The 288,358-nt window shown below is 41.1% G+C and overlaps 13 protein-coding genes across 24 annotated transcripts; 4 read left to right on the forward strand and 9 right to left on the reverse strand.

The window, feature by feature from the left end:
* Positions 1–2,158: 2,158 nt before the first annotated feature.
* LOC307043838 (interferon-induced, double-stranded RNA-activated protein kinase-like) lies at positions 2,159–16,117 on the reverse strand. 3 transcript variants are annotated; one of them, XM_079688719.1, is made up of 15 exons: positions 15,840–16,117; positions 12,525–12,657; positions 12,085–12,218; positions 11,866–11,980; positions 7,677–7,726; positions 7,518–7,593; positions 7,053–7,084; positions 6,793–6,870; positions 6,234–6,353; positions 5,986–6,111; positions 5,702–5,906; positions 5,109–5,246; positions 4,550–4,651; positions 4,311–4,373; positions 2,159–3,247 (listed from the first exon to the last, which is right to left on the reverse strand). In XM_079688719.1, exons 1-15 carry the CDS (start codon positions 15,947–15,949, stop codon positions 3,110–3,112), a joined length of 1,620 nt encoding a protein of 539 aa, XP_079544845.1. In that variant the 5' UTR covers positions 15,950–16,117; the 3' UTR covers positions 2,159–3,109. The 3 variants fall into 3 exon arrangements, with proteins under 3 accessions (XP_079544845.1, XP_079544844.1, XP_079544846.1); XM_079688718.1 differs by having other exon boundaries at positions 11,866–11,989; XM_079688720.1 differs by lacking the exon at positions 6,793–6,870 and having other exon boundaries at positions 11,866–11,989.
* Positions 16,118–16,327: 210 nt separating this feature from the next.
* Positions 16,328–35,932, reverse strand: LOC307044637 (uncharacterized protein). The gene is made up of 33 exons (XM_079689948.1): positions 35,590–35,932; positions 35,198–35,321; positions 34,994–35,067; positions 34,772–34,918; positions 32,525–32,657; positions 32,136–32,206; positions 31,758–31,848; positions 31,565–31,614; positions 31,381–31,468; positions 31,209–31,243; positions 30,998–31,117; positions 30,754–30,906; positions 29,983–30,187; positions 29,114–29,248; positions 28,016–28,114; positions 27,790–27,852; positions 27,395–27,514; positions 25,569–25,675; positions 24,652–24,775; positions 24,396–24,529; positions 24,122–24,254; positions 23,419–23,486; positions 22,635–22,725; positions 22,455–22,504; positions 22,279–22,366; positions 20,728–20,786; positions 20,518–20,637; positions 20,289–20,423; positions 19,901–20,105; positions 19,449–19,595; positions 19,184–19,285; positions 18,838–18,900; positions 16,328–18,226 (listed from the first exon to the last, which is right to left on the reverse strand). Exons 1-33 carry the CDS (start codon positions 35,694–35,696, stop codon positions 18,101–18,103), a joined length of 3,567 nt encoding a protein of 1,188 aa, XP_079546074.1. The 5' UTR covers positions 35,697–35,932; the 3' UTR covers positions 16,328–18,100.
* Positions 35,933–36,344: 412 nt separating this feature from the next.
* LOC307044003 (interferon-induced, double-stranded RNA-activated protein kinase-like) lies at positions 36,345–54,605 on the reverse strand. Its single transcript, XM_079688998.1, has 16 exons — positions 52,561–54,605; positions 51,177–51,303; positions 50,901–51,055; positions 50,693–50,816; positions 50,463–50,530; positions 50,287–50,377; positions 47,733–47,764; positions 47,604–47,646; positions 47,448–47,524; positions 47,209–47,328; positions 46,950–47,084; positions 45,952–46,165; positions 45,722–45,865; positions 45,522–45,623; positions 41,429–41,491; positions 36,345–41,105 (listed from the first exon to the last, which is right to left on the reverse strand). Exons 1-16 carry the CDS (start codon positions 52,653–52,655, stop codon positions 40,968–40,970), a joined length of 1,728 nt encoding a protein of 575 aa, XP_079545124.1. The 5' UTR covers positions 52,656–54,605; the 3' UTR covers positions 36,345–40,967.
* A 4,177-nt stretch (positions 54,606–58,782) lies between these two features.
* Positions 58,783–61,986, reverse strand: gpatch11 (G patch domain containing 11). Of its 2 annotated transcripts, none has more exons than XM_079689521.1 (8): positions 61,849–61,986; positions 60,492–60,721; positions 60,363–60,404; positions 60,136–60,256; positions 59,936–60,026; positions 59,611–59,751; positions 59,304–59,385; positions 58,783–59,208 (listed from the first exon to the last, which is right to left on the reverse strand). In XM_079689521.1, the coding sequence occupies exons 1-8, from the start codon at positions 61,857–61,859 to the stop codon at positions 59,153–59,155; spliced, it is 774 nt and encodes a 257-aa protein (XP_079545647.1). In that variant the 5' UTR covers positions 61,860–61,986; the 3' UTR covers positions 58,783–59,152. The 2 variants fall into 2 exon arrangements, with proteins under 2 accessions (XP_079545647.1, XP_079545646.1); XM_079689520.1 differs by lacking the exon at positions 61,849–61,986 and adding an exon at positions 60,927–61,098.
* On the forward strand, positions 61,899–79,375 carry heatr5b (HEAT repeat containing 5B). Of its 4 annotated transcripts, none has more exons than XM_079689516.1 (35): positions 61,899–62,029; positions 62,114–62,325; positions 62,779–62,887; positions 63,066–63,215; positions 63,961–64,132; positions 64,226–64,383; positions 64,473–64,767; positions 66,219–66,374; positions 66,712–66,962; positions 67,505–67,616; positions 67,719–67,871; positions 67,977–68,076; positions 68,172–68,281; positions 68,365–68,528; positions 68,665–68,840; positions 68,960–69,065; positions 69,155–69,345; positions 69,591–69,750; positions 69,951–70,140; positions 70,386–70,555; positions 70,649–70,787; positions 71,087–71,272; positions 71,511–71,762; positions 72,557–72,738; positions 72,827–72,895; positions 73,059–73,238; positions 73,330–73,570; positions 73,990–74,226; positions 74,689–74,816; positions 75,596–75,740; positions 75,908–76,180; positions 76,430–76,654; positions 76,761–76,912; positions 77,028–77,241; positions 78,140–79,375. In XM_079689516.1, exons 1-35 carry the CDS (start codon positions 61,904–61,906, stop codon positions 78,445–78,447), a joined length of 6,192 nt encoding a protein of 2,063 aa, XP_079545642.1. In that variant the 5' UTR covers positions 61,899–61,903; the 3' UTR covers positions 78,448–79,375. The 4 variants fall into 4 exon arrangements, with proteins under 4 accessions (XP_079545642.1, XP_079545643.1, XP_079545644.1 ...); XM_079689517.1 differs by having other exon boundaries at positions 71,087–71,266; XM_079689518.1 differs by having other exon boundaries at positions 64,473–64,722.
* A 224-nt stretch (positions 79,376–79,599) lies between these two features.
* LOC307044445 (striatin-like) lies at positions 79,600–109,402 on the forward strand. Of its 2 annotated transcripts, XM_079689679.1 has the most exons (17): positions 79,601–79,951; positions 90,531–90,634; positions 96,471–96,544; positions 98,960–99,038; positions 99,842–100,006; positions 100,399–100,534; positions 100,620–100,782; positions 101,734–101,844; positions 103,636–103,782; positions 103,901–104,037; positions 104,604–104,779; positions 105,764–105,811; positions 105,893–106,014; positions 106,093–106,260; positions 106,352–106,492; positions 107,206–107,394; positions 107,824–109,402. In XM_079689679.1, the coding sequence occupies exons 1-17, from the start codon at positions 79,739–79,741 to the stop codon at positions 107,991–107,993; spliced, it is 2,343 nt and encodes a 780-aa protein (XP_079545805.1). In that variant the 5' UTR covers positions 79,601–79,738; the 3' UTR covers positions 107,994–109,402. The 2 variants fall into 2 exon arrangements, with proteins under 2 accessions (XP_079545806.1, XP_079545805.1); XM_079689680.1 differs by lacking the exon at positions 101,734–101,844 and having other exon boundaries at positions 79,600–79,951.
* A 439-nt stretch (positions 109,403–109,841) lies between these two features.
* vit (vitrin) lies at positions 109,842–133,160 on the reverse strand. 3 transcript variants are annotated; one of them, XM_079689676.1, is made up of 23 exons: positions 132,805–133,158; positions 128,064–128,154; positions 127,783–127,848; positions 127,011–127,167; positions 126,793–126,926; positions 126,638–126,715; positions 125,747–125,935; positions 125,044–125,088; positions 124,384–124,422; positions 124,253–124,303; positions 123,309–123,371; positions 122,592–122,654; positions 120,033–120,107; positions 119,214–119,279; positions 118,704–118,766; positions 117,656–117,718; positions 116,403–116,450; positions 115,642–115,713; positions 115,291–115,438; positions 115,103–115,206; positions 114,063–114,289; positions 113,139–113,652; positions 109,842–112,613 (listed from the first exon to the last, which is right to left on the reverse strand). In XM_079689676.1, the coding sequence occupies exons 2-23, from the start codon at positions 128,095–128,097 to the stop codon at positions 112,435–112,437; spliced, it is 2,478 nt and encodes an 825-aa protein (XP_079545802.1). In that variant the 5' UTR covers positions 128,098–128,154; positions 132,805–133,158; the 3' UTR covers positions 109,842–112,434. The 3 variants fall into 3 exon arrangements, with proteins under 3 accessions (XP_079545802.1, XP_079545803.1, XP_079545804.1); XM_079689677.1 differs by lacking the exons at positions 124,253–124,303; positions 124,384–124,422 and having other exon boundaries at positions 132,805–133,160; XM_079689678.1 differs by lacking the exons at positions 124,253–124,303; positions 124,384–124,422; positions 125,044–125,088 and having other exon boundaries at positions 132,805–133,159.
* Positions 133,161–134,650: 1,490 nt separating this feature from the next.
* On the reverse strand, positions 134,651–140,898 carry opn6a (opsin 6, group member a; the record flags this gene model as incomplete). The annotated part of the gene is made up of 6 exons (XM_079688032.1): positions 134,651–135,271; positions 135,427–135,650; positions 135,739–135,843; positions 136,981–137,080; positions 138,972–139,177; positions 140,760–140,898. The coding sequence occupies 6 exons, from the start codon at positions 140,896–140,898 to the stop codon at positions 134,828–134,830; spliced, it is 1,218 nt and encodes a 405-aa protein (XP_079544158.1). The 3' UTR covers positions 134,651–134,827.
* Positions 140,899–157,413: 16,515 nt separating this feature from the next.
* spast (spastin) lies at positions 157,414–161,115 on the reverse strand. 2 transcript variants are annotated; one of them, XM_079686911.1, is made up of 16 exons: positions 160,769–161,115; positions 160,601–160,684; positions 160,430–160,513; positions 160,129–160,286; positions 159,904–160,037; positions 159,707–159,800; positions 159,552–159,626; positions 159,381–159,452; positions 159,212–159,287; positions 159,025–159,116; positions 158,866–158,945; positions 158,732–158,774; positions 158,539–158,618; positions 158,372–158,442; positions 158,240–158,280; positions 157,414–158,147 (listed from the first exon to the last, which is right to left on the reverse strand). In XM_079686911.1, the coding sequence occupies exons 1-16, from the start codon at positions 160,869–160,871 to the stop codon at positions 158,022–158,024; spliced, it is 1,413 nt and encodes a 470-aa protein (XP_079543037.1). In that variant the 5' UTR covers positions 160,872–161,115; the 3' UTR covers positions 157,414–158,021. The 2 variants fall into 2 exon arrangements, with proteins under 2 accessions (XP_079543037.1, XP_079543036.1); XM_079686910.1 differs by having other exon boundaries at positions 160,430–160,516; positions 160,769–161,114.
* Positions 161,116–161,679: 564 nt separating this feature from the next.
* memo1 (mediator of cell motility 1) lies at positions 161,680–168,933 on the forward strand. The gene is made up of 9 exons (XM_079686912.1): positions 161,680–162,164; positions 163,459–163,540; positions 163,618–163,686; positions 163,861–163,973; positions 164,376–164,487; positions 165,550–165,692; positions 165,851–165,927; positions 166,159–166,263; positions 166,622–168,933. Exons 1-9 carry the CDS (start codon positions 162,104–162,106, stop codon positions 166,751–166,753), a joined length of 894 nt encoding a protein of 297 aa, XP_079543038.1. The 5' UTR covers positions 161,680–162,103; the 3' UTR covers positions 166,754–168,933.
* Positions 168,934–169,704: 771 nt separating this feature from the next.
* On the reverse strand, positions 169,705–173,170 carry mkks (MKKS centrosomal shuttling protein). Its single transcript, XM_079690450.1, has 4 exons — positions 172,120–173,170; positions 171,289–171,470; positions 170,510–170,620; positions 169,705–170,419 (listed from the first exon to the last, which is right to left on the reverse strand). The coding sequence occupies exons 1-4, from the start codon at positions 173,102–173,104 to the stop codon at positions 169,991–169,993; spliced, it is 1,707 nt and encodes a 568-aa protein (XP_079546576.1). The 5' UTR covers positions 173,105–173,170; the 3' UTR covers positions 169,705–169,990.
* Positions 173,171–173,424: 254 nt separating this feature from the next.
* Positions 173,425–207,717, forward strand: slx4ip (SLX4 interacting protein). Of its 2 annotated transcripts, none has more exons than XM_079688722.1 (8): positions 173,425–173,673; positions 175,033–175,090; positions 181,535–181,624; positions 181,948–182,074; positions 193,722–193,799; positions 195,655–195,743; positions 204,814–204,920; positions 205,005–207,717. In XM_079688722.1, the coding sequence occupies exons 2-8, from the start codon at positions 175,064–175,066 to the stop codon at positions 205,771–205,773; spliced, it is 1,287 nt and encodes a 428-aa protein (XP_079544848.1). In that variant the 5' UTR covers positions 173,425–173,673; positions 175,033–175,063; the 3' UTR covers positions 205,774–207,717. The 2 variants fall into 2 exon arrangements, with proteins under 2 accessions (XP_079544848.1, XP_079544849.1); XM_079688723.1 differs by lacking the exon at positions 173,425–173,673 and adding an exon at positions 174,217–174,272.
* Positions 207,129–233,361, reverse strand: jag1b (jagged canonical Notch ligand 1b). Its single transcript, XM_079688721.1, has 26 exons — positions 232,973–233,361; positions 232,409–232,714; positions 226,123–226,174; positions 223,307–223,564; positions 222,727–222,787; positions 220,386–220,516; positions 220,161–220,280; positions 218,576–218,689; positions 218,374–218,487; positions 218,177–218,290; positions 217,803–217,849; positions 217,138–217,311; positions 216,581–216,731; positions 215,508–215,672; positions 215,285–215,398; positions 215,035–215,148; positions 214,736–214,849; positions 214,018–214,134; positions 213,277–213,304; positions 212,783–212,868; positions 212,090–212,203; positions 211,887–211,996; positions 210,651–210,890; positions 209,927–210,058; positions 209,535–209,691; positions 207,129–208,963 (listed from the first exon to the last, which is right to left on the reverse strand). The coding sequence occupies exons 1-26, from the start codon at positions 233,027–233,029 to the stop codon at positions 208,494–208,496; spliced, it is 3,660 nt and encodes a 1,219-aa protein (XP_079544847.1). The 5' UTR covers positions 233,030–233,361; the 3' UTR covers positions 207,129–208,493.
* Between the last annotated feature and the right edge of the window lie 54,997 nt (positions 233,362–288,358).

Raw genomic sequence — 288,358 nt, forward strand, 5'->3', positions numbered from 1 at the left:
TTTTAACATGAGCGTGTGCGGGACGATTTCCTTTCGATTCTATTGGCTCTAACGATCATTAAGAGATGTCACATGTCAAAATCGAAGAAGGGGGGCCAGAGATATGGAAAATCCACCCAAATGGCCCCAGAAGAGTTTTTTTTTGCTAAATCTGTCTAAAAAGGTCAAATATCACTTGTTTTGCGTCAATCTTGATACAGGGTACTTATATGTTGTACTTTGGATTCCTAAAGCTTTTAGTCCACTAACCCATCATCCAAGGTTAGTTTTCACTATGAGTACAAAATATCTTTTGGACGGACACTATAATTTAAAGTTTTTTAACATGTTCAATCTTAATTTTCTTTATTATTTCTTTAAAATAAAAAACATCTATATTGATTCTGTCTTTTCTACATCCAACTCACAGGTTTATCATTACTTTGAGAAAAAAGATTATTAATTTAACCCTTTTAGAAGGGAAGTTATGGTAATTTGTTCTGGGAATGTCATTTTCGAGCCTGAAACCTGAAAAATAGGCTTGGGGCTTAAGAGGTTTAAGCTTGGCTTCACTATCTTAGCCATAAAGCATAAAATCAACCGTTCGGTAGAGCACGTCTTTAAGAAATTGTTAGGCCCTTTTTAATCTTTAAAAAAAAAAATGTGCTTACCTTTGAAAATCCCACCAAACAGAAGCCTTGTGTCAGGGGATTTTGTTGTTGCTAACTTCCTGTGAACAGGCTAACTTGCTATCTGTGCTATTGAAACACAGTGACATCTAGTGGATTTTCTTAGCATTACATATGTCAACCGCGTGGTAGAGCTTGCTGACAGAGATCTAAGTAAAACGGATTTTTCCGTAAGATATAGTGACTCAAAGTGTGCTCTACCATAATGGTCAAGCAGAAGGGTAAAGGGACACACTTTAAGTACATATTTTATGTAATAAAGAAAAAAAGATCAAAAGACTATCAGTAATATCAATGTTGTGTTTTCTGTCGGTTGTGCTGGCCCCCCCCCCCCCCAGTGGTCAAAAAACTTCCAGATTTGAGAGGAATATCAGCAAAAATGTTCTATGTTTTCTACAGGGCTCTCACAAGGAGGATAAAGTAACAGATACAAAAAAAAATCTATTTCAAAAATGTTTTCCTCCCATACACCAGCAGATATTTAGAGTGAGTCGATAAACAAAAAATATCCAGGTTATTCAATTTTCATGAAAGCAGATGATACACCTCGGGCATCTTTTCACAGGCTCTGAGCTCATTTTAGCTTTGCAGTGCGGTGCAGGTTGAGTGAACACACTGAGCCGCAGGAGCTGATTTGTGCTGATTCCCGTGGCCTATTGTGTGCACCACGGCCAGGTGATTGTGTGGGATCTTGCATTTGGCACTTGTTACTGTTGTTTTCCACAGAGATGCTAATCATCAAGCATGCGCCAGAGGCATGATTAAATGTCACACAGCTCCTTTGGTTGTGGCCCCCTCACTGTGAATAAACCCTTCTCACCCACAGGCCGAGGAGTGTGGCCCAAGCAGCAGAGCTACAGCTCCCCCTACAGCTCGCACTGCCAAACACAACTACAATCAGGACAGTGTGCAAAGGTTGTTTTTTCTTCATTCAACATGAGTTTAAAAAATGTTAACCATGTGTTTAGGAATAGATATTGATTTTTTCCCCACTTATACCTAAACACATGACCATGTAGTAGTTATTATGTTGTAGTTGCATATGTATTGCATAATGGGCCATTTATTAAAACAAATAAGTCTTTGGAAATAATTGAGTGATAGAGATGGGGAAAAAGATAAGAAGCCAAGACAGCCATGTGGTTTATTGATCTCTAAATTATATGGACTCCTTGATCATCAGCCATGTGACACTTCGGCATCTGTTTTAAGTGGCTGCACAATATATGCATCTCCTTGTGAACTATACTCAAAAATAAAGTTACCAAACAAACTGATTCATGGCTGTAGCTATACTATGAAAAGTATTAAAATCTTACTTTTCAGTATACTAGCAATTGTTTTTATTATTTTCCTATAAACCACATTGGCTTTGTGACACTTGATTTATTTGTTTTACCATTAGACATTTTGCCATTAGTGATATTAAGGTATGAAGCACCTTTTAAATGTATGAAACTGTAATTAAAAAGGAAAAAACGGAAACACAATAAGGTTTATAATTTTATAGTAAGCTTAGAAAAAACCCCTCTACATTTAAAAAACATCCTGAATATTCAAGCTCCCAAAGGCAATGGGCCAACAAGGTGTGATAACAATTGCATGGAGAGAAGAATAATAAAAGTACATAAAAAAGGTACAAACATCATGTCAAACATCTCGGCAATATTTGACTTAAAGGTCCCCTATTGTGCTGTTTTTCATCAATATATTATATGTCTCAGATATATACAAAATATGTCTCTGAGGTGTTTGGCTCAAAATACCAAACAGATCATGCATTGTAGCATCCCATAAACCCCTCTGTTTCAGCCCTGTTTTAAAAGTGCTGATTCTCTTTCTTTTACTTTAGATGAAAATAAGGTTCCACTCCCCACGCCCCTCTGAGAGATATTTACCTTGGTTGGTGATTGGCTAATGGTTACACAAGCCAAAAAATCGTTATGACATCATAAAGTTGCCAAAATCTGATCAGCTCATTTTCAGACAGGTTTTTCTATAAATGAAAAAGAAAAAATCCTGAAACTTTCAGAATCTCTTTTCACAGAGGGGACACATGTTTATGTATAAAAAGACATGACAAAGTGGATTTTGCATAATAGGTGACCTTTAAAGATAATGGCAGTTATATATAAAATTGATTTCTTTCTTTCTAAAGTTGCAATGCTCTAGACATGATTTTTTGGTAATTTATCTCTGTTAGATATGCATCATGTTTTTTTGCAATATCATTTTTATTCATCAAACGTGGACGAATAATCAAACCATTCAGCTGTCTGTCTTATTGTATTTCTTGGAAAAGAGTTCAGTCAACTATACAGAGAGCAGGCTGTAGGCAGGAGTACAGTTTGCATAGGATATTAAAACACAGAGAGTGGAGAAGGGGGGGGGGGGTGTCATTCTGGAAGTTAGGGAGGCAGTGTGGCAACAGGATCATAGGATCAGATACTCCTGCTTCCGCGACGTTGCATTTCTTCAATGTCTAAGCTATCGGAGATCTTTTTCAAGTCGGCGTCGAGCTGACTTGCTTCAGGTCGCTGTTCTGGCTTCTCACACAGCATTGGCTTTATTATTAAGTACTAAAAAAAAAAAAGAACAGGTACTTAGATCTCTGTTGCATCAAGCAGAGGTGGAAGAAGTACTCGGATGTTTTACTTAATTTAAATTAGCACTACTACAGTGTTAACATACTCTGTACTGCTTTCAAAATTCAAGTAAAAGTACAAGAGTATTGGTATCACAATATACTTTAAGTACAAGAATTAAAAATCCTTATGCAGGATGACCCATTTCAGAATAATATCTATTAAATTATTGTATAATAATGATTAATGAATTAATGTGTTCATCATTTTAAATGTTAGCCATGATAAAGATAAAGTTGATTTGAATTACTTCATGTGCTGCTGGGTCACTTGACCTGCAGTGATAAATTAAAGCAGCAAAAGCCGTAAATTAAAAGTAGGAGTAAATGTACAATATTTGCATCCACATTGTAGTGGAGTAGAAGTATAAATTAGCATAAAATATAAATACTTAAGTAAAAAACAAGCTCCTCCAAATATACTTTTGTGGAGTACTTGAGTAATCACACTTGGTTACGTTCCAACACTGGCATTAAGAAATGTTATGAAACTGCAGTATTACTGCACTCAGCCGTATTTCATACATATTGAAATCACCGGGAAAACAGACAAAGTTTAATTTGAAATGCAGATTGTAAATATAATTTTTTGTGCAATAAACAAATTGTATATTTTTGCAGCGTATGGCAATCATGGCTTAAATTGGTGGAAAATAGTCAAATATACAATTTGAAAGTCAGGGCTCTAGATTGAAAGGCTAATTAAATAGATTGGTTTTAATGTATTATTGTCGTTTTTTTGTTTCCTTAAGGGTCTGAGTGTTACATTTTTCATAAACTTTAAGATAGATTTATTATAAGAGACAAGGTTGAACTTCGAACATAAAATAGAAAATCTCATAGCCTTGCTAATGTCCTATGAATTAACACAGCTAAAATGATTGAAAAGTTTAAAAGCGTAACATGTCCCTATAGTTACACAAGAGGGTTAAGAGCATGTTAACATACTAAACAACTAAATTGCATGTACATTGACAAAATGTACAAAAATAACAGACCTCATGGTAGAAATTGTGTTGAAACTCTATGGGAAATGTCTGCTCTCTGAGGTCGGTCAGAACCTGTGCAGTGAAAGGACATGTTACTGTAATGACAGAACTGAAAAATCTGCTCCATCATGCTCTGATGAACTGAAATAGTTTCTAACAAAAAAATGTTTGGCAGCATAAAATAGCAGGTTATTACCAATGACAAGTACACAGTTAGCAGAATTTTTAACCGTAGCAAGAAAACTCACCACGGCCCTTTCATGACCCGTGGGCATTTTCCAGAGGAGTTCAGAGTACATCAACCCCAAAGGAAAGATATCAACTTTTCGGTCATAAGTCTTTTGCAGTTTCTGTTTTGATACAATACAAACACAATATTGACAAGAAGGCAAGATGCAGCTGTACAGTATATATATCTTAAGTTTATGTTTAATATCCACATGTATAAAGTATCTATGTGTTAACGCATGAATCTAATCCAATGGTTATTGAAACCAGTCTGATATTTTTAAGATATTAAAGTGGCTGAGATTAAAACATTTAAAATTTGCGAGAAATCTGAAATTAGTGATAAGGGGGTTTTAATTGTCAAGCAACAACATCATCAAATTTGCAAAGTTGTATCAACCGAGTCAGACTACAGACATCACCACTTGCCATTTAATATGCCAGCACTGGAATAAAAATAAAAATTCTCAGCATATTTTTCTTCAATGGTCCTACAAAACTGGCTATAACCCACATTTTAAAATTTGGTAAAACCTTCCCAGCTCTCCCTTTGACATGTGTCAGTATAGAACATCTTACCTGCTCAGGAGCCATGTATGAACGAGTTCCTTTGTACATCAATCTGTTCCTCGGGTTCTCAGCATCGTTGTCATATGTGACCATACCAAAGTCTACGATCTTCACTTGTCCATCTTGCCCAATCATGATGTTGGCAGGCTAAACAAGGGAAATAAATAAAACAAACAAACGTGTATGTTGTGTCTCAATATGCGTACTTTTGGATTTACACTTGCTTTTTTGAATACATGAATGGGTTCAAACTGAGAAGTATGGAAAAATGCAGTGCACTACGAGAACCAGGATGGGGCAACCTCAACAACACAGCATAATAAAAATAAAAGTTATACATGTGGGCTTGTTACACTATCTTATATATGCACCTCTAGACTTCTCAAAGCAGCCACCAGTAATATTATTGGGTTAATACACTGCAAAAACGACAACATTGCTAGACAGCGAGAATTTACACTTTCTCTAAGGGCACAGCAGCCGTTTGCAGTTTTCACATTATACGACATAGCAGTTTACTAAAGTAAGTGTCTTAATTGAGAAGAAGCAGTTTTCATGATCGACGTGGTGGAATAAACTTTTTTACCTCCACTTTCTCTTACCTTCAGGTCCCTGTGGATGAGCATCTTCGAGTGAATGTACTCGACTCCTCTGACTATTTGCTGAAACTTAGTTAGAGCCTCTTCTCTTCTCTTGGAGTCTCGCAGAGATTTCTCCTCATTCTTCTCGTCTATCCACACTCTGAGTGTGTAATCACACAACTCCAGCTGAATATATAAGTACCTTATCGATGGATTGATAGAACACCTGGAGGAGAAAGAGAAGACAAATGAAGAAGTGCATACCTCAAATACGTATCTTTATTGGATATCGGATTGTCGCTTACTGTGTAGAGCTGCCACTCTCATCTGGACTGTATCCTGAATCCTCCAACCAACAGGTGAAGTATCGCACGATGTTATCGTGATGGAGTTTTATCAATGTCTTCACCTCTGGCAGAGCTTTTTCAATACTAAGGAGAAGAAAATAGCCTTACTTTAACTTTACTTTTTTTGCACTTCATCTTTAAATGTTATATTGCACTGGGAAAAGTCTAATAAAAAACATGCAACGTAATTATAATGTTTGACTTACTCTCCACATTGTACAATTTTTATTGCATGATTCTTCCCAGTCAGTTTTTCTATTGCCTTAAAAACTTGACCATAGGTTCCTTCGCCCATATTCTCTATGCAGTCAAAGTCTGATGTAAACCTAGTGAAAGAAAAAAAAAAGTATTTATTATTGTATATTAAAGGTGGGGTATGTAATTTTGGAGAAACCAGCTCAAGTGCGCTAGAATTTGAAAGTACACATCCGGAAAAATCTGCCTCTTCCTTCAGACTTCCTTACAGAGCCCGCCCTCCTCCAACACACACGAAAGCGCACATGACCAATGAAGGCACGAGATAAGTCTGTGCAAAGATGGAAGGCTGACAGGCAGGTAGGCCTTTTTACAGTGCCACAGCTTCCACAGATTAATTTTTTAAATATATTTATTGCCAAAGCATTTAATATATTCATTGCTATCGGGATGTTAAGAGCATTCCATGGAATATAACAGAAAGTGTTTCTGAAATAAATTACATACCCCACCTTTAATTGTATAAAACAGCCAAACAAAACTAAGCCTTAATGTTTGAATTTTCCATACCTTGACATTTTTGATTTGGTTGATGTCTTATCATTGGGACAGTTTCCTGTTTTCACTTCCGGATTTTCTGATTTAGAACTTAGATCATAGAAAAAACGGTTCATTAATCTTTAAAATGGTTCACTATACCCCAGTGCTGCTTTGCTAGTCATCTTGGAAACCTTTTGCGATTCTAACAAGATATAAATCAAATGAAAAGCACCAATATTATAATTTTGTGAAACCATACAGTATGTACTGCAGCCTTCAAGGTGATTTACCGTGTTTTGGGCCTCACAACAGGATCTTTTTCCTTAAAAAAAAAAGAAAGGAAATATAGATGTTGATGCCAGTCAAATTAAAGCAGCATTTACATAGACGTATCAAATTGTTTAACATCTCGCTACGGTAAATAGAAAGTTAACTTACTGATAAGAATTACCCAAAACGTACATTTTGTGTTTCATTTTTTGGGGATTATTTCCACCGATAACGGGCCAGGACCACATGATAATACATCCTTGAATAAAAAGGAGAGTGTCTAAGACATCAAGTTAAGTTGGCAGCTCTTTCTAGTTACAGAAAAAAGGGTGTTCTTACAGTTTACCAGTATTCCATGTCTTTGTACAGATATGAACCCTTTTGGAGCCTTGACTCAACTCAGGTTCTCTGAAGATAATCTGAGAACTATATTATTGATATTCCCTTGCAGAACCCTAGAGATTAAGGATGAAAAAATGAATGACCTCATTCTCGGTAGGTCTTGATGAATTGGTGAAGTCAGTCATTGGCACGCTTTTTGATTTTGCATCACAGGAGTCCCTTGGAGAATACAAACAGAGACATTAGTAACGTATCGTGTTTTGATTAATTTAATTAAATGTTATCATTAGTCAGTGACTTGCAGTGTAGTTGGTGGTCTGGCTGCAGCAACGTCATCATTCCCGGAGGAGGTCTAGAAAGAAAATATAAAGGCAGTTAATCATAAGTCTCTTTAAGTTATAATTTGCCTCAAAGTTGTCATGCTGGCCTCCTTTTTGCTGTGACCCTGAGGTTTCTTCCCTTGTGTAACACGTCTGTTGTTCCTGTGTACGTTAGCATTTGACAGGCAGTAGGGAGCTACTGTGACCATTGTCCGGTTTCATAAAATGTAATGTGTATTTAGTTTCCTGATTCCTTTATAAATCCCCTGTGTTTCTTTGTACTCATGATCAGATCCTAGCACACGCTGGGGCGGGGATCTGTCCTTTCAGCAGAAATTGATCCGTTAAATGCTTTTAGGCTTCATCAAATAACACAACTTCATTTTTGCTTCTATATTTGGTAATTTCTCAGCAGAAGGTGATTATGTTGTGGAATTTCCAAATTACACAGAATGTGAAATTAGCTTTTTAGGCCATGATTGAATTCATGCATATTTATACGCAATCGTGGGAGTTGTGTTTGGAGCCCAAATGGGTAGCACACTTTGAGTTGATTGTGATTTTTTAAAAAGGGGAAGTCAATGTTAGAATTCAACCCAGTCTCACTGCATTTCGTGTTATAGTCACGACATTTAATCTATTGATTCGTGTTCACCAACACAATTTCCCCCTTTTTTTCATGTCACACAGAACGATTTTAAAAGCAACGTATTTCTATTTGTAGTGTGTTCCGTGCCTGCAACACGTCTTTTTGTCCGGCCGGGTCTTGGAAGACCGGAAGCTGTGGGGTTCATAAAAACATGTTCTTACTCAAAATCAAGCCACGATTATTGTTTTTATTTGAAAAATTGTATAATGTCGGACTTTTTTTGCCGTCTGTGAGGAAAAGAAATGTCGCTCGGAGCCTCAGAATACTGAAATCTGTATTTTTGAAATATTTTTTTCCCTTCTAATTTGTTATTCTTTTCTAAATAACACACTGTTATTTGCTCAACAATAACACACAATTATCCTTGTTTTTATTTATTTATTTAATTCCATAATCCGTGGCTTTTTTGGCGTCTGTCAGGAACTGAATTTCAAAATAAAAATGACCGGAAACAGACGTAGGCCTATAAGGGACATTTCGAGCATCATTGCGATACACAGCCACTGAACTGATTACCCAAGATCCTCAGCTATGGTTTAAGCTCAGTAATTGGATGTTTTAGCTGCAATGCACGTTGGGATATGGTGTTAATGCAATATGAAATCCGAAAAACATTTCGGAGTTTACGATGGCCGAAGACACAACACTACCCATAATCCCCAGCCACCGCGATTAATCTTCAAGCTCTGGGATTGGATGTTGGAGTGGCAGTGCGCCAAGGTTACGCCGGGCGTCAAACAGCACTTTGAAATGGAACGAAACCACGGCAGACTATTCAAAACTGGATTCGAACAGGACCAGCCCCCCCCCAGAAGACTAAACATTTATCTGCAGATCCCTATAAAGTATATTCATTACTCGTTATTCTCTACTAATAGTTAATTAAAGACTGTATATAATGGCTATTTTGCATATACCTTTCAAGATTTCAAGATTTTCTAAGGTTTATTGACATATCATATTATACACAACTACAGTGTAGTTATGCAATGGATGAAAAACTTGGGTCGCAGGTTTCTCAACAGTGCATTACAAGACATCTGTCAATATATGTGTATACCTCCACCATTAAACTGTCATATTCTGCACATTTCTTATACTATCATAAGAGTATAATTCATACGTATAATATCAGTTAAAATAAGTGCTTCAACATAGTTAACATTGCAGGAAAGCAATATATTAGACGTGAAGTACTTTGTCAGGCTTAATATTGATCTGTAGATAGATACCCCCAAAGCTTTTTTCTAATTTAAAAGACCTTAATATAAAGTATTATTTAATGTTTAAATAAAGGTTAATTCATTTTTCTGTTTTGCACATCCTCCTATTAATATCTTCGTACATCCGACACTAAACTGTTTTATTGTAGAGATCACTTACAGTATCTTCTTGATTTTTTATATTTCTATCATTGACCTTCTACTTTCCCCCTATGAAAGTATGTACTCTTAATATTTTTTTCATCAAATATAACACATTAAAACAATAACTCAATAATGTGCTTTAACCACTAGGCGGTGCACACAAGGTACACACAGCCATAATAACTTTGTATTATTAGTGTAGGACACTTATGTATGTATAACATCTCAATATGTGTAATTTTACAGCATATTGCTATATTATTTCACATGTTTTACTTCTACACATTAATATCTGATTTGTAAAACACCACAGAGGTATATCTGTCATTTAATGGTAAGCTATTGAAATTCTGAATCCATAGATGTGTCTCTCATCACCCAAAACCCCTGACTATTTTCAACTCAGTATTTACATTCTTATATTCAAAGACAATCAGTAATATCTTTAAAAACTATAAGTCCTTTTATATCAGCTGTGCACTGTTATGGTGTAAATATAACATATCTACCAATTGGATCAAATATAAAAGTCAGCCGATTTAGTATTGATACTGCAAGGAGACGTATTGTGGTAAGAGAAATTGAAGATGTTATTTAATTGCTGATATATTTATGATCCTCAGTTTCCATGGCAGTTCTTCCAGTTTGTCTAGAAGCCTTCTAATCAAGGCTCTATAAATAAAGAACTACGGCAGGTGTGTAATATTTAATGCAGCCGAACTGTGTATTACAATGCCGTTATGTGATGACTTTCAAAGAGAAAAGCAAGCACACTCGGAATAAAGTATTATTATTATTTTTTTTAAATGCTTTTTTGATTTCATATTGCATAAACACCATATCCCAACGTACATCGCGGCTAAACAATCCAATCAGCGTGCTTAAACCATAGCTGAGGATCTTGGGTAATCATTTCAGTGGCTGTGTATCTGTTTCCAGTTATTTTATTTTGAAATTCAGTTCCTGACGGGCGCCAAAAAAGCCAGAGATTATAGAATTAAACAAATAAATAAAAACAAGGATAATTGTGTGTTATTGTTGAGTAAATAACAGTGTGTTATTTAGAAAAGAATAACAAATTAGAAGGAGAAAAAGATTTTTAAAAATACAGATTTCAGTATTTTGAGGCTCTGAGCCCCATTTATTTTCCTCACTGATGGCAAAAAAAGTCAGACATTATAAGATTTAAAGTTAAAAACAATAATCGTGGCTTTATATTGAGTAACCATAGACTGTATATATAAAGAAAATGTTTTATGAACCCCACAGCTTCCGGTCTTCCAAGACCCGACTGGACAAAAAGACGTGTTTCAGGCACGAAACACACTACCAATAGAAATACATTGCTTATAAAATCGTTCTGTGTGACACGAAAAAAAGGAGAAAATCGTGTTGGTGAACACGAATCAATAGATTAAATGTCGTGACTATAACACGAAATGCCGTGAGACTGGGTTGAATAATTGCATGCGTAGATAATTTTTTGTGCAAAACCACTTGAGTTTCGTTCATTCGCAACCTTTCGACTTGCATCCTAGGTCGCGTTCCCACCAGTCTTGTTTAGTACAGTTGAATCGAATACAAAATTAACCCCTTGGTGCGGTTCGTTTGGGTCGGTGTGAACGCAGTCCGAGACCTCTGATGAGAACCAAACATCCGGACTCTGGTCCGCCCAAAAGAGGTGGTCTTGGGCCGCTTGATAGTGAACTTTGGAGCGGTTCATCGCTGGTGTGAACGCAGTCCGCACCAAAAAATAGGAAGCGTAGTATTAACGCGTAATCTCCTGTTCTGGTTACTGGAGGAGAAGTTAGCAAGTTATGGCTGACAAAATGAGCGGCTGGGGACAAACTTGGAGCTACTGTGTGTAACATACAGTAGCCTATAGGGTCGCGCTTTCATTCTTTCTGAAATCATTCATTCATTCTCGGATACAACTATAAACTATAAACAACTATAAACATAAGCTAGGCTATATTTGCTTTTGTGACTGCTTACCTCTCCGGTCCCCTGTGAACAGTCCCCAGTTTTATTTTGTAAGAGCCACCTAGATCCTTTGAATATCATAATCCAATTTAAATTATTAATGACCTAGACTTATGCATTTTAAAGTGCTTTAATTGATTGAGGAGACCTAGTGTGCATGTGTATAACTTACTTCTGTAGTTCTACTGAAAAAGGTTGCATATCTTTCCAACTTGGCTGCTTCCTCCTTAGCTTCCTTCATTGGTTTTCCAGGAACAGCTGGATGCTCCTTATCACCAACCGCAAAGCTAGAGCATCTATTGTTACACAAACAGGATTTGATGCATTTTAAGATTTTGAATGAACAGCCACAAATTATGTTTGGGTGCCATGTGGAGATGTGGAGACTTACTGGGGAGCATCATGTGGTTCCTGTCTGGTTGATTGCCCAGCTTTTATATTCACCCTGTCCTTCGGAACATTTTCATTTAGCACGCCTAAAACTTTAGTGGCTGTTTTCTGAGGAACCTTTGCAGCTTTTTCTGTCTGAAAGTCAGGAAAGAAAAGAATAATAAATCCAAAGAGCTACATTTCGCAAACAATATTAACAAAGTAGGCACATCCGGACAATAAATGCAAGATGATGGACAGAAGAACAAAAACAAATAACGTACACAAGAAAATACTGCCATTAACATACATCAATAATAACTACTATCTCATGTATAGTGTCAAGCTCTTCATCAGAACATTTTTGAAGTTTAGAAAGTAATTAATCAAATGTATGTTCATGCGAAAATTATCTTATGCGCAGACCATTTAAAAAACAAATTTTACAAACAAGCATCCTACCACTGGTTTGGGATTCTCCTTCTCTCTCAAACCTCTCAGGGCACTTTTAGCTGCATTCTGCTTGGCTTCCATTGGGTTATTTCCCACACAAATGGAAAAGGATTGGCCATTGACCACAGCCCTCGTGGAGAATCTAATGAAGAGTGGTAAAACATATAGTTATAGTCAAGATGCCTTGTGACAGTGTTGCACAATCGAAAATACACAATTAATTAGCAATGTGTGTTTATATATATATATATATATCAGGGCTCGACATTATAATTGGCACGCTGGCCCGGAAGCACTATTTAGACACCCCGGGCCTGCATAACGTACTTTCCACTTGCCCGCTCGGGCCACTAAAAATAGTGTTTAAAAAAAAATGTTTCCTGTGGTATTGGTATTTTGACTATCACTTTAGTTAAATTGTTTCGTTTATCAACGCTACAACATAGCGTTTCGTGAGTCGCTTGTCATTGTTGGGTGAAAAGCAAACAGCTGTTTGCTGCGGAGCAGGCTCCCGTGAGCGGGAGCGCGCTCCTTCACTACAGACTATCGCGCCACCTAACCATTCGCCAAAATGTTTTTAATACCAGCGGTAACCGGCCAAGCGCCGGGCAAAAAACAATCTTCAAATAAAAGAAAGTCACCGGAGGAGTTAAAGGAGAGTGACAGGGAGCATGAGAAGAAGAGGGAGAGAACGTTTCAGCCAGCTTGATCGATGGAGTTGGCTTCTAGTGGTGCAGTGACGCGTCCTAAAACCCTTTTATAATCTATCGATTGGATTTATGATTCGAAAATTATAAAGGTAGGGTAGACATGTGGAGATTATCCGGCTGAACAAAACCTGCCTTTATCAAACAGGTTCGTTTTCCACAGACTTTATTTCCAGCTATTTTCCAAAACCCTGTGGAGAAGTCCCATTGCTTTTTTGTCGAGGGAACCAGCGGCTTACTTCCTGGTTTTATGACGCATCACTGCACCTCTCAATATGATGCCAAGATAAACAAGGTCTTCTGTCGGCTCTTTACATCAATGCCGACCTATGCTGACAAGTAAGTGAAGAGTAGAAAATATAAAATGTATTGGCTTTAGGGAAATGTCCCAGCAGTTTAGGATAATGAAGGTTCTAATCTAATCTACTACATAGCCATTACATTTCTAACTCCTAATGACGGCAGAAAGCGCATTATACAAATAATAATACTCATAATAATAGCAGAAATGTTTTGACCACAATATAATTATTTTAATAAACCAAATATGATCAATTGAGGAAAGTGAGGAAGAACTGATGATTCAAATGTTGTAGTACAAGTAGTAATGTAGTTAGCATAAATTACTATTGCAACAAATATGTTAATTTTCTTCATTATTAGTCGATTTTTTTTGTTGGACGAATGCTCCTGGCCCGGAGGGCCAGTGGCATTTTACCCTTAATGTCTACCCCTGTATATATATATATATATATATATAATGATTTTATTCAATGCTTATGCTATGTTTTCATCATAGATTATTTAATTTAAATAACGGGGGCTGTAACAGGTTGATAGGTAGATAGATTCAGATCTTAACATATGAAATTACAAATATACTACAAAGTGGTAGTGATCCTTTCATTATTTGTATCAACATAGCCTATAAGTTGCATCTTTTTGGCTTGTCCGTATGTCTCAAGAAACCCAAGGGTGCAGTTTATTTTCATTGAAGTATGAGAATAAAAACAAAAGTTGGTTTTAAAACAAAATAAATGTTTAATGCAATGTTGTTGTACTACAAGTTGTTCCATTCGTCATGTCTAACTGAAATATGGAGAGATTGGATCATATCTGCACATAGACCCAAGGTAGGTCTAATGTAAGTGAATCCTTTGACATGATGACTGCCTCAGTATTGTGGTCTTGGATGTATAAGATTGTGGTGCACTCTGTTTTGTTTGCAACACCAGACACCAAAGCAAATTCCTTGAATATGTAAACGTACCTGGCAATAAACTTGATTCTGATTTGCACACTTCTCATTGTTTCAACTCTACTGCTTTTCATATAGTGTAATATTTGTCAGACCATTCATCCACTTTATTTCCTATGATAGCTGTGTTCAGTGTTATATTTAGTTCAGATATATTTTTTAGTTCTAGCTTGTACATCTTTATTCATCACATGTACTTATAGTCTGGATATAATTTGAGTCTTTTAGTGTCACTGGCTATGCCCATACCCACTGCGGTCAACTCAGCCGTTTCTCGCTATATTTTTCGATAAAAATGTTTTACAATAAATTCATAATAAAATTGGTACTGTTGGACTCAGTATTTGTTAGACTACTACCACAAATACAATTAAGTGTTTTTACTGCGTACTTGTTGAGTAATCCCCTGTCAAACTCCCCCCGAGTACAACAATGCATGTTTTCTGCCATCTTTGACTGGTGATATATCAAATCATTTTATCTCTCATCAAAGATATCAGAATACATTAATTTGTGTACTCGGGAGGGGAGTTTGACAGAGTATTACTCAAAAAGTACACATTAAAAGTACTTAATTCTATTTGTGGTAGTAGTCTAACAAGTACTGAGTCCAACAGTACCAATTGTATTAAGAACTTATGGCTAAAAATCATTTTATCCCTCATCAAATATAGCAAATACATGAATTATTGTACTCGGGAGGGGAGTTTGACAGAGTATTACTCAAAAAGTACACAGTAAAAGTATTTGATTGTACTTGTGGTAGTATTCCAACTAGTGCTGAGTCCAACAGTACCAATTTCATGTAGAACTTATTGCAAAAAATCTTTTTATCTCATCAAATATAGCAGAAGTGGCATGATTTTGTTCTCAGGAGGGGACTTTGAGAGTATTACACAGAAAAAAACCCACAGTAAAAGTAGTTAATTGTTGGTAGCAGTCAAACTAGGACTGAGTCAAACAGTGTCAGTTTTCTTAAGAACTTATGGTAAAAATTATTTGTATCGCAAATAAAGCAGAAAAAACATGCATTCGTTTACTTTTGTACTACAGTCAGTGCCGCTTCTCGGCGATTACAGTAAAGACGCTATTAAACGCGAACTCAAAAATGAAGAGCTGCTCATTTGACCAAGCAAATGCGAGAGACGGCTGAGTTGATCGCAGTCCATACCCCTAGGATAAAACCTCTTACACGGGACAGTACATCCAGAAGTATGCCCTTACATCGAGAGTAAACACTTTATATGTAAACACGTTGAAGTTGGCTTGGCAAGACCATGTTGGGTAAATGCTACACTTTCCATAACAGAGAGAACTTTCGAAGAAGCTAGCAAGCATAGCAGTTTTAGCTTAAGTCACCTTTTATTGGGCTCAGGTTCCTCAGAGCACACGTCTTCATATTTTAACTCCCAACGTGCTTTCCGTGCTTGTTTCTTCAGTTGTGCTACGAAGTTTTTCGCTTTCCCCATTTTTAAACCTTTGGTGCACAATACAATCACCGATGCACGTACTAGTCTTCTGCCAAACGACCACTGCCTACTAGCATGGTCCTCAAATCAGAGATTTAAACCTCCCCCCTTTTCTCCTGAACCTAGCCATTTCCTGCATCCTGCATCCATTTCCTTCTTCTTCTTCTTCTTCTTTTGGGATTTTCAGAGGCATCCAAGCATTGCATTACCGCCTACTACTGGATAAACAATATACTGCCTTTTCCAAAATGTTTTAATTTTGCCTTTGTATTTCAAAAGTCATCTTCTTTGATTATATCTACGACAGTGCATGAATAATGGAAAATGCTACTACAGTACAGTGTGTGTGCTTGTACATTTCAATGTAGATGCATGACATTCTTACCCAAATACATTTTATTTTATTTTGAAACGTTACATATTCAGTACAAAAAATGTTACTGTACAATATCTCCGGCATTTAATACAATGTAAACAGTAGACACAGAAAGTGACGAGCACATGATTATTTAGAACAGTTGGAAAAATTTGAATAATATGTGAGTTAGTTTTTAAAATAATGATAATATTGAATTTCACATTTCATTTGTAAAACCCACAATATTAGGTAAGGGGGCACTATTCTGCTTTGGGGGTTTTCCCTTTTCTGTAGTTGTATACTACTGTATAGGTTTACAGTACCAGTCAAAAGTTTAGATACACCTTCTCACACCAATTAGTTTTTACATTAATTAATACCGAAGACATCAAAACTATGAAATATGTGCTAGTAAACAAAAAAGTGTTAAACAATCCAGAATATGATTTATATTTTATATTCTTCAAAGTAGCTCCCTTTTGCCTTGATGACAGCTCTGCACACTCTTGGCTTCTCTCAGTCAGCTTCAGGTCGTCACCTGGAATGGTTTTCAATTAACACGTGCCTTGTCAAGAGTCAATTTGTGGAATTACTTGCCTTCTTAATGTGCTTGAGACCATCAGTTGTGTTATGCAGAGGTTGGGTTAGTGCACAGTGGAGAGCCCTATTTGACTACTGTTGTAATCCATAATATGGCAAGACCACTAAACTCAGTAAAGAGAAACGACCGTCTATCATTACCCTCCTAGAAATTAAGATCAGTCAATCCGTAACATTTCAAGAACTTTGAACACACCTCCAGGCTATGTGAGGGCTGTTTGATTAAGAAGGAAAGTAATGGAGTGCTGCGTTAGATGACCTGGCCTCCACAATCACCAAACCTTAACCCAATTGAGATGGTTTGGGATCAGTTGGACCGCAGAGTGCTGGAAAAGCAGCCAACAACTGCTCACGACCTCTGGGAAGTCCTTCAAGACAGTTGGAAAACCATTCCATGTGACGACTTCATGAATCTGACTGAGAGAAGCCAAGAGTGTGCAAAGCTGTCATCAAGGGAAAAGGGGGCTACTTTGAATAATCAAAAATATAAAACATATTCTGGATTGTTTAACACTTTTTTGTTTACTAAATAATTCCATATGTGTTATTTCATAGTTTTGATGTCTTCAGTATTCATTTACAATGTAAACAAATTAAAATAAATAAAAACCTTCGAATGAGAAGGTGTGTCCAAACGTATGTGCATGTAAATGATCTGAGGGAGTTTCTCTCCAACATATGCCATGATTGGACCCCCTTTGTTTACTTCCATAACATAATGACATCACTGTGTAACACTCGCAGTTCTATTGACTAACACGCCAACACATTGTACGCTTTAGGCTGAGGGGCCGGACATCTCTAAGCGTCTTTGAGTTGTGAAAAGCGCTATATAAATAAAATGCATTATTATTATTATCTCAAAGCGGTCGACCAATCACAACAGCGGCCAGTTAACCAATCAGAGCAGACTGGGCTCTGGTTTCAGACAGAGGGTGAAAAGAGGTGCTGCAACGCAGGCAGTTGGAGAAAAATAAATATATTTTTCAAGATTTAAGCATGTTAACACATAAAGGCACAAAATACAAATATGAAACCTGAAAATCAGCATATAGTGTCCGTTTTTTTGTTAAAGTTCAGATAAAGTGCCAGAGAAGTGCAGTCAATCCCTTAACCATTTCTCTATATATATTTATAACAAATAAAATAATTGTATCCTATGACAGACATCGAACAGAGAGATCTCCAGATGATTAGACCGTAGCCCTTTCCTGATCCAAATGTTGTGTTTGAGCCCATTTCTTCAGCTCTGCCTTTAGTTTACTTGCTTCAGGACGGTCTTCTGGCTTCTCACGCAGCATTAACTTGATGATTTCGTTCTGCAAAAGAAAATTCTACTGAGATCTTTGAACCAATAATGTTATGCTGTCTACATTATTGTTGAAGCACTCAACAGTATTTCCGACATAGAGATTTATATTTTCTAGAAACAGTTATCTGTTACATACAGACAGCGGCCGTTCTGTTGTGACTCCTAATGAGTGGGGGAGGAACTATTCAGATCCTTTACTAAAGAAAGAACAATAATACCACACTGTTAAAGCAGTCCATTAAGTATATTACTCAAGTTCTGCATTTAAACTCTTATTTAAGTAAATGGTTTTTTAAGGAAGGCGGCTAATTGGTATTTTCATTATGAATTGATCTGCTGATTATTTTCACCATTGATGGACAGATTTTTTATTTTCTAAAGTGAGACCTTTAAATCATTGGTTTGGTTCAACCAATTTTCACAACCTCAAAATTGTGTATATAGAAAAATAAATCAATTCCAATTATTAATATAAACATCAGCAAATCCTTATGTTCGAGAAGCTGCAACCAAATATTAAAGTAAAAAGTCCCATGAAAAGAAAATACTTGAGTTAAATAGTACCTCAAATGTATACTTGAAATACAGTAGGTCTGTAATAACAATATGTTAATTTACCTCTTTGGCAAAAGTCAGTGAAAACTCTTCAGGGAGCTTCTGACTTCTGGCATCATTCCAAACCTGGTATTCATAAAGTGATAAAAGGATAAATAACAAAGAACAAATCAATACAATACAAAATGTAACCAGATTTATTAGAAGATAAATGATATCGTTCCATCCTATCTGCTATCTATAGTACACTGGTTTTGTTACACACCATACTGATAAGTAATATACTACTGATATTTCATATTTATTTATTTGTACATGATAAACATTATCCTACACAATATGGTGAAATTGTTGTGGCAAGTTATTTATCAAATTTGAAAAATGTAACACACATTTCGGAAAGACTCACCACTACTCTTTCGTGGCCAGTAGAGAGTTTCCAAAGGAGTTCAAAGTATATCAACCCCAGAGCAAATATGTCCACTTTTCGGTCATAGGTCTTCCCCGTTATCTGTGATAAGAATTGCAAATAGTAAAGACAGATGAAGATGAGACATTTGGGAGCATCGTTAACGGTGGTAGGCATAAAGGTAGCCTATCTTAGCCAAAGAGAAGAACACATTTGTTAAGACAACAATAAAGAATTATTAAAAGTTATTATCAGTCCATCTCACTTGCTCAGGAGCCATGTAAGTCGATGTTCCTCTGAGTCCAGTTCTCTCCATTAAAGCGGTGTCATCATCATCATCATCATCTCTGGTGACCATACCAAAGTCGCCGATCTTCACTTTTTCATCCACTCCAAACAGGATGTTTTCAGGCTTACCATTATTAAGAAAAACAGGAGTAAAATAATTTAAACCTAGCCCACAAAAAGGCATTAACACATTATAAAGTGAACCTAAGAGTTCAAAATGGATTTGAAAAGGTAGGTAAGGTTCAAACCAGCATTACAGCTAAGCAGTGCTTGCTTGTATTGGGTCAATACATTGGTCTGTATTGATCAATTAATAGCCTAATATTTGTGTAGTTGATTTCAAGGCACGAAGAGAAAACCCTATGTACCATATACTGTAGGTAGAGTCTATATCAACATTTGCCTCAGATATACACGGCAGAGTCTCACCTTAAGGTCTCTGTGGATGTGCCCCATGGAGTGAATATATTCGACTCCACTGACTATTTGCTGAGCAATGGCTAAACTTTCTTGTCTTCTCTTGGAGTCTTGCAGAGACTGAGTGTTCTTCTCATTTATCCACTTCTTAAGGGTTTTTGTTTTGCATAACTCCATCTGAATATAGAGGTACTTTGCTGATGGATCCTCTATAGACCTAAGAAAAGAGAGAGAAACATGATAATATTGCTTTCTTTTGATAAAGTCACCTCTTCTCTTTATGTTTTGCTTATGTTTATGCTTTATGAGCCATGTGCAGGTAGTCGTGGCCCAGCCTTGAATCAAAGATATGCTTTGCATGCTTTCTATAGCCTGATCCAGGTTAGTGTATTGGACTTACTGGGAAGAGCTGCCAGCTGAGTTTCCAGCTGTAATGTGACCTTGGTATCTTGAATCCTCCATCCAAAATGTGTAGTATCTGACGATGTTACAGTGGAGAAGCTTTGACAATGTCCCCACCTCTCGAAGAGCTTTCCTGATCCAAAAGAGAACAACAATGGAATCAGTAATCAAAGTATTTACATAAATACTGCATAATGCGCAGTTGATCTGTACTACTGCATACTTACTCGTTACTGCGGACAATCTTTACAGCAAAACCCTGTTTCAGCAGTTTGTCTCTTGCTGCGTAAACACAACCGTAGGCCCCTTTTCCAAGACTCTCAGTGACATCAAATTCTGAAGTAAACCTGTCAAGATCAACAGTTTTGTTCAGGAAAAAGGGTTATTGATTGTACAACAATTGTTGGGAGAGATATTTAAGAGGGTTATTTTCATACCTTGAAAGGGTGGATGTCTGATTTTCAGTATTTTCTATGATCTTGTCTTTGACAGGATGCTTAGAGGACAAAAGAATAACATACATTTGGTACAGTCAACATTTGGTACCCTGCTCTCATTGTTGTATACTCTTTAATAATAACACTGTTATTATTTTTGCCCTCTACACATATAGAGTAAGCAGCTGTCACAGTTTTTCACAGATTCTGACAGAGGTGGGAGAAGTACTATGATCTTGTACCTAAGTAAAAGTAAGTACTCAGTCTGTTACAAGTAAAAGTCCTGCATTCAAAATGTTACTCAAGTAAAAGTACTAAAGTATTAGCATGAACATATACTTAAAGTACCTAAAGTAAAAGTACTCATTGTGCAGATTGGCCCATTTCAGAATAGTATATATTATATGTTTTTAATTATAATCATTGCTGCATTCTGATTCTGATGATTCTGATGATTCTGATTAGTGTTATCAAAGCTGGTAAAAGCAAGTTTGAATGACTTTGTATTCTGCAGGGTAGCTTGTGAATTTACTCCAGATGTAACTAAAGTCTTATTTAAGTGTTGTTTAAATTTCACATTATAAATTCAAATATGTAAAGTAACTAAAGGTAATAAATAAATGTAGTGCAGTAAAAGTACACTTTTACCTCTTGTCATGATTTTAGTTTTGTGTGTTTAGTTTCCGGTCTTATTTGGAATTTCTGTTCTCCCTTTGCCTTGTCTTCCTTCCTGTGTCTGATTGTCTCATTGTGTTCACCTGTTGCCCTTGTGTTTCTGCCTCCCCTGCCCAGCTGTGTCTTGTCCTGTGATTACCCTTCTGTGTATTTAGTCTTGTTTTCCCCTTTGCTCCATGTTCGGTCGTTGTCTTCCTTGCACCTCCATGTTTGTCCCTGTCGGTTTTTGTCTGGATGCTTCCTCGTGCTACTGGTTTATGGATTTTACGTTTTTTCTTGTTTGTTCATTGTCAGCAGCTTTTGTTAAATAAAGCTAGCTTTTTGTTATACTTTGCACCTCTTCTCCTCATTCTGCGTTTGGGTCCTGATAACCCTCAACCCTGACACCTCTCGATGTAGTGGGGTAGAAGTACAAAGAAACAAGCGGGAAAACCTTTGGAACTCAGTATCACTGTCCAAATGTGTTATAAAATACTGCAGAGTATACATCACCCACTTTACACAAGGATCAATCAAACCCTCTCAGGCTTATGCTGCCATAGTTTTGAGGGGAGGTGTGCACCCTTGTAAATTCGGTATGGTCCTCTATTCTCAGCTGTTAAGGCCGTCTGGGATGTACTTGGAAATACACTCTGATATATTGAACATAGATGTGGCTCTAACTCCAGCTAAACAGTGTTAAATAATTAAACAAAATAAATAATAACAACAAAATATATATGTTTTGGATGAAAACCATGTACGGTACTGATGCAAGGCCATGTGCATGCATGTGTTCCAGCATTAGTTTAGTAATGTATGGCTGTTTAACTTGTTATATCTGTCTTGTAAGATAATGAAATCTAATCAAAAAAGATTGTGGTATAAAGAACATACCTGATCCTTGGAAGAGTTTGATGAATCAGTGAATATTCCAGAGCCACTTGTACCTGTGGACATGCTTTGTGACGATGCAATAGACTCTCTAAGGAACATAATGAGAGGCATTGTTACAGATTTCAAGCGTTAAGCTATACAATCTGTTTCAATAATAGGATAAATAACTGCCTTACAGTGAATTTGACAAACTGTTTTGGGTATCACTTTCAGACTCTAAGGGCATCTATACAAAAAAAAAAGATAATTGTTAGAATGTAGCATGTTCCAAATCAAATAATGTACCTCTTGGAGCCCTTTTCAATATCATGTTTATTATTTAATGTCACCACGCGTCAGATGCCGGGAAAACAGACCTGAGCTTGGGAAGGGTTTGTTGAATCTTCGAATGTTATTGAGGGACTTGTACTTGTTGACGTTCTTTGTGATGATGCCTCATACGAACCCCTAGGGGAAGACAAGGACAGACATGAGTAAAGCCTTCTTGGTATTTCACTCCATGTTCTGCTTTCATACCAATGGCAATAATGAAAAATTCATACAGGGGAGCAACGAAGTGCCTCTTGCAGCAATAACTAAATGTTTCTGCGGGTGTGAGGCTATTTATTTCTGTCACTATGTGTCACTAATAGATATAGAAGAGGAGGATGAAACCATATTTTATAGTCACACATACTGTACATGCACACAGCACACAAAGTGAAATGTCACCTCTGCATTTAACCCATCTAAGAACTAGGATTGTAGAGCGCCCAGGGAGCAATGGGGAGTGGGGGGGAAGTCCGGTGTCTTGCTCAAGGGGACCACAGCATGGCCCAGGAGGGGAACTGGGACCCTCTCTATAGTCCAAGCCCCTACTGACTGAGCCACTGCCGCACAAATAATTCCGATGTGAACTGAAAATGCATCCTCCATTTTGATTTAGATCAACACATTAGGGTTTGCTGCCTGAACATTCCAGCCACACTAGCCCGCAAAAAGTTAAACTATCCCCAACTTTTGTGTGGCCGCACATTGCCGCACATTGCCGCAAATAAAAAAAAGCTGAGGTTGTAGCGGCACGCGCAGCTTTACGCATGAACGCTTGCCACAGTCAGCACTTTGCCACTCCCAGGTGTGAATTCAGAGTAAGTGCTTTACAGGGGAGTTGATGGCGTTGACAACACAGGCGGTGCACCACCTTCAGACACTGTTGATCTGACGGACAGCTAAAATGAAAGAGAGGGTGTTTGACATAACATTAGACATTATCAGAAGAAAAGAGGCTATACAATATATTAAATCCATCAAACAGAAACAATGAAATGCCTTGCTTGTATGTTTAATGTAAAGGGCTGACTTGTATATGGTCTCTGAGAGCATTAGGCTGCTTTCACAGAACCAGCAGTAGAAAGGCTTTGCACTGATGTTGCAGTTGCGTTTCTATGGAAAGGGCAGTGCCGCCCAACCAGGAGGAAGAGTTCCCCTCGGCATCGGGCACCACCCGTAAATTGTTTTGAGCGATGCGCTCAAAGTTAAAACGATTTCAACTATAACCTCATTTAGTGCTAACCTATTGACACACAACCAACCTGATGACAGCCGTATAAAATAAACTTAACTAACAGTTTTCACTGCAAAGATCTGTGCCCAACTTCGCAGTGAGCAAAGACAAAATGGTGTGTACCATGTAAATGCAGCTTTAGGGAAATTAAACCACTACTTTTCTGCTTAACTACCCTTAGCTGCCAATTAAGTACACCTTGCTATCACCGTTGTATTAAACTATTTTATTGTGGAGTGGACCTATTAAACTTCAATTGAGGATTTTTGAGGATTTAAAGAAGGGCACAATATAAAATACCTTGCTGTCCCAGTCTGACTGCTCTTGAAGGGCAAACCAGGCAAGTTTAGCTGCATTTTGTTTGGCTTCCTTGGCAATCCTTCCCTCAGCCACAGGATACTCCTTGTCTTCGATTATTAATCTGTAGGAAAATCTGTGTTTTTTTTTTTTAAAGGAGGAGTTTAGTTCATAATTTTAACATTTGAATGTTGTTTAGAACAGGAAATCAATGAAGAGTTAGCATAGAGTGACTTTAGTGTCTATTCAGGTTACAGAGGTTCAGGTTCATACTCACTGACGCTCATGGGCTGGTCCCCATCTTCTGTCTTCGATGAATGTATGGCAGCGTTTTTTTTTCCGGCAGTAGTTGTCAATTAATCCAATGAAATTTTGTTGAGTTGGTGTAGGGTTGTAATTGACATCTGCAGTCTTGAGAACACAAATGCTATGTCACAACCTAAAGCACATTTCAAGCCATATGTATTTTACCTTTAATAACAGGGGCTTGTTAAGAAAACAGGACAATAAAATCTTACTGTTGCAACTCATACCTGATGTACGCCCCCTGACAAGTCTCTCAGGGCATTTTTAGCAGCATTATACTTGGCTTCCTTTTTCGTCTTCCCCACACCCTCAGGATAGACTTTACCATTCAGGACTACCCTCTGGGTGAATCTAGAGAGCAATTGTCATAATTCTGTTATTCAGGCAGATTTGAAATAATGTTGGTGGGGTTGGGGTGCATTAAATCAGTTGATTTTGCACACTATAATAGTAAGCCTCTAGTAACCATCCATATTGTAAATTGCTATGAACTTACTCTACTCCTTTAAGCCCCATACAAAATATGTGCTACTGCTTTAAAATGATCTCAATTGAATTGGCTACTATCAGGAGGAAAATTACTTCAGGGACATACAGTAAGTTACAAATATATGTTTAAAAAACACATTATGTATACTGTATACATCCTTATGATTTGTTTATTGTTCTTGTAGAGGTTGATTACTTGCACTTAGGACATTGTAAAATCAACAACCCCATTGAGAAGCTCAGTAAAGTCAAATAATGTCTATTTCATTGGCGATTATTTAATAAGGAATAAGTTAATTTAGGCCATTCGTTATAAACAAAAGTTACATATGAGGAAGTAATCACCCAGAAATGACCGATCCCTGTGTGAGTGAAAAGTGTGAGCTACTGTATTATGAACATGCAGGGCTTTGATAGGCCTACATTTACTGTATCCTGTATTGAGTTGATGTTATCTTACCAATGTAGACCAACCAAAAAGTAGTTTAATGATTCTTTAAGGAGTTTATGTATTAACCATTAAGCTGTTTTTCTGTGAGAAGTCCAACAACATTGATATTGAACCACTCCCACTCCGTTCCGAGTCTTCCGAATAATATTGTACACAGGAAGGCTTAAGCAAAACTCACGGGTAACAGGAATGTTATAAACTTACGTCTTATTGTGGTGTGGGCCAACAGAGCCAAGGTCCTCATATTGAAGCAACAACTTTTTTTTCTTCGCGTACTTGTTCAGTTTGTCAACCTCACTTCCACTTTCCATCTTAAATTAAGTCAAAATTCGATCTTAAATTACATAAAACGATCAAATCGAAGTACACCGCTCACAGCAGCTCTTTGATTCCCCATGTTTGTTCTATTTTTGCTGCAGTATGTATGCTGCTTATATCCTTGCAGCTTCGATTCAGCTGACTTTGGATACAACTGCGTTTCGATTTCCTCGTCTACAGTAAACGTCATAACGTTACGTGGCTTGACAATACTGATAAATGAATCCAGACAAAAAACAAAACTTACATTGTTATAGTTAAAGAAATGTGTATTGCACCTGTTTTAGACCATTGACGTTTTAGACGTTTGGTATTTATGTTTAGATATTTTTTTCATTATCTACTTGCATTTGTTTTAACCTGACATCTGCTTCTCTACATATTTCCAACTGGCCACCACCCATACACATATTTTTAACCAACTTACACCTGTGGAAGAAGGCTGACAACATTTCCCAAAATATTTCGTTCAGGAACAGTGGTGTGCATACAATATCACAGGGTAAGGCCAATACTTTAAAAAAAAAGGGGTATCCCTTGCATAAAGGGTTTATTTTTGGTTTATGCATGCACATGTCTCAGCATATGACTTTTGCCACAGCCACAACGGCAATGCCCAGTGTCTGGCTGCGGGGTTGGGTTGGGCACAGTAGGTTAGGCAGGTTTGGAAAGTTTCTTGTTGTTACATGAATGTAGTCATGTCAGCCGAATGACAAAGACATTATAGATGGTGGTATTTGTACATCAAAGTAATTAACCAGGAGATGATTATTTGTTAAAAGTAAATACAGTTCAACAGGGCAATCAGTGTCAAATGTCATTTTATAAAAGTTGGGCAATCTTTTGTGAAAGATTATAAGATATAATACAAAAAAAAAGCTGCTGTTTGTTTTGGCTCACTCAGTTAGGTGTTGATGTTATTCGATGACATATTTTTGAAGGATATTTTACTGTAAGCTATCCTAATAAAATGTGGGTCTACCTGTTTGTTACATTGCCACCAGTGTTTTATGTTATTGCCTCATCATGAATCACCATGGACCAAATGTATTCCTCCCTTTAAAAGAACAAATACAAAAAACCCTTACCATGTCCATTTTGTTTTGTTGCACTGTTTAATTGCCGCTTTTCAACTTCAAAAGTGAGCTTTGTTAATTATACGGCTGTCCACGATTAAATAAACAGACACCTACCATACAGTCTACAAGCATTGCGTGTGAGTGTGCTTTTACATGCAATATACAGATGCATGACATTTGTAAGTCATATTTCTTTTGCCATTATTTTATTTTAAAACTTAACATATTTAGCAGAAAACAAAAGATGTAATGCATACATTTGACCATCCCCAGCATTGAATAAAATGTCAATTGTGGACACATAAATTACCAGCACATGATTATCTAAAACAGCTGGATAGATAAATATGTGAGTTACTTTTTGAAATCATGATAAAATTGGATTTTACATTCCAATCTTTGACTATTAAATTCCTAATTCTTAATTCGCATGATAAATGAACTCCTGTAAGTGCATACAAGACGGTGCTAAGTTGAAGTTCAGATAAATCACTGTTTAAGTGCAGTACATTAACCATTCGTCAATAAATATTAATAACATCACCTAAACAGTATATCAAATATGTTCATCAGATGACAAACAGATCTCATTACCCTCATAAGACTTGTCACAATTCATTGTGATAATCACACAGTTGCCCTTTTCTGAGACTCATTTTCTGTCTGAGCCAACTTGTCCAGCTGTTCCTTCAGATCACTTGCTTCAGGTCGCACCTCTGGCTTCTCATGTAGCATTTTCTTGATGATTAGGTTCTGCAAAAACAACACCTTTAACTGAGATCTGTGTACAAACACTATTGTGTTGCCATGCTACAACATTTCAAACAAAAAAACTGAGATTGATATCTTGTAAAATACTTTTATTTGTTCTGCTTGTTATTAGTATAAACAGCAGCAGTTCTGTTTAACTCCCCCAGCTATAGAGATGGACAGCTGTTGTAACGGGGCAAACCTGTCTAAAAAGGTACTGCCTCATGTGGGAACTAATTTACTGCGGATAATAATTGATAATAAGAACATTGTAATACCTCTACTTGGAAGGCCTCTGAAAAGTCTGTCGGGAGAATCTGTCTTCTTGCATTTGTTAAAACCTGGTATTCATGCAGTGATAAAAGGATGAAATAACATGTTAGTTAGCCTGAATCAAACAAATAATTAAACAATTGAGTTGAATGTTGCATATAAATACAAGAAGAGAAAAGCTGACAAATGATGGTAAAATTCTTGCGGCAAGTCTTTGTCTGTATACTTCACCTCTCCTCTTTCATGGCCAGAAGAGACTTTCCACAGGAGTTCCAAGTATATCAACCCCAGAGCAAATATGTCCACTTTTCGATTATATGTCTTCCCCACCTTTTGAGAAATAATAAAAACACAGAATTGCCTGATGTTATGCTAATATAACTCATAAGGAAAGTTTAGCATGTCATGGTAGTGAAGTAAATGAAGTTTTGGCTTCAAGTTATGTTTCATGGCTTATGTTTGTAGATACACTTAATTCAAAGTTTGTTGTATTGGCAATAAAGTTCTTACATATTTTACTTTCACCTTTAATGCTATCAACTGGCTGCTATCTCAAAACTGTCACTGGTACTGGATTTGTATTTAGTAAGATGTGTAATTTCTACTTTATCTTTCATATTTTTATGAATGACTTCTTAATTCATATTCAGCTACTGTACCTTTGGCTCTTTACCTGATGTAACAAATGTACATTTCCCCTCTGTGGGATGAATAAAGGTATTCTGATTCTGATTCTGATTGTAAAGCTCTCACTGCCAACAGTAAGAAAAGGTTTGGCTGGGCTAAATAAACAATAGAGCATGGAGTGGTGCAGTGATGTTGTATTTTCGTAGGCCCATCCAAATGTGAGCATCGCAAGGGCTTCCTCAACAAAAGCAATGTGATTTTTGCTTAGTGTCAACTCCGCTTAGCTGAAGGAGGACTCATGTCCGTGTGATAAAGTCTAGTAGTTTATGTAGTCACTTTTTAGCAACCACCATCTGTATGACACATACAAGCTTTCAACCTTCACCAGTGGGGAAATTACTGATGTATTTTCTGTCGTAGAACAAAACGTAAACCTATTTTCAGTTTGTGTTAACCACAGACCTGATTTCAGGAATCTTTGACATGTTCAAATGGCGAGGGAATCGGAAATGGTAAAAAGCAAACTAATTTGCAGGTTTTAGGAGTCTTTCCTGCACCGCTCTATTGTGCTCGGCATATATAGTAATAGTTACTAAAGGTATAGTTGAAAATAATTCGTCCACCTGATTAAAACCAGTCGAAGGACATATTTGTTGAAATGAATACAGAAGAATTAAGAGTATACAGAATAGATCATCTCACTTGTTCAGGGGCCATGTAAGATTCGGTTCCTCTGTTTTCTGTTCTGTCCATCAAAGCGTCATCATCTCTGGTGACCAGACCAAAGTCACCAATCTTCACTTCTTTATCATCCAGTCCAAACAGGATGTTGTCAGGCTTCACAGAAAGAAAAACAATTGAAACAAATGAACACATGTGGAAGAAAATTAGAAGCTTGAAAAACAGTACTTAAGGGATAAACCAGCATTATATCTTTAACCACATGCGGGTCCCTTTCAGAAGAGTGTTCAATTTGATAAGATATATTTAGGCTTCTGCTAATCATGAATGATCCTCTCAACATTCTTTATAATTCTTGTTGCATTTTGCTGTCTGATAGATTTTTCCCTTTAGACGATCAAAGCAGAGAGTAAAAGATTGTATTACTTGTATTCTCATTCTAATTTAAATGACTATTCACATGTAATATTAGGTGAACTGAAGCTTCTAGTAAAAATAATGTCTTGTGCTTCGAGCATTTCGGGGCAGGATCTTGCCTAACAGTTTTAAAATAATCATGGTGTTATTGTTGTTGAGAGGCAAACCTAGTACCCTAGTATCTTTATGACTGGACTGCACAAGGATCACTGGTTTCCGAGAGAGATCTGATTGTATAGAAGTTCATAGAAAAATGTGCCTGCGTCGCATTGATGTACTTCCTCAGTAAATATATTCCTGATGACTTTATGGATTAGATTGCTAGTTCAACACAGAATTATGTTCATTTAGTAAATGATGACCCCATTTACAGAAGCATATGCTTTAGGGCCTGGCTTATTCTAACATTTTGGTCACCTAATAATGGCTTGTTATTCTACCAATTATTCTGTTACACTGCAGTCTGGTCTCACCTTTAGGTCTCTGTGGATGTGCCCCCTTGAGTGAATATATTCAACTCCACTGACTATTTGCTGAGCAATGCTTAGACTTTCTTGGCGTCTCTTTGTGTCTTGCGGAGACTGAGTGTTCTTCTCATCAATCCATTCCTTAAGTGTTTTCATTTTGCACAACTCCATCTGAATATAAAGGAACTTTACAGATGGATCATCTGTAGACCTAGAAAGACAGACGAAAAATGTTTATAAAAATACTCTCCTCTGACTTAAAATGAAGACTTGAATGTTATATAGGCCTATACAAAATTCAGAATATTGAATATAGCAGTGAAATACTATTTCAAATGGCAATATATAGTAATGAACAATAAAGTCTCTTCTCTGTGTGTTGTAATCCAAGCTTACCTGTTCTTTGGTTTATTGCTTGGATAGCTACGAGTGCCTGTTACCTGTTATCTATGGACTTATGTATCCTCTCATAAAGGCGCCCCACTCCCAACCATAGACTGTACACAGTCCCAACATGGAAGCGTTACACCCACCCTCCACTTTCCCTCTTAGAGTAATACTGTTAGCTTTGTCAGCTCCTTTGCTATAGTTTGCACTGCTAATGCTGTTAGTTAATGCTGTTAGTTAATGCTGTTAGCACCATTAGCAGCTAGCCGTCCAACCATTCCCATGTCGAGAGCTGTGTTCAGGTATCCCTGACCCTAACTCTGAATGAAAGATATGTATTGAATATTATATATATATATAGCCTGTTTAAGGTTAGGACGTGGACATTACTGGGCATCGCTGTAACCACCAGCTGAGCTTCCAGCTGAGCTTCCAGTTGAGATGCCGTCTTCGTATCTTGTATCCTCGATCCAACAATCGAAATACCTGATGACATTATGGTGGAGGAGGTCTGATAATGTCCCCACCTCTCGAAAAGCTTTCCTGATCCAAAGGAGAACAACCATGGAATCAGTAAACAAAATATTTACATACATACTGCATAATGCACAGTTGAAACTTACTGCATACTTACTCGTCACTGCTTACAATCTTTACAGCATAATACTTCTCCTCTAGTTTACGCCTTGCTTTGTAAACCGAACCGTAGCCTCCAAAGCCAAGATACTCAATGTCATCAAAGTCTGAAGTAAACCTGTCGAGATCACCACTATTATTTAGGAAAAAAGGGTTCTTGATGGTAGATCAATAATTGGCAGAGAGATTTATTTTGACAGTATATATACCTTGACGGGGTGGATGTCTTCTTTTTGACAGCATACTTAAAGGATAAGATAAAGACAGATTCAACATTTTGAACTGTGCTCTGATTATGACGTAAGTATTCTCTTTAATAATCATACAAATATTCTGTTGCCCTCTCCAAATATAGAGTATTTAGAATATAGCTAATAATACCTGATCATTGGAAGAGTTTGATGAATCTGTGAATATTTCAGAGCCACTTGTACCCGAGGACATGCTTTGTGATGATTCAAGAGACTTCCTAGAGGAACATAATGAGAGGCATTGGTACAGCTTTTTTAAGCAATAAGCTATACACTCAATAGTGATTCAATAATAGGCTAAATAAGTGCCTTACAGTGAAGTCGACAACCTGGATGGTGCACCATTTTCAGACCCTAAGGGCATCTACACAAAAAAAGCGGTTCATTGTTAGAATGTAGCATACTATAAGATGATATATTTGAAGCCCTGTTGAAAGATCACATCCAATTATTTAATGTGATTTTCACCACTGTCTGATTTGCTTTTACAATTCTGAGAAAACATACCTGAGCTCTGGAAGGGTTGGATGTATCTGTGAATTGTATTGAGCAACTTGTACTCACTGACGTTCTTTGTGATGATGCCTCATGGGACTCCCTAGGGGAATACAAGGATAGACATGAGTACAGCTTTTTCTCTGTCATCATGTTCCACTCTAATCACAATATACTCAATTTTTTCGTTGTTTATTTCCATTTCACGTGATTCAGGTGAGAATACATTCTTAGTAATTTAGAACGATACATCAGAGGATGCGCTGCGGGTACTTTCTAGCTGTTTTTCGCCGCAAAAAGTTCAACTATTCCAAACTTAAATATTTTTCAGACATTGCAGGACAAAGGCCCCACTTTGTCTCTCCCTGCTGAGAAGTCAAAGTGCCTTACTGTGGAGTTGATGATGATGATAATGATGATGGCGGTGCACCATCCTCCGACAGTGTTGACCTGACAGACACCTGAAATGCATGGAAAAGGTGTGTTAAACATCATCTTGGGGGAAAAAGGCCATTGCCTTGAAAAAAATAAAATAAAATGTATTTCCTCTAGCAGAAAAAAAAATTCTTGCTTGATTGTTTTATGCAAAGGTTTTTTCAAAATAAAAGCTGTACAGCGGCTGACTAAAGCACCAGGAATAAACTACCCTTGAGTGCCAGTTTAGTAGGTGTACCTTACTATAACTGTGTTAGGATTCATTCATTGTATCTGTGTGAACCTAATAAACTGGCAATTGAGTGTATATTTCATGGTGATTGAAGTACATAAATATAAAATACCTTGCTGTCCCAATCTGTCTGTTCTTTAAGAGCAGACCAGGTAAGTCGAGCTGCATTTTGTCGGGCTTCTTTGGCACTCCTACCCTCAGCCACAGGGTACTCCTTGTTGTCTATTATTAATCTGTAGAAGAATCTGTGTTTTTTTAAAAGATGGAAATAGTTTAGATCAGAATGTTAAAATGTTAATTTTGTTTAACTATCTCTTATCATACTATTTTTAGGCATATATTATGGGTCTCAGATATGTACGAATATATAAAAAACACGTCTATGATGTGTTTTGCTCAAAATACCAAACAGATCATGCATTGTAGACATCCCTCATATCCCTCTGTTTCAGCCCTGTTAGAGAATTGCTGATTCTGGATCAGTAGCTGCTGGCCCCGCCCCCTTTTGAGCACGGCAAGGCAAGAAGTGAGGTCTCCTCTCTGCCTGGAGATACTCAACTAAATGCTGCCGTGATTAAATGCCATATCATGTTCCAAACCACTTCAAGGATTATTTCTGAAACAGTATGGAGCTCAAATGCTTTTTTTCTTGCGGGTTTAGTACAAGGTGAGCTCCTTTTTTTATTTCCTGCTTTTTTACATATAATAATAATAATAATAATAATAGATTTAATTTGTTAGCGCTTTTACAGGTGCTCAAAGACGCTTTACAGATAATAGTGAAGAGAAAAGAAAAGAGAAGAAAGGAACAACAAATAAATATATAGTTAAAGTTAAAGTCAAATAATACAAAAACAATCACACATGAAAAGCCAGATTGAAGAGGTGAGTTTTAGTGAGTTTTTTGAAGGTGGTGAGGTCGGTGCAGTCTCTGATGGGTTGTGGGAGTGAGTTCCAGAGGGAGGGGGCAGCGACGGAGAAGGCTCTGTCCCCCCAGGTCCGGTGATTGGTGCGGGTGGGGATGGATAGGAGGTTGGCTTCTGATGAGCGGAGGCAGCGGGAAGGGGTGTGGTGGTGCAGCAGGTCTGTGAGGTAGGGGGGGGGCTTGGTTGTTGAGGGCTTTGTAAGTAATGAGGAGGACTTTGAAGTGGATTATTTGACGGACGGGGAGCCAGTGGAGGTTCTGGAGGATGGGAGTGATGTGGTCTCGGGAGCGGGTGTGGCTGAGGAGGCGGGCAGCAGAGTTCTGGATATGTTGGAGTTTATTGAGGAGGTTGGATGGTATGCCATAGAGGATGCTATTGCAGTAGTCGAGTCGTGAAGTGATGAATGCATGAATCAGGGTTTCAGCAGCAGAGGAGGAGAGTGACGGGCGGAGACGGGCCATGTTTTTGAGGTGGAAAAAGGCGGTCCTGGTGATGTGATTTATGTGGTGGTTGAATTTGAGCTGACTGTCGAAAATGACTCCGAGGTTGCGGATGTGAGGGGGGGAGATAGAGTGTGGCTGTTAATGGTGAAGTTGAAATTCTGGATGTCTTTGATACGGGATGGGGGGGCCGATGATGATGATGTCTTATTTGGCACTGTTCAGTTGGAGATAGTTTGTTTGCATCCATGCTTTTATTTCTGAGAGACAGTTGGTGAGAGTGGAGTGTGTTGTGGGGGTGATGGTTTTTGTAGGCTCATATGTAGGCTCTCTCCAGTACAGGTTAGCTCTGAGTGTTAGCGATACTTGCTAATGTAAACAAAGACCATATTACTTCCAAAACACGTAGCGCACTCACTTTGTGAGTTCCCTGACACACATTTATGTATAAAAGACATACAAAAATGCATTTTGCATGATAGGAGACTTTTAAGACTAAACGTCAATTAAAGGTCCCCTATTATACTGTTTTTCATCAATATATTATAGGTCTCAGATAGATACAAAACATGTCTCTGAAGTGTTAGGCTGAAATACCAAACAGATCACCCATTTTAGCATCCCATAAACCCCTCTGTTTCAGCCCTGTTTCAAAATGGCTGATTCTCTGTCTTTTACTTTAGATGAAAATAAGGTGCCACTCCCCACACCCCTCTGAGAGATATTTGGTTAAAAAAACACAATGGTGCTCTAGGAGGAGATTTGGGTGATAAGGTGGGGGGTGTTACCTTGGTTGGTTATTGGCTAATGGTTACACAAGCCAAAACATCGTTATGACATCTTAAAGTGGCCAAAATCGGATCAGCTCATTTCAGACATGTTTATGTATAAAAGACATGAAAAAGTAGATTTTGCATAAAGGTGACCTTTAAGAGTTACCATAGAGTGTCTGTAGTGTCTATTCAGGTAACAGTGGTTCTGGTTCATACTCACTGAGGAATATGAGCTGGACCGTCTCTCTTCACTTCAACGAATGAATGGCAGCGGTTTTTTGTCTGACAGTAGTGGTTAATTATTCCAATGAAATTCTTCTCAGAGCTGTTGTCCTGAGAGTTGACACTGAGGCTTCTTGTCTTATTACTGTAATAAACAAGAGATATTTAACAGATGAAGACATGAAAATAAAACATTGCACTGGCTTTGCGATTTACTCACCAGATATCAGAATCCTTTTCGATTAGTTCCTTTTTTTGTTGAGCTGATGTAGGGTTGTAATTATCATCTGCAGTCTTGACAATAAAAAAATACATATTGAGATATTCACCCAGAGGACTGTGCCCAGCTGAGTAAGTGACTACCTTTAATAATAGGGGGTTTTTAAAAATAGAGGACAACACATATTACTGTTGCAACTCATACCTGATTTGTGCCCTCTGACAAGTCTCTCAGGGCATTTTTAGCAGCATCTTGCTTGGCTTCCTTTTTCGTCTTCCCCACACCTTCAGGATAGTCTTTACCATTCAGGACTACACTCTGGGTGAATCTGTAGAGCAATTGTCATGTTTCTGTTTCTGTTTTTGTAGAAGCACTGGGGCCATGGAAAAAAACATGTACCCCTTAAGGAGCTCGTTAAAGAAAAAACAACGTATATTAGCTACTTTACAATTATTTAATAATAAGGAAGTACATTTCTGATTTCCCATGAGCAGCTCAATAACGTTGATATAGAACCACTCCCACTGCTGCAATATAATGTACTGTAGCTATACCGATTTGCATAACCCACCGGTAAAAAATGTTAAATTACTTACGTTTTGCAGTGGTCTGGGCCATCAGATGGAGACTCCCTGTATTTCAGACTAAATCTTTTTTTGTGTGCGTACTCGTTGAGTCTTGCGACATAATTCTCACTTTCCATCTTGAATGATTTGACCGTCTAAATTTGATCTTAGATTACATACAACTGTGTTCAATCCAACAATACTTGTTTATGCCCCCTTCCAGCCTTGTCTCTCCTGCAGTCCTGCGTATATCTGTGCTCTTTTTCTATTCAGCTCACTCTTGATACAATTAAGTTTCGATTTCCTCGTTTTAAACGTCATTTACGTAAGGTTACGTGGCTTGACTCGTGTTTGAACAATGAATTCCGTTCGCACAGATTCATTACTGGTGATGACAAACAACAAATAGCAACATTGTTTCATTTTAAATAAAGTATATAGTCCATTATTTTGGTACACCTACCCATTGAATGTTATCGTTTTAAGCAATGTTTAGATGCCTTATTTTATATTTAACTGCATCTACTTAAACTTTTTTTTCTACACACTGGAATATTATATTATTCCAGGGTTTATTATATTAGGCCTACTATAATATGTCCATTCAAATTGTTTAAGAAAGAGACCAAAGTTCAACATGTACACACTACTGCTGGTAAAAATTCAGAATTGTGTCTTTTGACAAAAGTTGTTATAGTTTTTTCACAGAATGTAGTTCATCTGTCCACTGGAATGCGCACACAGTGTCTCAGGGTGTGGGCAACACTTTTGACAAGGGACACCTCTTTCAAGGTATAGTGTTTATTTTTCGGTCTACGGTCACACCATGTTTAATCAGAGATACACTGTTGCCATAGTCAGAAACAAATGTGAATGCTTACCCAGGGACGGGCTGGTGCTACCTGACTGTTAGGTTAGGCACAGGTTAAGCAGGTTTGGGAAGTTTCCAGTAAATGTTTTTTGACACTTGTCACGTGTCAGCAGATGAATTTGATATTAATGCTATCAAGTAAGCTAGAAAGTCACAATCAGAAAACGTTATTGATCCAACAGGGTAAATTGGGCTAAATTGTTGTTTTTTCCTATTCTTGAATATACATTTATATAAAGAAATAAGTATTATTAAAATTAGTGCATTTTATTACTAATGTACAATATTTAACAACAATACATACAGGATCGCTGTACTCTGTGTAGTGACAATTAAGGAATATAATGTAATCTGATCTAAAATGTGAAAACAGAGGTAAGAACTGAAAGTGTTTGGCTCTGTCTTTGTTAGCAGGTTGTGACAAAGTCAAACTAACAAACCTACCTGCAAATGACACTCCTGCTATTACAATGAGTTGGTCGATATTACCATCTTATTGTGATGATTGATTGCTAAAAAAGATAGGCATTTCATTCACAATCACGACTAATATTAAAGTCATAGCAATAGCCATGTAGCCGCAGCCACAGAGGGCACACCCAATTTGGCTTTGGTTGAAGACAGTAGGAATTCTGCTTGTCTGACACACTTGAAGTAGTCACAGGACAACTTTGGCCAATCATACGGGATGGACATTTAAGTGACAAAACTGAGACACACAAGTGTCTCCTTAAGTTGATTTAGAAAGAAAGATACTTACATATTGAGTGTAATTCCTTTATGTCAGAAATGCTATAACTAAGTACTTAAACATGGTTATGTTGAAGATTCAGCATTTAAAGTCGTTATCAAGTGTTTGAATTTTTCTGGAACAAGGGCACATTCCCTTATTCAGAGGTGATCAAATACCTGTACAGACTCATTTTAATGTAAACAAAGCATATCATAAGCAGAGGAATCCACGTCATGCAGCAGAAATTGTGCAACACTTTACAGAGGACTGATGACCTTCGCACTCTTGTTGCCAACATTTTATTCAGACAAGTCATTAAAAGCAAAGGGTTTAATTTGACAACTTGAACCCAGACATGCACCGTGGAATACATTGTTTCAATGAGTTGATAACTTAACCATGAATTAATTATTTGTTAAAAGTAAAAATTGCAGTATGTCAAATCAGACGGAGGTTCTTATTTATATCATATATTTGGTCGAAACATTATATATATATAATTATAGTTTTAATTATCATATATATATATATATATATATATATATATATATATATATATATATATATATATATATATATATATATATATATGATAATTAAAACCAAAAAATAAATGTTGTTTTATATTTTTGCAGAACTTACGAGACTTGCAGACTAGATTTCCCCCTGGAATTTTGTCATTTCCACCCACTAAAAATGTGTCAGGCAAGAAGCCCTTTTCAGCGTTCAGAATCTTAATAAATACAACTCCTAGAGCCTTGAAATTTGGTAGAGACACAGATAAAATGTTAACCACAAAATAAAAATGGTTAAAATGCACAAGCAGATGTCATATTTGTATTACTGGCCCTTGAAATAAGAAAAAGTGCATAATTGGTGCTTTTGGGGCCACAGGCAGTCCTCCTAAATTTACACATATGGACATTTTCATGCATTACAGTAATTGATTGATGTTATACCAAATTGCAGGGGCTCTAACATAAACATAATCTGACTTGTTGCAACTTGACATGTCAAAGTTGTAATCTGTTGTCTTTTTGAGCAGCCTAAAGCCCCGTCCATACGGAGACGAAACGGGTGTTATGCGCTATAGTTCTTTATCGTATGGACGGTTCGTCCACACAAGGCCGTAACGGAACCGCGGAAACTGAGCCCTCAAACGATAACGCATCCCAAAGTGGGAAGGTCTGGTAACATAACGCTTGCGGTGCCGTGGGTACGCCCTAAACGATCATAGCCCCGCCTCTCCACACCTCTCGCTCACCCTTGCGTCATTGTTGATGCGTTTCACCAACAACAATGGCGGATCACAGGGTTGCGTTCGTGCTTCAGACGCTACTGACCATGCTACAGATGTTAGTGCAAAATCTACAGCTCCTCTACCACAACCATCAGCAACAAGTGGACATGGAGAACTACATGAACTACATGTTGCTAAAATGTATTTCTCCTAGCTGCTAAATCCACTGCGGAGAATAACCAGAAGGCCAACCAGGCAGGAGAGGTCTTATTTGCTGCTTTTAGTGTATTTTGTGGCGGAAGTACAGCGCCACGGACAGGCCCGGCATATGTACTACAGCGTCTCCAGCTGGTCGAGCAGTCTCGTGTGGACGGACACGTTTCTTGTGCCGATTCCGTGTGGACGGAAGACTTTTTGATATCGACCTCGGTTCGTTTTCGTCTCTGTGTGGACAGGGCCTAAATGGTGAAAAAAGGGCCTATAAGTGGATTCTGTGTGTAAAGTTTCAAGTTCCTTACATGTTGTCTTCACGTTTAAATTTAACAAGATGCGGCATCTATAAACCATCTATAGACCTATATTTTGCAAGTTAGGGTGAGATGAATCCAACCTACAAGTAAGAAATACTCTCAAAATGTATCTCAATACACATATTTGCATAAAAGAAGTGCTCAAAAGCCACTTCCATGGAGCATGTAACATGTAAAGATTTCAACACATGCAGCTAACACAACAACTCAATACAGTTCACTTAGCACTGAAAAAAGTTCACTGGGACCTCGATGGTATGCCAGGTAGTTGATTGTGCTTAAAGCCTCTGTTTGCTCAATTTTAACATGTAGACTACATGGAAGGAACTTGTTACTGAAAGCACAAAATACCCACATAAAGACCCCTTTTCACACACATTTTCAAAGTTCTAGCAATGAATCCACATTACCAATCTTGCCACATCTCAACATTCTGATGATGTTAGAGCCCTTGAAATGTGTCACAACATTAATCCAACACTTTGTTTTTAGCAGGAAATATAGAGAAGTCCATATGTATATACTTTGGGGGTGCATACTGCCTGTGGACCTAAATCCACATATTTGGCTTTTTTCCAATTTCAAGGGCCGGTAATGAAATGTATGACATCTGCTTGTTCACTTTCATCATTTTGATCCAGTGTGTATAGTCTTTTTTATGCCTCTACCACATTTAAGGTTTTACGAGTTATGCCAAGGTTTATTTGAAGGTATTTAAGACCAAATATGTCCACCTGTCTACAGTAAGATGTGGTTTTTGGTAGGAATATGACAGAAGACCCAGGGGCCAAAAAACAAACAATGCTTTTTTTTGTCTCAAATGGCATAATATGCTACTATAATGACAGACGCCTCGGTGTATATATGTGAGGACCGATCCACTTCATGGTTGCCATGTATTGTTGTGGACCAGAGGGAGTGGAGTGCAGCGCGCGAGGTCCGTTGGATAAGTTGACCTGTAGAAGCCGTAAAGTGCAAATAGATGTGCATCAAAATCCCCTCCACAGCACAACCATGTCTGAAAATGGCCACTATGGGTTGTCTCTATGGGGGTATGTGTGTATTGCCTCTAGTATTTATCTGTACCTTTACAGTACAAGTGCACAGGGCAGCCCTAAAAAAGACACCTCTTTGTTTGCCAGTCGGAACTGAACTTCGACTTCCCGCCTGCTTTTAACAAATCTGGGGCATACATATTTAATGTTTGAGCAACATTTAAAATGTAAACAAAACCTTTGTCTGATTCGTCATAATGCACTCACTGGAGAAAAATTGAAAAGTTTTGAAAAAACAACTCTGCTCCATTATTCGAAATTAACCAGATGCCTTTAAATCCTAGGAGAAGCTCTTGTTAACTTGATAGTCCGATATCATGGAAGCAAACATGCCTGGTAAGTTTATTCCAGCACTGAGAAACCTATAGAAGACTTGAGATTAACAAAGGGGCAACTGCCTGACTGCTATCTACTAATTCCCCTCCCAGTCAACCCAAATGTTTTTCAGATGCATCGTCTTATATCCGTGAAGCAAGACTCATCAGTTCAACTGATCCTGAAGAAACTCTACAACATTTTTAACAATATCTTCTATATTACTTAGAGACAAGTGTATCTCCATATGTAACATACCAAACACAAAATAAACTGTATTAAACCTAACAAACAGGACATGTTTTCTCTCATGAAAAAGAGCCATGAAGAAAAGGAGAGCTTCTCTTAGGATTGTGAGATAACTTGTTCTTTTAGAAAACAGAGCAGAATAAATCAATTAAAATACAGAGCTAATTGTTTTTCTCAAGTAAATGTATTGCACTTTGGTAGATTTCACACAGAATGACCCATTTCTGTGTGCCATTCCCAATCAATGATACATAATTATGAAAAATGTGTCATATTAGTTCATGAAAACATCAGTCATTTAAACAAATACCCCTTTTAGGAAATAAAAACTCAGTGTTATGGAATATGATGCTGAATAGTCATGCATGTGACGACTGATGCTTATGCCTGTTGTTTAATGATTTTCTTGTAATAATCAAAAAGTCTGACTGTTGAGGCACATGTCTTTAAGACATGTAAATCTACGAGTGCACTCTTCAACGTCTGTCTTTAGTTTACTTGCTTCGGGTCGGTGTTGGGGCTTCTCGCACAGCATTGACATGATGATTTTGCACTGCAACACAAAAAGAGTGTGATCTCCATCATTTACATGGACGCTGCCATTTCCCAAGAAGCTCCATATACTCCGCTGACTTTACTTGGGCAACCTACCAAGTAAACACATCTGTTTTACTAGCTATTACAAATGTGACTACATTATACATACAACAGGCTTTGTTAGGCTACTTATTACATGAGGCTTCAAATATGTTTTAACAGTTCAAACCCCTATACACTAACATAACCAGTGCCCCGTTGGAGGCCTTGACGAATGGCTTCCATCCTGTGAAAAAAAATGGTTTTATGTGTCAAGCAAATCAAAGAATGCTGGTGTACCTCCAGTGGAAAATGTTGTTGAAACCCTTGAGGTAACATCTGGTCTCTGGCATCATCCCAAATCTAAAATTCATGTGATACAAAAAAAGGGAGAAAAAAACAAGCATGTTGTTAGTGTGTTAGAAATCGATAAGCTGCCAAACATTTCCCAGAAGGGGTCTTGAGATGTCACAGCCAGAAGAGCACTGGTGACCAACATCCATTTGGTTGTTTCAACTTCAAGTTCCTGCTTTTGTGAATGCTGACTCACTGTCATGACTTACTAAGACACTTGAAAATACAACAGAGCCATTGTTATTGTTATTATAGCATACATTTAAACCGTATATAACTGTACAAAACAGACTATATATGCAGTGGGGCAAAAAAGTATTTATTCATCCACCAATTGTGCGAGTTCTCCCACTTAAAAAGATGAGAGGCCTGTAATTTTCATCCTAGGTATACCTCAACTATGAGAGACAAAATGAGAAAGAAAAAAAAAAAAAAAAAGAAAATCCAGAAAATCACATTGTCTGATTTTTAAAGAATTGATTTGCAAATTCCTCGGTAAAATAAGTATTTGGTCACCTACAAACAAACAAGATGTCTGGCTCTCACAGACCTGTAACTTCTTCTTTAAGAGCCTCCTCTGTCCTCGACTTGTTAACTGTATTAATGGCACCTGTTTGAACTCGTTATCAGTATAAAAGACACCTGTCCACAACCTCAAACAGTCACACTCCAAACTCCACTATGGCCAAGACCAAAGAGCTGTCAAAGGACACCAGAAGCAAACTTGTAGACCTGCACCAAGCTGGGAAGACTGAATCTGCAATAGGTAAGCAGCTTGGTGTGAAGAAATCAACTGTGGGAGCAATTATTAGAACATGGAAGACATGCAAGACCACTGATAATCTCCCTCGATCTGGGGCTCCACGCAAGATCTCACCCCGTGGGGTCAAAATGATCACAAGAACGGTGAGCAAAAATCCCAGAACCACATGGGGGGACCTAGTCAATGACCTGCAGAGAGCTGGGACCAAAGTAACAAAGGCTATTATCAGTAACACACTACGCCGCCAGGGACTCAAATCCTGCAGTGCCAGATGTGTCCCCCTGCTTAAGCCAGTACATTTCCAGGCCCGTCTGAAGTTTGCTAGAGAGCATTTAGATGATCCAGAAGAGGATTAGGAGAATGTCATATGGTCGGATGAAACCAAAATATAACTTTTTGGTAAAAACTCAACTAGACGTGTTTGGAGGAGAAAGAATGCTGAGTTGCATCCAAAGAACACCATACCTACTGTGAAACATGGGGGTGGAAACATCATGCTTTGGGGCTGTTTTTCTGCAAAGGGACCAGGACGACTGATCCGTGTAAAGGAAAGCATGAATGGGGCCATGTATCGTGAGATTTTGAGTGACAACCTCCTTCCATCATCAAGGGCATTGAAGATGAAACGTGGCTGGGTCTTTCAGCATGACAATGATCCCAAACACACCGCCCGGGCAACGAAGGAGTGGCTTCATAAGAAGCATTTCAAGGTCCTGGAGTGGCCTAGCCAGTCTCCAGGTCTCAACCCCATAGAAAATCTTTGGAGGGAGTTGAAAGTCCGTGTTGCCCAGCGACAGCCCCAAAACATCACTGCTCTAGAGCAGGGGTTCCCAAACTTTTCAGCCCGCGACCCCCAAAATAACAGTGCCAGAGACTGGCGACCCCCTGTCGACGGGGGGGGGGGGGGGGGGGGGGAGTTTTAATCAGGGCTGAATACAACATTTTAATTGTTTTTATTATTATGTTTATTTGTAGGGCTCTGTCCTAATATTTATTTGTGTTTTAAACTATGTTGAAAGATTAGTTTAATATAATTTTTTGATTTTGCTATGAAATTCTGAATGAAATTCTGAATGAAAGGCTGCGCGCGAGACTGGTTTTTCGCTGGGTTGAGTCGTGTGGGTTTTTGAGTGAGATGCGGCACAGCAGCCTGTCAATTTATTCTTGCTAGGTTAGTTTGGCTATTATCTTTTATATTTATCTGCAACAATGGATATCAGGAAGTGGTTCATGAAAGGAATATGGCAACTCAGCGCCAGATGCCGGCACGCACATTAGAAATCAGTTACGTTACCAACATAATGAATTTGCCAGGGACAAGGGAGGCTGGCAATCAATTATATTTTGAAGAGAAATTGACTCAAGCCGGCTCTCTCACAAACTCCGGCTGTGTGCGCAAGCAAACCGCTGCACACGCTATCTGCCTCGCTCAATCTCTCTCTCTCCCTTTCTCTCCATCGCTCAACCTCACTCCACCCTGTGTGCGCTCCTCAAGTTTGCCTGCATGCTTGCCCAAGTTGGCGCAGTGTTACAAATGTGCCACAAAACCAACCAATGGATGCAGCCTATAATAAGACCGTCAACAGCCTTATGGCAACCTAAAACCCCTCTGTTTCCGTAAAAACAATTCACGAGGGGTGGGCCCGCCCTGGTAAATCAAATGCCCGCCCAGAGACGTATGTCTGCCGCCGGGTTGTTTGTACCATTTTCAGGCGATTTGTAATCTGTTCTAGAAAAAATATGTGTTTTTTAGGATTTCAAGAAGCATATACAACAAACAATGGATGTATTTTATGAACATTTATCCAAGCTGAAAGTAGATTTAGATGTGTTAGGAGTGAGATAGAGATTATTATCTAATATATGCATCTGATGAAGCATTGCATGAAGTCTGTTGATGATCAGAGGCTGTTGTTGGGGCTGCATAAACGTTTTTTAATTTTTGTTTTGTAGACAGACCATGCAGGCCTCAGAGTTAAACTTGGGCCTGCGACCATAGTTTTATTGTATTTTGTTTTGAAAATCCACAGCGGAGGTTTGTGTCGTACTACATGCGGTATATTTTGCATATCTCTCAGTAGCCAACAATCTGTGAGTCTGTTGGCTCGGACATAAAATTGTGTTTAAAATAATACTACATAATAAATGTAGTCTACATTTCATAATAAGAGGTGTAAAACCTGAGAGGATTTTAAATCGCATTTGAACTAAATGCAATCTGTATTTGTATTGTTGATTTAATGTGTGAACGAGGCGATATAGGAAGGTTAAGCTGTCATTATTAGGCTGTAATTTGTTATATACTGTTGGAATGGGTAAGCAGGCCCATTGTTTTTGGATATTTTTGGAGTTAGGTGGTCCATGAGTGTTTTTTATTGGTTAAGTGGTCCTTGGTATGAAAAAGTTTGAGAAACACTGCGCTAGTGGATTGTCAAATTATACAGATGGCTAGTCCGCCACTGAAAATGTCTATGCAAACGTTATTATTAATAATAATTAAAAAAAAAAAATTAATCAAATTTTTTTTTTAATTTAATTTAATTTTAATTTTCCATTTTAATTTTGTAATCATCTCGCGACCCCCCGCGACCCCCACTTTGGGAACCCCTGCTCTAGAGGAGATCTGCATGGAGGAATGGGCCAAAATACCAGCAACAGTGTGTGAAAACCTTGTGAAGACTTACAGAAAACGTTTGACCTCTGTCATTGCCAACAAAGGGTATATAACAAAGTATTGAGATGAACATTTGTTATTGACCAAATACTTATTTTCCACCATAATTTGCAAATAAAGTCTTTAAAAATCAGACAATGTGATTTTCTGGATTTTCTTTTCTCATTTTGTCTCTCATAGTTGAGGTATACCTAGGATGAAAATTACAGGCCTCTCTCATCTTTTGAAGTGGGAGAACTTGCACAATTGGTGGCTGACTAAATACTTTTTTGTCCCACTGTATATATATAACTTACATGCATTATTCAACTGTGTAATATTCACATCACTTTGGCATGTTTTGTAATTTGTACATAATTATTGTTGGTATAAGTTGTAGTACAATGTGCACATCTTTTATTTGGCTCCTCTATGCGAATAAATATATATTATTTTGTTGGTATTTTATTGTAAAATGGAGCAAATCTAATCCTAACCCTACTAATGACTGTTGAAATATGAATATCAATTGCATAACACCTATTTTCTATCAGTTAGCTAAATATTTGTATAATAAACAGTTAATACCAACTGGAAATCATTTAGGAATCTCAATAACTCACCGGTTTCCTTTCATCAAGTAAGATCTTCCAAAAGACTTCAAATAATATCAACCCCAAAGCAAATATGTCCACTTTTCGATCATAACTCGTGCGCCTGTTTTTCTGTTATAAATAAGAGCAAAATAATAATGTTAGTTAGCTGGACAGCATCATTAGTGGTTAAAATCTGCATACATGTTTAATAACACAGAACATCTCACCTGCTCTGGAGCCATGTATCCCGGGGTTCCTTTGTACACCGTTCTCTCCCTCAGGTTGTCAGCATCGTCGTCATTCTCATCCGTGACCAGACCAAAGTCTCCGATCTTCACTTCTCTATCTTGCCTAAACATGATGTTGGCAGGCTAACCATGGAAAATACAAAAAGAAACCTGTAGCTTCATGATCGACGTGGTGTACTAAACAATGTTTTTTTTTCACTTTCTCTCACCTTCAGGTCCCTGTGTATGAGCATCTTGGAGTGAATGTACTCGACTCCGCTGACTATTTGCTGAGCAATAGCTAGACCCTCTTCTCTTCTCTTGGAGTCTCGCAGCGATTTCTTCACATTCTGAACATTCTTCTGGTCTATCCACACTCTGAGTGTAGTTTCACACAACTCCATCTGAATATAAAAGAACTTAACCGACGAATTACCGGTTGACCTAGAAACAGAGAAAAAAATGGTTTCTTAAAGAGGCCCTTTTAGCTTTTTTGAGTTTTCCCTTTTCCTGTAGTGTGTTACATAGGTTTGTGTGCAAGTAAACTCCACAGGGAGTTTCTCTCCCACACACTCCCCCCCCCTCGGCCTGAAACGCCTCCATCGGACCCCTTTGTTACTTCAGTAACATAGTGACTACACAATGTAACACTCGCTTCTATTGGCCAAGTCTTTCATTGGGATTGATAGGTGAGGGGCGGGACATCTCTAAGCGGTTGACCAATCACAACAGATCCGGCCAGCTAACCAATCAGAGCAGACTGGGCTCTGGTTTCAGACAGAGGGTGAAAAGCAGCACAGCCAGTATGAGAAAAATAAAGAGCTTTTTGAACATTAAAGCATGGAAACATGTCGCAGTAGAGGCACAAAATACTAATTTGAAAATGAGCAGAATATGGCCTCTTTAAATATAACTAAAACTATGCTCAAATATGTTTGTCAATTATTTTAATGAATAACAGGAGATGATGACAAGAGGACACCAACTGTGACGATTGACATGCACTATCAAGTTTGAGATTTTGATTCAGAAAATGTAATTTAGTATAATCTGATTACTAAAAAGGTAATTTGACACAGAAAAAAACAAACAATAGTCCTTAAAAGATGGCTGACAAAATAAAAGAGGAAACATTCATTGACCAGTATTGAAGTAAAACGTAATAAAATGTTGTTGACTAAAACTATATATGATAAAAATGACTTAAACTTTAGTGCGTGTGGCTTACTGTGAGGAACTGCCACTGTCATCTTTGCTGTCCCATTGGTATCCTGAATCCTCCAACCAACAGGTGTAGTATCGCACGATGTTGCTGTGATGGAGGTCTGACAATGCTGTCACTTCTCGTAGAACCTTTTTGATCCTGATGAGAACAAGAACATGGATCAGTTAATGAAACATACCTTTGATTATGCAAAACAAAAAATGTAAAGGAACACAGCGCTTAAAACGGAAACAAAAGGAAGCATTTTTCATACGTTACTTACTCTTTGCAAGGGACAATCTTTATAGCATAATCCTTCTTTAGCAGTTTTTGTTGTGCCTTATAAACACGACCGAAGCTTCCGCTGCCGAGGCGCACAATGGAGTCAAATTCAGATGTGAACCTGTTGAGGGAAAAATTGTGACAAAACAAAATAAATATACATACATAGAACAGAAGGTAAAGGCCACAGCAGTGTAAATATGATACTATGCTACTATATTATTATAGTATTTTCCATACCTTGAATTCACTGACTGCTTTGTAGTTTCCTTACTTGGACTACTTCCTGTCTTCTTTTCATTGAAATTGATCACATCCTTTATAAATGATACATGGACAGTTAAAAAGACAGACAAAAAACAACAAACGAATCAAGCACGATTGATATTTTCTTACATCTTTGCTGCTTCTGGGGACATTTTTGAAATTTGCTGCAATTCTAGCAAAAAAAAGAACAATCAGAAATAACATCTGGTGAAATAGGATGTACTGTGGCTTTAGCGTGAACCGGAGAAGATGCTTTACCTTATTTTTGGCTTCACGTCTGGACTTTGAATCTTTTCAAAAAGAAATAAAACACAGCCAATTATAATTGAGGGTATATACAGGACTGTCTCAGAAAATTAGAATATTGTGATAAAGTTCTTTATTTTCTGTAATGCAATTAAAAAAACAAAAATGTCATACATTCTGGATTCATTACAAATCAACTGAAATATTGCAAGCCTTTTATTATTTTAATATTGCTGATTATGGCATACAGCTTAAGAAAACTCAAATATCCTATCTCTAAATATTAGAATATCATGAAAAAGTATACTAGTAGGGTGTTCAACGAATCACTTGAATCGTCTAATTAACTCGAAACACCTGCAAGGGTTTCCTGAGCCTTGAAAAACACTCAGCTTGGTTCAGTAAACTAAATCACAAGTATGGGGAAGACTGCTGATCTGACTGCTGTCCAGAGGACCGTCATTGACACCCTCCATCAGGAGGGTAAGACACAAAAAGAAATTTCTCAAAGAGCAAGCTGTTCACAGAGTGCAGTTTCAAAGCACATCCACAAAAAGTCTGTTGGAAGGGGGAAATGTGGCAGGAAACGCTGCACAACCAAGAGAGATGACCGCAGCCTTAACAGCATTGTGAAGAAGAGTCGCTTCCAGAATTTGGGGGAGCTTCAAAGACAGTGGACTGAAGCTGGAGTCCAGGTATCAAAAGTCACTGTTCACAGACGTGTCCGGGAAATGGGCTACAATAGCCGTATTCCCATGGTCAAGCCACTTCTGAACTCAAGACAACGGAAGAGGCGTCTGACTTGGGCTAAGGAAAAGAAGCACTGGACAGTTGCACAGTGGTCCAAAGTCCTCTTTTCAGACGAAAGCAAGTTTTGTATTTCATTTGGAAGTCAAGGCGCCAGAGTCTGGAGAAAGGCTGGAGAGGAGCAAAATCCAAGTTGCTTGAAATCCAGTGTGAAGTTCCCACAGTCAGCGATGGTTTGGGGAGCCATGTCAGCTGCTGGTGTTGGTCCACTGTGTTTCATCAAGCCCAGAGTAAATGCAGCTGTGTACCAAGAGATTTTAGAGCACTACATGCTTCCGTCTGCTGAAAAGCTCTATGGAGATGAGGAATTCATTTTCCAGCATGATCTGGCACCTGCCCACAGTGCCAAAACCACCAGTAACTGGTGTACTGACCATGGCATTACTGTCCTCGATTGGCCTGCAAATTCCCCTGACCTGAACCCCATAGAGAATATGTGGGGTATTGTGAAGAAGAAGCTGAAAGACACCAGACCCAACAATGCTAATGAGCTAAAGGCCGCTATTGAAGCATCCTGGGCATCCATAACACCTCAGCAATGCCACAGGCTGATTGCCTCCATGCCACGCCGCATTGATGCAGTAATCCGTGCAAAAGGATTCCCAACCAAGTACTGAGTGCATTAATGGACATTTTCAAATGTTTGATTGTGTTTTGCTGTTATAAATCTTTTTTTTTTACTTGGTCTGAGGAACTATTCTAATTTTTTGAGATAGGATTTTTGAGTTTTCTTAAGCTGTATGCCATAATCAGCAATATTAAAATAATAAAAGGCTTGCAATATTTCAGTTGATTTGTAATGAATCCAGAATGTATGACATTTTTGTTTTTTTAAATTGCATTACAGAAAATAAAGAACTTTATCACAATATTCTAATTTTCTGAGACAGTCCTGTATATATATATATATAAGAAGAAGAAGAGGAATTGGGAGGGATGAAACCCTTTTTAATGGTCACACATGCAGAGCACACAGCACACACAGTGACATTTGTTCTCTGCTTTTAACCCATCCTAGTACCAGGAGTCTAGTACTAGGAGCAGTGGGCAGCTATTGCACAGCGCCCGGGGAGCAATGGGAGTGGGGGGGATTGTCCGGTGCCTTGCTCAAGGGATATATGCAAAATTCATTACTTAATGTCCTAAAGAAGTCTGTAATTACTACTCAGATTTCAATGCTGTGAACTACACTAATATGGCAGCAAATATTGACACACCCTTGGTTTTGCTAACTTGTAAATGTCCCCTCTGTGGGACTAATAAAGGTATTCTGATTCTGATTTGCTCACACCAAAAATGTGTAAACCTAAAAAGCATCCTCCTAATTGATTAAGTCACTTGCTGCTATTTTTCCAATAGCAGAAGGCAATTAAATACATGACCAGTTAAGTAAAACATTAAAGGTTAATAATCCAACCTTTGTAATAGACTGAGCAGTACCAGCTGAAGAAGTATCAGAATCAGAATACCTTTATTTGTCCAGCAGAGGAGACATTTACATTTGTTACAGCAGAAAGAGCCAAAGAAAGGTTAATGTTAACTAAGAAGCATGCATAAAAAAATATTAAAGATACAACATTTTAAAATATGACACAATTTACACAATACACATCCTGTAACAATTCTGAAGATATAGCAGCCAGGTATATATTGCACAGTTATTAACGGCATATATATATATATATATATATATATATTGTACATCATTTGTATTTCAATGTATGAAAGCATTAAGAGGATAGCACAGGAAATAACAGACCTTGTCCTCAGGAAGATTGGATACATTTGAGAAAACAGCTGAGTCAGTTGAAGTCTTGGGCAGACTTTTAGGTTTGGGATTAAGGAACTCCCTTGGAGAATAAAATGAGACATTATAGTAAAAGATTCTTAACATGGAATTTTAACATATGGCGTAATCCTTAGTCGGTGCCTTACGGTGGGCTCGGTGGCGTAGACACCCTGGCAAGCGCCCCGTCATCAGACGCAGCTGAGCACAAAGATGCCTAAAAATCACAGAGGAACACAAAGTAATGAACATGCCTTTCCTTCCTCTTCCTCTTGGCTTAATGCACCACAATATTTCTCCCCTCTAGACTTGAAAACAACATCATTTGTTATAGGCTTTTCATTAAGCCTGGAGAAACTAGTGAGTATTAACTACTTACCTCCGTAGTTTTACTGCCACATATCTCATTATATGCAAGCTTGGCTGCTTCCTCTTTAGCTTCTTTTTTCGTTCTCCCAGTGGCAGCTGGATACTCTTTATCACCAACAATGAAGCAACAGCATCTAATAACAGAAAAAGGTTGTATTGATTGCTTTTTCAAAACTGTGACAAAATAGCTGGAAAGTTGAGAAAATTAAGAGACTTACGGAACAGCATTATTTTGTCCCAGTCTTGTTGACTCCGATGCCCTTATACTAAGCCGTTTCTTTTGACCATATTCATTTAGCCAACTTGTATATTTGGGCTGAGTGAAACTTGTTTGTAGAACTGGTGCAGAAGAAGCTTCAGCTACCTTCTCGGTCTGTCAAGAAAATAAGAAATATAAATAAAGAAGATATGAAGATAGTGATTTGGTCTAATATACTTTGAAATACAAATACTCACACATGCAGTATGTCAATAAAGAGGTAAAATAATCTTACACGGTCAGGTGTTTTCTCCAACAAGCACCTCAGGGCATGTGTAGCTGCGTTTTGTTTGGCTTCCTTCTTGTTATTTCCCACACCATCAGGATACACATTACCATTCACGAATGCTCTGACTGTAAACCTGAGAAGAAATGGTAAAACTTTGTTGAAATGCAAGATGATGATGATAATGTGATGTGATGTGTGTGATGTATTTGTGTTACAAAGACATGAATCTGCATTTACTTAACATCCCCACAGTTCAAGTTATAAACGTACATTGTTGGACCTCATCGGTAAACTATGCAACTGCCACTGTTGGGGGTAGTTGCTGATGAGATGTCAAAGTTTATAGGTTATGAATGTGACCCAGAGGATATGTATGTGATGATGACCCACTTATTGTACATATTTGTGTTATTTTGTATGTTTACAGAGAAACCCATTTAAGTATAAGTAATTAGTCAATATTTACGATAATATAAACTACGTTTTATCTCAGAGACTGTATGAAAATAGTTCATAAAAATATAACTTTATATGTTGCATGATTCAAACAGCAAGGCATCTCAAAATGATTTAAATGCAAATCAAAAGATTAAGAATTATAGCTGTCATCAAGATTTTGTAAACTACAATGCAATTTGAAAATTGTAATTTTATGATGTCAGACTAATAAAACATATCATACAGTATATATTATTCTGAAATGTGCCAAACTGCATAATGAGTACTTTTATTTTTGGTACTTTAAGAATATTTTTGATCCTAATACTTTTGTACTTTTATCTTGAATGCAGGACGTTTACTTGTAACAGAATATTCCTACACTGTGGTTCTTCTACTTAAAGTACAAGATGTGAGTACTTCTTCCACCTCTGCATGTATGTCACTCATGCACACTAAGCCCTTGTCAAAAATGAATGAAATCACTGCCAGCAAGTGAGCTTGTGCCTTTTAACGTTATGTTTAAAACTAATTGCCTCAAATTGATGGGGGCGTCTATAAACATGCAAACACAAGGACATACTGGAAATAATCGTCTGTGCCACAGAGGATATGTATTGGCCCCCTGTGCAGTTCGGGCCAACCCTTACTGCGCTAATCGTTCTCCCCTACTCTAAACTATAACCAACGACACTCCTACACTACAAGGAAGACGAACTAATATGAACTTCTAATAAACAAACTAATATAACAATGTAGGCCTATACCGTTTCTGCTATAACTAGGCGCCCATGCCTAGACCCATTTCCTTATCTTCTACAAACAAACACTATGTGAAAATACTCTCAACACATACTATAGGAGTGTGTCAGGCTAATAAAGTCTCAGTAACTTAGAATCCTGCATGCATGACTTTAAAAGATGGCGAATCATCATTATGAATGCAACTCACTTTTTAATGTGATCCGGGCCAACAGATCCAACGTCCTCATACCTCAGCGACAACCGCTCCCTCTGAGCATACTCGTTTAGCTTAGCTACGTCCATTATGCATATCCCTACAGTCGGAATGTCATTTCAAAGTGCAACATTCAGGATATTATCTATTAGCTAAAATATTTCAGTTTTCATCACAACTGTACTGCCCCGTGTTCTTCGTAGCTCGATCCCGCCTGACCGAATTAAGTTTCGTTTTCTCGGTTGACGACAACGTCTTCTTCTTCCTCTCTTTTTTAATGGCGGGTCGCAAACAGCTTTTGGTTGCATACCGCCACCTACTGTACACGAGTGTGTATCATCATGTCAGTCCTCTAATAAACCAGCATATCACAAAGAAAACCATAAAATAAAATAAAATAAAATAAATAAAACAAAACAAAAAACAAATCATCCATGGTCTACTGTTAAATTCTTTTCCCTATCCCAGTTTCCCTCAAAAAGGTGAACAGTGCTTTTCTGATAGCTCTTACTCCTTCTCCTTCTGTTCCCAGAATACCCGCTACATTCCACTCCCTCTCTGCCTCTAAAACTGTATCCCTTAATTTCCCTCTTTCAACTCTATAGGTGACACAATGTAATAAAATATGTTCCACATTTTCCCTAACTCCACAGTTCCCACACTTGTCACTGTCACTTTTCCCCATGACATACAGCGTACCATTTAATGCAGTGTGATTTAGTCTGAGCCTAGCTATCATTACTTCCTCCCTTCTGTTTCTTTCTTTATAAATATTAATTGTAATTGTCTTTTGCACTTGATGGTATTCTTTGCCTTTCTGGTCTTTCTCCCACCTTTTCTGCCAGATCTCCATCCCTTTCTTTTTAATAACTGCTTTTCCTTCTCCTTTTCCAAGTTGAACTGGTAATGTGATTTCCTTTTGTAGTGCACTTTTTGCTAATCTATCAGCACACTCGTTCCCTTTCACCCCCTCATGCGCAGGCACCCAGCAGAACTGCAGATCTATGCCGCTTCTGTGAAGTCTTAACAGGCTGTGATTGATTTCTATGAGTATGTCTTCTCTGGCAGTTGTTGTTGACTGTATGCTTTGTAAACTGGATAATGAATCTGTGCATATCACCACCCTGTCTGGTCTGACCTCTTCCACCCACTGTAATCCTATTACTACTGCCAGCATTTCTGCTGTATACACTGAAAGTTGGTCTGATGCTCTTTTTGATATTGACACTTTAAATTCTGGGATATATATACCAATTCCGACACACTCTTCTTTGTTTTTAGAACCATCTGTATATATTTTGAGGTAATTGTGATAATTATTCCTGAGGTACAAACTTGTTTTGAGTCCTACTTCATTTATTTGCCACTCTCTTTTCTTTTCTACAATACTCACATCTATATTTACTATTGGAAAGAGCCATGGGGGTACACTACTGAATGGATTTGATGGTGAAAACTCTAACTCATGCATGCCGTATGTCCTTATTTTTTCTTTATTTGTCCATCCAAACCCACGCCCCTGAAACTTAGAATATTCCCAGCACTCCTGTAGTATTTTGTTTGTGATATTTCCTTCCCCACTTCCTTTTAACCTGACCCAATAAGCAAGAGCAATTTTCTCTCTTCTTAGCTCCAATGGAGTCTCTCCTGCTTCAACTAATATTGCATTAGTAGGGGTTGACTTAATTGCACCTATACACAACCGTAACGCTTTATATTGTAACCTATCAATTTTTAGTAATGACGTTTGTGCTGCTGCTGCATATATTAAACACCCATAATCCAGTGTTGTCCTCATAATTGCCCGATAGATGTCGATTAATGCCTGTTTGTCTGCCCCCCAGTCACATCCAGCCACTGCTCTTAATAGGTTCAACACTTTTTTGGATTTTGTTTCCAAATGTTTAATATGAGTTTTCCATGTACATTTACTATCTAACCATAGCCCCAGATATTTAAATTCATTGACCTCACTCATCGGCTTTCCATATAATGTAAGCTTCTCAGTCTCCATCTTGCGTTTATTCGTAAATTTCATAAAGCAAGATTTGCTTGCCGACAGCTTGAAACCCCAGTTGTATGACCACTTCTCCACTTTCTTTATAGCTTTCCCTATTTTTTCAAACACATATGGAACATTTCTTCCCCGTATCCATATGGCCCCGTCATCTGCATATAGTGCAGATTTTATGCATCCATCCAAATGACTAAAAATGTCATTTATCATAACATTAAATAATATCGGGCTGATTGAACTCCCTTGAGGAATACCATTTTCTATACTGCACTCTTTTGAAACCTCTGCCCCTACTTTAACTCTGAATGTTCTGTCTGATAAAAAAGCCATGATCCAGTTATACATTCTCCCTCCAACACCCATTCTACTCAATTTGATGAGCAACCCATCCCTCCACATAGAATCATAAGCCTTTTCAATATCAAAATATACTATTGCCATAACCTCTTTCATTTTCACTGTCTTTTCCACCTCATTGCTTACTCTAATCAAAGCATCTATTGTGGATCTTCCTTTACGAAAACCACTCTGAAAATGACTTATTAACCCTCTCTGTTCTAAGACGTGTGATAGTCTATGCACTATCATCTTCTCCATCCATTTACATAAGTGTGATGTTAATGCTATGGGTCTGTAATTATTGGGATTAGCAGGATCCTTCCCTGGCTTATTAAATGGCAATATAACTGCCGTTTTCCAACTCATTGGTAAGACTCCGTTTCTCCATATTTGATTAAATAGTCTCAGGACTAATTTGAATGTTTCCTCTGGTAGCTGCCGGAACATGGCATAGCATAGCTGGTCTTGTCCTGGTGCTGAGTATCCTGTACCTTGCAAAGCTATTTTAAGTTCTGCTATTGAGAAGTCTACATCAAGAGCTGAATTATCATCCCGTCTCTTTTCCCTCACATTTTCATTTTCTCTTAATACACACTCTTTTTGCTGTCTATGTTTGTCATCAAGGTGTTCCCCACTATGCACCGCAGCAAATGCCCTACCTAAACATTCTGCCTTCTCTTCATTTGAAACTGCCACTTTCTCCCCATCAATCAAAGCGGGAATTTTAACCGACTTCCTTTTCCCATTCATCCGTTTAAACATCGACCATACATCCCCTAACTTCACTCCTCTTCCAATGGTGGAACAATACTCTCTCCATGACGTCTTTTTTGTGTATTTTACTGTTTTACGGGCTACTGCCCTTTTCCTTTGATAATCTGAAATATTGTCTTGTGACAAGTTTTTCTTTAAAGACCTAAATGCCTTGTTTCGTTCTTTAATAGCTCTGCTACATTCCTCATTCCACCACGGAACCACTTTCTTCCTACCCTCTGTTGTTCTTTTAGGTATAGTTTTATTTGCTGCTTCTTTAATGTGCATTGTGACTTGATTTGAGCACTCCTCTATACTTCCTTCTAATGTTAACAATTGCGCTGACTCCTTACAGTAAAGCCTAAATGTTTCCCAGTCAGCTTTACCAAAGCACCACCTGGTAAATACACTCCCTTCCTGTCTACATACCTTTGTATTGATGATTGTGAAAACTGGGTAATGATCACTTCCTATTGTAGAATCACTTTTAACATACCATTCACATGATTTAACTAACCTATCCGTCACCAGTGTGAGGTCCAAACATGATTGTGTCCCCCTATTCACGTCTATTCTTGTTTTTTGTCCATCATTAAGGCAAAACAGTGATCTTTCCTCTAGCATTTCTTCTACGACATCCCCATTACTGTCTGTTTGACTGCTTCCCCAAAGGCTGTTGTGAGCATTAAAGTCACCACACCATACTTCCCTTCTATGAGCCGTCCCTGCTATTGTCTGTAAGGTTTCAATGTCCAGATTTTTACACGGGTTATAGAAATTGATAAGCTTTATGTTCCCTTCTTTCCTTGGGCTGCATATTTCTATTATGACACATTCCTTGTCGTCAGGGGATGGGACTACCCTATAGGCCAGCCCATCCTTTATGAAAGTAACACACCCTCCACCATTTTGATTGCTAACTCTATCATATCTGATAGAGCTGAACCCTGGAATCATAAAGTCTAGATGAGGTTTTAACCAAGACTCTTGCACACAAATTACATCTGGCAATGTTTGTAACTCATAGACATATTTTTTAAACTCCTGTCCATTAGCTATGAGGCTTCTAGCATTCCACTGGAGTATGTGAATTACCATTAACAACGTGCTAACCCTCATCCTGGTTGTCCGTTTCTCCCACATCTTTTGTTGCTAGTAATTCATGTATCTGGTCTGCTTTTATATCTCTAATGTTAAGGAATTTCTCCGCTGCCTGCACGATGGTTTTGATTCTGTCACTTTTCTTCTTCATCTGTGCTGCAACATTAATGGTATGGCAGATGAATGTCATAAAGTTGACTTTCTTTACCACGAGAATGCTATCATCTTCTTTAATTTCCACAGGTACTTGGCTTTGATTTGTAACCTGCCTTTCTGAAATGTTGCTACCACTCTGTACTAAGTTTCTTTGAACCCTTCCACTAGAAGCCTGATTGTTTGCTTCCGTTTCCCTAACCTTCTTTAGGGCTTCTGCATATGAGACTTTACTGAGTACTTTGACCCTCTGAGCTTCTCTGGCTTCTCTCTGCACTACACATCCACCAAACGCCGCACTGTGCTCTCCTCCACAATTACAGCATTTCATCTTTGCCTCTTTTTCACATTTCCCATACTCATGTTGGCCTCCACATCTCGCACACCTTAGTTTTCCTTTACACTGCATTGCTGTGTGTCCCATTCTTTGGCATGCATAGCATCTAAGTGGTTTTGGGATGAATTCCCTCACACTGTAGTTCATGTATCCTATTTGCACAGATTTCGGTATATTTTTCTCAAACTGAATAACTACTGAAAGTGTTTCCTTCAATGTGCCATCTCTTTTGCTCATAAGTCTGTTTGCCTCAATAACTTTTCCTCCTTTAATCTCCTTTTTAACATCATCCATAGACATATTAAGTGGAACTCCAGATATGACTCCTCTCAACATTGCCATTGCTCCTGGGATATGAGCCTTTATTTTTTCTCCACTGAGTGTCGTCATTTTAAGTATTTTTCCCTGCTGTTGCTTGCTGGTTGCTTGTATCAAAACTCGTTTGTTGTTCATAAACTTGGCAAATTTGATTTTACCCATTTCTTTCTCAATTGATTTTGTCAGTTGAATCGGGTGGTAATGCCCACCATCCCGGTTGAATTCTATTATAACTTTCCACTCCTGCTCTAGTTCTGTATTCGAAATTGCTTGTTTTCCATTTTGACTGCCTTTTGTTTTTTTGTTTAAGCCTGCTCCACTCGACCAATCCGACCAACTTTGTGTTCTTGGTCTGCTAACTTTTTCCCTCAAAGCCCTTTTCTTCCTCACAGCTTTGGTTTCCTCCCATTCCATATCAGGTCTTTGGGTCCCATCTGAGCTGGTTGACATGATGATACAGTCAATGTACAGTTTATGCTAACCAGTCCAATGCTACCGTTTCTGTATGTTTCGATGATTTCCGACTCTCTCTGAACTTTCTGCAGCGTGTCTCCAACTTCACTTTCTTCTTCCGGCTTCCTCCGTCCGTTTCCGCTCGCTCATCCACTGCGGTTGCTAGACAAAAAACCCGACGACAACGTCACACATCGTGGCAGCCTTTAAGCAAACAGGAACCAATTGAAAGCTATAACAGTGAAACAGTTGTATGCTATATACAGTTTAAGGTTATAATAACGTTGGGAAGTTTATGGGAAAAGTTTAAGTAGTGAACGTGATGTTTTTGTTTTTATAGCAATTAGGTAGACCACTGTTATAATGTTTTATTTTCGGCTTTCTACGATATTATATATAATTTATCTTGATTTTTTAAACGTTTGTTATGTTTTGTTTTGAAACGTTTGTAGCTTCAATAAGATATGTGCCTACCTTGACAAAACGCTGTAAGCATTCAAAAACTACAGATCCCAAGAAGGTTTAGGTAAGAGCCAAGTGCTAAGATTCATGGGAGCTGGAGTTGGTGATGGTACAGTTTCTTTTTTTTAGAGGGTTTTTACCCAGCAAATAGAGGACCTATATACACTCACAACTAATTGTCACACACAAACAAAGGCACAATTACATTCTATTAAACCTAAATTAATGTGATTTATTATTGTATTATTAGGTTGCTTAAATACAAATAAGATAACAAGGTATATATCTTCAAACATTTAATGAAAACATAGGATTTAAATTGCTCCTGAAACATATCTTAAACATTTAAAAAAGGTAAATAAAAAAGGCATCCTGAATTTCCCACTGACTTAATGTAGATTTCATAAAACCAAGACCGCCGTACACAGTAAACAGTGATATTCTTCCAGAGATGGAAACAGATTCAAATGGGAACAATAAATACATATTTCTGTACTGCTAATCGGCTATTTCCTTAACTGCTTAAGAACCAGGGGTGACGAGCCTGTTTCACAGCGTAAAATGCTCTCTGCACCCCCTTTTAACATTATGTTATGCAGGTTAAACATTTTCAACTGCTGTTTTACTGGGAACTACTGTTCATATTTTTGAGTTTAATCGTGGTCTGCTTCTGTGTCCCCGGGACAGTTAGAGCACAAGTCGTCTTCATCTGTAAGAAAAAAGAAAAAAAAAGTATATAAATATATCTGCAAAGGCAATAACAACAACAATAACAACCCACAGCCATGTTGTCATCACTCTTACCATTGTAGGTGGTCCCACACCATATGCAGTAAAAATGGATTCCTCTCAAATAGGACGTCAAAATGGGCAGTTTGTCAAAAGACTGTAACAAAGAGAGACACATATCAAATACATTCATTTTCCTATTTACCTTATGCCAAGACAACGATAGTGTACTATACACTGGCAAAATGTGAGATACATTTCCTATGTATGCTTTTTGGCAACAATTATTTGAACTATTATTACCAAAAATGTATTTGACAACAGAATTGATTTGGGTTAATGTATTACAATTACACATTACAGCACTGTTAACAATACTGACGCTTAATTCAACAATCTCCTCTTCATCTTCTTCTTCTTCTTCTTCTTCTTTTTCTTCTTCCTCCTTCTCTTCAACATCATCCTCCTCGTCATTAGTTTCTATTTTAGGCCAGTACCAGTCTTCCCTTGGGACAGTGATGCCCTGCAAAGACAATATAGCCAAAAGATTTACACAAAGAAAACCATAAGGGCTGTTACTACATCGATTAAATGGAAAAAAATCATGGTCATTCTCATGGCACATTTGTATTTATTCTCAGTGAAGAGAATTTAGTTCTTTAACAATAGCATTAGCACTGTATTATAGTGATGAGCTTATCCTTAACCTTCTGACTGTCAAGCTGCTCACAGGCTCGCTGACTCTTTCTGAGATCTCCTTCAATCTTCCGCTCCTCTCTCTCCGTCTTTACTCTCGACCTGATGTAAAAAAGCACACCGTCACACACACACATTTTGAAACATTTGAATGATAAGATGGGATATATTCAGAGCCAAAGTGCATCTCATGGAGTACTACAAACTTCACCTAAAGTCTTCCAGAGACTTTGTCTCATTGTGTTGTTTGGCTCGTGTTTTCTGACGATAATGTTGAAGTTCCTCCTCAGCTTTTCTTTTCTTCACCTCTTCCATTCCAATTCCACCTCTGTCTGATTTAGCATTCAAAGACACATAATCAAACACTGTAAGCCAGCAGTTGGATTTCACATACTTTTACCAAACCAAATGTAATTGTGTCACAAAGCTATTGCCTACCGGTTTTGATGTTTAAAGGAATTGGATCAACCCTTCCTGCTCCTGAAGAGGCAACATGTATGTAAATGAATACACACACACTACAAATGCAAAACAGAATACAATTACATTAATAAAGAAGAAACTTGCCTGCCTTCCCTAGGCCTTGACCAGCTTTGTAACCCATTTTCTGCAGAATTGCAAATCCCAAGGTGTTCTCATTGCAAATTGAGTTCTGTAAAGCTGCCTCTCTGCTTTCCTTCTCTTGCTCTTTATAGGTCTTCTGGCGGTTCTTGATGTTTGTTTCCTTGATCTGTGTCTCCTTCTTTATTTCTTCTTTTAACCGCCTCACCATGCTGACACCTGGCTTCACATCTGGTCTGAAAGACAGAGGGACATATAAACAGTCATTGGGATAATACAACACTGTCAGCATGGCTGTAAACTCGCACTTCTATATTTTCACAACTCTAAAAAAATACCCAATTTTCGTTTTCCAGTCCTGATACCACAGGACAATAATGTAAATCATGTAACAGTAAACGTTAATGTAGTAGCTTAATTAGAAATCTCCACAAGGCTTACATTTTACTGAGAAATGCATCGGACATATAGTCCTCTTCCTCATCAGACATTTTGACCACGCAAAAGAGAACAAATGTAGTAAATTAGAGCTACAGCACTTTAAAAATAATCCGGTTGTGCATTTGTATTTTCTTCAATGATGTTTGGTTCGTTCAAATACAAATTCCGAGTAGCTACAAGTGAGGCAACGAGTATACAGTTCCGGCAGTTTTGACAAATATTTCCACCACCTCTTTTAATTTCAAATTCAAGGAGACAACTTGGACAAAGCCTATACATACTTTGAAATATCTTTGTACGGCTCAGGTTGCGGTAGTTTTTTTTTTGTGCACATCGTTTCCTCAGTTTCACTTCGGGCTGATTTTAACGCGACACCGCCGATTCTCGTCGTCGTTCATCGCTAGGTTGTCGAAAACAGGTAAGATGAACAATTTAACAACATGTATACCTTATTTCAGAGAAGGTGTTGTTGTGTAAGTGTTATTGAAATGCTAAATGTTTTAAAAGATGATAAAAGATAGCTTACACTCAGTTTAGGTGTGTGTGTGTGTAGCTTAGAGTATAGCTTGTTCCTCGTAGTAACCAGCTAGCTTAGGTTGCTAACCAGCTAGCCATCAACAGCTGGAGGCAGGCAGCTGTCAGAACTGAGCAGCAAAGTGTTAACGATACATAGCTTTTACAGTTCAGATTTGTACACATTCTGCGTAAAAACAAACAGTGTTTAACGACTTCTAAAGCATTGATAGCTGCTATGTCTTTATTATTACTTGTGTGTCTTGCATCCACCTGATACAGGCATTGTAAGGATGGCAAAAATGTCAACAGATATTTAGTGACGTAGGTGGTGCTTGTTTACGTTTTAGGTGATTGGAAGGAATGGCATATATTAGAAAATAAACGTTTACTGACAAAGCATACTCACGTATGTAACATTGCAGAGGCTACGGTGTGCAGCAGTGTTTTGAAAGGTCCTCGCCATGGAGCTGGCTCACAGTCTGCTGCTCAACGAAGAAGCCTTGGCCCAGATCACTGAAGCAAAGAGGCCTGTCTTCATCTTCGAATGGCTCCGCTTCTTGGATAAAGTGCTCGTGACAGCAAATAGGGTGACCATTGAGATTTCAGCTTTGTTTTTCTTAGTGGTTTTCATTAGAGGCAGTTTGTGACATTGTTCTGCATTCAAATGGCAGGTGGATGTGAAGGAGAAGCAGAAGAAACTGGTGGAACAGCTGACAGGACTGATCAGCAGCGCCCCTGGACCACCAACAAGAAAACTGCTGGCCAAAAACCTGGCCACGCTTTACAGCATCGGCGACACCTTCACTGTTTTTCAGACTCTGGATAAATGCAATGAGATTATCAAAAGCAAGGATGACACACCTGCGTACTTGCCAACAAAACTGTAGGATCCCATTTATTTTTATATATTTTTTAGAAATACACTCACTCTACATATTTGCATTAGGATAAAAGCTGCTAGCACTGCTTTGAGTGTTTCGGCTATATACTGTAGGCTCACCTTCAAGGGTATTAGCAGTTAAGCCAAATGTTAATCTGCAGAATGACATTTCATGTTTAAAGGGTCGATTAAGTGTACATTAGCAGATATTATGCTGTGTTTTCTTGCTGATATTAGTGGAATCTAACACTTTTTGTTTTACTGTAGGCTTTTATCTATCAATCCTTCATACCTCCTTGACACTGTGGAGTGAATAAAAGCCGGTTTGAATGTTTTAATAGGAGATTTAAGTTATAAACGTGAACGAATGTATTTATATTTATTTAAACAGAATTAGGTCTCATTTCATTATTGTGTTGTTTCTCAAATAATTTAAAATGTATAAATATTTTGCAGTGCTGCAGTGGCATGCGTTGGAGCTTTTTATGACAAGATGGGCAGGATGCTCGGAAGCTCATTTCCCGACACCATTAATAATATGTTGAAGGCATTAAAGAGTGCAGAGGTACGTATATTTCGCAATGGAATGCAGCTTTCCATTTTCTTTCAGCAAGAATGTGTTTGGTCCAATTTTAAACTGGAAAATAAGAATAGAAATTGATAACTAAAAGAGATGTATTTTCAGAAACAGATGTGAAATCTATTTGAATTGTCCTGTTTTCAAAATTGTTTTGCTGATGTAGTCCCAAGGCCGAGGAGAGATCCTTCTCAGCCTGCAGAAGGTGCTCTGTGGTCTGGGAGGAGCTGCAGCTTCATGTCACAGAGATATCTACAAGAACGCCCGCTCTCTGCTCACAGACAGGTCCATGGCCGTGCGCTGTGCAGTTGCAAAGGTTAGTCTCAGAAAGATAATGGAATTGTGTGCTTCAAATCACACATATTTTGCTATGTCATTTAGGTTGAATCAACTCATGTGAAAATGCAAAACTCCTCCCTATTTCGAAAGACAATTTCCTGTTTAGAAAACATGACGGTTGTACTGCACATTGTACAAGTTGTTTTACTAGCAGTTGTGGAATAAACATTCACATATCTTACTAAAGTATTTGTAGCAATACAACACTTATACTGATATTTTTTCTTACTTTTTATTTGATTTATAAATAATAAAAGTACTTACATTTGGTCTATTTCAGAATCATATTTTGTATAACTGATGCATTGATGTGTCACTCACTTAATGTTGCAGCGGGTAAAGGTGGGGCTATTTCTAATGACTTTATATAGTAAAGTTCCCCATAACCTATAATGTTACATAATCATTTATGAGTATATTTGTATTAATTATATCACTTATAAGTCATTAAGTAAATAGTACAATATTTCTGTGTTTATTACAAAATACAAATACTCAAGTATTATATACAAATATTATACCTCAAAATAATACTTCAGTAAGGACTTGACCAATTAAACGTAGTTACTTTCCAACTAGTGGCTAATATATTGCAAAGATATGTATAAGCATCGGAATTGTTTGTATGCATCATCCCTATGTCTAAATTGAGATTGTTACTGCACATGCATGACGTAGAGGTTAATAACAGGACCCCATCTTTACTCTTCTTCTCTGATCAGTGCCTGTTGGAGCTGCAGAACGAGGCAGTATTCATGTGGACCACAGAACTGGAGAACGTGGCCACTTTGTGTTACAAAGCATTGGAAGGATCCAACTATGGTGTACGGGTAGAAGTGGCCAAACTGCTGGGGACAGTCATGGCCACCGCCCTGTTGCCCAAACATGCATCAGGTAGGTTAAAGGGCTGATTTGTGTGGTTTATGTCTAGTTATAAGTCCAGCTCACCCGTAGTGTATTTCATGAGCTCAATATGTTCTTCCTCAGTGATGCGCCAGAACGTGAAGCGGGCCACTCTGGAGGAAGTGCTGGAGCTCATGGCCACGGGCTTTCTGCGTGGTGGATCGGGCTTCCTGAAGAGCGGAGGGGAAATGTTGAAGGGGGGAGGCTCTGTGAGCAGGGAGGTGCGGGTGGGCATCACACAGGTGAGGTGAAATCTCAAACATCAGAACATGAGCCTGCATCTTCTGATCAATACACTTCTCACGTGATCCTTTTCTATATTTCTCTCCAGGCCTACGTCGTGTTTGTGACTACACTGGGTGGTCAGTGGCTGGAGCGCAACTTCGCCACCTTCCTGTCCCACGTGTTGGACCTAGTGTCCCACCCGCGGGCCACGCAGACACATGTTGAGGCTGTGTACTCACGCCGCTGTGTTTCCTTCATGCTGCGCGCCACCCTGGGGGGGTTACTCGGAGAAAAAGCACAAATTGCAGCCGGCAAAGAAATCTGCCAAGCCATCAGCAAGCAAATGAGGGCTGTGGGTAAGGAGGATGGGGGGGAAATATCACGGTTCAGAGCATTACAGAGTAAGTACTCATCCATTATTATCACTTTTAATTCTTTTAGTTTCTCATCTCTTGCATGGTTTGCGCTTGTGTTGTCTACAGAGGTGGTGTTTTTCTTTTCCTTCTTGTTGTGTGTGGAGATGGCTTTCATATCTACTTTTCTTCCTGCTTTTGCTCTTTGGGATCACTCTCCTCTTTCTTTACTTTTTCTTTTTAACCACAAGCAGAATTATAAAGTCAGTAGCATCAAACGCTGCCAGCTCAGCATTTGAGTTACTCATGCTTGCATTATTGCATAGCCTCCGCGGGCTGTTTGCCATTCTGTTATTGTATTGCAATCCCTTAGGAGCATGACATAACTCTTTCTGAGTGTAGACATCTGGCTTACACCAGCAGAAAAAACTGCATGTGCCACTAAATTCACAGACACAGTGTAGAAACAAGCCTTCATATTTGCATGTTTTTCCATCATTACGTTTTATTGATCTCAGTGCCTCAAACATTTTTTTTGTTGGGATATAGCAACAGATTAATTATTTTTTCAATCACATTTATCTCATTCAAAAAGGATGATTCTTACTCTGATTTGCTTTGCAACCTTTAAACTGATGTCAACTATCAGAAATGTACACTCTTGTTCATATTGATTGATTGCTGATGATAACTATGTTGAATGTCAGTTTCTCTTGAAAATTGGTCCTGGGCTCTTATATCTTTGCTGCTTTTCCAACCATCTGGATCTGTGAGACTTCTTGAAATTGTATTTTGAAATATCTATGTGAAAAGTATCTTGAAAAGTATTTCCTGGAGTGGAGACATATGTTCCCCTCTTTATTCTATACTTAGTTCCTGGTTTCCTAAACTGCTTGACTAGACATGACTAGCACAGTTCAAGAAGCAGCCTTCCTCTTTCTAAAGCTATTTAATTCCTTTTCTGTCTGATCCCTCTTGACTGTTGCCTATACAGAGCTCTGAGGATTTTAAGTTCTTGATAAATGACATTCAAAAATTGTAATCCTTGATTTACCTGAATTTAGATTTACTGTTTTTCCTTTGTCACTTCATCCATTAGTACAGCTATAGCCAATGTGTCCTGTTTGTACCGTTTGAAAATACTCAGAGCTCTGTGTTTGTGACATTTAGCAGCGTGCTTCTCAGTATCTTGTGGGAAAATATATTCAGATTAATAATGTGTGAAAGCAGTACATAGGCTAATGTGCCAAGTGAATTATGTTATTACTAAACCATTTTTTGTAGCATATAAGATGATTATAAATAACTTCTAAAATGTGTAAATCTGACAAAACGGAAGTTACAATCCAGTGAAGGTCACCTTATCCAGCAATGCTGCACACATTCTTAATTTGTAACATTAATCATATTTTCTAAGGATTTGTGAAATTGTTCAACTTGATAATTATTGCATTTTGTAAAGAAAAGCACTTCTTTTTCCCTGCCTCGTGTTTTTCCAGAGGCGGTTGTGAATGACATCAGTGGAGAGAACAAGGCCGGGGCAGCTGACGTCTCTGCCAGTCAGCATGTCATGGTGTGTGCCCTCAAAGAGCTGGGCAGCCTGGTGCAGAGCCTGAGTGCCACGGCTTCCCCGCTCATACAGGAACCTTCTATAGGTGAGACACACACCATTTCATTCAATGTCTCTTCAAGTTCCTCACAAGCTGGGAATATATAGTTGATAATACTCCTAACTGGAGTCAAATTTGCCAATTGATATGTCATTGGCCAGCCTCTTCTTTAACTTTGTTTATGGGTTTTAACATTTTCACCTTCCCTAAAACAGAATAAAGCTGCTAAAACCTATGTTAATCTACATCCATGACTGAAAATACATCAAATGCTAACCGTAAATGCAATTGTTGCATATAGCTCTTAAAGTCAATCAAATACATAATAAGCTCCATTCAGATTTCGATTGATTTTTTTACAACTCCATGTCCTCTTTCCCAGGACTCCTTGAAACCGTCACCTCAGTGCTGCTGCACCCAAGCATGGCGGCTCGTTTGGCCGCTGCCTGGTGTTTGCGCTGTGTTGCCGTGGCGCTGCCGTATCAGCTGACCCCGCTGCTGGACCGCTGTGCGGAGAGAATCAACAGCCTGAAGAGTTCCCCGGAGGCTGTGAGCGGATACAGCTTTGCGATGGCTGCTCTGCTGGGAGGCGTGCACCAGTGTCCGCTCGGTATCCCCCACTCTAAGGGCAAGGTGTGTGGCCTCAGAATGCAATCTTACCGGCCATTTTGGTTGGCCTATGTAGATTTAAAGGGGTATATATCTTTTCCAGGTTTATACTGGTATTTTGGGATTATACTAGGACATATTTACATGCTTAAAGTTGAAAAACATATAATTGTTCTCCTATTTTCTGCCTGGCGCCTGTCTCTTTAAGCTTTCAAAAGACCCATCTGATGTGAGTTTTCGGTCTTCCTTCCTTGCGCTGTCACCTTCTTCATAATAATACCGTAACCAGGGGTCACTTTTTATGTCAACTACACAGAATAAGTGGCACTTCTACAGGTGACTCTATAGTTACAACCTCAAAGATGTCATGACAGCTTGTTTAAGAGGCAACGTTTCTTAAATCGAGATATTCCATTCCATGGCATTTCTCCATGAATAAGGCATTTTGATACTACCACAGTTATTTTTATAAAGAACCTAACTTATATATTATTTTAAAAAAATACATGGAAACCTCACTTTCTACAATATGGCACCCTCAATGAATCTGTGTTCTTGTCTTGTAGTTGGTGGTGAGTATAGCTGAAGACCTCCTGAGGACAGCTGCTCAGAACAGTCGTCTGTCCCTGCAGCGCACACAGGCAGGATGGCTGCTGCTGGGAGCCCTGATGACTCTCGGTGAGCCCCCGTGACACACCTCCAATGTCTGTTACCTTTGATTTGTCAACAATAATGTGTCCCTCCCTGTCAATCTGAAAACCACATTGTGTTTGTGCCCAGGTCCCTCCCTCGTGCGCTATCACCTTCCCAAGATGCTGCTGCTGTGGAGGAACGTGTTTCCTCGCTCGCAGAAGGAGCTGGAAGCGGAAAAGGCCAGAGGAGACGCCTTCACCTGGCAGGTCACCCTGGAGGGCCGAGCTGGAGCACTGTGCGGTAAAGAAACACACACATACCCCCCACCCCCCACCCCCCCGGAGACAATGCTCTGTATTGTTAGCTGACACAATTGACCAACACGCCTGTTCCTCCCCTCTGTAGCCATGCGGAGCTTTGTGGCCCACTGTCCCGAGCTGCTGACAGAAGATGTGATCCGTAGACTGATGACTCCCATTGAATGTGCCATGACCATGATGTCTCAGTGAGTGTGACACAGTCCATTCATTGTGTTAACTATTCCTGCATTTATTTAATTAATTCAAGGTTATATTTCTAAACATTTTAATGTTCTTTCAGTGTCCCTGCCATCATTAAGGTCCATGGTGCTCACCTGAAAGCAAGTGCAGCGATGGTGAGGCTCCGCTTGTACGACATCCTGGCTCTATTGCCCCCTAAGACCTATGAAGGTAACTCGGTCTTTCCTGCTTTTTATTTCCCCCCTATAACATTTTTGGTGGTGTTTTTAAAAAACATTGTTTTTCTTTTGTAGGCAGCTTCAACGCCCTGCTGAGGGAGCTGGTGGCAGAGTTCACTTTGACTGACAACTCGGCCAACACAACCACCTCCCTGCTGCGCTCTCTCTGTCACTATGACGACAGTGTGCTCATGGGTTCCTGGCTACAGGAGACGGACCACAAGTGCATAGAGGATCAGGTTGGTAAAATCAACAATGACATGAAAAATCCCAAATATAATACATATTCTAAAAATAAGTGTCATTGTAACTTGGTTTAAAATAAATATCTATACTCAAAATGATCCATTATTATCTGGTGTGATCATCATACAGCTGCAGCCCAACAGTGCATCTGGCAGTGGAGCTCTGGAGCACGACCCTTCCTCGATCTACCTGCGTGTTCCTGTAGGCGAGGCCATCCCGGGCCCTCTCCCTTTGGGTGTGTCCGTCATCGATGCCTCAGTGGCTCTTTTTGGTGTTGTTTTTCCCCACGTGTCCTTCAAACACAGGTGAGAAATGATGTTGTTGCCGTGGAGATTTGGACATGTTTGCAACATCTTTGCATCATTTCTCTTTTTGATTGATACACATTCATTCTCACTTTTGTTTCACACCCGCTATGATTCAGGCTGCAGATGCTGGACCACTTTGCAGAGTGCATAAAGCAGGCTAAAGGAATTCGACAGCAGGCAGTCCAACTAAACATCTTTACTGCAGTGCTTAGTGCCCTTAAGGTGAGAATAGCTGTTTCATATCCTCTTTAGACAGGAATATCATGTTTGATCATTTAGGTAATGAGAAATGATCTCTTTGCTGACTGAAGGGTTTGGCTGAGAACAAGAGTACTCTGGGTCCTGAGGAGGTGCGTAAGTCGGCCCTGGCTCTGGTGATGGGAGCGTTGGACAATCCCAACCCCATCCTGCGCTGTGCTGCTGGAGAGGCCCTGGGTAGGATGGCTCAGGTGGTGGGAGAGGCAACCTTCATTGCCAGAATGGCACAGACCAGCTTTGATAAGTAAGCATTTCATATTTGTATTTTGCCTCTATTTTCTCTCTTTATTCCGTTATTTCCCGTGTTAAAATAAAAGGAGAGCACCCCACCGTTACAATGAGTTACAGAGAAGTTTGTTTCACATTTTATTATAGGTCAATTTCAGTCTTCAATTGTCCTCATTATCTATCTTGGACTGAATCTGTCTTTCCTCTCCATCCTTGGCTTTAATCTTGTGATGCATATCTCTCCCGTTCCTCTATTCCCAGACTGAAGTCTGCCCGTGATGTAGTATCAAGGACGGGCCATTCACTGGCTCTTGGCTGTCTGCATCGATATGTTGGAGGAATTGGCTCAGGCCAGCACTTAAAGACCAGTGTCAGCATCCTATTGGCTCTGGCCCAGGATGGGTCCTCTCATGAGGTCCAGGTACGGTGAATTACTGCCTTAATATCCTTTTTTCCTGTTGCTTGTTTCCCAGGAAACTGGATTATAGATTGGTTTACCAGGATCAAAGTGTGTTGTTTTTTCCCACTTTTCTTTCGAAACTGACCCCAAACCAATGGTTATTTTTATCATTTGTGCTTTACAGCTTACCGGTAGTTATTATGTTGCTCTCTTGTTAACAGACATGGGCTCTGCACTCTCTGGCTCTGATTGTGGATTCTAGTGGCCCCATGTATAGAGGCTACGTGGAGCCCACGCTGTCCCTGGTGCTCACCCTGCTCCTCACTGTGCCCCCGTCCCACATAGAGGTGCACCAGTGTTTGGGCCGCTGCCTGGGAGCACTCATCACCACTGTGGGACCAGAATTACAGGGTAATTGTGGCAGATTTGCAGTACTTACTTACTGTGGCAGTAAGTAAGTACTGTATAACTCTCATTTGAACCTTTCAATTTTGTAGAATATACACTTTCCCGGCCCGCAGGTGGCAGCGTAATCACACTCCAAGCCTCTAACCAGAAGACATACGGATATAGGACATTGGAACATTAAAATTGCCATTACACATACTGTGATTCTAACTGCTAAAATTGCTCTTCCTATTCTGTGTTTTTGCCAGGAAATGGAGCCACTATCTCCACCATCCGCTCGTCCTGCCTGGTTGGTTGTGCCATAATGCAGGACCACTCGGACTCCCTGGTGCAGGCAGCAGCCATCTCCTGTTTGCAGCAGCTGCACATGTTTGCTCCACGCCATGTCAACCTGTCCAGCCTGGTGCCTTGTCTCTGTGTAAGACATGAAGAGATATATTGAGTCTTTATATGATAGAAGTTTTTATATTTCTTGATCTTAAATTCCTACTGTACTGTGGGTTCCCTGCAGGTGCACCTGTGCAGCCCTCACCTGTTGCTGCGCCGCGCTGCCGTGGCCTGTCTGAGGCAGCTCGCTCAGAGAGAGGCTGCAGAGGTCTGCGAGTATGCCATGAGCCTGGCCAAGAGAGGGGGAGACAACAATACAATCCGTGAGTACACATCGGGAAGCTGACCAGCAATTAGAGGATTGTTCAGCTTTTGCGGCTACTAAGCCTGTACAAATAAAACAAAACGGAACGGTATAATTCTCAATACAGCAAAAGGTTGAGATGCACTCTGAACTGTGCTCCTAAGAAATGAGCAAATCTGTGCTCCTCAACTATTGCCAATGTTTAATCAGGGAATAAGTATACATCTGGGTCATAACTTCTCCCTTATTATACCAATGAGCCTCATTGCAAAACACACTGAAAAGGTTACATTTGTGTTTGCTTTGCGCCTGGTTTAGATCTGAACATTACGGAGACCGGTCTGGAGGGTGTTCTGTTTGGCATGCTGGATCGGGAGACGGACCGGAAGCTGTGTTCTGATATCCATGATACACTGGGCCACATGCTGTCGTCTCTCGCTGTAGAGAAGCTTTCTCATTGGCTGAAACTCTGCAAAGATGTCCTTGCAGCAACTACAGGTAAAGGTAGAGTTTAAAACAACAAATATGACAAATTACCACTTTGTGTCTTTAAAGAAAATAAAGATGGAATATAGAACAAAGTAAGTTTCACACAGAAACCAGCTGCTACATCCCAAAAGCAGTTTAAATGTTTCCTGATACCAGCATAGTATAGCAATGCATTTATTATCTGTCATTGAAGGGACCTGGTATCCTCTCTTTTAAATCTGTTTATCGTGAATGTGTCCGTCCCCTCTTGCAGACGTAGGAGCACCTGTTGTTGTCGAGATTGAAAAGGATGAGGAGGACTCAGAGAAGAAGGACGAGATGGACGATGACAGCATGTTCACAGGCCTGGGCGAAGATGACAAGTCCAAGCCCTCTGTGGCGCCCCGCTGGGTGACGCGGGTATTTGCCGCGGACTGCCTGTGTCGAATCATCCTGCTGTGTGAGAATGACAAAGCGCACTTTGATCTGGCTGCTGCCCGCTCTGCACAAGCCAAGAACCCCAAAGGTATTCATTCAGCATGTTGCCAGAACAGAACAGCTCAGATCACTGTGAGGATCTTTGATTGATAGATGCCTCCTTTGCTCTGTGTAAAACATATTTTCTACTAACCAATGGTTCAGCTGTTTGTTTGGTTGTTCAGTTTATATATATATGTTATGCGACCTTCAGGAAGCTGCTGAATAAAGATATTTTATGTAAAGATGGAACAAAGACAGAAAAGTAAGCAAAAGTGGGACCAAACAGCCATTGGTTATAAGGTTATCCGAAATAGTGCTGTTTTTTGTCTAAGTCATGGCACAGTGTAGTGATTTTAGCTGCTTTGGAACCAGCAGCTACAAAAAGGCATTTTTATTGTGGGTCGCAGTGTTTAAAATTAATCCCTTGAAAGTTGCACTTTAACTCAATTCAATCTCAGCTTCTACCTCAATATACAGATTATTTGTGTCAACTTCTAATAGTGTATTTGTTGTGTGCTTCTGTCTGTTATCTTAAGTTCACAGTAAAGGAAGAAGTTTATAAAGCTACGCAGAAACAGGGTAGCAGCATCAAAGGACCATAAAGCACATATGAAACAATGACTGGCTAAAATGTAAATGAACATAAACCTCAAAACTATCATTGCTTATCTTCAGCTCTAACGGTGAAAAAAGATAACTTGTACTAACGGAGAATTTGACCTGAATATGTAACAAACAATACAGAATGGGTAGATCATTCTGTAATTATAATGATTGGCTGATTAATGTGGTGTTGAAATATGTTTTTATACCTCACACAATCCTTGTTGTTCCATCCAGGAGATCAGTTGGTGCTCCATTTGTCGGATCTCATCCGCATGGCCTTCATGGCGGCCACAGACCACAGCAACCAGCTGAGGATGGCCGGCCTGCAGGCCCTGGAGGACATCATTAAAAAGTTTGCCTCCGTACCAGAGCCTGAGTTCCCAGGCCATGTTATTCTGGAACAATACCAGGCCAATGTGAGTCAGAAATACATACAATTCAAAAATAAATAGCAACACAGCAAAGGGAAACAAATTGTAAACATGTATTCATCTATGCATTTAGGTCGGAGCTGCCCTAAGACCTGCCTTTTCCCCTGATACTCCGTCTGACATAACAGCTAAGGCATGCCAGGTAAGACCCTCTGCTTTCTTAATAAACATTTAAAAGCTTAATTGGTTATTTAAAAAATTTGGAGATGCACCTAGTCCACTCTGTTTGTAATGAAACATCTGTTCTAATAAACAGCCCTTAAAGGACTCGTTTGTTACATTGACCTCTCTATATTTGACTACAGGTGTGTAGCACCTGGATTGGCAGTGGCGTGGTCAGTGACCTCAATGACCTGCGGCGGGTCCACAACTTGCTGGTGTCGTCGCTGGACAAGGTGCAGGCTGGGAAAGGCTCATCCAGTCAGCTGTACAGTGAAAGTGCCACCACAATGGAGAAACTGGCCGTGCTTAAGGCTTGGGCTGAGGTGAGACTAAAGACCCCAACCACACAGTCCCATATGCAAGTTATGTGACTCTATACTGTAACTGACAATTCACACTAACCTTCTTTCCCAGGTGTATGTGGTGGCGATGAACATCAAGAAAGATGCAGAGTCTAAGCCTGCCAAGCCAGTCCAAAGTGGAGAGGATGACGACGATGAGGATGATATGGGTGCAGACGTGCTTCCTCCCGACAGCCTCATCACTCTGGTGCAGCCCGAGCTGCCGTCGCTCAGCCGCCTGTGGCTGGCCATGCTGCGAGACTACGCTCTGCTCACCCTGCCTGCGGAGTTCTCCAGTCAGCTGCCCCCTGACGGTACAAGAATAATTCTTACCCACTAAATAAATCCTAATCAGATAACTTCATACCTGTATGCACAATTAAACGCACATAGCACAAGTTCTTTGTTTGAGTTCTGGTGCCATTCAAATGTAATTCTTCTGACTTTTCCAAAAACCTTAATTGTGTTTTGGACACTTTTTGAAAAACATATCAACAAACCTATTATTGTCAAAAAGCCATTGAAAGTTTAAGATGTGTTGAGGGACTAGTTCTTCAAATAGAATTTGTCATTTCTTTACCGATGAGTAAAACATAATGAAAATGTAAACAGAAACAGACATATATGATCCAGGAGCATATAAATGGATGTTTTTATTTTTTCACAATTAGAATCACCTTTCAGTAATATGTTCCAAACAAGTCCTTTCTCTTCTTTGCGTGTCTGTGTTCAGGCGGAGCGTTTTACACTCCAGAGACTATAGACACAGCAAGACTCCACTATCGCAGTTCGTGGGCCCCCGTCCTGCATGCCGTGGCCCTGTGGCTGAGCAGCACCGAGTTCGGGGCTGCTGAAGAGAAAGAAGACGTCCCCTCAGCTCTCTCCAAGGCTCCGGCCATCTCTCAAGTAGCCTCCTCCACCACAAGGAGCTTTGAGGAGTCGGTCAAAGACAGGATGCATCTGATGTTGGGTAAAGAGACCGAGTCATTTGTACTATATATTGTTCATGATAGGTCTCGTAATGTCTGAGGGAAACCTTAAGAAATGTATTTTCAAACTTGGCAGTAAAGATATACTTGAACTCAATTATTAACTGTTTAGAATGTGGTGGTAAAAGATCAAGGTCCATAACTTAACTGTGAAAGTTTCACACAGACTTTTAAGAGGATAAAATGAGTGAAATACATGTTAACTGCAATCTGAATTGTTGGAAGAGGCATATACTGTAACCACAAATGTAGTCCTCACAGACACTCAATACCCTACCACTACATGCCTTTTTCAAAAAATAGTTTTACATAGCGACTGCTTTTGTTTACCTTACAGCCATGGACACACCTTGCTTCCTCCCACAGTGAAAGAGGTAGCATTGGATAGAAAAAGAGAATAGCATGAACACTCCCTAAGTGCATTTCTGTGTTCTGTCTCTCAGGTGTCAGTATAGAGTTTCTTTGCTTCCCCCGGCCCGAGGAGCCCATTCACAATGTGATGTCCTGCCTGCACGCCCTGTTCACCCTGCTAGCATCTCCATGCGCTAAGATCCATATCGCAGAGGACCAGGTAAAGACACAAGTCGTGGTGCAGAAAGACTTGTCTTATTATATAAGGGGAGATATTTGGTGGAAGATTTGTCCTACGTTCCTAGAATTAGTTGTGAGTACACATTTGAAAAAAAGATATATAGATATTTAAACTTGAAATGTGTTTCGGTAAACAGCATTTGTATATGATTATTTGAATTTTACTTTGCAATTCAGAAGCAGCATTACTATCCTATGTCAATAGAAATCAAACTGTCAAGTTCCAGTGGCTGGCTTTGTTGATTGCAGATGAACTTTAAGTAGCAAATAAGCAACAATGTATTTTATCCATGGCCTTTTTCATTTACACTTTGCAGCAGTGATATATTTACCAGTGCCTGATCATCACCTTAGTGTAAATAACTGGTGAATACCACAGGGTCACGTGATATTTACTGACTTTATGAGTTGACAAGGATCGCCCCAATGCTCCTCTAAACATTTGACTGCCACGCAATGCATAATTGAGATGCTGAGGGCTTCAAAGTATACACAGATTGTGTATAAATTCACAAAAAAAGCAGGTTGTTTATTCTTGGTTGCATTGGTTAGAGGCTTTGAAATAAGACGTGTGGTGATACATCCCCTTATATTGGTTCATGTGTCTCTTTGCTGTATAAAACTTGTATAAAAAGCCCCTTTTCTACTCAACAGCTTGTGGGCCTTTTGGCAATGAACCAGGAACAATGAGTAGAATATCAATGTTCACATCCTCAGTGTTTCACAGAGAAACTACTGTAATTGTTATTTCTGTTGTAGCTGTTGGCTGTGGAGCTCCTGAACGTGCTCCACAGGCTGCTGTTGACTCGGGATCCTCCTGCAGTACAGCTCCAGGTCACTGCTGTCGTACAGGAGACCATCAGGGCCGCACAGGACCATCTGCAGCGACAGAAGGCTGGCAAGGGTTAGACACTAACACATTTTGCATTACATTACACTGTTATATTCTGAAAATGCCATACTCAACGTGCTGTATTGCTTCACCATCTATTAAGTCCATTAGGCTTTAAAGACGTGTTGTTTCAATGATGTGGCTGTATGAGTTATTTTGGTCACTGTGATTTTGCTCAGGCAAAGAGGAAGAAGGCGAGAAAGACTCTCAGCCCAGCCTCGGGGAAGGAGCAGACACGGGGGAGCTCGTCCCGGGCAAGTCTCTGGTGTTCGCAGCCATGGAGCTGCTCGTCTTCATCCTGGTTCGCCACTTGCCGCAGCTTAATGCACGTGTGAAGGAATCACCCAGCCACGTGCCACTCAGGCCTCAGCGGCTCCCTGAGGAAAGCGCCCGCCTGGTGGCAAACACAGTTTCCATCCTGGCAGAACTGCCCTCGCTCTGCTCTCCTGCCGGTGAGGCCCGAAGCAAACTACAACAACACAGCGCACACAGTGATGGCAAATCTCTGTTCCAACATGGATGATTCATTTAGAATGATTAGCCTGCTTAGCCTGCCTTTTTCAGGTTTATGTATGCTGATGATAAAAGCTATTGATGCAATGGTTCCTTGTGCCTTACATTAAGCATATAGTTTAAGTCTAGCAATGTGGTGTTCACTGTCAAACCATCTCCCATGTTCACCGTTTCTTTTTGCTCTACAGGGAGCATGACTATCCTCCCCACAGTGCTCTTCCTAATCACGGGGGTGCTGAGGGAAACGGCACTTAAGACCGCTGATAACTCTGTGCCTGTGACTGTGACAGCGGCCCTGCAGGGCATCAAGACCATCATCACCTCCCCTCTGGCCCGGGTGGAGGGCATGCAGACACAGTGGAGCGGCCTGGTGAGGAGCGGCCTGGCGTCTGTCCTAGAGAACTCACAGCCAGGTAAGCAAACGCACACAAACAAACACAGATGTTTGATTTTGAACTTACTGAAGAAGGTGTAAGGAAAACATTGACAGTATTCATGCTTGTTTTTGTATTTCTGTAGAGGAGTCCAGGCCTGACATGGATGAGGTGAGCATGTTAACAGCGATCACACTCTTCCTGCTGTCTGCCAGCAATGAACTTGTAGGAGTAATCGTCCTGCAGAAGGGCTGCATGGACCGCTTCCGAAACGCCCTCAACTCTAGTGATCCCTGGGTAAGCACCATACCAACCCAGCTCAAATATGATAATATCTAATGCCTGATCAAAAGATGCATCCCTGGTGTGTTTAACAATGTTTAAGTGAGGGATATCATTCTGTTTGCCACAGGTTCAGGCACGGTGTTACCAGCTGTTGTTGTCAGTGTTTCAGCACTCTAGCCGTGCCCTGTCTACGCCGTACATCCACGCTCTGGCCCCGCTCATGGTGGAAAAGCTGAAGGCGGTGGAGCGCAGTCGCCCGGGGACTGCTGCCGAGCTGCAGGCGGTGCAGGAGGGCATCAGAGTGCTGGAGAATCTCGTCGGCATGGGGGAAGAGCAAAACCGTAAGTATGCCTCCGCCTAATGGACCACTAAAGATCTGTGTTTGTTCGATTAAAGTGTTCAGATGCATTAAAGAAGGTCTTAGCTCAGTGTCTTTTGATGTGTGTTATCAAAGAGGAAACGTATAGAACATTCGATGCTGAATTTAGAATCCCTGCACTGGTTTGCTGTCAATTTGTCTAGTGATTTCCACATTATGCTATAATGTAGATGTTATATTATTATTTATTTTTTTTGTTTCCCCAATGATATCTCTATTTTCTCTTTTCCATATTAAAGCAAACTGCACTGCATGGAAATCTATAAAGAGATGATTGATTTCCTTGATGTGTTATATTTAGCTAGGGTGTGTTGCAGCTTATTCCATGTTTTGTGTTCAAACGGTTTTTATTGGAGATATAGATTGTGCATCACGTAGCTGCAACCACAGATGCATTGCATGACAGATTGGTTGATTGATACAGATCTACAGATTACTTGCTTGATTCATCAATGTATTCATTTGTTTTTATAGCAGTTGCCCATAAAACCTGGTTGCCTCTACAGAAGGCTTTTTTTGTCCGAGAAATAATATCATTGCTGTATTGTAAGGAAAACGAACAAGGATATTCAGCATTGATCGTCACACTCGTGAAACTGACCATGGAGTTCGTAAATTGGCTTGATAAGTTACTAAAACGAACATTTCATTTCCAAAAGGTAATATTTTTTGTTTCCAATTAATAAGTCAAGTCCACCCAATGCATAGGTCAGTTAGTAGAGTTGAATTGGATTTCTCGCCTCACTTCAATTTGTAAACAGTGCAGTTAAACTCTCCCAGCCATTTTCTGTTTTTCACTATTCGTTTTTATGTTAGCAATTACTTTTTTTAATGTGTCATTGTAATTATGTGTTTAACAGGGGTGCAGTTGCTGGCTCTTCTTGTGCCAACCCTCATCTCCTACCTTTTGGATGAAAATGCCATTTCCTCAGCGCCTCAAGTCTCCAGAGCCCTGCATGAATTTGCCCTTCAGAACTTAATGCGGATTGGCCCCCTCTATCCCGCTGCCTTCAAGACAGTAATTGGTGCCGCACCTGAGCTTAAAATCCGTTTGGAATCGGCTATACTGGCCAACCAGGCCAGCAGCAGAGCCAAAGCTGCAGCCAGGCTAGCTCAGCCCCAAGTGCAGGCTGCCCCCACCATCAAACTCAAGACCAACTTCTTCTGAACCCCACTTAAAATGCTCTGTACACTCTCACAGCCTAAATGTATGTTGTCTTTTGTAGGTCTGTTTTGTTGTCTGTCAACGGAGTGCACACTGCAGTTTCCTAAGTGTATTTATTTATTCCTCATCTAATTTGGATTTGATGTTTGAGAACTGTTCTTAAAGGTATGAAGGAAAGTGTGTGCAAATCATCAATAAGCTTTTGAATGTTGACTTAAAAGAAAACTCACTTTAAAAATCTGCAGGAAAGGTTGATTGTCTGAATGTATCATTACTGCACATTTATGAAGGGACACAATTTATTTTTATCCACATCTTTTTTCCTGATAAATGCTTTTATGTCTGGTCATTATTTGATTACTATCCAAAATATAATGTTTACTGTGCCATTTTTGCTGTGATTTTGCATCACCATAAGCTTGGCAGTATTTCTTTTTCCAATCATGCATGTTTAATTGGGGTGGTTTTAGAATATGACCTTAGGGTCCGCTGTTTGTTTGTTTGGTGTCTTATTTTTGTTTTTGTTTCTTAAATTATGTTGTGAACATTACTGCTACATGTTTTTAAACAAAGCTGAGAATTTACTGCATATCATTGAGATTTGAATCAGATTTTATGAGAGCTCTTTGAATATTAAATGCATCACACTTTTGAATAGTTTTTGGGCAGAAATTGTAATTCCTTAGAGACACTTAATCGGTCTGCTGATTAATGGGGGGAGTTAGTACTACATACTTTAATATGTGCTGCATATCATCAAGACTGTTGTATTGCTTATAACTTTGATCCATTTCTGTCAATAAGTAGGCTAATAGCTACCTAAATGGTCGAGAATCTGTTACCATTATAATTTGGCAGATTTGTTGAAATTGTTCTATGTTACATTCCAAATTTATTTATTTTAAATGTGATTAAAGTTGCTTTGACCTCACTGTGATGATGCCTGTACATGAATTCACATGTAGCCACATGTTATAATAGTTTAACGCAGTTCTTTGAATTAATTCCGCTGCAGGATTTGTCACAGAATGTCATTGAATCATGTTACCTTTTTGATAACAGTTGGTTAAATTAATCTGGGAGTCTCGGTAAGGGAAACGAGCGCTCCCATCCAACATGCTGTGGGCGTGGCCGTTGTTGCTGACGTCATTCAATGACAGCTAGCTGTCAGAAAGTGAGTTCATTCCCTCGAGCCGAGGAGACCGAGCGCAGTCGTTAGGTTTTTGCCCTTCCATTGATATCAAGCACCACGAACAAGCGAGACAACGGACAGACCTTTACACCGAGCCCGGCCATGGACGAACAGGCGGGGCCCGGCGTTTTCTTCAACAACAATAACAACTCTGTTTTAGCCGGCGGTGGGAAAGGACCGCTGCCTGATGGCGACGCTGGGGAGGCGGCCAGGGCGCAGTACAGTATCCCGGGGATCCTGCACTTCCTGCAGCACGAATGGGCCCGTTTCGAAGTAGAGAGAGCACAATGGGAGGTGGAGCGCGCCGAATTACAGGTAAAAACCACTACATCTTATGTATACACGGTTATATATTGGTGGCATTATCGGAGAACAGCGCTGCTACCTTCTAGTAACTCGCGTAGAGTTTCTGTGTTTGCTTGTAATGGTTACTAGGCTAGCTTGTTAGCTTTAGCTCAGGAGCTAAAGAAGCTGCAGCGCCCCCCGACCCGACTGCACGACGACTGTTTGCGACCTCTTTACTATGACTTAAGCTACTAAACTTGCTCGCTTCTTTAACTAATTGTAGGACAGGCGATTAGAGTAGCGTTATAGGTGCATCGTTTTAAATAAATGACCGACTAAGAGCTACATTTACTTGCAAAGTAGTGAATGTGTAATGCTAAGACGTTGCATAGAAACAAGCAACTGCTACCTACCTACTTATAGCTAATCGTAAAGCACCCCGCCTTGATTTGTATTGCATTTTACATCTAAACCAACAAAAACAAATGTGGAGGGATTGATTGTAGGTTTGTTAAGTGTTTTGATCACTTAAGAGCTGTCAGTACAGACAGACAGCTTACAACGTAAGACCATGGACTTAGTTTGCCTTGTTTATGTATCTTATCAAAGTCTACCTACCATGATACTGGCACTTCTGAAGAGAAAGTAAATACAACTCCCTGTCTTTTGATTAAAGGCCAAAGTGTTATATATTGCTATTATAAATTGGTGCACTATTCAAAAGTATATTTCACTCTTACTTGATGGTCACACAACTCAGTTATGCAGCTATTAATAAGTAGGTGGCATTTTAGTTGATGTTTGGTTAAACTACAAGATAATGTCTTGCAAATTCCCAAATCCACTGTGAAATCTTTGTTTTGTTTTCCAGCTATAGTATACTCTTCCAATTTGTAATTGCATTATTTGGCAGTACCAAATACTGTACCAGACATCTCGCCATATCTTTGCAGGTGAATGGGCTGACAGGAATCAATCATCAATCAATGTTTATTTATATAGCCCAATATCAAAAATGTTACATTTGTCTCAGTGGACTTCACAGTTTGCACAGAATATCAGTATGACAATATGACACCCTCTGTACTTAGACCCTCACATCGTACAAGGAAAAACTTCCAAAGAAGGAAAACCCCACAGTTTAAAGGGGAAAATGGTAGAAACCTCAGGGAGAGCAACAGAGGAGGGATCCCTCTCCCTGGACGGACAGACGTGCAATAGATGCCATGTGTAAATCTAAAAGATAATACATTTACAACATAGGTAGACCAAATGTTTGAAAATGTATGTGTCTATAATAATAATAAGATGAATCCACAAGGATGTCAACAATCCTGTGGGAGCCATCAGGGAAGTAGTATGATGAGTCAGGCAGGACCACAGTGACAGGTTCAGCCATGACTCGAAGTCCAGGACTCAGATCAGGATACAGGATCAGCCACGACTGAGGATCCCGGCGTAGATAGAAACCAAAAAGAAATGTGGGGGAAGCTGGGTTATTCGGAACATGAGAGTACACAGGTACAGACGGTACAGACAGACAGAAGGAAGAAGTAAGGTGTCCCCCGACAGTCTAAGCCTATAGCAGCAAAACAGGAATATTGTCTATAATGTTGCCATAACTGGCCTTTAGAAACTGTCATAATCGTCTCTAAGGAAAATGATTTTGGTCACCATGTGCATCATTTGGTTGTCCAGCAATTGAGTTGAATTGTTGTGGCTTATTACTATTTAACTTCATCTCCCTGCCCAAAGGTTTGGACGAAAAGGCTTTTTTTCTTCCCTTCATTTGACCTACTTATGTGGCCATAGTTGTTGGAACACAGACAAGAGACAACACATGTCTTCTGTGACCAGCATTAGGCAGCTAATGCTGGTCACAGAAGGACACAATGACCTCATCTAACAAAGAGACCAGAGGGAGACACTGCATTGTTTTTAGATTGGTGACGTATGCCCTGCTCAGTGTAGTAGGGTTTTGACTCATCTGGCTCTTGAAATAAGCTTCCTGTCTGCTGCCATGAAGCAAGCTTATCAGTGGAGCAGCAGCAACTGCGGCAAAGCACAGTGAGGTTGCTAAATGGCTCATTGGGTGGTTTGTTTGTGGCGGCAAAATATTGTGCTCTGAATTTGAGTTCTTGTTTTTGTTGCAACTAACCCCGAGTATAAGGCTGCTTGAGGTTTTGAACATAATTGGACCTGCATTCAAACGTGTGGCTTACTCACAATTGTACTCCAATCACTGTAGCACAGTACCAATCTGTTTAAGAGGTTTCAATAATGAATTCTCTATTTTGACCATTACTGTTGTTTCTCATATAAATATGTTTCTGTGCCAGAGCTGTTCAAATCCACAGGGGATGTAACCTTGCTGTGTCCTTGAGGGATATGTAAATATTGCAAACATATACAGTACTTTTACCCATAGAAGGTATTGGGTTAACCTTCAGTAAAAAGACCACACAGTGTGGAAGAAAATACATACATTCTTTTTTTAGATTAACATAAATAGATGAATAGATAAATCATGTATGAATAATGAACAGTTCTAGTGGGCGAAGAGCCTTGATGGAAGATGCCATGCAGCATTTACTGTACCGTATGTTCCTTTTGGTCCACTTCCCTCTGCAACATGCTGCTCTTAGTGCTCATCGTCATGTCTGCACACTTGTGTTTTAATCACAGAATCAAAAATACATGTTATCTTACATGGTTTTAGATCAAACACCATTAAGAACATACATAGAGCGGCTTCACAACCAAGTGAATCGCCCCCTCATAGGATTTTCTTCCTTGGTTGCATAGACATTGAATGGAAGACAGTTGAAGCTGTGTCTTACGTAGCTGTTTGGGAGGAAGGCAAACCCCAGGGCTTGTAGGAATGTCGTCCAGCCAGCCTGTTAGGTCATGCTCAGTCAGAGCCACTCCTCTCTGCTGGAGCAGCACAGAAACTGTACTGTACGTGCCGACTTCTCCTGCTGCTGTGCCCTCTCTGGGAAGCGCATAGACTGCTGTCAATTATAATTAGACTATAGTCGAGTGGTCATTGTAAATCAATGGATTGGCTCAATCAAGCTGATCTGCTTGGCTACTCATAGGTTACAGATTTACTTAGTCAATTAGATGTTTTTTCTAATGCTTTCTCATGCTGAATGACAGTAACTTATGAGCACATCCCTGGTAAACACAAGATCTAAAGTGTTGCTTTGACATGATTCTTTGTTGGGTTGCTCAGTTTTACAGACCTGTCAATTAAATATACTAATAGATAAATCAACAAAATCATATGAGTGTTAGTCAACAAATCATTTTTTAAGTCAAGGAAAGCCATAGTCTTTGCAAATAGATGATATTTTGTTTGCAAATAAATGAATCTTTTGTACATTTAGAACAAGCAATGTATGATGGTTAAATCAAACTCTCTATTAAAAGGGATACCTATAACTCTATTAAACTGAACAATCACCAGTCATTGTAAAAATAAACACTAAGCTTAGCGTGAAAATGTGTTCCGATTTAAATGCTCTTATCAAACTTCTAAAGAAATAAAAGGTCAGCTGGCACTATTGGAAATGGATCTGGAAATATCAGATAAACATACAAGTCACAATTACGGTCTAACCACTGCACAGACTGCAGAGAGCCCAAAGAAAAAGGGTCCTATTGGATCATTGTGGTTCAATAATAAACTCGGATCAATGATGCTTTTCTGCACTGGAAAACAAATAAAAAATCAAAGGGTATTTATTTGGGGGAAAACATGATTACAACAGTATTCTCCCCCGCTGTGCGACACAGTGCAGACATGAGCTAAATAGAGGTTAAATCATGAAATGATTCTCAAATCTTTTTCAAATGTATATGATAATAATAACTTTTGAACTGTAGTTTACATTTTGATATTGATTTGAATCCCCTGCCGTACCGATCAGCACAGATCTTTTTCAGACCGGATGACTGATATTGAGTCAAGTTACACCCTGGTCAGGCCAGCCAGTGCTTCACTGTGCTCCATCTGCTCTCCAGTTATGGGGAAATCCCTGCTCCTACGGTATCTCTTTGCCAGAAGTATCTGTCAGCAGCCATAATCTGACACCAGGAGAAGGTTGAAGGTGACTCAGGTGTTAGGTGGCATCTATGCGGGTGTAGACTGAAATGTGGACACTTATCTTTCTTGGGAAATAGGTTTTCTTGTATGTCTAAAGAAAAGGCTTTTAACAGGAGCACAATTGTTTCGTATCTCGTTATTCCAGTTGTCTTCATGTCTTAAGAGGACGGCAGCCTAGAATTAGCCTGCCTCAGTCAGATGACTTATTACTGTGATCTCATGTTTACTTTGACTAATGACAAACCCTGAGGCATATTTAGTTCACGACGATAAAAAGGACTGAATCAATGCACAATCATACACATGCATGCACAGTGGCATTCAGAAATTCAAATATGGGTGTCACCCCCATTCCTCAGTTGATACTACGTCCACCCCCAAGCTGCAGTTATTTTTGTTTGCCCTCCCAGTGTGCGCTTCAGAGTGGGAAAGTACAAAACAGAGCATGCGTCTTAACCAAAAATATATACAGTATCCCCAATGTTGTTGCTCTCATATAGTGACAGAGAGAGTGGAAGCTCCACAACATTCTTTTACCATAGAAGCTAATGCTACAAAACTGCTCACATCCTTTTCTCTCCAGGCTGTAAACCACAGATACATAGCTCCATCAGCAGTCATAGGTTTGAGACAGAACACAGTAACATTAATCACAAACGCAGTCAGTGTAGTCCATATGAATGCTCACTGTACAGATAATGGTGAGAGATTTGAAACAGACTGGGGCTGAAGGGACTCTTGTTTATTAACCGAAGCCTGGTCCTCTGAGCGTTGCTTTACTGTCCCTGTTGGACTCCCAGCAGAGCCTTTCTCTATGCTGCAGAGCGGCCTGTTAATTCCCCTCTCCTTCCTGCGTTCACACTTACAGCCTTCATCTGTCTACTTGTGTGGGACAGCTGCGTGCTTGTGCCACAAAGTCGCCTGCCTCCCCCAGTTTTACAGCCAATCTGAGGTCGCCAGTCTGTCAGAGTTGTAAATTGGTGTACTCACCAGTCTCAATGTGTTGATGATATTGTTGTTTTCACACTATTGAAGGTCCAAACCGTGTTTCGCTCCTTTTTAAAGTGAGTGTCATCTACATGTTCGAGTACTTTTCTACCCAAAAACGACTAAATTTTTTTTTTTTTTTAACGTCCATTACTGAAGTATTGGCAAAGGTTCAATAATATTTGTCTGGACCCTTTTCCTTGCCTCATAGTATGCAAACTTTGGAATACCCAGAATTAAGCCACATTCAACATAGGAGTTAAGGTGGCATAAAGAACAATGTCACCTGTTCAAATGCGGCGCCCTGTTTTTATTTGGTCTTTTTTCTCTCAATTGATGTTCTGAAATGGGGAACTTTACTAGTTTTCTTTGATACTGTTAATATAAGTTCACTCTCTATTGATAAACTCTATAAATGCTCATCATTTCTGATGCTGGCTAGTAACAGGAACGATTTTTAGACTTTATTTTCTTCTTCTTTGCTCTTGTAAATGTTGTTTTCAACATACTTCTGCCACGACCACACCTTGGTTACACTACCTATTAGTCAGAGAAAATGCTGATGTGGAAAAAGGTAGCTCTTAGCCTGCATACAGTTTGTGAGCGTGTGCATGTTAGCAAAGAGCCTCATGTTATATTCATGCAGGGATGCACCCTTGTCCTCAAGGAGCCCAGCATACTGTCTTTGTTCGCACCCTCTCTAAAGTAGCACTGCAGTGTCAACTTGACGTGAGCTGTGTGACGGCAACGTGTAAAATGAAGCTCAAGTGGAAACTCGTGATGGGATGGAAACGAAAGAGCTGTGTCTCTGAGGGTTTAGGAAAAGAAAGAAGATGTAGTTTTTGACTGAAACATCTCTGGCAGTGTAAAGATTTTATTTAGTTTATTGGCTTTTGTACAGAGATGAATGGCACAGTTGGGTTATTCCAGATAACTGAGCAGAAAATCTTTATTAAATCCCAGTTTGAGCAGCTCACTGTCTCACCCTGGCCCCTCAGAGCAATCCTTAATCTGTGCCTGTGGACATGAGCCGCTGGATCGATGTGCAGTGTCTGCATTTGAAGGGGGTGAGCTCCAGACACCATCACAGGCCTTCAGTATTTCACCATGTACCTCAGTGCTTCTGTGTCAACAGGACAGTGGGTTACCCTTAGCAGTTTGTGTGATATTCACACCTGACAGTCAATTAGATGCTTTTGTTGTACTTTTGCACACAGTAGTCATTAGGTGGCCTTTTTCAGTTGCTCTGAGACACAATGTGCAAATGTATTGCAGAGACTAAAATGACCCTCTGAGCAGAGAAGGTGAAGAGACAGCTGGATGTGAAACCTGGGTTATAATTGACTGAAAATGCTCCAGGAAGTTATATTGATAATCCGTCTAAACTCAACTCTTTAATTTCAGAAATCAGTGATTTTCTTAATCTCCAGTCTTTCTCTTTTTGTTTATCCCATGGGACTGTAAGTGATGATATTAACCTACTTAAAGGGATCTGTTTTAAGAGGCAATGTTGCTGTAAATGTGGTGATAAACAAATACAAGATACTGTAGCCATGTCAGTCCCTGGCACTTCTGTCTCCTTTTCCTGCCTTTCCCCCCCCTTGCTAGTGTAATGGCATGCGTGGAATGTACTTGGATAGTCATCAGGTCAGCCATCATGGTGCTCATTGGTGTGCTGTAACTGTTAGAGTAAATCCGGTGTTAACTAGAAGAAAGGTTGTTTGCTTTGTAAATGTGGGATTTACAACAGCCCTTCTTCTTTAGCCCTGGCCAGAGGGTCAGCATGTGTGACCATTTTGGAACAAGTCTGGAAGAAAACATGTCTGGAATTCACAAATCTCCGACTTTGAGGCCTTCTCTAGGATATCATTTATAGTCATCATGACCGCATTTCGTGGCTTTGTTTTCGCCTTACTCCTGCTGTCTGTGTAATTCCTTTCCAACAATGTGGCCCTAAATACCCTATACGTTTACTGTTAATCTCATGCTATTGTGAGACCTGTATAAATTAAGAAATACAACAGTTTTTCCTTTCAGCTTTAATTATAGTGGTGCAACAGCCACATTTGACTAACCTATCCCGACATAAATGGTGTTAAAAAGGGATAGCAAATGTTTACTGCTTTTTAATAGCTACCATATTTGCAAAGAGCTGAACTATATTCCTTTATATCCATTTTGTATTTGCAGTTTTATGTGTTTCTGTCTGTTTTACTGATTGAATTAAGAGAAGAAATTGACATCCAAAGTAGGTTGACTGCATGCCAAAGTAGAAGGCATTGTGACCAACTTTCTTAGCTGAGCTTACCAGTATTTAGCCAGCGACTGGTGTTTATTTTCCTCCCTAGCTTTAAGCCTCTCTCTTGTGCGTCCTTTTCCTGTCTCTGAAAAGCCCTGCGCTGTGGAGGGACGCCCCGCTCTCCATGTCTCTCACTCAGACAGACTAAGGAGCCCTTATCCAGCGACCCAATAATGCAGGCAGTGTGAGGCCTGGAATTAAATGCTTCCTGTGTCTCTTTATGGCCCGAGTCGACTCATTGCATTCCTCCCAAGGTTAATGTTTGATGGCGGAGAGATGGCGAGCCAGAGATTCACAGAGCCGCTCTCTTCTCTGTCTCTGGCATCGCAGGACGCCAGGGGTCCCTGGGCCAACGCTTCATGTGGATACGGAAGTGAATAGATGCTCGCTAAATCAATCAACGCAGATGTACAGTTTTATCACAGTGAACCAGGAGTCAATGTGCGTCCAGATTAACAGCCTATCAAGCTGTTCATCCTTGGCATTTTTGATGTAGGGCGTTAAAGAGAAATCTAGGCACTTTTTATGGGTAATTTATTGTTTTTTTGCCTTTGCTGAGCATTTGAGCCAGACATATTGACTGTGTTCAGCTGGACATCAAGAGACATTTAATAAAAAATTGTTTTGCAATTTGCCTAATGATTTGTTGGTTCTGCAGCCCAGTGACACAGTTCTAAAGCAATGGGCCAGTGGTCCTCACGGATATTTGGATTGGGAGCAACTTTAGAGTTAGTTATTTTGGGAGTCACACAGTCTAGCACAATCCAAACGGGGATCATTTTCCATATGCAACATTTTTCGTATGTCTATTTGTGTCCCTTTTCTGTTTCTTGTCTCTTAAGCAAGTTGTGCATTACTTAAAAACCTACTTTTCAATCCAGCTACAAATCTATATTTCACATCAGGTAATAAAAATGAATGGCTTACTCGCTATGACTTGTCTAGTCTGCACTATGTTGATGCCTTCCCGGGTTATTGCTCGATGATTCTGCCTCTAGGATGTGGAAAGACAGAAGAGTACTAAACGTTGTTAACATTGTCGTCAATCCTGAATGCATTAGTATGGATCCAGCTGATGCACATAAAACTGGATGAGTGAGACATATGAGACGGTGTAGAGGTAATAGGTAGAGTGATGTATGTGCTGTGCTGACACACCTTTTCACGAGGATCAATTGTTGGCATCTGTGTAGACTGCTAGCATGTGACTTGGTGCTGTTTACACATAGTCAAACTGAGAACCCCAACCTTTATGGGACTGTCGTTGGAAGGTTGTTATGAATTCTTCTGAACTGTGGATAGAGAGAAATGCTCGTAATAATACGAGGCAGATTGAAGTGCTGTCATGACTCATTACTGCAGGCAGCAGCAGCGCTACTTGCTATCCGTGTGAAACTGTGATCCAGCCCACTCAAACTCGCACCATCCTCTGCATGTAGAGTGACATGCAGGGAATCAAGTCCATATCTATTCTCTGTTAGATGCTAACGTCTGGTTTTATAAACTGAATCTTTCCCGAGCGCTCTCCTTTTGAACTCAGACAGGTGAAGAAGTTTGGCTTTTGGTGCTTTTCTAAATCCTTACCGCTCTTCTGTGCTTATGGTTTACTCTGTTTCAGATTTTTTTGAAATGTTAGGTAATCCAAAATAAGTTTCAGAATAGTCTTCCCATAACTACATGGTGGCACTGAGATATACCTCTTGTGCTCATTGTCTTGCTGGTCATTTTCAACAACTGACGGACGCTAAAGAAGAGTGTTTGAGAAAAGTGGCGTACTTATCCTCCTTTCTGTGAACAGCGCAGCCTTTAGAGATTATTAGCAGCATCTACTGTAGAGCTGCTTGACACTGCTCACCCTGCTGTAACCTCTTAAATACAGCACAGACTGTATGAACAGATTTAGTGTGTTTCTGTTATGGTTTCTGTCTGCTTCTCAGACTAAATGTTGAAAATGACTGTTGAAGAATGTAAAAGCTTCAGCATCTTAGTAATTTATTTTGTTATTTTCCAAGAAAATTAACTCCGTCCATAGACGTTTTCATATTTAAAGGCCTGCCCTTCTGGAGACAGACAATGAACAGCTATGCTCTCGCTATAAACACATATGCACAAACATGAACAAACAAATCAATTAATTTTCTTCACAAAAAGCATCCATGGTGGTGGTCCGTGCATTACACTGTAATTGCATTATTTACATACCGGAAGAAGCATAAAAGATGCTTCCTAAGTTAATACAGTTCACTTTGATTAATGACTTAAATAATGACAACCTTTTTCCTATTAGTCAGATAATGTCTCTCATGAAACTTTAAATAAGCTTACAGTCACTTCTGTTTCATTTGCAGCTCAGGCCAAGTACAGCGTCGATGTTTTTGTACAGGAGTGAAATAGATTCTGAACTAAAGTGTGACACGGAGAATCTGAAGTGTGAGATGGGCAAATGTTTTCCTCTTATAATAATAACCAAAGATAAAGTAATCCTGCTGAAAGCTCAGTAATGTATCGCCGTTTCCCTTGAATGAGGAATTGTATCTGTCTTGATGTTTTGTACATTTGTAAGACTGAATAATTTTGACATAAATATATTTAGGTGATTACAATGGTTCAATGTCGGGCGCTGCTGTAAGATACAGTTTTGCGCAATGTGAGATCTGCTCTGTTTGATTTATTGCTGCAGCTCATGTGCTGTGGGCTGGCCACTAGCACTCTCATTTCAAAAGTGCTTGCACACACACACACACACACACACACACACACACACACACACACACCCACACACACACACACGTGTGATTGTGTGTGGTACGCAGCAATGTAATGTAATGCTGACTCAGACTGAGTGCGTCGACAGCTGCTGCCTGTTACTGAAGAGAGACAGTGGTGTGCAGAGGGAGGGGATATTCGAGGAGGGAGGGGGGCGCTTAGTGTGTGGGAGAGTGAGTAGGTTAGATCAAAATAGTATAGTAAAGATTGGCTTTTTAATTCCCATCTCCACACATATTGATTTGACATCATCCTATTTCAGTCTCAACAGAAGTAGTTGTTCTCAGATGCTGCCTCGTGGAGGTTGTTTTTGAAGTCTTTGTTGCAAGCTGGCTCATATCTAAGATGCCAGAACATCGGAAACATTGACTCTATTTATAAAAGGAATCACTGTACATCTTTTACTACTTTTAAAACGAGACCTGACATTCCTATTTATATGTTTTCAGGCCCAAATCGCATTCCTGCAAGGGGAGAGGAAAGGTCAGGAGAACTTGAAGAAAGACCTTGTGAGGAGGATCAAAATGCTGGAGTACGCGCTGAAGCAAGAGAGGTGAGTTCCTTACCACCCACTGCTGCCTCAGCCCACCCACAATACACACAAATACAGCAGTGAACAAAAGCAGTATTTCCATGTTTTTTCACACTCTAAAAATAAAGTCCTGCTTCTGAGAAATATAGCAAAGAAGAACATGGCTGTGTGAGAATTATTCTGGTCAACAAGTCTGCTGCACCTGCACAGAGCTAGCGCACGCCAGAGTTCAACACTTTGATAATGAGTTAAAGTTTTTTGTTAAGAAAGTTGGCTTTCCTCCTGTTGACATTCAACTCGTACCAGTCTGATGTCTCAGCTGGCGTCAGCAGAAACAGTATTGGAGTGAGAGTGCTGGAGAGAATCCCCCCCGAGTCCTGGTGGTGTGATGTCTCTGGACAAGAGCGTGTGTTGGCATGAAAGCGTTGTTTGCCGTCGGATGCGGATGACACTTCAGCATCCTACATATAAGGACCAGACGGTAAAAATAGGAGTGAGGAATCCTCCTACCACCCAAGATGAGGTCTCTGTCGCAGCTTTGATCCTCTAGTAAACCAGAAGAATTACATTGTTTTCATTCGGCTGTGCATTGGCCCGTCGCCACCTCACAAAAGCTCTCTTTGGTAACGTTGGTGATACACTTTGCATTTCCCTTTCTCCTCGTCGCATGGCTGCATCCTGGAACGAGAGATGTATTGGTGACTTTGAACCATCGAGTATGTCATTCAGTCACAGACTCTGTAGCAGTGGACCTCTACACAAACTAAAGAAATAATCCTCTTAAAGGATGATTCCAGATTATAACAAACAGGGTCATCACTTAGTAGTTTCGGCCTTCACTCCCATTGATGATAACACATAATCAAAGTAACTGCTGGAAAAAACCCTCGAACATGTTACGAAACAGTTGCAGTCACTTATTGAGATAATACATTTTGAATGGAATTTGAAAATATTTATTTGGAACAGAACCGAACGCAAAAAGTAAAATGATGTTATCAACACGTCAGTAACATCCTTTACATGTTACAGACTGACATCGTGATCCAACTTTGACACAGTTTACTTACTGTAATTGTGTGTTCCCACAGTTTCCTGTGTATAAGAATAAGGGATTATTATTGATAAACACATAAGGTTTGTTGGACAACCTCATGCTGGGAATGTGTGGAATTCTATGAATGCAAAGCAGAGTATTGCAGAAATGAAAGTGACTAATCTGCAATTTCTTTGCTGGATAAATAAAGGTTACAAAATTGAAAACTGAGATGGGTAACGGATGAAAACGCCTGACTGCAGGTATCTGAATTTGATTGTCTACTTTTAGGGTAATGAGAGCATTAACCCGTCTGAGGTTGACAGGGCTCAGTGGTTTGTTACATTTTGCCGACCTGTGCTCTTTGAGTAACTCATCATTAGGTCTGATAGGTATGGAATTGTCCTCTGGCTGTTTGTAGTGTATATTTATCTACTTTTCTCTGGTGAGATCATCGCATACTGGAGCCTCAGGAGCAATGTAACCCAGAATTACTAACACTTGTACCCGGTTGCTTAGCAACAGGTCATGTCTACAAGAGTACCTGAACGCAATTTCAGAAATGGCTTTCTGAATGTGGGATGTACCCAATTTAAAATGAATTTGATTTGGATGGGGGTTGCTTCCTCTGGATCTCAGGGTGAGTGGTGAGGCGGGGGCTATGTGAAGTGAAAGGTGTGAGAGCTCTCCCAGTGTTGACTCTCTACACCAGGGGTCGGCAACCTTTTTGATATGAAGTGCCATTTAAAAAAAAAATTGTTATCAGCGTGCCAACGATCGCGAGAATTATCAACGGGGGGGGGGGGGGTAGAGGAGCGAACTATCAGCAGGAGGGCGGGGGGAGCCTCGCTGCGGGGAAGCAGTGTGTGACCCTGTCAGCGCAACTTACATGATGTCGAATTTAACAAACACATTTAAATAATTGGTTTAAACGGCATAATAATAAGGACGATCGTCCGTTCTGTGATTCTCCAGAACACACATGTTATGATATTAGGGTCATGCAGAGTGAGATGAGATCGCTGTCCCTTTTAAGAGAGAGAGAAAGAGGGGTGTGGCTTGTGCATGTGTGTTTGTGGATGGTAGAGCGACAGTAAGGGAACGTGTGTTTGTTTCTGGAAGTGAAACGAGGCAGCAGAAAAACAGAGGTCTGTGATGTATTTTGTGAAACAGAAGAACAGCTAAATAAATGCAACGGCCTCCTAAGAAGAGCTCGCCTCTCTCCAGTCATTTAAGCTAAAGTGGGTTATTGAACCTGAAGCTTGTTGCTTCTTCCCTCCTCGACTACGGTCTGGGAGCCGACAGGAAAGTTCAACACACAGATGGCTAGTCCGCCACTTTGTAGCATATTATTTCGATGAGAGATGAGCAGATCGCCACTGGGCTTTCAACTAAATACACAGCCACGCAAAAACTGCGGCATTTGTACAGCTCCTTATGGGTACTGCAATTAGTGAAGTGCTTTCCTCCGTGGTGAAACGATCAGCACTGCACCACGGAGGAAAGCGGCAGAAAGTCACCTGGAGATAAAGAGAACGGGGGTGCGTTGCGTGCATGGCAGGTAACGGGGAGACGCGCTCTGGCGGCGGTCTCGTTCAGGATCCGAAAATACAATTTAAATATTTTTGCACACTTATTCCACTTAATCCTAGTGTGCCACTGGTTACGGTGCCGCGTGCCAATGCTGGCACGCGTGCCAGGGGTTGCCGACCCATGCTCTACACTGAGGCCCCATTTACACGGAAACGAAAATGAACCGAATTCGAAAAAGTATTCCGCTCACACGCAATCGGCTCAATAAACGTGTCCGTTTACACGAGACCGCTCAACCCGCTGGAGACGCTGTAGTACATATGCCAGGCCTGTAAGTGGCGCTGTACTTCCACCACAAAATACACCAAAAGCAGCGAAGAAGATTTTCCGAGCATGGTTGCCATGGTTGCCCTTCTGTTTATTCTCCGCGGTGGGTTTAGCAGCAGAGGTGGGGAGAGGAAGGGCTCTGGCTGTTTCTCTTTTTCTCCCTCCCCAAGCGGGTGCTCCTGCTGTAAATCTCCCCAGTAGTCCACCAGCAGATGAAAAACACCCACCTCTCCGCCTTTTCCAAGGGACGAGGGGACCGTGCGGCAGAGTTTCCGTTATAATTTTTCGCCGGTCAACATGTTTGTTAAAGTTGAAATCTTCCGGACAAAATTAGAAAAGTGACGGTCAAAGGTCTTCTTCGTTATTTATTGAGCTTTAAAAGAAATTAATAACGACTCTATATAATAATACACGGAGCCTCTCTTTTCCTCCCCCTATCCTGCGTGTCTCCGTCAGCAGCAGTTGATCTCTGATCTCTCTCTCTCCTGTCCGATTAGACTGCAATCACGTTTATGTCCATATCGATCAAATCTAGCTGGAGGCTCCTGCTGGGTGCACTGTCCTGCGAGATACCGGGGCCCTTTGTCATTTCTCTAACTCCCCTCCTCGACTCCTATCCCCGAGACTTAGTCCCGCCCACAGGAGATGCGAGCGGAGGAGCCGAGGAAACCAAGGAGGGGAGCCGAGGAGAGAGGAGGGGAAGCAGCAGGCGGTTAGAGAAATGAGAACTCCTCTCCTCTGAGCGGTCATTTTAATGAGTAGTCCATTAATGATCGACTCCTATCCCCGAGACTTAGTTCTGCCCACAGGAGATGCGAGCGGAGGAGCCGAGGAACCAAGGAGGGGAGCCGAGGAGAGAGGAGGGGAAGCAGCAGGCGGTTAGAGAAATGAGAACTCCTCTCCTCTGAGCGGTCATTTTAATGAGTAGTCCATTAATGATGACAGGAGGCACAGCAGCCCTCTGTATGATGGACAGATGTGTTCATGACGACTTATATATTTACTTTTAATTCATTCACAGTGCGGTATAATGAGACAATAACAGGCTACAGATGCGGACACACACACACACATACACACACACACATACATACACACATACACACATATATATATATATATATATATATATATATATATATATATCCAATTTCAGAAACGAACAGAGCATGCTCACAATAACGTAACACTATCAGTGACTGGATATATCCCCCCCCCCCCACCCTCTCTGGTCGCTACAATGAGGAAAATAAATTACGGGCCAAAAGTTTTAAAAGTAAGCATCGGACACCAAACCAACTGAGACCTGTCTGTCCGCCGCATCTACGCACACACTGTACCACACACACCTACATCTCCTAAAGCATAAACAGGCTACAGCCGTTCTGCATTTTATTATGTGAAGCACTAAATTGTTTTAGAAAAATATCAACTCTTTGTTTGTAGATATCTACTAAACTAAAGCAAATAAAGAGAGTAGGGCTGTTATACTGAATGATATACACACTGCTCTGCTTTCTGCACGGACCTCACAGCTGTTCTTTCTGTAAACATCACGTTGCGATGAGAGCAGTTAATAAAATAATACCCAGGGGATGCATGCAGAGCTGTCATTGGCTGAGATAAGTCCGTCCGTGCGTCACAACTCTTTGAAACATCTCTGTTCCCGGAAATGCATCCGCGAAGGAGCCGTGGAGGATCCATCAGCGTATCCTCGGTTATAGCTCCTCCAGAGAGCCTCCTCGACGCTCGACCCTCGGTCCTCAAAGTGCATTTAGAGAAATTAGATGAACTTCAACATGGCGCGCTGAAATTCATTTCCGGGTCACTACCGGAGGACCGAGGAGTCGAGGAGGGGGATTTGATGAAATGAGAAAGAGCCCAAGACTTGGCTCGAAAAACTTGGTCGTTGTTGTTGTTGGCGAAACACATCAGCAATGACGCGGGTGACACAGGGGTGAGCAGGAGAGGTGGGGAGAGGCGGGGATTTGGCGTATAGGGCATACACACGGAGCCGTTTGGCCCCCCAGAGCGTTCCGTCTGTAGATCTACCCACCTTGGGACCCGATATCGTTTGAGGGGTCAGTTTCTGCGGTTCCGTTACGGCCTCGTGTGAAAGAACCGCCCATACGATAGAAAAAAAGTAGCAGATACAACCCAAACCATCTCCATGTAAACGGAGCCTGAGGGTGTGTGTGCAGGCACTCGAAGAAATCTCAGTAATGCAAAGGCCGAATAAACCAAAGACTCCCATTGCTCTTTTATATAAAATGCCATTTTATAGTTGTTTCTAAATGCAAGGGACATTTTATGAACGTTCTAGGTTATCATATTGTGATGATATTTCGTATTACTCATTTGGATGCCAAACAAATGACGACAACGTTTTTTAAGTTTTTGTTTCACATGTGTAGAGTCTAATAATAAATGTTTATTGCCTGATCATCATACTGTATGTGATTTTGCATACAAATACAAAGACAGCTGAAACTATTAAGCCGATTAATCAACATAACAAAAAAAGCTAAACTGTTAACATTTTATATTTTTCATAGTCTTACTCCTCCATGATAGTAAATGTAAGGTATTATCTGAATATAAAACAATCTATGTGAACTGAGGACCAGGAAGCCAGGAAATGAACATTTTTCACTACTTTCTAATGGGTAACATTATTAAAAGATAAGAGTAGTCTATTGCAGCCCTGTTTCCTATATAATGACACATATTGCTATCTTCAAAATATTCACTTTAATGTTGTGAAATTGCTGTGAAGCTGTCTGATAAGAGAACGTGTCTGGGAAAAGTAGAGCAAGTTGGTGACGTTCAAAGCTTATTAAGCAGATGCCATGCATAATGAGTTTTTTAAATAGCTTCTTTTCAGACTTTTTTTTTTTTTTTATCAACCCCCGTTTGCTTATTTGTCTGCCTCCAACCTTCTTTTTCTTTCTCTCCTTACAGAGCAAAGTACCACAAGTTAAAATATGGGACAGAGTTAAATCAAGGTGACATGAAGCCTCCGACCTACGACTCAGGTAAGTCTCAAACAGCCAACTCCACCTCCTCGTACTAAATCACTTTGATTGTTGCGTTCACATACCTCGGGTGACAGGACTGGTACGCATGTGGATGCTGCGTTCAAGTTGAAGCTTGTTTTCCTTAATGGCGTTCCTCTCAGTGTCCTTTCCTGAATGAAGTGTAGCATTGTTGTTGTAACGGATATACTTCTGAACAAATATTGAACTGCTGAAAGAGGCAATCTGGCAATGTTTACAAACCAGTTGTGCTCAAACTGACTAAGAGATGTTTACAGACTAAGGGCTTTATTCACATGAAAGAAAAACCATACTTAGAATAGAAAAAGACACAAACTATAAACCTGTCGTATTGTGCTAGTTTTCCCAAACTACTAAAACATTTATTTTACTCTCGTGGTATCTCTGTCTAGTATTTCCAGACATGATAATATTTAGGATGTTATTAGCCTCGGTTTGAGGATATTTCTATATCCACCCAAATATATGGCACGCAAAACATTAAACATTTGCATTTAAGGAAACAAAACGGCACGTTTCCAGAAACAGTGTTTCTCCTAATTTACATAATCCTGCTGCCTACAATTATTCATTTTATTTTGCAGAAAATAGTCCCAACAAAACAGTATGTTATGTGGATTATACAAAATAACAGGAGAGATATATATTGTTTTTTCAAATAGAGCTGTAACAATTAATCAAATGATAAGATTATAAATACTTTACATATTTTGACATTCTTAATTTCTTGAAGAAAAGGGCATTTGCTGCTTTTTCTACTTTGTGATTGTAGATAAAACTGAACCTCTTTGAATTGTTGAAGGAACTCAAAATGTATGTAATCGCACTTTCCAACTTTCTTTAACAATTTTCACACCTAACAATTCTTAAGACTGCATTCTGAAAGAATTATTACCACAAATTAGATAGCTGTAAGTACTTGAATATATTAGAAACATGATCCTGAAGCCATTAAAAGGCTTCTGGACTGCTACAAAATGTATCTTGTGGTGAGATTGTTGTAAACTGAGTCGAATTCAAATATTAATGCCTGTTCATCATCTTAGAAACGTATACAAAACAATAGCTAAACCCTCACCACCTCATGCAAGTAAGAAAGCACGCAGATAACATGAATCGAGGTTGAAATACTTTAAAAAAGGACTTAGCATGTCTGAAATGCTTCTCTCACTTTTAAGTGTTCCCTCTTTCCTTTGCAGTACCCAGTTTTGCCTCGGTATTGTCCCGGTGTCACTGCGCTACCTAATCCTTGTTATATTATCGTAGTTGAATTGGCCTTGCATGTTCAAGTGTCATCATTAAGTCGAATTGTGACATTTCCTCTCCTCTTCCCTCATCTCTATTCATGAGAGGAGGGCTGTTCAAAGCACACGAGCCCTTGAAGTGTTGATGAAGGGGAGAGGTGTTAGGCGGAGGGGGAGGGAAGAGGGGTGAGACGAGGGGTGGGAGGTGTTGGTGAAGCACCTGCCCGATCCTCGCCCTCCTGAATTGTGCATGACCCACTTTTTGAGTCACCTACGTTTCTGCCCCGCCAAGTCAACATCCTCGACACACACTCACTCACACTCACTCACTCACTCACTCACTCACTCACTCACTCACTCACTCACTCACTCACTCACTCACTCACACACACACACACTCACACACTCACACACTCTCTGTCTAAATCTTATTAACACGTCTCTCTGCCCATTGCAAAATTCCCAGCAGACTTGCAGAAAGAACGCTGATGTTGTTTAATATCAAAGAGAGCTTTGAATCCCACCGTTGCTTAGTCAGGGCCGTAGTCGGCCATAAACACTGTGTTGTTGTTCTGGTCGCTGCAGGCGCACACACACATCGTTGCTCTTCGCAGTATGTCATGGGATGTAGTTGGAACAGCCATTTTGAAGGTGCCAGAATGCATCGATAAATATCCAATATCTTGTTGTAGCATTAAGAGAAAGCCGTTGCTAATGAGACTTTTCTCTGTCTTTACTGCCAGTGCTGTGTACACAGCTTAAGCTCGGCAATATTTATCAACTGGGATGTAAATACATGGATTAAGGATAGCTATTTATTTTGCACATGTTGACTGATGATAACTATGGTCCAAATCCAATAAAGAACAAAATAGGTGAATGGGCAACAATATAAATACTCCTTATACTGCCCAAGTGTTTTCGAAAATGCTTCATTATTTTTGTATTTATTCACACACACATCAAAAATGACCCAAGATCCTCTTCCACTTAACTCTAGTCCACTGTTGACTTGTTAATAGCACCCATGCTGAATGTAGTTGCAAGGATGCTGCGAGGCAGGAATGTTTTGGTCGTGTTTACAGAGTGGAAGTGATGTGAAAGGCCCTGCTGTTTGTGGAGCCCTGATTTGTGTCCTCCTCATCTGCAGATGAAACCAACGAGAATGAGTCTTCTGGATCGCTCAACAATCAGCTGTCCTGGAAACAAGGCCGTCAGCTCCTCAGACAGTAAGAGCACATGCTTTGATCTTTCTGAAACAGTCCTCGGCCCATAAAATGTAATCCCTGCTCTGCAAATGACCTGTATCAAGACCCCAAGATACATTTCTCTGCAAAAGTATTCTCATTTGTCTTGGACTAGGCTTTCATTAATTGTACTACTGGGTCAGAAGTGCTATGGCCCAAAAATAATGTGTATGAGCTCCCCCACATGGGCTGCAGCTGTCATTACATGCTCCGTGTTTTGTTTTCTCTGGTATACCCAGCGGGCTAAGGGAAGTTTAGTTATCATGTCAGCCAACTGTACAGTCAGTGTGTGTAAATAAACCAGACACCATCGGGCAGCCTCACACATCATCTGCCCTAACATACCGGCTGATGATGCAGCCAATTCATTCTCGACCCTGTGTCAAGGGACAGCTCAATTATGTGCTGAGACACCGTTTCCTTTAAGTCAGATGCCCGCTCAAATGTAGAGCTTCTGCATATTACATCGGTGTAATACTTGATGAGTAGCTCATCTGGCCTGAAAAAAGCTGATACCATCAGCTAGACTACTGCCAGAGCACATAACACTTTAGACAGTCACAAGTACTCGACTATTCCTCATCTCTGACCATGTTGTTGTCTTCGGAGTAAATCAACTTGTTAATTTATTGGCTATTGCAGCATTATGAAAGACTAACTTCAATGTTTTTGCATCTTCTCATCCAAACTTCTTCTACTCCACACTTTACATAGATATGCTTGTATTCATTTCTGAATAATCTGGGCTATAGCATTGGTAACCAAGTTCATTAACCTTGTTCCAGGTACCTGCAGGAGGTGGGCTACACAGACACCATCTTAGATGTGAAGTCCCAGCGGGTCCGAGCGCTGCTAGGACTAGCTGGGGACGGAGGCGGGAGGACGGGGGAACGGACCAGTACTGAGCCTTTAGTCAACGGGACAGACGCATCAACAAAGGGCGGCAGAGGGTAAGTACGCTCCCCTAAAGCTACCTATAGACTCGGCTACTACAACAAGTCCCTTATATTCAACATAGTGTGGCTCATGTCTTAAATGTAGTGAAACTTTAAACAAGCATTGATCATCATGAGTCACTGTGGAGGTTGTGAAGCCTCAAATCGAACATGAGTTTTTGTGTCTTCTGTCGTTTTTTGAAGTCCACATTTTTTGATTGATTTTGAAGTTTTGTTAAGGACAGCCCAAAGTCGCACAGTGGCCATAAAGTTCCACATACCAATGTTTGCTACATGTGTGTTGCACTTAAGACAGATTGGGTGAATCAGTTCATATGTAACTACTTTTTATTATCACTGTAGCATATTATTCTGATTGTATTGTATGCATTATTGTTCCTCCACAGGAAAGCTGAGCCCTCTGACACCAGCGCTGTCCTGGAGGCCTTTAAGTTCATCGAGAATGCTGCAGCAGAGTTCAGCGATGATGATGATGATGAGGACAGCTACGGGAGGGACAGGCCTAATGTGGAGTCCAGGACGGTAACGAAACGGTCTGCCTTCAACTTGTGCACTCAGGAATTGTTGCTATGCTTTTAATAACTGTAAGCATTATTATTTTCCCAAGATCCTGAGAAAGAAGCCCACGTCGTCAATAACGCCGGCCAGTATGGACACGAGCGAGGACCCTGACACAGAGGAGGCTATGAAGGGCTTTGACTTCCTGTCCAGTCCTGATGAGATGGACACCTCGCCGGAGTCCAGAGGCAACGGGGACGGAACAGACTGGGGTGAGTCAGGGGTCTTTCAATGAAAGAGGAGATTTGGGATCCTATGAAAAGCACTATCACAGGTTTAGTTATAGTTCCTATTCCTAGTTATACATTCCTTGCTAATGATCTTCTTCTTTTTATAGTTTGGTGACTGTTCATGGAGTTCCTGTCATTCACATATCACGCTGTGGTCATAAATCATGATGTTTTGATGTGTCTCTGTTTAACCCATAGTGTGTGATCTCTTCCACTGTGTGTTCCCATAGCCAGCCCGTGACCACTATGTCTCTTCCACTCCCCTGTCAGCAAATCAACATGATTCACTTTGAGTCTCATTGGTCCTTAGACCCAAAGCCAGAAAATGGGGTTGATGTCATGCAGAGGAGTTTCTTTGTATTTGAACGTGGGTTTGAGCATTTCAGTTGTGAACAACAATTTGGTTTCACAAAGATTTCACACTGAGGATTTTATGATTGGACATAATTACTCAATTTGGGTGTGATGACTTATGGGGGAGTTGGGGATTAAAATGGAGACTTGACGGAGGGGAGTAGGGAATCTGGGACTTAACTGATATGATATTTTAAAGGGTGATGCCAACGATTTAGTTTTCAACTGGGATTGAAAATGCCATCAGCCCTATATTTTGTTTTTTGGTATTTGACCAAAAATGTGGAATTAAAGCAGAAAAATAAAAGATAATTGTATGTTTCCCCTACAATTTCTTAGATATATCATGACATGTTCAAATGAAAGAATTCTAAACATGACATCCACTTCCCTCCAAGCACTAAATGAAAAAAGTAAAAAGATTATACTAAATAGTTATAATGAGTCTGATATAACTGAGGTGGTAGTAGCCTGCTTACAGAAAAGGTCTCTGCAACTCGCCCCCGGCCCCTCCATTCGGGGCTCGACCAGAGCAGTTCCTCAACAGCCTCTCGGTCTGGTTTTGTTCCCCCTGTGTAGAGAAGGACGAGCAAGGTCCCATTTCTGAGGCCTGGGACGTGGACCCGGGCATGATAACCAAACTCAAGGAGGAGTACAGAAAGGAGCGCAAGGGGAAAAAGGGGGTGAAGAGTAAGTCCTGTCGGGCGTCGCTGCCTCCCTCCTCCTCCTCTCTCTGTAGACTTTCAGCCAAAAAAGCCTCAAATCAAAAACAAAAACATCTTGGCTGCTTTATTCTCATCTCCTTCTTGAGCTGCTCCTTATTATGCCTTCTACTCAGCATTGCTCTGTCCTTTTGTCTATCATTTCACACTGAATGTCCCCTCTGTCTTCTTGTGAATGTACACAATCTGCCACCCTTTATGTCCCTACCCAAACCCCCTGTATGTAATGCCTGGTGCATGATTTTCTGTCCTGTTTAATTGTTTTGTTTTCTATTCATCATCTTCTTCACGCTGTCAAATGTCAGACATTTATGTGAGTTAGTCATGCTGACATGTCCATCCCTGTCTTATCTGGGCTAGGGCTGCACAATTTGGGGAAATAATCTAATTGCGATTTTTCTGACAGATATTGAGATTCGATTTGCGATTTTAGTTTTTAAGCGACCCAACGGAAGTTTATTGTAAAATGCGGCCATATCTCCGGCTAGGAAGGTCGTATCAACGTGCTCCCGTCTCTAGCACCCCCGCAGCCCGAGCTACGAATGAAAGAACTAAACTTAAATGAAACTTCCGTTGGGTTGCTTTAAAGTCAAGCTTCAGTTTAAGATTCACCCTGTAATAGAAACATGTGATGGAGCATTACTAACCTGACTCGGATGGTTTGTTTCACCGAACCATCTAGGAGAGCTCCATTGGAAGCCATTTGGAAAAGGGCAGGCAATACTTGGCAGGCGATTGGATCAATCTGTCTATCACCTTCTATCAACGGCCACTTCTGATTGGTTAACAATGGCTGGTAAATGTAGAGCACAGCACTTCTGATTGGTTAGGATGACTGACACACAAGAAGAATGAAAAAATTGCAGCCTTTGCGATTTTTTAATTGCATTATTTAAAATTGTGATTTCGATTTAAAATCGATTAATCGTTCAGCCCCCATCTGGGCTAGAGCTACAATCATCTGTTTCCTTCATCAGTATGTCCTCAAATCATAATAATACACCATATTCATCTTCATCTGTCAGCCATGTTGATACTACAGTAATGTTTCTGCTGTTTTAATTTGATGGCAATTACGAGCTTTTTCTCCGTGAAGTGACTCAGCTGAATACTACTGCGCTCAGAATGAAGCCTCATTCAGTTGGAGATCTCTTAGATTTCACACCAAGCTCTGCATTTCGGGTTTTTTCTTCTTTTTATTTAACTATGAATGAATCATGAGATCCAAAACCTCGGTTCATCTCAATGTATTAATTTAATCTCAACACCACCTTTTTACACCTGGCTTTCTCCTCCTCTGGTGTAGGCATGAGTCTATTTTTGATCTTCACACCGTGTTGGTACTTCTATCACTTTTCATGTGGAAGAGGTTTTCAGTGTGAGTTTTTTTGAGCAGTTGTTCTTTTGGTTTACTGTATTTCATTGCCTCAGGTTTGATTCTAAAGGCCCAGAAAGACTTATGTCACTAAATGATTCTGGAAGATAAACATATCTTTTTCTACCTTTTCCACTCATCTAACAAGAACTCTGGTGCTGATTCCTTCATTTTCTCTTCTTTTTTTACCAACTATAATTTATGAAGTTGTTTTCTTCCCTTGCAGTGCTTCCTTTCCTCCCATATTCATTCTCTTTTTCAGCTTGCACTCACAGCTTTGTAATGAAATATTGTATTGTTTTCATACTTTTTTTCCCGCTCTCTCTCCGCTCTCCATCACTGTGTGTCTGTTTGCTAACACTGTTGACCTGCTTCGTTAAACAGGACCAAACCGGTCCAAGCTGCAGGACATGCTGGCTAACCTGAGGGATGCAGAGGACCTGTCCCACATGCAGCCCCCACCATCCAGCCCCCAATCCCGACCCAACGCGGTCCGGTTCAACGAGCATGAGGGGAACCGACCGGATGAAGGTACTCCAGAAAGAACGTTTTGTGATTAAGTGTTACGTTTTTGTAAGATGTGCTTAAATCCCCTCCATCAGTCTTATCGGCAATGGTTTATGTATTCATTCGTTTGTTCTTTCCCCAGTTGAGGCGCTGACCTTCCCGCCCACCTCGGGGAAGTCCTTCATTATGGGTGCAGACGAAGCCATGGAGAGCGAGCTGGGCCTGGGGGAGCTGGCTGGACTCACCGTGGCCAACGAGGCCGACAGTCTGGCGTACGATGTGAGTAGGAAGAGGCAGAATGGAGTTAAGAGCCAATAGACCATTTATCTGGGGGAAAACGGTTTACAGTATGTTCTCTGTAAAACAGCTATCCCACCTCTTGCCTGTGACTTGTGGGAAATGTGCCAAGTCACATCACATGCTGAAAACATTCCATCTGTGTGTCAAACTGCTATTTTTATAGACAGGGAAGTCAAGTATTAGTGCAATGTCCATTTTAAGGCTTACACATTCAATACACAAAAATATTAAGCAAAACGCTTATTTGGAATATTGAGTGTAGCTATAAAAGCTGTCACATAAAAATGTCTTATATTTTTTATGAAATCTTTGTAATCGAAAGATCACCTTCTACATAAAACTTCAGGAAATTACTTTTTGGAAAATGCCTTCCTTTCATCTAAATTTGTAAAGAAAATGTTATGTTCAATTTTTGTGTTATATAATATGGCCAAAAGCTATATCACATTATATAGTGTGATATAGCTTTTCATTAAAAGTTCTCATTATAAATAAAAACACATATAATTTGTTGTTGGGTTTCTGATTCGATCTCTCCCTCTCAGATTGGCAACAATAAAGACGCCATGAGAAAAACATGGAACCCCAAATTCACTCTGCGGAGCCATTTTGACGGGATTCGCGCTCTGGCCTTTCACCCGGTGGAGCCCGTCCTGGTCACCGCCTCCGAGGATCACACACTCAAGATGTGGAACCTTCAAAAGACTGCTCCTGCCAAAAAGTAAGCACACAGGAATTTAGTGATTGGTGTAGAATTTGAAAGACAACACACAGCTTTAAATCTACAGTATCTGTCCATTCCTTCCTCATCAGCTCAGTTAGAGACACTCGTACTCAGCAACAGTGTGTTTGATTCAGTGTCTTTAAACCTGCAGCAGCAGAGAGAACATCATTAGAGGGAAACTCTGTTGTTGGTTTACAGTCCCATAAGGAGGAAAGCTTGTCTTTGTATCTGCTCTATGACACCATTCAGCTGGAGGAAACGGTCCCCATGTGACAAAGAACTGACACAAGACTCATTACATCAAGTCACAGCTCTGCTGCCCACACACAGTCTGATGTTGTTTCAGTGGTATTAGTTCAATGAAACAGCATGATACAATAGCAGGAAATTGAACAAGCAGTGATGTCTTGAAAAAATTCACCAACTTTCATTTTGAATACGATCTTCGACACATATTAAACACACACTATGTTTTTTTTCTGCCAGTCTCATCATTGTAGGACAGTTTCATGTTAGAAATCAGTCTAAATCCTACACTGTTAGGCAGACAGAGACTGCTAGAATAGGCTCCTAGCTTTATACATAAAAACGTATATAGTTATAATTATTATTATTTAAATGTAACAAGATCGTACCTTTTTTTAAAAGTGTAGTTTTCAATTCGATAAAGAACTACATTTATGACACTTTCTGGAAGACAACCACATGGCTGTCACATGCATAAAGGGGGGATAGGACGTGATGTAAGGGGACCAATTGAAATGGACCGTTACCTTGAATAGAATTTCCCAGAGTTTGAACATTTTTGAAAACATTTAAGGGTAATTTAAGAACACAACTCAATAATAGATACGCCGTGAAGCTAGTCTTTTAAAAAAATCAATTTCACTGCAACAAAGTTAAACATTATTCTTTTAAAGCTGGCATTGTTGTTTTTCATGTTCTTTCTGTTTCATTAATGAACACATTGTTTGTCTGCAGGAGTGCATCTTTAGATGTGGAACCAATCTACACTTTCAGGGCTCACAGGTAAAAACACTGCGCATACATAAAATCAATCAAAGCATTAGAAGAGTTGTTTTGCTAATTGATTATCATTTGAAACCACAGGGGGGCTGTGCTGAGTGTGGTGATGAGCAGCACAGGGGAACAGTGTTTCAGCGGAGGGGTGGACGGGACTATTCAGTGCTGGAACACCCCCAATCCCAACATCGACCCCTACGACTCCTACGGTAACAGCGCCGTGTGTTTAGTTTGAATCAGAGGATTGATCAATCTGATCACTGTCACTGACTGTCTCTCTGCCTCAGACCCCTCCATGCTGCGGGGGGCGCTGTGCGGACACACCGACTCCGTGTGGGGTCTGGTGTACAGCAGCGCACACCAGCGCCTCCTCTCCTGCTCTGCAGACGGGACTGTGAGACTGTGGGACGCCAACACCACCTCCTCCGCCCTTGCAGTATTCAACGAAGACAAAAGTACTTCAAACGTGTATTATAACCTTATTTTTACAAATGTTCGCTTACATTAATGTTGACTATTCAATTTATCTGTCTTTCTGTGTCCCAGAGCTGGGGATCCCCTCCTCAGTAGACCTGGTATGCAGTGACCCGGCCCACCTGGTCTCATCCTTCACTAACGGAGAGATCGGACTCTTCAACATGGAGACCCGCCAGCTGGTCCTCAGTCTCGAGTCCAACTTGGAGCCGGGTAGGTTTGCCAAATTAAAGGCTGCAGCATTTAGACCTCGATCAGTACAATTTTACATTGGTTTCTAATCTTACAATAATATTAAAAAACACCCTATACTATAAACGATATACCATGTGTTGAATTCAGCAATGAAGAGGAAGTAGAGTCAGAAAATATGGCTCTTGAGTAACATCTAGTGGCAGCTATAGGAAAGGAAATCATAAGCAGACACATCTACTGACCTAAAATGTGTTTCTGTGTTTTGACCAAAAAAGATAATACAGTAAGACCTAATCGTGCATAATATAACAATGTTTATTGTATTTGTAGTTTTACTCACTTTACTCGAAATGCATTGCGATTCCCAACATTATTGAGCTGCCCATTGTAACTTTTCTTTAAGAAAGAAAATGTACAGAATACGCAAACATCTTTGTGACTTTTATCTCATGGAAAATTGTAATGTTTCATGAGATAACATTGACTATATACATGTTCTTCAAAACGTTGACTTGAACACACCAATGCTGCGTATGCGTCATATGAATAATGTACATTTGACCAGCAAAAAAATATTAATCGGTTATATAAATATGAGACTGATCAGATGGCCTTTGGAGATAATGCTTTCAGACACTTTCAGCTACTGATCTCATCCAGATGGACTGCCCCCCCCCCTGAGTTCCCTCTCCTGCTGTGTGACGTCTAACGTGCTTATCTGTTTCCACCAGGCACTCCCTGTCAGATCAATAAGGTCCTCAGCCACCCGACTCTTCCCATCACCATCACCGCGGAGGAGGACAGACACATCAAGTTCTTTGACAACAACAGCGGGAAAATGATTCACTCCATGGTGGCTCACCTGGACGCTGTCACAAGCTTAGCTGTAGACCCCAACGGACTGTACCTCATGTCAGGCAGTAAGTAGCAGAACATATACATTTTACTCTTTGTATATCATGTTTTACGCACCTGCTGAATAAACAGATAGGATTCAGTCACTATAATGTAAAGTGGATCCGGAGTGTGCCTTTTATAAAAATGTCTATACTTTTACAGTCTGATCTCTTGTAATCAGTTTAACACTCATCTATAGAGGAAACAAATGAATGTTCCTAACTCATTTTTAGCTCCACTTTTGCATTATTGAACTTATCAATTATACTAACACACTATTACTTCTTAACATGTAAAAGTAAAGCTATTCTATAACCCCTCAATTGTCATTTTAAGGTAAATAGGGTTTTCCCATACACCAAACTGCACGGACTACTAATGAAGTCTTGTTTCCAAGTTTAAGGAGCAACAGGCTCATAGTTACTTATATAACTGGTCATGTCGTTTCGCAGGTCATGACTGCTCTATCCGTCTGTGGAACCTGGATAGTAAAACCTGCATCCAGGAGTTCACGGCTCACAGAAAGAAGTTTGACGAGTCGATCCACGACGTGGCGTTCCATCCAACTAAATGCTACATCGCCAGCGCCGGGGCCGACGCTCTCGCCAAAGTGTTCGTATGACGCGGAGCTGCGTGTCCCCCTGCAGCCCCGCTCTCGGACTCAGTCTCCCATGATCAGGGACCAATAGAGACACAGGGGGGGGAGGATCTTCAGGCAGGGGTCTAGTCCCACCTCTCACAGCCCAATGGTTTCTTGTCCCACTGGCAGACTATGTAGCCTCAAAACGGACCGTGACTCTCCATGACGAGGGTCGGCAGGGAGGGCAGTCAGGAGGAAATCTGCTCTCTTGACCCCCCCCCCCCATCTACCATCCAGGCAGGCCTGGGTGTGACCCGCCACAGCACCCCCCCTCCTCAGACAGACTCACCTCTGTAACTAGCAGGCTCAGGACAAGTGTTTGAGCAAGGAGTGGAGAAATTAGGTTTCAAGCCGGTCTTCTGCCCCGTGACTTCACGCTCATCCCAAATCCCCCTGACCCCTCAACCCTCTCACACACCAGGTCCGGGCTCTTTTACTCCAAGTCAGGTTTTGTGTTGTGTTGTTCCAGAAATGTGGGGTACTGAAGGCTCACTGCAGCTGTCGTGGCAGCCTCTCACTTCTTCTTCTTCTACTTCTCTGCTTCCCAGACTGACTCTGCTTGCTGGCCTGCCTTTATTTTTTCCTTTTTAAAAACACGTATTGACAAATGTGCCTTTGCTTTAAAAAGGTCTTGAAAAATGTTATTTTAACAAGCTTGTTTTGGGGAACAGGGAGGGAGGGGACGGTGGAGAAATGGAGATGGATGGTCACAATGTTGTCGATTTTAACATTGGATGTAAAATTACAAATGCTTATAATAAACAAAAATATATATTCAGTCTTAAAATTTACTGTGCAGCGTGAGTTTGAGTGCTCCTTTTTGATAAGTGTGGTTGGGGAATCAATTTTGTGCATTTCAAAGCTGGTAGAGTGATACAGACCATTAAATATAATGCCTGTTTATTAGATTCAAGTAACTGTACACTTCAGAAGTAAGATTGCAAGCGTATGTGTCCAAAGTAAACCATCTTGGTTAAATAATTACAATTCAAACTTCTAGATGTCCATTTTAGGAATAACTAACTAATTTTGGCCAGTTTGCTCTTGTGTGAATTGAATGGCTTGTACTGTATGTAGTTTTCCCCAATTGTGCGGATATGCTCGACTACAATGTGATGTATCATGTCCGGATATTTACAGTAGTCCAATGTTTAGCAGAAATTAGTTCAGTACTGTGGGACTACTTGGAAATAATGAGTTCACCATCCAACACTGAGGGAAGACAAATAAATGTCTCTAGTTTACTGGAGGACAAAGCTATCCCGGGTTTAAAAAAAGACAAGTCAATCAAGATGTTGTACGTGTAGAGTGCAGCTTCAAATGAGCCATTTTCTCAGTCACTGGTTTGTATATGAAAGTATGTTCAAAAATAAAACCTGCTGTAAAATGTTTACTGGGCTCTGATGTTGGTCATTTGGCAAACGCTCAATGGATTCTGTGTGTTTTGCTATGAGATACAGCTTGATCCTGTTTTTTGATTAATTGTGTCTACATTTTGACTAATTGAACTTACACAGAATTATTCATTAGCAGCTTCTGCTTGCTGTATATCTATGGACGAACACACACACTGGATTACTGATACATAAGAAAACTTAGAAGCTCAGTGACTCTAGGGCTACTGCTTCAGTTATAACGGTTGACTTTTTCCCTAAGATTTCCAAGTGGAATTGGGGACAAATCTTTGCATTGACATGAGGGATAACGATAAGTGTTAATCACTTTGCTTTTTAAATCATCTGTATTTTTGTGTGTGTTCTGATTTAGTTCAAAATACGAAAGAAGTGCGATTTTGACAAACATTCAAGAAAAAACATGAAAAACAGCCACTTTCCATTCTCTTCATTTTCTTTATTTTATTAAAAATTGCACAAAAAAAATGTTGATCAATTATGAACATTATTAGCGCAAGGCTTTTAATATGCATATGTACAAACGGGACATAACGGGAAGAAAATCATAAATACTCTTTCAACAAAACGGAGAAATGCCTGCAAAGTTAGAAGCTACCACACTGTTAAAAAACAGAAGTGAGGAGACGAATGGGTCATTCCCGAGATCACCTATACACAGATATACAATCTCCTCGTTCCTCACTTCTCACACAAGTCCTTGTTCCGTGTTGTTGATTTTTCTGCCTTTCACATAAGCCTCAATTCAACTGGCACTCATACCAACAGCAATGTCAGCACCATAGTCTTTGAGAGGAACTTTAACAATGTCCCCATTATCAAATCTCTCCTATTAGGAAGATTAAAATGCACCAATTCTAAGAAAGTTGATCCTCTTAACAGAGAATTGTTTAAAAAGCACCATATTATGAAGAATGTTAAGCCATAAGAGGAAGTGCTAGGCAAGCTTTAAATCTATATTTCTCTGTAAGCACCATGTCCTAGTAAGTTAACTTAATTAAGTTTGTTTATCATTGTGGTGGTACCAGTTTCTAATAAGGCTCCTTCTTATAAAGGTGCTGTTGTACTGGAGGACTTTCAATTTTGGGTTGCCAAAATACTGTATGTTCTCCTAGCATGCTACATGCTTTAACAAGCTTGTAGTTACAAAAACACTGGTTGCTAACAAATGAATGTTATGCTTGATGCTCCGCAGCTCTTTTCCAGAAGAGCAGTACGGTGGCCGACAGGTGCAAACGCGCCAAACACTTGCATAAGGAGAAACACACTGCACTTTCAAAAAACGATGCAAATATAAAAACACAAATGTGCCAAAACACATGCAAATGAAGAAACATATTTTACAATATGACAACATGTGCGCAGCATTCAGAAAACATTCACCAAATTGACGAAACATGCGCAGGGTTTACTAAAAGTGCTGCATTAAAGGTCTACTGGTATACTGTTTTTCAACTATATATTATAGGTCTCAGATATATACAAAACATGTCTCTGAAGTGTTTGGCTCAAAATACCAAACAGTTCATGCATTGTAGCATCCCATAATCCCCTCTGTTTTAGCCCTGTTTCAAAAGTGCTGATTCGGTGTATTTTACTTTAGATGAAAATAAGGAGCCACTCCCAACACTCCTCTGTGAGATATTTGGTTAACAAGAACACAATGGTGCTCTAGGAGGAGATTCGGGTGATAAGGTGGGGGGGGGGTTTACTTTGGTTGATGATTGGCTAATGGTTACACAAGACAAAACATCGTTATGACATCATAAAGTGGCCAAAATCTGATCAGCTCATTTTCTGTTTTAATATCAATGGATCAGAACAAAAAGTGAGCGAATCTTTTTTCCTGAAACTTTCAGAATCTCTTTACACAGAGGGGACACATGTTGATGTATAAAATACATGAAAAAGTGGATTTAGCATAATATGTGACCTTTAACAAAACGTTGCAAATGAAAAACGATGCAAAACACAACGGAAACAGGGACACTAAAAAGTGAAGCATACAGCGTGTGACGCTTGTTGATGTTCGGGGATTATAAAGTTGGCCTACTGTCACTGTTGGCAAAGTTAGTCTGTTTCATAATTGTAAGTGTTTTGCCACTATTATTGAAATGACTAGGTTAGCTAAGTTAGCTAGCTAGCAACTGATCTGCAATAACATCGGAAGCAATCATGCAATTACATTGTTGAGATAAGACAATAAAACATGTATTTTAGTACGTTTCCAGTAACAGTGCATCGTTTTTGAAACTGCAGCGTGTTTCTTCTAATGTAAATGTTTTGGACCGTTGGGACCTGTCAGCCACCGTATATCTGAGGTGTAACTATGCATTAGAGAGGTGTACACAAGAACTATAAATACATAATCATGCCAGAGGAGGACAAACACCAGTGGCTGGAAGGGAACATTTCACAACCCTAAATTGTTTCTGATTTCTTCTAATTGATCTATAAAGTATTCAATGATTTACTACCTCTGTCAGGTTTTGGTTATTTGTGTGTTGCTTCGTTTATCTTAGCAACACAGTTAGTAGGATTACGGAAAAACGACTTGCCCTATATTTATGAAACTTGTTAGAATGGCCTTGTCGGCGATCTTCAAGTGCCATTCTTGGTAAACCCCTAGTTACAACTTATAAACCATTTATAAAGGATGACTCTTTAAGTTTGTGGATAAAATGAATAGGAATACTCTGGTCTCTTTACAACACCAACAGAGAACAAATGGTACCACAGTGTGCATGAGATGTCACTGTTAATGTAAACCCTTTACCATTAGCACCATCTGTATATTTGGGACCGAATAGTATTTCACTTTGAGATTTGTTTTGTCCACAATCCTCACCTAAATTTCGAATCACCTCTCTGTTTAAATATGGGGGCGCTGCAGCCAATCCAGCGCCGCCATCTGGGCACCAGAGTGAGTACATTTACTATCAGTGTTCCGTGAAGACGGCCCAGGATCAAGATGTCCGTCTGTACTCCTCCTCCCCTCCACCCGTGCATCCTCAGTTTCTAGGCTGGGAGTTGAACTCCTGGCAGATGTTGTTGATGATTTTGGGAACAAATTTGTAGAGGTTGTCGAACTCGTCCACGAAGAAGGAGTGCTCCTTGTCGGGGTCTGTGGCGATGTACTCCAGCTCATCGTGGGCTGCCCAGGCGATGCCGATGGAGTATGCAATCACACCTATAGATCACAGGGAGGGACAGCAGGTTAGACACACAGGCCTCACATGTGTTTGTCACATCAAACACACACTGTTTGACACCTCACTGTGGACTGACACACACCAGAGGAAAGTACGTTTTGGATAATTATATTGTTTATTCTGGGTTGAAGCCTATTTCCTCCAAAGTGTAACCCGCAAACTGTATCCCTGTTCACAATAGTTGAGACAATAGTTCCTCATTGTATTTGAGAGAATATATCCAGGCAGATATCCACATGGCCATCAACCACCTGACAACACAAACTTGACAAAACAAATGTAGACATAAAAATAGAAGCAGAAGTTAGAGGAAAATGTATTTGGGGTTAATGTCCCCTTAATTGGGAAAAAACTGATTTAATTATTCTTATCATGCTTTTACATTTTTATTCAGTACACTTAAAAAATGTTTCATAGATGGAAGGTCCTAAACACTTCGTGACCTGACCTTGTTTTCCTAAAATCTCCTTCTTTTTCAGATTGTATTTTGGTTGACCTCTCACCTTGGCTATGGACAGCCAGTGAAGGCGCCCTGACGTCATCGTAGGAGCGCCCATCTGTAATGACAATCATGATCTTGCGTTTGTTGGGTTTGGATTTGCTGAAAAGCTGATCTGCGGCGAAGGTGATGGCAGCGCCGGTGCTGGTTCCGCCACTCCAGTAGTCGACGCGTTTGATGGCGTTCAATAGCTCGGCCTTGTTGTTGTACTGGCCGAAACCAAACTCCAGCCTCTGTTCGTACGTGTACTGCACAGCCCCGACCCGCGTGTCGGTGTCAGAGATCTCAAACTCCCGTGTGATGTTGGCCACAAACTGAAGCACTGTGCGGAAGTTGCCGGTTCCCACGCTGCTGGAGCCGTCGATCACAAAGGCAATATCATTGGCATTGAGGCAAGTTTTACTGCACAGCAGGCGGTCGGTGTCACACACTCTCTTCACCAGGGGCTGCACGGCCTTCCTCAGAGCAAACCAGCTGGACACAGGCAGGGAGTAGAAGCCGTTTGTCCGACACACAGCCTGTTGGATGAAGGCCACACTTTGTTATTAAAGAGGACATATTATGGTCATTGTCAGGTTCATACTTGTATTATGGGTTTCTACTAAAACATGTTTACATTCCTAACTGTTAAAAAAAACCATTATTTTTCTAATAGTAGCTGTCTGAATATACCTGTATTCATCCTCTGTCTGAAACGCTCTGTTTTAGCACCTGTCCCTTTAAGCTTGCGTCCCGAAAACAAAAAATATGCCAGAACTTGACAAAAGCAGTTCTCAAGTTTGGGTAAAGATAAGTTGAGCCAAATCTGATTGGCTTGTTTAAACCCTCGTTTTCGCACATTGTGGGTCGGTAGGCACTCACTGGAAAAGTGAGTTTTCAGGATATGTCCCCTATAAAGCACTGACACACCTGTATGAAAATACTCCACCTTGTCAACAAAGTTGGTCTCAACCAGGTTTTGTTTCTCATTATCATCCGCCCCCTCGATGGTGACAAAAAATATGTTGATGCCAGACTCCCGAGCGAGCCGCGACGCCTCCTCCACCTTGTCTGTGGGCCAGCCATCCACCAGCACCACAGCCACGTTAGGAGCCCCTCCACGGTTTCCGTTGGCATCACTGAAGAAGTGCTTGTTGATGTAGGAGAGGGCCTTTCCTGTCGTTGCACCAGGGGGCAGCATGGACACGTTAGATCATGCAACTGTCTATAGTGTTTAAAATAAAGAAGTATTTGGGAGAAGACAAGCTAAAGAGGTACAAAAAAAACTAAAAACATATAGATTACAGAGTATGAAAGTAAATAAAATTGAAACATTTTGCAAAATAAATCTAGACCTTTCAAAGTGCTTATGAAATAGATTTAGTGGACTGAGATTTTTGGAAGATCTAGTTCTCTCCTAACCAATATGGGCAGAATCTGCTGCATGCCACATAAAGACTTTACAAAGTAGATTGCATAGCTTTAACGGTATACCGTCACAAAAATAGTGATATCCTATCATTTAGTCTTGGTGGTCTAAACGATGGCAAAACAGGAGAGGCACTGATGGGGAGAAGCATTTACAACCACTCGCACTGTTGTGTGATTAGAGAGCACTTTTGGGCAAACACAAACAACACTATTGTACGTCAATGCAACATTTAGCAAGTCATAAAGACACATGTGGTATTGGATGCATGCTGACGCACTAACCAGGCAGAAAAACAGCACGTTTCCTCTTAAAGCTGACCCCTATGGGCTTGTAAAACCAACTGCTTTCTGGTCAGAGCGGGGGGGAAAACACGACTTACAGGAAGAAGGACTATAATTTACCCAGCAGTGTCTTGCAGCAGATTTAGATTTAATTATATCCTTGCATGTGGAAATGTACCTCGCTTGTTAACCATGCAATAATTGAGCCTCTTTTCACTTTCACACTTTAGTTTATAGGCATTTCATGTATCTGGCAGCCAGCAGCGGGTCGCTCACCTACATTGGAGAGGCCTCCCTTCTGCCCAATCTTTTCTATGGCAGACTTCACCTCTCTGGAGTTGGAGTAAGACTTCAGACTGATCTCTGTCACAGGGTCATCCCTTTAGACAAAGAAAAATCATTAGCATAATGTTTTCTTAACGAAAAAATGGCCGATAGCATCACAGCAGGAACAGTGAGGTTACCCGTATTGGATGAGGCCCATCATGGGTCCGGCCACACCCACGTTGATGGTCTGAGCCACCTCAGACAGGAAGTCCTTCTGGATCTTAAAGCGCCTCTTCCCAATACTCCAGCTTCCATCCATCAGGAAGACCAGGTCCACTTTACAATCTACGTAAAAAGGACACATCTCAGGGTTACAACAGTAAACACAATATTGTGTTTGGTAATAATTTTCCTTTTAGGTAAATGTTTGACATTTGAAACTTGAACGCTAAAGCAACGCTAGCAAAACAGTCAATGTGACAGACATTAGAGTCTTGTGACATTTTTGACCACTGTCTGATGGCAGAATAATAATCTGAGGTACATACCTGCATCACCTTGTGACACAGGCACAGGCTCAGGTGCTCTAGGTACAGGTTCCTGTTCCCTCACGTTAAAGCCTGCAAATCCAAGAAACACACATTTTAAAACCAGTGATCTACTTTTTGATGTTTTCTTTTGTAAAAAAAAACATTTCTTTTCGACTGTGGCTGCGAGGAAGTGCGGTCGTCTTTCAACCAGAAGGTTGTGGGTTCGATCCCAGCCCATGCAGTCAACATGTCGAATGTATCCTTGGGCAAGATATTTAACCCTGAGTTGCTCCCAATGGCATGGCCAACGGTGTGTGAATGTGTGTGAATGTTAGTTCCTAGAGTAACATACACTGCTCAGTATGAATGGGTGTGAATGGGTGAACGACATGTAGTATGTAAAGCGCTTTGAGGTGTCTTAAAGACTGGATAAAGCGCTATATAAGTACAGTCCATTTACCATAATACAAAGCTTTTGCAGAATTAGCATGAGGGTTTGTTTGTTGCATTTTCATTGAATGTGGCAAAATTGCAGCCATTCTCTTTTGAGAGAACCCAAAAGTTATCCAGTATTTGCGGTGGCAAGAGTTATGCCAAAAAGGAACTGGTTTTATCCTCAAGCAACCGTGCCATTGACTCCAAATCCAAAACCTTTCAATTACAGGCTGTGCAGAAACCTCTATTTCCTTGGATAGCCTCGGTTTGGTTTGTACTTACAGTTCAAACGAGTGTTTACTGGCAAGATGACTCTTTTGGGGGAAAATTGCAAGCTATCTCACCTGATTCATAAGGATTAGCATCAGGCTTCCAGGCATCCACAGGCTCCACTGCACAGATGATATCATAGAAGCTCAGCATTAGCACTCTACCACAAAAACACTCACCATGATAGCTACAGAAAAAGCTTGATTTATTTCCCATGAAATGGAAAATATTGCATTTTTCTTTTAAAGCTCTACTCATTATTAGAAGGCTATAGCAGCAGCAGTTAGGAATTAGTATTGCTTTATAGATACAGCATGAGTTATACAATTGTTCCTGGATACAAACAGCTGTTTTGACGCCACAACCCTTTCATGCATGAATTATGAAAGCCTCAGTCAGGATTTTTTTACTAAGTGTTATTATTGCTCTTACGGCATGAAAAACAAGATTTGAACTTTAGTTTTTTTTATCTAGTTTTTTCAAAAAGATTTTTATATGTCCACTCAGGTGGACAGTATGCATTCAGGGTTTGAACTGAAGAGATGTACATTTTGAAAAAATGATAAATAAAGATGTGCAAACTTAAAATTACATTATAATAATTGTAATGATTTACGGCCCAAAAAGATATTGCAGATGAAGTATTTTCACGAATAACCAGGGCCAGGGGACAATTTGAGGCCCCACGCACAGTTATTTGATGAGTGCCTTTGGAGCCTCGCAGCGGCGAAACCGTGCCGCGCGACCCTAATTGCGCCACATAAGCGCATAGGTGCGCCTCAGATGAGGCCCCCCTCCGCAAGGTGTGGCCCCCTCCACAAGGTGAGGCCCCACACAGTCTGCATGATCTGCCTGTAGGGAGGGACGGCCCTGGGTACAGCAGCAGCAGTACCAGTATGAATTGTAGTAGAAATATAGCCAGTGATGCATGACGTCCACTGTAGTGGACAGGTAGTTAATCATTATTTCCTGCAAACATAAAATCAATTCTTTGATAATTTATTAATTATATGATTCCTTAGTTGTTACTTGATGTCACCACATTTTTTATACCTACAGGGGACGCTTTCAATAAAAGGATTGGCAAGATATAGATGGGTGACTTGGTCCATGTGGCTTTCTGTCGTCCATCTTGGTTTAGAGACATGTATCATGCACTTACACTGACTTGGCACTGAGTAGCAGTGTATGGGATGATGCAATAGGGTCCTATGTAGTGGCTGATGGTGCAACTATGCAAAAAAAAAACAATGCATATACAAGAAAACACCTTTTGAATAGCTGTCTACTGTAGTGACCTCTATGCATGAAAGGGTCCAATGCTCACCTCTAGTATGGGTTGTATCCAATGGCACTCTACGGTTGCCATCTGATTCTGGGGTGCGAGACACTAAAAGTAAAGACATGTTGTGTTAGTGCTGACAGACTGTGAAACAAACACATGTAAGCCCACCAAAGTGTTACAGCCTGCGCCTATCAGCCCCAGGTTTCATTTGGTTGGATTGTGGTGCCACTCAGTTTTCCAAAACCATGTCCCTTCTACTTATTTAGATTTGGACCTCTGCTGTGTCATCAAACAGATGGAACCATGGCCTAAAATCTGAAAGTGAGGGCTTTCTGCATGCTTTCGTGGTTTTATGTTTTGTAGTGTTAAGACTGTGACTAAAAACAAACCAAATGTGCTTACCTTTCTAAGAACTTAAAGGAATAGTTTTTGCATTTTGCATTACATAATTCACTTTCTTGCTCCTGTGACAGTTAGATGAGTAAAAAAGGCAATGACAGAAGACATTTTATATAAACACTAAATGGAACAACAAAGAAATATATCGAAATGAGAAGCAAGTGAGAGAAAAACAATCGGGTGATCCATTTTCCAAGTCTGAAGTAAATCATTTTCACCTGTGGTTATGATTTAAGAATGGGTAAACAATATATAATCTGTGAAACAGGTGGGGATGGGAGTTTTGCCAAGTTAGCACACAATTGTTAATACAAGTATACGTACATTGCTAACTTAAGCCCCTTGTGGCCAAAATAAGTATTACAACAACAACAAATGATCGAGATTCAAGATCATCTGGTTTTACCCCTTACTTATTTTGAGATGGAAGATAAATTATTGAAACTACAACGATTATTATGACACAACTTTTTTTTCACCTGTTTTTAAGTCATAAACAGGAGAGAAAACCATTAGATCTGACTGATAAAAATGGATCCGCAGAATTTGTGTTTTTCTCACATGGCTTATGTAGTAGTCCTGAGAAAAATAAAATGGAGAGACTTAGAAAAACACCATCCAAACATATAACAATGTAAAAACCTGAACCCAAAGAATTGTTAGTTCCAAATTAGAATAGAAAAACACTTACGGTACGGTCCAAAGTTATAAAACCAGCGTTCATATTCTGAGATATCAGGCCTGTGATCCCGAGCTAGAGGAGGATGTTGTGAAACCCGTTAGTATTCCCACAAAAAAACTTCAGAGGGAATAGCACACATTTCCATGGTTGAGATTGGTCATATTTTCCCCAACCAATCCCATACCATTGAAAACATCGGCTTTGTGCAGAATTATCACTCACAGCGTCTCATTCTCACATGCACTAAGAATAAACCTGCCCTATGATCTTATTTTCCACACTTCACATGAATCTCTCATATGGCAGGCAGATGGATAACACAATGTCCTGAGAGAGACATTGCATGTACTTACAGCTGGAGCCAATTCAACACATACATGGTCAGCAGATACCTCCCTCTATCAGTCACACTGGCATGCCATGTTTGCACATGCAACATAAACGGTTACAAGGTGTAGTGGCCTGCTACTATGAAGGGGGGCAGTACACATCAAACCGTCATGTTAGACTTGGTCTTACCTGTAATCTCAGGTGTATCCGTCTCACTCCATGTGTATCCTGAGTCTGGAGCTGCATAACTAACATCTGAATGTACAGCAGAGAAGGTGCTGGTATCAGCAACTACAATGGTAACACTAATGATACACCAATTAGCCTCTGCTGCATTGTATTTAGTGCGTTTTAGCAAATGTTAGCATGGTAAACTGGTATGGTGAATATGGTTAACATTTGACCTACATGTTAGCAATGCCCTTGTAAAAGATGGATGTATTACAATGAGAAAATCTTCTCTTTTTCATAATACATTCATGTTGTGAACATGTTAGCATGCTGACGGTAGCATTTAGAAAGAGTTGCTAGCATGTACAAAGGACAATATTTTTGGTAGCGTTGGACGTTATGGTTGCCCTCTGTAGTCTGAGTAGTATAACCCTATGACATTTTAGTAGGCTTTGGGTTGCATACATTGAAACAGTCCATCTGGAGAGCAAAAGAGGCTAAACACATTGGCCAAAATGATCAGTACCCATTGGCTATTATCTGAATACAATTGACTTTAAAGTAGCTCGATTCCAGTTTCTTTTTATTGATCACCATAGAGTAGGCTGTGAGACAATACAAATTCTTCCCAAATTGTTCTTGACTTTATTGGGAGCTTTATCAATCAATTTTCAAAGGCCACATAGTTAGCACCAGATTCATAAATTAAAACCTAAGCTAATCTTAAAGATTGCAGCCATACCATTACTCAGTTTAAAAAAGATAAAACGTTTACATTTGTATAAGAATAAACAAATGAAATGTTCAAAGAAGGATGATCTATTTTGTATTTGGTACCTGCTGGTCGTCGAGCTGCAGGGAACCAATCTGGACGAGGAAAGGAGGGAGGTGCCCAATCCCTTCTGGGAAAAGCTGTGCAAAGGAAGATTAGAAAACTGTAGGTCAAGCAGCAAGGAGGAGCATACTTGTGACCTCCACTAAACCTAGAACGTTATTAGTGGAGTATGCACAAGATGTTCAGCCTTGAGTCAGACACTAATCATACATTATTCCCTCAGACAGACAGTGACTGAGTGGCTAAAGGATGTTTTAGTGAAGACATACTCTTCATGAAAGACACAGGAAGCCCCATGTTTCTAATTTTTCAGTTTTGTACCTGCTGCTTTTGGGATGACAATTGGTCGACAGACACAATTGTTACATGGCAAAAGCATCAGGGAGTATACTTGGCCTGACTCTTGCATGGCCTGAGATTAATCAAATATGATTGAACACTAGAAGCCCTAACAGCTGAGCGAAACAAAAACACTGCATGCATCTATCTAAACTGGCCGAGCCATGACACACACTTCAGTAAACCCCTCCCTGCGGTGGATGGGTAACTTACACAAACACACGGCCTGGGTTCTGAGGTTCCCATCCAATAGCAGCTAGAAAGAGCCCAGCGAAGCGTGGGAGTATTATTCTAAAGTTGGTGTCAAACTAGGGACAGTGTAGATAGTGGGGACGCAGAGATTAGCCAATCTGTGGCTGGTCAAAGGCTGAGCGCTCTACAGCAGACAGTGGTGTTGTTTTTTCTAATGAAACAGGTGCTTTAAAAGGATTGAGTTTAAATCTCTTCTGATCATGGCCACTTCAGTGGTCACTGCGGTCAGAAGTTCAGAGGAGGATCGGGCAGGGCAAAAGTTATATGATGAGGCCCTCTGTGTCGCGAGCGTCGACGGGGGTGGGTGGGGGGGTACTAGTGGAGCGCTTACACTGTAGGTGCGCCGCATTTGCAATTCAGATGATGCTCCCTCCGCAAAATGAAGAACCCTCCGCAAGATGAGGCCCCCTCCGCAAGGTGAGGCACGCAGTCTGCGTGATCGGCCTGTAGGGAGGGGCGGCCCTGGGATCGGGGATACTAACCCTCACCTCAGGTTGTTGCTTAGTTATAAGCAATATTCATAACGCTCATTGTCATTTCAGAAATTGAAATGTTTAGTTCAATTCACCCGAAGAATTCACTGTACATATTGCAAAAAACTAGGATTACTATTGTGAGGCTGTAGGCCTTATACATTTTTTTTAATGCTTTTTACTATAATTATACAGTGCATTTTTATAATATTTTATAAACACGGGGTCAGGGAAAGTGTTGCATTTTAACACCAACAACCAGAGTCTTGAGATGTTTTACAGAGGTTTTTTCATGAATTATTTTGGCTGTCAAGTGGGCATATCTCATTACAAGTGTGAGTCTTAACTGCATCGTAATGTATCCAGAATGCTAAGCAATAAATGCAAACATCTGTTTAGGGCAGCCGGTTGGCAAATCGACTCGGGAGTAAACCGTTCAACTCATAAACTCCAAAGCCGGCAAACATCCACCCTGCTGGAGTGTCCTTGGGAAAGAGTCTGAATCCCTTCTGGCTCCAGGGGCGCTGTGTAGCTGATCCTTACCTCTGACTTCTGACCTCGAGCTTAAAGAATTTCCCTAAGGGGTTAAATAAAGTATCACTAGTTATCCACAAGCTACCTATCTGAATAGCTTCTCTGTGCACCGGTCAGACAACTCTCTCTCAGCATAAACAGACAATGATGCCCGGCTTAAAACAGCTCACACTGCATTTTAGGAATCATATCATACAATCAAGCACAATTTAAACGGATATGGCTCCATCTAATTTTAGGGATCTATGGTTTTGCATTCCACAGAAGCCAAAACAGAAAAGCATTCTTCAGGGAGCCAAACCCAGGCTGGTTTGACCGTCTAGAGCTTTCTATTCCTGACAGGCTGGAGAGAGGATCCAGATCCTGCAGCGCTGTGGATGGGTTCATGTGTCTCTCTGGGAGAAGCACCGGGCCACTGGATGCTGCTGCTTTCATCTCTCTCTTCCTTTCTGCAGGCTTTAAAAAGCTAAGGGAAAAGACCATTCCAGATGGGATCTGTCATAAGATGTTATTACTGTACGGACAGATCACCATTCTCATTGTTGTTTTATTGAAGCGTTTGCTCAGGACAGTGGAGATTCGACACAGGATGAAATCAGGACAGTGATAAAACAACCTCAAACTTCTCTGAGTTGTGTGACATACCATCTGACTTGTGTCTCTTTGTTGTCATTTTTAGTAACTTCCTGTTTTATGCATGTCTCTTTCTCTTTCAGTGATACTTTGCAAGGCAGCCCACAGGACCTGTCCTTGGTAGTACCACTCATAAATCCGTTCATGGGCCACCCATTGAACCAGCAATCGCAGAGGGAAAGCATTAGTGCTGCTTTATGCAATATTTTGTCTGAGGTTTTGTTGTTCTAGGTGTTTCCCTGTTTGATCAAACATCTTCATTCTCTATATCAGTGAGTGTGTCTGATGGTGCATTGCATGAACTCCCGCTCAGCGTCTGGAGAGACTTACCAGGGTTTGACTGGCTCATGGTTGGAGTCCGCTCGGGTGGAGCCGGCTGAACCCTGTTAAAAGCTGTTTGTAGCAATGAAAAGTAGGCAGATAGAATAAAAGAGGAAAAGGAGGGAGGGGGGGGGGGGGGGGGAGGCAGAAGAAAGCTTCAGTTCGGGTGGCTCCATCCACAAATGCAGCACAGCTGTTTCTCTTCAAGTGAAAGCATTTTCTCGCAGCATGATATCAAAAACGAAAGGATATATGCTGGGTGCATTTGCAGGCCTTCATTTGCCTCTTTTCATCTTGGAAAATGAAAACACGTATAAGAGGATGTACCCGATGACAGAGAACAGCAGTTATCGGGGAAGGAATGTTAGCTGAGATGCCTGATGGAGTGGATTAGTGTTGACCCCGGGGTGAAGATCACAGGGGCTTATGGGTGTGGATACGAGGGTCAGACTTACAGCGGCCCACGTCTCCTGGATTCTTGTTCGCAAAAAGACATCTGTCCCCTGTGCTGCCCTTGGCCCACATTCCCTGTCAGTCCCGCTGTGTGTGTGTGTGTGTGTGTGTGTGTGTGTGTGTGTGTGTGTGTGTGTGTGTGTGTGTGTGTGTGTGTGTGTGTGTGTGTGTGTGTGTGTGTGTGTGTGTGTGTGTGTGTGTGTGTGTGTGTGTGTGTGTGTGTGTGTGTGTGTGTGTGTGTGTGTGTGTGTGTGTGTTAATGAAGAGGCAGACCTGGGCCAACTGGAGAGGAGGGTTGTCTCCTGATAGCTGAACCTGCATCTGGTCTGCGCAGACCTGGGGCCGAGAGGGTGAGACAACTGTGTTACGACTTACGAGACAACATGAAAACACATTCTTACTTTTCTATTCGCATTGCTATTGAACATGGTAAAGGTTAAACATCTCGACTTTGAAAGACAACAGAACAGGGTAATGCTTTACATAAGGTTCCTTGTAATAAGGTAATTATGCTTTGTAACATTATTATGCATTACAAAGCATTACAAACGCATGTATTGACTATAGCGAACATTGTGCTTCATAGCAAAATTATTGTATTTATATGTAATATTTATATTCACATTACCTTACCACATCTAATGTTTTAGTTGGGCAGTTGTAAAAAGCACAGTTGAACAAGTGCATGGTTAATTGCTAATAAATGCATAATTAAAAAGTAAATAAGCAAAGGTGTAATAATCACATAAGGTAATACATGTGTTTGTATTGCTATTATTAACTATTATATGAAACTTGTATTTCATTGTATTAATGTTCTTAAGCAGTCTTTAACTGATTATCAATGATTTATAATTTAAAAATAAACAGTTATAATACGTTTTTAATGCTAAGTAACATTATCAAAAGATAATAATGTTACTTAGCATCTTATAAAGACTCTTGAGAGCTGTTTTACACTTATTACATGAACCTTAATATAATTAGAATGGAAGTTGGGCTTCTTCTGAACATTTGGTCCACCCCAGGGTTAAAAGACTAGTACAAGTATTTGAAAGCATCTGTTTACATACAGAACAGAGATGCCATGCAGGGTTTACAGATATCAGCACAAAGAAAAGATAGGGCAAAGAGCCACTGGAGGAGTGGAGTGAAGACAATCCCTGGTGAAGGTAGAATGAATAAAGACACATCATGATGATTAAAGTTGTTTTTACCTGCACTGGTACGTTGTGGGAATCTATTGGGATAGGCAGCTCCTCTGAATACTTTGGAGAAACGCCACGGTTTAGTTAAAGTATTATAGGTGGTGTAAAGGACTTTCCAAGAGAAGTGAGTATCAACATACCTTGGCTGGGAATCTTTCCTTGAGCACTCTGTGACTGTCCTATCCCAGTGATGAGCATGGGCGAATTTAGACAACACAATTGTAATGTAAATACAACACAGTTTAGGATTAAGCATAACTTTATCACCCAGGCCTGTTTACACTGTTATGGCTTGAAAGTAAACTGAAACGATTTCCAATTTTAAATACAAAAGTTGGGTCTTAGATAATGACAAACTTGTTTCGAAAGCAATACCACTGATACCCTTAGTACACAATAGGGATGGGACGATATTGGATAAATTGCGGATCAAAATAAAAAAAAGCTTGCACTCAGTTGATCGTGGTAATTTTCCATTATCGGGATGATCATTAATATCCTCATTATTAGCTTATATAAGACATTTAGTCTTCCCCTGAAAAAGATGATCACTAAAAAAGGTGGTTTAGCTAAAGTTTAAGTGCACTTTTAAGATTTTCTCCAATTTTTAGATGATTATCGTGAATCACAACCTTGTTGGCTTGGATATTTGACATTTTCATATCGTCCCACCCCAATACACACTATTCCCCGATGACTGCATGCTTCATGAGATAACACATATTTCGGCATACATCCCAGTGTAAATAAACAACCCTTACAACCCCTCATGCCACCCTTTTGTGCTTTGCTCCACTTACTTGAACCTGCGGTTGCCACAGAGGCAAGGTATGGGTGACTGCTGCCTGGATAGAACAAAGACAAGTGGGGTCCAAATAATGGAGAGCAGAGAGATAATGTTACAGAAAATGAAGGAGAAAGAGACGGTCGGGAGGTTGTCTGGCACACCGCCCATCTAATTTACACACATACCTTAAGATATTGCAGTATTGTCTGCTCTCTTTAGCCACATCTCTATCCAAAACAGGGCGGATGACTCGCAGTGATTACTCTCTGATAATGTTTTAATATAATAAGAGCGATGAAGGCTCCAATGATCAAGTGTACAGTGAAGTCAGTCAAGCAACGGAGCTGCAGCGTGCTACTTTTACAGACCAGCTGCAATTTGTCATGATTGCAGTTGTGACTTGTAATTATCGGCTGCAATCATTTGTCTTCATCATTCACTTTCACACAAATGAAAGCTTGTTCTTGCAAACAAGCCTTTCTAGCTACAAGCAGCTAATGTTAGGGAGACGTCAGCTAGGCGGGGTGCTGCTGCAGTGGATCGTCTGTGCGGACTGGTATTATTGGATCATTAACAGCATCCTGCATCCAAGTAAATACTCAATCCTGCACATAGCATACATAGATCCATTGATTTAGGTGAATGAATTCACTTTTTGTACATGTATGTATGCAACAAAAAGCGTTAAAACAATGATGTAAGTGCAGTTAAGTCACCTGCATCCCTGACTTTATGGACAGCAGCCCGAGGCTTGGAAGTAGTGGGTGGTGGTGGAGGCACAGTTGTGGTGGTGGTGGGGGCCAGAGTGGTGGTGGTGGGTTCAGGTGTTGTAGTTGTGGTGGGTTCAGGTGTTGTTGTTGTAGGAAGCACTGTGGTGACCGCAGGCGATTTGGCCTCCTTTTGACCTGGAAGGAGACTATAGATTATGAAGGCGGTCATGTACAAGACGGATGGATAGGGAGGAGGACAGTCACAACTTTGTCGTAAAGCATTCTTGACATGTTTCAATGGACTCCAACTCCTCGTTCAACAAGAGCGAAGTTCAACATGTCAGACTCGAAAGCAAGGATGTCTGCGTGATAAACTTTGCTCTCCGGAACGCACTTATTTGAAATCTAAGACATAATCGTGTTCAAAACTGGGCAAAAACTGTTTGAAAAGTGTAATATTTTAAATGTCGTTTGACACTTCATATATGTCATCTAAATCTAATCGAGAAACCCTCGGATATTTTGTCTATATTTCTCTTAGTTTTAACAAACATGTCTAGACATATTTTGCCACGTGAAGCTAAATCATTGCATGACAGATAGGTTTCCAAATTGCATTTCTGCCTATGCATTGTGCCCTTTTTGACTACACACAGACTGTTCACATGCATGCAACCAAAGCCTGCTCATATTTGATTGGTCAGTACAACTCATACTTCAAACTCTGCCGATACAGAAATCTTGTCAAGTTACCTTAAGAGATTAACTTTGCCCTATTAAAAATGTCATTGTAAAACACCAGCGAACAATGAATCCACTCAACAACAAGCTAAATGTTTTGCACCTATTCTTGTAAGAGAATCTTGTTGCAAGTGTTAAAAATAACCCTTCTCTCACTTGTTTTCACGTAGGTCGGTCTTGAGGGCACGTAGTCCAGAATAGATGGGTAGATCACTCCTTTCTTGGGCTTCCCCACTGAAACACAATCAAGTCAGCTGTGGGTTTGAGTGAAAAAGAAATGTGTTTGACATTGTTTGCTTCGCCAATAATACCTGAGACCACGAACGACTCCCTCCACTTAGGTAGAGACAGAGAGCGAACCCCATTGGAGTTGCTGCCTTTGTAGAGGTTCTGCCCGGCCATCTTCCTCACTATCACCTTCCCTCCTGTGTTAGTGATGACGCCACTGTTGACACAAAACTAGTTATCAGATGTAACAAAAAACATAAAGGTATCTTTATTGCTTCACTATTATAAATCTGCTGTTAACCTGTGGATGGCTGCATTGCAGATGCTGGAGATGGAGGCGAACACGCCGGTCCCATAGACTTGCTGCTTTGTCTCCTTACAGTGAGCAGGACATTTGGCTATGAACTCTGGGAGATTGATCTTTCCCGCTCTGACATCGCACTCTATGTCTGGAACAACTGTGGAGGAAGAAGAAGAAGATGGTTGAGGAAAAACTATAAGATGGGTCATAATTGTTGAGGTAACATATATACGATTGTTTTGACCAAAATGTAATGAGATCTAAAATAATCGGTCAATTCATTGATTATTGAATTGCCAGAAACATATCTGACCCTGTGTTGGTAATCAAATAATTCTTGAAGCTAAAATATGAACCATATGAAGGTCTATTGTGCCATTGTAGGAAACAAAATAGTGAGGAAAGTAATATTCAGGATAATAAATTGAGTTAATTTGTAAGTTTAGGAAAAGTGTAGAGCGGTTAATGAACAAGGAAAATAGAACATTCTCTGAGATTTTTAAGTCAGACATTTGGAGATTTAAATTTGTAACACTTTGTTCATAATTTATTTGAATTATGGGATAGTTACTGTATGTCTGACTATAATACATTGAAGTTGTCATTTGAAGAATTAGTTGGGAGAAAAACAAGCACATTTGAAAGCATCACTTGATATATTAGAGAGAATTTGAATGATATACTACTTTTTAAGCGAATAAGAGAGACAGCAGTAGAGACAATAACACTGGGACTGACGGAGATTACAGGAATACTTGTTGATCATGTCTACCTTGCTTTGGCTTCTTGTTCTTTGATCCTTTAGGCTTGGCCCAGCAAGCACAGGACAGCAGGAGCGCTGCAGGTGAGGCAGAGGGAGTTTCACATAATAGCAGACAAAGTATCATAATTATCTGTGTGTTTACTGTGCACACAAGACCCCTCAGAGGGTGGTGCTGTTTGATGATGTGAATGTGCAGAAAGATAAGGGAGTTTTTTGGCAAATGTGAAACATTATAATGGAGGATGCCAAAACCAGCTGTACTCCTGCAGAGAGAGAGCCAGGTTGCTCACCCAGGCAGATGGCAGTGACGGATGCTCTGATCATGATGGGTGGTGTGCCGGTTCAGCAGGTCTACCAGATGTCCTCTTCTAACCTCCCAACCTTGGAGAGAGAGGAGAAGCTGCAGAATTTCACTGTTTCCCCCTCAAACTCATTTTCTGCTTTCTCACTAAAAGTAACTTTTGACACTTTGCTCAACATGTCTGAATGTGAAAGCGTTGCAGTGTCAGCTGGAAACTAGACAGAGTCAACTTGTGCCACTGTGGTATACTTTCCAGAGATTTGTTGATATATAGCAGACAGGCTTCAGACTGTAACTACACACAGAGCTGAATGACTCATCCAGCATCCGTAAAGAATTTTGAAAACAATTATTGTAACTCACATAAATCAAATATGGATTATATTTCAGCAAAACCTCTTCTAATTATCTGCGTTACAAAAGGCTGAAAGTATTTGCCAGTCAGAAGCTTCACAGAGAACATCTGGGCTGAGACAAAGCAGAAAGCAAGCTCTCTATCTATGGAGTCAGACTCAATTAGAGAGCACACACAGACACAATTTAATGTAAAAGCACTGGAGAGCTGTTTTCAATCAGATGGCTTCTTTGTTTGACTCTAACAACCACATGAAGCTGGGTCCCAGTCTGAACTACAGTATGTTTACAGCAGACACAGAAAAGGTCTGTCATTCCAAACCAAAAGGTATGATGAAATTAGAAGGCAAAAACAGGAGTTGGAATGTTGTAGTAATAATAGTGATACAACAGATAGTCTGAACAAAGACAGAGGGTCAGAGAAAGTCTTACATGGCTGGCAGATTAACTATCATTAGAACGCCAGTCCATGCTCCGCACAACAGTGATGGGATGGAGCTCCCCTTGGAGAAGTGATGACCTACGCTCGGTGGTACAAGAGGAATGCTGAACCTCCCATGAGGGCGGCGTCCCGTCTGTCACTGCCGCCACACACCGGCAGGTTCAATCTGATCAAGTGGTGAACATGTAATCATACAGCGACCTCTGAAGCAGGGTCAGGTGTGATGCAGTTCAAACTGTTAGCAAAACAAGGTATTACTGCGGAAAACGCAGTGTTAAGATTCACCTGTCACTCTAGCAAAGTTATGCCTAGATAAGTACGATTTAAAAACATTTAAAGGTAAAAAGTCATTGGCTTTATTGATTTTTTGTATCCATGATGATTGTATCTACTCGAGTTCAGAGTTGTACATAGTATTCCCATATGTAATTCATCAAATAATATCAGTCAATCACTCATTAGAGCACAAAGTAGGCTTTGACAGAAACATATATCTAATTTTAATAGTTCTGAGATGTAAAATAGTAAGTTTTAAGTGCTGAGCTGTCACTTGGCCTCAGGACCTACATTTATGTTCTTCGGAAACAATAAGTCCCAGAGCAACAAACATTACCGCATGGCTAACCACCATATCGGATCTTGCTAGCAACATTTTTGGCGTATGAAATATGGTAATTCCGCACCCTACTCTGCTTTAAATTGGCATACTGATATTTTTACTCTAATCCTAACTAATCTTAGTCCTCATACCCAAATGTAACTAACACAAATAACTAAGCCAAGAAGTAGTAGCCAATCAGAGGCAGAGTTTGTTTGGTTCATGCTTTTGCCATAAAAAGCATTAGGCAGGTCAAGTGACGTCATTCTGCATTTTAATTAGCCATGTGCCAACAAATGTAGACCGGTTTTATTTTAACATAGGGCAAGGATAAAGAGATAAAGATGAGAGGGACTAGAGTTTACCCTTGACTTACTGCAAACTACAGGACCTCAGGAATTCACAATTTCTAGCCAAGAAATTCTGCAATGTAACCCTCATAATACTACAACATGTTGGGTTTACACTTTGTATACTAATTAAAACACGTTTCTTTCAAATGTATTAACCTTTATGATTTATAACCTTTAAACGCAGCCAGGTTAGCTGTTGGCTGCTTTTACTATTGTAACTGTAGCTGTAACTCAGCTTAATATTAATCTCTTTATCTTACTCTCTGCAAGAAAGTGAATAAGTGCATTTCCATAAATACTCAAAAATACATTCAAAACTCGAGCGTGAATCACCAACTGTCGCCCAAACGCATTTAGTGCTGGATTTTCATTTAATTGGTTTGAAGTAAACATGAGTGAGCAGTGTAATGAGGTAACATAACATATCATGTTAAGTTAAAATGAATCCAGCTGCGGTTGGCAGTGATAGGAATTTCCCTGATGCAGCTCTACATTTTTATCTGACATTCATGAGCACTGACATGATTTTTCCACAGTGTTGTGCTTTGACAGGCAGATGGAACCTTGCTGCACAGTCAGGACTACAATTTGTCCTCGCGGGGAAAGATTGCTGAGGCCGGGAACAAGCTGGGACAGATATGCTTCATCTACAGTTAAGGAGACAGACCTGCAGCATGTTAGAGGTGAGTCAGCGCGCTTCACTGGAAAATGAAAAATACAAAACTGGTCTGTCATACACCTGCGCCGAAACCTAGACCGTCAACACCTCTTCCCCAATGTAGAGCTGCTCCTAAAGAAGACTTCTGTTCAGGGACTTGTTCCTTTGAAAAGTCCTTTGATGACATCATTGTAGGACAAAATGAAAAAACGACAATGATTTGAGACCTCTTAATGTGTGTTCTCAGTGTGAGCCTCTAAATGCCTCCTTCTCCAAACAGTGAAACGTGGGGCGAATGATATCCTTTGACAAACACCGCAGGGAGTTTCCTGTACAGTAGATAATAGATCCTGGGGAGACACAATCTCACACAATCTCACTCACACACACACACACACACACACACACACACACACACACATACACACACACACACACACACACACACACACACACACACACACACACACACACACACACACACACACACACACACACACACACACACACACACTAACACAAGTTCACCTAAAGGATATAAACAACTAATACAGGACGAGATCTGTGATAACTTATCACATGCTCGGAAAGCTTTGGAGACTGCATCTGAGGGCTTTCAGACCACCGCTTACCACCCCCATAAATCACCAACAGGGTGGGTTATTGTGTCGTATCTGTCATTGTATATCTTGCATACACCTGTCCTGAACTTCAGATAAGGCGTTGGTTCAGCTTCTGCTGGCCTTTCACTAAACAGATCTACTGCAGATTTCCTTTGTGGTAGGCGGGGAAACAAATCAAACAAACTATGAGAAGCCATCCAAAAAGTAAGCAAAGTAATTTTCCAAGACACTGCAAGAGATGAAAGCTTCTGTCTAGGGGCCTCAGTCCCTTTCAAACCCAGGAGCTCAGACGGGTCACATATTTTGAGGAATTAAAGTGCAATTCACTGCAAAATAATATTCTACAATGTGGATTACATGCAGAAAACACTAAGATTACAAGGCCAAGCCGTTGCAGTGAAAATTGCATTTTCAGCTCCTGCAGGCAAATAATGATGCAGGATTAAAACCTGGCAGCTGTATAACAGGCATACAATGGCTTTAATGCAAACAGGATGTACGGTAGCCATTAAAAACGCCAGCTCACAATGGGTTCTCAAAGCTTGGGCAGACCACACACATGTCTTAAAAGTGTTTTTGATAAGCCCTGATAATGCACAGCTCCATGCCAAACACATGGACTGTATTTAAATATGTTCCTGTTTCAGCAGCACTCCCTGCCTTTATTGGCCAGTCTGAAGGCAAAAAGGGGACTGGGGCTTATTTGAGTATCATGACCCGCCAACAACTTGGTTTCACAGTGCTTCCGAGTGATGGCATGAGACAGTATTTACACACACCTAGTGCCAGGGAGTGTTAAATCCCAGCATTCACAGGTGTCAAAAGTGTACTGTAAGCATATTAGGTGTGCCAAGTGTTGTAGCAACAAGCCAACTAACCATATGAGAGATCAGACACAGGGGAAAGCCAACATGTCTCTACAAAGTCATCTCTGTGGACTTTTGTGCTGCTGCTGGGACAGTATTTGTTTATTAAGCACAGAACAGGCTGAATTACTTTAATTCTTGGCACAGGCTTGAGTGCAAGCCACAGCCTGTCTGCTGCTGGACATGTTGTATAAAGACCACCTGTGCTTAATCAGACATGTCAGAAGGAATACAAAGAGAAATGTCAAACATAATGTGCAAGAAATAAAAATCCGAAGAGCGCACTCTTGGGGTTTGTTGATTATAATACTTGCAAAATGAGTCATTTCAAAATAAAGGCTTGGGCCAGCCGGATAGAGATGTAAATACATAATAGCTGGATCATTTTACACATATTTTATAGTAGGCTAGTATGAATGACCATGAAATGGCTGAATTCATTCGGCTAAAAACCCCACTTGAGTAAAGAGGAAGGGGTGTTTACTAAAAAAAGGCAAATAAACAGAGAGTAACAAGCACTGACTTTAAGCACACTTGGGCAGCCTGTCAAACCCCACAAGCCCGGCTGAACAGAGTCATAAATTGTTTTTCAAAAAAAGGATGACCTAAATACGCAAGTAATCCGTGTGGTGTTGTTTAACATTCTTTACAGACTTGATTATCAAAACACAAGATGTCCTTGGACGCAATGCACATCAATTACGCGCGATTCCATTTTGAAATGGATAATTAATTCACACCACGCAGCAAACACAAACTCCCCTGTTCATATGGAAACTAATTGAAGCTTTCTGTTAAAAGTCCTCATCTCCGTAAAGCAATAAAGGTTAACTTACCTGGGAAGATAAAATAGTCCTGTAGGCGTAAAGTAATTCCCTGCGCACTTTTCCTTTTACGCGTTCATTGAAAAAGCAAATTAGGACCAGCAGGCGTGTGAGCGAGCGCTGAACTGTTCCACCTGGACTTTTACTCCTGCATGATCGGAGAGCTCATTAAAAGTGGAGGACGGGACGGGGCCAGAGCTTCCCCTCTTTGCCCGTCCCACTTCAGGCACCCAGTTCTTCACCCAGGCAAAAGCAGATCAGTGTCCGGGGGCCATCAGGAGAGGATGCAGAGACTTGGCACTCCGCGGCACAGCGGTGCAAGCATCCTTTTGTTCGGTTGACATGGTGTTTAAACAGGAGAATCTACCACGTAGGCTAAATACAAAGTTTTAGCATGCCCAAGGATAGAATTAGCTTAATTCGGCTGTAAGCTGCATAGTGACTCTTATGTAAGGGGGGAAGAGTGAGCTTCTGATTTATTGTTCTGCAAAAATCTTCTGACTGAGAAATAAATAAAGTAAAAGCAGGGGGTAAACTCTCAATAGAGTCATCACCCCTCCTCCAGCAAGCAGCTAATTAACACCTGTTTGAGAAACAGACTCTTTAAATCACTTTACTCTGGGGTTTGGGGCTTTTTTCTGCTGCTGTGGTCTATGCAGGGAGAGCCTGTTGCTTTATGCAGATTTGCACTAAGGCTGCAGCAGTTATGCATTATATGGATGGTTATGCAGAAGCTGATTGGCATTTTGATTTAAAGGTCTTAAGAGCTGTTGTAAAAGAGCTCATTGTGCGTGTGATTATGGTATTCACAGAAACCACCTCAGGAACTTTTTAAAGATTAAACCTTCATGGCTCAAGTAGATAATTGCCGGTTGATGTTGATTGAAAAAAAAACTGCTGCTATTTCAGGGTAACTCAGTTTTGTTCAAACAGGGTATTGAAAGCTTGAAGGCAGAACATTTTTATTAAATTCACCACACCCATAGAAAAGTAGAGTTTGAGTTTTTTTGTTTTTACACACTGCATCCCTTTGATATGATGATTCAGTAAATGGAAATGTTAAATGACATTTCTACAGGTGACAAAGTGTAGTAGCCTATGGCATCAATCAGGGAATGATTCTGAAGCTACTACAGTGAGTACAGTTCAATGTTTCCAGATGTTATCCTACATCTGTTTCACTACATTACTGGCTGCACTTTTTGTGGGGTGGAGTACTTCGTTCAGGTAAATCAGTTTTATGTCCGCTTTATACTGTACAAAGCTGTTACCAATGTGGATTGAATAAAACAACAATCGCAAGAAGGCCTGGCTGCCGGCAGAGGGAGGACTCTGTGGTCACTGTAAAACTGGTGACAAATATAATGCTATCAGAATGGAAAACCTTAAAGAAATGTCATGTTAATTTCAAACAGAAACAAAAGATCGTATAAGGAGATGGACATTTAGTATATTTAGCTGCACTGCAACCGGACAGTATGTCAAAAACGTACACACAAACACACACAAACACACAAACACACACACACACACACACACACACACACACACACACACACACACACACACACACACCCACGCACACACGCAAACACACACACCCACACACCCACACACACACACACACACACACACACACACACACACACACACACACACACACGCACACACGCACGCACGCACGCACACACACACCCATACACGCACACACGCACCCACGCACCCACACACCCACACACACACACACACACACACACTCATTTTGTTGTATTTTATCTGCAGTATGTTGTGTTATTCCTAATATTACTATTGTAGTATTGTATAAGTGTTTAATCTTACCTTGATGCTTTGGCAAAATAAAGCCATTGTAAGAGCTGGAAATGAAAACCCTTGCTTCATTCAACAAGTGTGAAATCCCACTTGAAATTCAGAAAATAATTTATTAAAACAGATTACAAGTACATTCTGTTAACACGGGTAAGAAACAAATATATAAAAGTACTCTTAATCTCCCCAAGCATTTGGTGAAATGTCTTCAGAGCCTGTCACACCAGTACTCTGATGTTTCGATGTGGGAGGGCAGGTCATTGGTGATGACAAATGGAGGCGTGTGGGGAGGGCTGTTGACCCCTGAGTCACTTTCAGGAATGGCTGCGGCATATTTTGCCTCCGGATTCTGGACAGGCAGTAATGCATCTGGGGGCGGGGCCTCAGCTTTAGGTTTGAAGTTTTTAAAATGCTGCAGACGCACCACCTCCCTGTGTTCTCGTGTGCAGGGCAGCAGCACAGAGATGTCATTGCGAAACTTGGAGCTCATGCCAAAGTAGATGAGCGGGTTGTAGAAGCTGGCAGACTTGGCAAAGAGACGTGTCATGATGCTGGTTGTGCTTGGCACATTGAAGCCCCAGGCTGACCACATAGACACGACTGCATATGGGGACCAGGCCATGATGAAAGCTGTGCAGATTACAATGGAAATCTGGAGAGGAACATGAGGGAATAATTGTAAGTATAACATGAGAGGAGCTGTATTACAGAAAGGGCACTTTTAAAGAGCTCTTTAAAGGGTCTTATTTTACTTTTCGAATCAATTCCCTCCAATAAAATACAGATATCAACTTTTTTTCCCCTTACCCTTGTGACATCTCTCTCCACCTTCCTTTGGCGGGATGTAAGGAAACCATCTGCGGTCATGGCGTTGGTGTTTTTCACTGTGTTGATAATGGAGGTGTAGCAGAAGAGCATTATCATCACAGGGATGAAAAAGCAGAAGATGAGGATGGAGATGATGTAGGATTTGTGGATGGTGGAGTAATTGGCTTTGGCCCAGTCCACCTCACAGGTACCATATCCTCGATCTAACAAGAACAAGACACTAAGGTCACATCCAAGCTTTCAAAAGTTGAATTCTCGTTTCTTCCATTGTTATAGTGTGTGAGAACAGACCTGTGTAGCTGCCCCAGCCTAGCAGTGGAGCAGCAGACCAAAACATCGCTCCGGTCCAAATGCAGATCAGCGATACAGCAATGGTGTTCACGCTAATACAGTAAGCTGCCAAAAATACAACAGGAACATTACAATATAATATTCCCACGTTATGGAACAGATTGTGGGAGTTGGAAAAGGTTAGAAAACAGGACAGAGTGAGACGCACTTCAAGATGCAGCATTCTTGACTTGTTATGAATGTGAAGAGTGTGACATTTTTTGAACAATGCTGTCTTTTCTTATATTAACAGCCTTTGCAAACATCTGCGACTGAAAAGAACCTCTGTTGACAAAGTACACAAAACGTTGTGTTCAGAAGAAGAAAGAAAATACATTCCCATATCTAATGTCAATATAACATATGAGAAGTGCAGTACAGTTTGTGATGGGATTGGCCAGGGATATAATCTTTAGGATTGGCAATGTGCTTTGTTGCCATGGGTTACTCATCTTTTCTGAATTACCTCATGTTGTTTCTAAAATCCTTTCTAGTTTACCTGGCCTCCTTTCATTTAGACCTAAAATTAAGTTGTTTTTATCTGATTTTCAGATTTGTATCCTTATCTGCTACTGTTTGCAGTAGATTACATTACATGTTAGACACTTTTATCCGAAGCGATTTACATACTCAATAGTGTGGGCAATCCCCACAGGAGCAATTTGGGGTGAAGTGTCTTGCCCAGGGACACAACGACATGGTGACTGCAGTGGGGTTTGAACCTGTGACCCCCTGGTCCCAACACCAAGGCTCTATCCACTGCACCACACGCCTCTACGCCAAGTACATGCAGTTGTACTCTACCGTATAAAACATGTAATGTGATACCAATATACAAAGGTTTTATATTGTTGTGTTTTACGAACAGTCACAGTCACACATTAAAAACTCATTTTCTCACAACAGAGGCAGTTGCTAAACCTAATTTCCATATAATTAAGACATTCTTCAGCATCAGTTACACCCGAAAATAGAAAATGTCACCTCAAGATAACTTAATGATACGTTTGCGAAATGTAAATGAAATTGCTTGAGACAAGTGGTAGTAATTTCCACAGCTGAAGTCGGTAATGAGGCTTCATTAGCAGCAAAAAACACACTTTTCTGTAAGATAAGAACTGCAGGAATGTGAAGTGGGCAGAGACTCCGGCCTTAAGCTTTGTTTATACACTCTCACTTAAATTCAAGGAGGGTAAATCTGACCTTTGTTTGGGTGGCATCCCTTGATGTATCTGGTGACGCTGATAACGGTCAAGGTGTTGATGCTTGCAAGGCCGAAGAGTAGGGTAAAGAAGCCATCTACCTGGAGGAGACACAGCGAGAGGCCTTGTTGAATCATGACACGACATCTCTGAAATGTCTTTGACTGCTCCTCGAAGCCTCGGGGTGTGGATCCATTTCATGCCTAATTGTTTCACATCTTTGTCTGTTGAGTTTATTTAGCTTTCGACTTAATCAGATAGAGACGCTGCAGCTCAAGGGCACTTCCTGCCTGTTGAAAAATATGCTGCAGACCTGGAGCATTTCCTCTGATGTGAGCCGTCACTTCAATGCATTCAACAATAAAGTTTTTCTAAGCATCAGTCCATAGGGATGATTATCTTTTAATCACAGCTCCCCTTAAAGGGAATTATGCGACTTTGTTTCAGTCTGGCTCCAACTGTGCAACAACCGGCTCCCTATTGTGCCATTTTCAGGTGACATGGATCAGTTAAGGTCTTTGATTACTCTCTTGATCTTCCTTAGTGCTAATCCTATTACTGTCAGTCATCACGTTTGTTCACCCCTCACATTCGCCAGATTACTGGACTGCCAACGTCTGGTCTGGGCATGTTTGTCATTCAGCACCTTCCCTATTTTTACAATAATGAAGGACTGGGACATAAGGACGGTGGCTTCTCGGACTTATGTGATTTGATCTTCTCTGATAACCTCACAGTATAGTGTTTCTGCCCTGGCTCATGAGATAATATGTTAATTTGAAACAAACATAAGAAAAGTAATGATTTAAATTCAAAGTATTTTTGTTCACCTTGTAAATTGTTTCGACAATCCTTTCCCTGTATCCCCTTTGCAACTTCAAAGCGTCCTATAAGGCTCTATCATATTCAATAATGTTCTGTCCCATAGGGATCTGGCCTAGCTTGCAACCGTTCATGTCCCATCATGCTCCATGCAGTAATCTGCTAATGCTTCTCACATGCCTGTCTCCTTCACCTTTCTGTTCCTAACCTCCTCTATTTCTGTCCCCTCTTACCTTTACCTTTACTTCTGACTCTCGCTCTCTCTTAGCCCACCTCTCCCAGGGGAAGGTGAAATAAGAGGGGCGTACTGCCGCTGCTATGCCAATATTTATTTTCCACCTGAAAACCTGATATTGGATGCCTGAGAGATGAGATCATCTCAATGGCTCTACTTAAGCTCATAAGAGCAGCAGACCACAATTAAAAAATATGTTTCTCTATCAGATTTCGGGGGTTTACACTCCTGGGACTCAAAGTGTTTTGGTTCAGCAGCTTGTTTTCGTTCACTCGCGGATATCAACCTTTCCACAGCCAGCCTTGAGCAAGAAAAATACCCTGGAATGAATTCCAGGCTAAAGTATGACAACTATTTAATTTCAAGCTGAGGCTGGGGGTGGAAGGAACATAGAAATTCTTAGAATTTGAGGACAACTCTCTCATTAATTTAATACAAATGATATGTCAAAATCCAGCACAGTAAAAACATTTGATTTAACCCAGCAATCATGTCTCTTATTTATTTCCTGTTTGGTTGTTGACAGGTGCCATGCTGCTTGAAGAGTTTCCCCATTTAAAGGCCCCCGTAGCGGTAATCTTATTACAGATTTAACCTCCAGCCCACATGGCTACTAGCATAATCCTTTGCACACACAGACACACAAACACACATACTCTCACATGCATACTCACTTTACTGTAAGACTAGCACTGATTATTTTAATGAACTTTATTAATTGGGATTTGCCCAAGAAAGCAGATGCATTTGTTTTTTAAAACTCTGCATAGTCATTACTTTCAAGTAATTTCAAATCAAGGTTTCTGATTGGTGTTAATGCTGCAAATTGCATTATGATTAAAGATTTGGTGGAAGATATTTATAGCATATAAATATGAAGTGATAATTTTAATGTAACCCATTTAAATTAAGTGTTGTGTTGGTGTTGCTTTTACCTGGCACGTCCAGATCCAGGTGATCAAATACCCATCGTCCCTAAAGACATTGAATATTTGTAGGATCCCTCTGGAGTAGCCGAATATGGAGATGCTGGCATCAGAGATGGCAAGATTTAAGGTGAGGAAGTCGGTGGACTGTAGTGAGGCCCGCTGCCTGTACAGGACAAACATCACTAAACTGTTTCCAAACCAGGACAGCCATCCTACAGACAGACAAACAAACAGCATGTCAGTGAATATTTTGGGACACACATATTGTTTGGTACAGTTACTATAATACTACTTTAAAGTCATATATTTGTGAAATGTATTGGAGTGTACAAACATCACTAAACTGCTTAGTATAGTATAGTACATTTTAGTACTTGGAATAGTAAACATTTTTTTTGAAGATCATCAGACATTACTTTATAAAAAAGTGTATTTTATAGTATAGAATAGTATAGTCCTATATAGTTTAGTCCTTTATAGTATAGTATGGTAGTGTACATTATAGTATAGTATATTGTGGTATAGTGCAGTCCTTTATAGTTTATTCTTATAAAGTATAGGATATATTATTGTATAGTATGTTACAGTGTAGTATAGGATAGAATAGTAGTGTACAGTATACTATAGGATAGTATAGCATAGGATAGTATAGGATACTGTAGTATAGCAGTGTGCAGTACATTATAGTATAGTATTATAGTTTAGTAAAGGACCACATCATTTCATTGTATACTTAAGTAAAGTAGAACAAAGTAGAGGGTGTAGTGAGTAACCAGTGATATGGTGCTTGAAGGAATGTAAAATTGTAGACAGCATACAGAAAAGAGCTACACGATGTTTGATGCATCAAAGATTTGCTCCCATTCTGGCAATTCAGGCAGGCATGGGCTGGGTGTCAGGATCAGCACAACCTAGTTATATGCATGACACAATAATACAAATCAATTTAATCATGCAATGTGGTAGAGTATATTATGTTAAAGTGTTGTATAGTGTGTTGTGTTATATTATATTATAGTATTATTGTATGTTATGGTACTTTATATTATGGAATAGTATAATGCTGGAGAGTATGGTAACAATGGAGTCTAGAGTAGATAACAGTGAATAGTATAAGAAAGTGCCCCAGCTTTGTTCTCCTTGACCTAGCTTTAATGTCTATTTATGTGAAAGTATGTTAACTAAAAGAAGTTATTGCATATGTACACATACCTGATCATTAAAGATGATTCTGAAGTACAGTCCAAAAAGTCTAACTTAGTGGAGGGCAATGCAGTACAGCGTGGCATTATATAACTCAATAGAGCAGTACACAATGCAGTAGAGAGGAGTAGGATAACTTAATAAAGAAGATATGGAACAGAGATCCAGAAAGCATGACTATTTTGTATTTTAGTAAAAGTGGCAAGAACCAAAGATAATTGTATTTCTTTTTATAGCTCAGTCTAAATAAAACAAAATCCCTGGCCTGCATTAGTGGACGTGGACAGTGCCAGACTGTCTGTGACAGCGGGACTCTTGGAAACATTTGGACTCTTCTGTTACTCTTTCTTGCTAGTGTTTGTCCTGAGGGGTTAAAAGGACAAAACTATTTTGGTTTTTTTCTTGCACTACAGAGTTATGGAAGCCAGAACACTAAGAGGATATATTTCAAGAAGTTTGTCAGTACTTCACATATCAGCTTCATAGACATTCATCTAGGGTGCTTGCAATGTTTTTGATTTGCATTTTAATGAGTATGCAAAAAAAGACATTTCAAGTCACATTAAATTCAGTGTATGATGTTTGACTTACCCAACACTAACAGATATATTCCAATGATAGTTTCTCCTTGTTCGGACAGGGGTGGCTCTGTGTTCACAGTACTGAGATTATTATTCCTCCAAGGAATATTTACCACCTTCATAGGAAAACCCTTCAATGTAATTTCCATGGCCTCTATTTTGATGCCAAGGCATGAATCCTTGCTGTCCTCTACAGTAGCTCTGCTCCCCTCTGCTCTCAGTAGATACAACTGTGTTACAGTAGGCCTGCCCGGTTATTTCATTTTAAATCCAGCTTATCCCGGTCGCTAATACCTCACCACTCACTGTCCAAATGATTGCACCTGTAATCCTCTCTATTTATTAGCAACTAAGCAGAGATTTTGGGTGAAAATCCAAGCCAACAGGGAAATCTCTGGTCAGCTGTTCTACTAATGGAAATTGCTTCTGTAGGGGTTTCATTTATTTTAATTAATTAAAGTCCTATAGACTCATCTCACACAAAGAAACTTAAAGGCCATCAGTGGAGGCTACAACTAATGCTGAACTATTTTTCTAAATTCAAATTGCCTCCTTTGCCATTGCTGATTTTTGTAAACTGTTCATTTTCTCGCTGAAAAAAGAAAAATCTATCTGATTGCAGTCTTGTTTAGCAGCCAACTCAAAAGATGGTGATTGAACTTTCTGCCAAGACATCCAAACAGAATAAGGATTAATGTTAAACAATATGTCAAACAATCAGCCCAATCCATTAGTATCATTCTGAGGATCTTTAAGTAAATGGAGAAAACTAAACTTTTGTATTCTAATCTGTATTTCTAACTAAACAACTCACAGTGAATGATTACATAATTTGTATCATATATTCTCATTTTAGTTTAGCTCAGCTTATTCAGCACTAATTATCTCAGCCAACGGTTTTATGTTTAGGTTTGGTTTCGCTGGTTTGTTTGTCTGTCTGACAGAAGAATTACAATACTGGGTAGGTTTTCATGAAACTTGTTGGAAGGGTAAAACATGGGCCAAAAAATAATCCAATACATTTTGGAGTAGATCCGGATAGCAGTCTGGGTATGAGCATTCTTTTTCACTTTGAAAACCACCTCGCTACTGCTCACAATTGCCAAAAGAAAATATCTGAGTGTATAGCATTTATAAGTGGCTCGTTGGTCTAGGCCGGGGTATGATTCTCGCTTAGGGTGCGAGAGGTCCCGGGTTCAAATCCCGGACGAGCCCTCTCCTGTTTAGTTAGAAGTTGTATGATGTAATGCGCTTAGGGCTAGAAAATATCCATAAAATATTCTAAGTGGAGTGCCTTTGAACACATATTGATAATGGTGGAATTCCTTTCAACCTTGAGATTGAGGTGGTGTTTGGCTCTAACTACATGAAGCATTTATACTTAGTGTTTATTTGAGTGCCCTTTTTCTTTTGTATTGATATGCTTTGGTTCCTCAAATTATTTGAAAGGATATGAAAATATAAAGCCATTGCCAACAGCCCATTTGTTTCGCTAAGCTAGAAAACAGATTCATAATTACTGTACAGATATTTTAACTATTTGCAAGAAAGCCAATAAGGGTATTTCCAAAAATGTCTATTTCAAACTTTGCCAATACTGTTTGTTCAAATAGGGCCCTACGGAACGACATGGGGAAACATCTTGTCACTTCATCTTGTCTGGAGCTAGTGTGTAAGAGCAATGTTTTACAAGCTGTGTAGTCTGGCAACAATTAACAGCATCTTACCCATTCAGAGAAATCCCTTTGTTCTTTGAAAATGAGTTACGCCAATGATTACTAACTGACACCTCCTCTCTAGAGACATGTTCTAGTTTTCACTAATCACCGCCATTAAGAAAAGGGTCATACAGAAGATGACTTTTGTCCTGCCAGCGAGACTTTGCTTAACTATAATGTAAAGCACATTTATCTTAATGTACACTGAGGCCAGAAGAATCATACTAGTAATGAAGTCAGTGTGAGCTAATGTGGGCCCTGACAAATTCCCTGAGCTCCGATGTTAGTGTGAGAGCATCTGGAACCCACTTTCAGTACAACCATCAGAAAAAATATTTATTAGGAGAGTTTGGGGATTTCACTAACATGTTCCTATTTTATTGATTAAAACCCTTTGTTATGTATAAACTTACAATTGCACCACATCTCCCCTCCTCCACCTTGCTGCTCTTCACAGTGAGCTGCTCTGTGGCAACACACCTAGCGAAGGGGTAACCTAAACCGCCCCCCCCCCCCCCCCCCCCCCCCCCTCGGCCTGTGTTTAGATCACAGTGTGCACCTTGTTTTCCTCCTCTAGCCGCCACAGAGCAGCTCTGCTGGCCCTCAGGATGTGGAGGGAAGGGCCACCGCTGCTGCCAGATGCCTCGGTGCTTCCGAGTCCTCCTCATCAAACCTCTTCTTTGAGCCTTTCGAAAGCCAGTCCGGGGAGAGTGACAGAGTTGAGGGAAAGTAAACCTCTGACCCCAACTGTCACCCGTCCAGCAGCAAACACTGAACACAGTCATTGCTCTGCCCCACCTCCACCTAAAGACGCCCCACGACATAGCTTCAGCTCTGCAGTGATCCCTGTGTTTGCACTGCAGCCCAGCGAGAGTGAGGTTTTCTGATCCCTCTGTGGTGTGAGTCTTCTTGTTAAAGTGAATAATGTGATAATGGATGCGGTATACAGTAGGCATCGTTCAGAAACCTCACAGCACAACGTCACTCACAGCCATATATTCTAGTGCTAGTCTTAACTGCATAACAAGTTTTGTTGTTTAAGGAAGGATCATTGTTAAGGGCATACTTGACCCAAAAATGATCATTTAAATATCAATTACACACAGGTGTGTATCTTTGAATTATCCTTGCATGCCTCTATGGGACAAGAAAAGCCCGGAGGAATTTAAGTATGAGAGGGCCGAGACAAACAACAGCTAAAATATTTTTTTTAAACTGTCTCTGTAGTTCAATTGAAATGTCCTTTATCTGGTCGTATGCTCACCACCACCACACATTTCCACTAAAATATCGCTTTCTTAAACAAGTCTAACTTGTTTAAAGTCGTCTGGATGAGGAGTGCACCTGCGCAAGCATGACAGTGCTTATGCAGACATCTTTTTAAAATTCAAAAATGAAATGTTTTGGTGAGCATATGACTGGAAAAAATTAGAGTCAGAGTTGGTGAAGAGATGTTTTGAAGTATACCTTCAACAAACAATTGATCATCACACCTATGGTTGTAAGAAAGCCATCCTCTTACAGAGAAAGTGAGGAGATTAGACTGTCTGGCTGAAAGAGAGCAGCACGTCTCGTGCTGTCAGTGTGGAGGACAGCTGCTACTAAGATTACGCTGCTGCTAAGCGAGCAGGTCAAAGACCAAGGAGGAACCTGCAGTCAGCTGCTGAGGACAACAAAACTGACAGTCAAAAAAGACATAAGACAAGTTTCTGAAGGCAGGATCTTGCAATGAGTTCATAGTTGTTGAGACATTAATGCCCTGTTCTGACAAACATCCTTAGCTGACACTTACTGTACAGTCAGTGTACAATGCTCAGGTGTTAGCATGTCAGAGGGAGACCTCAAGATCAGCATAACTGTGTGTGTGTGTGTGTGTGTGTGTGTGTGTGTGTGTGTGTGTGTGTGTGTGTGTGTGTGTGTGTGTGTGTGTGTGTGTGTGTGTGTGTGTGTGTGTGTGTGTGTGTGTGTGTGTGTGTGTGTGTGTGTGTGTGTGTGTGTGTGTGTGTGTGTGTGTGTGTGTGTGTGTGTGTGTGTGTAGCTTGGCAATCTCAGTGCAGCCACAGTGGACCACTGTATCATTAGGCTTATGATCATTACTCTCCCTCTCCCTCTGTGTGTCGAGCAGAGCCTGAATGTGAGGTTAAAAGCTCACAATTTTCCAAACGGAAAATCACAGACACAGATACTATTATGGAGGTGTGTGTTAAAGGCCACGAGCTGTCTGAGTGCAACAAAGCCTCTCTTCACAGAGGACATACACCAGTTCAAGAGACCCAATACAGGAGCTGCCTAAAAAGGTCTACACACTTTCTCTCTCCATGTCACTACACGAGGGGCACAGGGACTGCTTGTATGAAGGCTCCACACAGTATGGAGGTAAATGGCTTGCCTGTCATTTTTTGGTCTATGTCCTCACAGCACTATAACAAAATCTATACTTCCTTTTTGTGCATAGCTATTTAAAGATGTTGGCCAACATGGCCTCCAGTTGTCAAGATCAAATTGGTGAGAAAGTTTGCTTGAGGAGCTTCGTTTAAATGCAGCCCTTTTTAGGACCTGTGACGTAATATCAGATCAAATCTGAATGCAAAAATAGATGATTGAATGGAACATTTTAAAATATCTCTCTTTTCCCTTTCGGCAAATTCTCAGATATAGAACAACCCATTGGAAGAAACATCAAGCTGGCCTACAGGTGAAGATGGCATAGGTCCAGTAACAAAACCATACAAACCACTGCCTGCCCACAGCATGTCCACACCTCCTTCTTGTAAGTGCTTGAATCTCTTAGGAGTAATATCCGTTTTTAGAAATTGGCACACTTGTTATTCTTTCACAACTCTTCATGTTACACTAGAAAGTCTACATTTCTTTGAGTTATTAAGTAAGAATAATTTGAATAATATGGATATTAGGCTTTGCACGTGAGGTAAGACCTGGAAAAGTGTGACCCCATCCCAGAGATTCATGGTAGAGCTTTGAGATTTGTGATTTGCTAGTTTAGTCAAAAGTTTGTGAAACCCCTCAGTGAAGCACACAGTTTATGCAGTTACCACAGGTACAAAGAGTGTTCTGTGATTCTCACTAACTCTTCCCCCTGCACCCAAACAGTTTTCTGCCCTACAAGGCATTAGCAGAAGTTGCTGCTTCAAATATATATATTTTTAAATAGCGCTTCCTCTTACAGAGCTTTTGTTTTGCTGTCCTGTTGAACTTTAACACAGGAAAATAACACTCTGTATTGTTGGATTTATCTACAAAACTATATTCATGAGAAAAGGGGCTAAACTGTTGCCTGATATGCTTTTTGCACAATACCTCATAATAAAACCTGTGGGGAAAGAATAGATGAATGGTTCAGTATGCATTTAAAACTGAACACAGGCTCTGTGTCAAGCCCAGTGGAGCGATGTGTGGATTGGTTTTGTGGCTCAAAATCTTTGGCTCTGAACCACATGCAAACATTTACTTGGGCACTGCATCGAGTTCGCAATTTCTCCTCCAGAGTCTGTTTGTTTAAGCAGGTAACTTATGTAAGTAGGGCTCATTGAGGGTTGAATACACCCCATTCCCGAAGGGATCTGCACATCAGTTTTGACACGAGGGGATATATTGCCAAAATATGGATGTGGAAATATAAATCTGCAAATAAAACTGTACTTCCTGTTGGGATATGGACGGTTTGATGTCTAACTGACTGTGGCTTCTGCTTCCACAAATGCAGATCGTTGCTCTGAGAAAGTTCGGTTTTCTCTTTAATTAGCCACACTTGGTCTGAGTGAAAGGTTTGTGCCCAGAGACTGGACTCTGGAGACCGTCCTCTGGCCTTCTGGGGATTGAGGAGATTAGTGACCTCCACTGAGGATCTACGTCTGCAGGAGCCTCCAGAAACTGACAACCTATCACACCGTGGATCTCTTTGGAGCCCACCTGTCCCCCAACTTGATGTGTTGTAACACATTGGCGCCTCTGTGGATGGCAGAAAGGCGTAAACAATCTTGAAACTGTCAGTCAGGATCAAAGTCGCATCAAACAAGCATTTAAAATCTCCTTAAAAAAGCGTGAACCCGTTAACAACATGGATGTTCTCAGTTGTCCTGAAACCCCATTAGGGTCGCTGAGTTGACCCTGTGTGACAGGAGGCTGGTGGGCCAGACCCTTATCCTCTCCCTCAGCAAGAACTTTTTATTCTTAAAGATGACACTCTGATGAACCATGACACCTGCCTGTTCGAGCCTACTTAAGAAGGAGCAAAACAGTTTTTAGACTGACCTGCTGACCGCTTGGTGAATGTGGCCCCTTCAAGGCCCTTTTAACCCTTTAACTACCAGACCAAGAAAACATCTATGGAAAAATCATTTGTTTGCATTTTTTTTATCAAATGGGACACAAATAACCACTACCAATTGGTTGAGCTGGCCTTTTATGGTAAAAGTGCATTTTCAACAATCATCACAGTACAGTATTTGTATGCATCAAACTCAAATAAAACACAAACTCAAATACATGTTTTTCTTTTATGGAAAATGAGCAATATATACAACCAGATATATTCATGAAAGATAATAAATTATAATTCTAAAAAAAAAAAATGGAAAAAAGTAATGTTAAAGGCTAGGTAATTTTGGAGAAACCAGCTCGAATGCGCTAGAATTTGAAAATACACTACCGTAAAAGATCTGCCACTTCCTTAAAGAGCCTCTCCTCTTGTTAAAACTTTTTTTGTTCATCAAGTTATCTAATTATGTTCAGTCAGTGCTCTGACACTAAAATATGTCAAAAATGATATGATTACCTTACAAAAGTTGACCAAAAATAGTTATTTCTTCAGCAGTGATTTTTAGCATTGTCAACTTCCTCAGTGGAAGCTAGCTGAAGGGCATTCTGTTCGAACCCCAGTGACATCTAAAGGTTGTTTTGTGCATAACATGTCAACCAAATGGTAGAGCTGGCTGAATCAGATGGAGTAAAACTTTTTTTAAAATTCAACAAGATATCAAGACACAAAATGTGCTCTACCAAATGGTGGCGCGGGCTGTTAAAGGGTCTTTGGTTATCAATTACTGAATTTACTGAGTCACAGGGCAGATACACAAATGAAGCTTACCTTTCATTCAAATTGCACGATTGGATATATGGCATTGGTGGAGTCAATTGTATAAATATAAACGAACCAAGGGAATCACCCTTTCCGTGTTGTTAGAAAGTCAATTTATTAAAACAATGGTTATTTTTAGCATTTAGGGTCACAAAGTATTCACCAGCAGGGGATGGAAGGCAGCGAAATGCTCCTGAAATAGTTTGAACTTATGACTACATGTCATTTGCAAAATCAAACATGTTTGCTCACTGTGTTGCTGGAGGTAAGTTGAGAAGATCAACACCACTCATGAGACATGAGAGTGCTATCAATCTTCTCATTAGCTCTTGGCAAGAAATAATAAAACAGTGAATAAGTGCATTTCCCAAGGTATCAAACTTCTATTTACAGTGGCTAGAAACAAATGCATTTGAGAACAGGCAAACTATGGGGCCATTGTATTGCGTCATGGAAAACCCAATACATTTGGAGTTGTATTGATCACACTGATCCATGCTGAGAAAATAGGTCATTGCAGTAATAGTGTTGGACACTATGGGTGCACCCGACCCTCTCAGGACCCCACAGAGAGGAAGGAGATGAGGTAACGGGAAAAGAGAAAGATTGTGGGAGAAAGAAGAGCTAGAAAGTTAGAGACAAAGGAGGAGAAGGTTAGGCGAGTATTTACAGGAACACAGGATGTTGAACAGATTAAGTTCGGCTCTGTTCTGAAATACACAGTTTATTCAATAATGATCTATTATAAAAAATGTACAGATGAGGTGCAGTGGGGACAGGTAACTAATGTGTATGCTGACAAATATGTATTGTTGTGTGGAGTACATTGTAGATGTAGGGATCCAAATTATTTTCAGTTAGTTCATTTCTAAATGTTTTAAGATTAAACCTTCAAGAACCTAGTCTCACTTTAGAGGACGTGCTTCCCTGACCACCTGGACACATACCAGACGGTTTGAATGGTGCCTCACTTAAGCGTTCAATGCCCAGCTGTAGAACACCTGGCAAGATCTGGGCTTCCACTTAAAATAGCAACCACATGGTATTGTATATTAACAGTGTCTGTTTCTGATAGAACAGATGAGACAACCGATCAGATATTTACTCCTCTGATCTTCACTATCTCAATTCAAATCTGCTAAACCGTTTCTCATAACAATTAGTTTTGAAATTGACTTCAAATGTCTTATAATTTGTAAGACCACAAATCAGAGCAGCCATAAATCCAAGTGAGGAAGATATATAAAATGTGCTCATCTTTTGAGGATCCATGTGGCATATTTAAACGACGCCTCCTGGTGTTACATCAGCCAAGTTAGCAATGTGATCGCAGTTAGTAACTTAATCCTTTCCTGCCAGCATGACACATATTAAAGAGTGCTAGATCTTGGGTCGATATAGTTGCTTTCAAAAAAATATGATTTGGCCATTTGAGGGCAGCAGAGACAAGTTGTGAACGCTGCAAGGACATATCACCACCTTTAAAGGCACAATGATCTGTCCTGAATATTAAATAAAAGGCAAGTAACTTTAAAAGATTATAAAGCACAATGAACTACATTCAGATAATAATTCTCTGTTAGTTGTTTACTTCAAATTAAGAAATTGTGGGTCAAATCTTCTGAATAGCCTCATAATCACAGGAAACTGCCAGGTTTGACGCAATTGCTCTTCCTCGCTTATTAATGCTCTTTCAAGGTGTTTAAATGCACCTCACACTGTGGGAACAAGCTCTGTGGCTGCCAGGCTTGGGTGGCTATGCAAGAGGATGCCAGTCATCAGTAGTACCACTGGGCACATTGCGGAGGTTAATTCACACTTTACTTTAATTATATAGTGATTTACACAGGATGCTGCAATGGTACACATTAAACTTTATAACCCTTGGTGTTGCGCTACCCTATGATATATCAAAATCCCCGCCTAAAACATCTAATGATCACTGCAGTCATTTACTAGCTCCAGGTTTTCTTCCTGTTCCATATGAGGTGGCATCAGTTTAACCCTTGTATGGTGTTCATATTTTTGTTAATCAGCCAGTGTTGGTGGGTCTGGTGGACCTGCTGCCCTTTTTGGCTTCAATTCCACACAATCAAACTATTTTATGTTAAAATACTCAACAGATGTTTACTTAATCTCAATTACAAGCAATATAAACAGCAAATATGGTTAATGTTTGCCCTTTTACATTTGTTAGATCACATTAATGAATTAAAGTGCTACTTTTGCCCACTGACCGGCTGGTCCTGTGGCTCGTCTTTCTTTTTTATCTAGCTGATGCTCAATCTCTTCCTCTTCTTTAAAGTCACTGTCAGACTCAGAATTCTCAGAAATGTGATCCTCACATTCTGAAGCCTCTTCCTCTTCCTCTACATCATCATCAAATGGTTCTCTCTCTTCCAGAATCATTTGCAAGGCCCTCTGAGCAGAGAATATTTTGGCCATCTTGATCAGTTGTGATGAGGACCCAAACTGGCAAAGCTTTATTTATTGTGTCTTGCCCCAAATGTGCAGCTTGGATAGAGTGTGAACAAAATAAAGATTGGTTCCCGCAAAACATAATGCGGAAATGTGAGAGCAGAAAGGCGTCCGTGCTTGAATTTATCAACAATGTTGCAACCTTGTGCTGGAATGGCAGTGGCAGAAACACAAAAGTCTCACACACACACACACACACACACACGCACGCACACACGCACACACGCACACACGCACACACGCACACACACATTATGTGTATGTATTCAGTTGAGATTTCATTATAGTTCAGTTTGTGTTTACTCTGCCACAAAGTCCAATTTAGAATCACAGTGAAAGACGTTGTGATAGCAGAACATCCATCACCAAGCAGACACCTCAAAGTCTGATGCTGAGGATGAGGAGGACCTCTGTTTGACACAGAGGATGATACAGCAGTGACATTTTTTTTGTATCATGGCAGCCATTTCTGGTAACACAAACTACAGAGTTAATCCCACTAACCAAATCTAAATATGTTAGCATGAAAATATCAATCTTATAATTTAAAATGACCACTACAGAGCCACAGTGTGACGGTGTACCACAAAGTAAAGAATTAAAAAGACCACAAGATGTGTGATGTGTCTGCTGTATTGTGAGACAGTGTGAGATGCCGTAGGACCTAGGATACAGGGAGATGAAAGAGCACCAGGCCTGTTCCCGGGCACGAGGCCAAGACTGCCCGTTTTAAAACATCCTGATGAAACCAAACCTCTCCATGGGCTCGTTTCAACAGCACGTCTTTGATGGATTGTGATGTCCAGCACAAATGGCCACTAATGTGTGACCAAATGCTTAAGAACACAGTATGCTGAATACATCATTTTAAACAGGTATACATGACATAAAAAGTAAGGGAGTGTACACATTAAAAAGTCTGAGGATCTACAGAGATATTTTGTGTTTTTTTGCCCTTTGGTTCATACTGTCATATTTCGTATCTATAAATAACTTTTATTTCAATGATTTATTAAGATCGCTTAAGGAGACTTACAGTAGGCATGCCAACATGTTCAGATCTGCAAATCTCTGACTCTGCTTCAGTCCTTTTTGGCTCTTTCACTAATGCCAACACAGGAATGTGTGTTTTGATCTCAATACCTGCCAAAGCTAATTATATTCAAAAGGCCTTAATTTAATTGCTTTAATCTTTGCACAAACAAAACAAGACCCATACAAAAGGGCTTGCGTGCTTTATGATCTTGTTTTTAAAGTAATTAAGATTATTAAGATATCACGAGGAAGAAAAAACAACCTTTTCTGAGTTCACTCAGTCAATGTTGTGTTGTCAAATTACAGTTTTTCTCGATTGCTAACACACTAAAATTCTACATAAAACACAATTATTTTAACTGAACAAAACATCGGCTCAAATCTCCCAAACTCCAAACACGTTTTCAGCTTTTCACACAATTTGCAAATCAACATGGCACTTTTTGCAAACCACTGCACACGTTTCTCCACGTAAGACACATGAATCTGACATAAAGTCACGTGTTAGCTGGTTTAAAACACTGATATTCAAAATGCCTCACACATGGACCAATGATCAAGAAACACGTTCCACCTGACCAAACACCTGATGGCATAATTGTTGGCTCATCAATCAGGATGTTAGCACTATAAAAAGACCACAGGTGAGTACTTACAGCAACAATGGAAGCCAACATGGAAGCAAGAGGAAGAGGAAGAGCTGGGCTGAGAGTGAGAGGACGAGGAAGAGGTGGGATGAGAGTGAGAGGAGGAAGAATGAGAGGTAGAGGTAGAGCTGGAGGGAGAGGAAGGGGACAAAGAAGAATACTCTCTAATGAAATGAAATGTTATCAACCACGGTTTGACGATGAGAGAGGCTGGACAGAGGGTTCAGCCTAATCTAAGCCGATGTACTGTTGCCTCTGTAATCCGGACACTTAGACTTGAAAACAGGTTAGTTACCAGTTTGTAGCTCTGCATAATCATGATATATCAGTGGTTGTATCTGTTGTGTGAAACGTATTTACTTCATTACTGTAACTGAATTGTTAGCATGTTGCATACTATAACTGTACAAAAATCCTGCACAATTTACTGTGGTAAACTTACCTTTATGCAACACAGACACTGACCAACCACTATATCTTTGTTGTTTATCTGAAGGACTGAGAAAAGAAGAGGTGCAGGTGGAAGGTTAAGGATTTTCAATGAGGCACAGGAAGCAGCAGTTACAAACTTGGTTTTGGCAAACAATGCATCACACTTAGAGAGATCCGAAGCATAGTAAATATGTGCTGAGATGCATGTTGCACAATGTTATATTTGATATATTGTTGTTATATTTTCAACAACTCATTTGTATTTCTTCATTTACTGTATTTCTGTATAATCAAGCAATCTTTCTCTGCAGAAACCTCTATGTACAGAGCATAGCCCATAACAGATGAAAGTGCTTTAGATTATGCTCAGCAGTGTGTAGTTGGGTGGTCAAACAATCTAGTATTATGAATGAAGTGTGTTATATTTTGTACTAAAGTTTGCATTTGGTAAGTGTTTATGTAGTTTTGAGGGCAGTTATTCATTTAGCAGGAGAAATGAGGTGTTTTGCACTTTGGGTGTGTGGTTTTGTGAATTGTGTTTAGTGTTCTGAGAAACTGAGCAATTAAAAAAAAAATGTGTGTTAGCAATCGAGAAAAACTGTAAGATTTTAGCTAGAGTATAGGTATTTTATAGCTTATTTTTTAAGGTTGGAAAATATTGGTGGTCCATCACTTTTTCCTGAAAGCCTCAATGGTCCCAGAAGACGACTCATAAATACTTTGGTCATCCCCTGACTTTTCCTATTACCCCATCACAAGGTTAAAACTTTTGTTTTTGAGTGAAATATTTAGGCAACTAATGGATGACTTGTTCAAGGCATTTTCAAGGCATTCAAGGCATTTAAGGTTCTTTCATGATGAATTATAACAATTATGATAGTCCTCTGACTTCTCATGTAACACAATCATCCTCTCAGCATCCGCTGTACTACGTGTTTTGTGCTAATTAGCATATCTTAGCATGCTGACAAACTAAACTAACTTGGCAAACATGGTATACATTATTCGTGCTAAACATTAATGCTTAGCATGTTGGCATTGTGAGCTTGTTAGCATGTTTAAATGATCATTTTGCTTAAGGAACCACAGTGTGAAAGAGGGCTACAGCCGGACAGAGCTTAGCATGGCTGTAGACTCATGTTCAAGCGTAGTTTATGGCTGTGTCACCATAATCACCCCCTTGTTCACTCATTCATTACTCCCTCTATAATAATGGACTCTCAACAGTTTAACCTATGGCAGGGGTCACTTTTGAGACTGAGATCTACCTGAAGTTAAATACATGTACTAAATGTTTTTAAGTCTTTTTAAGTATTTAATATATTTAATATATTAGTCGACTCTAAGCAGTAATCTGAAATGTTGGATACTCACCCATAATCTATAGTTTTGTAGAGTAATGCATTGGAAAATCTTGCATCTATTAAATGTGGCACATTGTGTTTTAAGATTCCTTGCAGAAAGAAGTGCAATTGATACATTTTCATCCAATTGTGGAACTTTTTAGGGTAATAGTAGACATATCAACATTCAAAATGTCAACACTCAAATAATACGATGGACTGTAAATGAAGTTAAACAAGAATTGATAGGAAGTGACATTTGCCACAACCTATGACTAGCCAACTTCACATTATAGGCTCAGATATCAATACTCACCCAAGCACGCTTTCTTGTGCTTCAAGTGGTTGTAGCTGTAAAAAGGTGATAAAGTAACACTGTCCTCTGTGAGTTCACTAGGAGTACCTTTGAAGTTCATTACTGTCAATAAAAGCCATTTGCCATAATATTATATTCTAATGCTCCCTTTAGTACAACATGATATACAATGATAATCTTCAGATAAAAAAAGTGATTTTAAATTATTGACTCTGATGGTAGGTAGGTTGATACTAACTTATACATTACGATATGGGAATGGGCTGGTTGCTGCAGTGAACCTGACCCCGGGGTCAGAGGGGCAGCTGACTCTGTCCTCACATGAATGACCCGAGGGAAGGGCAACAAAGGGATAAAAAGGGGAGGACAAGAGGGAGTAAGAAAAGCGGAATGACTGTCAGAAAGGGCATTTTTCTTTTGAAAATGCTCAGTCCTCTCTGCACTTTCACTTTTCATCAAGTGTTTTGGCTGCACACGAGCTGAAGGAATGCACCGCAGGGCAGCCTGCAGCTAACCTTGACAGTGAGTGCACCCTTCCCCTCAGCATCGTCTCCCCGCCCTCCCTGCGTCCAACCCCACGTCCCAACATGTCCACCTCGGTCCAAGGCCAATATGTATCCTGAGCATCATCTGGCAAGGGTGTTTGTCCACACTAACGTCATCACGTATTTGTTTGGATGGCCATCTGGATGTGAGACTAATAATAAACATCGTTTTTTTTGTGTTGACAAGCTGCCCTGACTGATATGAAGTCTCAAACCTCTGCATACTTTCTTTGAAGTCAAAGACAAAAGTTTGGCTCCTGATCACCTCTCTGAAATGAATGGCTTTTAGGGTCATGTGCGAGCAAGACAGAGCGTTCACTCTCCTCTGTCCACCTCACACTTTAAAGCTTTACAGCTTTGTGGCTGCAGGCTGCAGTGGAAGAGAAAATAAAACATGAGCTTAACTGGGTTCACTCTAAACTAAAGCATGCAGACACTGATACATTCTGAGTTTTTTTTATCACAACAGTCTGAGTGACTGAAAATAATCTCCTTTCACTATGGATCAATCATCTCCATAAATTGCTACAACACTTTATAAAAAGTTTATTTTCTACAGGCGTTTTTTCTAGTAAAAAGGTGCCAGCATCCCAAATTAGATAGTGTAAGACTAGCTATTTCAGACCTTACCACAGACCTATCCCTCTGCGAGAGTGAACATTGGTTACTCTAAACACTTTCCATGAACACAAATCAGGCAGCAAAAACAAACTCCTCTCATTTTAGCTTTGCTAAATTTTGTGGGTGACATTCTTTCACAATTGTTATATATGTCCCCTTATTGAAGCTATTCCCAATGCTCCCATGTGTCATATCTAACCATCATTTAGGTTTACAAATATGTCACTCTGGTAAAAACCACCCATGATGATATATTCTCAGGGCTACAATCTTAAGAAGTAAGGAAAATATATGCAAGAAAGTGAACAATCAAATTTCCCAAAATGTTGAAATATCCATTCCATCCAAAGTGTCAACTTCACATGATCTTGATTGCACAGTTTCCTTATTGCCCCAGGCTAAGGCTGACCTGACCTAGTATAAATAGACCCATTTTCACATATATGTTCATATTTATGCAGCCCATTTATTCCACTTCCACACACTCACCAACACACCCACCATAAATAAACAGAGAGCTAAAATAAATGAATTTGCTCATAAAAGACAGATGTTGCCATTGGATACAAGATTAGACTCGCCATGTAGTCTCCCCTGGGGAAGAAAGATAACACTTGCATGGTAAATGAAGTTATGTATTGGGTGTTTTGAGGCCGGGGGAACAGTAGCAGCCAGTGCTGGAGAGTGGACACACTCAGCCCTGAAGGCTTTCCACTGTGAGCCCTCTACCACATCTTCAAAATAAGGGTGATAAAGGGGCCAAATCCAAAATGTTGAAGGAAGTCCCTTTCCAGCAGCTCAACAATTTACAACCAGGCTTTTCTTAAAAAATAGCCAAGCTCACAGCCCTTCTCCGAAAAGGCTGCTGCACACAGCCAGTGTACTTTATTAAATAATCTATTACTGTAAGGCAGGACCATTGATAGTACATGTCCTGTTTCTAATTGCTACCTATAGAAACTTAAAGATCCCAGCAGCATTGAAGTGAGACACATGCATTCACTATAACAAAACCCTCCCATCCACATGTTGTTTTCATAATGGGCCACTTGAAGAAACACTTACTGTTTGCTCAGTCAGTCAGAGGTCCTCACTGTGTTGACTATTATTCTACTCTCTACAGGGTGGGCTATTTCACTGGAGGTATCAAATGATCACCTATTCTGTTTTCCCTTGAGTGGATGTCGTGGTCGAAGCATCAATGAGGCACTGTGGAGGTGTGGGCCTCTGACACGCACCCAAAAAGGGAAGCTGTCAATCATCTCCAAGGTTTAAAACCATCTCAATAATGCTCTGTCTTCTGTCAGCTTGAAATATTAAATTCTGTCTTGTGCATATAACTGCTCTCTACTGTAATTACAGGTGATATGAAAAGTAATAACCTTTAAGAATATTGATATGAGGTGATAAACTCATTCTACCACCTGCAGGCATTGATTTCATATCCCGACACGGAAGCTGTGAGAATAAAATGATGAAAGTTCATGCAACAAGTCTCTCATAAAGACCATTTGTGTACTGTGCAGGATGTTCTCAGTGAAGAGTAAACACATCCCTAACACTCTCAATTCCTGTTTGGCATTGTGAAAGAAGCTCTTCAGTCACGACAAGTTTTAAAAACCCACTCCACCTAACATCTTTCCCCTGAGGAAAGAAATAGTCGTAGGTGTGGTTGCAGCAGTGGTTTGAATGTTAATCCCTTTTTTTTTTATTTCGTCTAATGGTGTGGAAATAAAACTCAGAGATGTTTTATTAATCGCAGAAATAGTTTGCATTTGCAGTCTGTAAACATCTGCAGGGAGGGATGATGCAGCTGCCGTGCCACATTAACCACAGGCAACACCACCGGCTGACCATAGGAAGGGCCTTTGGGAGAAAGGTGGGATTGAATGAGTTTTTCAGTGGAAAGGTTTGGAGTGCACTGAAATAAAATCTTCATGACTGACCACAAGCATTTACTCAGCCATGCAATACCAGCTGGTAACCCATCCAAACTTCAGTCTTCTTATTAATCACAGTTCAGTATAATGTAGCTTCACTTGTCAACCCTGAGATTTTCTCCGAAGCACTTACATGTAAGTACATGAACATAACATGCAGACGCTTCTACAATTGTTAACTATCTAACGCAAACTTCAAACTAAATCAAATCCAACACACATGCTGGACGGTGTGTTCAACACAGCAGAACATGGAGTTTATTTTCATTCATAGAAGTTTACTGCATTCCACAAACCTGTGGTTGCAGGCAAAATATCGACTGCCTCTAGATGCAAGCTGAGCAAAAGGAAGGAGTCGTGCAACGGCAGCACCATCTACCTTCAGGTGAGAGGATGTGTAGAAGAAAATTAATTCGAATGGATATGGGAAATAAAAACAGAGCAAGACCCTAATTAAAGAAGGAAATACAATGAAATAATAAAGCCGAGGATATTTCCACAAATGAATTTATTGATGCATAGGGAAAGTAGGAAGCCGTTGCCATAACTCTCTGATTCCTTAGGGTCTCATACTTTCAAATACAATGCATTTACTTTTCTCTTCAAACTATAAGTGCAAGTGGAAAGAAAAGTTATATTACAAATGCACCCCAAATCTTCCCTCGACTGTTATCACTCATGAGTGTGCACGGAGAGATTAAACCATCAACATGTATGTACAATATGATGTACATCATGTTACTAATGGGGGGGACGGGGACATTATCTAAATCGGTAGTTATATCAGGGTTTACAGCAAGTTTCTGCCCTCCTGAAGCAAGAGAAAGACCACTTGTAACTTTGCAGGACATTCTTGAGAATAAATAATGAAATTTCAAGTTCTAGCAAGAGTGTTTAAGGACAAAATAAAGTAAAGAAACCTGCTAGCAAAGTGTTCCCATAAAACAGGAAGGGTTTCCAAATGTCATAATATTTGCACATTATAGATTTATCCCCCTGCAAAGAGTTTAATTGTGGTTTATAAGTTCATGTATGATGTTTTGTACCATTGCGCAATCAACTGCTATTTTATTAACAGTTTTTCAAACCAAAAGAAAGTTCAAAAAGCTGTCGTGTCCCCAAAATCCTTGTTCCATTTGGCGTACATGCCAAGAGTCCCCGGCCTAACACTGGGCTTAATGCGCTTCAGGGAGTCCTCAAAGTCTTTGAGTTTGATGTTACGCATCTGTGGATATAAGCAATATAGAATTACTATAAATGCTGTTACATAATGACACTTCAGAAACATCTTTTGTGTTGTGAGAACTGTATCATTACCTCACTAGCAGCCATTCTTCGGACTTCGTCTGGTCCCAACTCTGTAAGTGAAGATAGTTATACATGAAATAGAATCCGAGTTGATGTAGAGCCGGAAATATATATGAGCAGCACAAATATGCAACGCGTTACCTCTAATGGGTCCGAGCGCAGCGTCTTTAGCTAATGACGTGAGATCACTTCCTGAATATCCGTCGCTCTTTCTGTCAAGTTACAAATCCAGGAATGTTGAATACATGAATGCACATGTACACACATAAATGAAATGTTGCAACGGTACGGTAATATGAAAAACTCACTTTGCGAGATTGGACAGCTCAGTTTTGCTCAGTGGATTCCCATGCTTTGCCAAAAGGTTTTCCAGCAGTGTTAATCTTGTCTAGAGGGACGACAGTTAAATCCTATAAGTTCATTCACTTTAAAATATGTTGCAATATTAAAGATGACACTGATCATAGAAATGAACTGTGATGAACGTTCACATGTGTTTACCTCTGCATCCGGCAATGCCACATAAACCCTTTTTGCAAAGCGCCTGTAATATTTACACAAGAGGAATATTGTTATTGAGCTTGTAACAGATGAAAACTGAATAATTGTGCAGGGGGTGGAGTGTCATCACTTACCTCAGCACTGCTTCATCGAGGTCCTGAGGCCTGTTGGTCGCTCCCATTACGAGCACCCTGTCGTCCCCTCCTGACTGCACCTGAAACAGAGAAGCACTATTTTGCTCAACTCCACTCGAAACTCTCTGGAGCTGGTTCACTTTGACATGTGGCTCTTACCCCATCAAACTCAACAAGGAACTCTGTTTTTAATCGACGAGACGCTTCGTGTTCTCCCTCACTCCTTTCACACAGCAAGCTGTCAATTTCATCTGAATGGAAAAACAAAAATAAAGGTTTATTTATGACCAGCAGATGGGGGGGATAACCCGGAGCACATTTGGTCAATAAATAGACTAATACAAACCAATAAAGATGACAGAGGGCTGCAATTCTCTGGCAACTGCAAACAGGGCTCGAACAAGCTTCTCACCCTCTCCCACCTGTAACGGTGATGAAAGAAAAGGTTAAAAGAAATCCTAGGCTAAATTAAGGGAAGTCTGGAAACGTACTCCAGGCATATTGAGCTTTCTTACGTATTTAGAGGTCAGACTGGCAGCGCTGATGTTGAAGAATGTGGCATTTGACTCTGCTGCGACTGCTCTGGCCTTGTGAGAGGAAGCAAAAGGCAGTGATGTATCTGATCAAACTGAGGCAACACCACCAACAACATATAATTATAACAGAGCTTCTAATCGAGTGCTTACCAGCATTGTTTTCCCATTGCCAGGTGGGCCGAATAAAAGCAAACCACGTGCCGGAGATCTCAGGCCAGTAAAGAGCTAGATGGCAAAGCGTTGTTAGTAAATCTCAAATTGTTAGGATCAGTGTAAGCAGAGGATACATTTTCACAAGGGATCACCTCTGGTCTTAAGGCAGGGAGGATGACAATTTCTTGGAGTGCTTGCTTGGCCAGTACCTGTCCCGCAATGTCTTTAAAAGATACTGATGCCGCACTGAAATGAACACAGAAAGCTTTTTTAGGAGAACATTTTCCTTTTGTTTAAATATAGGGACAGCTGAAATGGCAGGTGTTGTTCTATCATTGCTTGCAAATACCTTTCAACAATTTCATTCATGATTAGGGAGGCCAGTTTGCTGTCAACATTTTTGAAGTTTCTCATATTCCTTTTTGCCGGCTGCTTCACAGTTGTGGGTTTTCCATTTTGATGTCTTCCCACCCGTGGGGTCGCCTTTGAAGGGACAAAAACATTACACACTTCATCAGAATTAGACGTATTGAGGTTACACACAACTCGACAACTAAATATAATTTGAAATCACCTTTGGATCGGTGGGTCTGGATGGTGGGCGAACTACAGTGGAGGGTCTGATGTTACCTCGCACGGCAGGCTGGCTTTTGGGCAAAGGATTTGGTTGTGGAAGACCATGATTGGAGAACTTCAGTGGATCGCTCCTCCTTTTAGATGCCATTGTTGCTTCTGTGAAGCAAGAACAGCATTGAACTTCAGTATCAGGTCAGATAACCAAATCAATTTGTTAAAAAAAAAGTAAGTCAAGAATTTAGGATGTCAACAACAACAACAACAACAACAACAACAACAACAACAACAACAGAGCTTACCTAACAGACTGAGCCTTTCTTTTGCCATGTTGAGATTTGTGACCATTTTATCTTGAAGTCTCTTTGCTCTGTCATATTGCTCTCCTGCTGAAAAAACAAGGGAGTATAATGCTAAATCATGTCAACACTGCACACTGTAGACATCTGAGAGTTATGTTTGTTTTAACACACCCTGTCCCGTGATCTCTACAGCAATCCCCCTTTCAAGCTCAGAAATCCCTTTTTTGTACCACTGCACAGCCTCCTCTTTCGCTCCTGTCATAACAGAAAGCGGGTGTTTGTTACAAGCTGTCACATGACACAACACATCACACAATAACTCATACACACTTAACAGACCTGAATCATCTTCGTCGATCCTCAATGCCTTCGATACATACTCAAACGCCTGTTTATGGTAGTTTTTAATGACTTCGCCGCTGTCTTTGCTTTTACTTGCCATTGTTTTGGCCTACATCACTATCACGTTCTCGTAGGTTGTAACTCCACGTTAGCCACTTTTAAATGAGGGTAGGGTCAAATAGCATTTATAATTCGGTCAATCCGAAGTCTTGGGTTTATAAAACAAGCCATAAGCAAAATATGTACCAGTAAGTCCAATGCTCAACGGTCTCATCGCAACAAAACCATTTCCAAACCTAACTTCCGCTTTCCCTTGTGTACCTCGATGTCTTCTTCTCTTTGTTTTTTTGAGGCGGTTGGCACCCAGACGTTGCATTACCGCCTCCTACTGGATAAATAATAAAACTACAATTTACAAAGTAACTAAAAGGAATTACGATATGAAAAATGGAAACTAAATACACATTTAACCTCTTATCGCAAATAACTAGCCTACTACCGTAATAATTGCTCAAAACTCTGAGAGGATATGAAAGCCTCTCTCTGCAGTCGTTATTTAAATGCATTTCATAAACTTTAAAGGGAGTCTTTTTAATTGACACACGGTTCACAGTCCTGCAATACTATACAAACATACATACATTATAATACAATACTAATGCAATACAATACAAAGGATATTTATTGGTAGGACCACATCAAAAACAAAGCATTCCGCACATGATAAATGCCTCAATGCCTGTGAGGTGAACGGGTACAATACCACTGGACCCGCTCACTTTACGGGCAGTGCAATTTCGTAACCAAACATCCATCTTAGTAACGGCTATGCCTCTTTGTTTTTTCACCAATCACTGTCTGTTGCATAATCTATTAACCAATCAAGATATTCTGACGTCACTGTCATAACAGTTTCAGCGACGCCCCTCACCTGGCTCAACACAGACAAACAAGGAATCCTCTGATTCCGTCTGTGACAGCCGCTTTTTTTGTCACTGCTTTTCTGGCTGTACAATATTTGCACAATATACAGGTTTTGTATTTCGTGCCTTTTCGGTATGCATAATAATAACGACAGACTGTCTAAAAGGTGACGTTAGCTGCTCTCTCCGGCAAAACTTATCAACCGGTAACAACACCACGGCCAGCTGACGGAAACTGAGCTTGTTAGCCAGCTAGCTGTCTTTCCAGTCGAACTGCCCTTTGTCTTTACAAGCAAGTCTGCTAGCTGGCATTGTTTTTCCTCTTGGTTAGTAGACATCGGCTTTTGCAATTTCACTTTTTCTTCTGACAAAAGTTAAGCAAACCAAGATAGGCAGCTTGGGAACCAAGATGTCGAACCGAGTGGTGTGCAGAGAAGCAAGTCACGCCGGGAGCTGGTACTCTGCATCGGGTAACTGTCAATAAAGCACCGTCCGTGTTAGCAGGCTGTGCTAGCTGGCTTTTTTTTTTTTTTCATGGTAGTTTATTGGTTTTGACGGCTCTATTTTGCATTGCCTTCATTATCTTAAGATCAAAAACGGTCTAATGAAACGCTTGTCACAGCAGACGATGACTGTTAATGTAATAAATGTAACGCTAATTCATTTGATGAAAAGTCTAGTAGCTAACATTAGCTGCTATTGACTGCCCCTTTTCTGTTATCCCGTTTAGTGCACGGTTGGTTTAAGCCTATTCAGCACTTCTACTCCTCTGATGGTCGATAGAAATCTTCCAAAACAATCAGACACATCGGCTGTTCAGCATTTTGCCAATAAATTAAATATTCTCTACATAACAAAAGCTAACTTCGCTAATTTTGCAGAACTTCCTGGCCTAGCTGCCATCTGGGTATAGTAAGAGATTCCCCGAAATAGCTACAATTTAACTTGAGTTTCTGGTATTGCGGTCTGGTTAGTCTCTTACTCTGAATTTGGAAGCAAAATGTTCGCTGCTGTGAAACAAAGGACTTGGAAGGGCAGGGCAAAACATTGAAGGTTCATGTTGCACCCCTTCCCCCATTTCACTAACTATCTGCTTGTTTATAGGTATTTGACGTCGAAAGCCTGCCTGTTTATCCCTTTTAAGCTTGCGGTACTGCATTGTTTGTAATAACAGTATTCGACAGATGTTTCGTAAATATGTTTCTGTTACAAATGAACAATAATATTTCCATACAATACATCTGAAAACATAGATAACATTATCTTCCCACATTACAACTGTCTTTTTTCGTTTTATACAAAACAATGATAGTTGTTGTTTGTTTTTCCTGCCGATTCAGTTACGTCAGTTTGCTATGACTGATTGATGTTGTAATAACATGAAACCTTCTATAGACTAAAAATGTTAGTGTTTTCCAGTAGAGAGTGTTGACAAGCTTATTTTTGTTGTTTAACTGTGCAAGAACACATTAACTTATTCTTCTTGATTACAATTTCCTTAAGGGTCCAGTGTATGATTGCAATGTTCTACCTTTTTCCACCTAAAATAACACTTATTTTTTAAATATCACACCAACCACTTTTGCAACACTTTTATCCATCAGGGATTATTACTGTGACATATTACCTTCATTTCCTAGGGAGCTATCCCTTCATCTTTACTCTCATTTTGATTGTATACAATTTTTGTTTTTGATGCTGTCCCTTACATTTTGTTTTTGTATTGGTCTGAAATAAAATTATTTTGTATTTCTACCTTTTCAGGATCCCAGTTGAATGCACAACTAGAAGGCTGGCTGTCTAAAGCAGAGTCCTCCACCAGACCTGCTAGAGCCATCATAGCACCGTAAGCAAACATTGAATAAAATATGTCAAAATAAATCTTTGATGTCTTCTTTGAATTGTACATGCTTTTCTTTGCAGGCATGCAGGGTATACCTACTGTGGTGCTTGTGCAGCATATGCCTACAAGCAGGTTGATCCCTCTGTTACGTAAGTCATTCGGTTTTCATCTCTTTTTCTCCTTGCATTTAAAAAAGGCTTTATCTTATCTTACATTTCCCTCAGAAGAGTGAACAGATTTGAGTTTAGATAGAAGAAAATATAGTGCTGGTGGTGTGCTTTTTGTGAATAGAGTGAGTGAGATAAAATCCTGTTGCCCTTCAGTCGTAGGGTGTTCATCCTGGGACCTTCACACCATGTGCCCCTCTCCCGCTGTGCCCTGTCACCGGCAGAGATCTATAGAACACCTCTCTATGACCTGAGAATCGACCAGAAGGGTATTCAACGTTTTCACTCATGAATTTGTAACTGTGACTGTTTTTTGTATGCGTGTTTGTTGCTCAACCTCAAATGTTAACACATGCCAACAGGTTCATTATATAGGAAGGTATTTATAAGGTCATGTAGTAGGAAGAATAGACACAGTTCAGGTTTGTCAAGTGTAGAATGTAGTCGAGCTGATCTGAGCAAAGTGCAGACCTTTGGAGGTGAACATTTTTTTTGATCATTCAGGCAGTTCACTCACTATTAAGATAAAGGGTTTCAATAATCAGTTTTTTTTTAAGCTAGACTCTTATACCTGCGGTCATTTTGTGTGCGGCTCAAAACAATGATTTGATCAGTAGACATGGACGTTATAACATGCACAAATTAAAGTGAAACTCACCTCTGTTTTACAGTTTATGCTGACCTCTGGAAAACTGGGTTGTTTGAGCGGATGAGTCTGCAGACAGATGAAGATGAGCACAGTATTGAAATGCACTTGCCTTACACTGCTAAAGCCATGGAGAGGTAATGCACATAGGAGTGGCATTCATTGAAACCAAAGATTCGACACTGCATTTGCTGAGACAAGGGTCACATTTTTTTCTTAAACAAACACTTTTTTACATTCAGTGCTTCTCAACAAAACACATTGGGTGTATTCTTGAGCTCTAACAAATGACTTGAATGCATTTACTTCCTCCTAAATCATTTTCTATACTAAGGTGTAATTTGGGCCATTGTAGGTACAATCAAGAATAATTACGGAGACTTTGAAAATACATGACTGTGAATTAGGCCCATTTAGAGAGAAAAAACATTGATTTGGATACAATTATTTTGTCCATAATGTTCCATACTGTTACACCTCTTATCCCTATATACCGTCTGAATCTGTAGAATGATGAGATGGATCCAACTTTTGGAAATTAACTCAATTGTTTTCCCTTTATAACTTAAGAGAATATTTCTTTTTTTCTACTAGACTTGGTGTTTTTTTCCCCCTTGCAGAATTACAAAAAGAAGTGGTACATTTATAGTTTTTTCCCCCAGAATATCACCCTCCTTGTGTGACTCTGTTATAGTTTTTTTGTGCCTACAATTGCCTTAATTGCAAAGCCAGTTTTCAAATCTTGCATTATTTAAATCCATGTTAACTTGCCTGCAGTCTCCTTTCTTGTCTTTGCTAGCGCATTGCAGCATATTTTGTCATGTTTGTGTCACCTGGATCAGTCGAAATACTGAGACCATTTGCATGAATGTGTAGTTCTGTTCATTCTTTCATTGTCATTCAAAACGTACTGGCATTCAGAATCACATTGGTTCAGGGACACCTGGAAAGTGTGATGTGCATAATTGATACAGCCTTCTGTCAGGGCTGGCAGGAGTCGGAGGCATTTTCTTGGTTTACTAAAGCAAGGATCGGGTATTATGAAAGTAAAAAGATTAGCATTTTATTTTCAATAATGGATGAAAAATAAACTTGCATTAATGCAGATTTGATTTCCACCCATGGCCATGGGAGAGACCTTTGACAGTGAGGGGCAGATATTGTTGACAAGTTTTTGATTCAATATTGTGATGTTGCAGCCACAAAGATGAGTTTAGCATCGTGCCTGTGCTCGTGGGAGCCCTGAGTGAATCCAAGGAGCAGGAATATGGGAAACTGCTCAGCAAGTACCTGGCAGACCCTTCCAACCTTTTCATTATCTCATCCGACTTCTGCCACTGGGGTAGGTGCCGACAAATATAAGCACTGAAATATACATGAATTTTATGTTATCATATATTATTCTCCATTTAAAGGAGTATGCTTTGTCATCTGAAGATAATTCTGCCTAAATGTCATAGCTGTGGCATGTCTCTCCTGATACTATGTTTGTTTCTTTAGGTCAACGGTTCCGTTACACATACTATGATGAATCTCAAGGAGAGATCCACAGGTCCATTGAGCATCTTGATAAAATGGTAACCACTAAGCCATATTCAATTCAAATGTGATGATTACAAATTAAAAAAAAGTCATTACACAGAAGGTCAGAAGGTACATGGACAAGGCTTCTGTTTTGTTTTCTCTCGATCATGAAGTGTGTTTTCTTGAACACACAGCACACAGAACAAAAATGATACAGTATCGTATACATGATTTATTAACAACAAAACAAATCAAAAGATGACATTTTTTCTGTGCTTGTGAAGGGGATGGGCATTATAGAAACGCTGGATCCAATGTCTTTCACCAACTACTTGAAGAAGTACCGGAACACCATCTGTGGGCGGCACCCGATTGGAGTGCTTCTAAATGTAAGTACCACAGAAGAAGAGCCTTAACAGGTGTATCACTATTTAACATTATGTAGGTATTTGGATGGGGGTTCAAATGACTGCTACTTGCTTGCAGAAATTACAACTGTGAAAACATGAAATACTTGCTTTTAAGACTCCGACCTCTTAATATGAAGAGTATATTCTTACTGCAGACACATCGTTTCAACGTGGAGGAATCTAATCTTGAAAGGATTGGACAATACATATTTGGGGCAGTGCTTTAGTTATCATTCATTTGGCCCTGGAGAACTGTTAAATAACTAAATGATTGTTTATCAAGAGAATAACGCATTGTATCCTTATTGCCTGACGTGCTAATGTTGCTGTTTTGCAGGCTGTTGCTGAGCTGAGGAAGTCTGGCTCGGAAATGAACTTCTCTTTCCTGAACTACGCCCAATCCAGCGAGTGCAGGAACTGGCAGGACAGCTCCGTGAGTTACGCTGCCGGGGCCCTCATCGCTCATTGAGGTCGACTTCTGCAGGGGCCTCCGCAGCGTTGTCGCCCTGCCCCTTACTATCTATCGCCATAATCTGACCCAGATACCCTCCCTCTCACCCCAACCCCAGTTACGCCCACCCCTTTGCAGGAAGGACCTAGACACTCAAAGCCAATACAGTCTTCTTTCTCTGTCTCTCCCTCTCCTCCGCCTATCTCCTTGAAGTGCAGTTTTCAGATTACGTAGACCAAATTGGTTGGAGGAAATGGGAGAGAGCGTAATATTTTGGCTCAGAGTTAGCGTTGGGAAGGGGAACTCTTACTTGGGTTTCGAAGTGAGTTGTAATAATGCAATCTTTACATTTTGGCTCTCGATCTGTGCATATGTAATTTGCCTCCAGAAAGGAATGAAAATAAAACGGCAGATCTTAACAGAGCATATTGCAATTTTGCCGGATAAAAAAGAAATGGGTGTTTTGACTGACTGCTGAAAGACACATGACACTTAAAACAGTTTCATTGGTAATTACTACCAATCCTTAACATATGTTGTAGTTGCTAACAAAGGGCTGCACCCACCAAATTTAGCTAACTCCCTACTGTACAAACCAAAAACATTTATTACTCTTTTATTATTTTTTTCTTTACTCATATTTTATTCCTTTTATTTCTCCCCACCTTTTATATTTTCATTAGACGTGAACGTATTTACTCGAGTAGTGTGTAGATTTGAACAAAAGCAGTGTTGTTACTTAGGCTCGTATATGGCTTGCCCAATAAATTATTGTGTGCAACACTGCTTCCAGATTCCAATTCTATACCTGTAGCATTATAGATATGTTTTTCAGGGGCCAGACTCCAGTTGTGCTACAGAAATGTAATCTAAGCTGGATATCGTGTAAATCACTCCAACACTGACACCTCTGCTCTTTGTTTACACTGCCACCTTGAATCTCTGTTGTTATTGAACTGTCAGAAGACTCAAGTGTTAGTTTTATTTTTTAGCTAGGTATCTGGAAAATGTCCTTTGTTACACATGCCATTCTGTGAGAGCAGCTAAACGTATGCTTTACCCCGACCAAAGTGGTTAAGGATTCGATGATCTGCTTGAATAGTTTGAAAATGTAAAAGATCGGTTCATTTGGTATTCATTTACAACTCTTTGTTAATACGTTTTGATCTAAGAATGCCAAACGTTATTGAGAATATATAAGACGTCCTTATTTATGTTTGCTTTCCAGCATCACATAGACAAGGTTGGCTATGACGAGCAATGGGTGGCCCAGTTTCAAGATTAGTGCATAGCATAGCATTAGCATACTTTGCTACAAGGTTTAACATAACCTAGAAAGAGACATCAAAAAAGAAATATTTAATTTACAAAATGATAACAATTATTTACAAAAAAATAAAATATGTATTTCCTTTTTAATATAAAATGCTCAAGTATTTTTCATAGATTAACAAACTGCATACATATCCTGAATGCTAACACCTCATGACAGTAGTGGCAGTATAGGCTTTAATGACAATATGATATGGATATTTGATTATCTCTGATGCATTAAGCTACAATGTCTTGCTGAATCAAGTGGGCACAGACTGAAAGATGAAATGCTCAGACTCACTTAACTTCTGACGCTAATTTAAGGGAAACTAGTAAAGCATGACACACTGTGCTATTGTGCCTTTTATCACTGTTGTAAACATATAAAGTGTATTCTCACTTTTAGTCTTATTGTAGGTGTACTTTGAGTTTTTTTTTCTTCTACATGTACCCCTGCCTCGTGCCCAACAATATCTCCAGGTAACCCGCCTGGCACTCCAGGAGTGTGTGACCTGCCCCCCCCCCCCCCCCCCCCTCATCTGTTGGTCTAAAATGGCACCAGCTGTTATCTTTATTCTCCAGCAGGGAGTGGTGTTTCTGTTCTCCAACTCGCCTCATTCCTGTAGAGACAAAAGGCTGAGCCTCAACACTGTTTATTTTCTGTTTATGGATATTTGTTTGTCTTTTAGGAATGGTTTTGTGTATAATGGTTTTTCTTGCTTAGAGAATGGGATCTTACACGTCACCAACCTAAAATATACTACTTAAGTACTCCCTACATGGAGTTTTTTGATCTCAGGTTCCACTGAAAAAGCATCCCAAAAGGCTCTTCAGATAAGGCCTTGGATTCATGTTACAAAACAAGTAAAATATACTGAAAAGCATGTCTGCTCTGGTGTCTTGTTCTTCAAGTATTTACAGTACTAACCTTTCCATGCCTTTTATTTTTTATTATCTATCCAAATTCACAATGGATTAGTAGCCTCTTCAGTCTTCTATTGTTAGCTCTACAGCAGATAAAGTGTTGAGGGTTAGTTAGTGTGTAAACTGCAGTTTTTAACGTTGGATCATAGTATATTTACAGTGCTGTGCTACATATACTACTTCTCATGTAGATATTCACTATGTTTCGTGTGTCCATTTAGTGTGGAGACAGTTAGAAAAGTCACCACCAGAGAGAGCCAGATGGTTGAGGGTATAGTAAAATGAACACTTTGTACCTCCATCTAAAAAAAAAAAAAAATACCAGATAGTATTGCACATCATATGCTATGTATAGAAATAAGGCAAATGTATGTGTCAACTTAAACTAACCAGCATCAGTTTTATTGCCAAGTATCTTTCAAATACAAGTAATTTGCTTTGGTATAATGGTCCATAAATAAACAGTAAGAGGAAGACATTTTTAAGATAGGAGCAAATATAGAACCATTTAAAAAAACATTTTTAAAAAGGAGAAGAAATGTAAACGGGAAATATAAATAAACAAAAAAGGAAATACAATAACACTGACAAACTATAATGAAATAGATGAAAATGGACTTGATGGCAGTGTTGGAGTTCACCATCAATTACTTTGGCAGTTTGTACTTCTTCAGCTGATGCAACAATAAGACCGACTGAAGAGTCACACGGGGTGATGGGGACGTGTGGGGCTGCGTTCTTACGGAAATCTAGAATCATTACGGTTTTCGTTTCACATTAATAGAAGAAATCAGTGTTTTTTTTTTTGATATTGCTGACAAGTAACAAGTCCACAGATGATGCAACACATTTCCACTAACTGATGCCTGGTTTCAATCATATTTTCACTCAAGGCAATGCTTACATCTAGTGTCACAATGTATATATTTAAATATATATTTAAATATAAAACACCATTCATTCCTCATCATGATCATCAGAAACCAGAGTTGCACAATGGATAATATACTTGTTCTGCTAGTTCACATCCTGAATTAGATATCGCACATCCAGTGCAAGATTAGCAGTTTCTACAGCAACTTGCAATGCATTGAGTTTAGCCGTGAAGGAGTCAAGCACATGTGGCTGCACAGAAGCGTCTTCAGACAGAGGTGCAGGTGAGAACTGTGGGTATTTAGAGTTTAAATAAGTCCACTTCTGATTCGGGCTACTTTCCACAAGTCCACAGCCACAGGAGCCCAAGCTATCCTCCATGTGTTCTGTCAGGACATCTGCAGGGTGAGACCAGTGGTGGGCATGAGTGAGATCCATTAAAGAACTCCCACCATCGTGCTCCAGCGCGGCGGCAACAGCCTCCAGAGAGCGACAGAATCCCTCCACACCGAGGAGACACTCCGTCTGTGAGCAGCCTAGCACAGATACTGTCTCTTGGATTTCATTCATGCTCTGAGATGAAAATATGTCATTATTAAGACGTGTTTGAATCAGAACACAGTGACAATTTGTAATTAGATTAAATACAAGTTTGGTTCTTACCTTGTGTCTGAGGTAAGCAGCTAAGTGGGTCTCTGTACACCCACCCCCAAGTAAAGCAGATGGTTCTCTGAGGGTGAGCCTCAACACATGCTCTGTTTTCTGGCACACACCCTTTGACAGACGCATGGAAATTAACACATCAGTTCATTGGTTAAACTTGCTTCATATTAATAGACATATTTTCTTTCAAATACCTATTTTTATTGAAACACTTTCTTATAATTTTTAGGTTTATGTTTTATTCTGAATTATTTAGTAACGCTGTTTGTGTTATCATCCGTTGGTTTTTCGTTTGTTCTTCCTTTCCCTGTTTCTTTTAGTATTTTACGACAGTATTTTGCATTTTATTGTTGGGTTTTATGTAGTCGCTGTAAAACACTTTGTAATGATGGTTTTAATAAGTGCTATACAGACACATTGTATTGTTATTACCATATTATTATTCCAAGCCAATGTCGTAAATGCAATTATTATTTGTTTTTAAATAACCCTATAAAAATAATCTATGCCCAGTCTATGGATGCTTTTCACAATAGTGCTGTAGAAGAATTCAACCGTCCCCCCTGGCTGTGGTAGGAAAACACTCCACATCAATGGGCTTTATGGGGCTGTATTGGATAAATCATATTTTTGATTTACGGAATAATATCTAGAGGAGTTGCAAGTCTTAGTGGGCGTGAGATCCATCTGATGTTAGGAGTAATATAACAGACAGTTGGTTTGCTATTCTCGTGTGTTAATGACTGAAAAGTTCTCTCTCTCTACAATCCGTATCTTACCTTCAGCTCATTGAGCATGGTCTCGTTCCTGTGGCAGAGGATCATTGTGCAGATCACACACTCTCCAGGAGGATGTAAATGCAGCATTGTCTTGAATCCAAATGTCCTGATCCTTAGATCCCTCACCCTCCCGTAGGCCTTGGCTGGGATGGTGGTGTGCAATGTGGCCACGGGTTGAGCCCCTGTTTACAAAATGTAAAGAGGACCTCAAACACTCCAAAGTAACAGCAGAATATATACCTGCCTGGACAGTAGGGCTGCTCGATAATGGCAAAAATCCTAATTTCGATTATTTGGTCAATAATTGCTATCATGATTATTAAAAACGATTATCCATTTACTTTGAAAACATCCATTTATTGAAAAAGAAAAAGTGAACAGTATGTTTTTAACAGTTGATTACCCTGAACTTTATAATTCAACCGAAAAACCAATAAATAAAATAATTAAAAATAAATAAATAAAAATAAATAAAGTAATCGTTTTATTTCGATTATGTTGTTTTCATAATCGTTGCAAGCCAACATCGTAATTGCGATTAAAATACGATTAATTGAGCAGCCCTACTGGACAGTACACTTTACATATGTTCATCCACAATATCACACCCGACGGAATGCAGGAATCTCATAACATTAAGTAGCATTTAAGAAGTTTCAAATTTAGATAAAATATTTTCAAACACATATTCCAAAATGATGCATCTACTTGTTCAAGTGGTTAATCAAAGCATCCATCTATTGAAGATATATTACGACTATAAATGTGTTTTTCTACAAATAGTTTCAGCTCTAAAAATGATATTCCTTTCAAATAAAGTATGGCACCTACCTGTGAGCTGAGTAAGGGGCTCCATGAGAGTGATTCCCAGTCTTTCTACCACTATGATACCATGACCCCTCAGGTATTGCTGCAGAACCGGGTGAATGACTTTCTGGCACACACAAAGCTTCACCTCATCTTTAACCACCTGTTTGCCGAGCTCCAGGAGCTGATCCAGTATCTGTGAGTCAGTGTCTACACCTGGATGCACCTCTATTATCCCATCTCCCAGTTCAGAAAGGTCCCCAGCAAGGGAAGCACTGAACAACACCATGCGCAGTGCATCTGAAGGCAGGTTCTCTAATTGATCTACAGTAAAGACATCAGGCATGTCCAGCAATACACCTGGAAACACTGCTGAGTTGAGCACACCATGGCCTTCAACAGACACAGTCACTATTTTGCCAAGACTGACTATACCTGGGCTGCTGCAGGGAACAGTCAGCAAAAAAGCCTGTACAGCCAACCTGCTGATGTGAAGGGTCTCTGGCTCTGTTAGCACACATGCTGGTTTGCTGGAGATAACACTGCGGGCCAATGTGATCAAGCTCTGGCTGCTGCAGAAGTCGAGCTTCACTTTACAACCACAGTCTTCTCCTAGCAGGTAACTGGTGCACAGACCCAGCAAGTGCTTGTTCACTCTGATGGCCACATTTCCTCTGAGACCAGACTGCTTTGCCTGCTCAATAAGAGACAAACAAAGAATGGCAGCGAACAAACCACAGTCACTGAAACGAGAAACGTGGTTGAGAATGGAGGTTTTTATCAGATTGATAAAAGGCTGTGAGGAGGAAATGGCTGGAAGGAGAACTGAGGAGGTTGAGGTGGTTACTACGTGCCCCCCGATGTTGTTGTGGACTTGTTTTAGTCTACCTGTCGGACCAAAACAAGATCTCAGGAGTTGCCTCAGCAAATCGAGCTTTTTACAAATATCCGCGTTGTCCAGAGGTAGATCCGTACACAGAGATGGAGATTTCTTGGAGAGTCGAGACATGACCTAGCTGTAAATTCTCAATCAGAGCAGGCTAACATTATGAACTTCCTCGACAACGTAATATCACAGAATCACATTTGCTTCGGTATAATGAAGCTAATTTTATTGCCTGCCCTAAACTAGACACATTTGGGAATACACCCTTTATATAGCACACTAAAGCAATATCAAATGTGTATTACATGATAAAGGGACTATAACATGTAAAAGAAAATACTATTCAGATACAAGTTTGACAATCTAAAATCAAAAGTTTCATACAGGCCCTCTCAATACGCAACTTGTTACCATGGTAGCGCACAGAGCGTGGGGTCCTAAAAGGGTCCTAGTCGCATTCTCCCGTCAGTTTGGAAATTGTTTACACCGCAGAACATGAACCTTAACTTGATACATTTACACTAACCTACTTTATAAAACAGAAAAGATCGTTGCTTTGCTACCTTACTTACATTTCACGGTGTATTCTTAACCAAAAGTCAAGCTCCAAGTCCGACTGGCTTTGCAGTAGTTGGACTACAAACGATGGTGTGACGTCATCATAATTTGACAAACATTCAAAATTGGTGGCGGTATGAAAATGATCTTTTCCTTATTTTGATTAACTTACAGAATGTATTACCAAGGAAATGTGTTTGATTCCATCTTTGTCTTTGCATTAACTTGACACTTTGTTAATACTAGCGTTGGTTGGAAGCATTAAGGTGTTACTTAGTAACGTAAATAATGATTGTTCTTGTATTCCAGCTGTGCGACCGTACGGAGTGAATTAACTTCTTTACGTTACGTTTCCACTAACTAACCCTGTAACTTCCTATCATTCTGAGGCTTAAGTGCTTTAGCTTAATTTCCGATAAATTGGACGAAACTTTGTATTCTAAGGTATAAATCATATTAGAAAAATGAAGGTAAAAAATGTAAACCAGCAGTGTTAGCTAATAATTGCTAATATTCTGGATTTTTCCTTTCTGGAAAGAGATTTTTTGAATATTTGGTGAATTGTTTTAAAGATCCTCACCAGTATGTCCCCAATTTTGTCTACCGGGAGATTATCATTAACACTAGAACTATCTAAAGCAGAATCTGGCTATCATTGCTGCTGGAAATATTATTCTCAACTGACTGGTTTGAACTGATGGCTGCATAATGCGCATACTTGATGATAACTATGGTAAATAACAAGACAGGAAAGATATGCACACGTCTGAGATAATTTGTTAAATAAAAAAAGGAACAATTTGCCTTTTTTATTTATTTAACAAACTAGATATATGGGATGCATTATTTAATACGAAATGACTATGTTGATTGTTATGTTAATGTGCTTATATGTACATTATGATATGTGTCAGTGTCCTTATTATTCAACAAATAAGGACACTTAAGCTTTAAATAAAAGCTTAAATTAATTAAAATAAGCAACCTGTTTAGGTTAGTGTTAGAAACATGGCAGTGTATTGTGTTTTAGAGAACCCTTATCATGCTGTAGTTACTATTATAACAAACCTACAAGTTATCTTTGCAAAACATGAATTACATCATACACGGAAACAACTGAAACGTTGACTTTAATTAAATGTATTATGTTAACAGATTTCACAGAACTGTAATAGTTAAGTTGAAAGCAATAATATTCATATTTTTTTATTTAAACTTAATAATATTGCTTTCAACTAACTTAATTCAGTTCTGTGAAATCTGTGGACATAATTTACATTTAACTGAAGTCAACGTTACAGTTTTTTCAGTGTAGAGTGTGAAGTAAGGTAGGTTAACTGTGGAGTACCGACATACCATGAGTGTCTGTCTATGATAATGCAGTTACAATTATTTTCTATTGAGGAATGTACTAAAACCAGCCTACCAGTATTGTATGTTGTGTTGTTTTTAGGCTACTATGTGTAATGTATGGCTTTATACACTTGTTTCAGGTTTAACAAGCTGGCTGCTGTGTTCGCTGCAATGGCTCCCCTCAAATTTGTTATTAAGGTAAGTGAAACAAATATATTCAGCATACAATCGCTTCTGCTGTAGTGTTGTCTTTAAGTAATATACTGTATAAAATGCAACGCTTTACATTTGTTTTTTGAGCCTGCTGTGTTTGACTTTGACATTTATTTGTTTGAGTTTGAAGTTCTGTATAACTTTCAAGTTGAGAAGTTTTTATGTTATAAGCACAAGTGAATCATATTCTTTAGTATCTTGGAAACATGTATATTTCTTATTTCATATTTGGAAATCTGTTATTTCTAAGCAAAGAAGCTCTTAAGATATTTTCATGGATCACATAGTTTCATAATAACTCCTGGGATAACATAACGTTTCTCCACAAAATGCACACAAGAAAAACTAAAATGAACGTGCAAGCTTTCCAGCTTGTTTTGCCAGCAGTCCCAAACAACAGTTGGAATTTGAATTACTATACTATAAATAACTACAGACACTTGTTCTAAAGTGGTGTAAGCTATTATGGTCTATTTTAAACCATCTGTTGTGCAGTCGGGGAAAAACAAAACACAGGGATAATTTCGTGCTTCTCTAACATTAACATTATTTGTTTCCAACGCCTTGCATGTTGCCATTATTCTTAGTTTTGATCTTCTCAGTAGCCAATTCTTTGGCCACTAGAGGGAAGTACAGACACATGGTATAACTGTGTGGCCTCCACATTCTGATGTTGTTATTCATCTGTTTAGAACACGTTATTCAGAGTTTCTGGTCACCTTTTGCGAATCCCAACTGACTGCCTCCCTCAGTGCGTTTTGTTAATGGACCAGCCATGCAGAGCCGAGGAACCTCATTCTATTAAAAAGCCAAGCTGTTCATCCTCAGTCTGAGGCTCTGTCAGGAATAATGCACATCAGATGTTTTTGTTAAGTGCAGGAAAAGCCGCTGGTCTCTCTTTTGTTGATGTTTCATTTATTGAGAGTTTTGGATGAGGGCTGCAGACATTTGCACTGATCTCTAACATCCTCCGTAATGCCATGTGTGCCTGGTTGACCAGATATTGCATTCACTCCCTTTATTTGTTTCATATGCATGCCTGCATACAGGCTGCCCCACCACCCCCCTCAGCTGGTTGTGGGAGAGTAAAACCCCCTGAGGTTCACGGAGGGTTCCTTCCCACTGGGCACTTAATGATACTGTTGTGTTACTCTGCCTGAGAAAATGCACACAGCCTCGACCACGCTCAACCAACGGACCACAAACAAGTAGGGATCAGTCTAAAACAAAAGCATTCAAGATGCTACCCTAAGCTCCTATATCGCAGAACAAACACCAATACCACCATGTTTTTTAATAAAAGAATTAACTGCACAGAGATTTTTTTTTGCTCATATTGAAATCGTTGTTATCTGGCTTGCACAGAGAGAAAGTATCGTTCGAGCAGTTATGGGTTATGGTCTTGGATTCGCCATGCCATGTTTAGTCGGATGTTAAGCGGTGTGTTTTCTTATTCTTTTTCCTAGAATGTTTTCAAAGCAGCTCTCTCCCTGGTCTGTGAAACTGCAGGAGGTGGTGGTATGCTCCTTCTTAAGTAGGCTTAGACGATATAGTGACCTGCCACTTCTCAGACCTCCCGAAAAGGGCCTACAGGCTAAAGCCCTGATCCACTGAAGCGCTCGCTGTCTGCCAGGACATTACTGAAGCAGAGCCCTGCAATCTGCCTTCTATTAGCAATATGCACTGCTGACTTTCTAACCATCTAATGCAGTAGGTTGAGGCCAAAGTGTTTTTAAGAATACAAAAATGGAGGTATCACAGTGGAGCAGTTTAATGTCAGAGTTTTACGTGCTGTTTAGTGTTGTTGTCACTCTGTAGATGAGCTCATATCGGACCACACATCCTGCCTCTGTACAAAATCATCGCAGAAACATTTTGACACTTTCCAACTTGGGGAATCTCTCACAAAAGACAAGGATTTCAAAAAGAAACTCCCTTTCATCTCAGCACTGCCCTACATTGCTGTACATAATGAATGTTTCATAATGAGGCCAAACACTTCTCAGCCTGCTATTTCTCTCAATCTATCAATTTCTTAAGGATGTGTCTTCCTGAGTTTTGTTTGCTGTGTGTTACCTGGAGATATTCCTGTCTGTTCTTGCTGCTGGAATTCCTCTCCTGGGTTGTGTCTCTTTTTATTTTCAAATAAGGAGGACTCAGGTGTGCTAACATTCACCTGAATAAAGGGAGCTTGGCAGACAAAACACTTCCCGAAATTATCTGTAAATAACCTTCGCTTTTAAAATAATCAAGTCTCAAGCTTCACCGCTCAGTATCTGGCAGTTGGACATTTTTTAAAGTGAACTGTCTTTTTCTTTTTTATATCAAAAGGGGAAACCCAGGTGACTCACAGCAAAGCGAGAGTGCTGGGAATGAGACAAATAAAACCGGAGAGCAAGATTGTCACACCCACAGATCTAAAGAGCTGCCCCGGGTTCTTTGCAGACTTGCAGAAAGAGGGAGAGAACGTCAGAAAAAGAGAGAGACAAAGGGAGAGATGCAAGTTTTATTGAGTGAGACCGCATCTGCTGCCCCTTCTCTTCCAATGTAAACATCTGCGGCTGGTTAGTGTTAGCCTCTGAGCTAAGTGCAGTCCGAGAAGGTCTGCTTCTTATACGGCGCGATAGTAATGGCAAAGGGCAGCGAGGTGGGGAGGCGGGTGAAGCTGTTCGCAGGGTTTGGGCCCCGTGCCCAACATGGAGCAGAACAGACGGGAGGACGAAGAGCCGGGTCTGGGAGAGAGAGATAAGGGAAGGTAGAGAGTGTTTTGGGAACTGAGAGTGATATAGACCAGAGCTCCGAAAACCAAAAGGAGCTGTCGATGGGTTTGAGTGTTTATTTGCAGACAGAAAATATGAAGGAATTTTCTGATGTTGACCTGTTAGCAGCTTGGGTCTCCAATGATTTAACTTTTTTCTCCTCACAGCTCATGACTATCAGATTGGCAGTGGGGAGAATTAGGATAGAGAAGTTGAGCTTAGCCTGCAGGAAGATTCTGTCCTATTCATTCACCGTGTGACAGCGCACAAAAGATGGCACAATAAAGGATTTGGTATTAAGTAGCACTCCTTGCCGCCTCTCATTCAGCCTTCAGCCTCTGTTCATATCCCTAAAAAGCAAGACGGGGAACAAAGCAGTGCTGGCCCACTTTAGTGTGTATGAAAGGACTAACTTCCTCTAGAATGTAGCCCTTTATCAAACCTCTCTTTCCAACAGTTGCACAGAGTATTGCTTCAAATGAGTCCGAGCAAGTGACACAAAATAGGAGAGCTCATGAATTTTATAAACAAACATGTAAGGTTCATTAATCCTTCAGGGTTCTGCTGATTGTCCTTTAAAGATGGTGTTGTAGAGAAAGGCAATGATGGTGGGATTTGCAGACAGACCGTTTTGAAGTTGCTAATCCCGCTGTATTTCACTCTTTCACCGGATCTTTTCAGGCACTTTCAAATAACTTTTCTCGAGGAAGACAAGCTTCTTGTGGTCCAGATTACTGCATTATCTCACAAAGTATTAGGCCCTTTGCAGTGATCTCACCAAAGAGGGGCCGTAGCGGGGGTCATAGTTCATGGCAGAGTTCATCTTAGAGATCCACTGGTCACTCTTTGGACACATTTAGACCACATGATGTGATTATAGTCGGAGCCTTTGTGTTAAATTAGATGCTGCGTCTTTTTTGTCTTATCAGCCACACTCAACACAACCTCCCTTTGTAAAGGCTCTGATAGCTGCACCTCAGCAGTGGAGCCTTGACTCGGAGATTGACACTTCTGCAGGAAATTCGGGCCAGATTCCAAATACATTTGCTCTTATTAGGCTTATTGCATTAGTTTGCTGCTTTCCTGACCAAAAATCCCCCATTTCTGAGAAACCCTGGGAATCACATGCTGTTTTTGTGTGAGGGGCAGACCAATGTTTATCATTAAAGTCGCAGTTCCCAGTTGGATCTTGTCTGCTGCTCTAATGTGATAAAAGTAAGTTAGTCTAACGCTTGCTAGATGTCTGGCTTCTTGCCCAAAACATAGACTCAATCAGAAGTTTAGAAACCAGTTGAGGGGATTCACCCTGCCGCTTCTCCATCAGTGCTGCACTCCCTACACGGCTCTCTTCTTTCCATGATAGTGATCAAATTAACTCTTTTGAGCTCACATTAGCTTGTGAGCCATGTGATCTATTAGGATTAACATACGTGCAGGGGTCAAAATATTTGAAAAATCTATATTCAAAGCAGTCCAATGCCACAAACATTGAACTAAAACCTCAACATTTCCATTGAAGTCATTTACAATTTCTCTGACACATAGTCAATATTTAAGTTTCACAAGATTGATTGTAAGGCCATTATACTACTATATTAAACTGCTAACTCGTGCCTAGTGGCAGCGTTGCTTTCCTCATCCCCAAGGCCTTCCTTCAGTCTCCAAAGTCAAAGACTGCGATCAGGATTCCAGGACCCCTCCAACGTGTGTCAAGTCCAACCCCAAGACACCAGGGTGGGGCTCATCCGTTAGTCGCTCCCTGTGTTTTGATTGACAAGGTCTGACCCTCTGTTGCTAGGCTTTCCCACACACTGGTGCTTGTTGAAGGCAGTGAGCTGAAGCCACCAGTCACCCGTGGGCCGCTGTGAGACAAAGGGCTGAAGATCTGTGGGGACGAGCTCATTCTGACAGGCAACATGCATACATTTGATACAAGACGAGCTTGCACATAAGGGGGGCTCTGTTCTGGTCCATGGCATTTTTGTCTTTGTGAAAGCATTTTTCTTTTTTATAGAGACTTTAGTTTATATTTACGTTTGTACAGAGAATATTTAACAGTTTTGTATTTGGGACTATCACATCCTGATGTTTGGACATATTTAAAGATTTGAGTCAGTATCACAGATGAATGCTTTGCATTTCTAAGGGAATTATAATAACATAATTTTCCCATTAGTCTAGGTGACACCGGTGCCAATTAGACATACTTAAGAACAAGTTGGAACACATCAGGGCTTTAGGACTTGCCATATCTTGCAAAAGAACTGTGTAAAACTGTGCAAGCTATGACTGAAATTGAATCAAGTTCCCTGATCAGTCATATGGGGGCGCCCTCTCCTCTGGTTAACCTGTTAGAAGTAAGGAAGCAGCTTCACTTCAATTATTACAGGCAAAAAAGTCCACAAGAGAGGAAAATGCTCAAAAAAATTGTGAGCTTGATTTGCTCAGGGGCGTTATTCAGACATTTCATGTAATTGGATCAGATGTAGTCAATAAAGCACCCTCAATCTTCTTCTTTGACGAAGGAGCTAACCTGAATCCTTTTAAGAGGAAGGGGCAGCTGGATGGAGTAGGGAAGTGTAGGCTTGTGTCTAGAATTAGGACCTAAGTAGCGGGGCCTTCCCGTTCCCGCACACACCCTGTTCATTATTTCTCCCGCGTCATCCACAGAGCGGGGCTGTAAGAACATCCCTCAGTCTGGTTTGTGAAGTTCAGTCATTCTGTCTGCAATACTTTCACCCAGTGGGAATCGCCTGGCCCAAAACAAAGCTTTGAGTGTGCATAAGTATCCCCTGTTACTAAATGAATAACCTCTTCTGTTAGTACACACTCTCTGCCAGTTCTGCGCTGCAGAGCTTGAAATCTGTGTCTGGTTTTGTCTTTATATTACTTTGTTTTTGCTACCCCATTCAGTTCGATGCTTTTTTGCTGCATGACCACTGTGGGTCTTTGGGCAGTTGTTGCTCTTCTGTGTCAGGTTGTGGGTGGTCTCAGTCCATCCATTACTTCCTTGTCCAGGCAGAGGCGAATTTCACACGAGACCCACATCCATTTGCTCTCTGCAGCGGGCAACTTTTGCACTCATGTGTAAACCATAATCAGGCTAGCCTGAGAAAGATGTAACAGCAACTTAACTAGCCGCGGCATTTCTGGCCTCCATGTCCCTTGTAGCTTATTGTCATTGACACGGTGACGTAGCGCTTCAGGAATCCACTCTGTAGCCCCTCTACTCAGCTTTCTACAGCACTCAGAAGTTGTAGTGCAGAAGTGCTTTAGGTTAGATTGTGGGGTTTTACAACCACTTGGATACATAGTTGGATAATCCTAATTTATGTGGTACATCGTCAGACTTTTTTGTGCAGCCTTCTGGGACGTGAGGCAGTGGCTTTATTGGTAAAGCCTACAGAACAAGAATATACGCTTAAAGAGGAGAAATGTGATCAGACAGACAGGGCCATGGTTTACTTGTTAAGAGATTGGTAAAGAGATGGCTAGACAGAGGAACTGGAGGGAGGGCAGTGCTCTGAGAGGCCTGGGGCGATGTTTGAGGACATTGGGGGGTCGTTGTGGTTTGTCTCGCTGTCAATCACCCACACTCTGATTTCCTTTGTTGTCTGTAAGCTCAATGCCCCTCAGCAACCTGTGGCTGTCCTTCCTCTTTGTGTTACAGTGTGGGAACTTTGCTGTGCTGGTGGATCTCCACGTTCTGCCCCTGGCCGGCCTTGAGGACACCAGCTGGTTTACTGCGCACCACATCGAGGTACAGACACAGGCAGAAGGGCGTGCGTGTGAATAAAGTGTGTGCGTGAATGTAAGGCTTCTGTTCTGCTTGGGGCCTTTTCAAAAGTCTGCAGCAGCGTGGAAACTAAAATGACTCTGAGCCTTCTGTCTGATCTTGTTAGTGGTTTTCATTGTCGCATAACTTTTCTCATCGCCACTTGTTGAATTACCTTACCGACCTTCAAAATGAGACTCCTACTCTCCTGTTGTCTGCCTTTGCATTTCATAAATCTAACTTGTAAGGTCAAATAAAATAACTTCTGTGTTGTAAGTTAAGAAACATGAAATATCTTCACACTGTAGGAAGTTACAGCCCTGGTACGAGATGCTGTGGACCGCAGGGTGAAGCAGTACGCAGAGTCCCTCCACCACAGAAGACAGCCCAAACAGAAAAAGGAGCTGCCACCTGCTCCAGCCTTTTTGGTAAAAGGTAAAACACCGTCTTGTGACCCTCAATACACTGCGCCAGAGCAAAATAATCCACTATTACATATGCTTATTATTGCCTTTTAACAATCCATAATATGAGTGACATTGCTTCTTCATGTGTTTACTGGTAAGTGAGTCTGAATTGTTATTATGTAATGAGAACAATGTTTTGATTTCCCTGTTGCTCACATCTCAGGAATGCAGTCATCTTTGTCTTCCCTTGCCATGTCTTAGGTGTGTCTATCATCAAGTCTTGAATAGGACAAATTGTTTACTTTGGCTTTGAACTCAATCCATTATTAATTCACTTGACCCTCAGAGCAGAGATATCGCTGCGTGCATGGGAGTGAGCCACTGAGCCCTGAGAAGGATGGGAATGGAGTTATAAAGCGCATTAAAAAGTAATGTCATGGCTACCTTTTTTTTTAAAGTGTGGGAGAAAAGACAACAGAACTAGTTGGGACACGGTGGCTTTCTACGCCCAGGGTGTGACCAGGAGGTGAGAGCTGATATGAGTTCTTATATTGTGCAGCACTGTTTAACTTGGCACATAATGTAAATCCATTAAAAATGGCTCATGTTTGCAACCCTTAGTGGGGGTTGTCACACCTGTGTTTATCTCTACTCGTGGTTAGCCTGACACCTAAAAGCAGTTGCCCTGACACATATGTTCCCATATAAATGATGTTTCAATATGACTAGGCCAATTCAATTCATCCTTATGTTTCCAATGCAAGTACATTCCCTCAGCCACCCACGCACATGCCTTTGAAGCACTGTAAGCCCTGCTTCAGAGGAACCCCCGGCTGCGTGTTGTAAGGCAGACAGGTTTGTCACAGGTAGCAGTTAAGGGCAGTTAAACCGCGCTCACTCAGCAGGGCAGAGAGAGTGGGATTACAGGGCAGTTGGCTCCATAAAGTTTCTCCTGTGGCTGCAGCTCTGCCTCTCACGCTACTCCCCACCCACTCAAACCCTGCGTTCACATGCGCATTTGTTTTCAAACACAGATGCATGCGTACATTGTTCGACTTTTGTTGTTCTTTAAATTGAAAGTATTGTTGTCACAGGCAGCATTTGCATACTTGTAGCATGCATGTGGATGCTTACATGCACAGAGGCGCTGATACTCGCCAGAAACATTGAGAATCAAAAGGAGCGACAGTGCGTTCGAGAGATATATCCTCCCCCTGGGCTAGGTGTGAACAGGCTGACAGTGTACGGTTACAGAATAGCATGTGTCATATTTCCCATGACAGACTGAGGAGAGACAGACATCTGTAATGATGGAGATCACAGACTGAGGCTACACACACACACACACGCACACGCACACACACACGCGCACACACACACACACACACACACACACACACACACACACACACACACACACACACACACACACACACACACACACACACACACACACACACACACACACACACACACACACACACACACACACACACACACACACTCTATCAGTATTTCAGCAGGAAATATGCATGTAAAAATGATTGAGCTCCTTGCAGCGTAGCCAAAAAGAATGTAACCAGTGGAACATGACTCCATACCATACTGTAGAATTCCCCCCCCTCTCAGAACATGAAAAGGTATCGCGCCTCAAACAGGCCCACACAGTTCATGTGCTCTAGTCCTATTAAAGGTCTTAAGTGAGTGTAATCACATTCTTGGTCTTTTCATTGTCCCATGTGAGGGAGGCGGCAGAGCAGTAAAGGTGGAGACTGTGACTGTGAGAAGTTAGCAGGCAGGCAGGAGCCATAAAAAGGGAAGGACAGACTATAGGCTTAGGGAGGGAAGCCCAGCAAACCTCAGGGTAGGTATTAAGTATTGGGGTCGTCCTTTCTGCAGGCAGGTCAAACGCTAACATGCTAATCCTAACAGTACTTTTAGCCCCGTCCATAGCGGGAAGTGGAAGCGGGTTTTCTGCATGTATCTGTTTCAGCAGAAGACCTTTTTTAACATCTGTGTGCAACATTATGACATTTGAGAGCAGAATTAGGCTAGAGACCCTGAAGTGGGACATGTGTGTGTGCTGGATCATGTGCTCATGCATGTTGTTACACATAGAGAAAGGTGTCAGGCGGGGTGGCACTGATGTCTGGGCCAAGAATAGGCGGATGGTGTGTGGTGCTATGTGTGGGATGGTATGGGAGGGGGATTGTGGGTCCTGTATGAGGCGGTGTTTGAGCTGGTGCCAGTGTGAAATCACAGGGGCTTCCGCCAACAGACAGCAGTAAGAGAAGCGTAACAGCCTCAGCTGTTGGCACTTCAAATGAGCCATCAACAGCTTTTTGCATTCCAAGGCCCTTCAGTGCAAATGCTTGTATCAGAGTTATCTCTATGGGTTATTGTATTTATGCATGTGTGTGGGTGCATATGTGTCTGTGTATTGCACCCACTGAACATGTCAGAGTAGGGCTTATCTCATGTCTTCTGCCCAACATAAATCCATCCTTTTCTTCGTATCTCTGCTGCAGAGGCCAATTTCCAACTGTCAAATCCCAGCCCCCCCTCTTTTTTTATACCCAGGCTACATGAGGCTTCATGATTAGCTCATAGTGATGTGATTTATTTATGTTTTCAGAGAGATGAACAGGGGGAACTTTTCCCACCAAACATCTTGGCTCTGGACAGGCAGAAATGGACATGCTAGACTTTCGAAGCCCAGGGAAGGAGAGCTTGGGAGAGGCCTGTCGCATTCTCCCTGGTAGACCGTGTTGAACACACCCACATTTCTCAGGGTAATTACAGATTGAAAATGAGTGGATAATAGGTTCTCTGTGCTTTGAGGAATACATTTGTGTCATTTAAAATGATATTCGAGGAAGGAAGCTGGTGCACGAGTGTCACAGTTGTCCTAGAGATGCCACTGCTCAGCAGAAAAAATGTTTCACTTCAAACACGGCAGAACACAACGTGCTGTACATACTGCGCAAGCAAGTATTTGTCAGACATTACCGATATTCTCACTGTAGATTAGATTGTGTGCTTGATTTCCGTTTGCTCTTGTACTAGTATTGTTTTTCCTCAAGGGGATATAGATGTTTTGTCCATAATGGTGTATATATTGGTGTATGAGTGTAGAGTGTAAACTGAGAAGGCCCATTTTACACGGATTTAGTTAACATGTGATTTAAAACTGCCAAAGCACATTACCAGATGTCTTGCGTTTACTATTATTATCGATTCAGCCTCATTGAACCCTCCAAGCCAGGCCAAGCTCGGGTATATCGTTGCCCTGGAGTTTGAAGAGCTTCCTACCAGTCGGAGTTAGAGGAGTCCTGGCAAAGTGGCACCTTGAGTCCATTTTACCCCATGGCAGAGCTGGTTCCTTCTTCCTCTCCCTGCACAGGTGCCAGGGCTTAGGGGGAGGGAACACCTGCCAGCCTCTTTCCCCATGGCCACGGCAGGCTGGAGAGGCATTTTCCCAGGCTCCCCAGATGAATGGTCACTAATAGCCGTGGGAGAGGGCTTTGCGAGTGCTGCACAGTGTACCACTGACTCCTCTTGGCAGCCCTATGAAGGGGGCTTAAGGCAGCCTGGCCACGGCCAATGCGGGAAAAAGCACAAGTGTTGCTGGATAGCTTTACGGTTGGAGAATGTGTTTACGAATGACCATCTCCCTCCAAGTGAAGAATGCGGAGGATGAGTAGAGACTAAAAGGAAGATGGTTAATTTTTGCACCGCCATGTCATGGGTTGTGCTTTGTTTGGCTTCTCGGGCTCTTTGAAGGCCGAAACAGTTTATCACATTTTGAAGAGCTATTTAGTCAAATGGTGAGTGTTAGAAAAAACAGTTGTATGGGTGTTTTTCGGTGAAACATGTCATCCTTTTGGGCTCGCACTGCAACAGTTCCATCACTTTCTGAAGACGCAGAAAATACTTTTAAAGTGACAACCTGTATTAACCCACCTTGTGTCTCCTGAGTGCTTCCACAGCCATTACTATTTCTGTGAGGGGCTGTTACGTGGGGTCTGCTCTGTAAATAGAGAGGCATGCATGTGGCAGAGTTACCTGCCCCGCTCTGTGTTACTGGGCGTGAGGCAGGCTGGGATTAAGGCGAGGGGGAAACGGAGACCTGTGACAGGAACAAAGGAATTCCAAGGCCCTGGCTGGAAATGGATCCTGATCAGAGTAGCCACTCCAGCCAGTCTGCCCCTCTCCCTGCTCGCCCTCCCTCCCCTGGCCCCTGCTGGGCGACCCCCTTTCTCCTGGTGCTTTGTGGTGTTGCTGTGGCTCTTTAAATCCTTCCTGTAAGCCCCTGGCCTTACTCAGCAGCAATACATTGCACAGTCTGACTCCAATGTTAACCCCCCCTTCCCCATTATTGCACACTACAATCACACTTTCGCTCTTTTTCTTTGTCCTTGGCATTTTCGCACCTCTATCACTCCCTCCTCTCCTAGCCGATGCCATCGGTGCCTTCCTTGTCCACTCTGCTCAGCTCTTCTCTTGTCGCCTTCTAATGTTTCCTTCTTTCTCTCCTTCTCCCTCTCCGCAGGGTCAGCTGCACTCTCCTAGGACACAACCGCAATCCCAGCCATAGCTGTCACACCACACTCTTTTCCCATATAATTAGGGCCTGAGTCTGAGCCTGAGCACGGATCACATTCAAGTGACTGTTCCCATTCACCACATTCTGGTCGGGAGATGGCACACACTTTCTTGAACTCATGCTGTGTGTTCTGCACGACCAGAATGCCTAGTTCTAGCAGTTACTTAAAGGTTTCAGTGGATGTCGTTGTTTCCCCTCTGCTCTTTGCTTCCACTTTAGAGGAATGGACCCATGTCCTGTGCTCCTATGAGCTTTGTGGCTTTTCCTGTGGACAGATGTTATAGGACTGCTGCCATACAGTATATGCCTTGTGTGGTCAGGAAAAGGTCACCCTAAAATAGCAAAAGATCTATTGCCTTGCAGAACTCAAGTCAATTCAACAAATCATTTATTTGCATGGCCTTACCTGCTTTGTATCATCAGTCCCCGGTAGCAAAACCTCAGATAGAATTGCCATGTGTGCCTAGTCCACCTATTTGGAGTTATAAACACAGCCCAGCAGCCTGGTTCCAATGAGACCCTGATCTTGGATTTTAAAGTCACAGTGCAGAACCCAAGTCCAAAAACTGATCTGCACAACATGAAACTAGAGGAGCATATTTTAAAACAAGCAGTTAGCATCCTCCTCATTCTGAATGCTCTTAAATATAAACAGTGGCAGCACTTATAGAGATTTGTGGCCTCTTGGGCTAATTAAGATATAATGATGATTAAATATGACATTTCTGTATTGTGACTGCATCTCTCTCATCAGATTATGTTTCAGAGGAATGGATTCTTTCCCTCGATAATTGCTCTGTGCTCCAAAATGCTCCCCACCACTTTAGTCACATGTTGCATTATGGGTTGGCCTGAGCTACCATGCTGCGGCGTATTTTGTAACTGCGATGAAGGGGTCACCCAAATGTTAAATTGAACACTCATGTGCAAATATTGTTTCAGGTGGACGTTGTGCAGGATGATAAGGCACAGTGCTCCGCTACGGCCGTAGTTACAGTTACACACAGAGAGTGATGTCCTTCCAGGAAAGCCCCCACTTGCATATGGGTAACTTCCTCAAGCTCTCTCATCCTCCTCCACTCCAACCCTCTCTCTCGCTCTAAGCCCCAACTCTCCGCCCACACTTGAGGACAGAGGGAGGGGGTCCACATCAAAGCGGAGATGTCAAAAGAGCAGGATTTTCAGGCACTGATGTCTGACTGTCCTGCTGATTCAACTCCTGTTCATAAAGGGGTTTGCGTGGGAATTGCAGTTTGCCTGACACACAGCCACTACATTTACATGCATGCTAAAAAAGTGGTTAATAGGAGGAATCAGGTTACTGCTGGAAAACCGAGAAGGTTTTTACATGCACTGCAATAACCAGGTTACTGTAAAACCTGCTTTTACATGAAGCTAGTGGATACTCCGATTTATTTCCTTCTCATTGCCTTCTTTGAAGCAGTCTTGGCATCATTGAAGTGTATTAATAAGATAGTGCACAATTGATAGTAGTTGTAGAAGAAGAGTTCTTTTTTTTTTGGTGGAAACATTTGACTAACCTTTCCCTATGCACATAAACACCCATTTGAACCATCTTATTTAGCAGTTTTGTATTAGTTTAATTTAAGTTAGTCTTAGACATGTTATTATCTCTCCCTCCATATTTTGGCCATGCCGCTGTGCCATGATTATATTGATGTAAAAAGTCCCATCATGCATGGCAAATAAATTGGTTTCCTTAACTGTTAAAACACCCTTTCACATACTTTAAAAAAAACTTGGATGGTTACAAACCAAATCTCATTCTCCTGTCCTCCTGCCCATTAATTCCAGGACAAATTCATTTTTGCGAAATCCTCACCATTTAAATGACTTTCAAATCAGCTGTCATTGCAGCCATTTTTAGATTCTTTGTTCATCTTGGCGACATGCAATAAACACATTTCTTCCATAAATGATAGCTAACATGGAGTGAGTAATTGATAAACTAGTATTGTTTATTCCTGGTAAAGGACCTAGACACACTGTGGTCAGCCTAATGCACGGACAGAACGTTTAATGATCTCCAGAAATTCTCATGGAGTCCTGCAGGAGTCACAACAGCATGGGCTGTTGGAATGCGGATGGCGAGAAGAAGAAGGCTGTGTTTGCTATGGCTGTTTTTAATGATCTCCTCAGGACATAACTGAAGTTAATGAAGTCTGTTCCATGGGGGCTTACCTTTGACCCTGCTCTGAGAGTTTCTCACCCCTTTCTGTTCCCTTTTACAGTCCTCGTCACTCTGGATGCCTTTTGGTTTGTTGACTTTTCTTTCCTCTCATTGTTTTCCCAGGAAGCGGTGAAAGCTGCAGGGATGTGTGTGTGCATATGGTTGTGTGTGTGTGTGTGTGTGTGTGTGTGTGTGTGTGTGTGTGTGTGTGTGTGTGTGTGTGTGTGTGTGTGTGTGTGTGTGTGTGTGTGTGTGTGTGTGTGTGTGTGTCTCGATAGTACAGTATTCTAGCCTTGGCACCAGCACTGTGGAGTCTGTCTTTTTTCCGCAGTTGTTCTGTGGTATATTACAAGATGGTATAACTATCTCAATACAAGTGGTTTCGATATTATCTACCACATTTCTGAAAACATGGCGTGCTGGCTTGTTTACTGTTTGATTTGACCTTGTCATAATATTGTTGTTCATCGGGTTTCAAAACAATTAAGCATGGCCATCTTCTCTTGCAGGAAGTGCAAATGAAATCCTTTAAAGTCTACACTCTGCAGATTTGAGTATTGCACCACTGTGGGCCACAGTTGCCACAGAAAGGGGCCACTCATTCCCAGAGGAGGCACTAGCAAACTGTTTGTGAGAGAGAAACATGAATGCAAGCTTAGCACGAGAGGACCCGGGCAGAGGGCCAAGAGCAACTCTGCGCTGTGCAGGACGTTATTAAGTTGGAGCAACAGCTGATGTCTCGGGCCATGGCGTTGCACTGGTTCCCAACTCTGTGTCCAGACGTCCCTGTCAGACTTGTCCTGGGAATTGGCTAGCTTGGCCCACCAGGGACACCAATGAGAATACTTGTAAAGCCAAACATGAAGTCAAAGAGTCTAAGGAACAAAGATCTAAGCTTCTGAAAATATAGAAAGCCATGATTGTTCAATGAATGATGCTTCCCTTCTGAACCAAGAATGGGCAGAGAAAACACAACAGAGATTCAGATCTGCATTCCTCTCTGGTTAGACATCCAGAACTGACGATAGATGAGGACTGCTTCCCTATTTTAAGAATAATAGAATATCTGAAGTTCTTTCCAATAAAGGAATGCTGCTATTGTTAACTAAAAACATGCTCAGCATAGCATACAGCGTGTTTATGCAATTTTCCTTTGGGATCAATTAACCATTCTATTTAAAGCTTGTTGACTTATCCTACATACTTTGTGAACATCACTTATTAAGGGACAGACTTCCAAAGACCCTAACTCTAATTTAGTGAGAGCTACTGATTTCAATCCAACATATTTTTTACTTGCTGAAGATCTGAGTTAAGCCCCCAAAGCCCCCCAAACAAACAAAAACTAAAAACGTCTGCATAAGAAGCCTGGAATACCTAAAATAACCAATATGTCAGCGGCTTATGCAAAATATTTGCAACCCAAATACTATGTTAGTGGTATGTTTTATGTTTATTTGCTCAACTGCATTATGGAAACAAATACAACTACTATCAATTATACATTGATGAACCCGCTGAAATTAAAGGGGCCCTATTATGCCAATTCTCAGGTTCATAAATGTTTATGCCTCTGGGATATGTTTACATGATTTAATGTTCAAAAAGGTCTTTATTTGTATTATACTGCCTGTGCTGCAGCACCTCTTTTCACCCTCTGTCTGAAACCAGAGCCTAGTCTGCTCTGATTGGTTAGCTGGCCAGCTCTGTCTTGATTGGTCAACTGCTAACAGATTTCCCGCCCGTACGATGTGTTGGAGCGTTAGCCACTATAAGCTGGAGTGTTACACATTGATGTCATTCTTTTACAGAAGTAAACAAAGGACTACAATCGAGGCGTTTCAGGCGTTTAGGATTTCAGCCTTTGCAGACCACAAAAAAACAACACAGTACAGGAAAGGGTAAACCCAACAAACTATAATAGGGCTCCTTTAACGCTAAGTTAGCACTCAGTCTCTATTCTTGCTATGCAATTATCTTTAACTGTATCAACTTCACTGCCATGTTCAAATAGTCACGATTATCCTGATAACAGAATTGTACAATCAATGATTCCTATAAATATCTATTATTCACCAAAATATGTCTTATTACTTATTTGTCTCTTCAAAGCTGAGTGAATGCTTTGAGTTGGTGCCCTGCATGGTGTATAAATCAGTCCCTGATTATTTTTGCTAGAATGAAAAATAATGGAGCAGAGAAGGAATCTAACACTGACCTTTAATTTGATGGATTAGATTTTGTTCCGTCTCTTGAGAGACTTTATGTATGTTCACACATCTTGACTAAGCTGTCCAACTTGTGGATTTAGCTGAAGGCTGAATCTTTACTTAAGAGCTTTTAAGGATCAGATGTGTTCCCATAGGTGCAGCCTGTCACCTAGGTTCCATTTACATTTGATAGTTTTGGAAAAATATTGATCGTAATTGCTTAGTATCATAGTAACAAACCGGTATCCATATTTCAAAGGCACTTTGATCTCTCGATTTAGTTTTATTTCAACTGCTATTAACTTTAATTATAAGGATTTATTCCTACTTGAAAGATGGAGCTTGGTTTGTTGAATCGAATTACTGATGTATTCATTTATGTATTGTTGTTTTATTCGCTACTCTAGGAAGTGTTCGCTAGTGAAATGATCCTAGTTCCTGATTCATACACAAACGCTAAGAAAAAGAAAGCCATGGTGGGCTGTCCAGCGTATACCTGTGGCAGTTTTGTGACACACTGTCTCTGTAATTACATGTCATTATCCAAAGAATCCCAAGAAGGTTTCTTTTTGAAGACTATAATTAAATGCTTTGAATTGGTGCTGAGATGACAACAGCCAGCGGACCAGGAGGAATGTTAATGAAGACCCCCTCACACAATGCTGTTAACCTGCAGTCTGCCCTGAGTGTTGTACAGTAACAATACGTGTGGGACATACAGTATTTGTCATAGCTGAAAATCCACTAGAGGAGACTTGTTCAAGTTTTATTCACGAGTTTCTGTCAGTGTTTTTGCAGACGGGTGAAAACCTCCCCAATTACAAAATGACAGCCTTTCAAAGCCTCATTTTTTGCTCAATGACAGTTTGTATTTGACATTATCCAGGGAGTTCTGAAAGAGCCTCGAGTGCAGGAGGTTAGGATTCTTCTCTAACTATGGAAGAAGTGTAATCCTTTAATTGACCTTAAAATACCAAAAATCCCCATAGTTAGCACTTAGAGAGGTTTCCACACAGCAACAGCTACATAACAAAGCCAGAAAAATAAACACGAGAGCGGTAATGCTCGAGTCAAAGAGAATAAAACATTACAATTATTTTAAGGAGAAGAAGGAAATGGTAGCAAGAAGGTACAAAAGGGTAGGCAGCCACTGTCAGTTTCCCAGAACTGTTGTTCTGTTTACAAGAAACAACTGCATAGCGTGTTTGCTCGACCCTCGCTTTAAATCAACAAATCCTTACCAGATGAGGCAACAGGCCTGTGATTCTGCCTCGCACTTCTTACATACCATGACGAACATTCCATGACAAATGGAGCAGAGGTGGTTTCTCTGTTTGTCCCAAAACTGGGAGGTCAGCTGGATTAACACAGAATAAATAGTTTCTTACTGCAGGGATGAGTCAGATGCTTCAAAAGTATGGCCCTTAGATTGAGCATGAGATTAAGATTAGCAGGACATTTGAAGAACATATTTTAAAGGTCCCATGTCATGGCCATTTCTACTGATCATAATTCTATTGTTGAGATCTACTAGAATAGATTAACATTGTTCAATGTTCCAAACTCACATTGGTTTCTCATACAGCATCTCTGTATAGTATGTGTATTCACTCTCTGTCCTAAATGCCTTGTTGGAGCCCCCCCCCCTCCCTATGAGCCCACTTAGCTCTGATTGGTCAGCTCGCCCACTCTGCTCTGATGAGTCCACCATCGTTACAGCTGAACATCAGTGATTATGTGTTACAATGGCGTTAGTTAGCAACCAGAAAGTGACACCAGTAAGGAAAAACAGTTGAGAATGCTGCTTGGGGTCTGGGTGCCGTTTTGGCGGGACGTTGCGGGGCTCGCTGCTCCGCCCTTTGAGGATCGAGGAGCGGACAGAGTGAGCTGTATCACTGGTGTCGTTTCCTGGTTGCTGCGTGGGGTCTGCGAGACAGCGAGACACCACAGAACTCAGCCTGAGCACACACACACACACACACACACACACACACACACACACACACACACACACACACACACACACACACACACACACACACACACACACACACACACACACACACACACACACACACACACACACACACACACACACACACACACACACACACACACACACACACACACACACACACACACACACTCACAGCCAGGCTGGAAAAATGGAAAAAGAGAAATCTCCAACGAGGCGTTCTGGGGCAGCATAGACAGGACTTTTCTGTGTTAGAGTTTTACTCGCTACAGGGTGTACTTTGAGGGTTTGTGACTGCAGACCGTTTACATGCATAACAAGCTACATAACACACAAGGGGACTAATAACTGGAAAAGCATGACATGGGACCTTTAAGCATATAGAGTTTATAGTACAATAATGTGTAAGAATGAGCATAGGTTTTTGTGTTAAAGCAGTAGAACTGCTTTATCCCTGAAGTGTTGACCTAAGTTTGAGTCTTAGAGCTGACATTTTGCAGTCCAAGAGCCCAATCTCATCATAGAAAGTGCTTTCAATCGGAATTCAAACATTTACATAGTGTGTCCTTTGATTTACTCCCTAAACTACTTTATATTTAAGCCTTAGAAACAGTGTCACATGCACAGGAGTTTTTGTAATGTGTCTTTCTGCTAGTTTTTACTCTTAAATGTGTTTCTCTTTTGTTTTTATAGGAAAAAGTTTCCACCTGGTTGCAAATTTTCTGAAACGGCACTTCAACCTCAGATGTATCGTGAAGCAACTCTATGGGGGTATGTAACCTACATGTTCCATGTTTTAAAGTATCAACTCCCAGTTAAATGAATCAGAAATAGACGTCTCAAAGGCACATACTCAGCCACATTTCCCACAGAACGAGTAAGTCATCAGTGGTTTACATGTTGATTTTTCTCCCCCTCACTTGTTTTTATGTCCTGTCCCTACCTGCTTGGGGTGTTGTTGAGAACAGGCATCCATTAAGTGGTTCCCTCGAGAGGCTACTAAGAGTGGGAGAGAGAGAACGATTGGAGGGCTGTCTATGGAGGGCAGTGAGAATCTATCTGCATGGCCCATCTAGTGCCTGTGACCCTTGACCACCTTTTCATGGGACCAACATGTCTCCCTTCCTGTCAGTAAAGTTAATATCTGTTCCCTGGGGGCCTGAATGTTGAGGCAGCACTGACCTGCTGCAGACTGAGATGACGGCTTCTCTCAGCAGGTCTGTTACGCATCGAATTAGAGCCCGTCCCCTGGGGTCAAAGGTTGTGTAATTCAGTCCTCTGAGTTAGCTGTACAGAGTGGTCAGGCCATCATATATTATACAGATGATTAAAAAGGTTTTATTCTGATAGTTATACATGGCAAACTTGTATGCTTTGAATCAGGTTAGGAAGACTACTTGGTTAAAACACAATCTAATACTATAATTAGCCAGTTAGAATGCATATTTTTCTGATTAACTAGTTTTTTTTATTTTACCCTACAACACAAACATTCCAACAATGTTTCTACTCTTAGTTGAGCAAAGACTGTAAAATCTGTCCCAAGCTGGCCATTAGGGGAGCAGCCGGAAGGTAATTTATTCCATTCGGAGACATAATATTCTCAGTAAATGTTGTGGCAATCTGCCTGTTGTTTTATGAGATATCAATCAAGAGTACTTTCTAAACTTTCACTGGTGTAGGTCTAAAGAAATGCTTGTGGAGTATCCTCTGAGCACACCTTTGCTCAGTAAATGTCTTTTTCTGAGAGTTGTAGGTCTTTCAAATATTTATTTTACAGTTTACATGTGTAGATGTGTGGCCTGATAGTGGACAGGGAATTCATCTTCAGAGGCCAAGATTTGTTCCTACTGTTTTTTTTTGGTAATCTGGCAAGTTATAGTAATAATCGACATCCAAACCTCCCACCAACAAAGTAATCCTTTTCAAATACTGCACACCAGTTGTGTTTACATTATACAGGTGTTTATATGCAAGTTTGTGTCTTGGCTGTGTTTATTAACGGCTGATCCACACAAGTGAAGCAAGACCAATGTATTAAATAATGGCCACTGAGAAGGAATATGAGCTTTTACGGACTAATACCCCACAGCTGTAAACTCTTTGAACAGAGGGTGGTAAGCTCTGTGGATCAAGAATGCAAATGGAGAATATTGTAAGATTGTGCCAACGCTCCTGTTATTTGTTCTAGCAGGAAGTTACTTTTTTGTCAATATTCTTTTTTATTGAACCCGCGAGAAACACATGGTAATGCAGAAGACAGAGTAATGTTACAAACGTTCTGGATTGCTTACGGACAGTTTGATTTATTATCATGATATACTGCATGTAATAGTATTGTTGGTGTAAATGGTCTCTGCCTTTGAAGCCGATGGAATAGTCTTATAAATCCCAAGAGCCGTTGTTAACATAACATTTTGTGATATTTCATGCTGCTTACGCGGCTAATAAAGCTCAACAGTTATCTCTGAGCTGCCATTCTCTCCTTGGTCTGAGCTGAATACTTGGTGTAGATGTACATTCAAACCTTCACCACTATTCCCTCCGTCTGACTTTGTCTCATAATTAGAGGTGAGCCCATGTTATTAACTAGCATGGTCTGTGTTGTTTCTTTGCCTGCCTTCAGATATGCGTGTGTTTCCTGAACGCTATGTAGTGTGTGTGAGCTGCCCGGAGGATGCCTCAGCGCACCATGGAAACCCGAGCCTGGCCGCGGTGAGTGCTGTTTATACTCCTCTATTTCCTCTTCCAGTCGCCTGGCGAAATGTCCTGCATGGGCCTGTGTGTTATTATAGGTATGTGTTGCCAAATTGTGCTCTCTATTTAACATGTGCTGCTGACCCTCGTTACGTGAGGCGTGGGGCGGGGGAGGGGGGGGGGGGGGGGGGGGCTATAGTGCAGAGGAAGGAGATGATGGCAAGGGGATGGAAAAAGGGAGGTGGGGTCCAACGATGCAGAGTCATCACTTCTTCAAAAAGTCACTGCTCTCAAATTCTGCCAATTCACCCGAGCAGTACAATTTGGGTTGTTTTTTTTGTCAAGCGCAAATGTGGCTTGTTGCAAACCTCAACATTAATGGGTCGTCAAAAATATAGCCAAAACTAATTTAGCTCTTGGGAAAATCAAGAGAGATCTACAACTTTTATCCAACCTCATTGTTGCAAAATGCAGTCAATGTTTACATTGTCAGAACATGTAATTTATATTTTAAAGAAATCAGAATTTTGTCTATCCTTTAACCACAGGACGTTTTTAAACACATAGTTTGATATACACTAAATATAATGCATCATTAACAAATGATTTAACCCGTTTTAAAGCATATCACTCATGGCTCGACTAAACACTCTTCATTTTTAAAAACATGTACATTTTTACAGTAGATAATGTAGATAATGTGATTATGTGCAGTTGACTCTCATGTGCCTTGATCGATTAGTTTCAGATGAAGGTGGGTTCAGTTGGTCATTTTCATGTAGGAATTCACACTGTATATATTTGGATGTACTGTCATAAGACCTTTTACTGTACATTAGTTCCTTTTTGTCCATTCATATTATGGACAACTCTCCTTTGGCCAGTGCTCACTTGATCTCAAACTCCCAGGAGTATTATGGGAAATGGTGGAGGAGCCTCTCACCTTGGCACCCACATCAAGGACAGACATCTCTCCCATCACATCCCATGATCAGCGGCCTGCTGTTTTTCTTTTGCTATTGTTTCCCTTTGATAGGTCTCTGCACTATCCACAGTTTGGCTTCCAATGAAAGCAGTGATTGTAATATTTTTAGTGGAGCAGCACAGTCGTCAGTGAAAAGTTCAGATTGTGTAACCAATTTTCCAGTTCAAGGAGGCATTGCTGTCGATTGCGTTCCTCTCCTCAGGATGTGGTTCTCAGGGCTCATACAGTACGAGCAGAGGGAATTGGAGGGTGGGAGTCCTGTGGTGGAGCTCTCACTAGCCCAGCTTCGAATGTGGTTTGTAAAGGGAAAGATACCAGACAGCAGGGCGAACGGTTTTCACATGACAAAAACAATCATTTGTTTAAATCGTTTGCTCCGATCCAATTTGTCAGAAACTTAAATCTTGGCATTTTCAGTGTTGCCAAGAAAAAAGAAAAGAAGAATGTATGCAGTGAGTCACGACTGATGTAGGGCTTAATAATGTTGCCATCTAAAACATAATGGAGCCTTTGGAGTTCTATGTCAAAGTGTCAATGTGTAAACAAATATATTTGATTCCACAACTTCTGACAGCACTAACCTGCTAGTCCCAAAAATATGCCGCATTCCCTGTACTTAGCGGTGTTTCGGTTTTGTTGTGAGGATTCATTTTGTGTGACTTGCTGAACAAAAATCCTTAACCACAGTGGAAATGTAGCCTCATACAATTAGCACTTCTCATAGGGTCAGGGGGTTATGTTGTGAGGGAAACCAAGGTGACATGATGGATGACCCTTTGTCCTGTCAAAACCAACATCTCAGTCACACACTTCATCATACTGTAGTCCTGTGGGCTGTTATTAGTCATGTTTTCAGCTGTGGATCTGTTAGAAGAAGAAATGGTGATATTTAGTCATTTCCATTAGTGTAGGGGTTAAGATGTACTATAGATTTCCAAAACTTAGTCAATACCAAAATACAAAAAATGTAAATATTGTGTGCTAAACACATCTCAATAAATGTGAATGGGCTTGCTCATAGTGACAATTTTCCCCCAGATGTGCCGTTCCCAACAACTCTACAAAGTGTTAGCTCATCTGTTTGGTTTTACATCAACTTTACTTTTAGATGAAATCTCACAGCTCTCAACAACAACATGTCCAGCAGGCTCAGGCATCTTTATTCAACAAAAAGCTCTGATAACCACACCAAGCACCAAACAGACACATTTAGTGACTAGCAGGTTATCTTATTCGAACATGTAATAGCAGGAGCTTGTGGGAAAAGCAACAGATCTAAAAGGGGAGTCACGTTTAAGATTGCTAACTTGCTAAAATGCTAGACATTAATTTAAATATTGATAGTATGTCAATCTTTTTTGTTTTTGCTGCCCCAAGTGATCAAGTTCAGCTTGAGGTATGCTCGGAACAAGCCCGTTCTTGCGACATGTCGCACAACCTCGTCTGAAGGCATGAACATGTAAAGCTGTTCCAAACTGCCACACCTGAACCTGGTGGGAAGAGTTCTCTGACAGTCTGTACTGGAAGGCATTTACAGTGCTACACTAAGTACACAAGAACAAGTTAAAGAATTAGTTGTATAAACAATTAAACAAAACAAAAAACAGATTAAGAGACGAATTCAATCCGTTTATTTTCTAAACTTCAGGCACCTGGCCAATCACGATGAAGACTGTGTGAATGTCAGGTAGGAAAGTTGAAGAAATTGTTGGACGCACTTCAGTTTAAGCATGTGTACACCTTTAATTTCATGTCTGGAGACGTTGAGTCACCTCATACAGTGTTGTAATTGTTATTTGAAATATTAAGAGATTACTATAACACTTAAACATCCTAAACCTAGAACTCACTGTTGCTCTGCAGAGGTAGGGCCTTTTTAAAACAACCATATTTTCATGGGAAGCAAATATCTCATAAATAAAGTTTTTTCTTCTTCTTGACATTTTAAGATTCTAATCCCTCATAATAATCTTGCTCCCATTGTGAGTCAGCACCAACAGCGAGGAGGGCAGCATGGGAAGGAAGAGCTAGTGTTTAAGATTGTGGCCGATGTTTTGTAGTCAGGCACAGAGTGGGCAGCCGAGGTGAGTGGCGTGCTGTGCCGCAGAAGTTTGGATCAAAGGCAGAGCAGATGTGTTTCCAGTCCCCCCCCCCCCCCCCCCCCTCTTCTGAGCCGTGGACGAGCCTGTGTGTTTACTCATGACCTCAGCACGTCTCTGTTCTTCAACAGCTAACAGCAGAGTGTTCCCAAGCCTCCACTGTCTCTCCTCTCAAGGCCCAACACACTGCTGGGATCTCTTTACACAGCCATGTCCCTTCATTCCTCCCTGTCTTAGGCTGCTTCCATTGATTGATTGATTCATTGAAGAGTTAACAGCTTGTCTTAATCCTTAAACATGGGTGTATCCAAAAACGTTTGTCATTGTACAGGGTTAAGAACCGTGCTCTTTTTTGATTCAAGTATGTGCCCATGCATGTTTGTTGACTTTGTTTCAGGGAAGATGTGGTGAGCTTAGACAAACAGGGCATGTTTTCCTCAGTGGGAGCAGGGTGGTTGGAGTGGGGGATTCACGAACATCTCTGCTGGAGGTATATCGCCCCCGGCAGTTAAATAGTGTTGTTGTTTCTTGGTGCCAGTTTAAGGATTTTGTATACTTAGTTGTGCCATCATAAAGCTGTGCAGAGGCTTTTCTGTGAAAGGAAGAATTCCGTTTTTACATCTCGATTCCTTTAGGGATTCAAACATTTCAAGTGGTGAGAATCATATTCTTGACAGACGAGTGAATAACTGCCTTTATAGGACGGCATCTCGCTGGCTTTGTGTGTGTTGGGTGGGATCAGACACAAACACATTAGAGTAATCCAAAAACAAACAATCCCCTGTGGCAGATCACAAGCAAATGTAAGTTGATGGTTCATCGGACCTTTTCATGCTGAGCTGCTTTCTGACTTTTTATCTTGTTTTTTTTCAACTGGTAGTTCCCATGTTTGAACTTTTAACAGCGGGACCCCTTTGCAAAACCCAGTGGATAAAGTAAAAAATGCACGGTTGTCAAGCTGAAAAAAGTCTTTACTAATTATACAGAGCGAACCTCTATGTATGTAAGAGTAGCTTATCGAATAAGTGATGTCTTTGGATACCAAGAGGGGTTTTGTCATCCTATGCTGCAGTGAAGTATTTTAGACTCTTTAGAGACTATTTAGCCATATCAGGTCATTACTTTCAAGTGCAGCTGCCTTAAAAGATAGCCAGCTTAATCGTCCTATCTGTGTTCCTCTTTATCTTGGATGGTTGAGGAGAAACTGTTCATTCCCTGTGTTTTATGGAGCCTGTAGCCGGTTATCTTTTTGAAGTTGTTTCCAGGAGTCGTCCAGAGTTGGGGAGAGCTCTGTGAACCAGTCCTGGTATCCTTTTTAAAACCTAATGATTCACTCTCCCTGCTCCCCTTGCCCTTTTTGCCAGGCTTATCTCCGTCTGATCTGACATCCAGATGTGCCGTCTCGCTGCAGCTCCCGTGGTGGAGCCGTGTTGTTCTGGAGGCTCCGGGGCCGGTGGGGGGGGGGGGGGGCACCGTTGGTCGGTCCGCTCTATGTGTTGCATCACGAGTGTTTTGCAGCCTCGTGTGGGGGCGAGCAGACTGGCTGGCGGTGGGGGGGTTAAACCCTTGTTGCTGAGGGAGAAGTGGTGGTAGAGGTTGTTATTTACCACCATCCCTCCCCCTCCCTTTTCACGGGACGCGCTCCAGCTATTGGGAGTCTGCATCATTCCGTACGAGATTAGGCCACCTCGGTTCCCACACAATACTTACTGTTTTATCCACAGAGCTTGTGATAATTATAATGTTGTTCATGCACCGGATTACTCCCCCTCTCTCCTCCCTCCTTCTCTCCATATTTAATCCCTCTACTTTCTTCTGTAGTTGCTATACACAGAATATCCGACCCCTGGTGATAATAATTCATGCATCATTTCTCTCTGTCTCGCTTTTCATCTTTCCCCTTCCATGTCTAACCCACCTCTTCCTCTCTTCATGCTTCTTCCTCTCCATCACTCTGTCCTCTCTCTCTGTCTTTCTCTCTCTGCTCGTTTGAAGTCGTGCCGACAGGAACAGAACAGGCACAAAACTTTCCCAGAGAACCCCTTGGTTTGTGTTGATTTTTCTTTCAAGTTCATTTTCAAACGGCATTTATTCATATTAAACAGACGCTAATACATATCAAGGCCTTGCAATGCAAATGATGGCACCCACATCTTTCTCACAATTGTTGTTGTTGTCGGGGTGGGTGTGTGTGCACGCAAGCAAAGGCAAGTTTGTATGTGTCACTGTCCCAAATCCAAGGCGAGCTGCATTTGGATATAAGGGAGCGTAAAGAGGCTCTGCCCACACTCTGTAGCATGACTCTGTCTGCACAAAGAGCAGCCTGTGGAGGACTTCCTGTGAGAGGATTCTTGAGTTTGTGGGCATGCTGGAGAGACTGTTGGGGTCAGACGATATGACTCCTGGGGGTGCCTCTCCTTTTGTTGCACTCCCCTATAAACTCTCCCTTTCTCTAATTCCTTCTGTAGTATCTTGTCCCCTGTTCTCTCTCGTCCCCGCCTACCTCCCTGTTGCCCAGCCTCCTTATCCACTCCCCCTCCTCCCTCCCTCTGGCCTCTGGCCGTCCGCCGCACCACAGACCAGAGTGTAGCTACGTCTCATCACCCCGAGCAAAGCCACAACGCTCCAGCCTGCCCGTGCATCTTGGGACGATTACTACTTCCTCGTTGTCATTGGTATCGTGACATGAGGAAGTAGACGTTAAGGATTTTTTAAGGCAGCCGGTGGAGGACAGAGTTTGCCAAATTCCCTCGACTTACAGTGCACATTGATCATTTTACCAACCAGTTTATGGAATAGTAATGATCTGAAAAAATGGCTGATATTACATAAACATAGTGGCCACAACCTTGGTAGAATCAGACAGAAGTTTTTTGTTGTATTTTCCCAATGCAAAAGTCGACTGAGTCTTTTTAGCCACGCTCCATGGACGGCAATCTGTCTGTCAGGCCCATATTGAAATATTTTAACAACTACTGAAGGATAGTTATTTAATTTGGTGCGGGCATCCATAGTGATGAGAGGCTGAATCGTAATGACTGATTGGTTTATGATCAAATACCTGCAAAAATTGCATTTATATCTGCCTTAAAAATAACAGGTGCCTATTGCTGATTAGCACTTGTTAGCATTCGATGACGATAAACATGGTAAATATCATGCCAGCTAAACATCAGCATAAAGCATTGTCAATTGGGACTAGGTAGTGTGGGGGAAACTTCTGTGTAGCAATGCAGTGGGAGTCACCGACTCATGAAGGAGACACGGGATGAGCAGGAGCTTTGATGTCAAACACTGATGGTTTATTTAGGAGTATCGGCCGGAGGATTCACATCACAAGTGACGATCCGACTGCACGGGAGAGTTGCGACGTCAATTCTGGAGCGCCTCTCTTGCTAGACCTTTTAACTAGTTTCACAGAGTAATCAAAATATTTGAGAAGATAGCATAAACAGCTGGGAACACTGAGTTACTTCCGTCTGACACTTATGGCCTCGAAGATTTCACACCTCCACAAACACCGAGAAGGAAGTGTTCCAGTGTACCCACAACAATAAACCATCTGTGTTGCCCGGTCATAGAATGGGAACAACAACATTATGGCTGAAGCAGCCCATTTCCTTAAGGGAGATAACAGACGCCAGCGTTGGTCATACACGTCAAAGGGCAAAAATGTTACAGGGCTCGACAGTAACGGTTGCCATTGGTAACCATTCAGAAAAAATGTCAACCACTTCTTGGCCTTTGGTTGCCATCAGTGGCAACCAGTAATAAGGACAGCAAACAGCAAAATGTGCACCCCAAAATAGATAAATGTTAATTATTTGTTGTATTAAGAGTGATATTTAATTATTGTTGTGACCAGTCGGAACCTGATAATCAAGTTGCACCTGCATTGGTGTGATTACGGAGCCAGAAAGCGATGCACGTTTACTCGCGTGCGCGATGCGCCATGTGTTTGTTTTACAAAAAATGGCGAGGCAAATTAAGTTGTTTGACTGTGGGGTAAAACGTTCGGCCAACCCGTCAACATCTCAAACGAATGTTCAAAGTGATTCAACTGATAAAGCGCAAGGTGAACCTAAACGAAAAGCAAAGAGGAAATGGGCAATTGCCTGATCGAAAGTTGTAAATGTTAAAGAGATATTCACAGATCTTTTTTTTATTTTTGAAAATATTTAGCGTATTTGCAGATCCGTTTTACACTTGCAAATGTATTAGTGAGTCTGCAAATCTTTTAAATGCATTTGTGGATGGTGTTTTACATTTCCAAATCACATATTTACGCATAAATTATTTTCATGTTCACACAAATAATTATGAGACATATTTAAGCCCATAAACTAGTGACTTGCTCAATTCATTTGTGAGGGATCAGTGAAGACCATGACAACAGCTGCACTACTGGTAGTGGTATTTTGTATACCAGCAATTGAGGGTGGACAAGTTTACTACCACTTAAGTTTCAAATAATTGTGTTAATTACTTATTGAAAAAGCATTTGAACATTCTTTTGTGTCACATATTCCTTATTAAGTTGATGTATAACTGTATAGTATCTTAATTATTTAAAATATAAGGTGACTAAAAATGGCAACCATATTTCAGTTTTGGCAACCAAAAGCTGATGCCTGGTTGCCAGCCTGGCAACCACTTTTAACAGTTAGCGTTGAGCCCTGGGGAATTATTCCCCAACAGGGACAACAGTAGTAACACATATCACAATACTTTTGAAAACATGACTCGGATCGATTTTGTAGGATTGACTACTAGTAGTTGCATGACATACAGTATATACACAATGAGCTTTTAAAAAAAAAATCTAATATGTACATAACGTTGCTATGATGAAGTCTTTAAAACCAGGAAAAGACAACACTTACACGATAATATAATATGTTGAGATCCAAAATCTAACTCAATATGAAATCGATATATTGCCCATGCCCAGTCCTAATTCAACACCTAGCTCGAAACACTGCTGTGCCTTATTGCAGTCTGATGGAGATAGTTTACCAAGTGTCACTCTGATCATTTAGCCTTTCAGCTGTATGCTGCTTATCCAAGTTCAACAAATATAGTCCAAACCAAATCTACTCTGATATTCTCCCTCCAATTTTAATGCAATTATTTCATAATAAATTGGCGTGCTCTCAGCCTTTAAGTTCTGCTCAATTTCCCACCACCGTCTCTCGTTCCCTCATAAAACCAGAGTCTGTTCTGGGTCAGCCAAGGAGAGGACCTGTGATTAACCTTCATTAGCGACCTGTTGAGGGCACACGTTAGTGAGATGCAATCTCTGGCCAGTTCTCTGTTCTGCCTCAGAGAGTCCCCTCCGTAAGTGGGTGTATTGAACTTTGAACCTGCAACTCAAAGTGCTGCTACAGTCTACTAACCACAAGGCAATGTTCCCTACTTTTTGATCTTCTGTCCTCACAGTGGCTTTTTGCTTGATATTTGCGTTTTTCCTTTTAAACGTCTCAGTTCCATAGTCCTTTCTGTGATCGATGTTTTAACCTTTCAAAATGGTTTCACCGTTTTGTAACCCTGCCTCAGGCTGAGAGCATCACTCCAAACACAGACAGCAGACCATGAAACACACGTCACTCCATGACAAGCCAGTGATTATTTCCCAAAGCCTTGAAGGTGGTTTCTTTGGACAGTGTTACGTGGGGGCTAATTATTTGTGCCAGCTGGGTGGTTAGGAAGTCTGTATAGGCATCACAGAAAACATTCCTGTTGTACTGTATCATAGGTCAAGAACTAAAGTGGCCGCACTATTTGGAATTCAGTCAGAAGAGGATAGATTTATATGAAATATCTGTTTATGATATTGGATTATTTTAGTTAATTGTAATTATTATAGTTTTACAGCAGGTAGTGAATGTTTTTTTATGTCCGACAATCCCAGATGATGACAGCAGTCAGCTGTGGAGCCAAACATTTCCAGGGGATGCCAGGAATAATATTTTCTGTTTACACCGTTTCTGTTTGTCCTCTCCAGACTGAGCTGAGCGAACAAAGCCAGTCAGAGTATTTTTCCAGAGTGGGAGAAACCCTAGAGCCTTCAAACATCCCCACGAAAACAAAGAAGACTGTGCTTCAAAAGATGTGAGTATGATCTAATGCAAAACTTTCCAACCCCGGCAGTCAGAGAGGACACTTTTAATATCCTCTTGTCCTTTCATTTCTCAGAGCCATACAAGCTGGTGTCCAGCGAGAGCTCCATGCTTCCACTTCGGAGGGGGAACAGCAGGTTGACCAGGGTGACTGTCCCCAAAACCAAAGAGGGGAGATTAAAGCTGGAGACTCAGAATCAAGCCCAAAAGAGACAAGCTGTGGTCAGAAGGCCCTCCCAGAGGCAGACCACATGGTGCCTTGCCCCAGTGCCTTAAATGAAGCTGAGGCTCAGATTGGGACAACTCAAGTTTGGGGCCTGACCCGGGATCAGCAGACCGGGAACAGTCCTCCAGATGGCTTAAACCCAACCGGAGCCTCTGAAATCAGTCACGAGACGAGAAAGAGCAAGAGGAGCAAGCCAAGCGACTCAGGGGAGGACCCTCACCCACAGAGGGCCAAGAGGACGTGCCTTGAAAGACCTCCAGCCACAACTCCTCACAACGAGTGCTCCACACAAACATCCAGGCATGACCTTCCTCCTCTGCTGCCGCCCCTTCCTCCTGCCGAAGCCAACGCAGAGTCCAAGGCTTTCCCAGTCTCCGGGCGCACCAAAACCACAGTGGAAGTGGAGCTGCTTACTCCAGGGAAACGGGCCCAGAGGCCCCCCCTCACAAGCAATAACACGGCACAGACAAACCAAAACAGGCTGGCCACAAGTCTGAGGGGCCTATCTGTCAAGCCTGCATCCTCGGGCTCCTCTATTAGTTCCAGATCCACACTTGCAGAGGAGGGGAATGAAAATGTGCCCAGAACCTCGAGATTACGGCGACTGAAGAGGTCCTGAGGGGGGAGGTGGGGGAGAGACGAATACAGTAAAGATGCCTGACGCCACGGAGATAGATATGATATTGTGTCAGGCTACATGTTTACCTCACATCATGTGCATTTGTACACGTGTCACATTTTCACCACAATACATATTGGTTTCACATGTGCGCACACACACACACTCACAGATCAAATGCTGAAGACATTTGTTACATGAGCATTTGAGTTAAACTTTGTCAAATACTTGAAACAGACCTTTTTCTCTCCACCCATAAGTAGTGGTGGTCAAGTAAGGCTCGCAAATGAAAGTCAAAAAAACCTTTAATTGGAGTTTAGATTTGGTTTTGTGTTAAAGATTGGGGATTTCAGACAGGCAGGAGCCATGCAGTACGTCATGGCTCTCCGTCTCGAACGCTGGCTCCTACGTGTCTGAAAACTGTCCACTTTCCCCGCTGAAGCTCTGCTGTGATGGATGGCTGTTTCCAGATTTATTTCATCACCTCATTCTCAAAAATCACTTATGTAGTTAGATTGCATTCATACACAATTTACACAGTTATTAGTTGCTAAGCACCTGAAATGTATCTCTAAATGTGAGGGTATTATGTAGCTTTTATATTGAACCAAATAAGTGTGGGTATATTAGTGGTTTTTATTTGGAAGTAGCAGGTCATCTCTGGTAATGCAGGTTACATTTTTAGCTGCTGTCAACACCCTGTAATCCTGATTTATTTGGAGTGTCCTGGAAAGACATTTTGCATTAAATAAATATGCAAACAAGTCACTTTACTGGAAGCAGCGAGAAACAACAAGATTTCTGCACGTTCTTTCCCTCCCACCCTGTGCAGGGCTGATCTGCAGGGATGTTCCTAATAAACCAGGGGGTGTAACCTGAGATGAGTTCTTTCTCAAGAGCCAAATCTGTTCTTATCAAGACAGACAACATGGTGGATTAGTGAAAGTGACCCGTCTGTTTTAACTCCTTACATGGTTTAACGTTGTTCTCTAGAGGTGTTGATAATCTCTCGCTTTAGATTTAATCCTTTTAAAAGAGATTCTGCAGAAACATTGAATCAGTTTGTCTTTACTTCACAGGCCTGCTAGTTTAAAAAGGTTTTAGTTAAGCCCGCTGCTCTAACCACACCAACAAGGGCCACATTGTGTGAGGATCATGAGGAGCTGGGGTATTTTTGTCTCCAGGATCGACCTAATGCGAGGATGACTTGCTCCAACATAATTAGCTGTAAACACATTTGGACAGAGTCTCTGATGCGTCTCCGGCAGCGGTTCCCACGGCAGCGGCATGAGAAAGCTCTCGTATGCTCCGACATGTTTGTCTTGATGCGTCACAGACAGACTCTTCACTCGCGCTCCAGAACAAAGACAACTTTAATTCTCTTTTCATACAAAATATTTAATAAATATGACTTTCAAAAATATATTGCCAGATCAACACATAATTCTCAAGTTCATAACACAAAGTCAAAAATAGAACAAAATGTTGCCATGATCTCAAAGGGTTAACAAATGAGATAAAACATGTTTGTCTTTAAGAGCCTCATTTAAAAAAAAGAAAAGAAACTAATTTGCACAGAAACAAAGCAGAGGCAGTGTATTCTACAGTGTTCCCATTGCCCCCCCGCCCCCCTCCCCTCCAAGTACTCGGTCTAGCTTTTGATATTACGCTGACTAAAGCAGATGGGAATTGTGGCGTGTCATAATGACGTGACTTGCCTATGAAATGTTTCGATGGGTTTAAACTGAAGCTGCAGAAGGACTTTTGTTCCCTTAAGTGTTTATCCATTAGTGGCAAGCAATATGTCTGCCACCATGTCCATCCCTCGCAGCAGCTGATCTGTTGTTGTCCTAACCTCATTGCCCTCAATCAAGGTCCTGGCAACAAGTAATAATGAAATGTCAAATGTGTGGAAAAACGACAATAAAAGTGTTTCAGGCCAAACGTGCCCATTCTTTGTCTTCTTTGAAATGTGGCTTTTTTTATAAAATGCGTTGAAAAATTAAGTCATTGAAAGAAATGGTAGACTTCCACAGCTATCAAAACCTTCAAACTAGACAGAACATATAAATAAAAAGGAATGATATCTTAAGGCTCTTGATTATTAAGTTAATAAATCAAATATACACAATGATTAATAAAAAAATGTACATATCTACATGTTCTAAATTGACAAATTCTTCATATTGGCAGCAACTGCTGACATTGAAACCTTCCCCTCCCTCCCCGAAAAATAAAAATAAATAATAAAGTTGATATTTTTTCTCATTTGACAGTTGCTGAAGTCTAAAAGCTGAAAAGGCACTTTCTCCAAACAGAACTAAAAATAATTCAAAAACATACTAAAAATAATTATCTCTAGCATTTAAACATGTCGGGTCGTTTTAGTCATTGTACAACAATTACACCAGGAGCCCCTAACATGTGTCCACTAAATTAAAATAACAAAAAGGGAACTGAAATGCAGAGGAGGACACTTGCAGTAGTTCTACAGTGAAATGTATACCAGTGCCTTGTGTTACCAGCCAACCAAAGCAACTGTCACTGCCAGTGTAAGCCAGCTTGTCAAAACTTAAATTAACACGGGGAATATCTGAAAATACTGTGGGGTCACGACTGACACGACAGTTTGCTAACTACACATGCCAAAGCTCCCCCGTCTCACCCACCACCGGGGTGTGAAGGCATAAGGCTTGGTTGCACAGCAACACAGCTGTCTGCTATACAATGTAGTCCATCCTGTTTATGCTGTTTGCTGTCTCCAAGTCTCTGTTGTCCTGTTTATTAGTCCAATTAGGGTTTTTGGACGTGGAGTTGGAAACCGGCGTCTTCTCGTCCCGCTCCACCAGTGTGTATGCTGGCTGTTTGGCGAAGCGGCCCTTCTGTAAGTGCCTCTCCTTGTCGTCCTCATTCCCCTCGGGATGATTTGTCCTTATTTTGGCAATGATGGAGTTCTTGTTTTCGTAGTCTTTGATGGCCACCGTGAGGCCCGAGTGCTTCTCTATAGGGTTCTTGATCTGGTTGAGCTGCTCCCTCACGTTGTTGGTCGTGTTGTCCTCGGCACTGGTGGCCGGCGGCCCGTTGTGGTTGCTCTGTTTCCGCCGGCGCCGCATGCACCACAGCAACACAGAGACCAGGACAAGGACCCAGATGACAATGAAGACGGAGCTGAGGAGGGGCACTAGGTAGTCTGAGGGAAGAGAAAGAAGACAGGTCAAAGAGATGCCCCAAATATAAAGAGTGAAAGGATTCCCAGTTAAACAATACACAAAAGGTTCTATTGTATTACAATGTCAAGCTTGCTAAATAGTTAGCATGCTTTTGCCAGTGCAACCTGACCTCTGAGCCCTGGACAAGGAAGGAGGTTGCTTCTATTTGGCTGTGGCGGCAGTCTGCTGTCACTGCGTTGATGAATGGTGGACACATGCGGGGGTCTTACTACGAGTCCAGCCAGTCGCAGTGAGCCAATCTAAAACCACGTAGCCAGGCAGCTCTGCTCTTTCCATTCTGACCAAAATATTTTTAAGCTCCCGTACAACTGCCATGAGACGGCAGGACCTGGCCGACCAACTTATGTGGGAGGATTAGGAATTACTTTTCACACGTGCATGACTTTTCTTTGGTACTAGGCATCACTGTCATTTAAGGGCCTTGGCTCTATCTCATCTGATCTTATCATTAAAAAAGAGAATGCTCCCACACACTGAGTGAAAGTCTGGGAAACTCACAGGAAACAGCAAGAGTTTGGAGGCGGTTCTTACCCGTTTTGCTGGGGCTTGGCACGCGCACTTCTATGATGGCGGCGATGATGGTGTTGTTGCTGTTGTTGTTGTTCCCGTTGCCCTTGCTAACCAGGTCGATTATCCTGTCTGTGAGCTCTTTAATAGGACTACGGTCCAACCGATGGTCCTCCATAGCCTAGAAGGGTGAAAAAGAAAGTAAGATTTCAAATCTGTGGCTTTAGGTTTATGTTCTATTTTTCATTAATTGTGTTCACCTGACACAAAACAACCCAACCTAAATCCACAAACTATCCCATTAATGCTGCTAAGAATGCACGCTGCAGGCTATAAATCAAAGGGGATTTTTCTGAGCATACATTAATAGAGGCAGGCAGGCATATGGCAGACAGGGAGTGGGAGGAGGTACTTACGATGCAGACGTGGATTTCGTTGCTGGCTGAGAATGAGGGGTCACAGGTTATGGACACAGAATGCTCCAAGGAGAAATTCTTCACCACGTACAGGCGCCTCAGCTGCTTACACACATCCTCCACGGTCAGGCTCTGGACATGGAGAAGAAGTAAAGCAAATGTTACAACACAAATGGAAACAAATACAAGAAGAGAAGAAAGAGCTCGGCCTGCACTTTTGGCAGTGGGGTCAACATGGTGGGGATCCACCTCATTTAGATTAAAGACCACAGGCTCATATGCTTGTCACTGTCTGCTGTCATGCTTGTTAGGCAGCTGGCGAGTGATGATGCTGTGTGGTGACAGAGTCGCCAGTGGTCCTGTTTAGCTCAAATCCATCTGATCCTGAAATTAATCTCGCAGTGCGGTCAGGGTTAAAAGTGAATGCCTGATTCTCAGGAACTTGGATGCAGTCAACAAAAAGAAAGGGGACAAAAAAGAAGGAAATATCCCAACATTTTTTCTTCCAGGAGCAAATTTAAATACATGGCCCGATTGTTCAGGAGTCTTAGACGAGAAATCCTTTTGCCCAGGAGGGATGGTTGAGCACTTTTGAAAACCTGATCTTTCACAGTTTGCTGCTCCCATTCATGTTATAGAGGTGGTGGTGGGGGAGGGGGCATGAAAAATGACCCCAAAACCCCTACAATTCAATCTCTCCCTCTCTGGTGCCTAGGTAACTCACTTGAGGCATGGTCTCCTTGTTGAAGGTGAAGGTGATGTTGGCGCAGCTGTTGTCCTGGTAACTGGAGCTGGGGTGGCATTCGGTGGGACGCGGGGGAGGGTTGGAGCGCCAGCACTCCCCCAGGCCAACGCAGGGCTTCACAAAGCAATGGTCCTCCCTGATGGGGACGCAGCTCCGACCAGAGGGACACCCGCCGCGACCTTTGGCCCCTATGTGGCAGGACATAGGGCCACATGACATCTGGAGAGAAACACAGGACAGGGAAACTATGTTAAGACTTTTTCCTTATATTTCAACAAATATAAGGCTATAGGGCTGATGATACTTTTTCTTTAATCCCAGCTAGTGATGTAGCTCTAGGGATCGCAAGGTCTGTAGCAGGAGCGTTGGGATATTAATAGTGTTGACGATAATTTAAAAAAATCCAGCACCTCTTTAATAATCTCAGTTTCTTTCTGTTTTTACTTTGTCTCCCTCCCCAAACAGTGTAATTCATTAGCCAAGATAAAAGACAAAATGCATAATTAGTTAAAGATGGAAAATGACAAATAGCATAATTTCCATTTTCCAATAATATCGTTGTTTAATCTGTTTACCACTGAATTAATACAAACATATCTAATATCTAAATAAATATTGAACACCAGAGATTAAATCTCAGATAGGAGTTTACGGTTGTTCCCAGTCACAGATCAAATGGCTCTGTAAAGATTAATTTCTATCCCATTCATGTCAAGGGATACGCTTCTGTAATCCGTTAAAGTGTGGTAAAACCCACACGTCACTGTGTTCCCATATCAGACTATATTTACCATGGAAGTTTGTATCTCACATCCCCAGATCGTTTTCAACCCATGATGCATTTCTCTCCTGAAGGGAGCAGTGTCAGTGAGGCGCCATTGTTAATCTGGCAGTTAAATGAGCGTGATAATGATAGCACTACTTTGGGCCTCTACTGTAAATCACCCAATCTTCACCCGGTGAGACTTTGGGAGATTCAGAGCTGGCACCTGACACCAGTATTTCCGACACTTCCATTGTGTTTCTTTCAAAACACATGGCATCATCTCTCTACAGAATGTGATATTCCCACGCCAGCTCCACCCTGTGACACAGTGTTGTTGTAGGCCCTACCTGAGATCTCTGAAGACAGAAGAGCCTGAGATACATCCACCCACGCAACCATTTATACCAAATACTTCACTTTTACATTATTTCACATAGGGAGGGACCTACCTTTGTGCACACAACTTTCCCGTTCGAACAGTGGCAGGTGTTGCAGTCTTCCTCCCATCTGAGACCATCGAGGAAGTCACGTCCATTAACAGAGCAATGTTTTTTCGTCTCTGTTAAAAATAAAAATAAATCACAGTATTAGATCTGGGAAGGTGTTTGTGATGTGTGTAATTTGTCATTTATTGTGTCGTGAAGACTTGTACCTTCATGACAGTGGGGTCCCGTCCTGTCCGGGGGACACAGGCAACGATAGCCGTTGATCTCATCCACACAGTTGGAGCCAAAGGCACAGGGAGAGGACTGGCACTCATTAATATCTGTCACAGGAGGGGAAGAGCGAGAGGTAAGAAGTGGCTCTGTTGGGAATAAAGAGAACAGCCAGACAGCGCACAAATATTAGGTTAAGCAGTCGGCATACAAATCTAATTCCTGGAGGTCATGTGTCATTTGAACAGTGCGTACACGGCAGTTAGTAAAAAAACAAGCAAACATACTTTAAATCAGTCCTTGACGGTTTTTTTTGTTGCCCCATGCAGCTTTATTAAAAAGGCGGCATCATTAGCAGGTATGCAGGAGCTGAGGGCTGGACTTAGCAGAACAAAGGGTTTGCAATGGGAAAGAATGTGGCCATCTGAAAGCCTTTAAGAGGGAAAACAATCTGTGTAATCAGTGTCAGAGAGCATGGCTGATTAGCTGTTGGCCCGCTAAGCCGGTTTCCCCCGGGGACAGCAGCAGAGCCCGGTGGAGGGACACCAAAATGGCTCTGTCTGGCCTGCAGCCCAACGCACAGATAATTGGCCGGCTAGACCTTCCATTTGGAGCGGCTGTGATGGTCCCGGGCCTGCTCTAACTTATTGGGGATCAGGGATGGGTAGGGAAGCCGGGCTAATACTTACTGATCCGGCAGTCTGGACCAGCGAAGCCTGCAGCACACTCGCAGCGGTACCAGTTATCCCCGTCCACACAGGTCCCGCTGTTGTAGCTGCAGAGAGAAAAAAGGAGGCAATGGGGCGTCAGTTTTTAATCTGGATTTGTTTTACAGACTAACATCAATCGACACTCATTTTGCATAAACACATTTCTGGGCTGGAATTTTCTCATCACTCGACTATAATGATCTCTCAAAAGGTAATTGATGCAACCAGACTTTGTCTTTGACATGTGCATGTGTTTGGGAGTGAGCTCCTGTGGTATGTGGTTATAAAAAGAGTCCTGACAGGGAGTTCCAGAAACAGAGATAGCTGATTGCTTCCCAGGAATGACAGGGAAGGGTGTATGCCAGTTTCTCAGCGAGAGAGAGAGAAAGCCTGCAGGTGAGAATCTACGACGCAGGAGGAGCTCCCGGTTTACATCTGTCTAAATCTACAGGAAATGTTTGGCTTCCACTTACCATGGGTGGGGACTGCAGTCGTTGGTATCTGAGAGAGAGAGAGAGAGAGAGAGAGAGAGAGAGAGAAAATAGGGAGGGAGAGAGAGACAGAAAGCAGTGAGTGTGTTGGTTTTTTCTCACGTGTATGATTGTTCGGCGCACATGACAGCTAAGAGCACGTCTGAGCCTGCGTGTTGGGCTGGACTCCGCAGCGCCTGATTACTCTGCCTTATTACCATCGGAGCAAACAATCCACTCTTACACTCAAAAATACATTCTAGCCCCCCCCTTTACACCACACACATTCACACCGATATTCCCTGGCCGGCTAGTTCTCCCTCCCTTACAAAAGTCGGGGGAATTGATGTTTTAGAGAACATGCGTACAAGGGCAGGGATCCCAGGGAAATGAAGGCTGTAGAACAAGCCGACATGTCACTGTTTGGACAGGAATGCAACAACGAGAGTAGGAGAGACGGGTGTGTGTTAGACGAGGAGGGGGAGGAGAGGGAGGAGAGGGGGGGAGAAACATCTGTCTCCACTTTCCAAACCCCTTTCTCCCTCCTCTTTCTCCTCTCTTGGCCGGCAGCAGCCAGAGAGAGGAGAGAGATAAAAAAGAAACAAAAAGGTACAGATCAAGAGGGGATGGGAGTTGGGTTTAACCAGATGCAGGTTTCCCTTGACTAGGTAGCAGGAGGTTTATCATCATTTAATAGCAATAACTGTCCACCTTTGTCCCATCCACACTTTAAAGAGTACTCACTCTGGGTGCACGTGGGACCCTCCCAGCCTTCCTTGCAGACGCAGGCGAACGACTCCCCAGTCACCACGCAGGTTCCTCCATTCTCACACGGGTTGGGAAGGCAACTTGAGTTTTTGGCTGAGAGAGAGAGAGAGAGAGAGAGAGAGAGAGAGAGAGAGAGAGAGAGAGAGAGAGAGAGAGAGAGAGAGAGAGAGAGAGAGAGAGAGAGAGAGAGAGAGAGAGAGAGAGAGAGAGAGAGAGAGAGAGAGAGAGAGACAAAGTTGTTTTGTCAGTTTTCCTCTTACTTTTAAAAATATGTTATCAGTGAAATCAGTGATCATGAACCTTAAGAAAACACAAATGTCTGATGTTGGTTTGGCTTTTTTTACTGTCGGGTTTTCATTTTCTCTGAGGGAATCCGCATTCCAGGACTTTGAAGTGTATTGTCTGTGCAATCAGGGAATTTTAAGCAGATGTCTGTCAGCACTCACGGGAGAGGGGAGAAATGTGCAAGCAAAAGATGGGAGGGAGTGTTGACAGAGTGTAGGGATAAAAACTGTTTGTGGACCTTGGGGATATGAGAGATCTGATTAATATTGGAGACAAGATGGAGCTTTCCCACAAAGCAGTCTTGTGTGTGTGTGTGTGATGTGTGTGTGTGTGTGTGTGTGTGTGTGTGTGTGTGTGTGTGTGTGTGTGTGTTTCTTAATATGAAAATGTAAACCGAGTGGTGACTCACCTATGTTACATGTTGTACCCTCCCACCCTGGGGAACACTTGCACTGGAACGTGTTGACCTCGTCATGGCAGGTGCCACCGTTGTTACATGTGGCTTCATCGCACTGGCTTTCACCTGAGGGGATCATTTACAACCATCGCTTTAGCTGTGCACTCACATACGTTCAGAATAAACACACACGGTATAGAAGATTGAGTAATTACATACAGCCATAAGCACATACCATGAGCCTGCACAGGCAGACTACACGGGTGTGGAGGAAAGAGCAACAAAAAAAAGAACAAAAAGAGAACTCTTACGGGAGTGGCAGGTCTTTCCCTTCCAGCCATTCTTGCATTCGCAAAAGAAATCAGTCACCAGGTCTCGACATGTCCCTCCATTATGACAGGGGTTGGTGCTGCAGTCATCGATGTCTGGTGGAGACATTGGACGGGAGTGTGATTAATGGGCGGCATTTCAAACACAATTTTTATGTTGAAGCATGGATTGCACGGTCCCATGAAGGAGGTGTGTTTGTGTGGAGGTCGCGGCACGAGCAGTACTACTCACTGATCTCACAGTGGTCGCCCTCCCAACCGTCGCCGCAGATGCACTGGTACACGCTGACTTTGTCGATGCAGGTGCCTCCGTTGCGACATGGATTACTCTCGCAGTCGTTGATGTCTGAAATAAACAAGACAAATGTGAGATTGTGAGTGTGAGGTCAATCTGATACAGCACAATCTGTGGTGCCTTGTGTTCTGCACTGTGAGTGTGTGGGGTCTGGTCTTACTCTCGTGGCAGTAGGTGCCTCTGAAGCCCTCTTGGCACTCGCAGCTGAACTGGCCCGCGGCCTGGCTCCGGCAGCGCCCGTGAGGTCCACACACATTGGATGAAATGTAGCGCTCCCCTCCCGGCGTGCTGTTAGACGCCACGGACACGGTGCAGCTGTCAATCACTGAGAAGACAAAGAGACAGTAAAACAGCTGACATTAAATGTTTGAACAGAAACTTGTTCCAAATCATAAAATAGGGTTTATGTCTTCCAAGTGATAAGAATGTATTTTATTGCTGATATTCACATGAGAGCATCCATCTGATCTGAGCCCATCATAAAAAAAAGGAGATGAGAGCCAAAAAGTGAGAAAGAAAGCAGGAGTGAGCATGAAAGAGGACGAGATTAGGAAATATCTACAAGTACAGGCCTTAAAATCCCCTGAGAAAAACTGTATCAGTGAGAATGTGAAAAAAATTAATGACGGGAGAAACAGCCATAAGCTGTTATGCTTTCATAAGCAATTCAGAGTGATCTGTTTCACTCTGCGCTGAAATCCCTTCCTTTCTCCCTGTCTGATCAGGTTAGAGGAGCGGGGTGGATTTTCTCCCCTGTAATCACTTCATTCTTGCCAAGAGCAAAGAGAATCTCACCGTCTGGTATCTGACTCCGTGGTTGGTCCACTCAATTACACACATGGACACACAAAAAAGTTGTGCACACTCAATGAGAGAAAAAAAAAAGGAGAAGTAGCCCACCAAGTCATTACCAAGAACACACACAGTGCTATCAGCCTTTTGCCAGATTTTCAAGGAACTCAGAGGAGGGGAGAATTATTGGAAAAGCTTTGCTGAGAAGATGGAGGGGGGCCACACACCAAAAAAAAAAAACTTCTCACCTAGGCCAAAAAACTTGCAATTCTTAAGACTGATGTATAGGTTTTGCGCTAATGGGAATTTTTTTGACAAATGCTGAAGACCTGGCCTTAGCCAGCATTTTACTACATCAGTTTATGCAGATCAACTTACTGAAATGTTCTGGAAGAAGACAAAGCGTGAAAAGGTTGTGGTTACTGCAGGCAGGAGACGTACCTTTACACGTGGTGGTGCGACAGTGGTCTTTGAGGTGGGAGCAGTTCTTGCCCTCGTAGTCCTCGGGGCAGGCGCAGTAGTAGTCTGTGGCCAGGTTGAAGCAGGGCGCTCCGTTCTGACACGGGTTGGGCGAGCAGTAATCGATATCCAGCTATGGCAAAAAGGTATGGAATAGAGAGTGGTGAATCTGATAGCTCACATGGTTTCTGCTACACTGAACAGAGCAAAACCCACAGCATCCTCCCTGCAGGCTGTGCCAGGAAACAACACACGCACAGTGCTTGGAGGAAGGGGAAAAACAAGGCAGAGACATAGGAGCCGTCCTCTGAGTCTGGGCTTCAGCATTGAGGAATGTATCCCGCTGTAGCCAGGAGCAGCTTCAACAAAGCACTCCCTTTTAAAAAAGGAGGATTGTGGAACAACAGCCATTTAAGAGGGTGGGGCAGGAAAACTTTACAACGAACCCAAAGATACAGCAATGCTGGCAGACAGGGAGCCGAGAAGGCTTAAGATGCTAAACGATAGCAGGTATGATAGTGGTGGGAGTTGTGTATTACCTGGCAGAGGTTTCCTGAGAAGCCTGCCAGACACAGGCACTGGAAGCCGTTGACTTCGTCCTGACAGCGGCCGCCGTTCAGACACGGCGCGCTCGCACACTCGTCGATGTCCCTCTCACAATGATCGCCGGCGAAGCCAGGGGGGCACGCGCAACGATAGCCATTAACCAAGTCCTGAGAGAGCAAGAGAGACACAAGGGTTAACCTAATGCAGGCACACACTTGATGAAGTGCTTTGACAGGGTGGGGAGTAAACAATAAGTGTTAAACCAGGGAACAAAATGAATAGCTATAGCTGAGATGGGGGGCCGCGCCAACTTTTGAGGGGACATTATCACAGCTCAGCAATTATTTCAACACATTTTCCTGGCACGGGCTCAACACAATAATGTTTATGGTAATTCTAGCCAGTGTGGTCAAGGACCTTGTGTGTCTCTCCCTTAGAAACCCCTCTGAACCCACTCCCCTCAGATTTGATTTCATAGAGGAATTCCACAACAATTCCACTGTCGGTTTTGGAGAGTACCGTTTACAGCAGCTATTTATGCAACCGCTGTAAATGTCCCCGGTTTTTGACAAAGAAACGAAATAAAGCAAACAAACAAGCTGGCAAACGAAGTAGCGATGCCAGATAAAGCTAATAATGCTTTTGACCCGACACGTACCTTGCAAGTTCCCCCATTCTGGCACTGGTCCTTGCAGTCGTTAATGTCTGCACGGGAAAACAAATATGAGGATTAATACTGGACAGCTTGAGAAAATTGTCTGTCTTTGAAAACAAGTCTCCCATGCTTTGAAAACATTGTCAGTGCGAGAGAGAGTTGAATAGTGGTGTGCAGAATCCATGCAACACAGAGTATTGAGCAATCCTGCCTGCTGCCAAGTGAAACTGGTCCTGGGATTGTCCCCACAGCATGCACACACAGGGCTTATAACATTATAGCAGACTAATTTACACTGCAGGAAAAGGCCACACTCCACAGACTAAATCATTAAATAAATAAAAAAGGACAGATGCATCCGACAGCCTTCAACTCACTGGTGTCGCAGTTCTGCCCCGTCCAACCAGGGACGCACTCGCAGAAGTATCCACCAATCAGGTTGCGGCACGAGTTGGCATTGACACAGGGCTTGCTTTCGCATTCGTTGGCATCTACAGAGGGAGAGAAGGGGTTAGTGGAATTTGCATGTGCAGTTGACAGGTGTGGCGTGGTGGAAGGAGGGAAAGAGGCTCACCTATCAGACACGTCTTCCCCGACCACTGTGAAGGACAGTGACACTTGAAACCGTTCACTTGATCCTGGCACGTTCCCGCGTGATTGCAGGGGTTTGGAGAGCAGTCGTCAACATCTAAAAAGAGGAAGTCACTTGTGGTTATTCAACGTGATTTTACGAGGGTACTGGCATTTAATGGCTGCAGGTTTGAGTGGAATCTTACTGGTGGTGCAGGAGGGGCCGCTCCAGCCTGGTGCACACTGACATTCGTAGCCTTGACTGGTTTCTGAACAGCTCCCGCCGTTAGAGCATGGATTGGATAGACAGGCATGTTCCGCTAGAAAGAGAAACATTTTGAAATCACTCCTGTCAATATAAAAATATAAAATCCACTATTTGATATGTGTGTGATTTTATCCTTTTTGGCCGATAAGCTGACATTTAAATTGATGTTCTTCTGATGTTGTAGCTGCCATGACATTAATTCACTCCGACATCATATGGTGTACTATATTCAAAAGAAAAAGAAATCAGAGGCAAAAATCCATTCAGCTTCTGACTCTCATTTCTGGAAAATTGCACGCCTCTGCTCGCTGTCAGCAGAAAACACCCAGGGGTCGACTTCCCTCACCCATCACCTAACTCCTTGCCTTCCCCCCTGGCCCAAAAGCGCGCTCAAAATCCCCCCCCATCTCACCCTCATTACCCGTCGGGCAGAACACACCACCAGGAAATCATCTTTCATGCTAAGTTGACCCGACCAACACACCGTGACTTCCCTCTGACTCCCCGCCATTCTTCTTCTGAGAAGGGGCACAAGATGAGAGAGTGGCGGGAGGGGGCGCGGGAGAGAGGGGGGAGGAGAATCCGCCCCTGGAGTTTCTCCTTTATGGAAGAGTTAAGGATGAGTGGCTCCCAAATGAATAAAAAATGAATGATTCACTCTGAGAATAACTAGGCAGTTGGAGGTGATCAGTGGTATGCCGTGGGGAGGGGTGAGGATGCGGCCCTGCACCCGGGGGCCTCTATGTTACAATAGGCTGACGTATCCCCTGCTCTGAGGACCTCCTGTTACGAAGGGCACGGTTTCCTGACATCTCCGCAGTTAAGCTGTCAGCACCCCGCGAGGCTCAGATTTAATGAGGAAAAACCATCATCTCCATGGTAAGTGTTTGCAGCAGCTGAACCTTAGCACCACACCCATCTGTCTGGAGGGCCTGAGGAGCGGAGGGATGACCGGCCCCTGAAGATCAAACCGGTGGATTACCTGACTTGGGGGCCACTCATGCTGGAGTGGAAACAAGATTATTGCCGAGTTACCACCTCCTCTGATTACAAACTCAAGGCACCTCTGACCTTTTGTCTGCAAGCTAAGAAAGCCCAGAACCTACCCACTTACTCTAACTGCAAGCATAAGGATGAGACCCCATGAGATTCGATCCTCTATTTAAACTTGGGTTGCACAAGTATATCGTTTAATAAGCAACACCGAAATAAGGGGGTTTAGGTGAATCTTGGAGTCTATATTTTGGCAAAAAACTGATAAACAAAGAAAAATCTAAGCAGCGGAGGACAGGACATTCTGACTTCTAGCCTTTGAGTTCCTTGGTTCCTAAATGTCCCACAATGCAACTTTGGAGCATCTTTTTATCAGATTCTCCATGATGACATTGTTGTCGTAATTCTCCTAAAAGAGCTCTCTATCTCTCTCTCATTTGAGAGACAAGTAAACGGGGTGAGTTTTCTAGTCTCTTAAAAAGCTAATTCCAAAGCTTGCTAGCAATAAAAAGACTCAAATTGACACTCACCTCTCTCACAGTTTGCCCCAGAGTAGCCTTCAGCACAGGTACACTGGTACTTGTCAGGCCCTGTGTTGATACACGTCCCTCCATTCATGCATGGCTGGTGAGTGCCACAATAGTTCAGATCTGAAAAGGGAGAGGTTACCACACCTTTAGTTTGTTTTTACACAACACGGGCTGCTCTTACGGTGACCTGCAACTGAAATTATAGGGAATAATAAGGGAATTAACCTTTATCGCAAAGGTGGCCGCCCCAGTTGGTGTCGCACAGGCACTGCCACGGCTCTACACAGGTGCCGTGTACACAGCCGGGGTGGGGGATGCACTTGTCACAGTACTGGCCCTGCCAGCCATACAGACACCTGCAATACAGAGTCATTTCATTAGCCTCAGAAGTCTGATATTAAGTAAAACAAAAAAACATAAGCACATACAGACACACACGCCAGAAGAAAAAACATGCAGAACATTCAGGAAAATTCACAACAATCACAGTGAGGTCAAATAATCTCTTATGGTGTCTGGAAATATGAATAGCTTATTGTTCTGTTTATTTAAAATGACTCAAAGCAATACAGTAATAATCTGCATTTAATGAACACCACAATAGTGGATGCAACATGGCGCTGCACAAATGAAACAAACAAAGGGCCACTATGCTTGCCCTCACAACAACTGTGCTGTGTCTTAAAAGACCACAAATAAATCCCAAGTAGCAGGGTGTTTATGCAACAGCTTTTAAACAATACTTGGGGACAAGAAAACAGAAGAGCATTTATAATTTTACCAAACAGAAAGAAAGAAAACAAAAAACACTAAATTACAGTTCCAATGGGACCTGTAGCACAGCTAACATTAGCATGCGGCCAGACGCTCCCTTTAACAACACCCTGCCTGTGGCTTGGCAGTAGAGACAGAGAGGAGTGTTCGGCTGCTGCTGCTGCTGCTGCTCATCCTGGTTCCCATGAGTCAGGAGTCAGGCTCGTGCCCCAAGGCCGAGGAGGGGAGCTCAGCCTTCTGACCACTGAAATGTCCAGGTCCATAATTACACTGATAACGCTGCCCTTTTCTTCCTGGGCTCCATAATTAAGAAGGCAATCCAGCCTGACTGATAAGTGTCTTTTTTTAAAAGGTGGCGAGGTGGCGATACAGTTGCTGCTTTGGAGCCTGGCGACAGGAAACCTTGTCCCTCTGGGGGGAGGGGCGCGCTGATTAGCCAGAGAAACGGACGGACTGTAAAAATAAACGCGGTGGTTAAGTAAACCTCAGCCTGTGATTAAAGAGGCTATTCTTAAAAGTGTGCTAATCTTCTTCATGAGAAGCAGAGCAGGATTCCCCAGAAGGATACCAAATCATTTACAGTTATTACGCAGACAAAATACTGGGGAGTGACATTACATTGTCTCGCTCTGCTGACGCATATAACTGTTTTAACTCCTGACATGAAAACAGAGTGTTGTTGCTGTGCAGTTAATGATTTTTAAGCCATGAATCTTAGTCCACAGGTGCACTGTTATTACTGTGATAGAAATATTCAAATCTGAGGTATCAATAAATACACCACCAGACTAAATTAAGTTCCCATGGAGCGTAATTAGCTGTGGCACCACTGACATCAACTTAGCGACAAGGTGACTGCCCTCGCCTGCAGCTCATGTTGTTGTGTTCAGCTTTTGTTTAACGCTGTGCAGCAGCGTAACGATGGGAAACTGCTCACTGACTACAACAGTAGAAGAGCTTGCTTGGAGACTTTTTTGGCACGCGGAATATAAACAGAGTTAAACCCAGAGCTTTAAATATAGCCACACCTGTGCAGAGACTAAAGCAATTCAACTCTCTTGTTCTGCCGGTGGCCACACAAGCATTTACAAGAAACCTGATGATGTCAAAAGCTTGGGAAAAACAACATCACTGCTCGCACAATGCGATCAAACCTGATTGTCCTTGTGCTTGATTAAGTGCCAAATCAGACAACTAAGAAATCAGTGCCTGAACTGTGGGAAGAGTTAGGGCAGAGCAGGGCCTCCGCCAGGATGAGATACAACTGCACACAATGCTCCAGCTCTGATATCCATCTGCGCCGGGTTTTTCCTCTGGCTGTGTGCATAAACAGCATTAGGAAAGCCATTAGCTACACAAACAATACACTTTAACGCTCATCCGAACGTTACATGCGATTTGCCTGATAACACTCGCCTCATTAGAGGGAAACACATTACATTTCCAACATGGAGACTTGGCAGTTGAGCCTCTCCCTTTTCTCTGACTGGCAGCTCCGGTCCAAAGCTCCACGAGAGATTTACAAGCAGCTCAGCCAGCATCTCTGTTAAAGCCCTGGTACTGATAGTCTCTTGGCTAGAAAACAGAGCACGTACAGGGAAAGATCCATGCCATGACTGAACTGGTGGTTGGACACAATCCCTACACATCGGATTGATCCACACCACAGGCCTCTGGCAGCAGCCTCCGTAAGAAGTCAAATCAACCGTGTTTGACATTTTATACAGTACATAAGCAATAAATCCTTGATAACAGACTAATAAAATCATACAAAACGGCCTTGGTCACTTACTTGCATCCACCTGGCTCCTTACATGATCCATGTTCAGTGCTGCAGCCTTGTCGACATATAGCTAGAGGAGGAAGAAGAAGGAAAGAAAAGTACTGCCTGGTAACTAGGTTCAAATTTAGCTCCATTTTAAAGCACATGTAAATTATAGCAGTAAATGATTTAATTACTACCCTCTATCACATTTCAACATGAGAGAACACATATTACTGTCGACAAACAACGAGGCATGCTCTGCCATGTAACACAGTAAAATATTTATTGAGGAATAGACTGCAGTCCAAGCTGATTTCCTAGGGATAGAAGTTTATTCCTGGTCATACGGGCAATGAAAAGCTTTATTTGATTGGAAGAGAAATTATGTGAGGGTTCAGAAACAAAGGCTTCCATTCAATGCAAACCACACAGCAGACAGTGTATCGGCATGATTCACAGATTACAGTCTGGCTGATAGTTTAAGAAGACCCATTCAGAGTCATAAATACCAATCTGACTGTCTCAAGCTGCTGGTCTGATCAGCATTTCCATTTTGAAGTGATGTCACCCACCCATCTCATCATGCTGACATTTCATCACTTCTTACCTGTGTTGCAGTCAAGTCCGGACCAGCCTTCCAGACATGTCTTGTTTCCATTGTAGTCGCATGTGTAATGCCCGAAGAACTCATCCCTCGGCCGACAGAACTTGTTGCAGCCGAAGCCGTAGTAGTGCTCGTCACAGCTGACCCGGATCTGGTACTCAAACTGGGCCACACGGTCGTTGTGAGTCAGCTTTTGCCAATGCGGGCTGGGGTTGATCATGCCTGAATGAGAGGCTTTCTCTATCAACTTCCCATCTGCACCTAAAACATCCATTGAGACATGATTAGCATAACATCATTAAATGCTTTCCTCAGCTATGTTAATGGTCATCAAATGTTTGAGCCAGGGACAGGATAGTGGAATGCAGCATTCTACTTTATGCATTTGGGAGTTGCAATGTTATGCGTGATCTTACAGTGGGAAGTGGGAACCCAAAAATTCGGACACAAATTGCAGAAGATCTCCGAGATAGCAGATTATATGTAATTAAACCAACTATGTGTGCTGGAGAGGAAGAAAAGTACAAGGAGGAAACACAGAAAAAAGGGAAAGGCTGCCTGTAATGAGCACTCTTAACTGCTTTTTTCTCACGCTCCCTCTCCAACTCTCCCTGGTTGGGTTTCTGATTCTCAGGTTTACAGCTTGAGGATATTACTGTTCTCAAATGCTGTCCTCTGCATCGCCTCAGGCTAAGACAGAACCACAGCCGCCATAAATTACAGCGCGAGGACACCGATGCCACAGTCACTGCTGGGACGCCTGCCAGAGTGCCATCAGCACTTTTTCCTCCCCATCACATTCATTCGTGTACTCAACAGCAGTCAAAAAGGACTTGAGTCAACTCTTTTTTACACTCTTAAAACTTCAAACAGGGAGCAAAGGCCCAGGTTATGTTGTGATTGTGCAACAACCAAAGGCGACTTAAAAACACACAGACCTGACCCAGAAAGAGACTTATTTTCCTGTCAAACATGAGGAGGTCACGGCCCTGTCAAACGGGCAAGGGCTGACCTGCGAGCACACACACACACACACACACACACACACACACACACACACACACACACACACACACACACACACACACACACACACACACACACACACACACACACACACACACACACACACACACACACACACACACACACACACACACACACACACACACACACACACACACACACACACACACACACACACACACACACACACACACACACACACACACACACACACACACACACACACACACACACACACACACACACACACACACACACACACACACAAAAATCTTCCATCTGGGAGAGAATGAAAAATATGTCAAAGCCGTTATTTACTGCCCTCACATGAGCAGAGGTGGCTGACCGCCGGGTGAGTCGCTTCTCTGTAGTATGATGCAATGCAGTGCGGGACGCTTCGCTGTCATTTATTTACTGTGCTGTGTATCAGGGGCTTGGGGGCATACTGGAATCACATTGCCCAGTAACATTTCACAGTGGTCTGGAATCCAGAGCTCAGCTGTGAGGCATTTCTCTACCGACTGCTGACCTGTAGTGTCAGGAGTCACACATCCTTACTACCTGCTGCCTGGCTCGGAGCTAAACATAAATCAGACGCTCTTTATAACGCTTAGAGCGGTCGTGTTTGAGCATCATATTAAATTTAATATCGAGAAAATCTAATGGTTTAAGCTGTAAAAAGGGGACTTATTTTATCACACACTGGATATAAAGTCATATTCAAGTAATCTGGACGAAAAGGGAAACAAAGAAAAATGTACATAACTTTAAAACTTAAATGAAACTATTAACTGTGTTTATGAATCAGTCTGCATTCAAACATCAGTTAGGATGGTCACAAAATATGAAGCTATCGGAGCTGCGAGCTATCCCAGTGGAGCTCAGAGGGGCTTAACCAGCATTGACTGTGTACATTCAGGGGGCTTTTCACACCAATGCCCTAATAGCTCTCTGGGGAGCGGCAAATACAGCAGAAAAGACCGAAACCTTGTTGACCTCGAACGGACCTGCATAAACAAGCATGGGAGAGGGCCCTCCCTCCGCTGGGATCACTGCGCTGTCGCCAATCTGACCGCTAACCAGCAGGAATCCCAGCACAGTTAACGACAGAAAACCAAACCCGCCATCCAGAATTTGGATTCAGCATGTTAACACCACGTCAGTTCATGGGAAGAACACCCACGGTGTTCGAGTACTACACTGTAAAGTCTTCCGCTGTGAGCTCAGCGTGCAACCCAGGTAAAGTGACTTTTTCAGGATAACTGAGGCCTTGCCCCCCCGCCATGCATTGTGACTGTAGGCTACTCCCAGCGCCGTGCTGGGCGGCCGGATGAACTCTGTGTTTCACGCCTCAGTGACAGTGAGACTGTGACCCCGACCCTGGCTGGCAGCACCTGCCATCAGTCATCGGCCAAATGAAAACATTTTCATATGGGGTTAGCGTGGCCCCCTCTGTTCTCCTCTACCTCGCCACACTTGCTTCTCTCTGTCTGCACCCCCGCCTCACTACCCCCGGTTTGCCCGGTCCCCGCTTCTTCTTCCTCTTCCCCCTCGCTTCCCTGTCCTGCTCTCCCGCCTTACAGGCAGCTGTCAACACACTGTCCTAACACAGACACACACGCACACCCAGTGGACCATGTGGAAGAGGCCAGGGGGTTCAGGAAGAATAAACTTCCTTCTCCGACCTTCAACACACGACTCCTCCCAGACGTTGCTATGAGGTTAGCGGGGGGAAGACAGAAAAAAAAGAGGGGAAGGCAAGATGGAGATGCCAGACAAGGACAAATACTCACCACCGGTTTCATTTTTGAAGTCCAAGGCTTCCACTATCAAAGTGTAGGACCTCTGGAAGACAAAAGGGAGAAACAATGAGTGTTAGCCAAGAGCAGGATCATAAAGCAATCATTGTATTATGAATGAGTATAAACATTCCCCTTTAAAGATAAAGTGATAATTATGTCAGACGGGTATTGTGAAGAGAGCCACAGAACAGTGTAGAGCCTTTACCACCAATTTACTTTTCCAAGTTTCTAACAACCTCACCAGCCTTGCTAATGAATCTTACTTCTCCCTCTCATTGCAACAGGACCCAGGACAGAAGCAAACGACTAACTATTAGCTTATCACAATGGTCCTGTTGATCTGATTAAGAGAGGATAAGCTGGCGGTGGTGCAGAGGTCTCTGCCTCTAAACTATTAGGATGAGACAAATGGGCAGTTGAACTGGACATCCACCCAGCAGGAGGGTGCATCCGTCTGGTGCACTTGAAACCAACCATATATAACAGCGCTGCACTGGACCAATTGCTATGATAAATCAAAATTAAAAAAGGGGTTAAAATGTTACATTGGAAATGATAACATTGCTCCCAATAGAAACATGATGTCCAAGTCAGTTCTTTTTTATAAAACTATAGTGACCTGTGCAATGATTGGTGTAAAAAAAAAAATCAAGTCTAAAGTGCTAAAGCAAACTGTTGTCTGCAAGAATTAAGTCAAGAATGAATTGACATAAAAAGTGTTTGTGACTGATGGTGAGAGGGCACCGAGAGCGAGGCTTAATGAGTGCTACACTCTGCAGGGCCCGTCTTGATTTCAGCACTCCCGAAAACGCTTTGTCCGATTCAGGGTCGGTAGCGCTCACACCAATATCAGCTTACACATTCGCGCTGCCCTGTGCCACAGTCTTGAGAGAGCGAACAATGTGCCTGCGAACGCGCATGACAGAGGCAGAGAGAAAGTATGCGATTGTGAGAAAGTGTAATCCACTTAAGTGGTCAAGCATCCACTAGAAAACACCTACTTGTTATATTCACACACATGCTGGCCCCCAGCAGCGCTGCCTGAAGGCATTTCAGAAATTCTGCATTGCTACTATGGCCCTCTTTGCTGCAGTGACTTCATGGTAAACAAACCTTTGCTCGAAGGAAACCCCCTGTTCACTTTCCAAAGGGAGAAAAAAAGAACAAGGTATGACTCACTTCTGGACCGATTTCCATGGCTTTACCTTGTTTTGTAAACCATTCAACTTTCAATCTTACCAGGAGACATTTGTCTGATCATGTGCCAGAGTTTCACTGCAATCAGAAGGGCAGCTATTATTTGAAATGCAGTGCTCATCAGCAACGCAGACTTTACGGTATATCCTGACTCACAATTGACTGCAATTACTTGACACAGAACTCAAGTGAGTGAGTCAGAGGCAGCGTTTCCGCCTGGGGGGCGTCTTGCCGTCATTTGACAAAAAAATAAGATAATTCGAGAGAAGATCGAGAGTTTTTATCGCTTGAAATTACGAAAAGGAAAAAGGACGCCCTCTCAGCCCTGGTCTGGCGGAAACACTGGTCAGAGGTAATGTGATACCAAATCACCGACTACTGCGACCCAACCTAAAGCTAGTTATAACACCCCAAACAAGAGTCCTCTACCTTTGGTCTTCACTTCATGTTTTAAACAAAAAAATTGCAAAATATCTTTGGTTTTGATTTCATATTGTGGCCATTTTCTCTGTCTGTATAACTGTACTTGAATGCATCCTTAAAGTAGTTGCACTCCCACCTGCATGTCCACCTAAATCTTTGAATTAATTGGGGATGGGAAAAAATTATTTGAGAAAGCTACCCAAAACAAATCCCACATATAACGCATTGGGCGCATTGTGAGTTCATCCTTCGAACGGGAACTGAAATGCATCACAACGACACTGAACTGTCTGAAGTATATTGTCTGACACCTCAACCTTTTAATATTAGTCATTATTGCAACATTGAATTGGCGTGGTTGTGACTAACATGAGAAGTGATACAAAACTTGACTAGAATTTGTAATCTACTAAATCCCTTCAGTGACCCTTCAGTAACCTCTCAAACAATGCAAGCATATTTGATCAACATGTTATCAGTTTACAGGCATTAGGAACAATGAATCCCTGCCAACTGAAAAGAAAAATAAGCCTGATTCACCTGCTACAAAAAGAAACTTCAGATTCTGACGGGTGGAAGTAAAATCATTAAATCACTTTGTAGTGAACTGCTGTCAAGAGGCACACATTTTAATGGGTTATAGGCTGATTCCTTTAAAGAGCAGTCCTCCAACAACATAACACACCCAAAAACTGCATGATTTGGACTTGTCTCAACATGGAAGCTGTTGCAACATCCTCATCACCACACACGTTAGTACCACGATAACATGATTGACAACTCAATAAAATCAAAACCCTAAAACCCTGTGGCATTAGATAACAATGTTTTAAATTCTCTTATTGTCTTTGGTGTTCACATTAAGTAAACTACATCTGAACATCCCCAGGCTTATCAATGAAACAATAATGTTTTAGTGGTTTGATCTAACAAGTAGCATTGCCATTATTGAGATATTTGGTTCCCGACCGAATAACAGTGAGATACTGCCCAACTTGTCATTCACTAACACTCCATAACTCCTCGGCGGTTATCAGCTTTGAACTGTCTGCCACTGCCAGGTTCACTTTTCCCAGGCTCCCAGCTGACTCACAATTTCTCTTTGAACTACAGAGCACACACACAAAACACACGTCCAAGTGCAATAAGTGAGGCCATATGTCTTCTTATCTTTCCTGGCCAAGCAGGCACTGTCCAACAGACAAGTAACATAAGCGATAAAGATCACTCCAGTTTGAAACATAATGACTTGCCAAAGAACACTACTGGATCGTCTCAGTAGGGGAATATTGTACACACGCACGTGTGTGCGTGCGTGCGTGCGTGCACGCACGCACGCACCCTGCCCTACAATGAAAATGGAGCCATTTGATGAACCATTGCAAGGTAATCCAACAAAATACAAAGTGAGGCATGGCTCACGGAAAAACAGGCATAAGCCAAAGGTCTAAAAAAAAAAAAAAGGCATGGCACAACAGATTAGACTGGTCTGAGCCTACACTCAGCACACAGGAAATGTCAACAGTCCAGTCAAAGGGATGTTGACCTTCTGTATCAGTTTCCCTGAGTCAATCACTTCAATAATATCAGACTGAGATCTACTGTAACCAATGATTTGGGACTTCTAGGTAACACACCCTTGTTTGACATAAAACTCAGTCATGAAAAGACAACTATCATAATCACATTCAAAGGCAAGGAAGGAATGCATTGTTTTGCCAAAAGATTTTCATCAAAACAAGAGTTGCAGAGAGATCGTACAACCAACAGCTTATTAAATAACCTGTAGAGGTTCGTTAACCCCGGGGACACGATACAACCTCACCCAGAGGAAAGAATCTCAACTTTTGCCAACTGAAACAGACGCAAACAGATTTTGGATCTCTCACAAGGCAAACAAGATCCAAACCAATGAAGCCTGGGAATAAAAGTCAATATAAAGCATTTAACTAAACAAACAGCCAGTCATCCATCTTTTGCAATGGTCACTGGCCATTAATGGAAACAAAAACAAGGCACAGGTAAACTCCAATTAAAAAATGCATTTTCATTGGATGGCACGCTCCCATACAGCGTGAAACAACTTCGATAAGCAGCAAAACTTCACACTCACACAATACTGCAAGTTCACTGAGAAAGTTCTTAAAGTGAAAGATGGGGTTAGGTAGGAGGGAGAAAAAAAAAAAGAGAAAGAACACGTTTCTCTTCTTCTCTTCCCTCTTTCACTTGAGTAATTTGCACTTAACTGCCACATCAGAGCAGACTATATAAAACAAAAATGTCATTACCCAAAAAGCAGCCGGCAGCGCTTACCCTCCAGGCTGTGCTGACTATTGTTCTGAGACTCACCTCTTCCCAGTTCTCAGACAGCTCCGGCTTGTCAACAAATCAATCACAGTGATGCATGTATGTCTCGGTTCTGACAAAAGATGTCAGCATCATGAAAGATGAAGGAAAAATGAGCTATTAAATGAGGGGAATAATTAAATCAAATTTGAGCAGAATGCGGGGTGCCAGATCAACTAGGGCTTGAGATGCAAGGCAAGATATTACTTATATTAGAGAGTAAGAATATACACTATAGTTGGGACGTGAGCAAATAAGTGCTAATAAAAGTTCAGTCTAACTTATGTCTTCCATTCTTGTATAGGTGCAACATGGGCAATTCTGCTGAGGTGGCCACAGCGGCACGGCTCCGAGAGCAAACTTCATCACTGCTGAGTCTACTACATCTGCTTCCTGTTGCTTGCCCTGCACTGGCATTACAGCTGAACTGCCTCTATTATGCTCTATAATCCTCACTGTAGTCACTGAGGGCACACCATTGTCCCAGCTTGATACACTGTGAGGGACCTCACTTCTCTGTGGAATAAAAGCACAGAGCAGACATTGGCGAATCCATACAGGGCACTAAAACAACGATGTGCTAATGTTAAGGATGTTCAGCCGACGGCACTCAGACAGATGCCTGGCTCTACCTGATCTAAGCACATGTGTGTAGCCTCATTAAGTGCAGCAGTTACTGTGGGTGGCAAGGTTAAAGGGATGAAATGCCTGGGGTCCAACAGAGCGTGACTTAAACAAAGCCCTTGGCCTGGACAAGAGGCCAACTTCATGCAGCTCACAAGAGAGGATGAAGGGGGGGAAAAGCTTCATGAACTCGGAGTACCCAACAACCCAATTGCACCACACTGCCATCTGTCCACAGCAGCCAATCAACTGATGAAAAGGACAAAGAGTGATATCATACCTAACCTGACAATTGTTAATGTGCAGTGAAGTAAAGCACTTGAAGTGAAGGATGAGAGAATCTAACGAGCCGCTCGGTTCTTTTCCAAATCTCAACCTAGCTGCTCCAAAAACAGTTTTCTCCAATAGAAGTTGAATACAATGAATGTATATAGACACGACATTTCTTAAATGATACATTGACTACACCACATATAAATCATTTCTACCTAAATCAATGGATTTATGACTTTAATGACAAGGACATCAGCCATAAGGTCTAAGACATGTTGGCCATAGTTTACTTGTTATCACTAATATATAAAAATAAATTAGAAAAGTAAGCAGAGTGCTTAAACATGAAATGGAATGCTACCCATTGTTTAACTGGCTTTAACATCATAAGGAAAACACACAAATCTCAATGATCCATTCTACCCCAAAGGTAACACACTTGTACAAATGTTGTACTCAAAAGTCTTTCACATGAGATTTTCCAGTTTTATCACTTATCTGTGCCGTGTGAGGCCATCACCGCTTGAAATGACAGGAACTTCCATCAAGATTGTGGTAAAAATAGCCTTGATGTAATTGGACACACACATACCAGTGGACTGTGCCTTTCACCCATCAGGCACAGAGAAGGAGTTTGCGGGCCAAGCTGTGGGGCCAGTCAGTCTGAACAGTCCTACTTTTTTCACTAAATCGAAATGTGCTCCAGCATGGCAAATAATATCTTGCACAGAGCTACAACTCTCCCACAGGCCTGTCAGGCCCATTTATTTACTCTATGAAGAAGAGCTGACACTTGAGGAAACCCGAAAGTGGGCTTTCACTCTGGAGTTACTGAACTGTGCAACATGAGCAGCTGCCAGGGAATTCTGGGAGAATGCAGCTAACCCACCTTTATACTTGTTGAACTCAAGCCAGACAAGTAAAAAAAACATTTACGAGGAACATTTCAAGAATACATTGTACAAAGAAGAATCCAACCACATCCATGGTGGAGGCAATAAACAAAAATAGATTATCTTGAAATATTTGATGGTTTTTAACCTTAGGTCATAATTAGACCATCTTTTTTAGAATTCCCCATGGATTGTGACCACTTTAGGTTTTATGATGATTCAACATGCAAAGTTCTTTAAACACCATAACACAGACAGGCCTAGGCCAAATTGCGAAAAATACCTGCACCTGGTTAATTGGCGCAGATAATGAGGAGAACAGGGGGGTCTTTCCTCAAAAGGATAATTCACAGAGAGCTAACTACCGAAGAAAACCACTTTTCGGGAGAGTGAGAATGAGTGACGGACAGTAATTGCACATAACTGCCCTGCAAACAAACATGTTCTCTCCAAGAAGAAGAAATGGGAGAGAAAGAAGCGCGTCAGGAAATTCAGAAGTGTTTTTAAAGTCTCCAACTCACCGGCCAGGCAAAACTGAAGGCCAAAACAATCCTGGATTTGTCATTCCTGACAGAACTCTTGAAAGAAAAGGTATTTCCTCCGAGGACAGGCGTAGATCCCATTCCGAAGCTGCAGGGCCCTGCAACAGAAACTCTGGACTGGTATTCCTTCAGGCAAACTCTGAAAAACGTATTGCACTGGTCCCGTGTGCATTTTCTATCCGCCGTGGTCCGTGTGCCATCACAACACATGCCGTTCAGCAGCTCTCCGTTTGCATTGTGCATCGATAAGATTTGCAACTCGAATTGTCCCGATCCCTCTGACACCTGTTGAGGACAGAAGAGTGAGTGCAATGGAAAACTCTGACCCTATTATTTAAAAAAACAAATTGTGATTCAAAACGGGACCTTCTGCCGATAGTTACCAGACATTATTTGCACTTGCAGCAAGCTAACTTTGCATGAGACATGGTGACATGTAATGTTAGCATAGCCGTGCGCATAAAAAGGCGACAATCAAAATGTATGCAAACAGCTGAACTGAGTGACCCTCCCCGCTGTTTTACCCTGAAGAAGTCCACATACCTTGGCCAGAAAGCAGAGTAAAAAGGCAGCAACGACTGAGCCCCGTCTCAAAATCATGCCTCCGGACTGCTGTTGCCACTCGCTTGTTAGTAGTCGTCTGGCCGACACACGGCACCAGAGCTCTCCTCTGGTTTAAACATGCACGAGTGGGAAACAACACTTTGGTCAGCGGAGCACAGGTTCCCGGTTCATAGAAGACCTCTTCCTCGTATGTCCCTGAACCACTCCGCGAGTCTACTCTTCTTCGTTATCCGACACTTTGCCCCTGTTGTTGAAGAAAGTTTTTACACAGTGGCCATGCGGCAGCCGAGCCCACTGCTGACTGACTGACTAACTGACTGCTAGCCCGAGCTGGAGCTGGCTACACAAGTTCAGCAGGGAGGGAGGTTCCCGAGCCGCGAGCCTCCATATTCATGAGCAGCGCGCAGTGAGCCCGCCCCCTCTCACATCATGAGCATAATCATACACTCTTTGGCAGTAAGGTGGTGGGAAAAAAAGAAAAAAAATTAACTATGACCTGCAGTCATATTGATAATCACAATTCATCTCGACCACAAACCTAAATAAATGAATTAGATTTTCAGAAAAGCATCAATTGACCCTATATCTTCCTACATCATGGCTGCATTTGCGTACTAAACTCCCCACATATACAATTGTTTTACCTCTGTGAGATTTATGTGAATTTAAAAGGTGGGTAGACTGACTTTAGCTGGTTTTACTCTCCCCTACATTTGAGACATTAGGTAACGTAATGTGAAATCATGTGGACTGCAGAATAAGATTGCATCAAGGCCGGTGGCTGAGTCAAGGGCATTTAGTTAAAAAGAAGGGTATGTTTGAAATATTTCCTCATGAAATGCAAGCCTTGGATTCAATTCCATTGTTTTTTTTTTAAATAACTGCACATTTTCAGCGTAGTTTCAGAAATACTTGACATTAACATTTTTTCAATTTGAATTCATTCTGAACATTTTAACAATATGTTATTATCACAACAGTGCCCCAGAGTGGCAGACCTGCAACTTTTTTGCTTTTTTTGTCACTCTACATCAAGTAATAAATGACTTCATGTTTCAAATAATCAACTTGTAGTTTATGGCCACACAAAATGTATTCCAGAATGGATATTAGTCTGATTGAAACCGATGCTGACCAGATCTACTGCTTGAACATGGATATGATACACAAAGATATTATTTCCCCAGTATCCTTTTGGTGTCGAAGGGTTATAGCGACCAGGTGTACCTCTGCAAGAAGGTAATCTGTGAACTGGATCAGTGAATACACATTAAAACACACACACATAACCACACACACAAACACCATATGAGAGGATGGGAACCCCCTCTGCCCCTGTGGTTACTGGTTTGTGTGGACCAATTACACAGGTCATGCAATGGGTCACAATCTAGGAAACACAGTTGGGAACTGTAGCATTGCAGAGAGAGGAGCGAATCAATCAGTAACTACGTAATGTTTCACCATCACACTTTATAGCTGTTTATAGCTGCGTTTGGAACTGATAAGCAGAAAGGTCTGGTATTTTCTCTCTATTTGTGATAGAAAACATACAAGGAACCAAGGTCTAGGTCATTGTTTTCACCAAAGGCACCAAAGAGTGAAATAGCTTATCTTTTTATCTGAGATGCTTCGAAGATTTGTACGTTAGCTTCTGCAGGGAAAGCCCCATTTGTCATTAAGAATTGGTTTTCAAATGACACAAGGCATTAGTAGTAGTAGGTGAAGTATTATTGGGCTAAAATGTATTTTTATTCAAAAAGGGAAGCTTGTAAGTGTTATTTCCAGCGTAATAAATCCATGCGTTCAATATTACTATGTCACCTTTTCTTTGGGTGAACTTCAAGATGAAAGGTATGACTTCTTCCCGGCGCTCAACTGATACACATCTCAGGTTACAGGCCTCATTGAAATGATCTCTCTGTGTAATTAGGGTTAATTGGGAAGTTTTTAACCCTAGGGAGCTTTCTTTTCCTTGATCGCTAAAGACAAAATTGAGTCTAGAGATTGTAGATGGTTTGAGGGGGGGGGATGTGCCCCCGTGACCTGCCCAGAGGTGATGCTTGTGTTGTGATGACGACAGTGGTGGGAAACAGTGGTGGTGTTACTAAATGTCAGTGAAAAGAGATATACGTATATTGGGCGATATGGAGAAAATCAGATATTCAGGTATTTTTAAACATCTGGACAATATCGTATTGTCGGTTGACCTCAGTAACTATTGCACATATAATGACTTAGTGGGTAAAAACAAATAATAATAAATACATTTCAAATTGACTATTCATAAAGTATTTTCCCGTGTTTAGACATTAGACAAAAATTACATACATCATTCAAAACATTTGCTTTTTCAAACAGATGTTTCCATTTTGTACAGCCATGAAGGTTGCCTCCTTTCTTTAACCAGCTCTTCCATTGGAATACCAGCTTGCCCGTCCATTTTACAGCTATACATGTAGGTATCTATGCACCATGGTCAGTGTTCCCTGTAAGCATGGTCTGTCGTAGTCATGGAGCACAGACAGGGTTTCTCCTCTGAGGCCATGGTGCTAATCTCCTGCAGCCTTAATGTGATTATGGTAATGATCACACAAATGACCCCTAGGCTTTGGGGGATCCGTGGTTCACACATCCTCACACGGCGGCTGCACAGACGCTGTGACTCCACTGGCCCGCATACGAGACCACCAGACAGAGCCCGTCCTGGTGGCCTGCCCCTGTTCTTCTGTCCTCGCCGGGCTTGGAAGAGGAGAGTGAATGAACAAATAAATTCCAGCCAGGAACAAAAGAGCTGAACAGCCATGAGAGAGATGGATATCCTTTGTTGTCTGACACTCAATGCCGTATTCCAATCCAATTACCTCAGCCTTTTGCAACCCCTCCTATCGCAGTGCATGGCATTGAAGCCTGAATTCAGACTCGGACCCCTAACAAGAATGTGGTGGATTAGGTGCTTAGTGAGCATTCCCTTCCCCCTCTACCTTTACTAACATCTATGGTGCACTCTCTCCTAAAAAGATTTACAACTACCAGCCTTTTACTTACATGTTATTCCATTTATTTTCATGACATCGTCTGGCTCTCAAAGACACAGAACCAAATATCTTTTCTCTTGAATTATTTTATGCAAAAGTGAGTTGGCTATGTTGCATCAACAAGGTATCTCATTGTTGACAGTCAACAGTGAGAAATAGGAAAGTACCGCCTGACAGTGTAAAGGCAGATTCACATTTCAGCATCACGACGCGGGGAAAGTGACGTGAATGTCAACCGTCACACCTCTTCATATGCTTCTACACGAGACTGTTGAGGGTGAACACCATGTGGAGCAAGTCCTTCAACGCAAACATGTGTTTTTCTTTTTTTTTACTTATACAGTAGATGTTTGAGCTTCACTGGTCAGGATGATGTAGGAGTAGGGATTACATAAAGAAGGAGAAAGAAAGTTTGATTTGGAAAGTAAAGTAGTGCAAATAGCGTCCAGCAGTATTTAAATCATCTTTGATGAGAATTAAGAATTGTTATCAGGGTAATTTAACTTTTTTATTATTATTTAAAGCATTTTAAGATGTTACGAAACATTTCTTGAGGGGATCTGCTTAGTGGTCTAAAGTCCTTTACAGTAATTCAGTGGTGCCATGTAGGTAAGTGGATTACGCTAACTTATTGTATACAGCAGTTAAAACTGGCTCCAACAGGACTGGCTACAACAGTAAAAGGCTGCTTCGGCATACTTTTACTTGATTAGGATTTTAAATATATATTTTAGTCATCAAGTATGTTTGCAATGTATTGTTGGTACTATTACTGAAGTAAAAAATCCATCTTCCACCACTGTAAGTTATGCTGCTATTAAAGTCGTCCATTGAAACTCCATCTTCACCACGTATGCCACTCCCAAGTGAATGTAGGAATGTACTGTCAACACAATTACTTGAGGTTGAAAGTTGAATGCATAACATATCCTATTAATGTTTGACTCATCCATCTGGTGTTGTGGTACTGCTATGACGATCAACGGCCAAAATCTCCAAAAATAATTTAATACACAGCTGCAAAATCTTTGTGGAAAACCTAGACTCGTGGAGGCATAAATAGTTAAATTAAATTAGTGGATTCACCCAGTAAAGTCAGTCTTTCTGCGTGTGAGTAAAAAATGTGCGAGGTGAAGAAGCACATCTGAAGAGGACAGAAAGGGAGGATCTCTGTGTAGTTTAGTGTCCGTCCCAGTTAAAAGAATCAGTGTTTACATGGTGTGTTTATGGGAGCCGCTTTTACAGAACGTGTTACAGATGGTATCAGCAATCGGCGGTCAGATAAATATTATTTTCCACTGTTAAAGGTGGCCACTTTGTTATTTGCAAAGTTTATTCGAGAGCCTGTCCTGTGAGGTGATGGTATTTTGATGTCTGAGTGTGTTTGTGGTGAGTACCTCGATGCGGTTAGAGCCCAGCTGCTATGTGGAGGTTCAGTTAAAATTGGATTATAGAGGGTTAGGTTGAGAGCTTTGGTTTTTATGTCATTTGTTTCAAACTGTGCTTGATGCTGCAGGTGAGTCATTTATGTGAAGTTTATTCTAGTTGTCTTGTTTTTTGCTTGTGTCATAGAGTATGTCAATGGCACTGGGGAACTACAGGGGATCAGATCAGCATTCTCCATTAATAACCTGTTAATGGATCATCATACTGTGTGCATCCTCACACATCCATAATGCCCAGAGGTGTTTGATCCTGAGAGGGGAGGCCAGAGGGCCACAGTCAGTGAGACAAATCAGATTATCCCTGCTTAGGCTAGTATTTACTACTCACCAGCCTAGCATTTCCACCTGGCTGACAATACCAGGTCTCATACTGCTGAGCTGACCCTTGCGATCATGTGATTAAAGTATTTGCGTGTGAGTGCCTGATATGTCATTTCACAGTCGTTTTACTGTGGAGAGTCAGAGTGTGTTCGATTAGATTTGCCGCTGCAGTGGAAAAAATAACAAGCTGTTATGCCAAGGAATGTTTACGGCTTAAATCATTGATCAACATGACAACGTATCAGGTGGGAGGATGCACCTATTCAGGCAGGAAGATTAGATCCTTTACCCATCACACCATCCAAGGTGGTCCCCTCAGAGTTCGGAGGGCCTGTGTGTGTGTTTCCCCCAGGATCAGTGAGTCAGAACAGTGCTCTCTTCAAACAGGATATTGGCTGTGCTTTAGGTGACTGCAGCTAATTACCTGAACTTCCTATCTGGAGGAGGTGACACTGATAAAGCTCTTCCTATCTTTTGTCTCTGCTTGTCGATTATGTAGCACTTTAGATCGTGTGTAGGGGGAAAGAGAGAGACAATTATTCCTCCTGCAGACACGTCCAGAGGAACTTGATGTACATGAGCCCAGTCAAAACGACCTCCATTGCCAGCCTTGAAGGAAAATATTGATGCTGGCAAAGTCTTGACATCGCTTGCAGCATGACGTAGCACTTTTTCCATGACACATTTGATGATTGCTTCCAAATGGGCCTGTCAGTTTTAATATAGGCGACCCCGGCATTTCACTTTCCTCTAAAGTAAACAAAACCCAACGGCTCTCCCACAGACACACACACACACATAAATGCACACACACCATACAGAACATGTGATCACACACCAGGAATGAATCCTGAGATAGAACAGGCATTCGCTATAGCTGATGTATGTTTTCATGTTCAATCTTCTCACTCCTAAGGCGGTTCAAATTTATGTTGTTTTTGTACGTTCGCAGCTTGAAAGCCACAATGTTATTTCAGGAAACTGGATGTAAGGCATTAAAAAGTAATATGTGGTGTTAGGAAGTTAAAATGTGACCAATATGAGATTTAAATGCAATAGAAGAAGCCTGTCAGAATGTTTACTTTGCACTTTTCCTCACAGTAATTAATTACAATTTAGTCCAAGTCTACTCTGTTAATCTTATGTAACAATAAACATATTTCTAGTCATAGATAAAGTGCTGGGCTAAGACCCAATGCTAACAGTTAGTGAGTCAATATACTGACAATTAGATTATACAGTGTCAACTAACAAGGGAAGGACAATATTCAGTTTGTTTATATACGTGTGTCTGGCTGCGCTGCAGGAGAAGTGGAGCAGTCACAAAGAACATGGAAAAATGTGGGAACAGCTCCATTACAAGAGCCATGGCAGAGCTGAATATACGACGGCCCACTTCACTGGAGCATGTAAAATACCTGTTAATGTTAAACTAATGAGCCTACTTTCATTCCCATTGTGAATGTGCTGCTAGTTTAAAAGCTCTGACACACAATGTACAAGTGTACTGGTAGAAATATGCAAACTGTTGCTGCGCATGTGTTGGATCCTAAGTTTATTTAACACAAACTTTTCCACAATAAAATCCTAATTTGTCACTACTTTAATTAAATAGTTTAATATCTCGGGTATCAAGCAAATACACTCTCTTGGTTTTAGTTTGAAGATTGATACCAGGCAGGCAATAGCATGGCACTTAGCTTAGCATACAGCTGGGGAACCATAAACCATAAACTGCATTTTCAAATGGTCGCATTTGTTAATTTAAACATGGTTTGGCTTAAAATAAGTAGGTTTGTTAGGTGAATTATGTTAAATATTTTAATTAAAGTAAGTTGACCTTTGATTTCAAACAAGGCACAAACAACTGCCTTTTGGGTTTGTTTGAACAACTCATCAACCCCAACCTTATCTTTTGTAAGAAATGTATTTGTTACCTTTCAAAAACAAATATGAGACAAAAAAGGTTTACAATGCATTGAGCACAGTTCAGTTTTGTTGCATTGGAACATAATTTTTAGGAGACTGGGTTGTTTTGTGTATTCATTTTATGTAACATGTTGATTAGCGAGATGGTAGGCTGAGTTGGCTTCCTTTCACCTGAGCCATGTCAACTGTTCCTAATATTTTTCCAGTTAATTGACAGCTAGCACTTTTTTTGGCCACTTGGTAACAGCTGAATTCCTCACACACAATTATATCTTGATATGGAGTTGGTTTGTTACTACAAGTAACACCTTTAACAAACATGGGATCCATTGTTAATACAAAACATATTGATTATGCACAAAACTGGATTTACTAATGCTTTGTTGGATCCTATCTTAAGCTCAGTGTGTACCTTGGTGTTTCCCCACTAAGTGCTATTATTCCAATGTATTGATAAAACGACTCAGGCCATTAAGGAAGGCAAGGCAAGGCAAGGCAAGGCAAGGCAAGGCAAGGCAAGGCAAGGCAAGGCAAGGCAAGGCAAGGCAAGGAAAGGCAAGGCAATTTTATTTATATAGCACTTTTCAGCACGTGGCGATTCAAAGTGCTTTACAGATTAAAAGCAAAAGACATTTAAGAACAAATACAGCATAAATACATTATTAAAAAGGCATTTAAAAACAGGCATAAAAAACAAAGATAATGAAATAAAATAAATAAATAAATAAACACAGCAGGTACAGAATACATGACTAAAAAAGGCATACCGTAGTGTGAGTATGGGGAGCTTAATTAAAAGCAGCGGCAAATAGGTGCGTTTTTAATCTGGATTTAAAAATAGGAAGTGTTTCAGCGGACGTGCACAATTTGGGCAGTTTGTTCCAAATTGTTGGGGCATAATAACTAAAAGCTGCTTTTCCATGTTTAGTGGTTATTCTCGGAACAGAGAGCAGACCCGACACAGAAGACCTGAGACTCCTGGATGCTTCATAGTGATGGAGCAGGTCGTCTATATACCTCGGTCCTAAGCCATTTAGTGATTTAAAAACTAGCAGTAGTATTTTAAAATCAATTATTTGGCAGACCGGAAGCCAGAGTAATGATCTCAGAATCGGAGTGATGTGATCCAATTTTCTAGTGTCAGTGTTTACTCGAGCAGCAGCCTTCTGAATCAGCTGCAGCTTTCTGATAGATTTTTTAGTGAGCCCTGTGAATACACTATTGCAGTAGTCGAGTCCACTGAAAAGAAAAGCATGGACAAGTTTTTCTAAATCCTGTTGCGACATTAATTTTTTAATCCTTGATATATTCTTCAGGTGGTAGTATGCAGACCTAATAACTGTTGTAATGTGACTTTTAAAATTCACGTCTGAGTCCATCACCAGATTTCTTGCTTTGTGAGTTACTTTTTAGTCTGCCGACTGAAGCTCTGTGATTACTTTTAATCGGTCCTTCTTTGCTCCAAAAACAATGATCTTAGTTTTTTGTTTGTTCAATTGGAGAAAGTTCTGAGTCATCCAGTCAGTGATGTGCTCAATGCAATTGCTCAGTGTTCTAATCGGAGAGTAGTCTCCCGGTGTAATTTAAAAATAAATCTGGGTGTCGTCTGCATAGATGTGATAGCTGAGATCGCTGTTTTTAATAATTTCAGCCAGAGGTAGCATAGAAATATTGAAAAGCAAAGGTCCTAAGAGGGAGCCTTGAGGAACCCCGCATGAAATATTTATCAGGGCTGATTTGTAATTGCCTATTGAGACAAAGTTTGTTCTGTCCTTTAAGTAAGAGCTAAACCAGTTTAGAGCTGTTGCTGAAACTTCCACCCAGTTTTCAAGACGGTCTTTATATATAAAGCACTTTATTTTAAACAGTATTTCCAGGCAGGCAACAAACTTAACATTAAACAAACTTGCAATTGAGTAATGTGTAGCCTCTGCCAAGTTATGAAACTGCACTACTAACATATGACTGTTTTTTTTTTTGCTTGAGCTGACAGACCTTTTATCTTAGTACAATATCCTGTATTGTAGACAAATTAGATCTTTTTCAGATAGTTTGTGAAGACAAAGCAATGTTATGCTTCTGTTTAGCCTGTACAATAGGAGCTGTGACACTCGATCTACGGTAAACCTCAATATGGTTACATTTCACTAAAGCTTAATAGGCAACAGGAGGGTTTTATTGCCATCTCTTTTTTTTCTTGGCCATGACTCTCAAAATGCTGTGTGAAGTAGTCATAAAGCTGTCAGTGGTAGCAATATTTTCCACACAGCATAATGATAAATAGCATGTAGGCAATGCATGTGTGGGTGTAATACAGACAACACACTGTACTAATATGTAATATCTTTTTCCAAATGATCAGTTTGTCTGATGGGGTTGTAGTCTGCAGGCTGCTTATGTTGTTGCTGTGGGAAAATAACAAATAACTATCTGGTTAGACTATCTGGAGTACTGCATTACTGCCATTTCTTGGTGTTGCTTATTCTTAGCAATGTTATTGGCTGAGCTAAGGAGTTAAAGAGCTAATTATATGTTAACATAACTGGGTAAAGACATATACATATTCATAAGTTCTTCTAGTTTGAGTTATTTATTATATAATTCTATGTATATTTTGTGATTTTGTTGTTGTTGCTGACCTTAAAATGAGTTCAACTGTCACTGTTTGAGAGGAAAAATGACAAGGTAGCGTAACTGAACATGTTGGCCACATAATATTTCCTAAATCCTGTGAAGGCAGGGAAATACTGTGCACAACAGCACTGCATCCAAGACACCACGTAGAGAGAGAAATGTGAATGTGTACGCTCATAATTTCCTTCTTCCTGTAGCTAAGAGCATTCTAGTGCTTAAAGTAGGAATAAATACACACCCAGGAAAAGTGTTGCATTCATTTGGCTGCCTTCAGAGTAGACAGGTACAACACAATAAATGAAGACTGGAAATGTACTCCAGTGTTGTGCTCTATAAATGTATCTTGAATTAGGTCAGACGCGTAAACGTTTTCAAGATTCTAAAACATGTTGCTGTATATTCCTTTATAGCGTTGTCAAGCTAAACATCCAATCAGCTTAAAGTGTGAGAGCGAGTCTTGGCTTTTGAACTCGGGTCAGAAAGAGGATACCTCTGCATGCTTGGCAGACCCGCGGCCCTTTGAAGAGGTGTCGGTTTGCAACATACTGGCATCTCTGCTTGGCTCTTTCCTCTTGTGGGTGCTCCATAGTAAATGGTCCAAAACACAAAAGCAAAGTGTTACAATTAGCAGCACAAGAGGGGAAAAAAATCCTATTTAATTATTGATGGGAAAACGCAAAAATGTTATAAGGCGTCACATGGGAATGGAATGACTTTTGGAGAGAGGAGTTAAAAAATAAAGGCTGTAGATCAGAGGGAGCCAAAGCATGTAACAGAAGTAATATATGACTGTTGGCTGCTGCCTTACAATGATAAGACACACTTCTTGCTCTTCTAATGTGTTGCATATGTTATCATACAGAAGAGCATGCTGTATACACAAATATGTTAGTGATGTTTAGGGTGAGTGTTACTGGGCCTTGCTGTGTTATCTGGGGCTGCCTATAGGCTGGCCGCAGCAGACAGTGTTTTGACATGAAGGTGCCTGTCTGTCACTGGCTGAGTCCACTTGTGCTGAATGAGAGCGAACCGCTGGCACGTCTCACAGGATCTGTGAATCGAGGTCGGCACAGCAGAAGGGGCCCAGTGTTTTCTTAATTCACTGACAGACACAGCTAACTCTGTTTATGATGATGGCTAAACAAAAACAGTCTGGAAACCATAGACTCCAAACCTTGTTTTAATTATTTTCATTTGATAATGTTTTTCATTCTGACCTAATCAGAATCCCAGAGTGTTTTCATGTGGTGCACAAATGCTCGTGAGTCTCATCTCCCTTAGTGCATTATGCTCTATGTAAATCAAGGGAGGGAAAAAAGGAGATCTTTTGTGTCAGCACATCTGACATTCCTTTGTTAAAGTTAAAGGCTTGTCTTGTGAAATCATGCTCCACTGCTATTGTGGACTTGTGGTTCGTGCACTTCATTATGAGCAGCTAGCGAGTGACATTATGTTAGCTCTTTGGGGTTGAAAGTGAGATGTTGTGCTCATTAACAGGCTCAGAACGAGTATGTCCCGTCATCCACCACAATAATGTCTGCTATGCAAAGACAATTAATGAAAGAAGGACAACGTGAACATTTACTCATGGTCAACTTGTAAAATGTTTCCTTGCCAACTCATAAAAAAAACCCAAGAAACTTCATATTAATTCTGGCTCAATTAATATGGAGTGCATTCACGTTAACCAGCAATCATTACGCTCCAGTGATCTAAAGGCCATTGTCACACAGGCACTTGAAGAAGTCTTTTGTGTAACAGAAGAATGGCAGAGTGACCCCCGGCCGTGCAGGGCAAGGCCAGGGAGACGTTTCTTCAGCCCCACCGCCCGCTCCTCTCAGCAGCCCGGAGTAACATTTCAGGGGCTGAGTGGCCATGAGTGTTGCTGAGTGATAGGCACAGAGAGGAGACCCTAAACCCAATAGCTTTGATGATTGAAACAAAACACAGTCCCCCCAGACTATAGCCTGCAGGTTTGTGACTATGCACACCGTCATGCTTGTATGAGTATCAAATTTCCCTCTTTTGTGCCTTTTTTTCTGTATGTGTGTACTGTATGTGTTACTATAGATGTTTGGATAATAATAACTCAACACCAAAGCTACAAACAAGTCCCTAATATATAATCCATTATCATCAATCAACAAATGTAGCAGCAGCTTCACTGATGGCACGCAGTCTTGACAATGGCAGTGATTTGGTGAGGTCAAAGGTGGATCGCTGGGTCACAAAACTTTGACCTTCTATGAAATAAAAAGCCATTTTTTTCTATCAGCTCCATCTCCTCCATTCACACCCGACAGCACATCAGTAAGCAGCTCTGTCTCAGAAAGTAAACTATAATTCACTCTGCGGAACTTGTACTACATTCAATATGTTTTTACAATGCAGGAGGAGTGATGTTTTCATATTGCACAAAATGTGTAGGGAGGTGGTACAAATAATGGCACTTGTATCCTCGGGTCCTTTAACCCATGTGTTGTTTATTTTAGACACCGAAAACACCAAAGTTCAGGTTTACTCATGCTTTAAATCAGCATTGGGCGTTTCTTTATTTAATTTTGACCATGAGTGCCGAAACATTATTATTAAACAGTGAATAATGCTTTAGTAGCCAGGACCAGGTATTGTAGGCGAAACAAAGGAAATACATTCTGCAGGCATACATTTAAGTCCTGTAGAATCAACAACCCCTAATGGGAGTATGACATCATTTGTCAGTGTCACTTAATTCATTAAAAGTCACATAGACATGTGGGAAACAGCAACAGATTTTCACGATTTCCCAGAGTTGAAGAAAGTTTAAAAATGCTCTTCTGTAACTCCAAAACAGTATAGCTGATGCATATTCTGGCCAGTGAAATATTTGTTTACCAAACACGCGGATGTGGATAATATTTCCAATATTTTGAGGCATAAAGCATGTGCTGTGGGTGGGTTTCCTATACTGTAGGTGTGGCGACCAGCAGACAGCTGGGTTGTGGGTTTTGAGGCTACAATGTTTGGAAATGTTAAGACAATAACAAATTCAGAAAGCAGTACGAAGAAAAAAATTAGAAGCAAAGATTAGCATGCCTCTACCCCCGGCCTCACAGTCGCTGCTGATTCCAAGTTGACAGCTCATCAAGATAAGTGGTGTGTTGGGGCGGAAGGGGGAGACGTAATGATAGTAACAATAAGGATCTAGCTTACTCAGCTGAAGGGTTGAATATTCTTTATGTGAAGTTGGGTTGCAAAATCATAATGTTGTCTACAGAAAAAAGCATCTTACTGCCACCGTTTTTTGTACACTTTTAGGGCATTTAAGGTAACAATAAGACACAATAACAGCTACCGAGATTGTGAATATGTTGGACGTGAACAGTGTGCACACATGTTTATTATATCAATGCTTCTGTTGTGCACTTATGTTGCTAATTATTATCTTGGCGGCATTGCGGACCCAACAAAATGTATTTGAAGGTTTTTTTGGTGTTTCTTAAAGGCATCACAGATGACAATTGGAGCTTTTAGGATTGCAGTGTATTATTTACTGTTTATTAAATGACAAATGTTCAACATCAAAGGCAGAACCAATCTGAGTCTCTTTGAGGGTCGATTCTGCCATAAAAAGAAAATAATTTCAGCCTTTCAACTTGCTGCACGCTCTTCAGGATGTATGAAAGAGGGAAAACACTGGACAGTAAAACGTTCCGGTTCACGGGATGTGTTTAAATCTGCCGTTGCTCAATCAAAGAGCAGATAGCGGCTCCCTCTCATTTTATTACCCTTTAGAAACATACTCAGAGTATTATGTTATCAAACTGGGGAAAAGGGGAGGGAGTGCACAGACAGCTGAACAAAGGCAATGCAAACAGCTGTGCCAGTGCAAACAGCAGTCAGATTATTTTTGAGGAGAAAGTTAGACAGCTCTCACTAAAACATAATGCTGCCATCAAATCATTACAGTCCTAAGTGCTCTTCAGCTGTGTCTGTTTGTGGATTATTTTGTTGTGTCAAAACATTTTTTGAGAGCTGACAGTATTGACTTGATGTTAGTTGTTAAACCACATGCTCATTGGTATTATACCCTGATTAGTTCAATATCCAACTCAACTGAATGGCAATGGTTTTGCCTGATGTCTTCTGAAACACACTCAGAGGACGGTTCTCAGACTCGATGGTTTCTCACTTGAGGTGGCTGGCTGCAGTAGGAGGACCAGTGTTGATACAGCTGATCTCTGTTATTCCAAGTGAAATATATGGCCCTGTTTGTTTTCAGAGATAGACCCAACGCTTTGCCTCAAGTTCATATTTATCTATCGAGGGAAATATGTCAGTGCAGATCCAGTTTGTACTCTCTTACACAGTCTCTTCCCCTAATTATGCTACTGAAGAGGAGTTACTGATGTGCTTATTACACACGGTAACATCCGATTTGTACATTTCTTAATGGAAAGGATTATATATCCGACTGTTCAGACATCTCACCTCTTACTACACAGGATTAAAATAGAACCGCACTTACACACAATTATGCTCCTGTGAACTGCATTTGATGAGAGGTGGTGGGTTTTATGAGCCGTGTTGTAACAGATATGAACATTGTTACCCACAGTGTTCTGGGCCATTTAGAACCAACATCCCTCCACAGCCTGAAGGTGTTGAAACGATGCCAGTAACAGTGGATAGCAGTAATTTGGTTTGCAGTTTAGAGTTGCATTCAAGAAACAGCCTGTCCTCCTACAAAAAACAACCATATAGGCCGATTGTTCATGCCCTTATTACGACCCAGAGACACGATTTAAAGTGTATGTTGTTTCTTACACAACCACTAGAGGTGGTCTTGTAAGAAACAACATGCTCCCGGCCCGTTCATTGCAAACGCTCCGGAGGGACGTTTATTCACAAATAAGTTTAACCCTCTCTGGAAAATCCTAAATTGTGGAATAGTTTGGCCATTAAAATGCTTTTTGATTCGATTTCTGGCGAGAAGTGTATATTGTACTCTTAGAATCCACGTCCAGTCGATGTGTAGGATCTATAGTTTGATAGATATTACGAAGATGATTTGAGGTCTCACCAGGATAACGTGTACGCAGCTTCCATGTAAAGTTAACGTGGGTGAAAACAGTTTTTCCGGTCTCGAAGTTTCCATAATAAAACCGGATATATTCCCCTCACTGTCAAATGATTACACAGTGATATCTGCATTACTCATCCACTAAAAAACATCAGTTTATCCTTGTTAATTACACAATATTGATTGGTTTAAAAATTGTGTACAATGTTTCTGTGTTTTTAACCTTTGATTCAGAGAAAAAAATAGTTTTTTCGGAATTTAGACACTACAGTTTCCGAAGACATTACACTACCCAGAATCCCCAGCTATCATTTGGGACTACAACATCCACCTTGCTTTACAAACCCCGTGATTAGTCATCAAGCCCTGTGATTGGATGTTTGAGTGGCAGTGCGACAAGGTTACGCTGAGCGTCAAACAGCTCTATGAAATGGAATGGAACCATTGCAGACTTTCCAAAACTGGAATTGGACGGGTCTCCCCCCCCCCAGTCCTCCAACTCATACGACCAAATATGTCGTTTGTTCAAGCGTTTAATACGTCCTATAATTACGTTTTAAAGTTTTTGCCCTCTAGTGCTCCCGTTGAATGCTAACGTTACAGATGGTCGTTTATTCACAAATAACCCTCTCTGTAAAATCCTAAATTGTAGGATCGTTTGGCCATTAAAACGCTTTTTGATTAGATTTCTAGCGAGAAGTGTATATTCTACTTATAGAAACCACGTCGAGTCGATACGTAGGATCTATAGTTTGATAGATATTACGAAGATGATTTGAGGTAAGCGGCAGCCTCCATGTAAAGTTACGGGTTGAAAACAGTATTTCCGGTCTCTACGTTTTCATAATAAAAACAATGATCAAATGATTTAACACTGATATCTGCAGTACTCATCAACTAAAAACATCAGTTTATCCTTGTTAATTATACGACATGTATTGGTTTACATTTTGTACAATGCTTTTGTGTTTTTCCCAAATATAGAATAGAAAATATCAAGAGGATACTGTATCTTTACAATAAAACAGTTTAGTGCAGGACGTCCAAAGATATTAACAGGAGGATGTGCAAAACAGACAAACTAATAAGGCTTTATTCAAACATTAAAGAATACTTTAAGTTAAGGTCTTCTTTTGAATAAGAAAAAACGTTGGGGTTATCCACAGATAAATATGAAGTCTGACAAAGTACTTAACGTCCAATATATTGCATAGTTTATTTTGGCACTTGACAATCACCGTCCCTGAATTTGACTCAGGTGTAACTAAAGTCTGATTTAAGGGTTGTTTATATTTCACATCATTAATCAGAATCTGCAAAGTAACTAAAAGAAATGCAATGGAGTAAAAATACCAGGTTAACCTCTGAATTGAAGTGGAGTAGAACAAAGTAGTATGCTGCTGTAACAAAAATGTTTTCCCAACTTGGGATCAATAAAGTATATCTTATCTTATCTTAAGTTGATCGATGGCTATTGCCATATTTGCAAAATGTGCCTCTGAACCTTGACAAGTGCATGTTTCAGGCTTATCAATGAACAACAGGAGGGGTCACAGACATAAGACCAGCTGTTAAATAAAGCTCTTCTGACCTTAGGTGTCATGTGGGTATATTAATTCACCCATTTATTAATTATATGTTTTAAATTTGATAACACCACTGTGTTTCGTATCCCCTAAACCTCCAGGGTGTACACAGTTTAATACTGACAACTTCTAATTGTGGGAAATACGAAAACGTCTTATAAAGAGACGTGCCATAGAACATGTTGCGAAACACACAATAGCCAGCATATGTAGTTCGGGGGGGGGGAAGTTTTTTGGAAAGTCTGCCGTGGTTCCATTCCATTTCATAGAGCTGTTTGACGCTCAGCGTAACCTTGTCGCACTGCCACTCCAACATCCAATCACAGGGCTTGATGACTAATCACAGGGTTTGTACACAATTTAAACCAATCAATATTGTGTCATTAACAAGGATAAATTGATGTTTTTTAGTGGATGAGTAATGCAGATATCACTGTGTAATCATTTGACAGTGAGGGGAATATATCCGGTTTTATTATGAAAACTTTGAGACCGGAAAAACTGTTTTCACCCTGTGAGGGTTGACGCTAACTTTACATGCACTGTAAAATGTTTGCCTGTAAAATTACAGTAAATTACTGGCTACTAGTTGCATGGATTTCACAGTAATTTACTGTAAATATTTCACAGTAATTGACTGTAAATATTTCACAGTAATTTACTTTATATATTTTACAGTAAATTAGAATAAAAGTACAACTAAATACTGTAACTTTACAGTTGCCATGCCCATGGAATTACTGTGATATAGCAGTACAGAGCTGTGGTATTATGGTACCTTGCTGTACATAAATTACAGTAATTACCTGTACAGGACTGTCTCAGAAAATTAGAATATTGTGATAAAGTTCTTTATTTTCTGTAATGCAATTAAAAAAACAAAAATGTCATACATTCTGGATTCATTACAAATCAACTGAAATATTGCAAGCCTTTTATTATTTTAATATTGCTGATTATGGCATACAGCTTAAGAAAACTCAAATATCCTATCTCTAAATATTAGAATATCATGAAAAAGTATACTAGTAGGGTGTTCAACGAATCACTTGAATCGTCTAATTAACTCGAAACACCTGCAAGGGTTTCCTGAGCCTTGAAAAACACTCAGCTTGGTTCAGTAAACTAAATCACAAGTATGGGGAAGACTGCTGATCTGACTGCTGTCCAGAGGACCGTCATTGACACCCTCCATCAGGAGGGTAAGACACAAAAAGAAATTTCTCAAAGAGCAAGCTGTTCACAGAGTGCAGTTTCAAAGCACATCCACAAAAAGTCTGTTGGAAGGGGGAAATGTGGCAGGAAACGCTGCACAACCAAGAGAGATGACCGCAGCCTTAACAGCATTGTGAAGAAGAGTCGCTTCCAGAATTTGGGGGAGCTTCAAAGACAGTGGACTGAAGCTGGAGTCCAGGTATCAAAAGTCACTGTTCACAGACGTGTCCGGGAAATGGGCTACAATAGCCGTATTCCCATGGTCAAGCCACTTCTGAACTCAAGACAACGGAAGAGGCGTCTGACTTGGGCTAAGGAAAAGAAGCACTGGACAGTTGCACAGTGGTCCAAAGTCCTCTTTTCAGACGAAAGCAAGTTTTGTATTTCATTTGGAAGTCAAGGCGCCAGAGTCTGGAGAAAGGCTGGAGAGGAGCAAAATCCAAGTTGCTTGAAATCCAGTGTGAAGTTCCCACAGTCAGCGATGGTTTGGGGAGCCATGTCAGCTGCTGGTGTTGGTCCACTGTGTTTCATCAAGCCCAGAGTAAATGCAGCTGTGTACCAAGAGATTTTAGAGCACTACATGCTTCCGTCTGCTGAAAAGCTCTATGGAGATGAGGAATTCATTTTCCAGCATGATCTGGCACCTGCCCACAGTGCCAAAACCACCAGTAACTGGTGTACTGACCATGGCATTACTGTCCTCGATTGGCCTGCAAATTCCCCTGACCTGAACCCCATAGAGAATATGTGGGGTATTGTGAAGAAGAAGCTGAAAGACACCAGACCCAACAATGCTAATGAGCTAAAGGCCGCTATTGAAGCATCCTGGGCATCCATAACACCTCAGCAATGCCACAGGCTGATTGCCTCCATGCCACGCCGCATTGATGCAGTAATCCGTGCAAAAGGATTCCCAACCAAGTACTGAGTGCATTAATGGACATTTTAAATGTTTGATTGTGTTTTGCTGTTATAAATCTTTTTTTTTTACTTGGTCTGAGGAACTATTCTAATTTTTTGAGATAGGATTTTTGAGTTTTCTTAAGCTGTATGCCATAATCAGCAATATTAAAATAATAAAAGGCTTGCAATATTTCAGTTGATTTGTAATGAATCCAGAATGTATGACATTTTTGTTTTTTTAATTGCATTACAGAAAATAAAGAACTTTATCACAATATTCTAATTTTCTGAGACAGTCCTGTATGTTCACACTATTACTGTAGAAGTAATGCAACACAGTAGCCAGTAATTTACTGTAAATATACAAATCTAAATAATACAATAATATATTGTAAATTTGACTGGGATTGTACCATAACTACATTTCACAGTGTCTTGGAAATGTTGTTATGGCCCCAACCTCTACTCCGCGGTAGTGGCTCCTGCTGAGACCCGCAACATGAAAGAATACACGCAATAACCGGTACTTGGTAACGAGCATTTATTGATAATCAGCCGTTTGCTCACACAAGCTAAATGGGAAACAAAAAGAGGTCTGGAGGACTGGCCAAAAGGAACAAACAGAAGGAGGGAACCCGAGCCAGCCACACCACGGACCGTAGGACCCAAAGCTCCCCCCTCCCCTAAACAGAAATCAAATATAAACCCTATGGGAAACAAAATAAAGCCGCGAAAACTGGACTACCATGTCCTCCAGGCTAAACATAAACACATCTGCAAAAATATGGCCTACAGCTCAAAATGGCAAAGAGGTATTCTAAGGACAGTGTCTCCGGCGTTAGGATAGGCGAGACATCCTTCTCCTCCAGCTTCTCTTTATATATACACACGGCAGAGTGGAATTTGGAACACCTGGGCAGAGGCGGAGCCACGGGCACACCAGGTGCACCTGGGCAGAGGCGGAGCCAGGGGCAGACCAGGTGCACCTGGGCAGAGGCGGAGCCAGGGAGACAGAAAAGAAAACAAGAAGGAGAGCACGTAACTAGGGATGTAACGATACCAAAAACTCACGGTACGATAATATCGCGATAACAAGTCCACGGTACGGTATTTATCGCGATATTGAATAATAAAGGGAAGAAAAAAAGTGATAATTTTTTTTTTTTCAATAAAACATTTTTTTACTCGGAAAATGTTTCTTTATTACATAATAAATCTGATTTTTACAGCCTTTTTGTAGGATAGCAGTATTTTAAAGTGTCAAAAACAAAGTGACAGTAACAGACTGGAACAAGAAAACCAGTGTTTTTGTACCTACTGGTAGGGCTACTACCAAACAAAGTAAGCATTTTCTTTATGCCACTGCATCTCACAAATAAACAAGAACATTTAATAATCAGACCCTGCAATAAAATAAATCAAGTTTCACTTTAGTTTTTCAAGTAACTCAACTCAAACTCACTAGTCACTCACTCAGCATCATCAGACAGGTTTTTAGGAATATGAGAATGTCCACATTTCCAGGTATTTATAAGCTGGGGTGTTTGGGCATTTACAATATCCCCTGCTCTGGAAACAACTCTCTCGCTTAGTACTGATGTTGCTGGGACACCAGTGGTCGCGTTAACCGAATATTTTATTTAACAATGACGGAAAAATCTGAAAGCAGTCTGTCATTTTGACAGATTAGAACAAACTCGGAACAGCGCCAACGTTTCCCCGCAGCGAGGCTCTGGTGTTATGCCGTGTTATGCATGCCCTCCAAAAGGAAATGATATAGTTCCCAAACCGTACTTTGCCGTACAGATCAATACATGTCTGGGAGGTTTTGCTTCACGCTGTGCGCGTCCCGCGAGGTGCATGCACACACGGCATAACACCGCCCCCCGTTGACAGTTCACGAGCATGCTCTATCGTGAACTGTTCAGACCCGACGGGTAATAAGGGATTATGACGGAGATTTTACGATCCTGTCTGTCAAAATGACGGACAGCGAAAAAGTCTAACGCCAGGCTTATTGACATGGCGAGATATAAATATATGGTTGGTACTTGTCAATGTCTCTAGGTGTGTAAATTTAACCCTGTAAATACGATGTCCTTTTGTGTTATCTGTTGTTTTATTTTCATGTTGTAACCTACTTGCTGCCATGTTGGACAGGTCTCTCTTGAAAAAGAGATCGATGATCTCAATGGGACCACCTGGTTAAATAAAGGTTTTTTTTTAAAAAAGTGTTTAAATTTTTTTTTTTTTTTTTTTTAAATTATTATTTTTTAAAAATCGCGGTAGATTTTGTCAGTCTCACGACGGTATTGGGAAGTTTATTTACCGCGATACCGCGATATTCGGTATATCGTTACATCCCTACACGTAACACATGTCTACACAGACATCCACTCAAAGTCAACAATATTTTTTTCTTTCAACATCTGTCCAGGGACTACAGACGAAAAATAGCCTGTTGGCTAACTCTGCTGCATTTACAGAAATGTCAATCAATGTGCACTGTCCCTGTCAAATAAATATATAAATAAAAAATAAAAATAAAATAAAGAATGTGCTGACAAGGGGGTTTAAATTGCCATTCCTCTTTTTGGCTTTCGAGCCCGTCTCAGGATTAATGCCCATGGAAGCACCTGAAAACACTAAGCCAAGACAACAATTTCAATTTACATAGATTTATATGTTGCATCGTTTATTTTAAGGCATGCAGCGGTGCCCCTTTCAATTTAAGTAAAACCTGCACCAAAGAAAGAAATTAGTATTTAAAGCCAAACAAGAGCGTTAAAAGCAAGAAAATCACTTAATTTGTTGTGTTATCACAGAGGATGGTCTGAATGCAGTATTTTACTGTGAAATAATACAGTAACATGTTGTGAAATCCTGGTAATAATTTATCCTGTACATTCAAAGTAATTAACTGTGCCTGTATTGATTTCACTGTGAAATTCTAAATTACAGTGTTATATTGTGAACATTACAGGTAAAGACTGTAAAGTGGTAAAACAGTAATTTATTGTAAAATATTACAGCTAAATATTGTGAAATCATGGTAATATTTTACAGTGTGGAAGTTGCATACACGTTATCCTGGCGAGTCCTCAAATCATCTTCGTAATATCTATCAAACTATAGATCCTACACATCGACTGCACGTGGATTCAATATACACTTCTCGCCAGAAATCGAATCAAAAAGCATTTTAATGGCCAAACTATTTCACAATTTAGGATTTTCCAGAGAGGGTTATTTGTGAATAAACGTCCCTCCGGAGCGTTTGCAATGAACGGGCCGGGAGCATGTTGTTTCTTACACGACCACTAGAGCACCTTTAGCGGTCGTGTGTTTCACAACATGTTCTATGGTACATCTCTTTATAAGACGTTTTCGTATTTCCCACAATTAGAAGTTACCAGTATTAAACTGTGTACACCCTGGAGGTTTAGGGGATACGAAACACAGTGGTGTTATCAAATTTAAAACATATAATTAATAAATGGGTGAATTAATATACCCACATGACACCTAAGGTCAGAAGAGCTTTATTTAACAGCTGGTCTTCAGTAGCGTGGCGTGGGGAAAAAATTAGGGAAAGCCAATAATACGTCCTTTCTTTTGGGGTGGGGGGGTGTGGTGGTCAATGTAATAACGTAACCAGATGAGTGATTACAGCGCCCGGTATCATTTTACACACATTTGTATCATACAAATGCAGGACTTACACACGCCTGTTATCTGACCGACAGGTCCGCACGCACTCTCCAGCCGAAACTCTAATAAGCATTCATTCACAAACTAAATCAGGAGACCTTTAACGTTTTACGTCCGGTTCGCTCTTTTGTTCCTCGCTGTACACAGCTCCATTTTGGGCATTGGCCTGTCATCAGATTTTATTTGTTGTTGCTGCTGCAGCGGAAGTTTAGTACAATTATTTTTGATTAAATACTCCAAATCTCCACCCTCCATAATTGCACTTGCTTTAGTTGCCTGCTACTTTCTAACGGCGGTGAGAGTGGTGCAGTGACGCTATCTATCTTCTATCGATTAGATTTATGATTTGAAAATTATAAAAGTAGGGTAGACATGTGGATATTATCCGACTGAACAAAGCGTGCATTTATCTAACAGGTTCGTTTTCCACTGACCTTATTTTGAGCTATTTTCCAAAATCCTATGGAGAAATCCCATTGCTATTTTGTCGAGGGAAACCGAGCGCAGCTTACTTCCGCTTTTTGGGACGCTTCACTGCACCACTAAGTTGATGTGATTTGATTGGATTGTGAGGCAAGGGAAGCCAGCCGCCTCTGGCTTCCCTTGGCATGGCCCTGACCAATCACAGGTTGGCAGGGGCATGACGTGAGCCTCATCTGATTGGTCAATCCCTCCATTTTTTTTCACCAAGGGAAACAAATTTCGGCTGGCCTCCTCTCGCAACAGAGAGTGCAATATACTGTTTTACCATAACATCTAAAGGGGCGCTGTTTCACTCTTTGTAAAATACTCAATGAGAATGGGGGAGAGACGGGCCGGCAGCAACACACAACAAAGAATTTCCGAAACTAAACGAAGTGTTTTTATTTATTTATTAAAATTATAACTACAATCCGAAAAAACAGGGGAAGCCTGGCTTCCCTTGGCCTCCAGGAGAAAACGCCACTGCTGGTCTTATGTCTGTGACCCCTCCTGTTGTTCATTGATAAGCCTGTAACATGCACATGTCAAGGTTCAGAGGCAAATTTTGCAAATATGGCAGTAGCCATCGATCAACTTAAGATAAGATAAGATATACTTTATTGATCCCAAGTTGGGAAATACTTTTTTGTTACAACAGCATACTACTTTGTTCTACTCCACTAATTCAGAGGTTAACCTGGTATTTTTACTCCAGTACATTTATTTTAGTTACTTTGCAGATTCTGATTAATGATGTGAAATATAAACAACCCTTAAATCAGACTTTAGTTACACCTGAGTCAAATTCAGGGACGGTGATTGTCAAGTGCCAAAATAAACTATGCAATATATTGGACGTCAAGTACTTTGTCAGACTTCATATTTATCTGTGGATAACCCCAACGTTTTTTTTCTTATTCAAAAGAAGACCTTAACTTAAAGTATTCTTTAATGTTTAAATAAAGCCTTATTAGTTTGTCTGTTTTGCACATCTTCCTGTTAATATCTTTGGACGTCCTGCACTAAACTGTTTTATTGTAGAGATCACTACAGTATCTTCTTGATATTTTCTATTCTATATTTTTATCATGCCTTCTACTTTCCCCCAATTTTGTATGTAGGCTACTCTTAATATTTAAATGTTTTCATCAAATAAAACGTATTCAACAACAAAATTAAATAACGTGCTTTAACCACTAGGCGGTGCGGGTTACAAAGACAGTGGTATAGTTAATAAAACATTATAATATCAAACATAATATGACTATTAACTTTATTGTGAAATTAAAACAGAACGGTAAAGGAAAATACAGTTTCAGTCTCTCGATTTGAAGCTTATGCATTGTACCATGAACCTGTATAGACCTGTAACAGTCAACTGCATGAGGAGCTGGAAAGGTAATTCAGTAAATATCTTTAAAAACTACAAAAAAATCCCTTTCTATCAGCTGTGCACTGTTATGGTGTAAATATAGCCTATCTACCAATTGGATCAAATATAAAAGTCAGCCGAATTAGTGTTGATACTGCAAGGAGACGTATTGTGTGCAAAGAAATGGAAGATGTTGTTTAATTGTTGATATATTTATGATCCACGTCACGTATTCAGTTTTGGCGGCATTTCTTACAGTTTGTCAAAAGGTCTTCTGATCAGGGCTCTATAAATAAATATCTACGGCAGATATGTAATATTTAATGCAGCCGAACCGTGTATTACAATGCCGTTATGTGATGACTTCCAAAGAGAAAAGCAAGAACACTCGGAATAAAGTATTATTTTAAATGTTTTTCCGATTTCATATCGCATAAACACCATATCCCTACATGCATTGCGGCTAAAACAATCAATGTTTTAGCCTATCAAAACCTCTGAAAAAAGAAAGGTGTCTCTCTCAGAATCAAAAGAGAAAAACCTATGGGAAAAACACAAAAGCATTGTACAAAATGTAAACCAATACATGTCGTATAATTAACAAGGATAAACTGATGTTTTTTAGTTGATGAGTACTGCAGATATCACTGTTAAATCAATTGATCATTGGTTTTATTATGAAAACGTAGAGACAGGAAATACTGTTTTCAACCCGTAACTTTACATGGAGGCTGCCTCTTACCGCAAATCATTTTCGTAATATCTATCATACTATAGATCCTACATATCGACTGGATGTGGATTCTAAAAGTACAATATACACTTCTCGCTAGAAATCTAATCAAAAAGCGTTTTAATGGCCAAACTATCCTACAATTTAGGATTTTACAGAGAGGGTTATTTGTGAATAAACGACCATCTGTAACGTTAGCATTCAACGGGAGCACTAGAGGGCGAAAACTTTAAAACGTAATTATAGGACGTATTAAGCGCTTGAACAAACGACATATTTGGTCGTAATAATAAGGGCCTGAACTTGGGCTCATTTGGTCGTATGAGTTGGAGGACTTGTTGTCAAGAGACTATAACTCATGGAGCGGCTGTACATCCATGTGATGGACTTCCCCTCAAGAAGGTTTGATTGACATCTATTGGTAAAACATGAATATGACTAAAAGCATTGTTCGATACTCTTGGCGTGAGTCAAGGTAATGCTTTGTAGAAAAACTCTCAGCTGACTAAAGTTACAAGCAGAGAAAACCTTGCTACAGAGCACCGTGAGATCTATTTAGATGCAATAATAATCCAAGGGTTGCGCAAATGTCCTTGCTTTACATTTCTGAGGATAAATTGGTGTTTGCATATACTCTTGGACACTTCAGACGATATTCAGGTTAGACTGTGCTGAAGTAATGATATTACCTCAGTGGTGCATGAGGCAATACAGTATTCCTCTACGTCTTTGGAGGGAAGGGGAAGTCCCCGCGTCTGTGAGCTGTTGGACTGGACTGGTTGAGTAATGCAGCCTGGGATTAGGTGGAGCAGCCTCACAGCAGCAAACCCTCCCTCACACTGATCAGTCTGGACCCACACAAGTGTACGGCTAGATCAGAACCATTGCTGGCCTACGTCCTTCCACTGTGTCAAACCATACTGGTCTAAAAGCTGGAACACACGTTTTAGCGCAAATGAACAGCCTTTACAACCCATTATCAACCATTGCCAAATATCCGTGCGAAGACATGTATTCACCATTTAATTTATGTTCATTGGCTATGTTTTCTCCAATGCGGGAAGTGTAACGTTCCTAAACCATAGAGAATTTAAATTGACAATAAAACATGTTATCACAGCATATTTCCTACAAAAATGGCCAAGCAAATAGGTTGATTATAAATGTAATTTTCAGGAGAAGAAGTTGACATTAACGTGCTGTGCCTGTGTGTTCATTTCAACTCCTCTGTCGGCCATAAAACGGAGTGATTTTCCACATGTTTTATGAGCTTTTTAAAATGTGTGTTAGAAAACATGTCTGGAATTGCTAGTCTCAGAGTGAGGAGAAAAAGTTTGCATATTAAAGAAGAGTGAACTTGCAAAAAAGTGTTGAGTTGAGTAAAGACTTGTTTGTTGATTTATTGCTGACACCTTTATATAGGTAAGAGCTTGTGGAAATAATATTTGCATATTAAAGAAAAGGTAAACTTGTAAAAACAAATATTTCTTCAGAGACCTTCACTCTCTTGTTTCACCAGCAAAGTCAGTGGGAGTTGTGTTGCAAGAGCCTCTGAATGTTTACATCAGTCAATGGATTCTTTTGGCCGGTAAAATATTTGTTTACCCAACATGGATGTGGATAATGTTTTCAATATGTTGGGGCATAAAGCATGTCCTGTGGGTGTGTTTCCTATAGGTGTGGTGACCAGCAGTCAGCTGGGTTGTGGCTATTGAGGCTAGTGGCCGCAGAGTTTGGAAATCATAGCACAATACCAAAGGCAGAAAGCAGTGGGAAGCACAAAAACAGCAAAGATTGACATTTCTTTACCTCAGACTCATGCTGAATGCTAATTCAAAGTTGACAGCTTATCAAGATAAGTTGTGCTTTGCGGTTGGAGGGGGGAGGGGATAGCTAATGATAATAATGATAAGAATCTTGGATATTTTGCAGTCTGGCTTTTCACTGTGTTTCCTACAAATGGAGGACTTTGCTATGGCTGCTTCGGTACATTATTTTGCCAGTCTTGGTAATTCAAAACACAATCTGTTCCAATGGGCAATACATACTTTAGTGGACTGACAGACACTAACAGAATGTACCCGGGTCTTGCCATATCAAGTTTAATATGACGCAGAGCAATAATTTGGTTTAAAATGAATTACAACGCTTCATTGCATCAAAGCATCAGAATATATCAGTGGCAGAAAAACAACTCACTGTGTAATATGTCAGCATTAAATCATCAGACAGATGTTGAGGATGGCAGTTTAAAGGCTCGGTTAAAAAATGATTAACGCTGGGATGTGACAGAATCTGAATTAATGAGCAATCCAATCATATAAGTGGTTAAGCAAACTGCCAAAGACAGAAAACACCCCTCATTCAGTGTTGAAAGACAGCAGCAAATATGTAACAGCCCCCTCCCTCCTCAGCCATCTTCATTGCTTCCTTACAACATCTAAATGGAAAACTAATCAAACTGTAATTGACAAATGTATAATTGTGTATACAAAGGACTGTGTTGCCTAATCAAAAAAGAAGCAATGATTACTCTGTGAGACAAAGGAATGGGTGGGAGAAAAATATGTAGAGCATCTTAATGAGAATTCATTGTTTATACTGTACCACTGGGACTTGTCACATATCTTTCATAAAGTAGTATGATACTGAGGGAAGGCTCGATTGCTTTACCAACTCTGCACCAATCAGCTGTGTATAACAGGGTGGAAATTGGCTGTATATTATCAAAAGATTACAATCTAAGCAGTGCGGTGCGTGTATGTAATTCATGCCATATCCTGCAAGGGCCTGGGGTTAAACAGACAGACTTTAGCTACAAGAGTGAGACTTCAATCAGTTTGAGGCCCCAACAGCATGAAGAAATTCTCTGCTGGCAGTCCATCATGAATGACATTAGTTTAGACGAAAATGGAACAGCTTTTATTAAGAAAATGTGTTAGTTGCAGAGAGTGGGGTTTTTGATTGAGAAGTCACATTTTTACTTGAGACTTTACTATAGTAATGGCATGATGAATTCAAAAGGCATCAGTGAGCAGGGTGAAGACGGAGGTGATGGATTGGGTGTGTGTTGCACACAGCTGGTTCGTGTGTTTCTCCTGAGGGGGCAGCGGCAGCCTCTCTGGGGTGTCTACAGATGAGTGTCCTTGGTAAGGCCCAGATGGACTCCCACGTTCGGGTCCGGGCTTTAGTCCCAGCATGCAGCGGTGTGGAGTGACAAATTGAAACGTTGAGGGAAGTGTTTAACCCCAACCACCCCTCCAATTAGCCAACTTGCTTCCCACTTCCTAAAAGATCTCGCGAACATATTAATTGGAGTTAAGCTTTGTTTAGATTTAGTCCTTAGGTTTAGGCTAGTAAAAAAAAGATTTTGAGAATACATTTTTTTTAAATAGCATATGCTTCAAGCTTCTGAGTGGACATTTCTCTTGGCAATGGTTGACTGACATGTAGGAGCCGGCACTAGGAAACACGTTGTCAAAGCCTGTGCTTATGTCATGTATATCCTACAAATGCTGATTTAAGCAACACGCCATCTAAGATGAGTGTCACTTTAGCACATTCCTTTAAGTTTAAATTAATATTCCACTTGCAAAATGGAAGCTAGTGAGACCACACTAATGCCAACTTTTTCTTAATAATCCTTTGTATTATTCCAATATCTTCTGAATCATTAACAGCTTCTCTTTTGTTTTCATAGTTTCCTGTCACTTCAGCAGTTTCTATATTCCATTGTGCTGTTAAACCACAGGAGGGGCCGAGCAACTGCAATCTTTGTCGACTTCCATGTCTGTTCAAAGTTATAACCAATAGATCAGGCCCATTTCCACTAATAAAAGAGGATCAATGTACTTTTGACTGAAGTACATGAGTTGCAACAAACCAAGAATAAAAACATACACATTTCTTAGCACCAGATGAGTTTGAATTTAAAGAAACGGGAGCATATTTTCTTTCTAAGAGACTAAGATATAATTTCGTCTTTCCCCTGTTCTCAGTGCTGACACTGACAACAATGAGGAGGAAATGCGGTGGTGTTAAGGGATAATAACTCTTTTCTCTACAGGTTTTCCTAACTCTTAAAAGCTTCCAAGCTGCCAATCAGCACCTGATTAACACCAAAGGCCTTCCTTCTTCCCTCCACACTTTCATCTCCACAGTGACTTACCCTCTGAGTGAAATGGAGACTGTGGACTTGTCAAAACCGAGTCTGTGGACAGTCTGCATCTTGTTATTAGCACCTCAACAGGTTTACCGAAGCCAAGAAGGAATAAAACGTGGTCGGGCTCGGTTGCCTTTTCTTTCCTTTCTTCTCAAAGTGCCATGATATGATCATAATGTTTCATCATTATCTCAAAGTTTGTTTGAAACATTTTCAAACCAGCTCTTGATTTCAAATGGTTTTATTTGACCGTCCTTCTCCACAAGATTGCTTTGAGCTTTAATGTCCGAAAAGGGGAAATTCAATCTGACTCACTCAAATACTTTTCATTGACAGCTCAAGAAAATCTCCCCAGGTTAATGATAGGTCAGCCCTGAGAGGGGGACTTGGATCTATACATTCACAGAGTCTCGGGAGAGGGGCTATCTGATGTTGCATCTGGTTAGAAGGTATAATAGGACCGGGTCACAGGTGAGCCACAGATGGTAGATGTGTCTGTCGAGATCATAATGGCCCCAATGATTCATAAAATACTGTCAGTAGGCCGTAGGGTTATTTATTTTTTAACTGTGAGCTTACAGTATGCCGCAACTATTTCTGAGGTATTTCTCTCAGTTTTTCAGTGCCTCTTTTTATTACAAAACATGTTTTACCACTTTTCACTGTATATAGAAATATATGAATATGCTTCCAAAGCTGCTTATTTATTATTAATAATTAAGCTTTTCATCTGAAAGAGGAGGAATGTATCAGTTCTTCTTTACAGTTAAGTTTCAAAACAATATATCAGAGGTTGAAGTTCAGTTGCTCAAGATTATAAGAAGGTTTTCTTATGAATCCCCATGCTCCAAACCATAACTAAAAAGATACAAAGTTTTGAATTTGAATTAAGTAATTTGTACTATGATGTCTTTTTTCCATATGTTACGTCTATTTCATAAAAACGTCTTCAATGAATGCACACACACACACACACACACACACACACACACACACACACACACACACACACACACACACACACACACACACACACACACACACACACACACACACACACACACACACACACACACACACACACACACACACACACACACACACACACACACACACACACACACACACACACACACATTCATTCTGATGACTAGGCACTTTCTGTAGGTTTGCCACACTAGGGGCATGTTTATTTGAGTCCGGCTCAACAACACGTGCATGTAGTATTTTATTACTAAAGCATCGCCATAGGACTTTCAGGGGAGATTTGGGGTGTGCTTTCAGGAAAACACAACCACTTATTAAAGTCTAGACGCAACATAAAACCATCAGAAGTCCTATAGTAAGCACTCACAGGCTCTCGTGGACAGAAACGTCAGTGTCTGCTCAACCACGTTGGTTTTCTGCCGCTGTCTGTGCAGTTTGAAGAGATTTAGTGAAAAAACATCAGTGCATAGGTGCAATGGATGGTGAAAGAACAAAAACAGCATACAGTAGTAGGACAACCAGAACACACCAGTTTATGAGCTGTGGTCATAAAAAGCCAATGGTTTACAAGATAAGGATTTTACATACAAAATAAAGTGGAAATCAAAGTCGACAGAATACAGACTAAGAAGCATAAGTCCTTTTTTGGTTTAAGATGACCCATGTTCATTTGTAATACTTACAACTCTAACAGATAGTTTTTTTTTTTTTTTTACTGATACTCCTCCAACAGAGCCAAGACATTCCACAATATCCATAGTGCTCCCACCTGCAGCACAGTGAAGATATCCAAGATGTACAAGCTCTGTAACTGCATTCTGGTGGCTGAACCTGCATGCAGGAGAAAATAAACCTGCGGGCAGGGCTCAGGGGACTTAGTAACATTTAGATTTAAAACAATTTCCTGTCCCACATCTCCTACAGGCAAGTACACAGAGAGCCATATGCACCAGACAACAGATTCTCTTATGAGATAAACCCACGAGTTTAAACAGATCATCCTAATATCATTAGTCTGTGAAGCAGGAACTTATTTTAGATTCTCAGTAGAGGGGTGCAGCCATTAATTTGTGAGCTTCTTATATAACCAAAACACTTAGGTGTCCTTATTAGTAACGCTACAGTAGCACACTACAACTTAACGTTGTACACTCACAAAAGAGGAAAGAGATAGTACAACAACAAAAAAAGTATCTAATGAATCTGTACGTATTGGAGCTGTCATTATGAACAATGACTCATCATGCCGGTAACAATGACTTGGCGACCTTTAAGAGAGAAGAAAATGTGAGGGCTGTTTGGCTTAGCCTCGGGCAGTATCTTGACATTCAAAAGAGAAATCGTGAGCACTTTTGGAATGAAAGCATTTCTCTAATCTTTTAGCGAGACATTGAGATAGAGAACATAGCAAGGTGAAAGGAATGGGGCTGCCTGTGTCTGTGCACAGGAACAGGTCTCAGGAGTCCGGAGGTCTGGCCCACTCTTCAAATGGCACAGTGTTTGTTGGGGAATGTGCAATTATGGAGGCCAGGCCTTTGATCCGGGTTTTCCATCAGGGCTAAATTGTCCTCACATTGAGCGCTGCAGTGTATCCTTGGGCACTCCTTTATATTCTGCTGCTCTTTCATGTGCACCCCTCTGGAACTCAAAGCATCCCCTCTTGAAAAGTGAGCTTTGGCCTGACCATGCTCTAGTGCAGGACGAAGGGAGGCCAGTGTGTGTGTGTGTGTGTGTGTGTGTGTGTGTGTGTGTGTGTGTGTGTGTGTGTGTGTGTGTGTGTGTGTGTGCGTGTGTGTGTGTGTGTGTGTGTGTGTGTGTGTGTGTGTGTGTGTGTGTGTGTGTGTGTGTGTGTGTGTGTGTGTGTGTGTGCGCAAATGACCATACAGTATGTTACAAGTCATCTTACAGAAAGAGTTGAGAGTTTGTTTATGCGAGAGGAGAGTTCTGGGGTAGAACAGGACATAGTAGAGCTGGTGTCAATGGACGTGTTTGGATGGGTTGAGTTTCATAGCGCATGTGTGGAACAAGTGTTTGTGACAGGAAGTTTGTGTGCCTGCTCTTGCGTGTGTTAAGGTCTGTGATTGTGATTCTTTCCACATGCTCCACTGTGTTATCTGTCCTCCTCATAATAAGCACCTCTGTCAGATTAACCAGAGGGACTTTCTCCCTCTTCCTTTTCATTCAAGATAGCGACCTCAGTTAATCGTTTTTATTCAAACATCAAGGTGGAATCGTTCTTAAGCTTTCTCTTTCATGAACTTAATGCCCTTTGAGTTAATGCGGGCAATAGCAGAGGCTAATTCACCCCATTGTTCACCTTAAATCATTATATTGGTTTCCATAACAGGATGGAGATGATGTGCTGTCCTCTGATGTGTCCTCATGCGACCTAAAACTTGACGCTACATGTGACTCTTTATAATAATCAACTGCAAAGTGAGACCAGATGTTTTATAGGGAAGTAAAACAAAAGTGCCCATCGAGGTGTTTCACTGGAATGTCCAATTTAAGTCCTTCATGATTCACGCTTCCATCTATAATTACAATCATTGGTTGTCTCAACTTCGTTTAACTGTGTGTACCTTGGATGCATTTATTTCGAAGTCGTCATGCATCGGCAAAGGAATAAAAACATTTCTTAAGCTCAACGAGCAGTGTATAATTCAGTTTTATTCAAACTGTTCCTGGGAGAAATGTTGCATTGATGTGTCTTTTGGACAAAATGAATAGCTCTTTAAATTGAAACTAAAATCTTAATCACAGCGAAAGAAACAAAACAAGATGCTGTGAAGAAGTTATTGTGTCTTGTGTTTAACTAGGGGCATGGTTCTAGGGATGGCAGTGTTAGTACATCGTCCAACTCTTGAACACAACTAAAATATATCATAAAACCTAATGGATGAATTGCCAGAGATTCATGGTCCACAGTGCAAAACATATACTCTATTTGATACAATCTAGCACCACCATAAAGTCTAAACTTTTAATTTAAAGTTACATATCTTCAGAAACTACATTACCAGTGAAAAGTGTGGACACACATTCTCATTTGAAGGTTTTATTTATTTTAATTATTTTCTACATTGTAGATCGATCGACTGTTTAATTAATAATAATCATTTCTTAAAGTAATGATAGACGGTCGTTTCTCTTTACTGAGTTGAGTGGTCTTGCCATATTATGGATTACAACAGTAGTCAAATAGGGCTCTCCACTGTGCATTAACCCAACCTCTGCATAACACAACTGATGGTCTCAAGCACATTAAGAAGGCAAATAATTCCACATATTGACTCTCACGTGTTAATTGAAAACCATTCCAGGTGACAACCTCATGAAGCTGACTGAGAGAAGCCAAGAGTTTGCAAAGCTGTCATCAAGGCAAAAGGGGGCTACTTATAAGAATCTCAAATTAAAATCATATTCTGTATTTTTTAGCACTTTTATGTTTACTAGATAATTCCATATGTGTTCTTTCATAGTTTTGATATCTTCAGTATTAATCTACAAAGTAGAACAAAATTAAAATAAACAAAAACCATTGAATGAGAAGGTGTGTCCAAGCCGTCCAAACTTTTGATTGGTACTGTACTTTGACTACTCTTTAGATTGCTATAAAATGTTGTACTGATGTCCATGAGACACATTTTCAGATTTTGATGTTCTGGGATTTTTTTCTCTAGCGCTGAAATAATTTGGTTTATAACCAAAAACAAGCAAAACTAAGATGACCATCATCATCATCATCATCATCATCATCATCATCATCATCATCATCATCATCATCATCGACTGCTGTTTATTATTAACCAGAAAATGTTACCATGTGAAAACTTCTTAACAAGACAAATCTGCATATTAATAAGACTCCACATAGCTTTCCAAGGTAACTGTTAATCTATGTTACAGTATTACAGAGCATGATCCTCTATTCTTTCATTGTGAAATGGATGCCATTCTAAACCGTTCATTATTACAAAGCAACGCTAAATATCACGTGCAAAAGAAGCACTCCTGGAACTTCCGGTATGGGGTGTGCTGAATAGACGCGTGCTCGGTTGGCTCTAACTTTCCCACTCTTATTTTACCTTTTAAACCTCGTCTTTTTTCAACATAATTTGTTTGCAACAGCTTTATAGGCCAGTGTTAACTGCAAAGACCTCCGTCAATGTCGAAAGCAAAGGGAAAACAAGCTGAAAAGGGCAAAGGTTCTCCAGCTCCGACTCCTAGCATTACTACAGCTTCGACTCCTAGCATAACTTTGGTTGACATTAGCTTGCTACTGGATGGACATAGAGCAGCTCTCACGGCTGATTTCAAATCCTCATTCGAGTCTGACATCTACCCTGGACAGCATACACTCCACTATCACAGACCACGGGGCAGCGTATACATTATCTGGAAGCTAATGCTAATGAAGTCGACCAACGTCTCCAGCAACTTGAGAACGCATGCTCCGCTCTGAAGGGGGACAACTAGATACTCAAAACTAAGGTAGCAGATTTGGAGGGACGCAGCAGACGCCAAAATCCTCGGATTATTGGCCTACCTGAATCTATCGAAGGTCCACGTCCGTCTGCCTTATTCTTCCAACTCCTCGTTGATACCCTCGGCACGGAGATTCTTGCTTCGCCCCCCGAGCTTGACCGAGCTCACCGGAGCCTCGCGCCCAAGCCTGCCCCAGGAGGGAGACCGAGACCTGTAATCCTGCGCTTCCACTGCTTCCAAATTAAGGACCTAGTGATCCGTGAGGCCCGCAGGCAGGGTGAGCTGAACTACAAAGGCCATAAGATCCGCTTGTATGATGACTACAGCCCCGACGTGTTAAAGCAGCGCGCCGAGTACAGAAGCCTCATGGCTGAGCTGTACAAGCGCGGGTACAGCGTTGGGAGAACTGTTTGTCCAATGTTTTTTCAGTTAGGTTTTTTATTATATTGTTTATTTCATGTTATCTTATCCTTTGCCTGTGGGCTGCTTCTACACTTAATATACTAAATTCGGGCTCACGCCACACCTTTTCTCTCCCTGTTGCTTGTCAGCGGGGGGGAGGTGCCAGGTATGGGGACAGGGACATGCAGGTACACCACCTGCCCAGTACCATTTTATGCTAAACTCTAACTCCTTAACAGCACCAAGTGGTGCTTTAAGATTTACAAGTTGGAATGCCAGGGGCCTGAATTCTTCTGTGAAAAGTAACAATGTGATTAACCATCTAAAACATTTAAACACAAAAATTGCCTTTTTGCAAGAAACCCACCTCCAACCATCAGACCATCTTAAACTTCGCAGAGGGTGGGTGGGCCAGCTTTACCATTCTTCCTTTTCGAGCAAGGCCCGAGGCGTTGCAATTCTTGTTCATAAATCTGTCCCATTCTCTGTGTCCAATGTTATATCAGACCCAAGTGGCCGTTTTATTATCGCAACTGGCAAAATATGTGGCAACAATCTGACGTTGGCGAACGTGTATGGCCCGAATTTTGACTACGAGGACTTTTCCGGATTTTTCTTTTCTCCATTCCTGACATAAATTCCAGCCAGCTCATTCTGGGAGGGGATTTTAACTGTTGTATTGAGCCTTCACTTGACCGTTCATCTAACAAGCCCTCAGCCCCATCTAAATCTTCCAAAGTTATCCAACTGTTCATGGAGCAATACGCAGTCTCAGATGTCTGGCGCTTTTTTAATCCTAGTGCCAAGCAGTTTTCTCCTGTTCATTGGTACTGTCTCCCGAATTGATTACTTTCTTATTGATAACAAATTGCTCCCCTCTGTTAGCTCGTGCTCATACAGCCCTATAGTTATATCGGACCACGCAACTGTCATTGTTGACATCTTTCTTCCCGACAGATCCTTGTCACGTTCCCCCTGGCGCTTCAATTCACTACTACTTTCTGACCCGGATTTTATCAAAACTATTAGGAATCGCATTGACCTTTTTATTTCCACTAATGTTAACCCGGCTGTATCTGCAGCAACAGTTTGGGAAGCGTGCAAGGCCTATCTAAGATGAGAAATAATATCCTATTGCGCTTACCAAAGAAAAATCAACACTGAGAAGAGTATCTACCTTTCCAGGGCTTTATCGGATCTGCAGACAAGATGTGTAGACTCCCCCAGTGCAGATATTCTCAAAGAATTACTGACAAAAAAGGCTGAATTTGACATTTTGGCCTCAGAAGAGGCAAAGAGCCAAATTCGACAATCTTCTTCCTTTCAGCACATCACTCAAATTAATACTGCTGATGGAATATCTATTAATCATCAAACCATTAATGACCAATTCAAGGACTTTTATTGTTCATTATATACTTCTGAGAGCTCATCTGATGAGACACAATATGACAACTTCTTTAGGTCCCTAAACATCCCCTCCATTGACCCTGAAATATCGTCTGGGTTAGATGAACCCTTCACAGTTAATGAAATCAAAGCTGCTCTAATGTCGATGCAGAGTGGGAAATGTCCGGGCCCTGATGGCTTCCCTGCTGAATTTTTACAAATGTTTTCTGATAAATTAACCCCTCTATTGCTTAACATGTTTAATGAATCGTTTCAATCTGGCACACTTCCCCCTACGCTACGTCAGGCTACTATTTCTCTTATACTGAAAAAGGACAAGGATCCTCTTCTTTGTGGTAATTTCCGGCCTATATCTTTGCTTTGTGCTGACGTCAAGCTTTTGGCTAAGGTGCTAGCAAAACGTTTAGCTTGCGTCCGCACAAATAATGATTATTCTGATTATTTTCCCCTCAAACGTGGAACTCGGCAGGGTTGTCCACTTTCTCCTCTTTTGTTTGCCATTGCCATTGAGCCGCTGGCGGTGGCCCTCAGGTCCAGTCAGATGCAGGGCATCTCAAGGGGGGGAGTTGAGCATAAACTCTCCTTGTATGCTGACGACCGTCTGCTATTCATCTCGGACCCAGACAAATCTATTCCTCCAGTATCGGCTGTGCTGAGGGAGTTTGGGCAGATTTCGGGTTATAAGTTACATTTGAACAAAAGTGAACTGCTTCCTATTAACGCTGCAGCTACAGCCCACCCCCTTTCAAAGTTACCGTTTAAGAAATCTCTGGCAAGTTTTAAGTATCTGGGCGTTTGCGTTACCAAGGGCTTCTCAGATTTGTTTAGGTGCAATGTCTCCACTCTGTTGGTCCGACTGACTCAAGACCTCCAACGTTGGTCTCTCCTACCTCTATCTCTGGCTGGCAGAATAAATTGCATTAAAATGAATGTGCTCCCCAAATTTCTATATCTTTTTCAGTGTATACCAGTTTTCATTCCGAGACATTTCTTCCATTCACTCGATCGCTCAATTTCTCAGTTTATATGGAACAAGAAAACACCCAGAATTCGAAAAAACATTCTTCAAAAATCCAAGGAAATGGACTAACTTTTTATTTTACTATTGGGCCGCTAACATTCAAACTTTATTGTCCTGGCGTTGTTTTAACAAACAACCTCCACTGTGGCTGCAGATTGAAGATGCCTCATGTGGCCCTTCTTCTCTGATGTCCCTCTTGTGCCTCCCCCTGACGTTACCATCCTCAAAATACTCCAAAAATATTGTAGTTAAAAACTGTCTCAAGATCTGGACTCAACTTAAACGGCACTCTGGGTTCCAGGGAATACCTCTACTGTCCCCTGTGCCTTCCAATCCGCTGTTCACTCCCTCCATCACTGATGCTGCCTTTTCAATATGGGAGATCAATGGGATTGTGTCTGTAAAACAACTTTAAATTGATGGAACATTTGCATCTTTTGATCAGCTGGCCCGTAAATTCAATCTACCCAAGTCCCACTTCTTTAGATATTTACAAGTCCGAGATTTTATTCGTAATCGTTTTCCAAGTTTCCCTGCTATTCCTCCTTCTACCTGGGTTGACAATATCTTAAGTATTAACCCTAACCTCAAGGGTACCATTTCAAAGCTATACAATACTCTTTTCACATGCCACCCTCTGCCCTCTGATAACTTTCGAACTAATTGGTCAGAGGACCTCAATATAGAGATAGGGACTGAGGTTTGGCAGTCTATTTTGAAACGTATCCACACATCATCTATTTGTGCCCGCCACTGGGTTTTACAATGTAAATTGGTCCATAGAGCGCACTGGTCCAAAAGTAAATTAGCTCGCATCTATCCTGGTATTGATCCTAACTGTGATAAGTGTCACTTAGGACCAGCTAATCTCGCCCACATGTTTTGGACTTGCCCCACCCTATCTCAGTTTTGGAAGTCTGTCTTTGACTCACTCTCAGCTATCACGTCTGTTACCATCCATCCCTCACCCTTAATTGGCCTGTTTGGTTTCCCGTTGACCATTTACTGCCATCCTATTTTGCTGAACTTGTAGCTTTCCTCACATTGCTGGCTAGGTGCGTTATTTCGATGCATTGGAAGGGTCCTCGTCCCCCCTCTCATACACATTGGATAAAGGATGCCCTATACTTTGTGAAATTGGAAAAAATTAAACACTGTATTAGGGGCTCAGACTTAAAGTTCACAAAAATGTGGCTACCCTTCTTAGAACATGTTAAGTCTCTCCAGTTGGAGTCTGTCCCCATTGGCTGAGTCGCCCCCCCTGTACCGCAACAGCTCACAAAATGTCTCGCAGGTTTTTTCTTTTTTTTGGGGGTTTTTTTCTTCTTTTCCCTTTCTCTTTATTTTTTTTATTTTTTTCATTATTACATTATTGTCTAATTGTAACTGATGTATTGTGTCTTGGGGTTGTTTTGTTAGAAATCGCAGGGGTAATGCATTGTATTGATGTCTTTGTGTATTGAAAATCGCAAAAATAAATCATATATATAAAAAAAAAAGAAGCACTCCTATTAAAGCTTGTGAATCATGATGTTTATCTATAGGTGTGTCAATGTATATGGCTGCAAGGTGAGTACAAACAGATCCTATTGTGACAAGCTTGTACTTGTCATGGACATCAATGTTTTAACTACCCTTTCGATTGCTTATCTTTTCAATTCTAAGGTACAGGACATTGTGTGCAAAAGGGACCGCTTCTATCTTTGTAATCAAAGTTTACTACTTATTATAAGTGGCTCTCTGTGTCGCATTCTTGCATGCCAATTTTTTCTCATATAATGATTCTTTGCAAGCCTTAGTAATGAGGTGACTGTGATAAATCATGGTGTCAGGTAGAACATGAAGTTAAGACCTGTTCAGGAACACCCAGCTCAACGAGAGATTTGGTGGAGTTAGAAGGTATTATGTTTCATCTACTTCCTGTGGTTAAAGTAATAATTCAATCCCACAACCCCCCATACTGTATCAGCCTTCTGCACCCCTAACCCAACCAGTTCAACTGAAGACCTCAGCTGTTGAGCTTTGTTGAGTCGCTGTGTTAAAAAGCGGCAAGAATGTGTTTTAAGTGGTCTCTGCGTTTTGGATGAGGTGAAGCCACGGCTCTGCATTTAAAAACTTCTCTCCTCTCTCAGCTGGCGAGGTGCCAGGCTGCTGCAGGGTGGTGGGTCCCCTCTGAAGGTGATGTTGTATGAGTGTGTGTGCGTTACGAGCATTTTGTGTGGAGCGAGCCTTCGTTTGTGGCTTCCACTGTTGTGTAGAGAGCTCTGACGTGATGTCTCCTGTCCCTGAAGTCTGGGCCATCGCACTAGTGTTCACTGTCGCTCTACTCCAAAATAAACATGTATCTCCTACACACCCAGAAACCACGGGTAACCTGCACCATGTCAAAATATCCACTTGGCCGTCTAATGGATTTTTACTGCTTTTTATCCACCGCCAGCCGCTCATTACACTATCCAGTTCTGCAACGGAGGACTCAAGATGAGGAATGTTTTTTCTCTCATGGGAATAAGCCAGTGTGAGTATTAAATAACAATTAAATGAATTGGATATCAAACAAACTTCAGATGACTGTGACAGACTCATCTTGTTTGAATTTACCAACACAGCCACACGTCCAGAGATCCTCAAATCCTTTGCTGTTGAACTGAAGGTTTCAGGAAGCGTGAGTGGAAAGAGATATTTCAGTCCTATGAGACACATTCCCTTCTGATAAAAGTGCATTACCACAGACAAAGGGAGGCGCTTGGTAGAATTAGATCGGACTGGGACTGGTGCCGATGAGAGCTTGGCCGGCTGCCCTGGCAAGCCACACATGAGCGAATTTAATTGCCAGACAGACCAGAATAATTCTTCTATAATCTGAATTTATACAGTCACTTGAGTGGGACCATAACACGCTGACAGGGTGTGTTGGGTATCAAGATAGAGTGCCTGGCGCACATTAGTAGAGGCAGATGAAGAGAGAGAGGAATAATGTGGGCATTGTCGAGTCGAAAGGCCCCATCACTGTACCAGTGACTGTACTGGCCGTGAACTCCTTCAGAGCCGACCTTCTGCCTCTTCGTCAGACAGCAACATGGAAACATTAAAATGGCCCTTTAGCCCCTGACAGACCACACTTGTCTGGAGACCTCTTTTCAATCTGGTTATCTTGTGAAATGCAGACTTGCAAGGCCTCTCCGTGCCCTGCAGAGTCAGAGGTAGGAGTGAGAGCGGCCTTGCTTCCCCTCAAGGGTCTTCTGAGTACCACATTCATTAGAGACCTCCTGTCATGAAAAGCGGATGGACAAGTGTGTGTACGGGTGATTCCTGTGTGCATGTTCGGGCATGTGCATATGTCTGCTGAGGTGCCAACATCTTCAGCGAATGATAGATACCTCCAGTAAGGTCAACACTCCCCCTCCGAGCGTCCCTGTGTTTTTTCCTTGACCCCTCCAAGAGGTCGCCTTGCCTTGTTGCATCTGTCCCACTCTGGAGACACTCAAGGAGAGCGAGTGCTTTTAAAAGGCAGGATGCAAGGCTAGGCTTCTCGTCCAGTTGTAGATCTTTCATGCCTGCATGGCTCCGTCCTTGAAGAGTCACGAAGGAAGATTCTGTGTGGTCCAAACTTTCTCTGATGACACGTCTGTCAGTGCAACTTATTGTCCCGGTTCCTTGAAATGCAGCGGGACAGGATTGTTAAGGCAGACTTTTAAAGCAAATGTAAGTAAGCGGTTTGCTAAGAGCACATGTTCCGAATCTAGATTAAATGATATTCAGTGATTCAACTCCAACCTGCTGGCACTTCCTAAAGTCTGAAAGATTTCACAGAGGGCCTTGGAAACATTCTTATTTCCTCCCTAGCTTCAAATATTTGCATAAAGGGATGCAGGACAACATTTATATTTAACAGTGAACATTATCACTTGACCATACCTAGTTTTATTTGGTAATGAATTTCATATTTGATTAGCAATTTGAAAGAAAAGATAAATCTGCTAAATATTTCATATAATACAACTGTCTTTTATTTCCACTGTATTTTCTGCCATGCATCAATCTGTCCACAGAATTATTTTGTACTATCTTCGGTTGAAATTCATTGGTTTGATATCTCTATCCATCTCTCTAACTAACTTTGCTGAGCAGACGTTGCTTAAAGTGTAATTGGAAGTTTTTTTCAAATCTGTGGGTAAAGCTTGTCATCTGGAAAGTACATATTAGAGGTGCATCTGCAGGTCCATCTGCTATCTACATCCAGCCCGTGCACAACATTAGATATTATCTTCCGGATGAGGTGGATCTGTTTGGGGTTTGGAGGCAATCTGATGATTTTTTGACTTACTGAATATATTCTCTCCTTGACCAGGGGGTAAGTTTCCATCCGTATCTCTTCTCCCTGTGATGAATGGTTTGGCCCCAAGTGAGCAGTAAGTCCTTTTCATTGCTGAAGGCAGTGCATGATGCCTGCAGCCAAATGTAGCTGTTATTGCTCTACGCAGGCTATTCTGCAGTCTGTATGTTCAACTGAAGGTGAAGGGTAAACAAGCGTGCATATACCTCCCCCCTCACGCAATCTCAGAACTAATCTCTCCCCCGAGTATGAAGCCTAATTAGAGCTCCCTACCTCAGCTGGCCCATCAGTAACATAATCCCATCCAGAATTACGGCTAATTGAAGGTGGGCGACCAGAGGTGACTCTAAAGCTCAGCTTTTCCAATAGAAATTCATTTAGCCCACCATCAAGCAATTGCATAAAAAGAAACGCAACCTTTCCAGCTCAATAACAAATTCAATTGCAAGCTTTCCATCCCCACACTCTAATGAAACAACTCAAATATCAAATCTGCTAGATATTCTTATAACTCTATTTTATTGTGGTTAGCCATGAAAACCGTAACACAGATTTTTCCAGAGTTGAACAACTACATGATAAATGTGTCTGACAAATACAATAGATGGACTCTTGGAAACTTCAACATGGAGCAGAAACTTGAGACCTCAGTCGTTGGTGAAGGGGTGGACGCTGCAGAGGAACCCCCTGCTTGGATACAATTAGACGTGAAGAGGTGCACTCTTTATCTTCTGTCTGTGGCCCACAACAAAAGAAAAATAGACTCAACGTCAGCAACGGCGGCCTTTCGGTGTGCTAACCCTCTTCTCTTGGCACATATGTTACCGTCTTTCTTTCTTAAGCTAATAATAACACAGAAAGATCTTTCTTTCCGGGCTCTGTGTAGTCTGCATGAGTCAGCAGAACTATAAATGTCGCAAGGATTTCACAACACAGTATGCAAATCTCATCTACCGTGGGATTGATAGCCTGTATTTGATTTTTGGGGATTAAAAGAGGGCTGAAACAAGAAACAACAGCACATGAAGAAAGAAATAACATATAAAGAGTTGTGGAATGTTTTAATTACAGTAATTTAGATGAGGAATTACATGTGGCTACTGCGCTCTGGGTGAAATGTATTGTATGGCTAGGCTGTCATTAGTGAATGTGTGGGAGGACCTTCACAGCATGAAGTTGACCTCACACTGTAATCAAATGTATCCATAGGTTAATAAATATTCACTGCCAAGGAGGGAAAACAAAAGTGGTTTGCTAACCTCTAAGGCTTCCTCTAACTGCCTGCTTTATCATTATGGATATGTTGGGTTGTGTCTGCTGTTATAGTTCGGCCACAGTGTTTTATAGCCCCGAAGTGTTGTATGTGACTGTGTCAAAGTTTAAAATCAGTCACAGGATGTCGAACTGTGAGAAATCTGTGTATGAGTGAATACATGAAAGCCCAGCAGGGCACTGTGGTTCACAAAACTACATATTGTGATAGAGATTGAGAGAATGAGGACACGAGCGAGGAAATCGGAGAGAGAGGAGGGGAGAGTTCAACAGTGAGGGAGTTAGTGGGGAGGGCAGAGGGAGGGATACAAGCAGGAGGCCCAGACAGGCTAGAACAAGAAAGCAAAGAAAAATATCTAATTGGAATCAAGTGTCCTGACAGAGTGCGTGGGCGACTGAATTCCGCAAGGCGTGCTGCTTTTCCACTTGCAAGAAAGAAGTGTAAGAGAGCGAGGAGGGGAAAAAAAGTGTTGAAAATCCCCTTGCATGTAGTGATTTTATTTCTGGGAGGGTTTGGTAAAAACAAATGATAGTAGGGTGGGGAGGATGGCCACAACAGTATTTCCATTTCAAACTGCTTTTTGCTAAAAGGCGTTACACACCACTCTGCCTGTGTGGTTGGCCTTCTGACGGAGGAAATGCTAAACGATGACAAACTGAAACCTCTGATTTAATTTCCATTTTCTAATTAATTCGAACTACTTTTGAGGGTAATAAGTGTGTGTTTTTCCGTGTGTCTAGAAGTGTGTTCCTGTGAGGAAGGATGGAAGGGGTCAAAGGGTACTGCTGCCTTTTAAGAGGTCAGTTTCAGAGACATTTTTCTCAGATTTAATGCTCTCCTCCGCTCATCTGACCAAAGCCAAAGAATTGAGATTTTTAGGCTTATCCCTGAACACAAATGTATAAGATCACACTTGTACCTCCAAACGGGGTACACTTTATGATGACTATAACCCCACAATAACTTATCTACTTTGTCTACTTACCTAATGGGAATATTCCACATTTTGGAAAATATGCTTAATTCGATCACGTGTTTACTCTTTGACAAATTAGCTTAGCTTAGCGTAAAGACTAAAAACTGGATGAAACAACTAGCATGGCTTGCCCACAAATAAGAATGTTCATTGAGTAGATGGTCACTGTTTGTGGCCCCACACGGCACATCAAAGTCTTCACGCATCCCCTCATGTTGTTTAAAGTATCACGGCTTGGAGATGAAGTATGGGAACAATCTTTCAGCCAAATGGACGATCTCGTCTCTTTCCGTTGACCTTTGCTGGTCCAAAGGTAAAGCTTGCAGTTTACTTCAAAGTCCTGGTGAGGGACTTGGGGCCCCGGGAGACACTCCGCCTGACCACCAGGCAGAACCACAGGATAAAGCTAAACACATGACATATCTTAAAGGGAGCCGGCCAGATTGGAGCATGATATGCACGTCAGCTGTTTTGCTTATTTTTTCTCTGGGTTATATCTGAGGAAAATCAATCTGTGGATGTTTTCCCATCATGCTGTACTGTACTGTTGTTCCTGCTGTGTGGGCTTCCCCTTAAGATTCCTCTGGTGAAGCACCGTGGTTCTCTGGTTTAGGAGTTCAGACACAATGCTGTCTCTCTTTGTCTCTTACTCTTTTTCTCACAACACACTTCTTGAGACAAACGTTTGTGTTCTACTTTGGTGGCTGAGCCCTTCCCCCAGAAAATAACACATGTAATACAGATGAGTGAAGGTGGGTGGGACTTAATTATATTGTGTACCTCAAGACCCCCCAAAGCAATATGGGCCCACCCGGGCAGAAGCCAACCTCAGGGGGAGAAAACTGACAGGGAAAGTGTTTAGAATCCAGTTTAGGTGAGATTACTATTAACTTTTAACGTGTGAACATCATGAAAATTAGCATCAGTCTTTGCAGTTCTATATTTACATTTGAATGTGTGAAGTGCAATATAATGACAGGCAAGTGTATTCTTTGCTTATGCTATCTGTTAATTAGTCCCTCTTGTGTTGCTGTAATTAGTGGTTAGAAGCCGAGCAGAGACAGTGTTAGTTTGGAGGGACGTTGGCGCAGTAGTAGGGTTTACATCTGTAACCATAAAACATTCCAAACAAATAGGGCTCAGAGTCACTTTTTCCCACATATTTCTTAAATGGAACACCAGGTTTCGCCCCTCCACTTACATCCCACCACCTGTGACAGGGGGAGCGATCAGGGACCACTTTGAGAGTGTAATTGAAAACCTTGGGCCCTCTCTGTGGTGGACACGCTATTTGAGGCTCACAGGGCACAGAGGGAAACTTAACTCCAGTTATTGTTCGCTGTATAACCATAATCAAGGGAACACCGTTTCTCACTATAAAGTCAAAAATAGGAGTATGAAGTGAGTCCTCTGCTGATAAAATACATTATGGGCAATGTGTAGTTATTTGTGGGCCATTTGTGGTTAGTCTTAGGAAAAAACTAAGTGGAAATATGGTGTAATAGAGCTCTGCTTGTTCTCCAGATGTAGACAGGAGGACATTTTTCATTTGACACGGTGTTGTTGCTGCATTGTTCTGCAGCGTATCTACACTTGACATTCAACTCGAGCCGTGAAGCAGTGTGTACCTCCCTTTCTCTCAAAGAATCTCAGCCAAACACTCTCATCCTGACACACCTCTCAAAGCATAAACATTACGAGATTCCAGGCTGATAGCTAGAAGGTCCTTCTCTGGAAAGGCCATCCGTCACAGGTCATTCATCCTGTTCAGTCAAAGGTTAAAGCACAGCCTGAGGACGCCGATTGCAGGTTGTGTAATTTTAGAAATCTGTCTGGGAGAGAAAAAACGAATTGTAAAAAAGAATCTGAATTATTAGGTTGCATATTTAGATTCCCATGACTATAGATGGTATTTAAGTCAAATACATCACTATACAACTATGAACGGAAATCTTGATTTTGTAAAATATGTAAGAACTTTACAAAAATGTGACCTAATCAAGGGAAAAAGAGAAAGAAAACATGTTCCTAAAGCGTTGCCAATCTTTCCAAATATATTTTCCAAAGGCATTATCAAACACAGTGGCACAATTAAAAAAAATATGCATCATCCAACTCTACTGTATGTTTGTTTTCTTTAAGAAATTGTTTGAGGGACTTCCTGTTTCACATAGACGTGCATTTCCAAATAATCCAAACCCAGCTTAACTGCCCCCCTCTCACAGACTAACATGATCCTGTACAAAGTAATATACCTTTTAATGTACCTGACTTAGAGCACAGGTATTCAACTGTGCCCCCAAGACACATATTGAAGTACACTACAGCCCAACACCGTGTATCATTTACAAGACCATGACTCCCTTTCAAATATGTTACTATTAAACAGAGAAACATGTTGGATGTATTCTCTGATAGCTCAACTATAGTACATTTTTGTGTTCAGAAAAGGCTGTATGAATTGTTGAAACCCATCCTCTTTATGTAACACTTGTTCTTAATAAACAGTCACGCATCACCTCTGGCGGACTGTTAGACAGGCTGCACTCATCATCTCCACCAAGCCATAGCACATAAACAAGTAACGCGTTGTTTTCTGACCGCTGAGGAGACCTCTCGGTGTCTGTTACTGTAACTAATGGTAAGAAACTTGCGCTGCCTTGCCCCTGACCCTGTCCAGATGGGACGTCTGAACATTGGCTTGGAAAAGTTAAAAATAGGGTTAGTAAGTAACACTTCATCTATCTTTTCTCGGGCCTGTGGCAACCGGCTGAAAGAGAACAAACCGCGTCACTTTTTTCTCAACAATGAAAGAGATGCTGGAAGAGCTCTGACATTTGCAGGGATGTTGTTTTCTTTTTTTCTTTTCAGGGGGGATATCCTGCATTTCTTTAAAGCTTTTAACTCAGACAATCCCTCTTTTAAACTGTCAAAGTGAAGCATGTCGAACATAGCACTGTTTATGCAGCGCAGTTCCGTGGACTAATTCATTAAATCCAGCATGGAACATGGGATTATTTTCCTTTGCTGTTAACACTTACAGCTTGTAAGGTACAGCAACTGTGCCAAGCTAATTATATTTAAGTAACTGTTAAATTACATGATACTCTAAAAGGGAATGTGAATCAGGAGCATTTTTGTCCTCAACTCTCTTTTAGGATGACTCAGGCAGAGGGTTGTGCGCACAGTTGTGAGTTTTCACAGGCGCTCTGTTTTAGCACAGGTGTTATGGTGATATGTGCCTCAGGCTCTAAAGTGTGCTATTTTCAACAGTGTGCATGTCATGACATATTTCTGGTACTTTGTTGGTTGGTTGTATGCAAAAGGGTTGTTACAGGTGTGTGAGTGTGTGTGTGTTCCGTGTGTGGGTGTGTTTGAATGTGTTATCTTGCAAGGGAGGAAAAGAAAAAGGAAGTGAGAGAGGAAAAGCAAGAGTTGAATTGAGCTCAACACGGTTCACCACAGATGGTTATTGTTTAGAATTCCAGGGTCATGATCTCATGCTGCGCTCTCCTTCTATCTCACAGACCCTGTAGGCTATGAATTAATCAAACGAAACACAAGCCTTGATATTGTAAGTACTTTCCTATCAGATTACAGACTACAGCCCCTGTCAACAGAATTCAGATTACTTCAGAAATAGGCAAAGACACTTGTGATTAAAGTTACAGCCAGCAGCGCTTCAGAGGAGAAGGCCAGCCCTGCAAATGATCAGGAACTAATCTTTAATACATCCAAGGACAAGGCAAGCATCTCACCTCGAGTCTGTGTGACAGAGAGGTATACTTCCTTCTGTCCCTTTCTACTGTGTTTACTTTACTGTTAACCAGGGGGGATATCCTGTCTATGCAGGATCTCTTTCTTCTTTCGGTGCCGTCTCAGCCAATTGCAGTCGCGGACGCACTGAGGATGTCGAAAGCAGAAGACTCCGACAGATGACGCTCCAAAATGCCTCTTTGTTTGCACAAGACAATCAGCATAGAAAGCCTTTGATGGGATGAAGTGTCCCGCCTGTCCCGTCCCGCCTCACACCTCCCATTATCTCCTTCTCCACCTCCCTGCATGGGATCCCCGTGCAAAGAGACGTGGGACTGAAGCATTTAGCTGCTGTCAGTCAGCGAGAACAGGGCTGCGGAAAAGGACATGGAGGAGCTGTCTTGGCTGACTGCTGGCAAACGAGCCACAGAGGCCCCATTACTTTCCCTGCTTGTCAGGAAGGAGTTAACCCCAGGGAGGGAGGGGGGCAAACATTAGGCTCAATGGTAACTGAGTGTGTAATTAATGCCGCAATGTGTCCAGTCCCCAGGACCTTCTCAACCTCGAGACCCTTTCTCAGACTCTGGAAGAGAGGGAGAGGTCAGCAGGAGGAGAGGGGGGCATCCGGGCCCCCCTTATGCCACTGCATCTGTCCAGAGAGAGGATATAGTCTCCGTCAGGGCCTCAGGGCGAATGACCCTTGTCAGCCATAAAGTTATGGGAGACAACAGATTGGTCTCCGATGACGGATGTGTGGAAGGAGAGCATTTCATAGTCACATGATTTACACTGACTTCTACTTAATTCTACTGATGTTTGGTAGGAAATGAAGTTAATAGCTTGACCGCAGTATAATTGACCCAAATTAAATCACTTTAGGGATTGTTTTCTTGTTGTTGCTCGTGAAACAATTTTCAAATCCCTTGTAGGGTATAATTTCTGCCTGCGTCTAATGAGTTCTGTTTGAAAAAGCTATTTTAGGAACAGTCATAATTTTGAGAATGTTACAGTATGAATAATAGATCCACAGAAATATTTTGGCACAATTGCTTAGGGTAACAAATTACTTTGGCTCTTTCTTTCTAGACTATTGATATTATAAAAACAGCCCAATCACTGCGACATCAATCAGGATGAATGTTTTTCTTTTTGTTAGGGAGGCTGCTATAAAACAGTTTCTGCTGTTCATCAATTTACAAATCATAGGTATTGCTCTCTGCTTCTGACTCAGTTTGATGGATTAGATACGTTTGGACATGTTAAAGTCTGTTATGGCTTGAGAGGGACAGGTCATGTCATGTGCAGCTACATCAAAATACCACAAGACAGCCAAGTACTGAGGAGTGTACGCATATTGCTGCTGGGCATTATGTGTCTATGGGTGTGGTTAGTATGGCTTGTTCTTGTAAACGTTTATTGATGAATGTCCTTAAAGATAAGAATGATCTTATCGTGGCTCATATTTGGTTTGGCATCTTGCACAGATTCCTAAACCTCTTGCTTGTTCAGTTTTTGGCCAATTCCAAGATTCCAAGGCCAAACTAGCAGTGCTGAAGTTAGCTTTGGCCCCACGGAGGCTGTGGGAGCATTTCTAAGTTGTTAAAATAAATATAGAAAGACCTTCACAGAAATACACTTGATCTGGGAAATATTGCCGTCGACCATGCCCTTCCATGTTTGTTTCAGATGCTGCTAAGTAGTGATTAAGTACATTTTCAACAATAGTGTGATTGGTTGCTTCGTCAGAGTCTGGAGTAAACAAATAACACGCTTTAGTAAGAGACTTGAGCCAGAAAGGAAACTGGCATCTGCAACCACGGCCTCATGTCTTGAAGTCGAATGGCCTCCTATGTAGCTTTCCCCACACCAGGAATCTTGATGACCAAAAGCCATCTAACTCTCTTGTCAATGGTGGTGAGAGCCGCTTCACCACATGTGAGCATTCCTGGGGCACCACGGCCTCGCCACAAGCTCATATTTATCGTGTGCGGTTGAAACGCCACAGAGGAGCCCACAGCCGACACATAGCTCAAGGAACACACACACACACACACACACACATACACACATGTTGTATGCTGTCTGGCCTCGCTCTGCGATGTCTGTCCAGCTCATCTCCTCCAATATAGACAGAATCAGCAATATTGTCGATGCCAGCAGTTCAACTCCTGTAAAACAAATCTGGCAGCCATGAAATCACAATATGAGCCGCCTCCCATCAAGATCAGTGTGCTGTAACTTGCTTAAAGGGTGACCCACCAGGCTGGTACCGGGTAATTACTGCTATTCTAAGTCTTTTGTATTTTTAATTAACCCAAAGTTAATGGAGTTTAATCACTAACACCAAAAAAGTTCCCTGTCTTTAAAACGCATGGAGTGTTTGTTATAGGAGATATAACGACTGTCAGATAGGTTGTCTCTGACACACACAGGCCATTAGCAGCCAGTAAGAAGTGCGGGGAGTCCTTCCTCTGAGCCCTTTGATTGTGGACTGTCTCAGTAGTTTTAGTCGTGCTTGGCTATTATCATCCTCCAAGGTAACGTGCAATGCTGCTTTTATGTCTTCCCTGAACTTTGGACCCAGCTGGATGTGTTTAGAACTGTTATAATGTAACAGAGGTTCAAAAGATTTCACTACCTTCCATTTAGCTCTCCTGCTGACACTGTTGGGCCACTTTAATATGCTTCCACACAGAGTCTGGATCTCATCAAGGCCATATGAGGAAAGGGAGAAAGGTGGGTGGGTTGACAGAGGGGCTGGCTTTACAGGGAGAATCAATGTGATAAAGTACGGATCCATTAGCCGCAGTGGTGCTGAAGCCTGACAGATACAACGGGCTTGTGGGCTGATTAGAGCATTCGAGAGGGCAACACTACATGAGGGACATTATGTTGTGATAATTGTTATAAAATGTGGCGCAATCCTTTGTTTTGACTGGACTTTAGTGGCTTATTACTGCTTTTAAAGTGTGATATTTGACGACAGTAACTTCTGGATCAATTTGAAAGAAAAGCCCAAAACCACACTTTCACAGTTTCAGTATACGTCACAGCCCCCAACTCTACTGGACCAGAGTGTCAGGCCAGGCATGAGTACAGAGTATTTTCCTAGGCTATGGCGTCACTTTCCCCTGGCCTCTCTGGAGAGTGTGGTTGGACGCTGTAAAACTTTACTGAGGGGAGTAGTGCGACATGGGAGTGTCTCACCTCCATTAAAGTCCTTGCCAGGGTGCTGCGGCATTTAAACACTCATAAATAAATAACGGTGAGATCTACAAACCCCCAACATGGAGTTCCCCAGTCTGAGAGGGGGGGACCGCAAGGGGTACGACAGAGTAAAGGGTCAGCAGAGGTGTTCTGGTCTGATACCAAACTAAATTACTCCCAAAAAAACTTTACAGTAACCACTAATACCCACTGGCCCTCTCTAGTCACACAGAGCCTCAGCCAGGCCTCTGCTCCCTGGGAGAACAGGGCCACCAATATAGTCATCATAACCAGGGTGTTTTTCTTACCCTTGTTTTACAGGCGAGGGGTTAAGTCACCAGCATCTGGAGGCCCATTCTGGAATTGAGGGAAGGTCAGCTCAGGAGCAGGCTTTTTCAATACTGTGAAATAAATTGCTGAACCAGATAGAAATGTTGGAGTGGGTTTGGGCAGCTTGCACAATGTAAATGTCAGTCAGGTGTGACGTTAATAGCCTATATCCCGCGCTTGGCAGAATGAGGTTGTGCCAGTTGTAGGCAGAGTGATGAGTGTGAGGTGGGGAGCCTTGGATTAATCTGCTGGCGGGACTGACATACAGAGTGAGAGGGAGAGTTTGGAGAGACTGGCAGAAAGCTGTTAGCAGGCTGACATCACCAGAGCTGATAGAATCAAAGTTCTGGTTGTAAACGAGCGCGGCAGTCCGGAGCGGAGGGGCTGGGCTATGTCAGCCTCCTGAGGTAATGCACACGGCTGCGAGTCCTGCTTGCTCTGCAGCCGGAGGATTTGGGGGGATTTGGGGTGGGCTTTTTTCAACTAGGCGTCCCGCTGGTATCTGGATGGACAGCGCTGGCGAGGTGAGATTGATCTGCGGTCGCAGCCGAGCCCCGCGGGCCTGACAGTGAGCAGCATGAAGACAAACCGAGGCCCCAGCAACGGCCAATGATCTTCATCTGTTACACAGAGAGCGAACGGGACAAGAGCTACAGCATAGTGTGTTTACCCAGGTGTGTGTTGTTGCTTGCCAGCAGCTGAGGAACAATATTGAAAGCAGACTGAAAGCTAAGCTGTATGTACAAACCTGAGCAAGAACACCAAAATGGCTCGGTTTATTATTTTCTGAAGGCAAATCAAGGCTGGGATCTCCCTCAAAAACATGCTTTCCTTACAACCCAAGTTCTGCATTCCCATACTCTTTCCTTTCCTTATCTTAGGAGTGAAAATTATCCGCAATTGAGATGATTTAGATATGTATGTTATGGGAGGAATTATGGTAAATTGAGTCTAACAGAGCACAGGCTTTTGAAGTATTCACAGGAGAGACAAAACTGAATTTGATTTCAATTAATCCAAGTAGTTTTGCCATATCTATAAAAAAAAACCTCCAACTGTTTTTCCACAGAACATGCATTAGCACTTAAAGCTGTTCAGTGAATAGGACCAGAAATGCAGAGGTGGTTTTGCAGAAAAAGTTTCTGGCTTGCCTACTTAGTGTATATATGTAAGACTGTGGATTCATATTCCAAACCCCAAATGTTCACTCTGCATGAGAGAAAGTATTGCAACAGCCATTGGCAAACAAGCCTGACTACAAGCTCTTTTTTCTCTTCAGTGTATAAAAGTATTAGTATGTTAGTCATGCCAGGAAAAGTAAATCCTCTGGAGCTCTTTGCATGCACATACAAGCACGTGCATGTACGTTTGCACATGCCTAAGTGCGTACTTATAGATGTGTGTGTGCAGACGGAGACAAAATCTATCTCATCATTTCAGTGGGGTATTTCCAGCAAGCCCACTGCTTCTAATTACAATAGACCTTGCAGTCATTGTCTATTTTCCCTTTCTTTCATTTGTCTGCCATCAGCTTCATATGGTTGCAGTTTGCATTAATTCATATGTGGTCCACATTTGAGTTTGTAGCCTCAGTAGTTTAATCTCAGCCCAATCACAACAGAAAGGTATGTTCCGGATGCTTTTAGGAGTCATTCCATCCCTGCCCTCTGGGTATAGAAGACCAGTTATATTCTCAAATGCCAATGCAATAATAGCATTGTTCGACACGGGACGGCATAATCACCAGCACCCCGCGCCAGAACAAAAACACATATACACAAAACAGAACATTGCAGTATGAAGTTGTTTAGAACACAAAGATGAGAAATTGAAATAAGAGGAGGTATGGTTTACAATGGAAAAAGTATCCATATGGCAAAGGGTTAGCTTCTTCATGTTAAAGAAAACAATGTACACCATTTTTTGTATTGCAGAGGGGTTTGAAACCGGCACACATGGAAGAAGGTCATGCCATCTCTATTCAAAGGAACATACAAATTAAAAACAAACTCTAGTGCAGACAGTTTAAACTGAAAAGTATTATTTTTTAAAACGTTTTATATGTGTGGTTTCTACAATATGTCTTCCATATCCCTGCACACAGTCTGTGAGGTCCTTATTCTACTGTATGTCTGTCAGTATGTTCCGTTCAACTTTGTTTATTATCCATACTTCTGCACTAATAGTGCCAACACAAATTCCTGTACATTTATTTTTCTTGGCAATTAAAGTGTCTCCTTTATTCAGAAAGTCGTAGTCAATGTGGCGCAGGCCAAAAATGGAATCAATGCTCCGGGCCAACAATTGAATTATAAAATGCAATATCTGTATGATTAGTGGGATTTTAGGGAGTAGGTTCACTTTATTGCTCTCTTAATGAGGGACAATCGGGGCAATAATGTATTTAGTGGAGCTGGTGGGGTGCCACATGCAGCAAATGTGACAAATTGGCTCTTGTAGTGCGGCTTTCCACAGGGCTGATCTGACTTGACATTCGAGAGGGTATTCCTCCTTTGGCAGGGACTGTGCAAGATAATGACTGCCATATTACATCAACATAGTGCCATGCCAACTGCTCAACTGATTACACATCCCATGATGCAAAGGCTTAATGCACTTCCCGTCAATAGTTGTCATACGGCTCTCAATACGTGTTTTTTCTCAAGCGGTGTTGTAACAGATAGTTAAACAATGAGTCTATTTTCAAGTGCTCAGAGGAAGGTCCAAAGGGATTATGGAGACATTAGTATAGATTACGTGTCTATTTGATATGTCTTTATTAAAGCATGACTTAAAATGAATAGGTCAGACTAATAATTTTCCTACGACACTGTCAATATATCAATTCACCTCATGTGTGGTCCAAAATGAAAAAGAAACGTAACGAGAGACCCAAAATGTTTTTACATTTATCTAAAAAGACACCCATGATCCTTTGGAGAGAGTTTTTATTTTGCTGCAGACTTTTCATTCATCATTTCAGACAGGAAGAAAGCTGTTGCTGCATCCCAAACTGAATTAGGAGTAATAGTCTATGACTAAATATACTAAATATAAAACTGAAATAAGGAAAAGATCATGCCTGGCGACACAGCAATTATTACATTTAACGATACGCTAGTCCTAAAACCAAGCTGAAAACCCCTCTATTCAAGTTCCATTTGTGTACAGTAACTACACATCTGTAATGCAATCTTGAAGAGAGTTTATTTAAGGTCTTCTTCAACAACTATGCTGAAATAAGATTATTCTATTTACTTGACCTCATTAATCATCTCTGCCTCCTTGTTGGATTGAATGTCCTGGAAACTGTCAGCCTTTTGTGCCAGACCGCCATACATTGTTTACTATTGTTAGAGCAAAAATAGCTCTCTTGCTCTGCGGTGAGTACAAAGGTTATCCTGATTTTCAAGAGTGAGTAAAAATCAGAAAAGCAAATCCCTGTTCACTCAGTGCCTCCCTTTTTATTAGATATTACACTGGGTTGTCAGGTGTGGGTGGGCTTGGCTTTCCTTCAGACTGTTAGCCCCAATCCAGAGGCTGATCCTGCCAGTTTATAAGTCACAGCCAGCCAACACTAGATTTCCAGAAATCAAAGCAAATTGTTGTAAATCGTGATCATCACTTCCTTTCTGAATCCAATGAAAGCATTTTGGGGCTGATGGGGGATTATTCTACCAGACGCTGGTGTAATGTAGTATGTTTGGCTTTACCTATCCATCTGGAATGCATTACACAACACAAGGTACACACTGTCATGGCAACATGGGGCAACATGGTCCAAGTCACCAGATCATTGAGGTCGAAGCTCAAAGAAAACAATTGATGTCACTCAAAGTGTGGAACAGAGAAGCCTGCTGCACGAGTTAGATGATTGACAGGATGAACACGTGCACAGTCCTATCTTCCTGTTAGAAAGCACTGCAACATTGCATATAGTGACCGCTCACTCCAAAAGCTCAGTGGCCCTGATGGGTCGCCCTGCGGTTAATTAGTGGGCAGTGATTTGGCCCCAAGAGGACCAGGTCGGCCCACGAGTGAGCTCACTTCCCCTTGTCTTCACACTCACATGCACGGCCGCTCCCCAGCTATGAGTCAGCGGACGGAGAGGGAGAGAGTGGGAGGCAGAGCGAGAGACAGGAAGTCATTTTACCCGCATCAGGCCCATCTCCAGTCTCATCGCCTGCCAACTCTGGGTAGTGTGATTACAGGCGAAACTGATTAAAACAAAACAACTTAGCCTAGCAGCCCCCCTCACCTCCCTCTCCACCCTTCCACACATTTACAGTACACATGGACTGCGACACACACACACACACACACACACACACACACACACACACACACACACACACACACACACACACACACACACACACACACACACACACACACACACACACACACACACACACACACACACACACACACACACACACACACACACACACACACACACACACACACACACAATAGAAACAGGATGTTAGCAGGATCCTGGATGTGATCTTTTTAGACTCTAATGGAATCCTGATGGAACACAGGTGCCTCCTGAGAGTTGCAGCACTTACACTGAATACACATGAGATGACTCAATGCCCGCTTT

Source organism: Notothenia rossii (assembly GCF_949606895.1).
Source record: "Notothenia rossii genome assembly, chromosome: 6".
Classification (NCBI taxonomy): Eukaryota; Metazoa; Chordata; class Actinopteri; order Perciformes; family Nototheniidae; genus Notothenia; species Notothenia rossii.

What these genes read in the sequence shown, in the direction of transcription:
- LOC307044445 (XM_079689679.1), top strand. Translation starts at nt 79,739, where the DNA reads ATGGACGAACAGGCGGGGCCCGGCGTTTTCTTCAACAACAATAACAAC. An exon ending in GGGGAACCGACCGGATGAAG is followed by an intron (nt 103,783 to 103,900) that starts GTACTCCAGAAA and finishes TTCTTTCCCCAG; the next exon opens with TTGAGGCGCTGACCTTCCCG. An exon ending in AGTATTCAACGAAGACAAAA is followed by an intron (nt 106,261 to 106,351) that starts GTACTTCAAACG and finishes TCTGTGTCCCAG; the next exon opens with AGCTGGGGATCCCCTCCTCA.
- heatr5b (XM_079689516.1), top strand. Translation starts at nt 61,904, where the DNA reads ATGGAGCTGGCTCACAGTCTGCTGCTCAACGAAGAAGCCTTGGCCCAG. An exon ending in TGCGGGTGGGCATCACACAG is followed by an intron (nt 64,384 to 64,472) that starts GTGAGGTGAAAT and finishes ATTTCTCTCCAG; the next exon opens with GCCTACGTCGTGTTTGTGAC. An exon ending in CCTAGAGAACTCACAGCCAG is followed by an intron (nt 76,655 to 76,760) that starts GTAAGCAAACGC and finishes GTATTTCTGTAG; the next exon opens with AGGAGTCCAGGCCTGACATG.
- LOC307044003 (XM_079688998.1), bottom strand. Translation starts at nt 52,655, where the DNA reads ATGGACGTAGCTAAGCTAAACGAGTATGCTCAGAGGGAGCGGTTGTCG. An exon ending in TGGAGAAAACACCTGACCGT is followed by an intron (nt 51,056 to 51,176) that starts GTAAGATTATTT and finishes TTTTCTTGACAG; the next exon opens with ACCGAGAAGGTAGCTGAAGC. An exon ending in TCATACACAGGGACCTGAAG is followed by an intron (nt 45,866 to 45,951) that starts GTGAGAGAAAGT and finishes TTCCATGGTTAG; the next exon opens with CCTGCCAACATCATGTTTAG.
- mkks (XM_079690450.1), bottom strand. Translation starts at nt 173,104, where the DNA reads ATGTCTCGACTCTCCAAGAAATCTCCATCTCTGTGTACGGATCTACCT. An exon ending in GCCCCTTACTCAGCTCACAG is followed by an intron (nt 171,471 to 172,119) that starts GTAGGTGCCATA and finishes TTTTGTAAACAG; the next exon opens with GGGCTCAACCCGTGGCCACA. An exon ending in CCATGCTCAATGAGCTGAAG is followed by an intron (nt 170,621 to 171,288) that starts GTAAGATACGGA and finishes CGTCTGTCAAAG; the next exon opens with GGTGTGTGCCAGAAAACAGA.
- LOC307043838 (XM_079688718.1), bottom strand. Translation starts at nt 15,949, where the DNA reads ATGGGGAAAGCGAAAAACTTCGTAGCACAACTGAAGAAACAAGCACGG. An exon ending in ACCAAATCAAAAATGTCAAG is followed by an intron (nt 6,354 to 6,792) that starts GTATGGAAAATT and finishes TTCTTTCACTAG; the next exon opens with GTTTACATCAGACTTTGACT. An exon ending in CGGGTCATGAAAGGGCCGTG is followed by an intron (nt 4,374 to 4,549) that starts GTGAGTTTTCTT and finishes TTCACTGCACAG; the next exon opens with GTTCTGACCGACCTCAGAGA.
- LOC307044637 (XM_079689948.1), bottom strand. Translation starts at nt 35,696, where the DNA reads ATGGAAAGTGAGAATTATGTCGCAAGACTCAACGAGTACGCACACAAA. An exon ending in GAAAAGGATTCTGATATCTG is followed by an intron (nt 34,919 to 34,993) that starts GTGAGTAAATCG and finishes TGTTTATTACAG; the next exon opens with TAATAAGACAAGAAGCCTCA. An exon ending in CACTGACTTTTGCCAAAGAG is followed by an intron (nt 18,227 to 18,837) that starts GTAAATTAACAT and finishes TTTCTTTTGCAG; the next exon opens with AACGAAATCATCAAGTTAAT.
- vit (XM_079689676.1), bottom strand. Translation starts at nt 128,097, where the DNA reads ATGATCAGAGCATCCGTCACTGCCATCTGCCTGG. An exon ending in CGTCACTGCCATCTGCCTGG is followed by an intron (nt 127,849 to 128,063) that starts GTGAGCAACCTG and finishes CCTCACCTGCAG; the next exon opens with CGCTCCTGCTGTCCTGTGCT. An exon ending in ACCGACCTACGTGAAAACAA is followed by an intron (nt 125,936 to 126,637) that starts GTGAGAGAAGGG and finishes GTCTCCTTCCAG; the next exon opens with GTCAAAAGGAGGCCAAATCG.
- gpatch11 (XM_079689520.1), bottom strand. Translation starts at nt 60,976, where the DNA reads ATGTCTGATGAGGAAGAGGACTATATGTCCGATGCATTTCTCAGTAAA. An exon ending in AAGTCTCTGGAAGACTTTAG is followed by an intron (nt 60,027 to 60,135) that starts GTGAAGTTTGTA and finishes TTTTTACATCAG; the next exon opens with GTCGAGAGTAAAGACGGAGA. An exon ending in GTGTGGGACCACCTACAATG is followed by an intron (nt 59,209 to 59,303) that starts GTAAGAGTGATG and finishes TTTTTCTTACAG; the next exon opens with ATGAAGACGACTTGTGCTCT.
- memo1 (XM_079686912.1), top strand. Translation starts at nt 162,104, where the DNA reads ATGTCGAACCGAGTGGTGTGCAGAGAAGCAAGTCACGCCGGGAGCTGG. An exon ending in CAGGTTGATCCCTCTGTTAC is followed by an intron (nt 163,687 to 163,860) that starts GTAAGTCATTCG and finishes GTTGCCCTTCAG; the next exon opens with TCGTAGGGTGTTCATCCTGG. An exon ending in CCTGAGAATCGACCAGAAGG is followed by an intron (nt 163,974 to 164,375) that starts GTATTCAACGTT and finishes TCTGTTTTACAG; the next exon opens with TTTATGCTGACCTCTGGAAA.
- jag1b (XM_079688721.1), bottom strand. Translation starts at nt 233,029, where the DNA reads ATGATTTTGAGACGGGGCTCAGTCGTTGCTGCCTTTTTACTCTGCTTT. An exon ending in CCTTCAGTTTTGCCTGGCCG is followed by an intron (nt 226,175 to 232,408) that starts GTGAGTTGGAGA and finishes TTTGTCTTCCAG; the next exon opens with AGGTCCTACACTTTGATAGT. An exon ending in ACGAAATCCACGTCTGCATC is followed by an intron (nt 209,692 to 209,926) that starts GTAAGTACCTCC and finishes TCACCCTTCTAG; the next exon opens with GCTATGGAGGACCATCGGTT.
- spast (XM_079686910.1), bottom strand. Translation starts at nt 160,871, where the DNA reads ATGGCAAGTAAAAGCAAAGACAGCGGCGAAGTCATTAAAAACTACCAT. An exon ending in GATCGACGAAGATGATTCAG is followed by an intron (nt 160,685 to 160,768) that starts GTCTGTTAAGTG and finishes CTGTTATGACAG; the next exon opens with GAGCGAAAGAGGAGGCTGTG. An exon ending in CTCGATGAAGCAGTGCTGAG is followed by an intron (nt 158,775 to 158,865) that starts GTAAGTGATGAC and finishes TAAATATTACAG; the next exon opens with GCGCTTTGCAAAAAGGGTTT.
- slx4ip (XM_079688722.1), top strand. Translation starts at nt 175,064, where the DNA reads ATGGCTCCCCTCAAATTTGTTATTAAG. An exon ending in GAAACCCGAGCCTGGCCGCG is followed by an intron (nt 195,744 to 204,813) that starts GTGAGTGCTGTT and finishes TGTCCTCTCCAG; the next exon opens with ACTGAGCTGAGCGAACAAAG. An exon ending in AAGACTGTGCTTCAAAAGAT is followed by an intron (nt 204,921 to 205,004) that starts GTGAGTATGATC and finishes TTCATTTCTCAG; the next exon opens with AGCCATACAAGCTGGTGTCC.